At 39.6% G+C, this 288,358-nt stretch overlaps 1 protein-coding gene across 1 annotated transcript; it reads right to left on the bottom strand.

Moving 5' to 3' along the window:
• Positions 1–75,963: 75,963 nt before the first annotated feature.
• PLCXD3 (phosphatidylinositol specific phospholipase C X domain containing 3) lies at positions 75,964–276,369 on the bottom strand. Its single transcript, XM_061393631.1, has 3 exons — positions 275,880–276,369; positions 151,936–152,644; positions 75,964–82,819 (listed from the first exon to the last, which is right to left on the bottom strand). The coding sequence occupies exons 1-3, from the start codon at positions 275,980–275,982 to the stop codon at positions 82,666–82,668; spliced, it is 966 nt and encodes a 321-aa protein (XP_061249615.1). The 5' UTR covers positions 275,983–276,369; the 3' UTR covers positions 75,964–82,665.
• Positions 276,370–288,358: the final 11,989 nt, after the last annotated feature.

Genomic DNA, 288,358 nt, shown 5'->3' with positions numbered 1-288,358 from the left:
GATAAATACTCAGTTGTTTCTAAGTAAGTGCATGAGCAAAAATAAATCAGTGCATTTTTTAATAAAGGTTGGGAAGGAAAAAGAGCTCTCCCATCTTAAAGATTTGAAAGAACACTGTGAAAGAAACAGCAATATCCAGGTGAGACCAGATCATTTTGTCTAGCTATGCTAGATCATCATCTTCTGCTGCTGCTGCTAAGTCGATTCAGTCGTGTCCGACTCTGTGCGACCCCATAGACGGCAGCCCACCAGGCTCCCCCATCCCTGGGATTCTCCAGGCAAGGACACTGGAGTGGGTTGCCATTTCTTTCTCCAAAGCATGAAAGTGAAAAGTGAAAGTGAAGTCGCTCAGTCCTGTCCGACTCTTACCGACCTCATGAACTGCAGCCCACCAGGCTCCTCCGTCCATGGGATTTTACAGGCAAGAGTGCTAGAGTGGGTTGCCATTGCCTTCTCCGAGATTATCATCAGGTGATATGAGAATGTTACCTGGGTATACATTTACAGTTTACTTAGCTTTTTCACTAAATTAATTTGTTGTTTGATTCTGGTTATACTAAGCATGGGCTTCCCTGGTGCCCCAGTGGTAAAGAGTCTGTCTGCAATGCAGGAGACCCAGGTTTGATCCCTGGGTTGGGAAGATCCCCTGGAGGAGGGCATAGCAACCCACTCCAGTATTCTTGCCTGGAGAATCCTCATGGACAGAGGAGCCTGGTGGGCTACAGTTCATGGGGTTGCACAGAGTTGGACACGACCGAAATGACTAAGCAGCAGCAGCAGCATTAGCAGCATACTATGCATGTGGTAATGTTATTGAACATTGCTTCAGTAATTTCCAGAAATAGTTCTGTCTCTTGATAAATCCCTGAAAGTAAATTAAACCTTCAAGTATTCCTATATATGATACCTGGATGGATAGACTTAGCTTAACCAATAGAGATAAGGTTTTGGTAGCTAGAGTTTACAAAACCAGGTAAACAGTATAGAATGCTCTTCCATAAAGATGATTCTTCCTGGGTGAGCATAACATTATTTCTTTTAAAGGATAAAGTGGAAAACACTGTATATTATAATGGCAAGGTATTGATATTGATGTGGTCCAAAGTAACTAGATTCTTTGTCTTAATAATAGAAATTCCATTTTCTCATGTTCAGGGAAAAATTCTAGCATTTTCCCATGAATGAAACTTTGTTATTCTGTTTCTTTGGGTTAGAAAATGTTGCGTAACTCAGGGAACTGGGATCATTTCATCAGAGAATTTGACAATGAATATATTTCCCCAAAGCTTGTTCTTTTAAGTTCTCTCTGGCAAAGTGGCCATTTAATCAACAGAGTGAGAAAATAGAGATTTGGTCTAGGGCTTAATTAACTAAGACTGAATGTAGGAGCTGGAAGAAACTGAAACATTCATTAGTCTGTGGTTTCTCCAATTTAAAAAATAATTGTTAGTGATTAATGAAGCAATCTCTTACCTTTTCCATTCCATTTCTGGAAACAGAAAATCCTCTGCTCTGAGATTGCTGTTCTAAGGTGATTCCATTTGTTAAAGATGCCAAGGGAACACAATTACTTATGTTCATTAATTACTAGATAAATCAAATCAACTTGATAACCATGAGAAATTAAGAAAGTTATGAGGAACCAAGAATGCCAAAGTGGTAAAATATGGAGGGACATTTGAAATTGTGAGTTATTCAGAATAACTCACAGTTTATTGCTACTTGTTGCTATAATAAATCTTTACTAATGGAACTCTATTAATTTGGAGTTTGGGATGATTTGAAACCTTGGCTGAGACTTGTCCTTTCATTCATTAGGAAGATAAAGTTTGCAAAGCAAGTTAGTAGTCATGCAATGAGGATAATATTTTGAAAGCCCAGGTCCTCTGCTGCCCTTATTTTAAAATAAATAATAAATGTCATTGTTACAGTTTTTAAATTTTCCCCTCAAGAAGAGGAAGATACAAGGGCAGGCCTTTCACACATGAAGCAGAAGTAATAAAACCCTAAAACCATGGGAAAAAAAGAGAAGAGATGAAGAATTCAAGGGAGTAATGGCAAGAGGTGAATCATGAGCAGTGGTGTGTTGGTAAATGTTTTCCATTGCATTTGCCAATTTCTGTTCTGTAAATACTTTATGGAAAATTTCAAGCTACCAATCTGATTTCATTGAATGGGGAGCTGGGAAGATACATTACACATAAATAACCTCAAGGGCATAGATATTAGTGAAGTCTATTTTATTAGAAAAATGCTAATAAAATTAGTAAAGATGTATTAGAATTATTAGAACAGGATGAGTTGGGTATTTATTACCTTTGTTCTTGATATAATTAATTTAAACTTAAGTTTGTATGATTTTATTTAAAATGATGTCCATGTTTAACAGCTGCCTAGCAACATCCCTGAAAATACAACAGTCAACTTTCATGAGCTGGTATAACCTGCCTCCAGTATACCACTGGATCTTGGCTACACTCTCTCTCCCAAAACTGAGATCCTGGGAGATAACAAAACATATCCAAATACATTTTGGGAAATCCAAATACATTTTGGGAAATCCAAAATGTTGAATCTTGAACTTTGATTCCTAGGATTCTGAAGAGATTATACAGATCTTTCAGGGAAGTCCCAGTTCAGAATGATGTCATGAATAATATGGTGGGGGACATAAAAGCAGTGATGTTCTTGGAGGAACTGAATGTACCAGGAATAATTTTCTCAATGCCTGAAAGTCTGTTTGTGGTGTCCAGAAGTTTCTGTGTGACTATATAGTGTGATGAAAAAAGGTTGAGAAAACTGGAAGAACAAAAGAGGCCTTGACTAGATGCTATGACAGGAACACATATTTCATAACGGTTGTTAGGGTAAAGCATCAAAAGAACAGATGGAAAGTGGTTCCAGCAGGTTCAGCACCTGCTGAAGATGCTTAGCAATGGGCTAAGACAAAGTGTATCCTGGTGGCAGCCAGCAAGATGTGGAAGGGCAGTTTCTGGATCACTGACCCCACCCCACCACCTCTATGAATATTTGGATGAATCTTGAAATGGTGAAGGCAGAATAGAAGCCCTATAACACAGCATAAACAGTTTTGATAAGGAGTTTAAATTTTGAGCTACTGAGTACTTACCTTAAACAATACTACTAATAGAAAGGTTTAGCATATTGAATTTAGTCATTGAATTAGGGGCAGGAAGGCAAGAAGAACTCATAGAAGATAAAGTTACATTTTTGAGGTACATCTGCGTTCTGGCAGGTAAACTTCAATTCCACTATAGTCAGCACCCATTGTTAAGGAGAATGTTTCTTTACAAGTCATTTCTCAAAGATCTGTCTATAAATTATGTATTTAAAGTAATAAATTTTAAATACAAAATAGAAAATTTGGTTTCATTCCCAAATACATTTCTGGCCAAGATTTTCCTTTACGTTTCAGTCTTATGTTTGTAAAAGCTTAAAAAAATCTCATGCTTATGCTTTCTGTCACCTCCAAAGCAATGTGTCTAAAATCCGAACTTCTTAGTCTCCATTTTTTCCCCACCAACTGATTTCACAACTAATTCTTCCTTATCTAATCGTGGTGCCATGCTTGTTCTGATTCTCTTGACTTAGAACTTTGATACAACTGTTTATTTCTTCCTTTCATGAGATCTATATATTCTTTCAGTCAACATGCCCTTTCAATTCTGCCTTCCCAGTGACTCATCTCTTTATTCCTTTCGGTTCCTCATGTCTTAATGGTGATCCAGGTCCCTTTCATCTAGTGTTTAAATAACTCTGGTAGCATCTTAGCTGCTCTCTACCTTCAGTCTCTGCTCTTCCTTCATCCTTCTAAAAATAATGCTGTTGTGATCTTCCCGCTGACCCTTTTCATCACCCTGCTCTTAATCCTCCGCTGCTCTCTGTCATGTCTTACGTTAGTCTAAGAGCTCAGTGTGGCAGTCACTGCCTTCCATCAGCCAGTTTGTTGTTTTAAACAGAGCACTGCAATTCTTTCCTATCACAAACTGTTTTTATGGCTAACAATTTGCCTTTTTGTTCTACTCATCTACCTCCTATGTTTTCCTGGTTTCAAACGGTAAAGACATCGCCTGCAATGCAAGAGGTGCTTGTTCAATCCCTGGGTCAGGAAGGACCCATGGAGAAGAGACTGGCAACCCACTCCAGAGTTCTTGCCTGGAGAATTCCATGGACAGAGGAACATGGCAGGCTACAGTCCATGAGGCTGCAAAGAGTCGGATAGGACTGAGCACCTCCTATGACCAATTTCTCTAGCTTTCTCTGTCTTTCTAAAATTCTCTTACTTCTACTAATGAAAAGCCTACATTCTCTCACAGTCACTTCCTCCTGTAAACTATCCTCCCTTCTCCAGCTCTCAGGAAGAAGTCCCACTTGGAATATCTGTAACATTTCAGTATGTGTCATACAAAATGACACTTGATTAGAGATTTTTTAAAAACTGTCCATTATTTGTCTCATCTATCAAGCTAGACTGAAAAGTACTTAAGAACAAAGCTTAGGTCTTCTCCTTCTTATATATTCTCCATAATACTTAGAATAATCTTGGACATATGTATTGATATTCTGAAAAATTACTGAAAAAGCAAATGATAACTAATTTATTAATGAACCAATAAATATCCATTAAGCAAATTGTCAGAGAAAGCAATGGCAACCCACTCCAATACTCTTGCCTAGAAAATCCCATAAATGGAGGAGCCTGGTAGGCTGTAGTCCATGGGGTCCCTAAGAGTCCGACACGACTGAGCGACTTCACTTTCACTTTTCACTTTCATGCATTGGAGAAGGAAATGGCAATCCACTCCAGTGTTCTTGCCTGGAGAATCCCAGGGACAGGGGAGCCTGGTAGGCTGCCAGACTTGGTTATTGTGATAAGCATTTAAGTAATAAAATTTTATTTCTTTAAGGATATTTTATTAATTGAACCTGTCCTTTCTTGTACAAGTCTAAATTGAGAGAGTTAACTGAGCAATTTCACTTATATATGCAAATGGAAAATTTTTTAAAGAAAAATCTAAAAACATGCTATAAATTACTAAGTGGTTTATAATTGTGGTTCCATTTTGGTCAATATGCTTGATTTTATCCTAGGAAAATAAAAATACTGATCACTATCAACCTATCAACTATCTCTTAAGTTATTTTAAGATATAGGATTAGATATCGACCAGTTTGTTCATTCACTTATTCAGCAAAGGTAAACCAGACACCTGTTTTGTGTCAAACGTGGGTCTATGACTTACCTATGTGGCAACATAGATATGATCCCTTCTTTCACAAAGCTTAGAATTTTTCAAGAAGATAAACAGTAAACATTCTTGAAAAAACAAATCAAAATACTTTAGAAGCAGTGGAGGAGTATGGGGGAAGAGTAAAATTCTGGAGTTATGCTACTTGAGTTTGATACTGGACAGGTTCAAGGCTTTCTTTTTTTTTTTTTTAATTTTTTTTTTTTTAATTTCAGGTATACATGTGCTCCCCATCCTGAACCCTCCTCCCTCCCCCCTCCCCATACCATCCCCCTGGGCCGTCCCAGCGCACCAGCCCCAAGCATCCAGCATCGTGCACTGAACCTTGACTGGCATCTCGTTTCATACATGACATTTCACATGTTTCAATGCCATTCTCCCAAATCTTCCCACCCTCTCCCTCTCCCACAGAGTCCATAAGACTGTTCTATACATCAGTGTCTCTTTTGCTGTCTCGTATACAGGGTTATCGTTACCATCTTTCTAAATTCCATATATATGCGTTAGTATACTGTATTTATGTTTTTCCTTCTGGCTTACTACACTCTGTATAATAGGCTCCAGTTTCATCCACCTCATTCTAACTGTGATGCTGGCAAATGCCTTAACCTTATCAAGCCTTACTTTCTTCATTTGTAAACTTGGAATAAATTTGGTCATCATGAAAGTAAAATTTGAAAAATGTAAGTTGCTAGAGCTTAGAGGGCTCTCTAAAATACTGACAATTAAGTTGAATAGATACATTTGGAATTTTAATAACAATCACTAATAGGGTAAAGAAGAAGTGCAGGGCAGGGCGACAGTGGAGGGGCAGAGAGAGTCAGGACGTTTTCCTTACCAAGTGAGAAAAGGAGAGACTTAAATGATGGGATTGGAGGTGGAATTAATCTACAAAAGACAGAATTTACAAAAAGAACAAGAGTTATGATCTGGAAGAAGAACAGAGGGAGTCAGGAAAGCAGGAGAGGAAGAAAAACACTAAGTTCTATTCCCTGACCTTCTTTGAAAGTTAGTGAGTAGCAGCTATGACCAGGGAAAGGTCAGGAGAGAGCCTGGTTTTATTAAGGACAGGGGATAACGAAGCTGTTAAGGCCATAAGAGGGCTTGTTTAAAATGGGAAATATTTAACCTAAAACATATGAAGGACTCATCTTTGAGTACCATGTATCAATGAGTGATGGAAAAGGAAGTTACTTAGGATTCAGGCAAACAACTAGACTAAGTGTTGTTTAAAAAATATATGGAATGGCTTTTATGTAGATACATCTTATGATTTAAGGGTACATTGTTTTTCTATTTTTGTAGCATTATAGGCATTCCAAATAACTCCTCACTTGATGATCCATTATGTAAAAAAAATTCTTGTCCTTGGCCCTTTTAAGCTGGTATCATGCTTCATAATAATGCATTAGGTTTTAAAGTAAAATTTCTTTAGTTTCTTTATATATTTTTTAAAACTTCTTTTTGTTTTATAAAGCTCTTTTGGGAACAACAGGACTAGTTACTGAATTAGATCATTATTATTCAGTATTTCCTATCTGGAGTGTGGGTGTAGCAATAGCTATGTAGGGCCAGCCATATCCCCTTAGCTCTGCACACCAAAGCCTTCTTAATGAATTTTCTGCTACTTTCTTTTGGAGGGCTTTTTCTAACCCTGGGAAGACTCAGCCTATGCAAAAGGAAAGGCAGAAATGCCCCCAGAAAATTTATGCTGCTGGAGTAGCCTTCCACCTTGGACAGTTGGAGGAGTTGATGGAAAGATATTCTAACTTTCTCTACTCTCGTTTCGGATAATTCCAAGATGTGTTCCACATTGTTTTCTAGAGATCCAGGGAGGAATTAAGTCACATTTGTTCACAGTGCTAACAAGGTGTCCAGATGATATTGACCTAATTCCTTACTCTGTTTCATTCTCAATTGCCCTACCAATGTTTCTTGGGATCACCTCCCAAGTAAATTATGTGCACTTACTTCCTTGTCACTGGATCTGCTTCTGAGAGAACACAATCTAAATTGGTGGGGAAATAAAAACTATAAAAAGATGCTTTTGATCTCAATATAGTAAAAATAGAGTTTTATCATAAATATGCAAAAACAATGTTATAAATATGAAAGTTCTAAACCAAAGGACTTTCAGGTCTTCTCCATATTTCATGCTCTTTTCTTTCTCTCAAATAACAGCAGTAATAGCAAAAAATGAAGTTTGTAGAATTTTTTAAATTAGACAATAAGGAAGTTAGTTGTCTAACTCAATGAAACTAAGCCATGCCCATGGGGCAACCCAAGATGTGCAGGTCATGGTGGAGAGATCTGACAGAATGTGATCCACTGGAGAAGAGAATGGCAAACCACTTCAGTATTCTTGCCTTGAGAACCCCATGAACAGTATGAAAAGGCAAAATGATAGGATACTGAAAGAGGAACTCCCCAGGTCAGTAGGGGCCCAATATGCTACTGGAGATCAGTGGAGAAATAACTCCAGAAAGAATGAAGGGATGGAGCCAAAGCAAAAAGAATACCCAGCTGTGGATGTGACTGGTGATAGAAGCAAGGTCCGATGCTATACAGAGCAATATTGCATAGGAACCTGGAATGTCAGGTCCATGAATCAAGGCAAATTGGAAGTGGTCAAACAAGAGATGGCAAGAGTGAATGTCGACATTCTAGGAATCAGCAAACTCAAATGGACTGGAATGGGTGAATTTAACTCAGATGACCATTATATCTACTACTGCGGGCAGGAATCCCTCAGAAGAAATGGAGTAGCCATCATGGTCAACAAAAGAGTCTGAAATGCAGTACTTGGATGCAATCTCAAAAACGACAAAATGATCTCTGTTCGTTTCCAAGGCAAACCATTCAATATCACAGTAATCCAAGTCTGTGCCCCAACCAGTAACGCTGAAGAAGCTGAAGTTGAACAGTTCTATGAAGACCTACAAGACCTTTTAGAACTAACACCCAAAAAGGATGTCCTTTTCATTATAGGGGACTGGAATGCAAAAGTAGGAAGTCAAGAAACACCTGGAGTAACAGGCAAATTTGGCCTTGGAATACGAAATGAAGCAGGGCAAGTACTAGTAGAGTTTTGCCAAGAAAATGCACTGGTCATAGCAAACACCCTCTTCCAACAACACAAGAGAAGACTCTACACATGGACATCACCAGATGGTCAACACTGAAATCAGATTGCTTATATTCTTTGCAGCCAAAGATGGAGAAGCTCTATACAGTCAGCAAAAACAAGACCAGGAGCTGACTGTGGCTCAGACCATGAACTCCTTTTTGCCAAATTCAGACTTAAATTGAAGAAAGTAGGGAAAACCACTAGACCATTCAGGTATGACCTAAATCAAATCCCTTATGATTATACAGTGGAAGTGAGAAATAGATTTAAGGGCCTAGATCTGATAGATAGAGTGCCTGATGAATTATGGAATGAGGTTCGTGACATTGTAGAGGAGACAGGGATTAAGACCATCCCCATGGAAAAGAAATGCAGCAAAGCAGAATGGCTGTCTGCGGAGGCCTTACAAATAGCTGTGAAAAGAAGAGAAGCAAAAAGCAAAGGAGAAAAGGAAATATATAAGTATCTGAATGCAGAGTTCCAAAGAATAGCAAGAAGAGATAGGAAAGCCTTCTTCAGCGATCAATGCAAAGAAATAGAGGAAAACAACAGAATGGGAAAGACTAGAGATCTCTTCAAGAAAATTAGAGATACCAAGGGGACATTTAATGCAAAGATGGGCTCGATAAAGGACAGAAATGGTATGGATCTAACAGAAGCAGAAGATATTAAGAAGAGATGGCAAGAATACACAGAAGAACTGTACAAAAAAGATCTTCACGACCCAGATAATCACGATGGTGTGAACACTCACCTAGAGCCAGACATCCTGGAATGTGAAGTCAAGTGGGCCTTGGAAAGCATCACTACGAACAAAGCTAGTGGAGGTGATGGAATTCCAGTTGAGCTATTCGAAATCCTGAAAGATGATGCTTTGAAAGCACTGCACTCGCTATGCCAGCAAATTTGGAAAACTCAGCAGTGGCCACAGGACTGGAAAAGGTCAGTTTTCATTCCAATCCCAAAGAAAGGCAATGCCAAAGAATGCTCAAACTACCGCACAATTGCACTCATCTCACATGCTAGTAAAGTAATGCTCAAAATTCTCCAAGCCAGGCTTCAGCAATACATGAACCATGAACTTCCTGATGTTCAAGCTGGTTTTAGAAAAGGCAGAGGAACCAGAGATCAAATTGCCAACATCTGCTGGATCATGGAAAAAGCAAGAGAGTTCCAGAAAAACATCTATTTCTGCTTTATTGACTATGCCAAAGCCTTTGACTGTGTGGATCACAATCAACTGTGGAAAATTCTGAAAGAGATGGGAATACCAGACCACCTGACCTGCTTCTTGAGAAATCTGTATGCAGGTCAGGAAGCAACAGTTAGAACTGGACATGGAACAACAGACTGGTTCCAAATAGGAAAAGGAGTACGTCAAGGCTGTATATTGTCACCCTGCTTATTTAACTTATATGCAGAGTACATCATGAGAAACGCTGGACTGGAAGAAACACGAGCTGGAATCAAGATTGCCGGGAGAAATATCAATAACTTTAGATATGCAGATGACACCACCCTTATGGCAGAAAGTGAAGAGGAACTCAAAAGCCTCTTGATGAAAGTGAAAGAGGAGAGTGAAAAAGTTGGCTTAAAGCTCAACATTCAGAAAACTAAGATCATGGCGTCTGGTCCCATCACTTCATGGGAAATAGATGGGGAAACAGTGGAAATCATGTCAGACTTTATTTTTTGGGGCTCCAAAATCACTGCAGATGGTGACTGCAGCCATGAAATTAAAAGACGCTTACTCCTTGGAAGGAAAGTTATGACCAACCTAGATAGCATATTCAAAAGCAGAAACATTACTTTGCCAACAAAGGTCTGTCTAGTCAAGGCTATGGTTTTTCCTGTGGTCATGTATGGATGTGAGAGTTGGACTGTGAAGAAGGCTGAGCACCGAAGAATTGATGCTTTTGAAGTGTGGTGTTGGAGAAGACTCTTGAGAGTCCCTTGGACTGCAAGGAGATCCCAACCAGTCCATTCTGAAGGAGATCAGCCCTGGGATTTCTTTGGAAGGAATGATGCTAAGGCTGAAACTCCAGTACTTTGGCCACCTCATGCGAAGAGCTGACTCATTGTAAAAGACTCTGATGCTGGGAGGGATTAGGGGCAGGAGGAGAAGGGGACGACAGAGGACGAGATGGCTGGATGGCATCACTGACTCGATGGACGTGAGTCTGAGTGACCTCCAGGAGTTGGTGATGGACAGGGAGGCCTGGCGTGCTGAGATTCACGGGGTTGCGAAGAGTCAGACACGACTGAGTGACTGAACTGAACTGAGGACATTTTTTAAACATTGGACATGTAAAATTCCCTTAATTCTCGTAACATCCTTGTAGTGTTACATCAAGTAGATGTATTGTAATGATTGGTATACCATCATTCTAATTTTAAAGAAGTAAAGTTACAAAGTGAACTACATCAGAAAAAGAGAAGCAAATATCATATATTGATGCATATATACAGCATCTAGAAAAATGGTATGCTGCTACTGCTAAGTCACTTCAGTCATGTCCGACTCTGTGTGACCCCATAGACGGCAGCCCATCAGGCTCCACCGTCCCTGGGATTCTCCAGGCAAGAACACTGGAGTGGGTTGCCATTTCCTTCTCCAATGCATGAAAGTGAAAAGTGAAAGTGAAAAGTGAAAGTGAAGTCGCTCAGTTGTGTCCAACCTTCAGCGACCCCTTGGACTGCAGCCTACCAGGCTCCTCCATCCATGGGATTTTCCAGGCAAGAGTACTGGAGTGGAGTGCCTTTGCCTTCTCTGAGAAGAAATGGTATAGATGATCTTATTTTCAAAACAGAAATAGACAAAACATATAGACATAGAGAACAAATGTATGGACACAAATTGGGGCAGGGGGTAAGATAAACTGGGAGAATGGGATTGACGTATATACACTATTAATACTATATATAAAATAGATAACAAATGAAAATTTACTGTATAGTACAGGGAACTCTGCTTAATTCTCTGTGGTGACCTATGTTCTGTGGTGATATAGTGAAAGTTGCTCAGTCATGTCCAGCTCTTTGCGGACCCATGAACTATACAGTCCATGGAATTCTCCATGCCAGAACACTGGAATAGGTAGCCTTTCTCTTCTCCAGGGGATCTTCCCAACCCAGAGATCAAACCCAGGTCTCCTGCATTGCAGGCAGATTCTTTACCAGCTGAGCCACAAGGAAGCCCATGGTGACCTAAATGGGAAGGAAATACAACAAACAGGGGATATATGTATGCACATAACTGATTAACTGTGCTGTACAAGAAACTAACACAATATTATAAAACAAAACTATACTCCAATGAAAATTAATTAAAAAAGGAAGTAAAGTGAGAAGTTGAATTTCTTGCCTGGAATCATAATACTAAAATGTCAGAATAACTCAAGCAGTGAGATTCCAAAATGCATGCTCATAAACACCGTGCTATGAAACCTCTGTGCAACCAACCATGCCTGTAACCATCCCCTCAATAATCTCTTGTCAACCATGACTTCAACATTATTGTCCTATTCATACCTGTTTATAACCTTCAGAAATACCAACCATCTGTCCCCTTGGATTCGCTTCTTAGATGAGAGCAAAGCCAAAGCCAAAGCACTTCAAACCAGATATATTAGAAATCAAACAAATGATTTTCCCATCCAAATCTAATTCTCTTCTACATACCAAATTTTAGTTAGTATTGCTAACATTTAACCAGTGCAAACACAAAAATACTGAGGATATTACCTTCTATTTCTATTATATGAGCTTTAATCATGAATTAACGTTGATTTGTTTTCAGATGTTTTTCTACGTCTAATGCAATGATCATGTGGTTCTCTCCTTTATTCTATTAAAATGGTGAATCACCTTGACTGATTTTTTTTAATGCAATATAGTTGATGTGCAGTATTATATTAGTTTCAGGTGTTCTATCTAGTGATTTGACATTTGCATACATTAAGAAATGACCACCACAACAAATCCAGAAACCATCTGTTCCCATGAAAAATTATTACAATATTATTGACCATATTCCTTGTGCTGTATATTACCTCCCTTGGCTTATTTATTTATAACTGGAGGTTTGTACCTCTTAGTTTCCTTAATCTGTTTCACCCCACCTCTCACCTCTCTCCTCCCATGGCAGTTACCTATTTGTTCTTTTTATCCATGAGTTTCTTTCCATTTTGCTTTGTTTGTGTGTTTTTTCAAGATTCAACGTGTAAGTGATATCACTTACTTCTCTTTCCCTGTCTGATTTATTTCATTCAGCATAATACCTTCTAGGTCTATTCATGGTATTGCAAATGACAAAATTTCTATGTTTTGGCTACTGCAAATAATACTGCTAAGAACATGGAGTGCATATATTTTCAAATAATGTTTTTGTCTTCTTTGTGTGTGTGTGTTTGTGTGCTCAGTCACTTAGTCATGTTTGACACTTTGTGACCCCATGGACTGCAGCTTATTAGGCTCCTCTGTCCATAGGATTCTCCAGGCAAGAATACTGGAGTGGGTAGCCATTCCCTTCTCCAGGGGATCTTCCCAACCCAGGGATGGAATCCATATCTCTTATGTCTCCTGCATTGGCAGATAGATTCTTTACCACTAGTACCACCTATTTTCTTGATTTGCACTTATTTAGCTACATGTGCAGAGCTGATCTCTTTTTCACCTTGTAGCCAACAACTTTCAACCAGGGGCTAATTATCTTTAGCCAATGTTAACAGAAGCATTTAATATATGGATCTGGCTTTTTTGGCATTTTGCCCTATGTAACAGTACACTCCACAATGGGCAATTTCCACCCCTGCTCACACCCAGGCTTGGGGTGGATGGGCAACCTGAAGTTATGCTCTCTGATAGAAAAACCACCAACATATGGATCTCAGCTTCCCAATCCTTAAAATTAGCTGGAAGGTTTAAGTGACTTCTAAGAAATATTTTAGAGTTGTTGTCTATCCGTAAATGGCCCTGGTACTGCACTCAGCAAACACATTTTAATCACTTAACTTGTACCAAGTTATATTCAAGACTCCGTGATAAAAAAATAAAAGGACTTGTCTCTACTTATTGGTAGCCATGATAGATTGTATTACTAATGAGCAAATAATAATAAAAATAATAAAAACGGACCCACTTTCCCATTCCACCACTCTGTATAAGGAGGATACCTCCCTGATCCGTTCATATTCATGTTCCATTCAGGAGGAGGTCACTGAGGGGATGTGATCACTAGTTAATCTATGAGCAGAATCCAGGCAATCAGAGGCCCCTCAGCCTCCTTTTTCATCCCTGAAATGTGCTTTCTGCGCATTGTTCCCACAGTGGGACCCATTTTCAAAGATGCAGTCTTGTGGGAGCAGTCTGGTGTTGAGAGACCACCTGGATGATATATGTGACTGAACCCAGTGAAGGCCTTTATGTAAGCTCTTAAGATGCTGATGGGCAGGTATGGAGACTGACTCATCTTGCAGCCACCTATAGCAAGCCTCCTATGTAAGTTCCCTCGCTTATTAACCCTGACACCCACTGATCCGGAGTGGTCTGCCTCTTTCCTCAGTCTCTTCTTGTTCTCCAGGTACAGGGGCCACTTTGTATACCCACATCAGTGGAATGTGAACTGATCTAAAGTACACAGGCTTCAAATATCATCCATTATATCCAAAGAGAACCACTGCCCTCTAGCTGGACCCCAGAATAAGAGAGCATGGAGCATTTCTGACTCAGTCAGATGACCCCGTTGAGTCCAGCCAAGCCACAGTCAACTAGAAATAAATATTTACTGTTGTAAATCATGAGGTTTTGTGTTTGTTTCCGGCTACAGCAGAAACTGGCAAATACAGTAGTTTATAATCTAGTAGGGAGAAATATCACCTTCCCATAAACAATTTTAACCTAATATGAAAAGATTTTTATATATTTATAGCCTTTAAAGATCTTAATCTGGACTGGTTTACTACATTAGTTGATTTAATTCCTCTGATTATACTATTATGCTTTTCTTCTGCTTGATACCTAAAGAACTTGAAACTCAAAAAAGAAGCATTACTTGCCTCAAATTCCCCACTTAGAGTGGGACGAGCTTTGTTTCAAATCTGGGACCTCTGAGTTTTGAATTCAAACTCTGGGTTCCTATTATATATTATCTTTCTGCCTCTGGCATAAGTATTTTAGTTCTTATGTATTCAATTAGGTTTATACATGCAGGCTCTTAGAGAAACTAACAATGGCTGATTTGGGTCAAAAGAAATTTATTTTAAAGAGACTTGAATAGCTCAATTAAACAGTGAACAGACTGAACTATCAAGCCCAGAGCAGCCTGAGTCAGTTCTCTGAATCACCTCCAGAACCCTGTTTTTGCTGCCATCCTCCAGATGCAGTAGATTGGGCCTGGTGAACTCTGCTGGCCTGACATCTCTGGACTCCCCACTCTGCTTCCTCAGCTCTGGGAGACTGCCAGTCTTCACTCGAGTTTTCCTCTCTGTCTTGAGGCCAGAATATCCTGGCTGTAAACTGGGCCCACCTCATTTACTTTTCTTCTCTCAGTTATCATGCTCCTACCTTGCCTGGAATCCAAAATCTGAAGGTCTATATTGTTTTATTTGCTACTGCTGCTGCTAAGTCACTTCAGTCGTGTCCGATTCTGTGTGACGCCATAGACGGCAGCCCACCAAGCTCCCCCATCCCTGGGATTCTCCAGGCAAGAACACTGGAGTGGGTTGCCATTTCCTTCTCCAATGCATCAAAGTGAAAAGTGAAAGTGAAGTCGCTCAGTCGTGTCTGACTCTTAGCGACCCCATGGACTGCAGCCTACCAGGCTCCTCCGTCCATGGGATTTTTCAGGCAAGAGTACTGGAGTGGGGTGCCATTGCCTTCTCCGATTATTTTATTTAGTTTGTCTGTGTTTTAGTTGTTTCACATAGTCCCTGTTATTCCTTCTGGGCCCCAAGCTGAATGTAATTGTGATTGTGCAAATAATCTGTGTTATTATCTTTAACAACAACAATGAAAAGTGTGTGTTTTAAAAGTATATTGTTGCTGTTTCTCCAAATCTGTAATTAAATTGATGTGCTTCTTGATGGTGTTTTAGATTTGTGAAAATCCATTGTATGCAGCAGTGAAAAAATATATTTGATGACTATGCCCAAAGGCAATGTGTGTAAGAATTTTGTAATATTTTTATTATCTAAGCATAGACCCTCACCATCACCCTAAACAGTGGCAGGATGGGGAAATTTCACACAGTTGGCTTTACTTGACAAATGCTTCTAGGGATGCTTGGTGTATGCAAATAAATCTCTGTATATATTACAAAAAATAGAAAGGATAGCTGTATGACTTCTGTCTTTCTCTCAACCTTTTTTGTTTTTCTCTCTGTCTTTACTTTTTCTCAAAGTAAAATAGAGTGTTTGAAAATGTACATAAATTTATAGCCTTAATTTCTTTATTTTAAAAAATTTTATTGAAATATAGTTGATTTGCAATGTTCTATTACTTTAGGGTATATAGTGAAATGATTCAGGTATATATTCATTCTTCTTTAGATTGTTTTCCATTATAGGGTAAGGTTACTAGTACAGTTCCCAGTTATCTATTTTATATATAGTAGTGTATATATTTTAATCCCCAACTCCTAATTTATTCCTCCCCTTCCTTCCCCATAAGTTTTTTTTCTATGTCTATGAGTCTGTTTCGTAAATAAGTTCATTTATATTATTTTCTTAGATTCCACATTTAAGTGATATCATATGTTTGTCTTTCTCTGACTTACTTGACTTATTATGATAATCTCTAATCCATTCATCTTGCTGCAATGACTTTATTTCACTCTTTCTTATTAGCTTCAATTCTTAAGTTTAGTTAAGATATTACTTATAGATTGTATCTCTAGCCTCATTATATATCTACCAAGAGCAGACAACCTTGATTACTCCATTCACCACACGATACTAGATGCTTGGGGCGGGTGCACTGGGACGACCCAGAAGGATGGTATGGGGAGGGAGGAGGGAGGAGGGTTCAGGATGGGGAACACATGTATACCTGTGGCAGATGCATTTCAATATTTGGCAAAACCAATACAATATTGTAAAGTTTAAAAAAAAATAAAATTATTTTGATCATTGTCTGATGAATCAGAGATTATCACTGAATATTTTAGCTCAGTATGAAGGTTAAGAATTTCCCTTAGTAAGACAATCATAATATAGTGTTGGAATAGACTTTATTCAATTTAGTAATGTTAAATTTTTAAGAATTTTTGACTAATAGCTGCAATCTAGAAAGAAAGCTATGTAGGGAGTAAACAATGAGGAGACCTGTCATGGGCTTATGTAATTTCTACTATTTTGGGTTCTCAGTGACAGCATCTTAGTGTCCTAGAATACTTTTACAACAGAGTAGACAGTATAGAAAGAATGAAAGAAAGTCGTTCAGTCATGCCTGACTCTTTGCAACTCCATGGATTATACAGTGCCATTGAATTCTCCAGGCCAGAATACTTGACTGGGTAGCCTTTCCCTTCTCCAGGGGATCTTCCCAACCCAAGGATCAAACCAAGGTCTTTTGCATTGCAGGTGGATTCTTTCCCAGCTGAGCCACCAGGGAAGCCCAAGAATACTGGAGTGGGTAGCCTATCTCTTCTCCAGCAGGTCTTCCCAACCCACGAACAGAATCGGAGTCTCCTGCATTGCAGGCAGATTCTTTATGAACTGAGCTATCAGGGAAGCCCATAGAAAGACTGGATTACTTCAAATTTTACAGACAATTGGGGGACCATTTAGAGTTTCATCACACAGATGTTTGCCCCCCTGGTTATCTACACCATTTTTCCAGAGAAGGGATGCTTTGAGGGGCTTATGAAGTTATGCTTAACAAAGAACTGATGTCTTGAGATGATCCTAAAGGATACACTTTGAGTATTTCACACTCTTGGAAGAAGGGAAGTTGGACTCTTTGATCTACAAGTAACAGAAACAATGGCTACTCAGAGGAAATTGCATATGATGGGACAAGAACATCGATTCTCATGGAATCAATGGCAGCCATCAATCCAGTGCACATTTCCACTTCTAATGGCAACCCACTCCAGTATTCTTGCCTGGAAAATCCCACAGACAGAGTAACCTGACAGGCTACAGTTTATGGGGTCGCAAAGAGTCCGGCACAACTTAGCAAGTAAGTCCAGCTATCGTATGTGTTCTCATACGTCTGCTGACTGGTTTCCCCTGTGTTCAGTCTATGAAGAGGAAGGCAGCATTCCATAACTGAACTCATATGATACAAGTCACCCAAAGGCAAGGACAGATTGGCAGTCCCAAGTCTTAATTCCCAGAGAAGAGAATGTGAGTAGCCATCTTGGTCAGGAGCTCACTTGCGGTCCCGTGGGGGACTGCATTACTGTGAAGAGCTCATCCTTTCAGATTATTATCTGTAGAGGGAGTAGTTCCTGAAGGAAACATTATTGTGAAGAAAATGTCTCTATGCCTATGAATTTAAATGTATTAATGGAAAGGGAAGAGGAGGGTTATATTATCAATTTGAAAAGTTAATGTCATGAGGATACTGTGCAGTAAAAATAAATAATCTGTTAAATTTGATTTGGGGCTAAGAATCTGACAGTTCTATAATGTCCTCAGACTGGACTGTATTATCCAGTCAGCTAAGGTCCTCTCATTTCTTACCCCTTCAGTGACTGAAATTAGAGGGCTTCTCTGTTGATGAAATGTTGTGGTTTGGCAGCAGCTAATCTGTTTATCATTATTGTTGTTTTTGTTTAGTTGCTAAGTCATGTCCAACTCTTTTGCAACCCCATGGGTTGTGGCCTGCCAAGCTCCTCTGTCCATGGGATTTCCCAAGAATACTGGAGTGGGTTGCCATTTCCTTCTCCAGGGAATCTGTATGTGATACACTGGAGTTTCTCAATCTTGAGTTGAAATTGTCTGGCATTAAGCTTGTCTGGTTTTATGCTAAGATATCATGCCTCTAGTGACATTGATAATCTTAGCATACTCCATACCAATCCTTTTTTTCTTGAACTTCTGCACCTGTGAGCTGTTATTAGAGCTGCAACTGAAGGCCAACCAATTCCTTGATAAAACAGTACAGGTTTGACAAGTCGGTAAAGGAACAGTTACCTCATGATGTAGTATCAGTGGAGTTTCCTATACCCCTTCCCTCTCAGACCAGCTTCTTTTTCTTTTGATTGTCTAAATGAGATAGGCTTTCTGGAATTCAAATGAAAGCTTTCATCTTTATCCAACAAATACTACAGCAGGTAATACTTCACCAACTTTTAATGAGTTTTATACTTTCATGTTGGAGAAGAGAATGGCTACCCACTCCAGTATTCTTGCCTGGAGAATTCCATGGACAGAGGAGCCTGGAAGGCTACAATCCATGGGGTGGCATAGAGTCGGACATGACTGAGCAACTAACGTACAAATATACTTTCATATAAATAAAGTATCTGAGAACAGACTTCTTTAATTGTAAGGAAGAGTTACCACTAAGAAAATCTTAATAGAACTCACCAACATTGAATGTCCACAAATAGCTACCACCTCCTCTACCCACCTGTCTGCATCTGTGTGCCCATACTCAGCCCTCACTGCTCTTGATGGTCTTAACAGTTTATTCTCCCATGGAAGGTCAGATTTCACCTGCTCTTCCTTAATCAGGAAGGTTCCTTTGATATATCTACCTTCTTTTTTTGCTAATTATTAAATTCTCTCTGTTGGATGGCTCCTATCAACACATATACATACTCTCATTTCTCCCAGTTTAAAACCAAAACAAAATAAAGCAATCACTCTCGTTTTAACCTCCAGCTTCCCTCCCATTACTCTGCTTATGTTTTTGTCAAAACTTGATGTCACCTATTTTTATACATGTTTTTCTCTTTTCATCATTTAATCTCTTTTTCTTCAACAGATACAATGATTAAAAATAACAAATAAAATACTGTCAGTACACAAACTTTTAAATCAAATTGAAAATTTCACACAGGAAAACATTTTTATATAAACATTAGCATTTTGTTTTCTATAAACCACTATGTTTCCACTTCATTATAAAACTTGATATGATTTTGAAAAAAAAAAAGAAGAAAAACACCAGAGAGATGGTCCTCAAAAGCAAAAATTTAAATTGCTTTAATTCCCCTGACCACTCTATATAACATATTTGTAGTACCATCCAAATCTTGATTGAAAGTTCTTACTAATGTATTAGGGCTTCCCCAGTACTCAGCAGTAAAGAATCCACCTGCAGTGCAGGAGACATGGGTTCTATCCCTGGATTGGGAGGATTCCCTGGAGAAGGAAATGGCAACCCACTCCAGTATTCTTGCCTGGGAAATCTCATGGACAGAGGAGACTGGAAGGCTACAAAAAGTCAGTTGCAGAGTGGGATGTGACTGAAGTGACTGAGCATTCCCACATACACTAATGTATTTCATTAAAAAGAAGAATAAAACAAAATTGAAAACCAGTATTTTTGTTTTGCCTTACTGAGTCTAAATATCCAAAAGAGATTTATGAAGTCAAATTTTATAAATTTCTTTATTCCACATGGAATGGATAAGGATTTTGTCCCTTATTCAATTTCTTTTTTAGTTTAAAGTCTGCACTGTAGTAATTTCATTATTTTATTTAAATCTTTTATTAGCTAAAATATAAGGTAATTGCATTTAAATGAAAGTGGGGAATTTTCTTTGAAATTATAAGAAAAGTTTCAGGATGGAAGGCGAATCTGTGCCTTTCCAAATGTTAGACCTGGGACCCAGTCATTCAAGTGTTCCAAAGATGTTATTTGGTTGCTCAGTTGCGTCCGACGCTTTGCGAACCTATGGACTGCAGCACGCTAGGCTTCCCTGTCCTTCACCATCTCCCAGAGTTTGCTCAAACTTATGTCCATTGAATCGGTGATGCCATCCACCCATCTCATCCTCTGTCATCCCTTTATCCTCCTGCCTTCATTCTTTCACAGCTTCAGGATCTTTTCCAATGAGTTGGCTCTTTACATCCAATGATGTAGCTTGGAAATAATACCACCGACCTAGATGGTTGTTGTGAGGATTAAGATAATGCCAAAGAACTTTCTAACACAAAACTAAAGTATGTTTCAACTAACTGTAATAAAATAGCCAAAACGCAGTTCAAAACCAAGTAATTGTTTTATCCACTTTACTTTCTAGCATAACTCAAACAATTGAGAAATACACAACTAAACCCAACCTCATGGGCTTCCCTTGTGGCTCAGATGGTAAAGAATACACCTGCAATGCGGGAGATCCCTGGGCTTAATCCCTGGGTTGGGAAGACTCCCTGGATCTTCTCCAGTATTGTTGCCTGGAGAATCCCCATGGACAGAGGAGACTGGCAGGCTACAGTCCACAGGGTCAGAAAGAGTCAGATACCACTGAGTGATTAAGCACATGCACACACACTAACCCAACCTCACCATAAAGGATTTACAAAAATATTTTTGAAAGCTCACAGAGGTCTATTTACATTAAACAGTTTTAAAGATAGAGACTTATTGGATAGAAGTACAATATCTAAACACAAACAACAAGATTAATCAAGATGTTCATGAATTTTAGTTCAGTAATAAAGAACTGGATTCTGGGTCACTATCACAGGTGAGAAATTGCATCTTAAAAGCTTAAAAAGAGAAAGAAGGTAATAAATTGATGTTGCCTTTAGGGGATACTGCTCTAATGGACTTGAAGAGGTTAGTTATTTACGTGACCTGAAAAACCGTTAAATCAAAGATTTGATGAAATTTTAAAAAATATGAATCCAACCTTAGTTCTTATTGGAGGAAACAAATGATAAAAATGCTTACTTGGTCAAGAATGAACTAAATATATGGTTTATTTTACTCTTGGCTTCCCAGGTGGTGCTAGTGGTAAAGAATCTGCTTGTAATACAGGAGTTGCAAGACACTTAGGTTCAATCCCTAATCGCTCCAGTATTCTTGCCTGGAAAATCCCATGAGCAGAGACACCCGGTGGGCTATAGTCCATGGGATCACAAAGAGTCATACATAACTCCTTGGTATATATATGGAATTTTAGTCTCATGTTTACTCCATCGTCAGTGTAAACAGTGATGTCTGGGTTCTTAACAGGGTTAACTTTAATTTTAAATCCTATTTTTCAGGTTCGGTAATATTAAACCTTCACAGTTGTCCCAGTTTTGAGCCACTTGGAATCACAGAAAACCTTTTGTTTTCTGAGATATTTTTACTATTTTCCTATAATAAGATGAGCAGTTTCCAGTGCATCACCACCTTATACAAAACCAGCAAACTCCTTGGCACAACTCTTGAATATTTAAATTATCAATTGCTTACAGTGGGTATTAACTATGATTTTAGGAAGAGGAAGTTTCTGTTTCATAATTAGTTCATTGTACCTGCCTGTGGCTGCTCTGCCCCCTCAAAAAAGAAAAAGTGTTATTCCATTCTAATTTCCTAATATCACCCATATGTCATACCTGTAAAGAAGGATACCAATGGTTCTCAACAGAGGTACTATTGGCATCATGATGTGACAGTTCTTCATTAAGCCAGAATGTCTTGTATGCATTGAGAGTTATTTCCTGTCTCTGACCTGTACTCATGAAGTGCCTGGGGCTGTTTCCAGTCATTATGACAATCAGAAACCTCCTCCACACATTTCCAAGTGTCCTCTAGTGAGCAAACTACCCCCAGCCGGAAACTGAAATCTCATAGGAAGAAAAACTGATTTTTTTAAAATGTGTCTGTTTGTTATTTACTTATGAATAAGGATTTCTAGGTTATTCACAAATTTCAACCAAAATTTTCTATAGTTTAGTATTTCTGTTGAAAGTAATTCAGGTTAGCATTTTGTTTTTATTCTACTATGAGCTTAATATAAACCCTAAACTCAAGTTGAATACCTTTTAAATTCTCAGTTTGGGCAACTGAAGTGGTTACCAAAGGTAAGCTGATCAGGCATACCTAAAAACCCAACTTTGTGACTCAGTTACATAATACCTTTCAAATTCTGTGTTTCTGACAGGCTTTTGGAATACATAATATTTGAATTAGAAACATCCCATTGAATGAAATATGCTAAATGCTGTAAAAAGCAAAACACCTTCTTTTGGGATGACAAGAACTGCTACCAAAAAACGTTCCATCAATATAAGTGAGCAAGCAAATTCTTTAACTTTCTTTCTCTTTCCCTCCCTTTCTTCCCTCTTCCCTTCTTTCCCTTCTTTCTTTGTTCTTTTGTGCATCCTTCCTTTCAAAATCCACTTTTCCTAAAGTATGTTTCACATAACTGGAATTGAAGAACTAAGGTGGGCAAAGAAAGAGGCAGAAAATACAATCAGAAAATAAAGAGGGATAAAATTGTGGCAAACAACTTCTAGACTACAGCTGTATCAAGGTGGTAGAAGCTGCTTGAAGACATTTAAACTGGAGAGGAGCTCTGGTTTGTACTGTGGGATGTTAAGAGGAGGGAAGAATTTGCCCCCTGAAACTAAGGAAACGTAGTGTGGAAACATCTAATTCCACATCTTGCTGCCCGCTGCATCCTCACCTCTGTTCTACTGCTTCACTCTTTTTTATGTATTTATTTTAATAAATTTATTTATTTTAATTGGAGGTTAATTACTTTACAATATTGTATTGGTTTTTCCATACATCAACATGAATCCGCCATGGGTATACACGTGTTCCCCATCCTGAACCCCCTTCCACATCCCTCCCCGTACCATCCCTCTGGATCATCCCAGTGCACCAGCCCCAAGCTTCCTGTATCCTGCATCGAACGTGGACTGGCGATTCATTTCTTATATGATATTATACATGTTTCAATGCCATTCTCCCAAATCATCCTACCCTCTCCCTCTCCCACAGAGTCCAAAAGACTGTTCTATACATCTGTGTCTCTTTTGGGGTCTCGCATACAGGGTTATCATTACCATCTTTCTAAATTCTATATATATGCGTTAGTATACTGTATTGGTGTTTTTCTTTCTGGCTTACTTCACTCTGTATAATCGGCTCCAGTTTCATCCACCTCATTAGACCTGATTCAAATGTATTCTTTTTAATGGCTGAGTAATACTCCATTGTGTATATGTACCACAGCTTTCTTATCCATTCCTCTGCTGATGGACATCTAGGTTGCTTCCATGTCCTGGCTATTATAAACTATATAAACTACTTCACTCTTTTGAAGCACTTCCTGGTACTCAGAGAGAGCAGCAAGTTTGAGTTTTCTGGGATAATTTAAAAGATCATTTTTAAGATGGTGTGTGTCTATGGAGAGTGCTTATATAACTCATTTTTCAACTTTGGAACAAATTTCAATCATTTTTAAATATTTTCTTTTTTAGTCATCACCAGAAACTTGGAAGACATTCTTTGATGTAGGAAAACTGAGATTATTAGAAGTTTTACTCTTCTGAGTACTGTCACCTGTTTTGGAAATGAGCTTCATATGTTACTGCTGTTTGAGTCACTCTGAAACCTGGCATTACAATATCATGAAAAGGCTTATGATGATAAATATGTTTGAACATCCAATAGAAGGTATAAATGTGAAATGACTTAGTCTTATCAACTATCTGAAAGATATTCCTCCAAACAAGGGGCTTTTCTAATAAACTCGATTCCTTATCCATGGACCAGGAAGTAAAATAACCAATTTTATTTTTCAAATAATTTTGGCTAATGGCACTTTTCTGGTGGTCCAGGGCTTAAGACTTCACCTTCCAATACAGGGGTGAAGGCTCCTTCCCTGATCAGGGAGCTGGGATCCCACATGCCTCTTGGCTAAAGAACCAAGGTGTGAAACAGAAACAATATTGTGACAAAAATTCAATAAAGACTTTAAAAATGGTCCATATTTTAAAAAAAGCTTTAAAAAATGATTTTGGCTAAGGTGTTGTCATCTGGCCACAATCTGAGGAAGAAAGGAAGATTATTGCAATAAGAAATCCTGGAGTATAAAGGTCATTGCTGCTTTTGTTTTTGTAGTTGGTCTTGGGTTGAAGCATGAAGTCCTTCACAGGGATGTAATTTTGAAGCGACTGAGATGGAGAATTAGCAGAGGAGCAGAAGATGCTTTCAAGAAGATGGCTCCCTAACAACTGACCAGGGAAGCACTTATAGTTCTTGCAGTGACCTATAGACCAGGTGACCATGTAATGATAATTTATGGATCAATGGTCCCACTCACTGTTCCATTTGAAAAGGATAAATGAAAACTTCAGGTAAGTTGGCTGGAAGATGTTTGTCACTTTAAGTTTATTTAACTTTTTAAAAAGTCTACACACAAATTTCAAATAATCTATCTGAACAAGATTTATTCTTTTTAAGGGCATTTGAATTCCTCAAAGTTTACATTCAAATCAAAGGTGAGCTTCACTTAAGATTGGTCTGTGACACCATTTACCTTATCTATCATCACTATCATACCTCCCCTCCCAACTTTCCCTATGGTTTCCCTTCTCCTGGACTTCAAGTCATTTCTCTCTAACATCACGTAGGCACTCAGACCTTGAGTGATAAACCCTGAGTATGTATATAGTGCCCTTATTTTGTAACCTAAAAGATCTGAACTAAGAAATCTTTCTTAATTTCCTCCTCTATCAAAATATCTTGCTTTCTTTATGGATTTGGACGCAAGCTACCTAATCTTAACCAAACCTGCTAAATTGTTCACTTGAGGTCAATGGGTCAGCATGCCTTTATTCCAGGTAACATTCCTATGTTTTCATGGAGTTCACTTGGAACCATAACACATTAACTCAAATATGGATGAGATTTCCCTCTCTCAGTATCATGGCCCAAATTTATAACACTGGTCTCAACAAGGACTAATGGCAGTAATATACGTGGTTCTATTATTCATCTATGTCACTGGGAAACAGTATGGAACACATGCATTTTCTGTTGTGTGGTTGTGAAGTTATGGGGAGGGGCTCAGCAATTGCATTTGTATCCAAGAAAGACAGACCATTCATTTTCCTTTCATAACATGAACCAGAATCAAGTCTTCACAAGCCAATTTTGAATTTGAGGCAGATTATGTTTCCTATATCCTGCCACTATTTTTCTCCCCAGCATGTGCTCCATGAAGATAAGTCCTATGAATAATTATCTGACTGCATAAAACCATTAGGCCAGATTCCAATGAGGCACCACAGCTGTGCTAGGGACCAGATAATAGAAGCACTCAAAGCTTCTCATATCATCTGTCTCTGCCATGAATAGTGTAGTGGAGAGAAGATAGGACCCAAAGTGGAGTGTTCTCAGCTTCCCAAGGGGCTTTGAGACACCAGGTACATGGGAGCCAGCAGATGAGGAGAGCCAAGGGACTGTTCTAGGCTATATATATCCTAAAATCTAGAGCCTGGGACAGTTCTGTCTTTCAGTCTGTCCTTATGCAGATAGGATGCAACCAAGATATTACAGTTAACTTTTGCCTCCAAGATAAAGCCCAAGTATAGGATGAGCTCAATGATTCGGAAGCATATACTCTGAAGTTCTGTCTCTGGTAGTGATTGTGCTAGGTAAAACCACACCAAATCTTTGGAACATGCATAATTATTTCCTAAAAAAAGCTTAAAGTTGGCTAAGGTGATATTGACTGTATTGCCTCCTCTGATCAAACTGTGATGTTTTGTTTATTCAATTAAAGGCTTTCTTTCTCTTTAGGCTTGTTGCCACAACCAAATGGAGATCTCTCAGTCTGCCAAAAAGATGAATCTGGCCTGTTTGCTTATATCCTTGAGGTTAACTTTTTGCTTTCTCTGTCTAATTTTTTAAAAGCTGTCTTAAAGACATGACTACAGGCTACAGTAGAACCATAGGTAAGTATCAGCAAATCCCACTGAGAAGAGTAAGTGAATAGACTCCAGGGTTTGTACACAAAATGTAAGATTTAATCCAATAGCATTTCTGTCTGAGAGTCAGAATTAGACTATTTTTGAAAGATCTAGGTGTTTTCTTCATAATTAGGTCAAAAATGCTGAACCTATTCACTGGGAGCCAATTTTTAAAATAAACTAAACACTTCCTATCCAACTCAAAATACAGGTAGAGTCTGGCAAAGTCTATATAACATCAATACATACACAATAAAAGTGAGCTATTGATTTTTTCTCAGATGATTGTTTTATGAGATATGAACATGTGGGGTGCCTGAACAATGTCCTATCTTAGATTTATGCTGATACCTGCAAAAAGGAAAACACGAGAAAACTCACAGTAAGATGAGAAAGGTCACAGTAAGTTTAGAGGGAAGAGTGAACAAGAGTTAAAGAAGACTTATGCAGGAAGATTTGGTGGTCTCTGGCACTAAATGAAGAGGAATAACAGAGACTGGTACGCCACCACTGGGCACAAATGCGCACATTGCAAGGCCTGGCTATTTCCAGAGTTTCTGCTCTGGTTTATCCTTTGTCCACACTAGTCTTGGCAAAAGGTAAAGAAAGACCTAGTTTGTAAAAATATTTACCGTTATATATAATGTCAACAATTTCTTAATTTGGAAAAATTTGACGAAACCATCTATAGCAAAAAACAATGGCTCAAGGAATTTCCGAAGCAAGCCATTTCGATGTCAATAAAACATTATTGAGGCAAATGTGAAACTCTCATCCCCTTTGTCTTACTTGTATTAAGACAAATTGCTGTTTGCCTGTCATCCAGGGCTTATCTATATGGACCAATTGAACTGCTTGAGAAGAAAATGTTTTTGTGAATGAGAGGGAAGGGGAGATTTCCAAAGCTTTTCTCTATTGTATAGCAAATGTTAGCATTTCTTTGGGGAGGAAAATAGCTTCAGTTGCATTTTTTACATTCATCAAAAATTACAATATAATTATCCGAGGATATTCCAATTATTCCTCAGATATTCCAATATCTGAGGATATTCATATTCTAAATGAAGTTCCTTCATTTAAACATAGGAACTGCTTGGGAATTAGAAAGCTGGACTCTAAGTTCTGATGTGCGTCTATGTGACTGTAGTAAAGGCTGCTAAGTTTTGGTCTCAACTTTCATATCTGGAAAATATAAAGGCTGACTTAGAGGTATTCTAAGATTGATTCCAGTGCTGCAGTCTGGAAATCTATGCTTTTCCCTAAAAGCTTGGAGGAAGAAAACAGGCTCAGAAAAGCAGTGTCTCTAGTACCTGTCTTGTTGATTATGAATAAGAAAAAGGTAGTCTAATAGTATGGTTTAGTAATAAAGAAACATTTGTGAACAACTGTATTTTTTAAGGGCTTCCCGGGTGGGCTTCCCTGGTAGCTGAGTTGGTAAAGAAACTGCCTGCAATGCACCAGACTCTGGTTCATTTCCTGGGTCAGGAAGATCCACTGGAGAAGGGATAGGCTACCTATTCTAGTATTCTGGGGGTTCCCTGGTGGCTCAGCTGGTAAAGAATCCGCCTGCAATGTGGGAGACCTGGGTTCGATCCCTGGGTTGGAAAGATCCCCTGGAGAAGGGAAAGGCTACCCACTCCAGTATTCTGGCCTGGGGAATTCCACAGACTGTGCAGTCCATGGGGTGACAAAGAATTGGACATGATTGAGTGACTTTCACTTTCACTTTCCCAGGTGGTGCTACTGGTAAAGAACCCGCTCGCCAATGCAGGAGACATAAGAAATGGGGGGTTTGATCCCCGGGTCGGGAAGATATCCTGAAGGAGGATATGACAATCCACTCCAGTATTCTTGCCTGGAGAAGCCCATGGACAGAGGGGCCTGGCTGGCTACAGTCCATAGGGTCACAAAGAGTTGGACATGACTCAAGTGACAGAACACATGCATGCATATTTTCTAAGCTCACCCCAGTTAGGAATTGCAGTGCAAGTAAAAGCAGACTTGGTAACCATGTGTCTCAGTGTGTACATAGTTAGGGACCTCCCCCAGTGGCCAAAGAAGTGTTAACATATCACCATATGAATTCCAGGAGCTCTGAAGTGGAGAGATTAAAGCTCGTTTCATCAAAACAATACAAGAATTCTGGAGCAGGTGAACAAGATGCAATACAACTGGCAGAGCTCTAGGATTTAGCATCTCAGTAGGCAACGAGATAATGGAACTAAAATACGTCTTTAAAGGCAAGTAAGTCTGTGAAGGGCAGAACACATTGGCCTGGCCTCTTTGCCATAAACAAGCTGTGTGATGTAAGGCAAGTCTCTTCACCCCTCTGTGTCTCCGTTTGTTTGTCTATAGAAGATGGGATTAGAGTGCATGCATTCCTAACCACTTTCAGTTCTAGATTCTTATGATTCTGTAAGAAGAGATTTAAATGCAGTCAACTACAAATTAATAATGTAAACACTACAGATACATATTTCAAATCCTTAAGGGAATAATTTCTACAAGGACATTCATTTACATATAAATTACTTATAAGCTAATTTAAACTCATAGACTCATACAAGTTTAGATATGAAATAGACTTTAACAACCAGTACTGTTACAAAACTGTGCATTATAGTTACACATAGTATGCCCCTTTCCTTGTGAGTTCTTTGAGGCATGAATCATCCTGTGTTTGTTTATATCACTGAAACTTAGACCAGAACAGATATAAAGTAGATACTAGACTAGTTAAATAAATTTTTCAGATAAAGAAACAGAAACTCTGAAAAGGCATGCTAAGTTGTCCCAAATCCCACAGGTAGTTAGGATGAGATGTTGCTTTTCTAAGACTCAACCCAAGGAAGGTGTTTTTTACAAAGGCCAAACTGAGATGATTTTGCCCAAAAGCATCATCAGCAATAACATCTATTTCATGTAAAGAGGACTTCTACCCTTATGGCAGAAAGTGAAGAAGAACTAAAAAGCCTCTGGATGAAAGTGAAAGAGAAGAGTGAAAAAGTTGGCTTAAAGCTCAACATTCAGAAAACTAAGATCATGGCATCCAGTCCCATCACTTCATGGGAAATAGATGGGGAAACAGTGGCTAACTTTATTTTTGGGGGCTCCAAAATCACTGCAGATGGTGATTGCAGCCATAAAATTAAAAGACGCTTATTCCTTGGAAGGAAAGTTATGACCAACCTAGATAGCATATTAAAAAGCAGAGACATTATTTTGTCAACAAAGGTCCATCTAGTTAAGGCTATGGTTTTTCCAGTAGTCATGTATGGATGTGAGAGTTGGACTATAAAGAAAGCTGAGTGCCAAAGAATTGATGCTTTTGAACTGTAGTGTTGGAGAAGACTCTTGAGAGTCCCTTGAACTGCAAGGAGATCCAACCAGTCCATCCTAAAGGAGATCGGTTCTGGGTGTTCACTGAAAGGACTGATGTTGAAGCTGAAACTCCAATACTCTGGCCACCTGATGCGAAGAGCTGACTCATTTGAAAAGACCCTGATGCTGGGAAAGATTGAGGGCAGGAGGAGAAGGGGATGACGGAGGATGAGATGGTAGGATGGCATCACCTACTCAATGGACATGGGTTTGGGTGGACTCTGGGAGTTAGTGATGGACAGGGAGGCCTGGCGTGCTGTGGTTCATGGGGTCGCAAAGAGTTGGACATGACTGAGTGACTGAACTGGACTGAACTGAAGGGCTTTAAGGCAGGCCAAATAAAATTTAACAGAGGGTAAGTCCTATAATAAATATTCAATAAATAATCATTGACTGATTTAAGCCTGAATCAAGTTACCCATCTTCTTAAAAGAATTAAAATTTTATTTCTGTGCTTAGCTATCCCCAGAATATCCACCTTTATTTCTTCTCTGCCTTTTGTTTATTTCTGCTAATCCTGATGGAGTAGTGTCACAAGCTACTCCATCAGGAGATGGAGTCTACTCCACACCCTTGAATCTAGCCTAGCCTGTTGCTGCTCTGACCGATAGAGCTTGGTAAGAGGGCACTAACTACAGCAGTTCTGGTCCTGATATTTAGGAGGAGATCAGCTTTCAGCTTGGCTTCTTGGAGGTTGTAGCTGATATTTATAAAGTGCAGCTTCATTGCTGAAGAAGTCCTAGGACTACGTGGAGACCAGGAGGAGCCCAGCTGGATTCAGTGTCTCAGCCACCCCTACCCAGGCATGAGGCATTCCTGAGAAAGCCATGTTGAATTATCCACCACAACTCAGCTAGCTAGAAAGCTAAATATCACAAAGCAACCATAGTCTATGACACATGGAGCAGAGGACACAGCTGAATCCTAGTTGACCTCATGGCAGACAAAATTAAAGATGGTTGTTTCCAGTCACTTAGTTTGGAGACAGCTTATTTGCAGCCATAAATAAGTGAAAAAATTCCTTATTTTAAAAGTATATAATTCTCCATTCTCCATAAATGAAAAGTTTTCTTATCTCCTACTCTTATCCCAGAATAACACAAGTTATAAAGACTTAATAGTGCTGACCATTTCAAGTTTTGCTATTTTCAGAATTTGTGCAGGATGTCAACATTAAGAAAAGCTATTATTTATATTATAGAAAGGGAGTTTTTAAATGGTATTCATGATATATAAGCTATAATTTCAGTTCCTTTCCCCATAAATCTAGGCTTACCTTTTATAAAGAAGTCAACTGATGCAGCAAAAATTTGCCTTGCACAGGTGTATTTGTTTGGCAAAAAGTATTTTTAGAGGATGACTGTCATTTGATGGTTCAGTGGATAAAGGATCTGCCTGCAATGTAGGAGACACAGGTTCAATCTCTGGGTCGGGAAGATTTCCTGGAGGAGAAAATGGCAACCCACTCCAGTATTCTTGCCTGGAGAATTCCATGGACAGAGGAGCCTGGCGGACTACAGTCCAGAGGGTCAAAAAGAGTCGAACACGACTGAGTGACTAAGCACGCACATCATTTCTAGTCTGAGCACTATCATTTTCTTTCTTCCGCTTTTACTAATCTCTGATTTACTGTTTCTATTTTCATTCCAAATGCTTCCTTCACTTACATATGGATTCTTTCAGAAAGCCTTTATTGCCTCCCTACTGCACTTCTGACATATTCCAGGCACTGGTGAAGAAGCCATGATGACTAAGAGATAGACATGTCCCTCCAGGGGCTTGCATCCTATTAGGGAAGACATGTTCATAAACAGGGCCCATAGGCTAAAGTAACTACTAAAATGTACTAAAATGGAATAAGTACAAAGGAGAATGAGAACTTAGAGATGACTACAGTGCCTACAAAGGTAAGGAAATTCTTCCAGAGAAGGTGAATTTAGATCTTAGGAAATAAATTTTGCAGACAAAGAAATGATAGAGGATGTTTTGGGCAGAGAGAATGACATTTGCAAAAGCTTGAAAAAATAAAGCAAAAAAGGCAAAGCTCCCATTGTTGATGTAGCCAAGGATTGATGAGGGAGGGCAGGGGTTGTGCTTAGTCACTCAGTCATGTCCGACTCTTTGCAACCCCATGTACTATAGCCCACTAGGCTTCTCTGTCTGTGGAATTCTCCAGGCAAGAATACTGGCATGGGCTGTCATGCCCTCCTCCAGGGGGTCTTCCCAATCCAAGGATTGAATCCAGGTCTCTCACATTGCAGATGGATTCTTTACCATCCTAGCCACCAGGGAAGTCCTTGAATACTGGAGTGGGTAGCCTATTTCTTCTCCAGGGGATCTTACTGACCCAGAAATCGAACCAGTGTTTTCTGCATTGCAGGTGGATTCTTTACCAGTTGAGTTACCAGGTAGCCAAGGATTTATGGGAGAAGGCAGGGGGAGCAAGAGAAAAATAATGGATTATAGTAGAGATGGCCTGGAGGCACAGAGTGAAAAACTTCTATGCTATAAACTTACAGTCAGATGGCCTTTGCCCAGTGCTTCCTCTGGGGCTTACTGAGTAGGTAGCATGCTTATAACCATCTACAGCTGATTAGACCAGATTGTGTACCTACTGAAAGTCAGTCCATCCTTTGGCTTGGTTGTGATCAAGCAGATTCTGTCTCAGACATCTGCCTTAAGAGATATGGCCTGTGACTCTGCCTGACCAGTACTATACACTGGATCAAATGATCAAGGAGACATGGGGTCAGCTTTGATCTCATGGCAAACTAAAGCCACAAGTAAGTTGATGCTTGCTACAGGGCAGCAGAAATACTACAGGCCTTACAAAGTCTGTGGATAAGAAAATGGAGCTGTGGTGCTGAAAGAGGCAGAAATGAAGGAGCATGCCATCAGAGTGAAAGTGAGAAAGTCATTGATGGAGACCCACAAAAAGTATCATGGGGAGAAGATCACTTCTGAGAGGAGGGTATGGGACTGGACAGTTAGGTCAAGTATAATACAAACATCAGCTAAATGAGGACTTGATTTTATCCTTTGGATTTGGGAATGATTACAGACCTCAGAAAGAATGTAGTTTCTGGGCACATGTGCCCAGAATACTTGACTCTACTACTAGGAGTTCTGAGTCTACATGGAGGGTCTGTGAAATAAGCTAGATGCAGTGTAATTGGGTGCTGATGATTCATTCAACCAGCTGGTGAGCTGTGGGTAATGCCTGCAAGGATGACGGGTTTCAAGACATGTTCAAAAAGGCCATGCCTCTCTACGTATATTAAAGGTGGATGATCTCCCCTCTCCTCCACTCGGTATCTCCTAATTTGAGGAGGAATTGAGCTCTGCCTTCTCCTGAGATGTGTTGTCTCCTTTATAGTTCATAATCACAACAAATGTGGGTAAGGTTCCATCCACTTCATCCATGTGAAACTCAGCAAGCCCCCACTTTAGTCTGACTACTGTGCATATGTGGGCTTCCCAGGGGGTATTAGTGGTGAAAAACCTGGCTGCCAATGTAGCGTACTTATGATATGGGTTCGATTTCTGGGTCGGGAAGATCCCCTGGAGGAGGGCATGGCAACCCACTCAGTATTCTTGCCTGGAGAATCCCATGGACAGAGGAGCCTGGTGGGCTGCAGTCCATGGGGTCACAAAGAGTTGGACATGACCGAAGAGACTTAACACACGCACACACATGCACACACAGCATATATTAAAAGATTAGGTGCAGGACCTGAGGAAACTTTACCTTTCAAAGAAACTTGTGTAGCCTAGGGCTGCAGAGAGATGGAGTGAATGTGACCTGGGCTCTGCATTGTGATTTTTTATATTACTGGGTTCCTTAGAGTGCAGCTGTGTTCTCTGTAGGCTATGGCCTCACATTTAGTAGAACAAATGCCAAAAACATAATAAAACTTATTTTCTCATTGCTGGTGCAGCAGTTGATGCCTTGTCCATTCTTGGTTCTTTCTTCTGGTGATATCATTCCCCCAAAAGAGCAGGATGAGTGGATGTAACAGGGAGTGTAGAGGAGCATCTGTTATCTTGAGAGGATCCGTAAGCCATTGGAGAACTGATGTTTGTTATAATATCACATTTCCCATTAGTTACCCTCAAAGGATCTAGAAGGTAAAATCTAGGAAAATAGCTCTTATGTTTAGAATAACAGTAGCAATCTACTTATTTCCCATCTCAGTTTTGAAGGATAAATGAGGCGGGGGGAGAAATCAAGCAAGGAATGATGATCAAAAGAATGGGGGAAAAAAACCCACCAACAAAAGAATGTCCTCTGAGAAAGCTTGGAGTTGAGTTTTATTTGTTTGTTTATTACCGGCTACAATATAAAGGAATTAAAAAAAATAGAACTGCCTTCTTTGGTTAATATATTAGCCAAATATAGCAAGTCTGACCATCCTTTGCTAACCACCAGAGTGCACCAGTGCTTACCTTGTGGCTCAGTTGGTGAAGAGTGCCTGAAATTTGGGAGACCCGGCTTCAATCCCTGGGTCAGAAAGATCCCCTGGAGAAGGAAATGGCGACCCACTCCAGTATTCTTGCCTGGAGAATCCCATGGACAGAGGAGCCTGGTGGGCTGCAGTCCATGGGGTCACAAAGAGTTGGACATAACTGAGTGACCAACACTAAACGGTGCCCTCTATGGAGTGCCACAGTGTTCTGCAAAGAATATGTCGGGGGGCAGGGATTGGACCTCGGAGGTTGTTGTTTGCTGTTGTTTAGTCACTAAGTCATGTCAGACTCTTGTGTGACCCTATGGACTGTAGCTCACCAGGCTCCTCTGTCCTTGGGATATCCCAGGCAAGAATACTGGAATGGGTTGCCCTTTCCTTCTCCAGGGGATCTTCCTGACCCAGAGGCTGAACCTGCATCTCCTGCATTAGCAGGTGGATTCTTTATCACTGAGCCACCAGGGAAGCCCCCACCTCTTAGGCTCTGTTTATCATAGCACCATGCTCGACTTCTTTGGATTTTTAAAATTACATCTACAGTCTGTTCTGCTGCTGCATATACTTTAAAATGCAAATCAACTCACATTCAACCAGTAATTAGGGGAATGATGTCAGCATAACATAGAAAACAAATTGGACCAAACATGATTTTTCCTAGTGTGTTCATCATTGGAAGTGATTAAATTTCAACTTTTTCACAGTGCAATAAAATACAAACTTTGATGATATTTGAAGAGATTTGAACAAGAAAAAAAGCTGAGAAGTCTCCAAATGTTTTCCTTTAGTAGAAACAGTGGCTGGTTCAATGGCATGAAGACCTGCTCTACTGTCCATTATGTTACGTTACCTGAGAAAGCTGTAAATTCGGATTAAGAACCTGTGCAGACACTTCCGTGTGTTAACACAAAAAAATCACAACAAAAGGACAAACTTCTGAATTATGTTTTATTTTGGATATAACTTTTTTTTTTAAAGTGGCTGTTGCTAAAGATCTATATCTCTAAATGGAAGTTTGAGTTCCAGGGTTTAAGACATCAAAGGGGAGACTGACTCAGATTGTGAGGGCAAAGGTCAGTGGAGATATAACTCTGCTAGTATCTTCAGAAATCTTATAGTTTTTGTTAGTGTTCTGGTTATAAAGTGCCCTAGGTTTTGTGGTATCTGTTCCTGACCCTATTTTTCCCATGAGTGCTGATATGTTTACTGTGTGATTTTTGCAAAGAAGTGAAAAATGGATACATATGGTGGTATGGCAGAAACACCTGTGCCTAGTATTTTTCTTGAACAACATTTATGTAAGACTTACAAAATGCCAGACACTTTCCTGACCATTTTCCATACATTATCTCATTTAAGTCTCCCAACTGATAATTCTATTACTAGCCTATCTTTGTGCTTCCCAGGTGGTGCTAGTGGTAAAGAACCTGCCTGCCAATGCAGGAGACCTAAGAGACGTGGGTTCAGTCCCTGGGTTGGGAAGATTCCCCTGGAAGAGGAAATGGCAACCCACTCCAGTATTCTTGCCTGAAGGATTCCATGGACAGAGGAGCCTGACAGGCTATAGACTATAGACCATAGAGTTGCAAGAGTTGGACAGGACTGAAGGGACTTAGCACCTACACACACATCCTGTCTTTACAAACGAGGAAACTGAGATTTAGAGAGAATAATGCAAAGCAAGAGAATTAATTTTTAAAGTAGATATGCATCTGGATGCAGAGAGGGGGAAGTCCTAGTCTTTAAGTTATAAAGAATAGGAGTCGAGGGCTATCTTAAAAGGTGAGTTTGCTGGGGAATAAGGTTCTGTTAGAATGAGGCTGTCATGTAAAACGTAGCATATAACCTTACTTGATGAAAATTTGCTTTCAAGTTTTGCCACATGTTTGTATGCAAAGCCAATTTCCCTTTTAACTCAGTTTTTCAAGCTTTCATTCAAATTGCCAAAAGATATTCATATGGAATAAAGCTGTGTGATGACTGTAGCCATTATACAGGCTCATATCACTAATACTGGTTATTCTGATCCACTAGAGTTGACCAACTGCAATCTCTTGTTCCTTCCTTCTCTCTTTCTTCCCTCCCTCCCTCCCCTCCTTCGTTTTTACAAATTGATTGGATTAGCTACTGTGGTTAGCTTCTCACAAAATAATGCCAAGCATGGAATGTGGAGTCCCCATAAACCTCTTGTATACAAGCTTCTGAAAGGCTCAGTTGCTTAGTTTTCCATATACGAAATTGCTGCCAATAGAGAAATTCCTTCAGAAAGTGATTTAATAAGAGTAAATGAAATTTTAATGGTAAACAGGCATTTGTGAGCTGCCTAAGGCACAGGCTTCAGGCACTAGCAGAATGTAGTAGGTGATATTATCATCAGCTGCCTTTCTGTGCATGTGAAGATTGATTAAAACTATTCTTGTTTTCATAATGTGTTCATAATGCAGCAACGTACTATAGCAGTTTGCTGTATCACCTGCTAATTGCCTTCCAGGCTCTGAAAGAAAAAAATATCATCATTGAATTAACATTTTATTTGAAATTTCACAATGAGGAGAGACTGTATAAAAGTGCAGTAAATAATGCCTATAAATTTATAAGGAAATAAAAATATGACTTTGCCTTTTATAATTCTCCCTTCCACTGCTTTATAACAGAAATGCTTCTCCTATTTTTTTCTTCAAATTTTGTTTCCTGTGCCAACTACTTAGGCTTAGTTGTAATTCCTCTTTTGAGAACGAATTTGGATTTTAAAATATTCCTATAGATGTAGATCAATGTTTAGCAAAGTGTGGGCTGAGGAACATGCCTATTAGAATTACCTGAAGTGCTTGTTCAAAAAATGTGATTTCTTGGATCCAAGACCTATTTTCAGAATTAGAATATTTGGATGTAGGATTCTGGACCTCTACATCTTTAACCTGGTCTTCATGGTTTTTATACATACTAAGATTTAGTGTGTGTAAAATTTAGGTTTAAACCACTGATTTAGAAAAATCAAAGGATTCACAGTAGGTGTAATTATTTCAACCAGGTAAAACAGCCATTGATTGATTGATTCAGTGATTGGTTGATTGATTACTATAGACCCCAAGTTTTTCTCTGACAGCCTGAACAGGCTTTGTGTTGTCATCCAAATTGAATCAGAGTTAAATAATCTGCTCCATTAGTTGAAAACTGAGGATCAAGTCAATAAATCAAAATCCAATCATGTAGCCAATCTCTGTAGTCTTATTTGACTGAAAAATGACATTGAAGACATCTCATACAAAGTTTGTCAAAATAGTCAAACTGATTTATGAGTGCAGAAACAACCTCAAAACAAGATGCTGGCTGTATTTAGATTTATTCTAAAATCTTCAGTTGCAAATATTGAGACATGCAGGTCAATTAGGACCTATTTGTTGCTAAATCTGAAAGTCTCTTTCCAGTACTTAACTTGCTTGATTTCTCAGAAATTAGTTAACATTATTGAATGCTCCCTTCTTTTCGAAATAGCCTCTTCCCTTGGATTCTATGATTCAACACTTGGGAGTGAAGGGCATGCTTCTGACTAAATCTAGTGACTTAGCACAAAAGAAGTTTATTTCTCTCCCTGTTAAGTTCAATAGGAGCTTCCCTGGTGGCTCAGATGGTAAAGAACCTGCCTGCAGTGCAGGAGACCTGGGTTCAATCCCTGGGGATAGTGTTTTCCCTCAGAGAATGAGGAGGGTTTCTGACTTTTTCTGAATGTTGACATTGAACCACTTGTTGAAGAAGAGAGAGATCATTATGGGAGATGTGTATGCATCAACTTTGAAAGTGGCCTTCAACCCTTTGCTCCCATTCCATTAATTATGGGTTAATCATATGGTAAGACCGAACTTCCTGGGAGGCTGGGAAAAAAAGGCCAGAAAAAAGAGGGAGCAGATTGGTGCTCAGGTATCAATCTACGCCAAACAAGCTCTTTTTGTTTTCTTTCTAAGACTTTGCATGCTATTTTCTCAGATGCGTTTGTGACTTTGTTCTTTGCCCAATCCTTCAACATTGATTTTCCTCCTGACTAGAAGTCTGCTACTCTTTTTGTTCTTCAAACTTTCCCTGGTCAATATTATTCTGTCTCGTGGCTTTAATGTACATGTCTAGCCTAGGGAGCCCCCAAAGCAAAGTCAAATTGCTACTGAAACTCTATCCCCTCAGAATCTCAAATAAGCCTCAACCTCAAATGTGCCAAATTGAATTTGTCAGCTCCATCCTGAATCTTCTCTCCTTCCAGCTTTCCTTGACATAGTAAATGGCACTTGTTCAGTTGCTGAGTCGTGTCTGACTGTGTGCAATCCCATATCCTCCACCAAGTTGCCCAAATCAGAGATGTGGGAGTGCTCCCTTATTACCACAGCTCTTCCCCTTGTCACCCAGTCTCTAAGTGCTCATAATTCTAGTTGCCAAATATCTCTTACATCTAATCATATATCTCCATCCCCAATATCTGAATAAAGTCCATCATCATCTTTTTCTCCTTCTTGGTTTCTGTTCCCAGTCTGGCTCTCCCTCTGCTACCAAAGCCATTTATATAAAATTATCTCATGTTCATATCTTTTTTCTGCTTTAAATCTTTCAATGGATTCCCTATGTCCTCAGAATAAAGTCCAAGCCCTTTAACATGGTTTAATGTTCTTCACAATTTCCTATCTCTCTCTCCCTTGACCTCTAACTTCTCCTCTCTCATTATTTCCTTTAAACATGCAATATTATTTTATTTTCTAAGGTATACCATGCTCTCTTTTTCCTCTGAACCTTTTTTTACACTGTACCCTTTATTCAGAACACTTTCCTTAACCTCTCTGAGAGTCTAAATCCAACTTATTTTTCACATCTCAGCTTACATGTCACTTCCTTTTGGAAATATAAAGAAATTCTTTAGATTAGAAGCTCTGCTTATGTTCCTATGATGCCTGGAATTTCATTGTATTTTCTAGGTTAGCACGTTTATTTCCCTCACTATTCTACCATCTCCATGAAACAAATAGCTGTAGTTTTTGTACTCACTACTGTATCTCCAAGGTTCTTCGTGGGATCACAGGAATTTGTCGATGAATGAATAAATAAAGTAATTAAGTGAGAAATTCAACCAGCCACTATCACATTTCTGCACAGTTTATGACATAAATGGTTGCTGATGTATCATAATTAAGCTTTCTATGAAACAATTCTCCACAAGTTCAACTTCTGAGGCATCTTGATGCCCAACTCCAATCACTTTCTCTGATCAGAAGTCAAAAAAGACATCAACCTCCTCAAGGAACTCTGGCCAAGCCAAGGAATGATTTCCGTAAGACCTCCCTGAGGAACACAATAAAGGAAATCAGACAGACATCTGTGCATTGTTTATACCTTCATTAGCCTTTCCTGAATTGTAAATTACTTAACAACAGCTGGGCAAGAGAGAAAGGCAAGATATTCTATTTGAAAAAGGAGGTATGAACATAACAACCAATTCAGTGCTTTCAAGTTTTATTATCCACAAAGTTACGGTATTTTTATTACTTAGAATTGGTAATTAAACTCCAGTCAGGAAACATCAGTATATTGCACACATGCATAAAGCAAGTGAAGAAAACTCTAAAAATGTCAATTGACTTTGGAAAGTTAAATGGAGAAAATGTGTACCCTCTGCAGATGCTGGTTTCTGCCACTGTGATCCTCATCTGGGATGAAAGCTCTTCCCCAGCTGGGGAGAGCTCTCTGCCTCTTTGACTGCCTTGAGGGAAGAGAGTCAACCTTGCCCAAGGTCACAACACTTTTGCAAAGCAACTTGCTCCACTGACTAGGTGACTTGGAGAAGAGAGAGCCAGGCCTATTGACCCAACTTGAAACAACTCTTAAGGATTCCTGGGCTTCCCTGGTGGCTCAGACTGTAAAGAACCTGCCTGCAATGCAGGAGACCCAGCTTCCATCCCTGGGCTGGGAAGATTCCCTGGAGAAGGGAATGGCTATTCCAGTATTCTTGCCTGAAGAATCCCATGGACAGATGAGCCTGGTGGACTACAGTCCACAGTGTCCCAAAGAGTTGGACACAACTGAGAGACTAATACTTTCACTTTCACTAAGGATGCCCAGTTAAATTTGGAGCTTCCAGTGGGGCTGGCTGAGGTCTTGATGTGAATGCATTAAAGCCACAATGGTCCCTCTATCCAACACTAATTTATTTTTTCTCCCTACTCCTGATCTCAGGAATATTCCCTAATAAGCTTCCTACTTGTTAATCTTCATTTCAGATTCTGAACACATAAGCTTTCTATTCTTAGGCTGGAAAGTTAGTCTCAGACATGAATTTGCTTATTTTATTATGCCATGAGTTCTAGAAGGTATACTGCTGCTGCTGCTGCTGCTAAGTCGCTTCAGTCGTGTCCGACTCTGTGTGACGCCCGTAGATGGCAGCCCACCAGGCTCCTCTGTCCCTGGGATTCTCCAGGCAAGAAGACTGGAGTGGGTTGCCATTTCCTTCTCTAATGCATGCAGGCATGCTAAGTTGCTTCAGTTGTGTCCGACTCTGTGTGACCCCATGGATAGCAGCCCACCAGGCTTCTCTGTCCCCTGGATTCTCTAGGCAAGAAGACTGGAATGGGTTGCCATTTCCTTCTCCTAGAAGGTATACTGGGTAGATTAAATATGAATTGTTTAATGAGATTGGCAAGGAAGTAAGATTGGTTTGGGGATGGAGGTGAGAACAGGAGCACAAGGCAGAAGACAGACTGACTCCCATAATCTTAAGCTTCCTAACTGACCTGTGAGTTTTACTATTAAAGACACCTTCTCCTGTCTCTGACCAATATGTAGCTCTATGGTAATTCCTTTAACTTTGCTTTTACATTTTATCTATACTTTGTTCACTGACATGTCTGAGCATAACAATTCCCATTTAATATAAAACTGATTCCAGTTTTGAGAACTTTATGTGTTTCAGAGACTGGGCAAAATGATCCATGTACAATCTTAATACAATTTCTGGATTTTGAAAAAAAAGCACATGTTTTTTCTGTTTATTATATTTTGTTGTGCTTAAATTCTTTAGAAATTGGCAGTCCATTTAAGGACTAATTAGACTAATCTTTCTTAATTAGAGTTATTGATTAATAACAAAAACTTAGGCCTTACGCTCACCATGTAGCAGGATGTCTAGTGCATCATGAAGTCAGTGTTTAGGCTCAAGGGAGACAAGGTCTCATGGGAGAGAGCTGTCTCTGCCAGCCTACTGAATCTTTTTTGACATTCTAATCAGCATACCCTAGAGTCATTGCTGTTGCAACTACTTCTGGTTTATTGATGAAGAGGTCGTTCCCCATTCATAAAGGGAGGGGGAGCAGTCAAAAGACCAAGAACCACATCAAACTAGGAAAGGATTACATATTTAAACAAACATGGATGGCTTGGCATGGAGAATGTAGAAAGTGAAAGTGAAGTCGCTCGCTCAGTCCTGTCCGACTCTTTGCGACCCCATGGACTATAGCCTATCAGGCTCCTCCGTCCATGGGATTTTCCAGGCAAGAGTGCTGGAGTGGATTGCCATTTTATTCTCCAGGGGATCTTCCAGACCCAGGAATCGAACCCAGGTCTCCCGCATTGCGGGCAGACGCTTTACCGTCTGAGCCACCAGGGAAGCTGGAGAATGTAGTTCAGTTCAGTTCAGTTCATTTCAGTCGCTCAGTCGTGTTCTACTCTTTGTGACTCCATGAATCGCAGCACGCCAGGCCTCCCTGTCCATCACCAACTCCCAGAGTTCACTCAGAGTCACATCCATCGAGTCAGTGATGCCATCCAGCCATCTCATCTTCTGTCATCCCCTTCTCCTCCTGCCCCCAATCCCTCCCAGCATCAGAGTCTTTTCCAATGAGTCAACTCTTCACATGAGGTGGCCAAAGTACTGGAGTTTCACCTTTAGCATCATTCCTTCCAGAGGAATCCCAGGGCTGATCTCCTTCAGAATGGACTGGTTGGATCTCCTTGCAGTCCAAGGGACTCTCAAGAGTCTTCTCTAACACCACAGTTCAAAAGCATCAATTCTTCAGCACTCAGCCTTCTTCACAGTCCAACTCTCACATCCATACATGACCACAGGAAAAACCATAGCCTTGACTAGACGAACCTTTGTTGGCAAAGTAATGTCTCTGCTTTTGAATATGCTATCTAGGTTGGTTATAACTTTTCTTCTGCGGAGTAAGCGTCTTTTAATTTCATGGCTGCAGTCACCATCTGCAGTGATTTTGGAGCCCAAAAAATAAAGTCTGACACTGTTTCCACTGTTTCCCCACCTATTTCCCATGAAGTGATGGGACCAGATGCCATGATCTTCATTTTCTGAATGTTGAGCTTTAAGCCAACTTTTTCACTCTCCTCTTTCACTTTCAAGAGGCTTTTTAGTTCCTCTTCACTTTCTGCCATAAGGGTGGTGTCATCTGCATATATGAGGTTATTGATATTTCTCCCAGCAATCTTGATTCCAGCTTGTGCTTCTTCCAGTCCAGGTTTTCTTATGATGTACTCTGCATATAAGTGTAGAGGGGATCGAAAGAGAATAGATTAAGTGTGGGTACGAGCTTCCCTGGTGACTCAGAGGTAAAGAATCTGCCTACAATGCGGAAGACCTGAGTTTGATCCCTGGGTTGGGGAGATCTCCTGGAGGAGTGCTTGGCAACCCACTCCAGTATTCTTGCCTGGAAAATCCCCATGGACAAAGGAACCTGGTGGGCTACAGTCCACAGGGTCGCAAAGAGTCAGACACACCTGAGCGCCTAAGCACAGCACAGTATGAACAGATCTCTCTGGGAAGAACAAGGAACTGGCAAGAGGAACTTAAATCAGCAACTCACTTCATTTTTGGCATTTGTCAAGTCACCACTATCCAGATTTCTGGCATCATGCTGTAGTCTCTGCCCTAGGAGTCAACAGTGGGGAACCAATGGATACAAACGCAACATCACTATCCTAAGGCACGTACTAACCAATAAGTGAATAGAGGGGATCAATACAATCCTGGAAGCTATAACCTATATCCAGAAGCAGTTAAGCCAATTCTCTCTCTGAGCTTTTTAAAAGGTTATTTCAGGATATTTCTTAAGGAAAAATATACCCTTGCATTGATCTGTTGAGTTATATTTTCCAAATAATTTTCCTAAGAAAATCTTTGTGTTTAAGTAGGAAATTGCTGGGAGAAAATAATATTTTCTTCTCCTATTTACAGCAGGTTTACCAAATCATCTACTGTGAGTACAACTTTATCCACTCACAAAAGAGATTACAGTCAGAACTACTTTTCAATAAAAACAAGGCTTCTATTTTCTGCATTTATTTCTATAATGTGGTGAAAAATACCCCACACTTCTCTCCAGTGTGTTTGCACCTTTAGCAAGTCCGTGCAGATCTGAGAAGCATCTACCACATCTCAGAGGATGTAGAAGAACAGGTAGAGGAGGGGCAGGAGTTGTGTCGACATAAAGTCATTGATTTCAAGATGCTCGAAACTCAGAAGGGAGGCAAGGGTGTAGCTGTGGGATTTATGAGCCTTATTTTCTGTTATCCATTCTTCTAATTAAAAAAAAGTCTTTGGAGAGGGGAGGAGATGATGGCTCCTAGCAGATTAGGATTTTTTCCTTTTTTTTGAGACTGTGCCTTATAAATAATATTTCCACACATAGGAGTCAGTGTGTACAAAGAGCAAAGGCTTGAGATGTACACAGTTCTGTGTTTGGATTCTGGTTCTGTCACTTACCAGATGTTATTATAAAAGTTCAGGTGTGTCCGACTTTTTTTGACCCCATGGACACTAGCTTGCCAGGCTCCTCTGCCCATGGGATTCTTTAGGCAAGAATACTGGAATGGGTTGCCATGCCCTCCTCCAGGGGATCTTCCTGACCGAGGGATTGAACTGATATCTCCTGTGGTTACCGCATTGCAGGCGAATTCTTTACCACTGAAGCACCAGGGACGTCCCATAAAAGTTCATATCCAACACCAATTCATTTAGTACCTGTAGCTGTTTGTCAGATTCATCAGTTCTATGTGTACAAAGGAAGCAATGGCATAAGAATTATATGTTTATTTATAATCTGAATTATGTTTGTAAATATATATACATATTTTCATATATATATATATATATAGAGAGAGAGTATAATCTGAATTGTTCTTGTAAATATATATACATATTTCCATATATATATATAGAGAGAGAGAGAGAGAGAAAGAGAAAGTAAGAGAGTTTTTAGCTTTTGTTTGGGTTTGAATTGTTTCAACTAAGAAAGACTAAGTGGTTTTAAGATTTAAGTGTCAATGATTTAAGTCACAATGGCCCTTTCCTATATTATTCCTTTTAAAAATGCATTGTCGCCTAATCAGCAAACTATACTGAATCCTGTAATTATGATTTAAAAAAAACACTTTTCTAGAAGTTTATTTTAAAAAATGTAACTGTAATGTGGGAATGGGTTAGTCTAGGGTGTAGAGAAAGGATGGCAGTCATTATGCCAGCAGCCTAGGGCAAAGTCATGACTACAAAAAACCACTAAATCCACCTCTGCTCTTCATGGTGGTAGTTTAAGCACTAAGTCGTGTCTGACTCTTGTAACTCCATGGTTCAGTTCAGTTCAGTTCAGTCGCTCAGTTGTGTCTGACTCTTTGTGACCCCATGAATCGCAGCACGCCAGACCTCCCTGTCCATCACCAACTCCCGGAGTTCACTCAGACTCACATCCATCAAGTCAGTGATGCCATCCAGCCATCTCATCCTCTGTCGTCCCCTTCTCCTTCTGCCCCCAATCCCTCCCAGCATCAGAGTCTTTTCCAATGAGTCAACTCTTCACATGAGGTGGCCAAAGTACTGGAGTTTGAGTTTTAGCACCATTCCTTCCAAAGAAATCCCAGGGCTGATCTCCTTCAGAATGGACTGGTTGGATCTCCTTGCAGTCCATGGTAGACCAGGCCAAAAGAAGCAAAGGCGGTATGATACAAAGTAAACCTATTAGAGAAGTAGTCTTTCTTGATAGTAAGGCTACAAGAAACTTATACAAAAGACAGGCAGTTAGATTTGCTACATAAAACAGACAAAACAGCCAAAATAAAAATGGTTTAAACAAATTAGCAGCTATTTCTCTCCTATGTAAAGCAAGATCAGACAGTGAATCCCAAGCTTCTTTGGACAATCTTCATGGGGTCACCGAAGACTCAGGCTCCTGTCTTCTGATCTATGATCCTGAAGATGTGCAGTTTCCATTTTTTGATCCAAGATGGCTACGGGGCACCATCCATCACATTTGAGTTTCAGGCTGTCAGCAAGGAGTAAGGCCCAAACTGTCCTTTTCTATTTATGAAAACTTTCCGAAAGTCTCACAGAACAATTCCTTATGTACTTTATTGGCTAGAATTTAGTCACCTCAAGCCTTTTCTGGATAGTAATGAATCCAGAATGTGTCTTTTTCTGGATTGTAATGAATACTGCTAAAAATATTTGAGACAACTAACTGGTCATCTCTGCCACAGAGAATAACAAAATGCACAATGTTTTCAATGACAATTTTACAGAAAATACAAATAGAATTTTTATAGAAATGTGCTATCAGAGACAAGGGAACAAAGTCTTTTGATCACAAAATATGGGTACATATACACCCATTTAGCCCAAGTCTCTGGAAGTTCAGGAGAAATGAATGCTGAAACTCCAGAGAAATAATTACATATTAAACCAGCTGCCTCTGGTTCAAGTGGTCAGTTCTCTAGGGACCAACCTACTTTAAGAAAAATAAAGTTCTTATAGGAAAAGCAGAAATCTCATTTTTATTAAGGAGATGCAATGAATACATAGCTTTCTATTGCTTTAGCTTTCTAACAGGCATAAGATTCACAAAACTTTTGCCTGTGGTCTGTACAATAATGTAACTGTAAGGAAAGTGCTTTGCTCAAAGCAAATGTTTATGTAGTCTGTGTGTATCTAGAATCTTTTATATCCCTTCAGATCTAAAGAAGAATTATTTGGGCCTCATTCCCTGGACTGTGATTGACCAGAGCCCTTTCCAAGATGGCCATGAGCCCAGGGGAACTTGTATCCTCTTGGTCACCTCTGGCTTGAGATACCTGCGCTAATTTTATGAATCGGCTTGCTCTCTTGCTCATGTTGTTCCTCTCCCATTGTGTCAAACCTCTGAGGTTATTTTTCTTATTTTTCACATACACAAAAAATACAAGTCTTTTCCACCAAATAAACCAACAAAAAAGCGCAAATTCCCACACAAGGTAATTTTGTGTGAGTAGGACTTTTCTGGGTTGTGTCAGGGTATACATCATATACACATGAACAAGTTCCAATTAGCCTGTAGATATCTCTGGGATAAGAGACCTTTACACTTTGCTGACAAAGGTCCATAAAGTCAAAGCTGTGGGTTTATTTCCAGTAGTCACGTGTGGATGTGAGAGTGGAACCACAAAGAAGGCTGAACACTGAAGAACTGATGCTTTTGAACTGTGATGCTGGAGAAAACTCTTGAGAGTCTCTTGGACAGCAAGGAGATCAAACCAGTGAATCCTAATGGAAATCAATCCTGAATATTCATTGGAAGGACTGATGCTGAAGCTCCGATACTTTGACCACCTGATGTAAAGAGCTGACTCATTAGAAAAGACCCTGATGCTGGGAAAGATTGAAAGCGGGAGAAGGGGACGACAGAGGATGAGATGGTTGGATGGCATCGCTGTCTCAATGGACATGAATTTGAGCAAACTCTGGGAGATGGTGAAGGACAGGGAAGCCTGGCATGCTGTAGTCCATTGGGTTACAAAGTGTTGGACACAACTCAGTGACTGAACAACAAGCCATCACACTGCTGGGGAAAGTTTCTTGGTGGCCTCATTCTCATTTCTACTTCATCTAATCCCTTTTCAGCCACACACAACTTTGCTGGATTCTTGGCTCTTGAATACGGAGACATAAAGCTCTCTTTGGTCCTTATTCCCAAGTTTACTCTTGCATATTCAAGGTGAACTTGTATATTCAAATTCCATGGAATGGCACAGCTGGACACAGTTGTGGTTACATGTAGTGGGTTTGTAGGCATCTTACCTGCGTTGGGTTTCCTTTGGCCCCTGGCCTGGTTTTAGGATCATAGCAGTGAAAATGAAAGGATGACTATAAGGGAAATCACAGCATCCATTAGTGAATACATTATAGTCATTTAATAAGTGTTAGGTATTACTATTATTACAGTAGCAATCTTCAACTGATACTGCTTTTCTCACTGAGAAAAATGTGGAGTCTTTCTATTCTTTTAGTGCAAAATCATTTTAATTCAAACATAGGAGCCTCTAGAATCTGGATTTGGGGAAGGAAACTGTCAGGGGTCATATCCTGCTAGTTGTCAGGATAAGATGATGCTTGGAGTGATTTCATAGAAACACTGGCTGTGTTTCTCTGTTACCATATAACAGTGGTGGAAAACAGCAGCTAAGCATACAATAGTCAAGCACGTGAGCACTGGACAGCAGTCAAAAAACTAATTCATCACTAAGGAAATGTAATGACTAACATCTAAGGTATCAAATAGCTGACCAAACTGATTGATACGGTTCCCTTTGTAACGCTAGTAGTAAAGAACCTGCCTACCAATGCAGGAGACTTAAGAGGTGCAGACTTGATCCCTGGGTCAGGAAGATCCCCCAGAGGAGGAAATAGCAACCCACTCCAGTATTCTTGTCAGCAGAATGCCATGGACAGAGGAGCCTGGTGGGCTACGGTTCATCAGGTTGCAAGAGTTGGACACGACTGAAGCGACTTATCATGAAGCTGATTAATAATTTATTCTGAGCTTCATAACCCAAATAAACAATAAATGTTCAACCAACCAACAACTTGGAAATAACCCCTTTGAATCTTCACATCTGTCCTGTACTCTTTTGTATCTTACTCCTTTCATTCATTTTCTCCCTTAGCCTGTTCTGCTTTTCTCCCCCTCCCTCATTTTTTTTTTTTAAATTCTTTTCCTTTTAACATCCTTTGCTTTAATTGATTATGAGTTGAGAGCTCAGTTCAACACTTTGCCACCCCATGGACTGCAGCATGCCAGGCTTCCCTGTCCATCACCAACTCCCAGAGCTTACTCAAACTCATTTCCACTGAATCAGTGATGCCATCTAACCATCTCATCCTCAGTCGTCCCCTTCTCCTGCCTTCAGTCTTTCCCAGCATTAGATCTTTTCCAGTGAGTCAGTTCACATCAGGTGGCCAAAGTATTAGAGTTTCAGCTTTAGCATCAGTACTTTCAATGAATATTCAAGACTGGTTTCCTTCAGGATTGACTGGTTGGGTCTCCTTGCAGTCCAAGGGACTCTAAAGAGTCTTCTCCAACACTACAGTTCAAAAGCATCAATTCTTTCCCACTCAGCTTTCTTTCTAGTCCAACTCTCACATCCATACATGACTAGTGGAAAAAACATAACTTTGACTACATGGACCTTTCTTGACAAAGTACTGTCTCTGCTTTTTAACACGCTGTCTGGGTTGGTCATAGCTTTTCTTCCAAGGAGCAAGCGTCTTCTGATTTCATGGCTGCAGTCACCATCTGTGGTGATTTTGGAATCCCCAAAATAAAGTCAGCCACTGTTTCCACTGTTTCCCCATCTATTTGCCAAGTGATAGGACTGGATGCCATGACCTTAGTTTTCTGGATGTTGAGCTTTAAGCCAACTTTTTCACTCTCCTTTTTCACTTTCATCAAGAGGCTCTTTAGTTCTTCGTTTTGTGCCGTTAAAGTGGTATCATCTGCATATCTGAGATTATTGATATTTCTCCTGACAATCTTGATTCCAGCTTGTGCTTCTTTCAGCCCAGCATTTCTCATGATGTCTTATGCATATAAGTTAAATAAGCAGGGTGACAATATACAGCCTTGACGTACTCCTTTTCCTATTTGGAACCAGTCTGTTGTTCCATGTCCAGTTCTAACTGTTACTTCCTGACCTGCATATAGGTTTCTCAAGAGGCAGGTCAAGTGGTCTGGTATTCCCATCTCTTTCAGAATTTTCCACAGTTTATTGTGATCCACACAGTCAAAGGCTTTGGCATAGTAAATAAAACAGAAATAGATGTTTTTCTGGAACTCTTGCTTATTTAATGATCCAGTGGATATTGGCAATTTGATCTTTGTTTCCTCTGCCTTTTCCAAAACCAGCTTGAACATGTGTAAGTTCACAGCTCATGTATTGCTGAAGCCTGGCTTGGAGAATTTTGATCATTACTTTACTAGCGTGTGAGATGAGTGCAATTGTGCAGTAGTTTGAGCATTCTTTGGCATTTCCTTTCTTTGGGACTGGAATGAAAACTGACCTTTTCCAGTCCTGTGGCCACTGCTGAGTTTTCCAAATCTTCTGACATATTGAGTGCGGTGCCTTCATAGCATCATCTTTTAGGATTTGAAATAGCTCAACTGAATTCCATCACCTCCACTAGCTTGTTTGTAGTGATGCTTCCTAAGGCCCATTTGACTTCACATTTCAGGATGTCTGGCTCTAAAGGTGAGTGATCATACCATTGTGGTTATCTGGGTCATGAAGATCTTTTTTTTTTTTTTTGTATAGTTCTTCTGTGTATTCTTGCCACCTCTTATTGATATCTTCTGCTTATGTTAGGTCCATGCCAATTTTGCCTGTTATCGAGCCCATCTTTGCATGAAATGGTCCCTTGGTATCTCTAATTTTCTTAAAGAGATCTCTAGTCTTTCCTATTCTATTATTTTCCTCTATTTCTTTGCATTGATCTCTGAGGAAGGCTTTCTTATCACTCCTTGCTGTTCTTTGGAACTCTGCATTCAGATGGGTATATTTTTACTTTTCTCCTTTGCTTTTAGCTTTTCTTCTTTCCTCAGCTATTTGTAAGTCCTCCTCAGACAAGCATTTTGCATTTCTTTTTCTTGGGGATGGTCTTGATCACTGCCTCCTGTACAATGTCATATACCTCCATCCATAGTTCTTCAGGCACTTTGTCTATCAGAACTAATCCCTTGAATCTATTTGTCACTTAGGTCATACCTGGTTTTCCCTATTTCTTCAATTTAAGTCTGAATTTGGCAATAAGGAGTGCATCATCTGAACCACAGCCAGCTCCCAGTCTTGTTTTTGCTGACTGTATAGAGCTTCTCCATCTTTGGAGAAGAATATATTCAAAGAATATAATCAACCTGATTTCAGTATTGACCATCTGGTGATGTCCATGTGTAGCATCTTCTCTTATGTTGTTGGTAGGGGGTGTTTTCTATGACCAGTGCAGTCTCTTGATTAGCCTTTGCCCTGCTTCATTCTGTACTCCAAGGCCAAATTTGCCTGTTACTCCAGGTATTTCTTGACTTCCTCCTTTTGCATCCCAGTCCCCTATAATGAAAATGGCATCTTTTTTTGGTGTTAGGTCTAGAAGATCTTGTAGGTCTTCATAGAACTGTTCAGCTTCTTCAGCATTACTGGTTGAGGCATAGACTTGGATTACTGTAATATTGAATGGTTTGCCTTAAAAATGAACAGAGATCATTCTGTTGTTTTCGAGATTGCATCCGTGTACTGCACTTTGGACTCTTTTGTTGACTATGATGGCTACTCCATTTCTTCTAAGGGATTCTTGCCCACAGTAGTAGATATACTGGTCATTTGAGTTAAATTTGCCCATACCAGTCCATTTTAGCTCACTGATTCCTAAAATGTCTATGTTCACTCTTGCCATCTCCTGTTTGACCACTTCTAATTTACCTTGATTCATGGACCTAACATTCCAGGTTCCTATGCAATATTGTTCTTTACAGAGTTGAGAGCTACAATACTTTATTTTCCTTCAAATTAGTTACACATATTTAATAAATAACCATTTCCACTTTTTGAAGCAGACAATATTTTCATCTCTAAATAAAGAAAAACTTATTTTTTTTTTTTTGGAGTCAATTGATTTTCCTTTTGAGAATTCTAATCCTTAGGAAAATGGTTTATTCATCCTGGTCCAAATGTTTCTCCTTCAGGCTGTATCTTGTTCCCTCCCTGTGGTTTCTTGACTCTAGTTTCTCAAATTATTTATTAGTCAACCACTTCTTGAAGACTTATTATCTGTCAGACACTGAGATGGATGCTGTGGATTCAATAAACTTTGGCTCCCTTTCTGAAGGAGCATGTAGCATATTTGGAGACAAGCTATAAAAATATACAATGCATAGTTGTATATGCATAGTAAGAATTTCAAAACTTTCTATATACATATCCATGACATGTCCTGTTAAGAGGTTTGACAGTTAAATCACACCAGAACCAGTTTAGTGATACAATTATATTGTCCTTAGCTCAGCTGGTAAAGAATCTGCCTGCAAGGCAGGAGATCTGTGTTCGATCTCTAGGTTGGGAAGATCCCCTGGAGAAGAGAATGCTACCCAATCCAGTATTCTGACCTGGATAATTCCATGGGCTGTATAGTCCGTGCGGGCACAAAGAGATGGATACATCTGAGCAACTTTCACTTCACTAATTTTCTAGCTGCAGCCTAAATTCTAACAGAAGATATCAACCAGTGCTCTTTTAAAGGGAAGCAAGCAAGTATATTCGTCTTCTTTTAGAATGACATCTGAAAAGGTAACACGGTCATGAATTGTATAAGCTGCGCTATTTTCTCTTTTTTGAGGATTTTTATATCAGATTTACTGTATATTCTACATTTGCTATTTCTGGCACTTACTCAAAATACAGTATCACTTAAAAGAAAGGCACTTGTTTCTTGAAATATATGACTAATATTTCATTTAAAATGTCATTTTAGATGTAATAGTTAAGTATCTGGATTCAATCAGGTAAAGATAGCAGTATTCTCTTTCAAAGGAACTTCAGGAAGAAAAACGTAGGTACTTCTTTTTTAATGTAGAAAGGAAAAAATGCTTTCTTAGGTTACTCACTGGTTGTTGGAGATGGGGAATAAAGTGCATGTCCTCAAAAATTCCTTAACCAGGAAAAAGAGAGCATCTTTCCTTTCTGACATGTTGGGGGCAGGTGAGCAAGGCTGATCTCTCTTTTCAAGACAATGTGCATTTTATGTGATCTTGGCACTTGAGAGGCTCACAGATATGTGACCTCACTGAGCTCACTGGTCATTCCAGTGAAAGTCAGATAAGAATTGACAAAATTTCATATATTTTTCACTTATTCACTTGTATTTTAACTTTTATTTATTTAAATTAATTTTTATCAGAGTATAGTTGATTTACAATGCTGTGTTAGTTTCTGCTGTGCAGCAAAGGGAATCAGCTATACATATATCCACTCTTTTTATATTCTTTTCTATATAGGTCTAGAGTTCCCTAAGCTATATAGTAGGTTCTTGTTAGTTATCTTTTTTATAAGTAGTAGTGTGTTTATGTGAATCCCAATCTCCCAATTCATCCCTTCCCTCTTAAATTATCTTATAAGAAAAATATATTTCTATATGGAGAATAGGATCAGGAGTACAAGGTAGGAGGAATGAGTGTCCATATACCATCTGCTAGTTCTCAAAAATATTTTCCCCCCAATTTAGTTAACAAAGGCAGCTGCCCAGAGACTTTAAACTATCCTGGGCATGAGGAGAGAAGGGGTAGGAGCAGAGGGGTATGGCAAATGGAAATCTGGAAATTGTAGGCATTTCAGATGCTGAGAAGGTGGTGCAGAAAAGGAAAATGGAATGAAAAAGAGAATGCTGGCTTGACTGGGAAGAGGAAATCAGAATTTCAGGATCTCTGGTTTAGAGGGGAGCTAGATCAATGAAGGAAATGGCAACCCACTCCAGTGTTCTTGCCTAGAGAATCCCAGGGCTGCCGGAGTCTGGTGGGCTGCCGCCTATGGGGTCACACAGAGTCGGACACGACTGAAGCAACTTAGCAGCAGCAGCAGCAGATCAATGAAGGATCTTGAAACTAAGCAAGAATATTCTGTTTAGTGGGTCTGAGAAGTTTCTGATCTCTAGCATTTCTGCATTGTATTATGCATGTCTCTTTGTGAAAATGTCCCTATGGTCTCTACCTACGGTAAAAATGTTCCTACAGCTTCTACCTCTAATTTATCCAGGTCCCAATTCAGGAGGCAATTGATATTACCATTTTCTTATGTATATTTCTAGAGATATTTGATCCATCTATAATATGACTATATTTATTCTTTTGTTGTCAATATGGAGGAAGGATTTTTGAGTCTACTGTGTTGAAGATTTTGCTTATCAATTATGCCATCTAAAAGTCTATATGCTCTGTCCATAAAATAACAGGCAAGCTCAGGACCATTAGAATTGACTAGAAGGCCAGCTCATTTTCCTGAAAGATAATACAAAAATTAGAGAAGTTTTTTTTTTTTCCTTTACTGAAAAAAAGAGCAATACATGCAGTTAGTTTTTCATGAAGGAGGGTCATTGTTAAGAATTTGTATTTGTCTACATTATGGAAAACATAAGATCTCTGTGCCCTGAGTACTTTTATGTGGGAGGTATCACTGAGTACAAAGGTAAAAGTGAAAAGGTAATGTGACCTAAGCAAAAAGGGGGTCTCCTTCAGAACTGTGCTGGATTATAGTTTAGGTAAGTTTTTCAATAATTACTGTGTTATATTCATTTTCAGAAATTTAGGAACATCATTTTGAAGTCATGTCCAGAAGAAGAAATGAGTGCCTTGGACCTATTGAACTCTTGCTGTCTATGGCTATGGTATAACCTGTTCCCACCTTAAATTCCACTCTTTGAAGCCATAAAGGGTGCTTTATTTATCCTTGTATTTCTTACCTAGCCTAATGTTTAGAACCCGGTAGGGTTAGTCGCTCAGTTGTGTCTCATTCTTTGTGATCCCATGGACTTTATACCACCAGACTCCTCTGTCCATGGACTTTTCCAGGCAAAAATACTAGAATGGGTAGCCATTCCCTTCTCCACAGCATCTTCCCTACCCAGGGATCGAGCCCGTGTCTCCTGCATTGCAGGCAGATTCTTTACCTGTCTACTCTATAAACTTGTGTTGAATTAGTAAATAGATGAGTACATTTATTAATAAATCATCCACCCATCGAACAATCTATGATTTAATTTCTGTACTTTTCAACAATGAATATTTCCATTTGAGCTTTGATGAAAATAGAAAAAGAAGGCATAATAGTCCAGTTTTAAGATCTCTTTATAACAACATTTCATGAACTATAAGGTGCAATTCTCATGTCAGTTTTGCTAAATTAAGATATTAATGAAGAAAATTTCATGAGCCTTGAAATTCTTTTCTTTTAGTTACCCTACCTTCACTTTCCAAAAGGGCAAATTAACACCTGTGTGTCTGGAACAAAAGACAAATTAAATAAGAGATTAATTAAGGATTGGATTGACATTAAAAAAAATTTAATACTATAGAAGTGGGGGAAATCAATCATTTCAAAGTGTTAAATTGAGGGCGTTGAATTTTATTGATTAATTTACTTAAAACTTGACTCGGTCTGAGCAATTAGAATATCAGGCAAAGAACACAGGCTTTTACATATAAAACAAGCTTTGAAAGTATTGTCCATTAAATACTATGATTGTTGCAAAAAGTAATAATCACATGCTTCGCCCAGCTTTGTTATCAGAAGCCTTTGTATTTGACATTTTGGAAGCAAGGAAAGTGAATGGCTTGAAAAGTTGAAAAGCCAATTCATCATGATGCCTGACATTTGGGAGCTGATATTATCGTCTGCGTTTTAAAATTCAGAATTTCTAAAGTGCTGTCATATAATAGAGGCCAGCAAACAAAGGGTCTTGCTGAAACGTCTGCTCTTATCTGGGAAAGCAACATAATCACGAAAAGTTGATGATTTTGAATTTGAATATTTATCCCTCCTCGCCTCACCCCCCAATTTTAGAAAAGAATGAGCTGCTATCTTCTGCAACCATCAGAATTCCATGTACAAGAGACAGATTTTATATAGGGAAATCTAAACATCTACTATAGGACCTCTGTTATTATAGTTAAGAGATTTTTCTTGGCAATGCATCATGTGATGTTTGTTGATCATCGTTTGCTTTATTTCTACTCAAACTATGAAAGCATGTGAAAATGCCTTCACAGCTACTCTGGGCATTTTGCTTAGAATACCAATGGTGGTCTTGCTGCTGCCATTTATGCTGTGTTTATGCGTAAGGTTTCCTAGTCCAGAGATTACTATCTGGTAACAGCAGAGGTTATTTTCAGTAATGTCTGCATCAGAATACATCCAGTTGGATATATTCAGATCAGCTTCAAGAACCATAGTCTCAAAGTCACAGAAGGTGCCCCTCAGAGTCTTGGGGACCAGATAATCTTCTTGGCCCTGAGCCTAATCATCCATTTTCCTTTTCATCAAGGGACACAGCAGTAGGAAGAGGAGAGGGATGTGAACCGTGCTCACTCCTTTTCTTGTCTGGCGTTGACAATCTTGGCACTTTCTGGTTTGCTATGTGTACTGTGCTAGGGTTTTTTGTAGTTACTCTCAGATCAACAGAGCAAAATATTCCTTTTCTTCTTTCCTTACAAATACATCAGGAAAAAGCACCCAGTGATTTGTACAATTGACAATGGCAATCATTGCTCCAGGGCAGATTGAGAAAAACTCATATTCTCTCTAACATAACCCAGACGTGCCTGTTCATCTACCTTATGGCAGAGGCATGTATTTCATTGCTGCTCTGTGATCTAATTCAGAGGAGAGATAGTTGCTGCATTTTCAATTGGTATATAAAAATAGCTGGTTGCACTAGACACCGTCTGACGTCAATGGAATCATTAAAAAGCAGTGACCGGTCTGCAGAACATCTCTGCAGAAGCCACAGAAGCTCAAGGTGCAGATACTTAAGCCATATCATTTTTTCTTTTGACAGACAACCATCTTCTGCTGTTGTAAGGTAATTTCCATCAGTCATTTAGCTAATATGTGGTCAAAGCTCAAGTTCTTTCTACTACACCACGGTGCATAATCCTGTATAAAATGTCAGCCACATTTGAGAAAAGTTCATATCCTGTGGAGATGAGGAGAAAGGAGAGTGAGAACCTCAGGAAATTTCTTTGTAGATGCTTACATAAACTTGAGACCATAGCTTAACTCTTATTGTATTGGTGTCCAACCCAGGCTTTTGTGCTAAAACTTAAAGGTGACAGATGCAGGAGGCCATTGACGATAACCAATACTTCAGTGGCTCAGAAGGTAAAGAATCCACCTGTCAGTGCAGGAGACCTGAGTTCGATCCCTGGGTTGGGAAGATGCCCTGGAGGAGGGCATGGCAACCCACTTCAGTATTCTTGCCTGGAGAACCCCCATGGACAGAGGAACCTGGCAGGCTACAGTCCATGGATTCTCACAAAGTCAGACATTACTGAGCAACTAAGCAGAGCACAGCACTGTGGACCACTTATAAATTTTTTCCACGAGACAGAGCTCATACCAGGAATCTGATATGAGTATCGGAATGCCAGATGGGGTCAGGCTTGGGAGTCTGCCAAATCTGCTCTCCTGGAAAAAGTTCTGCTGTCTTTCCTCCAATACAGAGTCCCTTTCCCATTTTCCAATTTCAAGCTAAATTCTACCCACTCTGCAAATGACCTTGAAGTCTGAGCAACCACCCTGGTATCATATTTTCTTTCCCCTTCCTGATCAAACTACTCCAGCTCATGGCCACTGCCCTACCTCAGAATTCATCAAATTCTCTCTTTCGCTGTCATGAAAGAATACTCTCTCCACTCCTTCTTTCATCATTCCCAGGGCAATCCTTCTGAAATACCCTCTGATTATGATAGCCTCTTTCTCAACAACTGTCAGTGTCTCCCTATGTGAGAGCTCCCCATCTAGATTCCCTTTAACCTGTCAGACTCACCTACGTCCTAGCAGGAGGCCAATTAAACAAATCCTTGGTTCTCTTGAGTCTCTTGGGACTCGATTTTTACCCTATTCTTGCTTTTTGTTATTCATCTGTTCCTGTAACCACTTGCCTTGTGATATTCTTGACTTGGTTTAGCATACTTACTCCTCACACTTGATAGATTTGTGTTTGTTAATGTTGAGCAGCTGTGTTCTCTTTTGAACATAATTTGTTATAGTCCTGTGACTACTCAGGTAGCATTCTGTTCAACCAGGATTCAGACCTAAGTCTCCTGATAGAATATCCCTCATCTCCCTCTTGGGAACAGGTCATATCCTCCCTTACTGTTGCTGTTGTTTAGTCCCTAAGTCATGCCTAACCCTTTGCAGCCTCATGGATGGCAGCCCACCAGGCTCCTCAGTCCATGGGATTTTCCAGGCAAGAATACTGGGGTGGAGTGCCATTTCCTTCTCCAGGGGATCTTCCTGACCCAGGGATTTAACCCACATCTCCTGCATTGGCAGGCAGATTCTTTACCACAGAACCACGAGGGAAACCCATCCTTTCGCATAAGCTGCAGGATAGACCCCATGGCCCAGTACCCCAAACTCCAATCCATGATTCCGGACTCTTCTACCAATTCCCACCATACACCTGCAAGACAGTCACTGAGCTCACCACAATCTTTCATCCTACGATTCTTTCATTCTTTTGTCATGCTATGCCTTACATTTGTAAAACCCTTCCACCATTTTCCATTTGGCACATTCCCCATTTAATATCCCTTGCCACCACCAATATAATTGATCCTATCTACATGTTCCCATAGAAGTGCATATTTATTACTCTTGTAATTATTTGAGTTCATCTAGTTTTTCCTCCCAAACTTGACTTTCTGTAATGAAACTAATAACTTTGTTCATGTCTGTATCCTCAGATACAGATACAACACAGTCTGTCAAATGAGTTTCTTAGCAAGTGTTTGTTGATTGAACAAATAATCTACACCATATGTTTGAACATATCTTGATTTTTAAGTTTGCATCATTTAATACTTAAATATCTTCCATCTATGTATCATTAACTTTGATTACTCATAAACATGATGTATAGCAGACATTTTATTTATTGATTAAAAATTTTTTTTATCAGAGTATACTTGATCTATGATATTGTGTTAGTTTTAGGTGTTCAGCAAAGTGAACCAGTTGTACATACACTTATAGCCACTGTTTTTTAGATTCTTTTCCCAGATAGGCAATTACAGAGTACTGAGCAGTTTCCTATGCTATAGAGTACATCCTTATCATGCATTTAAAAAGTACCCCATAGACTGCTAGGTCAGTATTGAGAATTTATACTTGATGAGCTGTATTATCTTCCTTGATATTAGCCCCTGATTTCTGTTTAATTTGTGTTGTGAAATTTTCATCTATGAATATGTTCTTCTATACTTAAAAACTTAGCCTTTACCAATTCTTAGGAGAATAAAGTTCTTGACAATGTTGCTTTCGCTTCTTCATTCCTACTTGCTAATTGCTCAAATCCTATTCCAGTAGAACTGAAACACAAGGAAACCACTTACATGATGGTGGATTAACATTGGTTAGGAAAGTTAACTGGAGGTCCCATGTGGGAGAATACTTGTTGCAAAGGATATTCGTTAATGGTATTATCTCCTTTGCTCATGTCTGTATTCTGCTGTCATCATTCAATACAGCCTTAATGATTGACAGGGAGCCTTGTTTCAATCCAGGTTCCATTCCTAAATACATCTAGAGAAGTTCACTTTGTTCTTCAGTTTATGTCTTCAGCCAGTTTATCAGCTGCCTTCTCAAGAGCTACCCACTCCATCACACAGTACCTAAAATTCATTATACCCCAAATTTGAAACAATTTTCCAAATGTGTGTGTCTTAGAATCACTTCCATTTTCATAATCAGCACAACAATCTCTTGATTTTCTCAAGCTGGAAACATGAGAGTACTCTTAGACCCCCCTTTTTTCTGACCCTCATACTGAATCAAAGACCAAATCCTGTGTCTTTAAACCCACCTACTTTTCTCCACCTCCACTCCCTTTATTCTAGTCCAAATAATTATCATCTCTTTCCTGAATTCTTCCAAAATGTTTTTATTTAGTTCTTCCAATTACTTTCCATATAGCCTCCAGGGAAGTCTTTTAATAAGCAAATATGATTATTGCTTAAAATCCTATAATGTCATGAGACTGCCTTTAAAATACAGTCTGGAATGATGCTTCTTTCAGTTCAGAAGACCTTGTATAACCTCTTTAGTTCCATCTCAACCTTCCTTCTCAGTCTTTATGAGCTTCACTGGAATTCTTTCTGACACCCAAGCATTTCATGCTTCTCCCCAAGCTTTCCCTGAAACTTTATTCCTCTTTACCTAGCCAGCACCTACTTACCCTTGAGAACTCAATGAAAGCATCAGTTCTAGGAGCCTACCATGATGTCCAGATTAAGTCAGGTAATTCCTTTGTATGTATATTTGCTTAAGATCATTACTTTCACTCATATATCGTATCCCACTTGTGATTATGTAACTATTTATGTAATACTTAGTTTTAGTTGCCCTTGCTATATGTCACCTTTTCCTGGGAGGACAAGCAGGCTTATGTTTGGTACCTTTATAGGATATAGAAGAGTACTAGGAAAATAAGGGTGTTCTTTGATTGGTTAATTCAATAGATGAATGACTATGTCTATACTTTGAGGGTTCAGCTACTTACTGAGATTTTAGATTTTTAATTTATGCTTGGGTGTATGACTGATATCTCTAAACTGATAAAAACAGGGAAAATGTTGGACTACACATTACTTTTTGGCAAAATTGTCTTCTTTTTAACTGCCTTGGTAAGAAGCTCTTCACACTTGAAAACAGCTTGTACAGGAAGACAGCAGGCTCTACTGGGCGTTTCTCAAGACAAGAAGAGGCCTTGTGATTCTGAACTTGTGCTAGTTAATTGTGTAGCTTGGCACATCTCTGGCAAGTCAGACCTTCTCCTTTTGTTTGAGTGCTTCAATAAGCATGTGTTTATATCTTGTTGGACAGACACACATTGTGGATAATCATTGAGAGCCACCACTAAGCAGCTGCCAGTGGAAAATGCAGGACAATCAAATCAATTCAACAAGGATGGCTAAGAGCAATTGCATGAAGAGTTAGAATTCACATTGTCTGGCCTGTTTTTTAGGGCATGTAAAATGTGTTTTTAGCATATATACATTTACTATAAACTTATTAGTAAGTATTTCAGGACTCTTGGGAATAGAATAAACTTTGTGCTTTCTCTCTTATGACTTCTATTTTAGTGTAAAGAACATGAACTTTGGTGTCAGGCAGTCCTGGGTTAAAATTCTATTCACAAATTTTGCAATGCTTGGAACATTATCATCTTTTGAGAGGTCCTGCTTCTTCGACTTCATAGCTGTCAAGGTTGAAATAAACAACATGTAGAAAGGGCTGGCAGATAGTAGAAGCTGGGTAAATGTTAATTTTCTCTTTCCACACATCAGCCCTTTGTTTTTCCCTTTCTTATTCTTTACTTTAGTTCTTTCATCTTGGTCTTCCTGGTCTTTGAGGATCAGGGTGACTGTCTTTAATTCCCAGAATATTGGATGGCTAAAATATTGCCTTAAAGATTCTCCAGAATTCTATACGTTAGGAAAATTTAAGCCATCCTTAAACACATTAGCAGCTAGTGAAAAATTTCTCCTCTGTCTTTACTGATGAAGGGTCTGTTTCCATGGACTGAAGAGTGTAGGCTCTTTCATCTGTATGCTGTATGTCTGCAGTTAATCAATTTAAAATTTCCTATGGCATAGCCATTACACTTTTTTGGTAGATGCCCTGGAGGGAAGGGAGAAAACTTAGGAGTAATCCAGCATCATCAGTATATCCAGAATAACCTGAATGTCTGTCTACCAAGAAAATTTGGTTTATCTTTTTTCTTAGACAGGCCATCTCAAGCAAGAAAAAATGGTCAGCCCAACCCCTAACCCCAGAACTGATCTGCTGGCTATTAGACCACTGGAATTGCCCTTGAGGTTGGATGAGCTGTTACTAAAAACATTTTAAGTGATAGAAACAGAACTCACTCTTAGTCCCAACCCAGTGGCCCATTAAAAATAGAGGAACTGATTAAGCAGTGGTTTACTTCACCAGATTCTGCTCTCTATGATACCCTTCCCTGAATTATTCTGTTCTGATTTATTCTGGTTACCACTAAGCCTTGGTAATTGGAGTAGATGAGATAGGAAGCAATGTCTTAGACTAAAAGAAATCTAAACTTTTAAACAGAAAGGATGATTGATGACTATTTCATGCCCTCTCCTTTCTCTCTCTACCTTCAACACCTCCCCATTCATCCTTACTCTCAGCTGATGAATTTGCTGTCAGATTCTGTGAGTGGCAATCATAGACGGTCCACAAGTTCCCACACTACATCTATCCACTGACCAGCACCTGCATCCTTATGCTCTGTCTTCCCTCTTGCTATTATAGATGAAACATCTGTGCCTCTCATAAGAACAACCTCTTCTTCTTTTATTCAACATTAATAGTGACTGTGTTTTATTTATTTAAACTGCATCAGGTCTTAGTTGTGGCAGGTGGGACCTTTCCTTTTGACATGAGGGCTTCTTCTCTAGCGTGTGGGCTCTGTAGTTGTGGCACGCTGGCTTAGTTGTCCCGAGGCATGTGGGATCTTAGTTCCTGGACCAGGGATTGAACCCATATCCTCTGCATTGGAAGGCAGATTCTTAACCACTGAACCACTAGGGAAGTCTCAGGAACAATCTCTTCAATTGTCCATCAGATTCTATTCTCCTCCACATTTTTAGGGCTATTGCCTCAGAAATACTCTTCTCTTATGCCATTAATTTAAATTACCTTCCCACCAGATTAATCCCATTATCTCCTTATAAGTTATTATTTCGCAATCTTAAATAAACTTTCTTTACCTCACTTTTCTCTCCAGTAATCACTCCATTTTTTTTTTTTTTGCTCTCCTCTACAGCAAAAACCCTTGAAAGTATGGTCTTTACTCCCTCTAATTCTTTTTTTCCCATTCTTCCTTAAACCTACTCAAGTCATGCTTTTGGCTCTATTATTCCAATAAATATCATTGTTTTCAACAGTTAAGTTCCAGTTGCTAAATCCAAAGGTCAGTTTTCAGTACTCATCTATTTATTCTTTCAGAGTTATTCAGCAAATAAATCACATTTCTTTTCTTTCATTTTCTTCTCTTTTCTTTTTGAAGTGCTTTCTTTACTGGGTTTCTGGGACACCATTCTCTCCCGGTTGTCGTCATCCTCACTGACCACAAAGCAACAGCCAGGCTTTGTTGCTGACTCCTCTCCATCTGCCTCACTTTAATGGTGGAGTGTCCTGAGGCTCAGTACTGTGCCTCTTCTTTTCTCTAGTTACACTGATTTCTTTGGTGATCTCATTCAGTCTCATAGCTTTAAATCCTAACAACACTTTGATGAGTACTGCCTTGGAGCTTTCCCTAGAAATCCAGATGCAGATATGCCTCTTCTTCCATGACATCTTCACTGGGAGTTTATGGTTTTATTGGACTAGTATGTTCAAAGATGAATCCCTGAGCTTCCCCTCATACCTACTCTTTTTTGTTTTCTTCCAATCAATTCATATCAAATCAACTTTTCCTTGGAGTCATCCTTGCTTCTTCTTTCCTTCTCATTCCATAAAGTCCTGATCATCAAGATATAATCAGAATCCCACACATCTCCTTCATCTTTGCTGCCCAAACTACCATCATCTCTTACCAGAATTGTGACAGAGAACTCTTTACTGTATTTTCACTTTCACTCTCATTCATTCCAGTCTCCTGTTCACAGTGTACCCACAGGAGTCCTATTAAATCTTAAGCCAGCATGTCAATAACTTCCTACCTCAATTGGAACCAAAGCCTAGTTTCATCAGAGACTATAAGACCTTTTATGAACTTGACCTTTCATTACCTCGTTGACTTAATTTCCTTTTAGTCTTCCCATTGCCCCATTTCGTCTTACCGCAGTGGCCTTCTTGCTGTTCTTTAGCTTACCAAAAGGATTTCTGCCCCAGGATTTTGTACTTCTTCCATTTGTAATACTTTACTTCCATTTGTATCTTAACTTTAGCTTTAAAAACAGAGGTGTAGAGCTTGTGTGATAACCAGAGTGTCCAGGCATGCTCAGAAGTGGGGAGAACCAAGGCAAGGACACAGTGAGCTGGTTTCCATTTAGTGCTATCAGCTGTTCAGTTCGCTGACTGCACTTTGAGCAGCCATGTTCCTGGAGGACCCAAAGAGAGAAGAATTTATCCACAGAATTCTCTTTAGCACTAGTTGAAATTTACCCCCTTGGGTAGCAATTCCACAGCACCTTTTCAAACGGCACATGTGTAGGTTTAGGTGCCCCAGGGTCTGCAGTAGTGAAAACAGGAAGCCCTGGGGCAGAAGGAAAGAAGTTAAATCAGTCCGAGTCCCCACAGAACTGTAACAAGACACGAATGAGGCCAAGAGAATCTCAGGGATGCATAAGAGATGTCTGCAAAACCCTGCACTTTTCTTCAGACATTGCCATGCTAGCCTTACTCTTGAGCAAATGTGGTCTTTGCTCAGATACCACCTTCTCAGTGAGACTCTTCTCAATTTCCCATTTAAAATTATAGTCACCAAATATTCCAAATCCTCCTTCCCTGGTTAATTTAAGTCTCCTCACTAAGAAGGGCTTCCCTGGTGACTCACCAGTAAAAAATCCACTTGCAATGCAGGAGATGAGGGTTTGATCCCTGGGTTGGGAAGGTCCCCTGGAGGAAGAAATGACAACCCATTCCAATATTCTTGTTGGGACAATCCCATGGATAGAGGAGCTTGGTAGGTTATAGTCCCTGAGGTCACAGAGTCAGATGAGACTGAGTAAGCACAAACAGAAATCTGTCCTAGAGCCTAAAGTTTGTGAGCTGAAATTGCAAGCTTTCCTGATACACATGAATAAAACATATTCAACATTCTAATCAAAGCATAGGTCATCGTTTATTTTGTCAAATAATCAAATATTCTAAGCATTAAAAAACAGGATGGAGGTGTTTCTTAGGTGGGTCTTAAAGCAAATTGCTGAATTGCTGAGAAGAATCATTAATGTCCAGTCATCAACAAGATGTTTGCTTGCATAGATTCTTTATTCTTCCAAGTTGCCTTTTAATAATTTCTTTTTTTGATCTGTTCCATTAAATCTCTATGGTAATAAGTGAAGCAAGTCAGACACAGAAAGACAAATAACATATGATATTCCTTATATGTGGAATCTAAAAAAAAGGGCAGTGTAAATGAACTTATTTACAAAACAGGAGTCACAGATATAGAAAAAAAATGATGGTTATCAGAGGATAAGGGACAGGGGAAGAATAAATTGGGAAACTGGGACTGATATACGCACACTAGTATATATAAAATAGATAAGTATAAAAAAACCTACTGAATAGCACAGGGAACTTTACTCATACTCTGTAGTGGCCTATGTGGGAAAAGAATCTTAAAAAAAGAGTGGCATGCTCAGTCACTTCAGTCATGTTCGACTTTGCGACCCTATGGACTGTAGCCCACCAGGCTCCTCTGTCCCTGGGATTCTCCAGGTAGGAATACTGGAGTGGGTTGCCATGCCCTCCTCCAGGGCACCTTCCTGACCTGGGGATCAAATTTGTGTCTGTCTACATCTCCTTCAGTGCAGGTAGATTCTTTACCTACTGAGCCATCCGCGAAGCCTGAAAAAGAGTGGATATATGTATAAATTAAATAAAATCTTGCCCCTGGGGGGAAAAATGAACTGAATCCATATCCATCCATGTGGATCACTTTTTTAAAAAAAAATTGTTATTAAATGAAGCACACAAGCCATGGTATCTTTCAAAAAAATCTCTATGAAAATAATTGCAAGGATGAGAGATAAGCCTATTACTTGTTTTTCCCTCTCCCACATGTTAATAGGGATCCCTGTGAGTCAAACAATGATAACAGAAGAAGGCTTATGAACACTGTTTCTGAACAAAACAGAATGTGGAAACAAGAAGCTGCAGTGGAAAAAATAATTCCAGTTAGTTTCCATAAGCATACATAATAAGCATCGTAAGTTATGATGTATTCAACAATAAACATTCCTGATCTTCTTTCTCTAATCTAACTCTTCAAGAAGCGCTAACGTTCTCTGCCATTGTTATTGCAGGGGAGGGGCGCTAAATAGTCAGTAGCAATGGCACAACTATTTTATATCTTTCTTATCACTAATATTATTTTATTCAGAGGGCTTTACAGGGGTCTGACAAGTCCTTGATCCAGAAATGCCTGCATCTACATTCTGGTTCAGTCCTCTATTAGCTTGTGTGAACTTGGGCAAGTTATTAAAGTCTTGGTTTCTTTAAATAAAGAAAGTAGAGATAATAAAACTTAAACTCCAAGGTAGGTATTTGACAACTACGACTAAATAAGATGGTATAAAGAAAGCACTAGTACACAAAAAATTTAATACAGGCTTAATTTTCCTAGTGTCAACATTTATCAAAAAACAACAATGTAGTCATAAAGATCAAAAGAAGCGTGAGGTAAGAAGAAATCATTTAAAGTGGCTATAATACCAATTAGATTTCTAAATTAAAAATAATCATTTTATGTAATGATTTCAATGTTATTCATATTAAAGGTAAAAATGTATAAGAGCCTAAGCATCGCAGCATCGCAGGACACTATGTTGCAGTGTTACACACATCAGATAGGAATGGTTTTGGTCTCTAGTGTTACCACTGGAGAAGGCAATGGCACCCCACTCCAGTGCTCTTGCCTGGAGAATCCCATTGACGGAGGAGCCTTGTAGGCTGCAGTCCATGGGGTCGAGAAGAGTCGGACACGACTAAGCGACTTCACTTTTACTTTTCACTTTCACGCATTGGAGAAGGAAAAGGCAACCCACTCCAGTGTTCTTGCCTGGAGAATCCCAGGGACGGCAGAGTCTGGTGGGCTGCCGTCTATGGGGTTGCACAGAGTCGGCCATGACTGACGCGACTTACCAGCAGTGTTACCATGTTCCCTGAGCATTTATATAGTTTAGAGAACCTCTTTCTTCTCTCTAACAGTTAGTTAGAGGTCTACAGTATCTCGTTAAGAAATAAAAGTCTGCTAAAAGTACGTGAACCGTGAACTTCATGATGTTCAAGCTGGTTTTAAAAAAGGCAGAGGAACCAGAGATCAAATTGCCAACATCCGCTGGATCATGGAAAAAGCAAGAGAGTTCCAGAAAAACATCTATTTCTGCTTTATTGACTATGCCAAAGCCTTTGACTGTGTGGATCACAATAAACTGTGGAAAATTCTGAAAGAGATGGGAATACCAGACCACCTGACCTGCCTCTTGAGAAATCTGTATGCAGGTCAGGAAGCAACAGTTAGAACTGGACATAGAACAGACTGGTTCCAAATAGGAAAAGGAGTACGTCAAGGCTGTATATTGTCACCCAGTTTATTTAACTTATATGCAGAGTACATCATGAGAAACACTGGACTGGAAGAAGCACAAGCTGGAATCAATGTTGCGGGAGAAATATCAATAACCTCAGATATGCAGGTGACACCACCCTTATGGAAGAAAGTGAAGAGGAACTTAAAAGCCTCTTGATGAAAGTGAAAGAGGAGAGTGAAAAAGTTGGCTTAAAACTCAACATTCAGAAAACGAAGATCATGGCATCTGGTCCCATCACTTCATGGGAAATAGATGGGGAAACAGTGGAAACAGTGTCAGACTTTATTTTTTTGGGCTCCAAAATCACTGCAGATTGTGACTGCAGCCATGAAATTAAAAGACACTTACTCCTTGGAAGGAAAGTTATGACCAACCTAGATAGCATATTCAAAAGCAGAGACATTACTTTGCCAACAAAAGTCCGTCTAGTCAAGGCTGTGGTTTTTCCTGTGGTCATGTATGAATGTGAGAGTTGGACTGTGAAGAAGGCTGTGCCGAAGAATTGATGCTTTTGAACTGTGGTGTTGGAGAAGACTCTTGAGAGTCCCTTGGACTGCAAGGAGATCCAACCAGTCCATTCTGAAGGAGATCAGCCCTGGGATTTCTTTGGAAGGAATGATGCTAAAGGTGAAACTCCAATACTTTGGCCACCTCATGCAAAGAGTTGACTCATTGGAAAAGACTCTGATGCTGGGAGGGATTGGGGGCAGGAGGAGAAGGGGATGACAGAGGATGAGATGGCTGGATGGCATCACCGACTCAATGGACGTGAGTCTGAATGAACTCTGGGCATTGGTGATGGACAGGGAGGCCTGGCGTGCTGAGATTCATGGGGTCGCAAAGAGTCGGACACGACTGAGCAACTGAACTGAACTGAACTGAAAAGTTGTTAGTCTAGAACATTTCATTAAGCAATAGATTCAGTTTGCAAGGTAGGAAATTGATGTCCAGATGAACACATTTTTCAGAAGAATTGCCTGTCACTTCCCTCACAGTAACAATTTCTGCATATTATCCAAACTAAATAGCATAACTTACTCCCTCCCACAGATACATCTTAGGTATGTATCATTTATATGTTTTTATATTTTCTTTTCTCCTCTTTTTATATGAGCTATTGGTTGTATTTTTATATTCCCTGTGGTGCTTTAGAATATTGTGCATTTTGAATGCATTTTATTATATGAATGTCTTCAAGGATGTAGAGTTTAAGGTTTTCAGTTATGACATATTAATTGCTTCTGGAATATGAATAATACTTTAAAATACTATTTTATAGAAATTTGAAAAACATTAATTAACAAATGACTAAAAGGAAAATATACGTGCAAGTTTTCTCCAATACTTTTGAAAATTTTCTGGAAGTTTGAAATTATTTACTGTAAAAATGTTTTTAGAAAGACCCCATAACATTAAAGTTAAAAATCTACTTAGCATTAATTTTTACTTTCTTGTCTCTGGAATTCAGAACTGAAGTCAAAGCAATCCAGAACAACCTTTGAGTAAAGGAAAGCAGTGCCCCCTACAGGTCATGATTTCAGGGTGTTGTGAATGTCTGTAAAGGACATCTGTAATTGACTCCTCACATCTTCTAGTCATGAACTTCATGTTTCCTTGCAAGCCACCGCTCTCCCATTCTCCATCCATTCTTACATGTGTAGCACTTGACTGGGAAGGTGACTTCAGACCCAACTCAGACCAATGAGACTCAAAAAAAATTTTTTTTAAGTTGAAATTATTGGGAAAATGAAACACCCTTTGTTATCTTGCCTCAGTGTGAAAAAACTACTTAAATATAGTCAATGCGGAGGCAAGTTAAACAGAGATAGAGAAAAAAAAATCAAGCTCTAATGATATTCTGTGAGAGCTTAGATCCAGTTATCCCTAAAGCTACTTATTTTTTTGGTTTCAATGAGCTTGAAAAGTACCCTTCTTTTTTTTTTTTTGGCTGAAATTAACTTGAGTTAGATTTCTATCACTTACAGTGGGAAAGTGAAAAGAAAAAATGGCTTGGGCTAAGAAAGTAAAAGCTGTCTGGCTATTCCTCAGGCTGGAATAACAGGCATAGGTAAAGTCAGTTCTGCAAAATTAACAGGAAATACTTGTCCCAAGGACACACTGCAGCTCTAAAGTGTCATAATAACCCCCTTTATGAGTGACTATGGCTATTTGAAATTCTAATGGTAAGAATGGAACATCCCACTCTTGTGTGTAGAATTTAAGTCACTTTGACACAGGAAAGCAGCCTCAATTCACAATCTGGGAGCGTAAATTCAGATCCAGGGTTTCTGCACCTAGGTTTCCACAGCTATCTTAACTTTGAAGGGTCAAGGGAAACAACAAACTGGCTTGTTTTGCAGTCCAGATCCTTGACACAGACTTTCCTTTCTTCCAGCCTATCAACATAGGCTTAAATTTGTGGTCAAATTTCACCTAAACTCTACCCTTACACAGAACTCTATAACAACTCTCTATTTTCCTTAGTTTGGTGAGATAATCTATGTTTCATTTCTTATTGTGATGGATAAATAAACCTGACTTCATCAGACCACCAGAGAAGGAAATGGCAACCCACTCCAGTATTCTTGCCTGGAGAATCCCAGGGACAGAGGAGCCTGGTGGGCTGCCATCTATGGGGTCGCACAGAATCTGACACGACTGAAGCAACTTAGCAGCAGCAGGCTACAAGTAGTTACTGGTGGCTTTAGGGCTTCCCTTGGGGCTCAGACCGTAAAGAATCCTCCTGCAATGCAGGAGATTCGATCCCTGGGTTTGATCCCTGGGTCAGGAAGATCCCCTGGAGAAGGAAATGGCAACCCATTCCAGTATTCTTACCTGAAAATCCCATGGACAGAGGAACCTGGTGGGCTACAGTCCATGGGGTCACAAAGAGTCATATATGACTGAGCGACTAACACTTTCACTACTTTTCTCTTTAGGTTAACTAGCTTGGTTTTCTTCTTTCCTAATAATAATTTCTCTACCCAAATTGTTTGTTTAAAATGAAAGAATTGTTCATTTACTCTTCCCCAAAATAAATCTCATGGAAAAGCCAAGGCTTAGCAGGTGTTCTGAAGTTGGGCTCCATAGCCTGGCTACTCACAGGGGGCTGCCTGTCATAGCAGCAGGAGCAGAATTAGGGAATTTGTCTGAAAGTTAGAATCTGGGGCCCTATCCTTGTCTTCCTTTTTCAGAATCTGCATTTTATTGAGATTCTGGTAATTGCGTGTACAATAAAGGTTGAGAAGTGCAGGTCAGGGGAGCCCTAGAAATTTCTCTAGGGATCCCAAGGAGATCTCATAGAAGGGAGACACAAAACCACTGGCCTTTCCCTTATGAAAGCCATCTGTAATACACTGTTTTGTGAGTTTCATTTTTCTTTTTTTTAAGTAGATAAATAAAAATGTTTAATTGGAGTTTCAATATCAAACTCTTAAAAATTAATACAGTGGATAGACAGAAAAGTAGAACAATGTAATAGATCTGAAAAGCAGTATGAACCAATTCAATGTAATTAAGGTTTATACAATTTTCACACAACAGCAAGATACAAATTCTATTCAAATGCCCATAGACTATAAATCTGGAGACACTGGAACATATCCAGGGACATAAAGCAAGGTGCAAAAATTTCATGGTCTAAAGATCTTGAAATCATCCAGTCTGTTCTTATTACCATGGAATTATGTTAGAAATCAATATAAAAAGCTATTTGAAAATAACACACATATTTTCAAGTGTAATGTGACAATTACCAAGAGAGATCTTTAACTTAGCTATTGAAAGCCTCAATAAAGTTAAAAGACAAAAAAAAAAAAAAAAAAGAAGGTGATTGCAGAGAAGAAAGCATTTAGATGATAAATTAATATCAAAATGAGAAATTCATATAGAAGATAATTTAAAAATCACATATATTTAGAAATTAAATATATACTTTTAAATCATGGGCAGGCATCTTGGAGTGTGAAGTCAAGTGGGCCTTGAAGTGTGAAGTCAAGTCAAGTGGGAAGCATCACTATGAACAAAGCTAGTAAAGGTGATGGAATTCCAGCTGAGCAATTTCAAATCTTAAAAGATGATGCTGTTGAAGTGCTGCACTCAATAAGCCAGCAAATTTGGAAAACTCAGCAATGGCCATAGGGCTGGGAAAGGTCGGTTTTCATCCCAATCCCAAGAAAGGGAAATGCCAAAGAATGTTCTAACTGTGATACAATTGCACTCATTTCACATGCTGGAAAGTTAATGCTCAAAATCCTTCAAGCCAAACTTCAACAATACAAGAACAGAGAACTTCCAGATGTACAAGCTGGGTTTAGAAAAGGCAAAGGAGCCAGAGATCAAATTGCCAACATTCCTTGGATCATAGAAAAAGCAAGCAAATTCCAGAAAAACATTTAATTCTGCTTCATTGACTATGCTAAAGCTTTTGACTGTGTGGATCACAACAAACTGGAAAATTCTTCGAGAGATGGGAATACCAGACCACTTTACCTCTCTCTATAGCAACAGTCAGAACCAGACATGGAGCAATGAACTGGTTCAAAATTGGGAAAGGTGTACATCAAGGCTGTATATTGTCACCCTGCTTATTTAATTTATATGCAGAGTACATTATGTGAAATGCTGGGCTGGATGAATCACAAGCTGGAATCAAGATTGCCAGGAGAAATATCAACAACCTCAGATATGCAGATGATACCACCCTAATGGCAGAAAGTGAAGAGGAACTAAAGAGACACTTGATGAAGGTGAAAGAAAAGAGTGAAGGATTCATGTCGATATATGGCAAAACCAATACAATATTGTAAAGTTAAAAAATAAAATTAAAAAAATATATAAAAAAGATGTTATTGAAAAAAAAAAGTGAAGATTATGGCATCTGGTCCCATCACTTCATGGCAAATAGATGGGGAAACAATGGAAACAGTGACAGCTTTTATTATCTTGGGCTCAAAAATCACTGCTGAAAGTGACTGTAGCCACAATATTAAAAGATGCTTGCTCCTTGGAAGGAAAACTATGACAAACTTAGACTGTATTAAAAAGCAGAGGCATCACTTTGCCAACAAAGGTCCATATAGTCAAAGCTGTGGTTTTTCCAGTAGTCATGTACAGATGTGAGAGTTGGACCATAAAGAAGGCTGAGCGCCAAAGAATTGATGCTTTCTAACTGTGGTGCTGGACAAGACTCTTGAGAGTCCTTTGGGCACCCGGAATGCCAAACACTCTTATAAATCCTTCTACATATATTAAGTTAGTCCAAACCAGTCAATCAACCCTTAATATTCATTGGAAGGACTGATGCTGAAGCTCCAATACTTTGGCCACTGTATATGAAAAGCTGACTCACTGGAAAAGACTGATTCTGGGAAAGATTGAGGGCAGGAGGAGGAGAGGGCCACAAAGGATGAGATGATTGGATGGCATCATCAACTCAATGGACATAAATTTGAGAAACTCTGGGAGATAATGAAGGACAGGGAAGCCTGGCATGCTGCAGTTCATGGGATTGCAAAGAGTTGGACACAACTTAGTGACTGAGCAAGCAACAATCTAAGCAGCTATAGCAAGGAAAATTAGAAAACATTTGTGACAGAATAAAAATGTAAAGAAGGACATCCCTGGTGGTACGGTGGATAAGAATCTGACTGCCAGTGCAGGAGACACAGGTTCAATCCCTGGTCTGGGAAGATTCCACAAATTACAGAGCAATCAAGTCATGTACCACAACTACTGCAGCCCATGGCCTAGGGCCTGAGAGCCACAACTTCTGAGTCGGCGTGCTGCGACTACCAAAACCCATGCACACAGAACCTGTTCTCTGTTAACAAGAGAAGCCACAAAACGAAAAGCCCATGCACAGAAACAAAGAAACAGCCCCTGCTCACAACTAGAGAAATCTCCAGAGCAACACTGAAGACCCAGTGCAGTCAAAAATCAAGTAAGTAATTTTTAAAAAATGGAAAGAGAATTTATCAGCATTTTTGTTGTAGCTGAACCTGCTTCAGTGCAACTAAATACAATGTGTAATCTTGAATAAGGTATGAAAACAAATAATGGACACTAGCATACAATTTTGGAGTTTCAATTATCTGTAAGTGCATCTTTAAGGTAAAAAAGATTGACAACTGTTATTTTCACCCCCATGAAGATTTCATTGTGAATTAGTTCATTAGATTGTGAGGGAATAAGTTTTCTCTGGAGTGGACAGGAGAAGGAAGCACGCCAGTAAGGAGAAGCTAGGCATCTGTACACAAAGTCCCCTGCCCAGCTTGGCCATTTGCTCATCTAACAGAGATGACTACAAGCAGGAGCTGCTGGTCATTTAGGCCACGTGCATGTAGGGTCCTAGAATGAGACTAAATAACAGAATCGGGAGTGGGTCTATCAGAGGACAATTTGTATAAGAACTAAGGAAAACCATAAGATGACTTATTGAGAGAAGGAAAAACCAGGAAGATAAATTTAACCAGGACAAATGCCTTGGTCCTCAGAGGGGAGTAGAGATTTTGAGAACAGTATGGTGGCTGTCAATGGAATTAATTTCTGTCATAAGTCCATGGGGTGGGGCGGGAGTAGGGAGACAGAGAAAGAGAGAGGGAGTTGAATAAGCTCTTTGCCTCTGATCTTGGGGAATTATTGGAACACAAGAATGTAACGTAAAGAGAGAAGCATTTCCTCATCTCTCTCTGCTTGGCGACAGACCACTCACTGCTTTAGCACCTGAGAACTTGGCCTCTGTTCTGTTCAGTTCAGTTCAGTCGCTTAGTCATGTCTGACTCTTTGCGACCCCATGAACTGCAGCATGCAGTTCCATCTCCAGATTCCCTGTCCATCACCAACTCCTGGAACTTGTTCAAACTCATGTCCATTGAGTCGGTGATGCCATCCAACCATCTCATCCTCTGTTGTCCCCTTCTCCTCCTGCTTTCAATCTTTCCCAGCATCAGGGTCTTTTCTAATGAGTCCGTTCTTCACATCAGGTGGCCAGACTATTGGCACTTCAGCTTCAACATCAGTCCTAACAAAGAATATTCAGAATTGATTTCTTTTAGGATTGAATGGTTTGATCTAAGGGACTTTCAAGAGTCTTCTCCAACATCTGATGCTCAGCCCAGGAAAAGCAGTGCGCACTGGGAGGATTGTTGGTTCTGATGGAGATATGGGGGCTTCCCTGGTAGCTCAGCTGGTAAAGAATCTGCTGGTAATGCGGGAGACCTGGGTTCGATCTCTGGGTTGGGGAGATGTCCTGGAGGAGTGCATGGCAACCCACTCCAGCGTTCTTTCCTGGAGAGTCCCATGGACAGAGGAGCCTGGTGGGCTACAGTCTATGGAGTCACAAAGAGTCAGACACAACTGAGTGACTAAGCACAGCACAGCACATGGAGAAAGGGCCATGATTGGAGACTGTAGAGGGCATGCGATCAGAGCATAGCAGCAGCCAGTAACCAGAGGCCCTGGATTTCTGCTTGGCACACAGAAAACACCTTCTGGGGATGCAGGAAAGTGTAAGGAAGGAGACAGTCTTCCTAAAGGGTGTGTGACCGGATCTCTTGTGTGGAAAGAAGAGCCTGTGGAATTTTAGTTAATGTATTCATGCAACCCCACTTATATCTGCAAGTGGATGAGGAATGGGAACACTTAACAAGAGGTTTGTTGAAGTTCAAAATGTAATCCCTCTCATACCCTTTCTCAGCTACTTTTAAACAGATGAATCATAACACAAGTTCCCCTGGGCACATATTCTGCACAAAGATTTGGAGTTGACTTTACAGCTAAGGTAAGAGGTCTTAGTGTTTGAAGAGAACACCATGCAGTGTATTTTCCTCTAAATTCTCCCAGTGTTTTCAGTAGTTCTCCAAGGAATACAAGAGGTGGAGCATACTGCCTGCTAGTTTTTTGATGCCTCATCACCATTCGACAGTGTCCCACATGTGCACAGCCTGATCGAGCACTTGTCTACCCTTCAATTGGGTCATAACCCATCATAGTTTCATTTCATTGTTTTCAAACATGTTTTAATAACTGCTATCCCCTGAGGATACAAAAATAGCGAACATGTGCCCCTTACTTTCAAAGCTGAAATCAAAGATTTATAACCTTTAGTTCAATGAGAAAAGAGTTATTGGTTCAAAATTAATGTTTTCTGCCTTTTCCCCATGCCAAAATAGAAACGGGTCTGCAGGCACATTTTTATTTTTCCATAATGAAAGAGTACAGTTTAATAACAGCTTAGCAGTTGTGTTGAGGCAAAATATTTTTTTTTCTTCATTATTTCTCAGTGAAACCCCAAGAGGCCAAGCTTCCACATTCCTCTGAGGGAAAAAGTGTGAGCGGAGGAGAACAGTTTTGCCAACGAATGCTTGGAACTGCTAGCACTGGCATTCTCCACCGGCCTCCTGGGCCTCTCACCAAGGGCACTAAATCCCAGTTTGTAGAATTTAATGTGGTTTTTACCATGTTTCACCTTTGCCTAAAGTGCCAGATGTTTCCAGGAATATTAATATTTCTATCCACAGGACTGAAAGATGAACATGGTAGAAGAGGCCCAGTTACATTTAAGTTCACCCCCTACCACTTAATTCCAGGGAGGCCATTATTACTGTGATGACAAACATTGAACCATATATTGACAGCCAATGTTGAAATGGTGCCATCATGCCACAATATTACTTTTCACTAAAAGAGAAATATTTGCTCCAATGCCAAGTGATATGCATACTCCTTTCATCTTGGAAGTGCCAACATCTTTAACCTGTAGAAAGGACATACTTCTTTAATTTCTGGGGCCTGCTCTGCTTCCCCAGTGGCTCAGAAGGTAAAGAATATGCCTGCACTGCAGGAGACCTGGGCTCAATCCCTGGGTTGGGAAGATCCCCTGGAGGAGGGCACAGCAATCCACTCGAGTATTCTTGCCTGGAGAATCCCAAGGACAGAGGACCCTGGCTGGCTACAGTCTATGGGGTTGCAAAGAGTTGGACATGACTGAGTGACTAACACTTTCACTTTACTTTATGAGGTCAGCCTCTGCTTCATCTGAAGTTCTGGAGGTGAGGGGAGCAAAAAGAAGGGATGGGACCTCAGTTTTTTACTGTTTTTGTGATACAGATATGACACCGCACCCAACATCCTATACACGGTGTCAAGATGGTGTTTTATAGTACTAATATACGATATTCATCAGTATGGTATTGCTATAGTGATATTGGCTTTTGTGGCAATACCAGAAGCTAAAAGCATCAGACTTTGAAGATGCCTAACTTTGATGCAATGGAAGCAATCATAGCATTGTCTTTTTTGGTGAAGGATATATTCTTTCATAGAGGAAATCCTAATATGGTGATTTATATTTTTTTTAAAAAGAATGACATTTTCTATTGCTCTGAGTCATGTCTTATTTAACAGATCCACTTTGGGGCTGTAATAAAGTGCTGATGAATATGAAATAAAAAAATTAAGACAACTGGTATCAGGACTTTATTAGGCTTTTCACTGGATACAAAGAAACTTTTTTTTAACATTAAGAACACAATCTTATCAAAAAAATTTCATTTGCTAAACAGAACTGTAGGCATGTATTTTCTTTACATCACATTTATTAAAGTATCAATGACCAGATCCTAAAAAGAGAAGGCACAGGTCTGTCTCCCACTGGTGAATTTCTCGTGTCTAATGAAGGAAATGTCACCAGCTCTGCAAATTCCCATCCTTTAGACATGAAGTAAATCAACAGAAATGTGTGAAAGCAGGGGCCATGAGATGGAAATGTTACATTAAGAGATTTGAATTTTCCTATCACTTATATAAATTTTAAGAGAGGAGGCAGCTACCCAAATGTCCTGAAACTCCATCCCCATTCAGACCCTGTCAAGGAGTCACTGTTGAATTCAGAAATATTTGAAAACTCTATTTTAGGAATTCCAACACATTTTATGCTTTGCAAATTTGTCTAGAAAATGGCCTTAGGTCTCATGGTTCTTACTCTGGGATGGGTTGGGTTTCCAGTTCCTTAGAAAAAGTGTTGGTTGTGATAATCTGCTTTGACGAGTCTCTCTGGCAGGTGCGGCTTCATGGTCAGGAACTACATTCCCACCTGCTGTCTCTTCCACCCAATCTCCTGAATAGGCACAGACAGAGCTGTGTCCACACCTCGGACACTCCTCTCTTCCTCCAGCAGTCAAGAGAGTTCGTTTCTATGTCAAATTTCTACAGTTCCATAGATGACCAGGTCTAATCTGATAAAAATCATTTGTGCTAAGTTGTTAATAAGAAGAGTAATGGATTCATTTGTTACCTCTCTGAAAGAAAAAGATAACAAATTTTTAAAGCGGTCCTGGTATGAATTAGAAAGTACTTTTCTTCAGGGGCATTTTTAATGTATGGGTATGTTTCAGGTTGTCCCAAATTATTGGGGAATGTTACAATAGGGATTAATTGTGGGGAGAGAGACTTGGATCTCACAATAGAAAAGTGAATGTGGCATTGATCTTATGAAAGTTCTTGCCTGATTATTCTTCCTGTACTTCAGTTGGCCCTTCATAACACATTTCTGGGACTTGGCATGGGCCAATATTTTCCTTCATGAGGGGTATTAAGACTACTGATTTTCATGAACTGTCTTAACACAGGAGTGTGGAAAGAGGTAGGATATTATCCCCTATAGGTAGCCCTACTGTAAAAGACAGGATGCATAGGGATTTAAGATTAGAAAAAAAATGCAGAAATGCCCAATTAAATGTGAATTTCAGATAAACAATGAATAATTTTTAGTATAAGTACATCTCATGAAATATTGGGAAATATTATTCTAAAAATATTCATGTGTATCTGAAATTTGAGTTTCACTGGGTGTCCAGTATTCTATCCAGCAACCTTAAATATGGGACAAACATAACTGAAGATGGAGTAAAAGAAAAGAAGGTAGATTAATATCCTGTACCAAGATCCCAGACCTAAAGATTACAGAGTTTTGCTTTGAACATGACCACCGGTGCAGATCCTTAAATTAGTATTTGAATGCACTTAGGCAGATAGCAAAAATTCAGGAGTGTTGCTTCCTGCTTTTTTGCAAAGGGAATCACATTGGTACCACCTAATGTTGATGGGTCTTTCGTGACTCTCACAGAGCCAAGGCAGTTCATTATGCTTGAGAAGACTCATTTTTTTTTTTTTAAGTAATGGTTTGGAGAAACATTTTTTTAAGGAAAACTTGGGTTCCCTAAAAATGGGTTCCATGAAAAATGGGTTCCATGTTTGGAAGAAAAACTTTAGAAGTGCACTGGCTGTCTTGTGGATGGAAGTGAGTCTGAATTTAGTTTCTTTGCACAGTAATGAAGTTAATAAGTTAATTGATGTTTGAAACTTAAAGAGCATTGGGTATCCCACGGGCTGCATCATTTGCTTGTGGGAACTCAAATAAGTACTAAAGCACATTCCTCATGTGGTTAAAAAAAAGGCCATTTTTAACAAAAACATAATCTCCTTTTAAATTTTAATCCCAAATTGCAACAGTAACAAAAATGTCAATGAATTAAGGCTGGTCATAATGTGCCCTTTTTCTTTAGGATAAGTTTGATTTTGTACAAGATATAGTACACTTACACACACACCACATACAAGCACATACTTCTGACTCATACAAATACACATTTAGAACTAATAACTATAAAAGAGTATCACAAATGAAATAAAAAGTGCACAATTTTCAATAGACTTAATCAACACGTTTTACAAATTCCACAGAACATTTTATCATTGTCATTGGGAAAACAAACAATTTAGAGCATTATTTAAAACCGTATGTAACACAGGAGCCACCAGTAAGTTATGGCAAATACAGCATTTACACCATTGTGTCACTGAAATCTAGTTGAAAAGACTAAAGTGCTATAACATAAAATACTTTTAAAAACCTTGTTTAGCATATCTTGAGGGACACTATGCATTATTTTCTATTAGCGATTCAGAAAGCAGCACTCCACCTGTGAAGCTCTGACCTAGAGAGCAACCAAAGGTCAGAAGTTTGTGTCGCTGGATCATTAAAATTGCAGAACTGAAAAACTCACGAAAACATACATTTCCTGAGACTTCCAACTTTCCGGTCTGGAGTCCTAACAGGGGAGATCCTGAATGGGTAACATTGGCTAAAACATCTTAGAGCCTCAAAGAACTTAAAACGACATTAAGAGAAGATGTGTGTTTGCTTGTTTATGATTTATTTTTAAGTTCATCTTTGATTCTCCAGCTTGAAGTGTTACTGACAACATAGTTAAGACTATCACTGCTAGGCATTTCTTATTTATGATGGTCTTATTTTTCACTGGTTTTCTAGTGATTTTTCTCCTCTTAAATATTTAAATATTTGAATTATGTTTGTGCCTACTTATGTAGGAGATATTGATTTTAAGAGTTAAAACTGCCATAGAATCAGGTTGATTGATTAGAGTGGTTTCCACTTGAATAATGTGTGAGATGTTCATGCTGTGTGTGTGTGTGTGTTTATGTGTGTACACACATAGGTGCATACATACCAAACACTTTATGCTCTAATACATTCACTGTTAGGTGGTGCTCCATGAAAAGTAAGTTTTCCTAGTATGGCTGAAAGTGAATATTGAGGTCATCATATAGAGTATCCTAAGGCTTTTAAAAGATGCCTCCTCATTCTCTGCATTCATATGACTGTGTAGTAATAAGGGAGACATAAAGGATGAAATGGCAGGAGTCATCACCATATTGTGCCTTCAAACCTTCAAAATTACAGACAAGAAAGCAACCAAAAAATGATACTCCTGGCATATTTTCCCTCATCAGCCACTCACCCCTTTGATTTCCTGCTATAATTGGGTAAAAGTTGGATTTTGTTTCTGTTTTGTTTTTTTTTTTTCTTCCTTGCAGGACTAGTGATGGAAAAGTCTTAAGAACTAAGCAAAACAAAATGTGCACCAAGACGTATCTCCTACCACTTGGGGGTTTATTTGTAGCCCTTGTGCTCAAATGCTCTGGAAACACAATGCGTAACTAAGACAAAGGAGCTTAGGCTGATGGTAAACTCTAATCACATCCCGCTAGTCCTCACCCCACCTCTTTATTAAGGCCCACAGCCTGCTCCCCAAGTGTGTTCCAGAGCAGGGCCAATGGACAGAAGACAGCCAAAGGCATCTTCTCTCTATTCTCCTTGCAAAGGAATCCCTTCTAGTGAACTCTCCCTCCAGCTGGAGGACCCAGGGTTCACATCTACCTGTTCCCTCCTTTAGAAATTAAGGCAAGTCCATGTACTCCCAGTGCCTGCTACATATACACTGTATATCCACATGGAAACCAAACATTGGCTTGGAAATATCTCTTGTCAAACAAGGTCTCTATGTGCAGATTATTAATTGCAATGAAATGCTTTCTCCAGTTGAAAAACTGCACAATTAATCTAATGCTTCAGCATGTTTGTTCTTTTCCAGCACCCAAATGACAAATATGACAAAGCTAATCTAAGCGAATATTATAAGAAAGCATCTAAGTTCAAGAAAATACAACATAGTTACCTCTATATTTTACTCATTTTCATTAATATGTTGAAAGATCTGTTTTCTCATATATTTATAAGTTAAATCCTTGTGTCATTGTAAGTTTGCTTGGCTAAAGGTCCTCCTGAGGGATGAATAATGAATAGTCAGAGAAAACCTGCCCAAAAAACAACTTCACAGGACATTAATTTCAAGAAGCTACAGAATCATATTCCATTGCACATAAAGAGCAGGTGAAAGATATAGAAAGACAATAAAACTGCAAGGAGAGAGGAAGCGGAAAGAAAACTATATTTGTAGATACTATTATCTATTCATACAAAAATATTTGAATATAATCAGTTACTCTACTTTCAAAGTTCTCATCAACTCTTTTTCAGACATTGTTAAGGGTTTTGGTCTTAAAACTACAGTATTTAATATCATCAAAGTTTTCACTTGAAAAGAAGAATTGTCACTGTGTCTGTCAGTGACTGTGTGTGTTTGTGTGTATTTGTATCTGTCCACTTGCAAGGAGTAGGTACAGATTGGTTTATTTTGTTTATTGATACAAATACACACAACTGGAATGGAGAATATATCTGTTGCTTGTATATATGCACGCTACTTGGTCAACAAAACACAGCTGTGTACTTTCCATAAATGTTCTCTTCCATCTAAACAATTTCTCTCCCTTCCCCTCAGTGGTTAATAAATACTATTTTCTGATAATGAGTATGTATAATCTTCTAATAAACTCTTGATCATTTATAATTTTAATGTACATAAACTTGGAATCAAATCCCTTACCTAAGACTCAGAGAGTAAACCACATGTTGTATGTCTAAATTAATTAAAAACTGAGAGCATGCATTTATTTCTCTATGGTCCCACTTTACATGGATTATGTTGTTTCCCCCCAGGAAACTATTGAGGTGTGATTATTTCTAAACATGAAGATAAAATAATTCAGAATTGTACAAATTTCAGCAAATTTTATATATTTTTATAAATGCCTCAAAATAGTCCTGTGAGGCATATAGGAAAGGGTTATTGTGCTCTTTTAAGGTTATTTGGAGCTGTCAAATATTGCAAAGACACCAAGGGGAAGCAATGCTTAAAGTTGTATTGCATTTTTCTTCCTCATACATGTGGACTATCACATGGCAGAAGGCAGAAACTTTCTGTGAAACTTTGGCCTCTGCCTCAAAATTAACCTTGGGGTGAGATGGACGGAACCCCAAAGTGATTTTCAAAATCTGCTCAGATCACATATACTTAAGAATCTCCTGAAGATGCTTCATGGATCCTTGAGAGGTCACAGTCATAGTTTCAAAGACATTGTTCTCATTCATTCTGTGACCCTTCCTTTTTCCTCAACTTTAATTTTAAAAAAACTCAAATTGAAGCTTCTCAGAATATGTTCCTCAAAATTTGGGATGTAGAATGACATGTTGGGAAATCTTAATTTGGTAGGAAAGCTTGCACAATCTTTCTTTCTTTTCTTATTTTAATTTTTTTAGTCAAATTAATTGTTAGAAGAACTTTTGTAAGTGTTCTTTTCAGAGTTTTCTGAGTCCATTTTTTAAATTTTTTCTTTTATAATTTTACTTTTATTTACTTTTTCATGGAAAGTCATTTTATTTTAAATATAGTGGTGTGTACATGTCAATCCCAAACTCCCAATCTATCTCTCTTGTCCCCACCCTTCCCCCTGTAACCATAAATTCGATCTCTAAGTCTGTGTGCCTTTTTCTGTTTTTTTAAGTTCATTTGTATCTTTTTTTTATCCCACATATAAGAGATATCAAATGCTATTTGTCCTTCTCTTTCTTATTTTACTCAGTATGATCATCTCCAAGTCCAGCAGAGTTTTCTGATTTTAACACACATAATTTTTCATTTACTGGGCATTTTCAAGACAATATTTAAGAGATTTCTGAATTAAAGTGACATCCATCTCCTCACCACCTCCATTTTTCAATATGGAGTTGGCACTAATTGTTCTTCCACAAAAGTTTTTTATTCTGTATTTATAGCTGCCTTCAATAGAAATACTGTGAAACACTATTGTTTTTAGATGACACAAAATTTACTGATTATGGCCTCCAGTATTACTGACGCAGGGAAATCAATTTGATGCATATTATCTATGACCAAAAGTTAGCAAGATTGCAGGCTACAGAATATTATACCAAATCCTACAAAACAAGTAAATTTTAGTACAACAATGTAATACACATTATTCTGGGCATTCAATTACTTTTAAGTCCCATACAGCATCAGATTAAAAACAGCGAGCGAGAGAGGGAGCAGAAAGTTTCATTTGGAGGAAAGTGTAGGAGCCCTAAGTTGAAATCAGAAACACAATCAAGTAAACACCCATAAGTTACAAAGACTAATTCTGAAAAACAAAATTTACTAGTCTTTTTTTAATCCCTAACACTAGAAGTAGGTTTTGCTTATCAAATGGGAAATGAAATATTTATAGTAATGAAGAGTACGATAATAATCACTGAAGAAATGGTTTCCCCCTTTCCCACCCACTTTCAGCCCTTATCCCTTCAGAAACTCAGTGGAATAGGAAGATCAGAGTGTTTATAGACAATACATCTAATACAGTGAATCTTCTCCTTCTTATTCACTGATACTCCAAACAGTACCATCAAGTGTTGGCTTCCCCTTCTTCAAAGACATAGTTGAGCTTTATGACAGTGCTGATGAAATCACCAAGTTCTACAAAGTCGGCAGTGACAATGTTGATGCCACTCTCTCCTGGCTTCTGTGTGCGGACCCACTGCATCATGGCAGGAAGAGCTCTGAGAAAGGAAAGAAAAAGAGATGTTACAGAAGGAAATATATTATTTTTCAAGCTTGCAATCCCCAGGACTTCCTTTAGTTTTCTAACTTACTAAAATAAATGCCCCAATTACAGATACATAATGGAGAAAAAAAAAAAGAAATGGACTATGGTAAATTCTTAACCTCTTAAGTGACTCTGCAGGAGAAATATAGTCATCCTTGGAGGGTGGCTCAGATGGTAAAGAGTCTGCCTGCAATGCAGGAGACGCGGATTCAGTCCCTGGTTCGGGAAGATCCCCTGGAGGAGGAAATGGCTATCCACTCCAGTATTCTTGCTGGAGAATTCCATGGACAGAGGAGCCTGGTGGGCTATAGTCCATGGGATCACAAACAGCTGGACAAGATCAAGAGACTAACACTTTGGAATCCATGAGGGATTTGTGCTAGGAATTACCACAGATACCAAAGTCTGTGAAAGCTCAAGTGTCTTACATAAAATGAAGTTGTAAAGTCAGTCCTTTTTATCCATGGTTTCTGCATTCATGAATTCAACCAACCGAGGATCGATTTTTGTGGATATGGAACCCAAGCATATGGAGGGCTGACTGTAGTCACTATATCAATTAATATTGGACTCCATCTTTGGAGATCTCAGATGCCATGAGAATTTATAGTGAAATTTCTCCACTAAGAAAACACATTCTTGCACTCATTTTCTAGTTTGATATGGTGTGATTGCAAACCCTGGAGAACTATGGGTTAGTGAGGCCAGGGATGAGTATATTCACTTAGCAAACATTTATTACAAACCCACCATTTTCAGGAAATGTGCTAGATATTATAAATGGACATACTAGTGAAACTCCCTGCATTTAAAGAGTGCATAGTTTGGTGGTGGACAGATGGGCAAGGAAGACAATTTTAATATAGTACAATCAGGGCTCATCCTTTAAACTTATTTACTGATCACCTCTTCTATTCCAGACACTGCTGAAGGCACTTGGAAAACTTGAGTAAGCATGGCAGATAAAAATATCCACCTGTGAGGAGCTTACAGTTTAATAAGGAAAGACAAATAATGAATAATAATCATAAATTAATTACACCGTTTGATAGGAAGGAAGAAGTGCTATTAAAATGCAGCTAAAAAGGGAAGATTTGAAGTGTGCAGATAGAGAGGAGTGGAGCAGATTGCAACTTAAAACAGGGTGCTCACACGGGTGCATTGACAAGGGGATATTTGTGCAAGGGTTTGAAGGAGACAAGGGAGTTAGTCACGTAGATAGCCAGGGAAAACATTTCAGCTGCTGCCATAGCCTTAAATGGGTAGCATGAATAAACTTGGTAAAAGAAAGAGGAGACCATTAAAAGATGAAGTTAGAGGAATAATAAGGAAAGGGGGGGCAGATGCTGTATGGCACTGTAGGTTATGACAAGGGTTCTGAGTGTTACTTTGAGTGAAATGGGGAGTCTTTGGAAGATCTTGACCAGAATAGTGTTGTGATCTGACTTAATTATAAAAGATGATTCATTACCACAAGAGCACAGTGGAGAGTCACCTAGCCTCATTTGCAAAATCAGAGAAAACTTTTCAGAAGAGCATTCCCCGAATGTTGAGAGATTAGGAAGACTTAGCTGGGTGAAGGTGGGAATGGGGGATGGAGGATGATGTGGTGTATTTTCAGACAGAGAAAATAGCATTTCTACATTCATTAACAGGGGTACGGTGTGCTTAGGACTAGGGCATTTGGACAGACAGATCCAGCTATTAATAAGGATGCCATATCCTATGATAGCACATTGAAGAGAAACCACTATGACTTAAGCAGGCAGGAAGGGAGGTTGAGAAAGGGATAAATGAACTGAGGTCTTAGAGATGACAGTGCAATAACAATGAAAGAGTGAGGAAGTCCATGTGAATGTCAAATTCCTGGATGGGATGGAGAGAGAAGGAAAGATACAAAGGTGTGGGTGGAGAGATCGTGATGAAATTAAGAATCTCAAAGAAGCTATAAAATTTAAGGAAGCCTCAAAGTGCTGGAGAAATAAGAAGGGACCAGAATACAGATGGTTTTCAGACTAAATCAACTTAAAGCTGTTAACCAGGGAAACTACATGCTTAGATTTGTGATTCAGAGAGTGTGGTTTGCCTTCAGTGTAAACAAATGAAGAGAAGAAAGCAAGACTAGGATCAGAGCTAACAACCAGAGAGCTGTGGAAGGAATCTAGACCAGAGAGAATGGGAACTTACGTTGCAGTGGCCACAATGAATATATTTGAAAGGAACTAAGGAGAGAAGGTGGCACTAGTGGTAAAGAACTCACCTGCCAATGCAGGAGACACAGGAGCTGAGGGTTGACCCCTGGGTGAGGAAGATCTCAGGGGGAAATGGAAACCCACACCAGTACTCTTGCCTGGAGCATCCCATGGACAGAGGAGCCTGGTGGTCCATAGTCCATGGGATTGCAAAGAGTTGAACATGACTGAAGTGACTGAACACACACACACACACACACACACACAAGGAGATAAAAGGACAACATTTGACTGGTGTGGGATTGGATATGATGGAGATGAAGAAAGAGGCCATGAATGCTGCCTAGATTTCTAGCAGTATTCTTGCAGGTGAGCATATCATCTACTAATTTTGGAAGGATAGGACTGAGGGCTTCCCAGTGGATGTACGAAGTTCAGTCCGAGACCTGTTGATTCTGAGGTGACTTTGGGACACATGAATTCAGATTTCAATTGATTAAGTACAGGTCTAATATATTCAGGACATAGAGCTGGTCAAGGGCTATCACATAAAAATAAAAGAGCTATGAGAGTGGATAAAATTACCTGGGAAGATTGTATAGAGAAGGACGAGAAGAGAAAATCTGAATATCAGCTACATGGGCAGAAAAGTTGATTCAGTTAAAAAAGGGAGAATTAGGTATAAAAGTAGGATGAAAATCAGGAGCATATTGTATCATGAAATCAGAAGAAAAGAAAGTCACGCTCCTTTTGGTTTGTGAGGTTGAAGTACAGAATGTAATACAGTGCCTTTATCCAGATCTCATAAAGCACATCTAGCCAAACTTGACCCATCCAGGCAAAACTGAAATAACTGCCTTGGACTACATTAATCCTGCGGGTAGTACCTTAAAAATTCTGATCCATGTTTTCCAGCATTTACCTTTGTTTGTTAGATACAGATAGAGAACCCAAAAAGTGCTTCTAAAAGAGGATAGCATGGACCCATTGCCGTCAGAAAATAGACTGGCAGGTGGAGGAATTTGGTCTTCATAGCAACAGTTTCTGAAGGGAATTCTATCTTGAATTAAAAAACTGTGGATCCCTAGAGCACAGACACAGGGGTATTCAAGTTCATCAGAGAGACAGATGCCATGGCAGTGTGTGTGCAGCCACTCGGGTTTGAATTCCATTACTTTCTCTTCTGGGCTTGCTCGGACAGATGGCATATCTCTGCTGTGAACACAGTATCACCTCAGTATTTCATAAAAAGCAGACACTCTTTGGAAAAAGTATCAAACCAGTTCATTTCCTGGGAATATGGTTGCTTAGCAGATACACTCACCTTGAGAGGTGAGAGGTAGTGAAGAGTGAGACTGAGGCCGGTGCCAATTCTGTATTAGCTTTAACCGAGTAATTGGTTTGCCAGATCCCTAGGGTACTAGGTTATGGAAGGTTCTTGAGCAACAAAATTCCCATCTGAGAACCATGACCATCATGAAAACAGCAACTCAGATGCCTGCTACTACTCTAAGATTGATATTCCTGGGCCTGAATTTAGAATAACTAATTGTTATCCCCATGGAGAGATGTTAGGAGTGCTCTTCTCTGTTTCGCTATAAAATAGATTACTTTGAGGATTGATGAAATATCATTTTGGAATAGCTTGTAGTCCTCAGGTGAAATGAGTTTTACATTTAAAATGCCACTTCTCTGAGTCATGGGAATATTTTTCTTTTTCTGTTCAGATATACTTTTCTCAAGTCAATATGATACCAAAAACAAAATAAGCAATAATACCAAATTGAATCTCAAATACTCAGATGAACTTAAGTAGAATTACGTTAAACAAAAAGACTCAGTGTTCTAGATTAAAACAAACAAATGCTGTTGAAGTTACAATAATTATTTAGAGTGGCATTTCTTAAACTTTTAAAATTCTTTTCCCACCATAGAACCTTTAAAAATATTTTCCTTCCTCACTTTCTTTCTCAAAACAGTTTTAATACCACAGATAGACTTTAAATATGTTTATATATTGTTTGTATATTCCTGTACTTTTTACATAAAAAGAGCACGTGTTTTATTTGCCCTCCTGAGAATCAATTCTTATATTAGATAAATAAATTGAAAAGCCTACTCGGGTGGTAATAAAATATTGTCTCAAAGCAATAATATTCACTGTATAAGACAAATTGGTTAATAAAGACCTACTATATAGTACAGGGAACTCTGCTCAATACTTAATAATCTAAATGGGAAAAGGATTTGAAAAAGAATAGATGCATGTATCTGTAAGGGCTTCCCAGGTGGCACTAGTGGTAAAGAACCCATCTGCCAATGAGGAGACATATGAAAGACAGGGGTTTGACCCCGGGTCAGGAAGATCCCCTGGAGGAGGGCATGGCAGCCCACTGCAGTATTCTTGCCCAGAGAATCCCATGGACAGAGGAGCCCAGCAGGCCACAGTCCATAGGGGAGCAAAGAGCAGGACATGACTAAAGAGACTTAGCATGCAAATGTGTGACTGAATCACTTTGCTGCTGTAACCTGAAACTAACAAAACAGTGTTAATCAACTATACTCCAATATAAAATTTAAGAAAATAATTAAAGAAAAAACAAACTGGTTAAACTTTAATGTTTTAAAATCACCCATTCATTTATCTGGAATTCCCTGATGGCTCATTTGGTAAAGAATCTGCCTATAATGCAGGAGACCTGGGTTCGATTCCTGGGTCAGGAAGATCCACTGGAGAAGGGATAGGCTACCCACTCCAGTATTCTTGTGCTTCCCTTGTGGCTGACCTGGTTAAGAATCTGCCTGCAATGGGGGAGACCTGGGTTCGATCCCTGGGTTGGGAAGATCCCCTGGAGAAAGGAAAGGCTACCCACTCCAGTATTCTGGCCTGGAGAATTCTGTGGACTGTATAGTCCATGGGATTTCAAAGGATCGATCATGACTGAGCCCCTTTCACTTTCATTCATTCATTCAACAAAGATACATTGTACCTGCAGGAGACAGTGTTCTAGGTATAGCTCCTTAGAGCATTTTGGGGTTTGAACCTTTCTCACCTCTCTCTAAGAAAACATTGCTGTAGCCCTGCCCCCACACTCTTCTTCTGCGACTTTTCTACACTGCAGTCACAATAACCTTTCTTAGAACTGAGGGCATTATTCTCCTACATGAACAACTGCAGTCTCCTCTCATCGAGAAGATACACTCAGTTTTGAATCAGTCAGGGTGAGTCCCTGCAGCCTCCTTCACACACTCACCACACATACACCTCTCTTCAGCCTCTGGGCTAATTTATTCTCTGGTAATACTGAAATTCTGTGTTCTCCCAAACACATCCTGTGGTTTCATGCCTCAGTTTTTTTTTCAAGACTTCTATCTATATGAAATACCATTCCTTCTTCAGTACCCTTCCTGGTCTAACTTCCACTTGCCCTTCAAGACTTGGCTGAGGCAGTATTTCCATCCTTTCAGTTCAAATCTGGGTGAAGAGCTCTCATCTTGATGCTTTATACTCCTCAAGCACAGTCTCTAACTATACATTGCACATGGCGTTCAGATTTTCCACTTCCATGCCTATTTCTAGCAGTGCTTGCACCCTTTTCAAAAAACAAAAATCATATTGTAGTCATCAATAGATCCTCTGTACCTACCACAATCCCTGGAACCCCAAAGGAAAATAGCACATTTATTGAACTCAGATATTGAACTAGAAATCCTGGTCCCAGCTTCTCAAAGTCCAACAAGCAAAGTGGAGGTGAACCAATCATGATAATACAATATGGCACAACAGACATGAGCATAGGAGCCTATGGGAGCATGTAGGTAAAATAATTTATTTCACTTGGGAGAAATTTAAGGAATGCATCACAAAATAGGTGACATGTTGAGCTTGGTCAAGACTCTTTAGATAAAGAAGCCAAGTATTTCAAGAAAAAGGAACAGCACACGCAGTCGAACATGGACTGTAGAGTAGATCACCAGAACCTACTTGTGTAACTCAAACTTTGTACGTTTTAATCATTACTTCATTTCTCCGTCTCTCCAGCTCCTGGTAAACACCATTCTATTCTCTGCTTCTATGAAACTGACTATTTTTTGATTCCACATAGAAATGAGATTATACAGTATTTATCTTTCTGTGTCTGGCTTATTTCACTTAGCATAATGCCCTCCTAACAAATAAGTACTGTATCCTAAAATTTGCTAAGAAGGTAGATTCTATGTTAAGTACTCTTACCACACATATATATAAACAATAATAAAAATAATAAAGGGTGCAGGAGGAAATTTTGAGAGGGGATGGGTATGTTTATGGCCTTAATGGTGATGGTTTCATGGGTATACATACTTATCTCCAAACTCATTGAGTTATATACATTAAATATGTATACCAATTTTATCTATCAGACCTTGATAAAGTGTTTTTTTTTTTTTTTTAAGTATATGGGTATGAAAGAGATGGCATGATTAAGAAGGATGAGGTGACCAGAGAGTAGGTGCCATGGTGTGGGGACACTAGAGGGGTGACTGGAGAAGGGGAAGAACAGGAAGGTGTTTGGGCGAGATAGTTAGGGCCTCCTTTGACCTGTGGAGTCAGAGCTTCCTCTTACATGCTCTCAGGTTTGTTCTTGATTTCGTCCAAAGAAGAGTTCTTTGATTTTCTCATGCAAAGAAGAATCTAATATTAATTCCATAGTAAGTCTACTGCCTAATGACACTGAAACTAGTATTCAAGATCTCAGGAAGTTTCCTTAGGAAGTTCTCAGATTGCTATGAGATTTTAAAAAGCCCTCATTCACTCATTCATTCATTAATTCACATTAGCTCCACCATTATAACCAAAAAGTTGCTAGCAGAAATTTGAATAGCATTCACTAATATTATGAATGAAAATATTTCTTAGTCAAATTATGCAGCCTGAAGAGATGACTAAATTCTCTTTGAATCTGTATGTTAATATTTCAGGATCTATTTATGGAATAGTCTCTTTTGGTTTCCTATAGTCACATAGAAAAATGTGACTATGCAGATATTGCAGTGCTGTCTTTTAAATGCCTCTCTTTTTCTTAATCTCTCATTTTCATTAGATTCTGGATTTATACTGTGGATTTACATTGCTTATTCACAAGGCCTCACTGACTACCAGGAGAATCACATCACTTCAAGATAAATAAAAATATAAATAAAATCATAGTCCTAATGTTAAACATAGAGCCAGAGCATTTCTGCTCGAGTCTCAGCATCAGCATTAATTATAAGCAAGTTGATTAACACTCTAAGCCTCAGTTTTACCATCTATCAAATGGGCATATTAATGAGGATTAAAGTAGTTAGTGCATATAAAGCGCTTAGATGAATGCCTAGCTCTCTATAAGTGGCCATGTGTTGAATATTCCACAGAATTACAACCAAGGCAATGCTCTGCTCCAGAGTCTCAAAGAAAGAAGTCAGCAGGGAATTCTGAGAGCAGCATTCAGCCACAGTACAGGGGGATGTAAAAATGAGCCTATGGGATTTTTTCCCCCCAACATTCACCTTTTTCTAACAATGACAGAAAGCAGGTGGGGGAGATGGCCTGGTGTAAAAGGGCAAGACTGGTGATGAGACTTGAGGAAAGTATCCTTGGAAGTGCTTTCTTTGGGGCACACAATTATAGGAAAAAAAACAAAGTACACTTTCCCCATCATAGATTCTAATTTAGGTTAGCAAAAGAACAGATCCAGAACCAAAATTTGGTACAGGAAGCCTCACGGCTCTTTTCCGGAATATGGAGCTCTCCTGAGGAAAGGCATCTTCAAACAGATTGCAGGCTCCTTAGAAACAGGCAAGTCTACAGGAATCAGAAAACCTTCCTTCAAGGAAGCAATGGGAGGAGAGCGAGGTGGGAGCCAGAGGTCTTCTGATGTGCTGGCTTTGAGAACTGATTTTGAAAAGACTTAAAGGAAAAAATAAAGAAATTGGAGGTGCTAAGTTCAGTAACCCTCGATGTGCTGACCTTGTCTTATTAATTCATGTGAGCTTCCTATTTAGGGTGCTTCAATCACTGCTTTTAGCACAAAGATAAAAATTCTTAACTGTTCTATTGGCTCTGAACAATGGCCGGCTGCTCCTGTGCTTTCATTTCTGTCACTCTTCCCCCCACGGAATTCTAGACACATCCTTAGTCTTGCTTATCTTGACCAGACTAATTTTCCCCAGGGAATTTTGTAAATGCTGTTTGATTGTTGTTAGTTTGCTATTTTTTTTTTTTTTTCACCAAGAATACCTTATCTTTCCTGCCTCTTCACTTGATCAACTCACTCACTTCTCTTTCAGGAGATAGTTTAAATGTCACTGCTTCAAAGCACTAGACAAAATTATAATTATATTTATGTGTTTGATCAGTACCTCTCTCCAATTAGACAGCAATGACTTTGAGGACAAAGATTCTCTGTTTTCCTACTGTTTTAGCCCAAGAGCTTAGCGTAGCACCTGGCATAGACTAAATACTCAATAAATACATATTGAATAATAGGTTTTATTTTTAGAAATATCTTTCAAAGGATAAAGTTTATTAGAATTAAACTTAATCAGATTTCTTTATGTACTATCAATTTATTATTAAATTATTAGTTTTAATTTCTTATCATTTAATTAGATTTAAATGTGTTAGGAATCCATGTCAAATTCATATTCAAGTGTGTGTGTGTGCGTGTGTGTATGTGTATACATAATACTTTTACAACAAATGCATTTTATATATACTACTCCTCTAAATTCTCTAAACTTCTGTATTTTGTGGTTATGAATGAACAATTGTGGATAATAAAACACATGCATCTTTCAGTGAATTTTATTAGAATATATTTAAGTTTCAATGAAATGTTTCTTTTGTTGGAATGAATAGAATCTCTGAATTAAATTATTAATTTTTACAGAAAGTACAGGAAATGGCAACCCATTCCAGTATTCTTGCCTGGAGAATTTTGTGGACAGAGGAGTTTGGATGGCTACTGGCCATGGGGTTGAAAAGAGTCAGACACAACTGAGCGATTCACACACACACACACACACACACCATTTTTACAGAACTCTCTGATGCCCTTGGAAATAAAGATTACAATGAAAATGTCAGAGCCTTGTTACTGCCTTTCCCAAACCCAGCCTCTGCTGAGAAATGGAGGCCTCCCTGATATGCAAAATTTAAAATAATGATAACAGGTCTTTCGCAACTGAGTCACCCAGGACCAACTAATTAAAATCAAGTCGGACATATTTTAAAATGTGATTTCTTGTCATTCTGGCCATTTCTAAAAGCTTAGAAATTTCACTTGAAAATGTAAAGAGAAAGATGAAACAAAAATAAACTCTTTCCCCAAAAGGCTGGCATTTCATGCACTGAATCATACAGTGATAAAAGGCAAGGCCTTTGCATCTGTAGGTTTAAATCCCAGACAGGGCTTCAAAACAACCTCAGGTAGACATTTCATGCAAAGACAGGAACAATAAAGGACAGAACTGGTATGAACCTAACAGAAGCAGAAGATAATAAGACGAGATGGCAAGAATACACCGAAGAACTATATAGAAAAGATTTTAATGACTCAGATAACCACGATGGTGTGATCACTCACCTAGAATCAGAAACCCTGAAGTGGGAAGTCAAGTGGGCCTTAGGAAGCATCACTACAAACAAAGCTAGTGGATGTGATAGAATTCCAGCTGAGCTATTTCAAATCCTAAAAGATGATGCTGTGAAAGTGCTGCACTCAATATGCCACCAAATTTGGAAAACTCAGCAGTGGCCACAGGACTGGAAAAGGTCAGTTTTCATTCCAATCCCAAAGAAAGGCAACACCAAAGAATGTTCGAACTACTGCACAACGGCACTCATCTCATTCGCTAGCAAAGTAATGCTCAAAATTCTCCAAGCCAGGCTTCAACAGTATGTGAACTGAAAACTTCCAGATGTTCAAGCTGGATTTAGAAAAGGCAGAGATCAAATTGTCATTATCTGTTGGATCATCGAAAAAGCAAAAGAGTTCCAGAAAAACATCTACTTCTGCATTATTGATATGCCAAAGCCTTTGACTGTGTGGATCACAACAAACTGGAAAATTCTTGAAGAGATGGGAATACCACCTTACCTCACTCCTGAGAAATCTGTATGCAGGTCAAGAAGCAACAGTTAGAACTGGACGTGGAACAACAGACTGGTTCCAAATTGGGAAAGGAGTATGTCCAGGCTGTATATTGTCACCCTATTTATTTAACTTCTATGCAGATTCCCTGGGTCGGGAAGATCCCCTGGAAAAGGAAATGGCAACCCATTCCAGCACTCTTGCCTGGAAAATGTTATGGCCAGAGGAGTCTGGTAGGCTACAGTCCACGGGGTCGCAAAGAGTCAGACACAACTGAGCGACTGAACTGAGCTGAGACAGACAGGTGTGTCTCAGAGACGGTAACCTGCATGAAGAGCACATGAGCTGCTATCACACCAGGAATATTGGAGGACTGAGTGACCCTCGCCTTCACCCTAACCATTCAAGCTGCTTCCAGTTTTCAAAGGGACAGATTCCAAGTCCTCAGGAAGACAGGGGAACCATCTCCCCTTCCTCCCTTGCCTGGAGGCTTGTTAGTTTAATTTGATTTTGTGTTTGTTTAACAAAAAGTAATGCAGTCAAATCAAAGCAAAAGATGCCATCCGTTTCGTTTGATGATGGCAACTTTTTTTATTGTAGCAGGGAAGAAAACCGTTAAAAAGCCATTTTCAATTAAAATAAGATCATATAAACCGCAAGAAGAAGGGCGTTTAGAGTTCCCAAAGTGTGCTGTGTCCTCAGGAGCATCGTTCACTCCAGTCCCTGTTTCAGAAGGAGTCATAAACCAGAAAAACGAATGTGAGCACGGTCAGCCCTCAGTGGAGCCCCAGCTGCCAGGGGACTATTCTGTCTGCTGATTTTCTAAAGGAGAGAAGGAAGAAAGGAAGCTTTGTACACTCTAAACAAAGAGTCCCTTAAGTGTATTGACAAGATTTAGATTGCCAGGAGGCAGATAGTGGGTTTTCTTTCAAGGGTAGTATTTCAATATAATGAAGACTTGTGTGTGGGATCAAGTGTTCTCACCTCACAGACTCTTCCTGGGAACCACATAGCCCCTCATTCAACACCAATGCTTGGGGAATTCAGGGACTCAAAGCTCAGAAGAGATTTACTTTATTCAAAGTTTACAGTTTCTATTTATTGGCACCCGCCTGTCCTTTCTCCCCTTTGGAAAGATTTCCATTTGCTAAGAAAAAGCTGCAGCTGAATTTGTGCAGAAAGGAAGTTTTAGCGTTTCTGATTTTGCCTGGAACAAATACATCAAGGACTATCTAGGTTTATCCCTTCACTCTCAACCATTCCCGACTTGGGATTCCAGGATCTCAGGATAGCAGAGATAGTAATGTCAAAAGCCACGAAAGAAATTGGTCACCCATAAACTGTGGTCACACACATTCACTGAAATGTTGCCCTTTTCTATTGGCAGAATCATTTTATCAGTTCAGATTTACTATTGACTATTTGTGGTTTATTGGAAGTTCTAGTGGAATTCTGCATGCTTTTAACAATGGAGACATGTTATTAGTCATAAAATGTACATTTATTAAGAGAAGATGGTCTCTGTGAGGGGAAATGGTATACAAGACTATTTTCTAAAATTGAAGTGTAGCTGATGTATAATATTATATAAGTTACAGGTGTACAATATAGTGATTCACAGTTTTTCAAGGTTATACTCCATTTACGGTGGTGGTTTAGTCACTAAGTCATTTCCAACTCTTGCAACCCCCTGGACTGTAGCCCTCCAGGCTTCTCTGCCCCCAGGATTTCCCAGGCAAGAGTACTGGGTTCAGTTTCCATTTCCTTCTCCAGGGAACCGTCCCAACCCAGGGGTCAAACCCACATCTCCTGCATTGCAGGTGGATTCTTTAACTGAGCCACCAGGGAAGCCCATCCTCCATTTATAGTTATTATTAAACAATGGCTACATTTCCTGTGTTGTACAATATATCCTTGTAGCTTATATTATACATAGTAGTTTGTCCTTCTTACTCTCCCACCTCTATATTGCTCCTCTCCCCTTACTTCTCCCCACTGGTAGCCACTAGTCTGTTCTCTATATCTGTGAGTCTGCTCCTTTTTTATTATATCAAGTAACTTGTGTTTTTTAGATTCTATATATGAATGAAATCATACAGTATTTGTCTTTCTTTGTTTTATTTACCTCACTTAGCACAATACTCTGTAAGTCCATTCATGTTGTTGCAAATGGAAAAAATTGCATTCTTTTTCATGGCCAAGTAGTGTTTAGTTCCACCAAAAAGGACAGAAATGGAAAGGACCTAACTGAAGCAGAAGATATTAACAAGGGGTGGCAAGAATACACAGAAGAATTATACAAAAAAGGCCTTAATAACATGGATAACCATGATGATGTGGTCATTCACTTAGATCCAGACATCCTGGAGTCTGAAGTCAAGTGGACCTTAGGAAGCATTACTATGAATCAAGCTAGTGGAGGTGATGGAATTCTAGTTGAGCTATTTCAAATCCTAAAAAATAATGCTGTGAAAGTTCTGCACTCAATATGCCAGCACATTTGGAAAATTCAGCAGTGGCCACAGAGCTGGAAAATATCAGTTTTCATTCCAACCTCAAAGAAGGGCAATGCCAAAGAATGTTCAAACTATTATACAATTGCACTCACTTCACATGCTAGCAAGGTAATTCTCAAAATCCTTCAAACTAGGCTTCAAAAGTACATGAACTAAGATCTTGCAAATGTTCAAGCTGGATTTAGAAAAGGCAGAGGAACCAGAGATCAAATTGCCAACATTCACTGGATCCTAGAAAAAGCAAGATTATTCCAGATAAACATCTACTTCTGCTTCATTGATGATGCTAAAGCCTTTGACTGTGTGGATCACAACAAACTGTGGAAAATTCTTCAAGAGATGGGAGTACCAGGCCCCCTTACTTGCCTCCTGAGAAATCTGTGTGAAAGTCAAGAAGCAATAGTTAGAACTGGATATGGAACAATAAACTTGTTCAAAAGTGGGAAAGGAGTATATCAAGGCTGAATATTATGACCCTGCTTATTTAATTTCTATGCAGAGTATATCATGCAAAATGCTGGGCTGGATGACTCACAAGCTGGAATCAAGATTGCCAGAAGAAACATTAACAACCTCAGATTTGCAGATGATACGACTCTAATGGCAGAAAGTGAAGAGGGACTAGGGAGCCTCTTGATGAGGGTGAGAGAGGTGAGTGAAAAAGCTGGCTTGAAACTTAACATTCTAAAAATGAGGATCATGCCACCCAGTCCCATAACTTCATGGCAAATAGAAGGGGGAAAAGTGGAAGTAGTGACAGATTTTCTTTTCTTGGGCTCCAAAATCACTGCAGAGGGCCACTGCAGCCATGAAATTAAAAGATGCTTGCTCCTTGGAAGGAAAGCTATGACAAACTTAGACAGTATATTAAAAAGTAGAGACATCACTTTGCCAACAGAAGTCTGTCTCATCAAAGATATGGTTTTTCCAGTAGTCATGTGTGGACATGAGAACTGGACATAAAGAAGGCTGAGTGCCAAAGAATTGACGCTTTTGAATTGTGGTGCTGTAGAAGACTGTTGAGAGTTCTTGGACTGCATGGAGATCAAACTAGTCAATTCTAAAGGAAATTCAATCCTGAATATTCACTGGAAGGACTGATGCTGAAGCTGAATATCCAATACTTTGGCCACCTGAAAGAAAATGCTGCCTCACTAGAAAAGACCCTGATGCTGTGAAAGACTGAGGTCAGAAGGAGAAGGGGGTGACAGAGGATGAGATGGTTGGATGCCATCACTGACTCAATGGACTTGAGTTTTAGCAAACTCTGGGAGATAGTGAAGGACAAGGAAGCCTGGCTAGCCACAGTCGATGGGATCACAAACAGTTGGACAAGATTTAGGGACTGAACAACAACAATGACATATTCCATTGAATATACACCACATCTTCTTTATCCATCCATCTGTAGAGATTCTTGATGATGAAGTCCTGAAAACTATTGGTCCTCATTATGTTCATATATTCCCTCTCAGTTTTAATAAATTTTACTGGGTACCAAGCATGTGGCATTTGCTGAGGTGGGTACAGGGATGAAACCAACATGGTCCCTGCCTTAATTATGGGACTAATTCTGGAAATACTTGAATTGTTATGAATAGAAATTGCTTAATTGCTCTGAATAGACTTGCATGAAAACATTGGACAATAATGTCCATGTAGCCTTGTTCAGCCTCATGAACTGGCTGCTGGCCTGTTTCTTAGCACACTTTACAATTCCAAATGGAAATAGTTTATGGAATCTTATAAATTCATAAGGCTAAGTAAACTCTACTCTTTAAGGATTCATAAGTGAGTTAAGTGAGTATTTATCAAGTTTTGATGCTGCTGCCGCTAAGTCACTTCAGTTGCGTCCAACTCTGTGAGACCCCATAGACAGCAGCCCACCAGGCTCCTCCATCCCTGGGACTCTCCAGGCAAGAATGCTGGAGTGGGTTGCCATTTCCTTCTCCAATGAAAATGAAGAGTGAAAGTGAAGTTGCTCAGTCGTGCTGACTCTTAGCAACCCCATGGACTGTAGCCTACCAGGCTCCTCAGTCCATGGGACCCTCCACGCAAGAGTACTGGAGTGGGTTGCCATTTCCCTCTCCTCAAATTTTGATGAACTGCCTATAATCAATACAGTGGCAGTAGAAAGAATAAGAGCTTTAGAATTAGAGCCTTGTTTGAGTTACTAATAATATGTGACCTTGAGAAAGGCTGTGTAATCTCCTGATGCTCAATTTCTTCACTGCAAATGGTATAATTTTTATATGTATATATGTATATGTATTATATATACATAATTTGTATTATGTATATATTTACATACATAAAAATGGTATGTAAATCCTAGGATTTTCACAAGAATAAAACAAAGCAATAAAGATGGACAGGTGGTAGAAAATAGACATTAAGAGAGAGGACTTTGAAGAAGACTGAGTTCATATCCTGACACTCTCACTTCCATTTGTGTAACTTTAGTCAAGTCACCTAAACTTTTCTAGCTTCAGCTTCCTCATTTGTGAAAGGGAATGAAAAGAGTAAATTAAGTGAAAGTGTTAGTCACTTAGTCGTGTCTGACTCTTTGTGACCCTATTTTCTTTGTAACCTACCAGGCTCCTCTGTCCATGGGATTTTCCAGACAAGAATACTGGAGTGGGTTGCCATTTCCTTCTCCAAGAAGCATAAATTAACGTGGAGGTTAAATAGAACAACATTAAAAAAACATTTAATATAATACTTGAGATATAAGAACTCAATAAATGACGGCTGTTACTGTATTCTTAGTGTTCATGCTTGAAGTAACTAGTATATTGTAGACTGTAAATAAAAGTTAGCAAACTGCATTTTTCCTACATTTAGATTATCGAAGGCAAATGACTGGAAAAGTTAATAGATGTGTGGTGCCTGTTGTGAAGAGTTGCCCAGAAACTCCTTTTCAGACTGAGAGTACTCATTTCAACAAGTGCTAGGAATGTTGTTTACTATCAGCTCTCAGCTGAGTTTCTGCCTGAGAATTGCCCGCTGCTAAAGAGTTAATCATACCAGTCAAGGTCACACACCACTCTCTGGGGACAAGCAGCATCTAATGACTGATCTTTGGGAAGGGTGCAATATAAGCACTTGCCTTAAGGCAGGACAACTCAGAAGGTTCATCCCAGCTCCAGAGCTTCCTATAGGCTTGGCTAAGACCTTGTGGTGACTGTATCAAAGCCCAGCTCTCCGTCTACTCAATCCTCTTCCCTTCACTTACCCATAGGGATGGATTCCGAGGGAACTCCAGAATAAAAATGCACACAAATCTCAGAGAATTAGGGTCTATTTCTTGGGAAATTTAATCTCTAAGTCTACAATTTAGGTGGCAAGAAATTCTGGAATCAGTAGACTCTCACCCAAATAAGAATCAGGAATAGACTTTGGTAACCTTAAGGAGAGAGAGAAACTAAAATCACATTTCCACTTCTCTCAAGCCAACAGGGTAGCTCTTAGGCTGGTTTGAGGGTAGTTTTTTGGAGGCAGTGTGGGAGAGGATCATCTCAGAAAAGCTTCCTTTGTGCTTAGGGCCACGTACTGTGCACAGTCATGTGGAACCTTTATATCCTCTGGCACAGCAGAAAGGTCCCAAGTCTAGACTACTTATAAATAGTGCCCACATAGTCTTACATCAGTCACCTGTTAGGATTTCCCTCTGGATACCATTATGCTAAGAATATTGTATCAAAAGCTCAGAAGATCTAAACTTACTTCTAAAGAAAACAATTGTTATGGTCAGTCTAATGGGAGAGTTTTTCAAGTCCAAATTGCCCAGCAGAAGCTGGGGTGGGGGGAAACCTGGTATTTATTACATTATTGCAGCCTTTTGTATATTGTACTTTGTGCATCTCCCTGACATGTTCTTTCAAAGATGAATGTAGCTTCCAAATCAGATGTTCAATTCTTTTTTAAGTCAAATTCAGAGATTTTTCATTCCTTAGAGAAAATGCTAACAGGCAGAATGAACACAAACAGAATTTAATTTGATCATAATATCACAGGTGCTAATGTGTCAGTGTGCCTATGGACCCATGTAATCATGCATAATTATGAGGGGGTGATTTCTTTGGCCTTTCCCTTTTAATCGGTGACAACTGCAGGTGCAAAGGGTAGAGGAATATGTCATTTGTTCTGCAAAAGAATAAGATTCATTATGCTGTTAATTCTATAATTTCCTCCTGACAGTGGTCTTACAAAGTCAGAGTCTTTTATAATACCAAAAGAGTGCAAAATCTTGAGTCAATTAGTCTGAGAAGAGTGTTTTCCATTGTTATCTATTGGTTATGCTTTTGGGAAACTGTGTTACCTGACACTTTAAAAATACTCTGCTTTAGTATTCTTTCACAACATGGAAAATTCCTAGGAACTTAATAACATACAATGAATATTGCCAAACCGTATTGGTGCCATATATGCATCTTATTTGTTAATGTACTGCCCTTTTCCTTGTATATTTCCTCTTTGCCACATTTAGAAAAGCACCAGAGGATATCCAGTTTGAAAATATCCTTAAGATGTTCATAATCAGTGACTACATTCTCTAAAAATGTTACCCAGAGTTCCATGCTACAATACTTCATAAGCTAAATGAAAGACATTCCTAAGACAAATAAATACTCTTTTGGTAGAATAAATTTAGGTAATATTAAAGCCTCTTTGATGTTCACAATAGACAGAGTAGCATATTAAGCATATTACCATGCTAAGGACATGGAGATGTTATTGAAATAAGAATGTATTTCCCTATTATCAAAGTGGCATTTTCGAAACTTATTTGACCCAAGAATAGTCTCAAAACTATTAACACACAGGCATGCACACACAAACACACCTTTTTCGTTTCTTCCCACAAACTATCAAGAGACATCTATCATTCCCAGTGTTCTACAAAACACTGTTCTGGAATTATTGTAGGAGAGCATGCTTTTCAAAGGCTCAAGTCTGCCGTATATTTCAGGGACTTGAAATTCTCACAGCCTCTTAAGTCAAACCCTTCCATCTTTGGCCTGCTCCCACTATTAGAATTCTTTCTGACCACCCACTAGTCTTTCTTCGGTTCACCCAGCACAAGATTATCCCTCTGTGATGCGGTATTCCTTTAAATATTTGCAAATGATTGGGATCCTCCTGCCCGAGTATCTGCATCTGCCCTTCTCCATCTTTAACATCTCATTTTCTTTCCTTTAGATGATCAGTTAAGAACTTTCTTATGGTCCTTTCATTCCCTTCTGAACATTTCACTTTGTCTATACTCCCTCCAAAAAGGTTCCTCTGGAAAATCATGCAATTTTCTAACTTGGATAGAGAGTATCACAGGTATCTCCACCCTTATTCTGGGTACTATGGCTCTCTTATTACCACCTAAGATTCTTTTGACTATTTCTCTATTCATGTTTCCCAGTCATTCCATCATCATCTTTTGGGAATTCTTTAACAGCTTCTTCTGAAGCAAGCAGGAATGTATTAGGCAGTACCCCTCAAGCTCTACTTCTAGAAGAGTCAACACCAGCTTGTTTTCTTATGTATTCTTCTTCCTCTTGAGTTCAAGAAATCTCTCTGTCACCAAAAAAGATACCAAGTGTGCATGAGGTATGGTCCCACTAGAAATGTAAGAAAAGCCTTCAAGAGTTGTCTGAGACTAGACGGTGCTGGAGACTAAAGTAATGCAGCAGATGAGAAATATGGAAGTCTGGATTTTCTAGGAAGTAGCTCCAGCTGGCAGTAGCAATGGTGTTGTTAGGGGATGTTAGACATCCAGGTGAGTCTCCTCTGGGTTGTTTTAGAGTAAGGATGGAACGAATACACAGAAATGTATTTTTCTCTGAAACTTGAAGTCATGTATGCATGTAAATATTGGGCCATGTAACTTATCTTACTGCCTGTTTGAATCTGCACTTAGTGAGTACAGAAGCAGGGTCTGGTCAAGTGACATAATGACAATAATGCTGCCCTTCCTCACTGCGGTTTTAATTAAGTCATTAATTACCTAGCTATTGATTCTAAAGTCATTGAGTATAGAATGCACCACATAAGGGGAGCATTATTTGCAACTGTGTCTGGTTATATTTTAGGGCAGCGTTTGACACTGTGGTCCTAAAAGCACTTGCTATGCTTTTTTTTCTTAATTAAAATCTCCCTCACATTTATCTATAATGTAATCAAAATAATTCCTAGAAAGGTGAAATGAAATGCTCCCTCATGGCAGACCATATCCAGTCCTGGATGATCTCATGGGAGGTTTTCAGGGTTAGGTCTTTACAAGTTGTTATAGGATTGCTTCTGACTGGAATATCACTGGAAATCGCTGGCCATAAAGCAGGCCAAATATCACTGGAAAATCGCTGGCCATAAAGTAGGCCAAAGGAGCCTTCAGGTGGGCACATGTAGAGCTGTTGGAAATTCAGAAAAGAGGCTCTGGTGTGTGTGTGCATGTGTTTTCTGGAACCTCAAGTTCCAAAATTCTATAAAATCACATGTACAATTGCATTAACTGCATGTTTTTATATAGATGCTGCTCTCCTAAATCCTTCTGTCAGCAGTACCTCTGTGAGATATCAATAATAAGATACAGAGACTTCCCTGGTGCTCTGGGGGCTAAGACTCCATTTCAATACCTGGTCAGGAGACTAGATCCAACATGCTGCAACTAAGAGTTTGCATGCCGTGACTGAGACCCAACAGCCAAATAAAGAAATAGCCAAGTAAATAAATACTAAAAGTAGAAGTAGACTCATTCAGAGAATGCAATGACCAGCAGGCACCACAGTCAATCTTACATCAAGGTATTTGCCTGCAACTGAATTTTGAAAATGACTGCACAGTGTCCTGAAAACAGATGACATGATCTTATGAAACAACTTAATTAAATAAATAATATACTGAAATATCAAAATTACCCTAGAGGCAACAAAATATATGATATATAATTGATAGTACATATCAATTATCTGAAAGTCATAAAATCACATGAATGCCAAATGTTCTCAGTCTCTCAGTTCTAGGCTAGAAGTACAAAGATTGAATGTATTGTTTTCTACTCTAGACTGGGAACTTGTCTTTCAAACAACTGGAGTCCAAATTTGAAAAGGAACCCACAAAGGAAAGTCACTGGGAAACTGGACAGAAGTCCCTGCAATGGGCACTGTCTCAGAGGGCTCTATGGGCCAGCTGCTCCTCAGGGTTGTGAGCCCTGCCCTCGGGGGACAGGCTAAGACAGAGTAGAATCTTCTCCAAGGTGTAAAAATCTCTCTGATAGGGAACTGTTTCAGAGGGCCAGTGCTATTTTAAGTTAAAGAATTAATGAATACTTTTCAACTAAAAGTTGAAATCTGTTGGAAAGAACCTAAAGAATGTTGCTTCTAATTTTATTAGGAATTCATGTCTCACTGGAAGTCATTAAATAGAAATTAATTGAAAATATCTTCAAATGTGTGGCTTTCATAGCCACTAATAATAGAATATAGTTTATAACAGGTTTTATTCCTGGTATTCAGTTCCTTTTTAGGGGATGAAAAGGGTTTGCTATTTAAAAAACAAACAGAAACCTTCGATAATATCCACCAAAGTAAGGCATTTTACATAAATGTAAAAGGTGCTGCTGCTAAAATACTCCCCGTTTTTGAATGACACGCATTACTATTTTCATAAAGGTCCATAATGATGATTTACTTTGGTGGCTCAGTGGTAAAGAATCTGCCTGGCAATGCAGAAGATACAGGAGACTCCGGTTCAGTCCCTGGGTTGGGAAAATCCCCTGGAGAAGGAAATGGCAACCCACTCCAGTAGTCTTTTCTGGGAAATCCCATGAACAGAGGAGCCTAGTAGGCTATGGGGTTTCAAATTACATGTCCATAGGATTGCAGAGTCGAACACGACTATGCATGCCTGCTGATCTATGTCTCAGCTACATTATATGATTACATCTAGCAGAATTGAGTGGAAAACAAAATCATGAAGATTGACTTGAGAATTGTAAATCTTTGATCCTCAACCTGGTTCTACTACTAAAGGCTATCCATGAAAGACAACAGCATCAATTTCACATCTCTAGTCTCTGACATGGAGAAGGCAATGGCGACCCACTCCAGTACTCTTGCCTGGAAAATCTCATGGATGGAGGAGCCTGGCGGGCTGTGGTCCATGGGGTTGCGAAGAGTCGCACACGACTGAGTGACTTCACTTTCACTTTTCACTTTCATGCATTGGAGAAGGAAATGGCAACCCACTCCAGTGTTCTTGCCTGGAGAATCCCAGGGATGGGGGAGCCTGGTGGGCTGTCGTCTATGGGGTCGCACAGAGTCGGACATGACTGAAGCGACTTAGCAGCAGCAGCAGTCTGTGACATCGATGTCCAGGCTTTCTCCCTGACTATGAAAAAGTCAGTCTTGAAACCAAGACTGCAAGCCTGCTTTAACCATGTCTGCAAGTCATGGACTTTGTGCAAAGTGAAGAATAGAAATAGATCACTCCACCTCAGGGTTATTGTTATTGGGTAGCTCAGATATATTTATGGAGAAGGCAATGGCACCCCACCCCAGTACTGTTGCCTGGAAAATACCATGGATGGAGTAGGCTGCAGTCCATGGGGTCGCTAAGAGTCAGACACGACTGAAGCAACTTAGCAGCAGCAGCAGATATATTCATGACTGTGAACAAATCTCAAAAATGACAATATGCCTTACAAATTTAAGGTTTTCTAATTAAACAAACATATTTGAAATTATGTAAAATGAAAATCCTTCTGCCCTCAGCTGAACTTTTCACTTGTAAATGGGTTGGACTGCCATTGAGTTTTCTGTGTTTATTCACCTAATCTGCGTTGGTTATGTATCAATCCTTTCACCTTATTAGAGGTCATGAAGGATGGCAGAAAATAGTCAAGGTCATGGAAGAAAAGAGTTTCTATCACTATTTTTACATTTCTTGGAGTCTTGCCCATGTTGGTGATCTCAAATGATTAGAATCTAAAATGAAGTTGGCATCATCTGCTACAATGTACCTAAAGATTATAAACTGAAATTCTAGCTTGATGCTTTGAGACCAAGTAACTCAACTGGGAAGCAATGGGGCACACTCTTTGTCATATTTTCTTGCTTAAGATAGTCCACAGTCCCTTCTCAGTTTCTACCATCCACAAGAAGGCTTTCTTCCAATTGCAGTAAATGAGACTTGATTATGCGGCTGAGGTCTGGTGAACTCCTGTCTTCTCATCTATCTACTTAAGAATAAACCTAGGTAGCCAGGATGAAATCTGTCTGTTTTGGAAATGAGGCACCGCAGCAAGCAGATATGACTTTGAAGGCACCATCCCTTACAGAGTAATCCATATATCCTCCAGTTGATCAAGGCATGGTAATACCAGCTCAACCAGAGTATAGCACTTTGGGATCATTCTGGCTAATGATGCCATAGTTTTCATTTGCTCCGGTCAAACCAAATGCTATTGCACACCAGGCACTGTGCTAGGTGATGGATGCATCACTCCAGGCACTGAAGAGTGAGCTCAGAAGAGTATGTGAAGATAAGGCCTTAACATTTGGTTTCTAGTTTAAACCAAACATTGGAACATAAACTCAAGAAATGGCCCTAGCTTTACCATCTGTGCAGTAGTTAGATGTTATTAACTCTGTTCACCAAATTCCCTAATGATGGTACAAAAAGTTTGATACCAAAGAGTTTGAGCCAAAAGGTAGATTGACGATTTAAGATGAAGCTTCACAAACTATGTTTTTCTAAACATACAATAAAAGATATCCAGAATGGCTTGTACATTTAATGCCAGTATTCTATTACCAATTTTAGCATCTTGTTCTTATTTGTCTTTAAAGATATCAATAGTCAACTGATTTCAAAACAGAAGTGAAACACCCCAGTGCAGCATAAAAATAAATGTAAATCAATAGGAAAGAAGTAGCTGATTCATCCCCAATTCACATATATAAGATTTTGGATTGTAGTTACTTATTTCAATGAGCTGATACCCTTGCTTCACATATAGAAAAACATGAGCAATGGTGTCCCTCTTTTCTTTTGGCTCCCCTCCCCCCCATTTTATCTAAGAAGGATATCATCTGGACAAAATTAAGAATAGTGATGGATGACTGGGTGGGTCCTAGAAGTCTTCATGTTCTTAGAATTGGAAATGTGACGGCTTCAAAGATTTATACTTATCTGAATGTGAATATAGAATGAAGATGGATATTCCTTTCATTGTTGTTGTTTTGCTCAGTTGTGACTGACTTTCTGTGACCCTGTGGACTGTAGCTCACCAGTTTCCTCTGTCCATGGGATTTTTCAAGCAAAAATACTGGAGTGGGTTGCCATTTCCTTCTTCCGGGGGTCTTCCTGACCCAGGGATTGAACCCACATCTCCCAAATCTCCTGAATTACGGGTGGATCCATCTACTGGTGAACCACCAGGTTAAATTCTTTTCATTAGAAGCATGTAAAAGTTTAATGATAATTAACTCATCAACACACTTGTGCTGTCAAGGCAGCTTCAACTTCACACAAGCTGTAGGATTCATAGCGTTAAACCCAGGTAGCTCGATCTTTTGCTGCCCTGCACCCTCCACTTACTGAGCTTCTAAGGGTATGGAGATACTTAACATGCCACAATGATTTAGAGAAACTGGACCAAAGGTATTAAAAGCATGTTCTTTCCTTCAAACAGCGCTACCCTTTATTATGTGATCTGAAGATTCTGTGTTACTTGAAATCTATTGTTTTGTTTCAAAAATATTTTATATATGCAGAAAAAAAAAATCCAAAGCAAAAACAAATTATCTCCAAGTATCCAATGAGTATTTTGAAAATGAATTACTGTTAGGCAAAGGAAAATGAACTTTGTTTATATACAAAGTGCCTTCCTTTCAGCTAAAATAAATGGCTGATTTAGTTTCAAAGTAAAAATTTCTAACCCCAGCAGGTGGTTCTATGTTGGACTACTACAAAAATCACTAAGGTCAATGTGCATCTACAGCCTGAACAATAGATTGAAATAATTTAAAACCACCATACATGTCTAGACTGAGAATATTTTCAGTCACAATGAAAATCCAATATGCTTAAACCTAGGGAAAATAAAGAATGACATCAGCTAATAGCATATTCTGACATTTTTCTGATCTTAATGAAAATGTTTTCCAATGTCAAGTCACAGTCATATTAAAACATTTTCCCCCAAAGCCAAGGTCTATATTTGCTATTTATTCAAGGCAAACGTTTTCATGAATTGTGTTATTTACTTGCCTAAGTTGAACTGGATGATTTGTTTGTTTGAAAAATTCTTTACACCTCAGGCATCTATTTCAATTTCAGATAAGTCATAAAAAACTGTATTGTGTTTTTACCATCTTGTATTTGTTCTAAGTTTTAAATCTATGGTTCTCCATTTGCCATAGAACACTCTCTTGGACTAAACAAATAATCTTTGTAAATTGATGTTTTGAATTATTGGGCATATTATTAAATGAATTAAAGGGATGATTTTAGATGGACTTCTAAAACATGAAATAATAAATTGGCCATAAAGGGCAAACATTAAACTGGTGTTTTGAATCATCTCCATGAACACAGGATAGAAGAAAGCAAAAGATAGTCTGCCCAATAGCTTATTGATGTATCTGACCAAAAGAAGTACCAAGTCAACCATGCAGAGATGTAACTTATTTTTAGAAAGGGTAGACTAAGTAATTAAGATTTCAGATTTCTTCAGCTATTATTCAAATAAAATAATAGGACTTTTTTTTTTTACATTTTTTCAGTTTCTTTTTTCACAGCAAATGAAAATGTAAATTCTAAGTGACCAAATCATCAATTGAAGAAATATTTGAATTTAAAATGAAAAATCTATTTCCATTTTGTTACTTTTATTCTAACATTTATACTGAACGTGGTAGTGGTGGTTTAGTCTCTTAAGTCATGTCCAACTTTTGTGACCCCATGAACTGTAGCCCGCCAGGCTCCTCTACTCTCATTAATTTTCTCTTATGACAATTTTAATTCATCCATTTGCCTAGAAACTACTTTAGATGAAAAATGTATAAATGTAACTGATGCCAGTGACTCACATAATTAGTAGTAGATCAATAAAGTAAAAGAAATTACTGCTGCTGCTACTGCTGCTAAGTCGCTTCAGTCATGTCCGACTCTGTGCGACCCCATAGACAGCAGCCCACCAGGCTCCCCTGTCCCTGGGATTCTCCAGGCAAGAACACTGGAGTGAGTTGCCATTTCCTTCTCCAATGCGTGAAAGTGAAAAGTGAGAGTGAAGTCATTCAGTCGTGTCCGACTCTTAGCGACCCCATGGACTGCAGCCCACCAGGCTCCTCCATCCACGGGATTTTCCAGGCAATAGTACTGGAGTGGGGTGCCATTGCCTTCTCCAAAAGAAATTACTGCTGATTCCTAAATATTAAAATTACTCAGTTCCTGTTATTTCAGCTTAAGTTTTCAATCTATGCTAGATATCATTTAGGAAAGGCTTCCTAATTCATGTAGAGTAAGGCATGCCTTAAAAATAATAATTTTATTTTTCTTCACATAAATTGAAAATTATATTTGTGTTACATTAAGCTAATATCTTCATTCATTTACTTATTTACTTATATTTGCATTGTCCACTTACTCTGGGCTCCAGGGACTAGAGAATTAATGGTGAATAAAATAAAATCTTTGCCTACTCTTGTATAGCTCACAGTTTAGTGGTGGGTGTGCATGTGTACAGGCATTAAAGGTAATCATAAAAATAAAGGTTTAATTAAAAACTGTGGTAAGAGATACAGAAGGGAGTTAAATGGTTCTATAAGAGCATATAATAGGGTGACTCTGACCCAGTCAGAGTAGTCAGGATACTGACGTGGGTATTTTGTTTTTCAAAGTCCAAATAGTAATTGATGAAGTAAGTCAACATTTGATTTGTCTCAAAATGAAATTATCTCTGCAGACATGGGCTTTGTTTGAGATTCTCCAAATTATGTCTTGGCTAAATTTAACCAGACAAGACAAAAGAACTTGAGAGCAAAAATGGAATTCAGAGAACTTGTCATCCAACCCTCTTATTGGATAGATGTGGAAACTATGTTTGTGGAAGGGTGAATAGCTTGCCTGTTTGTTTCCACTCAGTGGTAGAGATGAAATTAGAACCCCATTATGCTAAAATCCTATCCAGCGTGCAAGCCTCTCATCCATACCACTCTGCGTCTGGTTTACCTAATGCTATCTAATGCACTGATGCAGTAACTGAAATAGCAATATGGTAAGAAAGCCTAGAAAATGAGAATATTCATGAAGGAACAATTACTTTCTGAACAAAATCTGTCACTCAGCTCAAGCCACAGCTGAAAGAAAACTATAGCTATGCATACAACCAGATATCTTGTAAGTTTCCAGTTAATTATCATGCTTCATTCTTTTCCTTAAATTGTGTGTGTGTGTGCATGCATATGTATCCTTAGGTTTAAAGTCACTAGCCTCTATAGACTTGTATTCTTTTGCTCAAATCAAAATTGAAATTAATTCATGGCCGATCTTATATATCATTTTTCCTGTATACTTATTTGACTTTATCCAAATGGATGTTTTCAATAAACTGTAGTTTTTATGGAAGTTTAAATTTACAGAAAATACACAGAGAGTGCTGAGAGCTTCTGTATATATTCTCTCTCCACATACACAGTTTCTCCTATTACTAAAATTTACATGAGTACAGTACATTGGTTACAATCAAAGAACAAATATTGATACATTATTATTAACTGAAGCCCATAGTTTACTTTATATTTTACTCTTTGTGTGTCAGTTCTTTGTGTGTGCTTGCTACCTTGCTTCAGTCGTGTCCGACTCTTTGCAACCCCATGGACTGCAGCCCGCCAGGTTCCTCTGTCCATGGGGATTCTCCAGGCAAGAATACTGGAGTGGGTTGCCATGCCCTCCCCTAGGGGATCTTCCCAACCCAGGGATCGAAGACACATCTCTTATTTCTCCGGCATTGGCAGGTGGGTCCTTTACTACTAGCACCACCTGGGAAGCCAGTCAGTTCTGTTAGATCAGAGATCAGATCAGATCAGTCGCTCAGTCGTGTCCGACTCTTCCCGACCCCATGAATCGCAGCACACCAGGCCTCCCTGTCCATCACCAACTCCTGCAGTTCTATAGATTTTGACAAATGAAAAATGTCCTGAATCCACCATTACAGAACCACACAGAATAGTTTACTGCCCTAAATATCTTGTGCTCCACCTATTCAGCTTATCCTCCCTTTCTTTAAACCCTTGGCAACCGCTGATCTTTTACTATACATATTGTTTTGTATGTGTGTAGTAAAATATGCAGAATATAAACTTTACAATTTTAACAATTTTTAAGTGTACAGTTCAGCAGGTATTAAGTACATTCACACTGCAAGCATCACCACTATTCAACTGTCTCTCTTTCTTTCCCCAAATGCCATGTTGTTGGAATGGACAACATGTAGCCTTTTTAGACTGACTTTTTTTAACTTATTGCTAAGCATTTAAATTTCCTCCATGCCTTTTTGTGGTTCATTTCTTTTCATACCGAATATTATTCCCTTGTATTGATGTATTGGGCTTCCCTGCTGGCTCAGATGGTAAAGAATTTGCTGCAATGAAGAAGAGCCAGGTTCAATCCCTGGATTGGGAAGATCTTCTGGAGAAGGGAATGGCTACCCACTCCAGTATTCTTGCCTGGAGAATTCCATGGGCAGAGTAGCCTGGAAGACTACACTCCATACAGTCACAGAGTTGGACACGACTGAATGACCAACACAAACACACACACATGCATGCATCCGAGTTTGTTTATCCAGTCAGGTATTGTAGGACATCATGGTTGCTGCCAAGTTTTGGCAATTATGAATAAATCTCCTATAAACATCCATGTGCGGGTTTTTGTGTAGACATATCTTCAATTCATTCTGACAAATACCTAGGAATGAGATTGCTGGATTATATGGTAAAACTAGATTTAGCTTTAAGAAGCTGTCAAACTGTCTTCCAGAATAGCTGTTCCATTTTGTTTTCCCACCTAGAAAGAATGAGAGTTCCTCTTGCTCCAAGTTTGGTGGAGCATTTGGTGTTGTCAGCATTTTGGATCTTATCCATCCTAATAGATATGTAGTGGTATCTTACTGTTTTAATAAATGGACATTTTAGAACTTTCCAAATTACAATGCCGAAAAGAATCCTCAGTACAGTAAAAGAAAATGCTCCACCTATTTAAATCATCTCTGATCCATTACTGGCAAAGTTTGCCACTCTAAAGGTGGTCTGCTTTAGATATTTACTAGATCAGTTTCTAGGTCTTTAGCAACCTTTCAGTTCAAGATGAAGTGAATGATCCCTTTTCTGAGTGCTTACAGCACACTGTTCATTCTTATAGTACTTGCTTATCATACTGCACCAGAAGCATCTATGGCTATGTCACTCTTTCTCACTGGACTTTGAGGTTCTAAAGGCAGAAAACTTGAGGTACATGAGTCTGCAGCCCTGTGCTGAGCACAGAGTCTCTATGTGGTGGTCATCAGTTTAGAGTTGTTCCTGATTATGACAGATATTAGTGGAGAACATGCGCATGTGTGCATGCTAAGTAGCTTCAATGGCATCTGACCCTTTGCTACACGATGGACTGTAGGCACCAGGCTCCTCTGTCCGTGGGATTCTCCAGGCAAGAATACTGCAGTGGGTTGCCATGCTCTCCTCCAGGGGATCTTCCTGACTCGGGGATTGAACCTTACATCTCTTGCCTTGGCAGGCGGGTTCTTTATTCACTAGCGCCGCCTGGGAAGCCTAGAGGATATGTGAGGTCAACTCAAATCCATGCTGGCCTCAGCCTCACTAACTTCTCTCTAACAGTTTTGCCCTGAGTTGCAGTTGTGGCCTCTTCCTGTTCTAAAACTAGATCAAGTAAAGGTACTATTACTCAAAAAATCAAGTAAAGGCAAGAAAGAAAAGACAGAGAGAAAAAACAAAATAGTCCCCAAAGGGGTAAGTAGTCCACTAAAAATAAAAATTTGCTGGCTTTCTCCCTCTTTCCCTTTGCCCCTCATCCTCTCCAGGTGCAATGTCACTACCTACTACTGTAGCTTAACCAGTTAATTAACAAGGTAAGGTGGCTTTTGCAAATATAACAAAAGGTCTTCCAACTTTGCAACAGATTTTTTTCTGGAAACGTCATAACCGTCATATAAAATAATGACTTGAAAATAGAACAAATTACTAGGAGCTTTGGTTTGGTTTTAGATTCCAAAGCCATTGGACCAGAGGTGATGGTGAATACATTAGGTGGTTGGCAGTCAGCACAATGCAAGCTCACTAAGTAGAAAGGCATTGGGATCAAGACCTGCAGTTGACCCAAGAGTACTTGGCAGGGAAGAAGAGAGACTTTAAACTGCCTGAGAATGAGAACAAGCCCTCACTTTCAGAGAAAGCACAGAAACACTAAGCTCTACAAAGTCTACCCAGGATAGTGTAAAGTGCCAAGGTTTAACCAGGTCAAATAATAATCACACATTCAAGTACTTGCTCCAAGTATGCACTAACTGGCTCTAAACCATATAATTCAAAATCCCTAGATGACTGTAATGTGATTTGCTAATCTTTCCTATGAATTATTGATAATATCCATCAACAGACAATGACTATAAATAAATAAATGCAAAGTATTAGGGATTCTAGATATTTACATTTTACCAGTCTGGCATCTGCAAGAAAACTCCTAACTCTCTCCAGGAGTTATTTAAGCAGCCAGTATTTCCAAAGCAAACTTCATTTTTTAAAAGGATAGCTGGGCTTATTAAAGGTCATTAGAACACTAAACATGATATTAGGCACCAAGGAGCAATCAGAAGTTCAAAGTGTTGTGTCTGGATGAAAAAAATGTCATTTTGAGAATCAAACATCTCAGGAGGGTTGTCATTCTCAGGGAAATTACTTTTCCCAAATTCAGAGATGTCAGGTCCTCTTGCTAGGAAAAGTGCATGGCATTCTTTAACCTTTTGTTGTACTAAATTCTGCCACACAGTGTGATGGAAGGACAGTATCCTGGAGAAATCAATGTTCTTTTAAGCAGCAGCCACCGGGGCACATCCCACTCCATGGCTATTGTGGAGATGGAGGTGAGGGATTGTCAAAAACATCCCATACTTTTCCCACATGAAATGGACCAAGCAGTGAGTCTTGTCCTTCAGAGATTTAAATGACACTTTAAAATGCTAGATATTTTTGGCTGCACACTTGAGGAGATTAGCAGACTCAAAAAAGGCACTAAGCAGATGAGTAATTATTACAGCACAAATGCACGTAGCACAGTGCATATAAATCACCGAGGGTTATGGAGCACTCACTAGCCCCTTGGTGGTCCTTCAGTTCTGTGTTTATTGCTTTACTGCCCCGGCTAAACCTGTGAACTCCCCAAGCCAAAGCTGGAGTGTCCTGGTGAGCACACAATTTTTATTTTTTTCCTTTCTGCTCTGCACCATGTTGTCGCAGAGAACTGTATCCAGCTCTATCCAATGCTCCCAGGCTGTGCAGTGGGGCTAAGACCGGTGCTCAGATGACCTCACAATGGCTGAAGTTGATGAAGACTCTGCTCACCTCCCATACCAGAAGTTTCCAGTGCCCCCTGTGTCACGAAAGATACATGACACATATCTCTCACTTGCTCAGGTTTTTAAGTAGTTCTACGTAGAACATTTTTAACTTCAAGGTACCAAGGAGCTTGGAAAGCCAAGTCATTCTCCTTTGTGCTGAGTATCTGCTGCGTGTTTTCTTCTTCATGTACTAAACATCAGGGGCAATCCGCGGACTGCTTCATTTTCACAACAAAGCCTAAATAAATTCTACACATTGATCAAAATTTGACAGCTCAGCGTGTGGTTTTGCAACATGCTGCTTGGGTAGCCTTGCTTTAAAATACTCAAGGTCATTTCCACAGTAAGAATCTAGGCTTGAAACACCTTATGCCCGGCTTCGCCTCTCTTCCACTCCCTTCTCTTTAAAAGCCTATTTCTCTTACTCTTTTAGCTTCTCCTCTCTGTTTATTCATTGAAGCATGAGGCATGGTTGATTTCAGGCAATTCTACAGCAAACTCCATAAGAAAGATCCTGGGAGAACTCTGTTTACTACAGTTCTCATCACCTGAGAACCTGTTATAAAAAATCTATTTATTTCTTTGGCTGCGTAAGGTCTTAGTTAGACTGCGTAAGACTTCCTGGTGGCTCAGATGGTAAAGCATCTGTCTACAATGCGGGAGGCCCGGGTTCGATCCCTGGGTTGGGAAGATCCTCTTCTGGAGAAGGAAATGGTAATCCACTCCAGTACTATTGCCTGGAAAATCCCATGGACAGAGGAGCCTGGTAGGCTACAGTCCGTGGGGTCGCAAAGAGTCGGACACGACTGAGCGACTTCACTTACTTAAGGTCTCAGTTGCGTTATGCGGGATCTTTCTGTTGCAGGGCTGTGGTGTACAGCCCTGGTTGTGGTGTGCAGGCTCAGCAGTTGTGGCGCAGGCTTAGCTGCTCCATGGTAGGTGAGATCTCAGTTCCCCGGATGGGGGATTGACCACACATCCCCTGCATTGCAAGGTGGATTCTTAACCACTGGACCACCGGGGAAATCATTTGCTACACACCCCTGCTCTTTTTAAGACTCTCTTCACTTGCTCTTCTCTATTTTTTTCTTTTATCTCCACCTGAAGCTTAAGTAGGGGGATTAATCCTAGGCTATAGGTCCTAGCTCCATTACGCAGAGGATACTATAAATTTTCATGGGATTTTGTCTTCTTAGGGTTTAGATAAATTCCATTAGAAAGACTGTTGAGGCAGTGGAGAATTGGGTAACTAAACACAAATTTCATCTTTCTTAAATTATGCTTAAAGGAATACAATAACAATGCTCTGAGCATGTAACATCATATAAGGAAAATCAGATGCAATCCTGTCTAAAGAGAAGGTCAGTACAATTTTTCTAGGTTATTTTAGAAGACTCAGTATGCAAAAAGGCCAGAGCTCTGTGAAGTAGGACAATTATAGACAATATTATTTTCCCCAGAAAGTTGCTTCTTAAAGTATGATAAAAATATTGCACAAACAAATCAAAATCTCTTGTTCTTTGAATTCCTGTTTAGATATTATCTTTATTTTAATATCTATATCTAGTTTTGATTACTTTATTTATACCTTTAACAGCATCTTGAAATGAAAAGCTCTGCAAAGAAGTGATTCCTGCTCTTGCAGTGGGCAAAATTCACCAAACCACACTTTATAATATTGCTTGTGGCAAAGATTGGAAAAAATCTAAATTAGGTGATGATATGTTTCATAAACTATCAAAGAAATCCCAAGAATTCAGAGAAGATACTTTTTTTGAAGAAACTTACTTTAACCTTTGGTTTGCTTGATTTTCTAAGAAAAAACAGCAACAACAAAATCAGGGTAAATAATCTGACTCACTAAGTCCCTCTGACAAATGCTTTCACTAGGTCATACATTTTCCCACTCAACTCACTTGTTGCTTTCGATTTCACATCAATGTGACTTCATTTGTAACATACTAGTCACTATTCCTTAGTTATTGTGTTCTTAAACATGTGAGAAATATGCCATTTATTTTCTTGAGGGAACATTTGGGAAAAAAAGCAAAATAATTGCAGTGTTCTGGCATGATGAATATTACATTTCATGGTGATTATTAGATTTCAGAACTAGGGCATTTTTACCTAATTTATCTACTGCAACATTAAGTTATGTGGGTTTAATGAGGCCAGAAATGGCCTGTTCCCCAAAATGGCCAGATCCTGAGAATGTTAATCAATGCACTTGACTGATAATAAAACTGGTCACAGTATGTACTATAACCATAGATATTAACACATTCTCCCTATGCATATGTGTATTTTAAGTCATAAAATACAAAATCATGTCTTCTTGTCACTTTAAAAGCTTGACCAACAAGGGAACCACCCCGCTGTCTGATCTCTAGTTGCTTCATCTGGCCCCTCCCACATGAACTTAGGCTCAAGACCCATTAAACACCTGTGGGTCTTGAATATGAACATATGTAATACCTTATACAATTTGCACATAGTAGTCCTTCTGCCTCAAAAGTTCTTTTTCATCTGAAAAATTCTTAGATCAAAAATAACTTTCTCTATGGAGTTTTTCTAAAACCTCTGGGATCCTGAAGGCAGAGACAATGCCTTCAGTTCAGTTCAGTTCAGTCGCTCAGTCCTGTCTGTCTCTGCAACCCCATGAATCACAGCACGCCAGGCCTCCCTGTCCATCACCAACTCCCAGAGTTCACCCACACTCACGTCCATTGAGTCAGTGATGCCATCCAGCCATCTCATCCTCTGTCGTCCCCTTCTCCTCCTGCCCCCAATCCCTCCCAGCATCAGAGTCTTTTCCAATGAGTCAACTCTTTGCATGAGGTGGCCAAATTACTGGAGTTTCAGCTTCAGCATCATTCCCTCCAAAGAAATCCCAGGGCTGATTCCTTCGGAATGGACTGGTTGGATCTCCTTGCAGTCCAAGGGACTCTCAAGAGTCTTCTCCAACACCACACTTCAAAAGCATCAATTCTTCAGCGCTCAGCCTTCTTCACAGTCCAACTCTCACATCCATACATGACCACAGGAAAAACCATAGCCTTGACTAGACAGACCTTTGTTGGCAAAGTAATATCTCTGCTTTTGAATATGCTATCTAGGTTGGTCATAACTTTCCTTCCAAGGAGTAAGTGTCTTTTAATTTCATGGCTGCAGTCACCATCTGCAGTGATTTTGGAGCCCAGAAAAATAAAGTCTGACACTGTTTCCACTGTTTCCCCATCTATTTCCCATGAAGTGATGGGACCAGATGCCATGATCTTCGTTTTCTGAATGTTGAGCTTTAAGCCAACTTTTTCACTCTCCACTTTCACTTTCATCAAGAGGCTTTTGAGTTCCTCTTCACTTTCTTCCATAAGGGTGGTGTCATCTGCATATCTGAGGTTATTGATATTTCTCCCAGCAATCTTGATTCCAGCTTGTGCTTCCAGCCCAGCGTTTCTCATGATGTACTCTGCAGAGAAGTTAAATAAGCAGGGTGACAATATACAGCCTCGACGTACTCCTTTTCCTATTGGAACCAATCTGTTGTTCCATGTCTAGTTCTACCTGTTGCTTCCTGTCCTGCATACAGATTACATCTCTACATAAAATGCATCAATTAGTTCTTAAGAAAATCCTCAAATTTCTTAACATGAAATAAAAGGAAAGCCTTTAATAACATGCACTATTTTTCTTTCTCTAGACGTGTCTATTGTTTTAACCCCAAATGTTGTATTAGAGTATGCAGAATCCCTTCAGTTTAGTTCAGATCAGTTGCCCAGTCATGTCTGACTCTTTGTGACCCCATGGACTGCAGCATACGAGGCCTCCCTGTCCATCACCAACTCTTGGAGCTTGCTCAAACTCATGTCCATCAAGTTGGTGATGCTATCCAGTCATCTCACCCTCTGTTGCCCCCTTCTCCTCCTGCCCCCAATCCCTCCCAGCATCAGAGTCTTTTCCAATGAGTCAACTCTTTGCATGAGGTGGCCAAAGTACTGGAGTTTCACCTTTAGCATCATTCCTTCCAAAGAAATCCCAGGGCTGATTCCTTCGGAATGGACTGGTTGGATCTCCTTGCAGTCCAAGGGACTCTCAAGAGTCTTCTCCAACACCACACTTCAAAAGCATCAATTCTTCAGCGCTCAGCCTTCTTCACAGTCCAACTCTCACATCCATACATGACCACAGGAAAAACCATAGCCTTGACTAGACAGACCTTTGTTGGCAAAGTAATATCTCTGCTTTTGAATATGCTATCTAGGTTGGTCATAACTTTTCTTCCAAGGAGTAAGTGTCTTTTAATTTCATGGCTGCAGTCACCATCTGCAGTGATTTTGGAGCCCCAAAAAATAAAGTCTGACACTGTTTCCACTGTTTCCCCATCTATTTCCCATGAAGTGATGGGACCAGATGCTATGATCTTCGTTTTCTGAATGTTGAGTTTTAAGCCAACTTTTTCACTCTCCACTTTCACTTTCATCAAGAAGCTCTTTAGTAATTCATTTTCTGCCAAAAGAGTGGTGTCATCTGCATATCTGAGGTTATTGATATTTCTCCCAGCAATCTTGATTCCAGCTTGTGCTTCATCCAGCCTGGTATTTTGCATGATGCAATCTGCATAGAAGTTAAATAGACAGTGTGACAATATACAGCTTGGACGTACTCCTTCCCCAATTTGGAACCAATCCATTGTTCCATGTCTGGTTCTACCTGTTGCTTCTTGACCTGCATACAGATTTCTTAGGAGGCAGGTCAAGTGGTCTGGTATTACCATCTCTGCAAGAATTTTCCAGTTTGTTGTGATCCACACAGTCAAAGGCTTTGGCATAGTCAATAAAGCAGAAGTAGATGTATTTCTGGAACTCTCTTGCTTTTTCGATGATCCAACATATATTGACAATTTGATCTCTTGTTCCTCTGCCTTTTCTAAAACCAGCTTGAACATCTGGAATTTTTCACATACTGTTGAAGCCTGGCTTGAAGAATAGTGAGTATTACTTTGCTAGTGAATGAGATGAGTGCAATTGTGCAATAGTTTGAACATTCTTTGGTGTTGCCTTTCTTTGGGATGGGAATGAAAACTGACCTTTCCCAGTCCTGTGGCCACTGCTGAGTTTTCCAAATTTGCTGGCATGTTGATTGCAGCACTTTAACAGCATCATCTTTTAGGATTTGAAATAACTGAGCTGGAATTACATCACCTCCACTAACTTAGTTCCTAGTGATGCTTCCCAAGGACCACTTGACTTTGGACTCCAGGATATCTGACTCTAGGTGAGTGATCGCACCATTATGGTTATCTGGGTCATGAAGATCTTTTTTGTACAGTTCTTCTGTGTCTTCTTGCCACCTCTTCTTAATATCTTCTGCTTCTTTTAGGTCCATACCATTTCTGTCCTTTATTGTGCCCATCTTTGCTTGAAATGGTCCCTTGATATCTCTAATTTTCTTGAAGAGCTCTCTAGTGTTTCCCATTCTATAGTTTTCCTCTATTTTCTTTGCACTGATCACTGAGGAAGCCTTTCTTATCTCTCTTGCTAATCTTTGGAACTCTGCATTCAGAGGGGTATATCTTTCCTTTTCTTCTTTGCCTTTAGCTTCTCTTCTTTTCTCAGCTATTTGCAAGGCCTCCTCAGACAACCATTTTGCCTTTTTGCATTTCTTTATAGAATCCCTTGCTATTTTCTTAATGCACTGTGTACATTCTCTTAACTCCAGATACATGCAGGTCTGTATGTCTAAAGAAAAAATTCCCAGCAGAATACAGGCAGACACACACAAAGCTTCTGATATGCAAATTGTGTTCATGGGTTACTCTCAGACAGACCTGACTGCACCACCATCTATTCCCTCCCTAACACTGGCCTGACTCCAGGTATCAGTCTACTAAGAGTATAGAAGCAAGAAACCTCTTACAACTAAGACAGACAGAAAATACCCTTGGAGTTCTGGATATCACAGTTCCTAATCCAATATTTGATTATGTGATGTAAATTATTTTTCTGTCTTCGGAGATTGTATTATTATTATTAGCCATACTGCATGGCATGAGGGATCTTAGTTTCCTGGCCAGGAATCAAACCCAAGTCCCCTGCTTTGGAAACTCCGAATCTTAACCACTGGGCCACCAGGGATCCCCATGGAGATTGTACTTTAAAATGCACAGAGCCACAAAGAGCCACACAGCACCTGGAGCAACACCTTTCCAAACACAACAAGGATGATGTACCCTAGAACATTTTTCAGCTTGCATAATTATCTTCCTAGGCAATAAAGCACTTATTTGAAATAATGACATCACGACCCACATCTACTACAACGTCCATGCTCCTGTTTCCGCCTGAAGCTCCATCTTTTTTTTGTACTCTTAACAAAGTCATGCCATGAACTATCAATGTCCATTTATACTTTGTCCAAACTTTCCCTGCCACCCCTGGGGAGAATGTCACTGGCAGCTGGGGCAGCTGGAAGACTGCCTAGGGATTTTCTTGAATTCCTTTGACACACAGTAAGGAAATGAGTATCTTTGCATTGTTTTCATTTGCCAAATGATGTCTTCCTCTGCATCCATGCATCCATCTCACAAGAGTGGGTTGCAGGTAAGACGTGGAGAGTGAGCGTGGGGGCGTGTTGGTCAGCCTGAAGCTTAGACTGGGACAGGTGAGCTTATCAGGAGAAGAAGAAAATAACTTCCGCTCATCCTACTTCAGGGCTTATTTATTTTCCAATTAGGTTATTTTTTTCCTTTGGACATAAAATAGTTTCCTTTGGCTTCAATTTTTAACTTATACGAAATGATTGTTTGCAAAATTGAGCCATTTATCTTTGCTACCCAGTCACTTCTCCAGAACACTGAGCATCTTGATGTCCTTGTCAGATTTACTACAATAATGAGCATTACAACCAAAAGATGGTCTTGTGGTAGGAAAGCTAGGCATGATTATAGAAGATGTTAATAGGTGAAAATCAGTAAGTGACCCTGGGTAAGTCTTTACATGTGTGTGGATCTAAAAACATAGGCATCATAATTTTTTTGTTTTGGAACATAGTTGCTTTACAATATTGTGTTAGTTTCTGTTGTACAGCAAAATGAATCCACCACACATATGCAAATATCCCTCTTCCTTGGATTTCTTTCCCTTTTAGGTCACCATAGAGCACCGAGTAAAATTCCCTGAGCCGTACAGTCTGTTCTCATCAGTTATCTAATTTACACATAGTAGTGTATATATGTCAATCCCAGTCTGCCAATCTATGCCAGCCTTCTTTTGCTCCTTAGTATCCATACATTTGTTCTTTACATCTGTGTCTCCATTTCTGCTTTATGAATAAGATCACCCATACCATTTTTCTAGATTCCACATATATGCATTAACATATGACATTTGTTTTTCTCTTTCTGATTTACTTCACTCTGTATGACAGACTCTGGGGTATCCAGGTCTCTGCAAATGACCCAATTTTGTTCCTTTTTATGGCTGAGTAATATTTCATTGTACACAGGTACTACACCTTCTTTACCCATCGCCTCTGTTGATGGATATTTAGGTTGCTTCCAAGACATCAGCAATTATTGAGATACTATTTCTATTAACTGAATTTTGGGTCACAACTTTTAACTGTCCCTTCATTAGCATAAGTGTTAAGCTTCTTATCATTAAGCATATCAACAATTACCAAGTTACATAGATCCCTGTTTTTAAGAATGAAAATGTCATCTCACTTTACCTCCATTTACATATAACCCAGTTTACAGAGTATCACATCTGAACAAATCTTTATGCTATTAATGTATTTTTGAAACACAGGCTATAAACCCTTATCAAAACTTCTTGGGGACTCAGCTCCAGAGATAGGAGAAATCTTTCTCTTCTCCCATCTTTCTGCTGATGGGTCCCAAATGGGAACGGCTCAGTAGCCATGCCATCTGGAGGTCACACGGTATTACTGAAAGCTATATGACAAACAGGGAGAGCTGCATGGGAACACAGGAAATTCATACATCCCAGGGGGCCACATTAGCTCCCCAAATTAGCTGCACAATTACCCCAGTCACACCAAGTTGTCACCAATGGTGACAGAGATCCTAGAGTCAACTTAATGAACCATTTTCAGCTTTACCATAACAACCCTGTGTATGCAGACACGCTTGATGTCTCCCCGGAACCAGACACATGCTTACTTGCAACAAAATCTGCTAGGTTGGTTTATATATTTAAATAAAGGAAATGTGATTAATGACAACAACATGTCTTCCTCAGAACACTGCTTTGTCAACATTATTCAGTCAGTCCAACCTATCAAGAGATCCCTGAAGAACAGGTATTTAAACTATTTATTCATATGACTAGTCTTTGCTTCTTGGAATAAATCAATATAGATGTCAGAAAAATATTACAGATTGAATTTTAGAAAACAATGTTGTCACTTAAAAAATTGTTATTGTCTTATTTTAAGGTGAGCAAAGGGAGTGAAAGTCACTCAGTTGTGTCAGAATCTTTGTGACCCCACGGACTGTAGCCCACCAGGCTCCTCTGTCCATGGAATAAGGTAGCACTGGCCAATTAAAAATTTGTCAGGTATTAACTCATTTCTTAAAACATGAAGACTTTGTTTCTGTTTAGAAAATGTAATTCAATTTCTCTTTTATCATATTCTATAGCATCTGACTTCCAAAACTACTCACAAAATATGTAATAGTTATTTTAAGCCACTTTAGGGGTACAAAACTGAAAAGGTGGTGGTCCATTTCTGCAAGGATACATAATAGAATGTAAAATTCCACTGGTAATTCTGATGCATAAAATCACTGTTATCACATTTCAGCTTAGTTCTCAAAATGATTATACCAAGATAAAAAGATAATAATAAATATAGTAGAAATCTATATTAGTGTTAGAAACAAAATCCCAAGATAGCTCTCACTAATTGGCCACACAACATCTAACAGTTACTGTAAGGAATTGTTATACGTACCCACATCTATTGAAAAATCCAAATCATCATAATAATCTCTATTACAATAAAGTTCTATCTAAAGTAAACTTAATTAGTCTCAATAATGAAGTCTCTTCCTAGGAAATTAGGCTCTCAAAAAGGCATATTTACTTTTTTAATTTAGAAGAGCACTGTTAGGTGTACTTTCAAAATTGTTGTTAATAATAATAATGAAAGTCAACACTTACTGATCACTCGCTGTGTGCCAGGTACTGAGATAAACACCTTGAGTGATTGTCTTATATAATATATGCTTCACAATGGTCCTGTGAAACAAGTGTATTTTTTTTTTTTTCCATTTTATGGAGAAGGAACTGAGGCTCAGAGAGGTTGAGGAATGTTTTGAAGATCACACCACGGTCAAGTGGCAGAGTCAGGGCAAGCCCAGCACTGTCTCCAGAGTGAATGCTCTGCGCTACTTCATCTCTACTGCAAATATGAATGAGATGCCTAATGGGAAGAACAGGAGACTCTGCATTACTCACTCCCAGGAGGGAGAACAAATAAGGGAAGGAAGAAATGAATGGACAGACTACTTTGATCTCTGCTAAAAGCCACATCTCAGGGCTATCAGTTAATTTCCTGCCCTACAATCCTCTACAATTTTACATACTACAATATAACCCAAAGGTACTAAAGTTAAAATGGACTATTTCACTTAATTGGCTATTATAACCTTGAACTGATTTCATGACTGTAATATATACAAGGGCTTCATAGGTGGCTCAGTGGTCAAGAATCTGCCTACCAATGCAGGAGATGCCGGTTTGACCCCTGGGTCTGGAAGATCCCCTGGAGAAGGGAATGGCTACCCACATCAGTATTCTTGCCTGGAAAATCCCATGGAGAGTGGAGCCTGGTGGGCTACAGTCCCTTGGGGTTGCAAAGAGTGGGACACGACTGAGTGACTAAACACCACCAACAATATATACAAGGCTCTCACAAATGAAAGTTAAAAACTAGAGATAGAAGTGGGCAGCCATCAAACAGCATAGCACACTTATTTTCATGTTACCTTGTCTGGTAGTATACTGACCAAAGGGATAACCTTCAGCCTCCTTTCCCTGAAGCACTGGAAATTCAAAATATTCTGAATAAGAATTAACAACATTCCTTGGTGCCGGGAGCCAGCAAAGGTCATGAGGAAGGAGGCTTGGCATACGCAAAGGCGGGATCGAGCCTCAGGAGTCCCCCTGGAAATTCTCGAGCATCTACCCCCAAAACCAGAGTCTACCTACTTTAGTGCTTTGTGCTCTCACCTCTGACTTTACGGGGGCTGTCCCCCACCACCATCTCGCTCTCTCTGAAAAGGAGTAAACTTACAGCTCCAGTTAATAAAGTTTCTGGGCGTAATAGGAGTGTTTAAATCCAAACCCCTCAGATGGCTCTCTAACTTGCCTGACAAGTTTACCCGGACTCCTACAGTTATGCATATGATTGTTTACAGTCTCCCAGCCTCGAGAGGCACGGGAAGCTTAAGATATTCAAATAGCTTAGAGCCTCTCAGAGAGTTAGAAACTGTCAGAATAAAACTAGTAAAAGATTTCATTGATTAGCCAATGCTTGCTGCCAAGTTTCCACATTCCGTGTTTTGTATTCTTGAATGTGTATTAATTAATATAGTTGGTATGTAGAAAAAATAAGTAGTGTCCTTGGTGTTAGCAACTTTAGACCCTTAAGGTAATAAATTCTTTCCTTTGTTGTAAACCCACTGCACCTCTGCCCTATAGGAATGCAACTTTATCTAATACCTTCAGAGGATGGCGCCAAACTTTAAAATAATTACTCTTAGAGAAAATAAGTCTTATGGTTGACAAACCTTTGTCAGTCATAAAATGTTAATAGGCCTTCTGGCCAGAAGATGATGTAAATCACCTAAACCATTTGTATAGGATAAATTTGCAGAAAAGAAACCCTGGTTTCCGATAGGGATCAAAGACTGCTGACTTTGCATGATTTCACACCCCCTATTATCCTCTATGTGCAACTTGGTATAAAAGCCCCTGTTGAAAATAAAGCTACGGGCCTTGCTCACCGAAGCTTGGTCTCCCCATGTCATTCTTTCTTTCACATTCTGGCTGAATACCCATCTAGAGAGCGGAGGTCCTCTGCGACCACTTATTTGCCTGGGCTTCTAAGACCCACTCGAGAAGGTGCCTAAGGTGGGGCACCTTCTGCTATTCGAGAGGGCGCCTGCAGCCTCCGTGGTCAGAGCTAACCTGATGTCACAAGTTATATTGATTTTCCACGTTAACCAAGTTATTCAGCCTCTTTTCTCTGCTGAATTTTCCTACTGAGCTATCCTCATTCTATTACTCTTTATATCTTTGATTAATATTTAATAAAAGCCAGTGAACTTGCCGACGCCGTCTCCCCTTTGAACTCCCTGGGTCAGCCGGGGCTGGACCCCAGCACCTTGGAAGTTGTTTTCACTTGTTGGGGAAATGCAAGTACTCTTCGTCATTTAAAAATCCCTGAATTTGGAAGTAAATATAAACATTTTCTTCTCTTTATCTTGCAGTTAGTAAATATGGGATATTTTCACACTATTCCTTTAGATCACTAGTGAAAAGAATTATATAATTTCAGAACTGAATTGGAGAGAACTCCTCAGGTCGAGGGATGTATGGGGGTAAAAAAAAGAAAGATTCTGAAACCAGACAGACATAGGATTGACTTCCTGCTCTGCTTCTCAGGTGACTCAGATGGTAAAGAATCTGCCTGCAATGCAGGAGACCTGGGTTCTATTCCTGGGTCAGGAAGATCCCCTGGAGAAGTACATGACAACCTACTCCAGTATTCTTGCCTGGAGAATCTCATGGACAGAGGAGCCTGGCGGGCTACAGTCCATGGGGTTGCACAGAGTCGGACACAACTGAGCGACTAACATATTCTGCCATAGACATTGTATAAGGCAAGGTGAGTTGGTTTACTTTGCTGAGTCTCATTTTTTTTTCCCACATACAAAATAGAAGTGAAAATATCTGCATCACTCAATTGTTAGGAGGTCTAAAATGAGAATGTGTTTTATATGTCTATTGTAGCTACTTAGAATATATTATTTTTTATCTCAATCTCTTCGGCTTACAGTTGAGAATGGAGAATTCTGTTGAGGTCAGAAACTGACATCCTGAAAGCTATAAAAACTTGAACCTAGGTTGATAGATGCAAATTATATTTTTTGCCAATATTATACATTAATTTAACAAAGAATTTGTGGATTGTTTTAAATCCAGACATTTTACTTGACTTCTCATTTCTTGCCGTTTTCCTAGGATACAGCAACTTCTGGCCCACCAAGGATACGTATAGCTCATTATAATCCTACATAATCCAGGAAGAAGCAAGTCAGCATAATTCATTTGGCTCATGATCACTCTTTAATAATGAACTATTAGTAACAGGCCATGTCTCTTGACAGTCAGTGTTCATCTTACGGGGCATTTCTTCCTCTTTTGGTAATGATTCAAATGGAACTGATGGTTAATATTTAGATACCATCTGATAAGGTTTCCTTTACAAAACACTGTAATACATACACACTTGGCAATTGTCACGGTTGCCATAGGCTCAGTTTATGGATGCTAGAAGAGAGGACAAAGGTTAGCAATGGTTCTCTGCACAAGATCAGGAAACTGAAGGCAGGTACAATTGACTTCCTTCAGTTTATTCAGTGTCAGTGCTGGGTTGAGAAACCAGGTAAACGCCTGCTTCTGATTTAGCTTAGCACTCACTGCACTCTGTTGAAATTAACTGTTCCTATTAGAATGTCTAATTAAAATGTCTATTACAACGTCCCCCTATTAGAAAGTAACCAACCTGAGAATCAGTGAGGGTCTGCATTGTAGTCAATTTGAAGTTCAGGCACTTAGCACAGACTCAGTAATAAAAGTTCTGTAAATATCTATTGTTTAAGTAACACAAATAATAATAAATATATTTAAGGAAAGACATTTTTTTCCCCAAAATCAAGAACATTTTCTCTTAAGCTTTTTCTATGAAGGAAGTAGGACTCTAAAGTAGTGGGATTTTCTTTTTATAACAAACACCCCCAAACGTACAGGCTGAAAGTGAGCCATCATTCAGAATTGGTACCTGTGGAGATGATTGTTCACTGAACCCATCAGTGGCAGGATGACTCAAAAGCTTTTTATGACTCCTCTGTTGGATTGCCTTCATGGTGTGTTCACAAGGCACATTAGAAAAATCAATCTCATTACTGTTCCACTTGTGTTTTGTCTCCAAATAGCATTCATCTGTTTTGCTCACCCACCGTATTTACTTGGCTCTGAATAAGTTTAGGCTGCTTCTAAAACCAATTCACCTGGAAGGGATCACGATTTACCCCTCGCTAAAACTATTCTTAAAATTGCTTCAGGATCACTTGGATGGATGAATAAATTCCCAGGGTGACTAATCTGAAAGCAGCAGAGACTAAAGATGAATAAATTTTGGCATATTCATTTACACAAAAAATAAATCATACAACTAAATATTTTATGTTTCCTTTATCCCTGGGCAGTTGGTATCATCTATCTTACAGGGAAAGAAATTGAGCGCCAGGAAAAAAAAAAAAAGAAATTGAGCGCCAGGAAAAGTGATTGTCACAAGACCTTTTGTGTGCTGGCTTCTCTAGGCCAGTGGTTTCCAACCAGAAGGATTTTTTTTTTCTCACACGTGGCCCTAGAGCGTGAATATTTGGCAGTATCTGAAGACATTTTTGACTGTAATGACTGGGGGGAGGGGGGAAGTGCTACCGGCATTCAGCAAGTGATGCCAGGGGTGCCCCTGAACATCCTAGAAAAGCATAGAAAAGCCCCCCAAAACAAAGAATTATCCTGCCCAAAATGTTAACATGCTGAAGCTGAGAAACCCTGATATAGGCTGAGAATTTTGACTCCCAGGTTCTTTGGGAGCCTTTGCTGGTATCAATATTAATATGAAGTGGAGACACAGATGCAGACAACAAACTTACGGCTAGCAGGGGGTAAGCGGAGGGAAGGGATAAATTGAGAGACTGGGATTGGCATGCACACACTACTATATATAAAATAGAGAACTAATAAGGATGGAATTCCAGTTGAGCTATTTCAAATCCTGAAAGATGATGCTGTGAAAGCACTGCACTCCATATGCCATCAAATTTGGAAAACTCAGCAGTGGCCACAGGACTGGAAAAGGTCAGTTTTCATTCCAATCCCAAAGAAAGGCAATGCCAAAGAATGCTCAAACTACCACACAATTGCACTCATCTCACACGCTAGTAAAGTAATGCTCAACATTCTCCAAGCCAGGCTTCAGCAATATGTGAACCGTGAACTTCCTGATGTTCAAGCTGGTTTTAGAAAAGGCAGAGGAACCAGAGATCAAATTGCCAACATCCGCTGGATCATGGAAAAAGCAAGAGAGTTCCAGAAAAACATCTATTTCTGCTTTATTGACTATGCCAAAGCCTTTGACTGTGTGGATCACAATAAACTGTGGAAAATTCTGAAAGAGATGGGAAATACCAGACCACCTGACCTGCCTCCTGAGAAATCTGTATGCAGGTCAGGAAGCAACAATGAGAACTGGACATGGAGCAACAGACTGGTTCCAATAGGAAAAGGAGTACGTCAAGGCTGTATATTGTCATCCTGCTTATTTAACTTCTATGCAGAGTACATCATGAGAAACGCTGGACTGGAAGAAGCACAAGCTTGAATCAAGATTGCCAGGAGAAATATCAATAACCTCAGATATGCAGATGACACCACCCTTATGGCAGAAAGTGAAGAGGAACTCAAAAGCCTCTTGATGAAAGTGAAAGTGGAGAGTGAAAAAGTTGGCTTAAGGCTCAACATTCAGAAAACGAAGATCATGGCATCCGGTCCCACCACTTCATGGGAAATAGATGGGGAAACAGTGTCAGACTTTATTTTTGGGGGGCTCCAAAATCACTGCAGTTGGTGACTGCAGCCATGAAATTAAAAGACGCTTACTCCTTGGAAGGAAAGTTATGACCAACCTAGACCGCACATTAAAAAGCAGAGACATTACTTTGCTAACAAAGGTCCGTTTAGTCAAGGCTATGGTTTTTCCAGTGATCATGTATGGATGTGAGAGTTGGACTGTGAAGAAAGCTGAGCACGGAAGAATTGATGCTTTTGAACTGTGGTGTTGGAGAAGACTCTTGAGAGTCCCTTGGACTGCAAGGAGATCCAACCAGTCCATTCTGAAGGAGATCGGCCCTGGGATTTCTTTGGAGGGAATGATGCTAAAGGGGAAACTCCAGTACTTTGGCCACCACATGGGAAGAGTTGACTCATTGGAAAAGACTCTGATGCTGGGAGGGATTGGGGGCAGGAGGAGAAGGGGTCGACAGAGGATGAGATGGCTGGATGGCATCACTGACTCGATGGACGTGAGTCTGAGTGAACTCCGGGAGTTGGTGATGGACAGGGAGGCCTGTCATGTTTCAATTCATGGGGTCGCAAAGAGTCGGACACGACTGAGCGACTGAACTGAACTGAACTGAACTGAAGGACCTACTGTATAGCACAGGGAACGCTACTGAATATTTTGTAATAGTCTATATGAGAAAAGAATCTAAAAAAAAGGAATGGATATACGTATAACAGATTCACTTAGCTGTATCCCTAAACTTAACACAACATTGTAAGTCAACTACACTCCAATAAAAAACTTTTAAAAAAGAATCCCCATGTCTCCATGTTTCCCTAAATAAAAGCATGCACGTGAATTTTTCTTTGGTGATGAAAGAATAATTTTTTTCCATGCTGTTTTGCCACTTGAAAATTTCTCTCTGCCTTCAGCTCCTTTACCAAAGAGTACTAAATTGTCAGAGAGGTTGCCTGGAGATGTATTTGGCATCTTAAAAGTCTAATTGGCAGGAAAATTAAAGCAACTTAAAATGTGTGCGCTCTTTGGAGAGATGTGCTATTCCCACCCTATATTATTAGATCTCAGAGACAGCTGGGGCAAGAGCAGCTGGGACTTTTTGCTCTGCCTTTCATCAAGTTACTATAAAATTGTCCCCTCTCACTGCAAAGCTGAGAAGGAAGACAGGAAAAAAACAGGGCAAAGGCCATCCACACTTGGCAAAAGGTTGCTTCACAGCTGTCTTTTGGGAGTTCCAAGGGTGGTTTCCCTTTTGTCTATTCAATAAGTGAAGGAATGCACTTCATTGGATACGTACTTTTGAAAATAAACAATCTGTCTTGGCATATGCATTGTACAGGACAGAATGTCAAGCCTAAAAGCATTTTTTTCCACTTCAGGTTTTTAAATGAAAACATGTAACATGTAGTTATCTAAATTTCTCAGAGGACTTGCTGAATTTTATGTCAAAAGAGAAACCATTCAAAACCAAAAATAAATGAATGGGACCAAATGAAACTTATAGGCATTTACCCAGCAAAGGAAACCAGAAATAAGATGAAAAGACAATCCTCAGAATGAGAGAAATTATTTGCAAATGAAACAACTGACAAAAGATTAATCTCCAAAATATACAAACAGTTCACATAGCTCAATATCTAAAAAACAAACCACTCAACTCAAAAATGGGCAGAAGACCTAAACAGACATTTCTCCAGAGAAGACATGTAGATGGCCAACATACACGTGAAATGATGCTCAACACCACTAATTATTAGAGAGATGCAAATCAAAACTACAATGAGGTATCACCTCACACCAATCAGAATAACCATCATCAAAAAAACTATAAACAGCAATGCTGGAAATGGTGTGGAGAAAAGGGAACCTGGATGCATTGTTGATGGGAATGTAAACTGATACAGCCACTCTGGAGAACAGTATGGAGGTTCCTTAAAAAACCCAAATTAGAACTACTATATGACCCAACAATCCCATTACTGGGCATACATTGAGAGAAAAATATAATTCAAAAATGCACAAGCACCCAATGTTCATTACATCACTATTTACAATAGTCAGGACATAGAAGGAACCTAAATGTCCATCAACAGAGGAACGGATAAAGAAGATGTAGTACATATATCGGAGAAGGCGATGGCACCCCACTCCAGTACTCTTGCCTGGGGAATCCCATGGACGGAGGAGTCTGGTGGGGTGCAGTCCATGGGGTCGCGAAGAGTCGGACATGACTGACTGACTTCACTTTCACTTTTCACTTTCATGCATTGGAGAAGGAAATGGCAACCCACTCCAGTGTTCCTGCCTGGAGAATCCCAGGGACGGAGGAGCCTGGTGGCCTGCCGTCATGGGGTCGCACAGAGTCGGACACGACTGAAGCGACTTAGCAGCAGCAGCAGCAGCAGCAGTACATATATACAATGGACTATTACTCAGCCATAAAAAGGAACAAAATCCTGTCATTTACAGAGATGTGGATGGATCTACAGACTTTCATACAGAGTGAAGTAAGTCAGAAAGAGAAAAACAGTGTATATTAACATACACATATGGAATCTAGAAAAATGGTATAGATCATTTTATGCAAAGCAGAAATAAGGACACAGATATAAAGAACAAATGTACCAATACCAAAGGGTAAGTGGGCTTGGGATAGATTGGAAGATTGGGATTGACATATATACACTACTATTCAGTGATTAATGCAAAGAAATAGAGGAAAACAACAGAATGGGAAAGACTAGGGATCTTTTCAAGAAAATCAGAGATAACAAAGGAACATTTCATGCAAAGATGAGCTCGATAAAGGACAGAAATGGTATGGACCTAACAGAAGCAGAATATATTAAGAAGAGATGGCAAGAATACACAGAAGAACTGTACAAAAAGATCTTCACGACCCAGATAATCACGATGGTGTGATCACTGACCTAGAGCCAGACATCCTGGAATGTGAAGGCAAGTGGTCCTTAGAAAGCATCACTATGAACAAAGCTAGTGGAGGTGATGGAATTCCAGTTGAGCTATTCCAAATCCTGAAAGATGATGCTGTGAAAGTGCTGCACTCAATATGCCAGCAAATTTGGAAAACTCAGCAGTGGCCACAGGACTGGAAAAGGTCAGTTTTCATTCCAATCCCAAAGAAAGGCAATGCCAAAGAATGCTCAAACTACCACACAACTGCACTCATCTCACACGCTAGTAAAGTAATGCTCAACATTCTCCAAGCCAGGCTTCAGCAATATGTGAACCGTGAACTTCCTGATGTTCAAGCTGGTTTTAGAAAAGGCAGAGGAACCAGAGATCAAATTGCCAACATCTGCCAGATCATAGAAAAAGCAAGAGAGTTCCAGAAAAACATCTATTTCTGCTTTATTGACTATGCCAAAGCCTTTGACGGTGTGGATCACAATAAACTGTGGAAAATTCTGAAAGAGATGGGAAATACCAGACCACCTGATCTAACTCTTGAGAAATTTGTATGCAGGTCAGGAAGCAACAGTTAGAACTGGACATGGAACAACAGACTAGTTCCAAATAGGAAAAGGAGTTCATCAAAGCTGTATATTGTCACCCTGCTTATTTAACTTCTATGCAGAGTACATCATGAGAAACACTGGACTGGAAGAAACACAAGCTGGAATCAAGATTGCTGGGAGAAATATCAATAACCTCAGATACGCAGATGACACCACCCTTATGGCAGAAAGTGAAGAGGAACTCAAAAGCCTCTTGATGAAAGTGAAAGTGGAGAGTGAAAAAGTTGGCTTAAAGCTCAACATTCAGAAAACAAAGATCATGGCATCTGGTCCCACCACTTCATGGGAAATAGATGGGGAAACAGTGGAAACAGTGTTAGACTTTATTTTTTTGGGCTCCAAAATCACTGCAGATGGTGACTGCAGCCATGAAATTAAAAGATGCTTACTCCTTGGAAGGAAAGTTATGACCAACCTAGATAGCATATTTAAAAGCAGAGATATTACTTTGCCAACAAAGGTCTATCTAGTCAAGGCTATGGTTTTTCCTGTGGTCATGTATGGATGTGAGAGTTGGACTGTGAAGAAGGCTGAGAGCCGAAGAATTGATGCTTTTGAAGTGTGGTGTTGGAGAAGACTCTTGAAAGTCCCTTGGACTGCAAGGAGATCCAACCAGTCCTTTCTGAAGGAGATCGGCCCTGGGATTTCTTTGGAAGGAATGATGCTAAAGCTGAAACTCCAGTACTTTGGCCACCTCATGTGAACAGTTGACTCATTGTAAAGGACTCTGATGCTGGGAGGGATTGGGGGCAGGAGGAGAAGGGGACGACAGAGGATGAGATGGCTGGATGGCATCACTGACTCAATGGACGTGAGTCTGAGTGAACTCCAGGAGTTGGTGATGGACAGGGAGGCCTGGCGTGCTGCGATTCATGGGGTGGCAAAGAGTCGGACACGACTGAGTGACTGATCTGATCTGATGTATAAAACAGATAACTACTGAGAACCTACCATATAGTACAAGGAACTCTACTCAGTGCTCTGTGGTGACCTAAATGGGAAGGAAGTCCAAAATAGAGGGGATAAATGTGTGTATATATATGATTCTCTTTGATGTACAACAGAAACTAACACGACATTGTAAAGCAAATATATTCCATCAAAAATTAATAAAAAAGAGAACCATTTCACCTAATGTTTTGCTCCCCACCCCCCCTCACATAAGCAATTGTCATTAACACCAGTGAGAGCACAAAGTATTGAATGTCTGCTGCTGGATCTTTCAAACCTCCATGAAACTCTCACTCATTGGCCTAATCTGAACTTTATTGTCTACAGGCAATCCCCAAACCAAGCACAATTTTCCGCCTTAGAAGAGATGCTTTTTACTATTTTTAGTAGTCTATGACTGGACCACTGAATCCACATGGATCCATGACTGGATCTACAAAAGTAGATCACATTTAAATAGAGAAAATAGATGTGCTCTTCATATTTGAGCAAAACATTACAATGGTTTGAGGAAAGGTGAAGGGTAGGGAAGGTCAGGGTACTATTGTCCTGAGATATTAGATAAGTCACTTTTGCCATTTTTCCTTTCTTTGAATGCCAACAGCATATGATGTCTACAAGTCAAAATGTTGGTACTCTGTTGCAATCTGTCTTGTACCATTCTGCAACTGTGTCTCATATAAATCTCACATTCCAAGAAGACTGCCCTGCAAATCAAAGACAAGAATCAAGAGGAAAGTGTTTTGACTCTATGCCATGCCTCTCCTGCCCCCACTCTAAGCCCACAGCATGGTCTTATTACATTCTTATTGTTGAGGTACTGGCTGACTCAGTAAATGGATGGATTCTTATGCTGGGGCACTGGGGGGAAATGCTTTGGTTGATTTTTAAAAAGAAAAATTAAAATTCTTTAAAGGCATAGCATAAATAACATCCTAGTCACCAACTGGTTATACTACTTTTCACCCTCTCCACCTCACCATGTGTAAATTTTATCTGAATTTTTAGCAACGATTGCAGAAGGAAAAACCCCCCAAATGTCACAGAGATAAGTCATGCACTCTTGGAGAAGAAAAAAACTTTCCCAAGTACAAAGACCAAAGAAATCCCTCAAGAAAAACACCAAAGAAGATACAAGATCTGCTGCTGCTGCTGCTGCTGCTGCATCACTTCAGTCGTGTCCGACTCTGTGCGACCCCATAGACGGCAGACCACCAGGCTCCCCCATCCCTGGGATTCTCCAGGCAAGAACCCTGGAGTGGGTTGCCATTTCCTTCTCCAGTGGATGAAAGTGAAAAGTGAAAGTGAAGTCGCTCAGTCGTGTCCGACTCTTAGCAACCTCATGGACTGCAGCCCACCAGGCTCTTCCATCCATGGGGTTTTCCAGGCAAGAGTACTGGAGTGGGGTGCCATTGCCTTCTCCGATACAAGATCTAGAGCAAGTAAAAGAATGTAAATGCTCATTCCGAGGCAATCATGAAACCAGGTCATAAAGTTCCACATTGGGCATTTAAGCACTTTTTTCTCTACCCTCAATTGGAAGATAAAGAAAAACTGGATGTAAAACTCTTCCTTCCTGAGATGTGGTACATATATACAATGGAATACTACTCAGTTATAAAAAAAAGAATGATATAATGCCATTTGCAGTAATATGGATAGAGCTAGAGATTATCACACTAAGTGAAGTAAGTCAGAAAGACAAATACCATATGATTATCACCTATATGTAGAATCTAAAATATGATACAATCAGATTTATCTATGAAACAGAAACAAACTCGTAGACATAGAGAACAGACTGTGGTTGCCAAGGGGGAGGGAGCTGGAGGAGGGGTGGATTGGGAGTTTGGGAGTAGCAGATATTGGGATTATTCATTCTATTAATAAACAGCATTTATTGTTTGAATGAATAAACAACAAGGTCCTACTGTATAGCACAAGGAACTTTATTCAATATCCTCTGATAAACCATAATGGAAAAGAATATTTAAAACGAATGTATGTATATATATGTATAACTGATTCACTTTATTGTACAGCAGAAATTAACAAAACATTGTAAACAACTATGCTTCGATTAAAAAAAAAACAACTTCCTGCATGAGCAGGAGTAAAGTGATGTATTCTCCTAGAGGCTGAGAGAAGACTACATTGCTACTTACACTTCTCTCTTTTCAACATACATACACTTTCTAGGTCTAAAGCTGTCTACCTGGTGCCAGTTGGAGCAGTAAACAGTAACTCCTTGAAACAGCCTTTATATGCAGAGCTCATGTCATAGACATCAAGATGCCCCTGAACATGGTTTATGGCTTTAAGGAGTCTCTCAGTCTTTATCAGATTCAAGAATCTGTGGCCATATCTATTTGGAAGATGCTTGGACACATCATTGAAGCACAACACAGTGGTCAATGAGTTGTGTGTGCTTGAAAGGTGTGAAATTTCAGTTCTCCAATAAATTCATGTCATGTTGAAGCATGCAGATATACACGAGGCAGCCTGCTCTGCCTGTGAAGAGCAGTAAGAGTCAAGTTCATTAAATAACTCCCTTAACTGCTCACCAATAAATTTAAAACTGAGGGCAGGAATAGCACTAATTTTCCTGGCTATTTTCTAGCAACAGATCCACCACGTCTTCCCTGAATCCACATATAGTCTTTGTTAACAGATTGAACTTAGATTGAACCATGCTCTTGACGTAGTTTCCCTACAGTCTATTCATGACAAAGTAATTATTACAAATATTTTATTTGGAGAAATGGGAAATATAAATTAAACCCTTCCAAAATGAATCTCAAAGATCTGAAAGATGTATTTTCATGAATCACTTTTTGTGGCATTATGGCGTTAGTTATTTTCATAACCTGAGCTAAATTTTGAACCTGAGCTAAATCATAAGAGCAACAGCTTTTCTGTTTAGTATTCTAGATAAGCAGCAGTTATTTGCTGAATTTGCTCAGTTTTACATTGGCCAAATCTCACATACATTTCCAAAGGGCAGCCTGTGCTTTTAGCACCTACTAATGAAATCACACATTACAATCTCACCTCCACATACTGCTCCTTCAGGATAGGAATGCCACAGCTCCAGAAACAACTTGTAAGCTTCTTTTCTTTTAACAGCTGAGGCCACAGGGAAATAAGTGATGAGTGGGTGGGAGGAAGGAATATTTTAAAGCCAAAATTCAAGCTATACTTGTAGTTTCTGTGGGAAAAAAGTCAATTATGATAAGAAAGTCTCTAGCTAGTCCTATCTAATTATTTTTAGTACTTTAAAATAAGTTAATTAGAAATAGGCTATAATCCCAGACATACAGGGCAAGAGCCAGAAGATTTGCACTTCATATAATAAAGCCAAAATTAGTGTCTTCAGTTGATATGTGTAGTATTTTCTTCTGAAGTCCTCCCAGGCCAGATAAACTGAGAAAATTTCATATATCCAACTTTTAAAAAATTGCTGTTATATTGAAAACATGAAAGAAAACATTTTGTCAATTGAATATAAGTTAAAAGCTGAAACGTCATTGCCTAGAGTGATGTTAGCAAGTTATTAGAGATTATTTAACAGTTTTGTTAGGGGGAGCCCACTTCTAGCAGGAAAGATTTGGCTTATATCATCTCACTTAAATAAGCACTTATATTTGTTGGAATCACTCTTGGCAATTAATAGATCAGTCATCCAAAGCTATACTGCAGACAATGACTGCAGCCATGAAATTAAAAGACGCTTGTTCCTTGGAAGAAAAGCTATGACAAACCTAGACAGTGTACTAAAAAGCAGAGACATTACTTTGCCGACAAAGGTCCATATAGTTAAAGTTATGGTTTTTCCAGTAGTCATGTACTGATGTAAGAGATGGACAACAAAAGAGGCTGAGTGCCGAAGAACTAATGCTTTCGAACTGTGGTGCTGGAGAAGACTCTTGAGAGTCCCTTGGACTGCAAGGAGATCCAACCAGTCCATCCTAAAGGAAATCAGTCCTGGGTGTTCATTGGAAGGACTGATGCTAAAGCTGAAACTCCAATACTTTGGCCACCTGATGCAAAGAGCCAACTCAATGGAAAAGTCCCTGATGGTGGGAAAGATTGAGGGTAGGAGGAGAAGGGGTCAATAGAGAATGAGATGGTTGCATGGCATCATCAACTCAATGGACACGAATTTGAGCAGACTCCAGGAGATGGTAAAGGACAGGAAAACCTGGCATGCTGCAGGTCACAGGGTTGCACAGAGTAGGCAGGACTGAGCGACTCAACAACAGCATCCAAAGCTGTGTCTTCCAAGTACACCCAACACAAACAAGCCTTCAGGGGCACTCATTCAACCAAGACTGAGAAAAATATAGCTCCTCCCTGCCAAAAAGGGCAAGACAAATATTCAGTTGAAAATATGACTGTTGGCCACCTCACCTTCTGCTTCTTTCTTCCCTGAATAAGTTGTAATACCTTGAGAAAGAAGTTGGAATGTTCACCAATATCAAAGAATCAGCAATTCCCTTTACAAAATGCTGTGTGCTCACATTTCTTTTCCAGTTTCAATCTCTCTGGCCTCTACCACCTGGGATTCCTTATACTCATCATCAGTCATTTCCAATCCCTGTCCAAACAGATAGGCAGAAACCTAAGCCACGGGGAATGCTGATTTTCAGGATGACTCAATCTGATAAGCTTGCATTCCAACAGATAAGCCTTGGGCTAGTTTTTCACCAACTCATTGTCAAAATGGTCTGCGAATCTGCACAGATACAGTCTCAGCTGTTTTAGTGGAAAAAAGAACAATAAAAAAAGCACATATAAAGACTATTTCACATCAGAGGTTTTTGAACCAAATGGGAATAAGTGCATGCAAAGGGGGTAAATGAAAAGAAATTTAAAAGCAAGTCCTGACATCTGGAAGCTGACCTGACTTTCACAACAACGTCATGTTCTCTTTCTGTTGGACATACTCTCCCAGAATACGCATCACAGACAAGATTACTCAAGATCATGAGAAACTGAGATTTTTTTAATTTTGTAATTTTGTCTCAACACAGAAACATCACTCACAAAATATGAAACATTGACCTCTCTAGACTAAAATAAACTACTATGACTTCTTTACCGGTTATCCTCACTCTATCCTAGAGATAAGACATATCAGTTCAGTTCAGTTCAGTTCAGTCGCTCAGTCCTGTCCGACTCTTTGCAACCCCATGAATCTCAGCACGCCAGGCCTCCCTGTCCATCACCATCTCCTGGAGTTCACTCAGACTCACGTCCATTGAGTCAGTGATGCCATCCAGACATCTCATCCTCTGTCATCCCCTTCTCCTCCTGCCCCCAATCCCTCCCAGCATCAGAGTCTTTTCCAATGAGTCAACTCTTCACATGAGGTGGCCAAAGTACTGGAGTTTCAGCTTTAGCATCATTCCCTCCAAAGAAATCCCAGGGCTGATCTCCTTCAGAATGGACTGGTTGGATCTCCTTGCAGTCCAAGGGACTCTCAAGAGTCTTCTCCAACACCACAGTTCAAAAGCATCAATTCTTTGGCACTCAGCTTTCTTCACAGTCCAACTCTCACATCCATACATGACCACTTGAAAAACCATAGCCTTGACTAGATGGACCTTTGTTGGCAAAGTGATGTCTCTGCTTTTGAATATGCTATCTAGGTTGGTCATAACTTTCCTTCCAAGGAGTAAGCGTCTTTTAATTTCATGGCTGCAATCACCAACTGCAGTGATTTTGGAGCCCAAAAAATAAAGTCTGACACTGTTTCCACTGTTTCCCCATCTGTTTCCCATGAAGTGATGGGACCAGATGCCATGATCTTCATTTTCTGAATGTTGAGCTTTAAGCCAACTTTTTCACTCTCCTCTTTCACCTTCATCAAGAGGCTTTTGAGTTCCTCTTCACTTTCTGCCATAAGGGTGGTGTCATCTGCATATCTGAGGTTATTGATATTTCTCCCAGCAATCTTGATTCCAGCTTGTGTTTCTTCCAGTCCAGCGTTTCTCATGATGTACTCTGCATAGAAGTTAAAAAAGCAGGGTGACAATATACAGCCTTGACGTACTCCTTTTCCTATTTGGAACCAGTCTGTTGTTCCATGTCCAGTTCTCTCTGTTGCTTCCTGACCTGCATACAGGTTTCTCAAGAGGCAGGTAAGGTGGTCTGGTATTCCCATCTCTTTCAGAATTTTCCACAGTTTATTGTGATCCACACAGTCAAAGGCTTTGGCATAGTCAATAAAGCAGAAATAGATGTTTTTCTGGAACTCTCTTGCTTTTTCCATGATCCAGTGGATGCTGGCAATTTGGTCTCTGGTTCCTCTGCCTTTTCTAAAAACAGCTTGAACATCTGGAAGTTCACGGTTCCCATATTGCTGAAGCCTGGCTTGGAGAATTTTCAGCGTTACTTTACTAGTGTGTGAGATGAGTGCAATTGTGCGGTAGTTTGAGCATTCTTTGGCATTGCCTTTCTTTGGGATTGGAATGAAAACTGACCTTTTCCAGTCCTGTGGCCACTGCTGAGTTTTCCAAATTTGCTGGCATATTGAGTGCAGCACTTTCACAACATTATCTTTCAGGATTTGAAATAGCTCAACTGGAATTCCATCACCTCCACTAGCTTTGTGTGTAGTGATGCTTTCTAAGGCCCACTTGACTTCACATTCCAGGATGTCTGGCTCTAGGTCAGTGATCACACCATCATGATTATCTGGGTCATGAAGATCTTTTTTGTACAGTTCTGTGTATTCTTGCCACCTCTTCTTAATATCTTCTGCTTCTGTTAGGTCCATACCATTTCTGTCCTTTATCGAGCCCATCTTTGCATGAAATGTTCCCTTGGTATCTCTAATTTTCTTGAAGAGATCTCTAGTCTTCCCCATTCTGTTGTTTTCCTCTATTTCTTTGCATTGATCGCTGAGGAAGGCTTTCTTATCTCTTCTTGCTATTCTTTGGAACTCTGCATTCAGATGCCTATATTTTTCCTTTTCTCCTTTGCTTTTTGCTTCTCTTTTTTTCACAGCTATTTGTAAGGCCTCCCCAGACAGCCATTTTGCTTTTTTGCATTTCTTTTCCATGGGGATAGTCTTGATCCCTGTCTCCTGTACAATGTCATGAACCTCATTCCATAGTTCATCAGGCACTCTATCTATCAGATCTAGGCCCTTAAATCTATTTCTCACTTCCACTGTATAATCATAAGGGATTTGATTTAGGTCATACCTGAATGGTCTAGTGGTTTTCCCTACTTTCTTCAATTTCAGTCTGAATTTGGCAATAAGGATTTCATGATCTGAGCCACAGTCAGCTCCTGGTCTTGTTTTTGTTGACTGTATAGAGCTTCTCCATCTTTGGCTGCAAAAAATATAATCAATCTGATTTTGGTGTTGGCCATCTGGTGATGTCCATATGTAGAGTCTTCTCGTGTATCTTCTCAAGACATATTGAGATAGCCAATTATAGGCTTGTTCTGACAGCTTCCAACCTAGCGAGGACCTCTGCTTCCTTTAAACCTTCCCTCAAGTCACCAACGAGTCCTTCCTACCCTCTCTTACTGGGATGTTCATGGTTTCCATGGTGTGTGTCTTGCCAAAGGCCGCCTCCTCACAGTCTCAGAATGTGGTACAGATATTGTCCATTTTAATTCTTGAATCAGAAACCTCTTACTTGCTCAACTGCTTGATGGTTCATATCACAGTTCTTTTCAAGTCCCAAACAAGCCTCCCCTCCCCTTAGTTGCTCGCTGAACGTCCACCCTACTGTGCCTTGACCTGGCTGACATCCCTGCTGCCTGGACATTTCCTCTTTATTCCTTCTACCCCCATCAATCCCCCTGCTCTTACCTCTTTGTGAGTGCCGGCTATATACTAGGTTTGTTTTTCTTTAGATATTAAATTCCATCAACTCCATCTAAGAAAACAGAGCTCCAGAGAGATTTATTAGAGTAAAAAGTGAAGTCATTCGGTCGTGTCCGACTCTTTGCAACCCCATGGACTGTAGTCTACCAGGCTCCTCAGTCCGTGGAATTTTCCAGGCAAGAGTACTGGAGTGGGTTGCCATTTCCTTCTCCAGGGGATCTTCCCAACCCAGGGATAGAACCTGGGCCTCCCACATTGCAGGCAGATGCTTTACCGTCTGAGCCACCAGGGAAGTCCTAGAATGAGTAGACCTCTATCCTAAGCTGTGTTTTTTAGAAAAGTATGTTTTTTTCTCTCTTTGTCTCTCTCTCTCACACACACATACACACACACACACACTCAGCTGGCAATTTCTCCACACATACACAGACACACACAAACACACACACACACACACACTCAGCAGGCACTGAATGGGTATCCAACTTCTCAGTAGCTTGGCAATTCTCTCTAGTCTTTGGCTCTCCTGCCACAGATAACGAAAGGTGCCTATCTACATCTGCCTGTACTTTAATCTTACAACATCAGCAGAATGAAGGAGAGAAAAAGCTTTTATATGCACTCCTGCTTCAAAAACTCTTGGGTCAAAGTTGTTAAGAAAGAGTTACAGACAGCCCTCCCTCCTTCCATACCCCAGCATGACCTGGGCTAAAATCACTCTTCTGTCACAGAGCCTCATGGCTGGAAACTGTTACAGAATTTTTTTTTTTTTTTTTTACTGTTTGAAATCAGGGCTGGGGAGGCCATTGGGTTGCAAAGAGCCATGGTGTTAATTGGTGCTGAAATGTTAATTGGTTTTGGTGAAAGACACTGAGTCAGGAAGTTACTAAGGCTTCTTCCTTGAGGTGTGCTTTAGAGCCCAGGGGAACAAAGAATCCCTCCTAGGAGACTTTGCCTGTGTTTTTGAAGCACAATCATCCATGACGTGGGAGAGAAGATACAAGGGAGAGAATAGCAGAGGACCATTAATTGGATCATGATGGAGGCTGAGTGCCAAAGAACCGATGCTTTCAAATTGTGGGTCTGGAAAAGACTCTTGAGAGTTCACTGGACTGTAGGGATATTGAACCAGTCAACCCTAAAGGAAATCAACCCTTAATATTCATTGGAAGGACTGATGCTGAAGCTGAAGTTCCAATACTTTGGCCACCTGATGCAAAGGGCTGACTCTTTGGAAAAGACTCTGATGCTGGGAAAGATAGAAGGCAAAAGGAGAAGGGAGTGACAGAGGATGAGATGGCTGGATGGCACCACTGACTAAATGTACATGAATCTGAGCAAACTCCAGGAGATGGTGGAAGACAGAGGAGCCTGATGTGCTGCAGTCCATGGGGTTACAAGGAGTCTGATATGAATTAGCGACTGAACAACAACTACAACAATTATTTGGAAACTGATGATGAGCAGCTCTACCCTAGTGATAGGACAAGAAAATTTGAACTTAGAGGAGTCATAGCTTAGAGTTAAGGAAGAAATACCTGAACCTGGGGTGGGGAGGGACTGATAGATAAATCTTGGAGTTGATTCTCTTTTAGATTGCTTAAAACCAAGTGCATCTGTGGGTAGGGACAGTTGAGGCACACATTTTCTGCAAACAACAGTGTTACTCAAAGTGAGCCTCATGTGTTAGAAATGAAACTCTTTGAGCATCAGACTCATGAATCATAACCTCAGAGGGTGGCAGAGCACTGCTCAGTTTGCTAAGCCCTGGGCTAGAAGAAAATTTGCTTTCTGGAGCTTCCTTCGATTTACAAGCCAGATTCCTTCTTCTAGTGGTTCAAAAGACCTAGATTCTTTTTTAAACTGGAGTATAATTGATTTACAATATTGTGTTGTTTCAGGTGTACAGCAAAGTGATTCCATTGTGTATATATTTTTTCCAGATTATTTTCCATTATAGGTTATTATAATATATTGAATACAGTTCCCTGTGCTTCACAGTAAATACTTGTTGCTTTGGGCTTCCTTGATGGCTCAGATGGTAAAGAATCTACCTGCAATGTAGAAGACCCGGGTTTGATCCCTGGATTGGGAAGATCCCCTGGAAAAGGAAACAGCAACTCACTCCAATGTCCTCGCCTAGGAAATCTCATGGATGGAGGAGCCTGGCAGGCTACAGTCCACGGGACTGCAAAGAGTCAGACACAACTGAGTGATTCCACTTCACTATCTGTTTTGTACATAGTTCAGTTCAGTTCAGTCGCTCAGTTGTGTCCGACTCTTTGTGACCCCATGAATCGCAGCACGCCAGGCCTCCCTGTCCATCACCAACTCCCGGAGTTCACTCAGACTCACGTCCATCAAGTCAGTGATGCCATCCAACCATCTCATCCTCTGTTGTCCCCTTCTCCTCCTGCCCCCAGTCCCTCCCAGCATCAGAGTCTTTTCCAATGAGTCAACTCTTCACATGAGGTGGCCAAAGTACTGGAGTTTCAGCTTTAGCATCAGTCCTTCCAAAGAACACCCAGGACTGATCTCCTTTAGAATGGACTGGTTGGATCTCCTTGCAGTCCAAGGGACTCTCAAGAGTCTTCTCCAACACCACAGTTCAAAAGCATCAATTCTTTGGCACTCAGCTTTCTTCACAGTCCAACTCTCACATCCATACATGACCACTGGAAAAACCATAGTCTTGACTAGACAGACCTTTGTTGGCAAAGTAATGTGTCTGCTTTTGAATATGCTATCTAGGTTGGTCATAACTTTTCTTCCAAGGAGTAAGCGTCTTTTAATTTCATGGCTGCAATCACCATCTGCAGTGATTTTGGAGCCCCCCAAAATAAAGTCTGACACTGTTTCCACTGCTTCCCCATCTATATATAGTAGCTTATACCTATTAATCCCCATACTTCCAATTCCAACTATCCTTCCCTCTCTTTTCCCTATATTCTCTTTGGTAACCATAAATTTGTTTTCCATGTCTGTGAATCTATTTCTGTTTTGCATATAGGTTCATTTGTATTATTTTTTATATTCCACATATAAGTGATATCATATATTTGTCTTTCTCTGTGGGACTTTCTTCAGTTAGTAAGATAATCTCTAGGTTCACCCATGTTGATGTAAATTGCAACATTTCATTCTTTTTATGACTGAGTAATATTCCATTGTGCATATATATGGCTTCCCCACTGGCTCAGCAGTAAAGAACTTGTCTTTAATGCAGGAGACACAGTTTGATTGCTGGGTTGGAAGATCTCTTGGAGGAGGAAATGGCAACCCACTCCATTATTTTGCCTGGAAAATCCCATGGACAGAGGAGCCTGGCAAGCTACAGTCCATAGGGTTGCAAACAGTCTGATATGACTGAGCACATTCGCTCAAGTGAGCTTGCGAGCACACATGTGTGCGTGCACATGCACGCACACACACACACACACACACATCCCTTACCTTTCTTAAACCAATTATCTTTTGACAGGCACTTGGACTGTTTCCTTGTCTTGGTTATTATAAATAGTGCTGCTATGAACACAAGTCTATCTTTGCGAATTAAAGTTTTTTCAAAAGACCAGATTCTGATTTGATCCCAGCACTAGCTCACACCATCATCTGAACAAATTATTTAGCCTTTTTGACCTTTAGTTTTCTAAAGTGCAAACTGGGAATATCATCTGTTGAATAAATGAAGCTTCTAATAAATATATGTTGAAAAGTGAAACATGATACTAGCATCTTGTAAACAATGATTATTCTAGTGCCGATTTTACGTAATGTCCTTGATATTCTTTCTCCTTAGGCATATGTAGCCTGAGAAGGCAGCTTTCCCTTTTACAGAATAGACTGATAATAGATCTGCTCTACCAAAGCTCTGAGCGTCGAAGAATTGATGCTTTTGAACTGTGGTGCTGAAGAAGACTCTTGAGAGTCCCTTGGACTGCAAGGAGATCAAACCAGTCAATTCTAAAGGAAATCAACCCTGAATATTCATTGGAAGTACTAATGGTGAAGCTGAAGCTCCAATACTTGGGCCACCAGATGCGAAGAGCCGACTTTTTAGGAAAGACTGATGCTGGGAAAGATTGAAGGCAGGAGGAGAAGGGAACAACAGAGGATGAGACGGTTGGATGGCATCACTGACTCAATGGACATGAGTTTGAGCAAACTCTGGGAGTTGGTGATGGACAGGGAGGCCTGGTGTGCTGCAGTCCATGGGGTCACAAAGAGTGACACACGACTGAGTGGTTGAACAACAACTAATGTTCTGACATACTTGGCCACGTGGTCTGGAGGTGGAGCCAGAAAGCTGTTCTTCATGAAGGTTGATGTCACCTGTAGCAGCTTTTGAACCATTCTGATTCCCATTCCTTCAGTGAGGTGTTTCTCTGCTCCCCAGAACTGCTATGTTGAGTGGTGCTACAAGGGAACAACTTCTCAGAGACCAGCCCAGACCTGCTGAGCCCAGGCACTGACGGAGTAAATCAAGCAGCAGGAGTGTTCTCTGGGGAGCTGTTGTGAGCTGGGGTGTCTCCGCTGAATGGAAAAAAAGTCCATTGTGCTTGCGCAGCAGAAAGAGAGGGCCCCATGAAGGTCAGCACCCCAGGCCCAGCCTCTGGCCCCTCCATTCAAGGCCCCGGAGCACCGTGGTTTATTGGGAACAGTGCAGGCTGAGAGCTGGTCCTCTCTATCATCTTGTCTCCTGCAGCTTGATGGCCACTGACCTATCCTGGTCTTCCTGTCCATTTTCTGTCCACATTCCTCCCTGAGGTGTGGAGGGTGGAACTCTGTCTGCAAGCTGGGAGACCTGGATTATGATTCCATTTTTGCCAACAGCTCTGTGACCTTGGGCTACATTTTAGTATTCCTCCAGCCTCAGTTTCCTTACTAAATGGAAAACAGTCAAAGGAGCAATAGGCACAAAGCAAGGAGGACAGAGCCAGCTCACCTCAAAGTTCCCTTCCTTTTTATTATTCAACAGCAGTGCATCCCTGGGGGACCCCTGGCAGCATGGGATCTTGAGGCAAAGCCTACACTTAATATCTGCTCTTTCATAGCCTTGCCCACTCCACTTCCAGTACACTTTACCTTCCCAACACCTCAGATCTGACTCTGCCCTCCAAGATGACAAATAATGTAGTATATGCACTCACTGCTAAGAAATGTGAATCTCACCTAATTTATAGAAGTAAACATGTGACTTGGAGTCCGATCCAAAAAATAATCCTGCCTTTGTAAACTAATATGGGACTTTGAGCAAGCTAGACATTTCTCAGGCTGGGTTTTCCATCTCTTATGGATGTGATGCCTACTTTGTAAGGCTACAGGGAAGATTAAATGGATACAAGTCATGTAAAATACTTAGCACAGTGCCTGGCACAGAAAGAGGGCTCAACAAACGTAGTTGTCTTCCTTTCCTCAGCTGGATGAAAGTGGAGCTTATTAAAACCTATCCACATCCTTCTGCCTTACCTTCAAGGCAATGACTGTGATCATGAGAATAAATGGGCAGGGCAATTAGTATTAAATAGATGTGTGTGTCTGTGTGTGTGTGTGTTTAGTCACTGAGTTGTGTCTGACTCTTGTGACCCCATGGACTGTAGCCCGCTAGGCTCCTCTGTCCATGGGATTTCCCAGGCAAGAATACTGGCTCAGGTTGCCATTTCCTTCCTTCTTTCCAGCGCATCTTCCTGACCTAGGGATCAAACCCACGTCTCCTACATTGGCAGGCAGACTCATTACCACTGAGCCACCATAGAGAGTACTTAATAAATCATCATTACTATTACTGTTATCTTCATCATCATCATCTAAATTGTTGACTTGTATAAACACTGTCTAAATTAATCCAGCATCAATTTACTTACAAAAATGCACTGCTCCTTAAATATTCTGACAGGTGGTCTAATGAATTTTTTTAACTAAAAAACCTATGATTTAATAAACTTCCACAAATTAGAGAAGGACTTGACTCAAGTTATGCACCTTCTTTTTAAGAAGGTGTGAATTCCGTGGGGGTGAGGTGCAAAAGCTGGTGTTTGAAAAATAAATTAAAAATAGGTCTTTAAGAAATTAAAATCTGTGTCTGTTGGCATTACTAAAATGTAGAGAACGCATCTGCAGTATTTGGAACCGGTGGCCAGATTGAAAGTTACGGTACCTAAATCCAAGATGGGTTTAGTTTCCCTGAAAGCCACCCACATCTTAAAACACTGTTTTCTAAATTGATGTGCTCAGAGTTTTGTTAACCCAAATATTAGACATAATGAAAAATTATAGAGAAACCTGTCAGGTGCAGAAATGTAGGATCTTAGAACTCAGAAAGATCTTGGAGATAATTGAATTCAAACTCCAAATTTTACAAATGAAAATACACCAAGGTCCAGAGAAGTCTTAACATTGCCTAGAGACTTCCTCTTTAGTGGCAAAAGATTTTCTGAATGAGCAGCTTTGGCACAATAGCAAAAGAAAAGTGCAGAAAAAGTCTTTTTTGTGGGCTTCATCACTTGGTGAGACGAGAAAGGAACATGTTTTTGGAGAGTCAAGTATTCTTTCACTGTTTCAGGAGTAAGTCACCTTTGCAAGGCATCATCTGAGGACTGACAGTGATATTTCCCTATAGAAAATGAAAGTGTCAGTTGCTCAGTCATGTCAGACTGTTTGTGAACCCATAGACTGTAGCCCACCAGGCTCCTCTGTCCATGGAATTCTCCAGACAAGAATACTGGAGTGGGTAGCCATTCCCTTCTCCAGGGAATCTTTCCAACCAGGGATCAAACCCAGGTCTCCTGCATTGCAGGCAGATTCTTTACTGTCTGAGCCACCAGGGAAGCTCTATCCTAGGCATACCCAGAAAGCTGAAATATGTCCAAACCAAACTAAACCTCTGGATATCACATTAACACCATAGGCAAACACAGGCTTTGCAGTTGGTTTAAAAGAAGGTTTTTGAGGACTGAGACAAACTCCACTGAGAATGCTTATAGCACAAGTATTATGGTCAAGGTTCAGACATATTCACAAATCATTTGCAAGTCATATGCATAATTCTAGAGACAAAAGGTTGACTCTACCTATAGAGTCTTCATTTCTACTTTTTAAACTCTTTTTCCACTCCCTCTTTCCACTGATTTGCTGTTGTTGCTGTTTAAATGCTAAGTCGTGCTGACTCTTGCGACACTGTGGACTGTAGCCTACCAGGCTACTGTCTGTGGGATTTCCCAGGAAAGAATACTGGAGTGGGTTGTCATTTCCTTCTCCAGGGGATCTTCCCAGCCCAGGGACCACTGAGCCAACAGGGAAGCTCTTTTTACTGATGTGCATGTTGCATGCTAAGTTGCTTCAGTCAGGTCTCACTCTTTGCAATCCTACGGACTGTAGCCCTCCAGGCTCCTTTGTTCATGGGATTCTCCAGGCAAGAGTACTGGGATAGGTTGCCATGCCCTCCTCCAGGGGATCTTTCTAACCCAGGGATGGAACCCACATTTCTTACATCTACCTGGAGGTGGATTCTTTACCACTAGCACTACCCGGGGAAGCTCCCTTTTTACTGAAACATTTCTACTATCAGACATATAAGCCAGAGGCCAATGAGAAGTTCTGAATCAGAGCAGATGGCTGAGGATATTCTGTCCAAATTAATTCCATGGGGTGTTAATAAGTGTTATCTGGAAAAAAATTAAGTGCTTGGAAAAAATTGTATTAGTTAAATTTAAATAGGATTATTCACTAAAATACTGGCTAGTGCCTTTTATATGCTAATGTGCATTGTGATTCTTTGGGGACAGTTGTGTAGATATACATTAATATTTTCAATACTCTCCTAACTTTTCTAATCTTTATAAATCCTATTTTGTTAATGCTGTACTAGAGCATATGTAACCAGAGAGCTGTTCAATTTATAACTTGTAAAATCCCACACTGCATGAAAGTCCATAAGAGAGAAAAATGAAAGTCATTTGTTCCTTGAGTAGATTTTCCTTCTCGGCTTCCCAAAGACTATTCCTTACACAAGTATGGAATCGGGGTGTGGTTCCTGGCCAAATGCAAAGTAGGCAAATTGTATGGAAAAGTGTTTTCCTAAGCATAGACTAAAACAGCAGAAGGTAAAGCTGGAAGGGAAGATTCCTTTCAGGCCCAATACGTAAATGTTGGAAGTACAGATTCTTTTTCTTAATTAAAGTTGCAGCAAGAATGAAGAAAATGAGAGTCAGTCACCCTCTCCTGCCCCTTCCCCACCTCTAGTGGGGATTTCTTAAAATCTTGGGGCTATATGGGGTAAGTTTGAAAATAACACATTCTTCTGTGTATATAATGCCCTCATTTTTAAATAGGTAAGATAAGTGGTAAGTTGTTATTTATGAGAACAATTAATTTTTATAGAAGGTGATTCTATTAAAGAAGTGGTTTTCTTGTTCTGCTGAACACATTGATGACTAACTGAATGTAGGCTTAGGGCCAGGGAGACAGGTGGATAGTTTGGTGTAGTAATCTAGAGGCGAGTATAGTGTCTCCACTGCAATCTGGGGGTAAGGGGAGAAAGCAGATGAGAAAAGGATAAGGAGAAGATTCTGTCAGAGGACTTGAGTCTAGGGTGAAAAGTGGTACAGATGTCATCAAAAGATATTCAAGGCCAGGAGATTCATAATTCCAGATGAATCTGAAGTTCAACTGTAAGTCATCTACATTATGATTATAAAACCTCCCTTGTCTGCTCAGATCCTTAGTAAAGTCTGAATAAACCATTATATAGAAATTAAGCAAGAAGCAAGTTTCGCGTCTCAGGGTATAGAGGGTGGAACATGGACAGGCTACCTTGGACAATCAATTCATAAAATGACACAAATCCAGTAGAGCAAGGGCTCATTCTATATGAATGGAAGAAATCTAGACATCAGCAGAAATTTTAGGGAAGGCTTTACATTTGCATACAGTGTACAGTGAAGGGTTGGGAATCTTATTTGTATCGAAGGAACAAGGAGATCCTAGCAAATATCTGAATAACAGAAGGAAGTTATAATTACGTATGGAGGAATTTGTCCTCTCCAAGGTCCTGTGCCTGTCATTGCCAAAAAATACAGTATTTCCCAAAAATGTTAACCTATATTCCTAATGATCAACTGGCCACCTCTACTTGGATGTCTTTCTAGGACTTTAAATTTAGCATGGGGCTTCCTAGGTGGCGCAGTGGTAAAAAATCCACCTGCCAATGCAGGAGACACAAGAGATGTGGGTTCATTCCCTAAGTTGGGAAGATTCCCTGGAAGAAGAAATGGCAACCCATTCCAGTATTTTTACCTGAAAAATTCCATGGACAAGCAGCCCATGGATGGGCTACAATCTACGGGATCCCTAAGAGTTGGACACAACTGAGGGACTGAGCAAACAAATTTAACACAATCCTGATCGGATCTTCCTCATGTTTTTACCAAGTCCCTGTATCTTTGATTTTTGCCTCTGTGAATGCATCCATCACTCATTCTACTTCCCTTTTCTCTCATTCACACCACATAGCTAAATAGTCATTCTAACTTTTGCTGTGGCATACTGTCCCCTTCTCCATTTTCTTACTTCCTCACTTGAGCTTTCATATGATTGCTAAAACAGTTCCATGCGCTTCTTAACTGCTAGGTCTCTCCATTCCATTTACCCCCCATGCTTCACCTATTATCCACTGCAAATGCAGACCTGATCGAGTCACTCCAATGTTAAATATCATTTTCTAGCTCCCCATGGCTCATAGGATGACATTCCCTGTAGCCTGCCTAAAAGTCTTCATACAAATCTGTTTCTGCCCCATTACTAATTTCACCTGCCATTTCCCACCATCTAGCATTTTCACCTCTAAAGGCCATCCATAGCATTTCCACTTCCCAGTCTTTTAATTTTCTTGTCTTTCCCTACAAGACCTTGAGCAAAACATTCATTCTCTGTCTCCTTACCATAATTCAAAATACCAATTAAAGTTAAAAGCTGTGATAGGAACCGTGTTTGCTTTTCAATGTTTGCCTTGTTTAATAGTTTAACTCAAAAGAATAAGCAATAGGTACAATGATAGATGTTGTATTGGGGAATGAGTTACAGATGTCTTTAGTGATTGCTAATTGTGGCTCACAGATGACCACTGCCCTACAGGTGTGTCTGGGCTTGACCAGTGGAAAGCCTATTCTCTGGAGATTGAGTGTTGCTTTGGATAAAGTGTAAAGACACAGAACATAACTTGGGAAAAATGGGGTTTGAGTCTTTGGTTCACTATTCATTGTCCAGATGGCTTTAGGCAAAACATTTCATGTCTCTGAAGTTTAATTTTTATCTGTAATATAGTATCTACTTTCCAGAATTATTATGCAGGTCAAATGGAATCAGGTATGTGAAAATACTCTGGAAACAGTAGAGAAAGAGCTTTGTTATCTATATAATGCTAAGCACATATGAAAAGGAGTGCTATGAAAAGATAACTAGATATGGGGTCAAAATGCATAATGTGGGAATTCCCTGGATGAGCCAGTGGTTAGGTTTCCACACTTCCACTGCAAGGGGTCCAGGTTTGATCTCTGGTTGGGTAACTAAAACCCAGCAAGCCATGTGGTACAGCAAAAGCAAAGACAAAAATCCATGTTCCTGTGGGTTGATCTACGTCCCACAGAATGACACGGTGTTATTGTTATTGTTTAGTTGCTAAATTGTGTCCAGCTGTTTGCACCCCATGGACTGTAGCCCACCAGCTTCCGCCTCCTCTGTCCATGGGATTTCTTAGGCAAGAATACTGGAATGGGTTGCCATTTCCTTCTCCAGGGGATCTTCCAAACCCAGGGATCTAACCTGCATCTCCTGCACTGTAGGTGGGTTCTTTACTGCTGAGCTCCCAGGAAAGCCCACAAAATGACATACTGAAGTCCTAATTCCCAACATCTGTTAAGTGTAAACTTATTTGAAAATAGGACATTTACAGATGTAATTAAGTTAAGATGAAGTCACTAGGGCAGGCCCTAGTCCAATATGACTAGTGTCCTTACAAGAAGAGATGACAGAGAAACAGGGAAGAATATCATGTAAAGATGGAGGCAGAGATGGGCGTGATGCATCTGTAAGCTAAGGACCACAAGGGATGGCAACTGTCACCAGAAGTTAGGGGAGTGGCACGGGAAAGATTCTCCCACGGAGCCCTCAGAAGGAGCCAGCCTGACACCTTGATTTCAGACTTTTAGCCTCTGGAACTGAGGGGTGGTAAATTTCTTCTGTCTTAAGCCACCCAGTTTGTGGCACTTTGTGGTGACAGCCCTGGGAAACTAACATACACGGGTGTGAATCCGCTCCATCACTTAACAGCTCTTTGATGTTGTATTAAACTGCCTAAACATTTCCCCTGAGAACTTAAGGACACTTACCTTTCTGTGATAGTTTCTCTGAGACCACTGGCCACCCCTTTGACCACGGTGCTTGCTTTGGGAGTCAGCACCACCTGAGATATGAAAAACGATCCCTTCTTCCTTCTCTCGGTGATGGATGCCTGAAGAAACTGGATCAGTTTTTCTGGGTCTGTGGTGTTGGCCCAGGGTGCTGGCATCATCTGCCCAGGCCAGAGAAAGGGCACTTCCAGAGCCACTGGACTGTGGTAGAAGACCAGCACTTGGTAATCCTTCTCCCACAGGTACTTTAGACTCACTTCCTGGGCAAAGATCGCTGGGCACATTTTATTTCCATAGATGTCTTTCAGCATTTGGACCAGTTTTTCATGGTGGTATTTCTGCATCCCATAAAAGTGGTTGAAGTCCAAGAATACTACCTCCTTATGGTGATCTGTGAGGAATGCATTGATCTCCTCAAGACCTTCATTGACTTTGGCACTGAACAAACCATGAGCAAAGTAGAGTTCATTGTCGGGGTCTCTGGGCTTGGTGGAAATTCGAAGATCAAAGTAACGGATCCCAGCTCCTAGCTGACCGGTAAAGTTCATGGTTTGAGTGGCTAGCCATTTTCGCATCAGCTTTTTGGCCACAGTTCCAAACACAGAGACAAAATTCTGGACAGTTTCTGGCTGTTCAGGCCCCACTGGAGAGGCTTCATCAATGTAGAAGCTGAAGGAGTCATGAGATCCTAGAAGAATAAGAAGGCACAACATGGTTACATTTCAGTCCTTTGTCCTACCCAACTTCTTGCTCTCTTGCTGAGTCCATATTTCTGCCTCAAATGAGCCAAAGGAAACACTAAGGAACATTTACCTAGTACTTCCAAGTGTCTTAGAAGGGTCTTTTTTTTTTTTTTGTAACCTAGTATGAGATGGTTGGATGGCATCACTGACTCAATGGACATGAATTTGAGCAAACAAAACCAGCAGATATTAAGAAGAGGTGGCAGTAATACACAGAAGCACTATACAAAAAGATCTTCATGACCCAGATAACCACGATGGTGTGATCACTCACTTCGACATCCTGGAATGTGAAGACAAGTGGGCCTTCGGAAGCATCACTACAAACAAAGCTAGTGGAGGTGATGGAATGCCAACTGAGCTATTTCAAATCCTGAAAGATGATGCTGTGAAAGTGCTGCACTTAATATGCCAGCAAATTTGGAAAACTCAGTAGTAGCCACAGGACTGGAAAAGGTCTGTTTGCATTCTGATCCCAAAGTAAGGCAATGCCAAAGAATCCTCAAACTACCACACAATTGCACTCATCTCACACGCTAGCCAAGTAATGCTCATAATTCTCCAAGCCAGGCTTCAGCAGTATGTGAACTGGGAACTTCCAGATGCTCAAGCTGGTTTCAGAAAAGGCAGAGGAACCAGAGATCAAATTGGATCAAAAAAAAGGAAGAGAGTTCCAAAAAAACATCTACTTCTGCTTTATTGACTATGCCAAAGCCTTTGACTGTGTGGATCACAACAAACTGGAGAATTCTTCAAGAGATGGGAATACTAGACCACCCGACCTGCCTCCTGAGAAATCTGTATGCAGATGAAGAAGCAACAGTTAGAACTAGACATGGAACAATGGACTGGTTCCAAATTGGAAAAGGAGTACATCAAGGCTCACATCAAGGGTACATATTGTCACCCTGCTTATGCAAAGTACATCATGAGAAACACTAGGCTGGATGAAGCACAAGTTGGAATCAAGATTGCTGGGAGAAATACCAATAACCTCAGATACGCAGATGACACCACCCTTATGGCAGAGAGTAAAGAAGACCTAAAGAGCCTCTTGATGAAAGTGAAAGAGAAGAGTGAAAAAGTTGGCTTAAAACTCAACATTCAGAAAACTAAGATCATGGCATCTGGTCCCATCATTTCATGGCAAATTGATGGGGAAACAGTGGAAACAGTAACAGACTTTTTGGGCTCCAAAATCACTGCAGATGGTGACTACAGAAGACACTTGCTCTTTGGAAGAAAAGCTATGACCAACCTAGACAGCATATTAAAAAGCAGAGACATTACTTTGCCAACAAAAGTCCTTCTAAGCTATGGTTTTTCCAGTGGTCATGTATGGATGTGAGAGTTGGACTACAAAGAGAGGTGAGCCCCAAAGAATTGATCCTTTTGAACTGTAGTATTAGAGAAGACTCTTGAGAGTTCCTTGGAAAGCAAGGAGATCCAACCAGTCCATCCTAAAGGAAATTAGTCCAAAATATTCATTGGAAGGACTGATGCTGAAGCTGAAACTCCAATACTTTGGCCACCTGCTGTGAAGAACTGACTCATTGGAAAAGACCTTGATGTTTGGAAATATTGAAGACAGGAGGAGAAGGGGATGGCAGAGGATGAGATGGTTGGATAGCATCACTGACTCTATGGACTTGAGTTTGAGCAAGCTCTGGGAGTTGGTGATGGACAGGGAAGCCTGGCATGTTGCTGTCCATGGGGTCACAAACAACTGGACATGACTATGCAACTAAACTGAACTGAATGAAGGACAGGGCAGCCTGGCGTGCTGCAGTCCAGCAAACAGGGCTTGCAAAGAGTCACACATGACTTAGTGACTCAACAATAATAGTACACAGAGGAGTCCAACAGACCAAATGGTTTGTACAATAATTTTTAAAATCCCATTTAATCAATATTTTAAAATTCAAAAGATCATCTTCTACTTCTGTAAACCAAGAATTTCCTCTACTAATTAGCACAGGTTTTCTCTTTTTAAAAAAGATTTTTGATGCAGACCATTTTTGAAGTCTTTATTTATTTTGTTACAATACTACTTCTGTTTTATACCTTTGGTTTTTGAAGCCATGAGGCACATGGGATCTTAGCTCCCCCAACTAGGGATCAAATCCACACCCCCTGCATTGGACAGCAAAGTCTTAAACACTGGACCACCAGAGAAGTCCAAAAACTGGTTTTCCACGTAGGTGGCATAAGTGACCATACAGTAGAATTTATAGGGACTCATCACTTCCCAAATGCTTTATCTAAATCTTTTCCTTTCCTTCTATTTTGGGTTGATTTTAAGCCTATTGGGCTTATTTCAATGAATAAAGAAGCCTGTTTCATAAGTAGACAAACAGTATTACCACCTATACTTTGGAAAGCACAGGAGGTTATAGGAACAGAGGAAGAGAGAAATAAGGTAAGAGAAAAGTACAATACTGGTATTTTAACATTATTCTTGATCCTGCATTTGGGCAACTGTGAATGTATATGAAGTCAGGTACACTTTACACATTGAATGAACAATTACTTTTTCTTGCAGGTTAACACAATTAATAGTATTTAATACTTAGCTAATAGACTATTTTCTTCACAGATATTTCCTCTCAAAAAAAGTGACAGCTCTCTTTAGAGTTACTTCCAAATTTAGTAGAATTTCTTCCTAGGGAGAACCTATTTAATTATTTATTTTTAGCAGTTGCAAATATTAAACCTCCATAAATGTAGCAATGAACACGTGTATGATTTATCTGTAAGTACAGATTGCCATTTAAAATATTATTGGAACCAAAAAAGAAAAATTATTTCAATTTTATTTTTAAAGCCTCCTTTAATTCTTGGACATGACTTATCAAATAGGTAAAATTAATATATTCTGGACTTTACACGCGTTAAAAAAGGCAGATATTATTATTCCCCATCTGTTACTCAGGCTTTCTCATACATGGTTGCCCACTCTTAACCTGCATGCATTGAGGTACAGCTTTTTCTAGATTTTTCACTCTTCCAACCCAAAATGTGCACATGCACACACACACACACACACACACACACATCTCTAAATGTATTATCATCACCTCAGGGCCTTTACTAAGCTATTTAAAGCACATTTTATCCGTGATGCAATGTTTGTCTTTGTTTATATTCCGTATATATGTCAATCTGTATCTACAGGCATCTACATATATCTTTGGCTAGCATTAAACAACCCACAGGAATCACAAGAGTATGAATTTCAAATGCCATGATAGGTTGTTAGAGAAAATATTTTGAAAAATACTTTGATATCCTGAAAATCATTACCTTTAAGATTTGGAACAGAAAACTTCTCAGAATTAATGGAATTTTTCAAACAATGAATGGTACCAAAAATATAGAAATTCCACATTTAATTTCATCTGAAACTATCTGATCTATTTATCTTTAGTAGATGGTATGGGAATAAAATGTCAATACTTTCTGAATAAAGAAAACTGTCTGTTTGGAGCTGGCATTGACAAATTTTAATAGAGATTTAAATTACTGCATGTTGACTTATTAGTTGTTGTTCAGTCAATGGCTAATATAAATGAAGAAACTAAATTGTACTGTGGTTTAATATACAGCAAGAATATGTTTAAATAAAGAAAAAAGCAAGCTTAAGAACAGTTATAATGAAATGATCTAAGATTGAAATAGGTACAAATAAATTAATAAGCCCTCAAAATAAGGGTTAATTTATAAAATCAAAAAAATTAATAATTGATTTGCAGGCATGTGAAGAAAAGGTGGATGAAAGAAATTGATTACTTCTGTAATCTGGTAGAAGTCATAATTGGAAGCAAGCAAAAAGGGAATTAAATATGACTAGATTTCTTCTTTCAGAAATGAGCTGTTGTTTGTTTGCAACATGTTAATAAAAATATTAATTTGTTGTGTGTACGTGTGCTCAGTTGCTCAGTCGTGTCCAACCCTTTGTGACCCCATGGACTGTAGCCTGCCAGGCTCCTCTGTCCACGGGATTATCCTGGCAAGAATACTGCAGTAGTTGCCATTTCCTCCATCAGGAGTTGAAGGATCAAATCCATGTCTCTTAAGTCCCCTTCATTGGCAGGTGGCTTCTTTACAGCTGAGCTACCTGGGAATTATTATTAAGATCAAAATAAGGTAATGTAAAGATAAAAATTAAAAACAGAAAACAGAAGAAGAAACCATCAGCACCCCCACCAGTGTTTGTTCTAAGTTAGATGACTCTGACATAGAGAAAAAATCACCAGATGCAAATACTGTTTGAAGAGGGAGGAGAATTAAATTATCAATCAATACAAAACATTACCTGTGCATTTTGGGAGAAAATACATAATCTAATGTTGGCTAAGAAATATTTTCAGGGCTTTTAATTTCATTTGGAGTAGTAGTTCCTCGCAAATTTCAACATTTCCTCTAGACTGTTTTCTATTTATTTGAACATAAAACAAAAGTATAGCAATACTACTTTATGACTTTTAATAACAGAGAAAACCTCTGGCCCAGCCCTTTGTCTTTGAAACCAGGAACCTGCCTATGAGCAAAACAGTGCTAAGCACTATTTCTTTGTTGATGCCTAAATCGGTCGAATCCACGTCTCCTGCATTGCAGTGAGATTCCTTACCTGCTGAGCCATTGGGGAAGCCCTGAAATCTACAACCTGTCTGCTTTATCTGGTCTAATATTTTGCTTCTACACTGGCTCAGTATTCCTATCCTCCTGTCCTCTTATTCTTTTCTCATCTACAGTTCCAACTCATACTTTGGACATGATATTTAATGTTGAACCTATGATTCTGAACTTACCCTCTCAATTTTGGGTTCGATCTATCCTCTTTAGTCAGACAAGAGCTGGCCACTCCCATTATGAACCCTGCTCAATCAAGAACCTTTGCTCTAGCTCTGAATAAGTGAATGGAATGAAAGAATTTATTTTCTTTTGTTTCTTGGAAACAGGTGATGAATAAGCTTGGAAGTACATCCTACCCCAGTGGAATCTTGCCTTTGGGAGATCTTAGGATATGGTGAATATTTGCCTACATTCCTGACCCACAAAGACTGTGTTTTAAGTGATTAAATTTTCATATAATTTGTTACATAGCAATAGCTAACTAATGCAGACTATAACAACTTTTTGGGGTTAATGAGAGGATTTGACATCTACAGACCCAACTGTCTAATATGTTAACTTGAAATTTTAATGAACAGCACTTAAATATTTACATTCTGCCATGTTAAGAAAATTGATCTAATAAGTATTACCTCTTTTCCAGTATCTTTCCAGTATTTTCTATTAAAGTTCTTTGAGCTGAACTTCTGATTGGTTTCTCAGTTTAGCCATCATTCCATTTCAAATTCTACAAAATTATGGTTTAATAAACATCAAAGAAAATGTATCAAGTCAATTAATTTCACCTGTGAACCTTCAGAACAAAAAGGCCCATATGGCTAAGGTTTGATGTGCCCATGAGTGTGCAGTTTTAATATCTATATCCTGACCTTAGAATTCAGGCTCTGACTCCATCAATACAAGAACTGCTCCCCTCCTGGCCTCTGCAGGGCACTGAACTTGCTTGCAAAGCTTATGCACGACACTCTGTATTTCTTTTTTCTTGTTTGTTCTGTGCCTGTTTTATTTAGCACAGGGCTAAGCAATGGCACCCCACTCCAGTACTCTTGCCTGGAAAATCCCATGGGTGGAGGAGCCTGGAGGGCTGCAGTCCATGGGGTCGCTAGGAGTCGGACATGACCCAGCGACTTCACTTTCACTTTTCCCTTTCATACATTGGAGAAGGAAATGGCACCCCACTCCAGTGTTCTTGCCTGGAGAATCCCAGGGACGGGGGAGCCTGGTGGGCTGCCATCTATGGGGTTGCACAGAGTTGGACACGACTGAAGTGACTTAGCAGCAGCAGCAAGGTTTTTAAGACTCCTGCTTTCTGCGAACAGGTTTCCTGCATATTTGATATCTTGGTACCATTTGTGATGATAAGGCCAACACCACAGGAGTACCGAAGCATATGTACCAGCAATCTGTGAGCCAAAAGGAGACTGCTGAGTGAGTAAAGAAGAGTAGATTTATTTTTTGCAGCCCCTTTTGGTGGACTTCCCTGGTGGCTCAGATGGTAAAGCGTCAGCCTACAGTGTGGGAGGCCCAGGTTCTAATCCCTGGGTTGGGAAGATCTCCTAGAGAAGGAAATGGCAACACACTCTAGTATTCTTGCCTGGAAAATCCCATGGACAGAGGAGCCTGGTAGATTACAGTCCATGGGATCGCAAAGATTCGGACATGACTGAGCAAATTCCCTTTTCTAGAGTAGAATATAGGCAGATGGCAGCATCTCCACTTTCTATGGGAAGAGACCGTTTTGGAGTTAAACTTACCCTCTTGTCTTCCCTTCATGAAAGTCTTACTCCTAGTCTTCTTTTGGGAGAAGGAAATGGCAACCCACTCCAGTATTCTTGTCTGGAGAAATCTGTGGACAGAGGAGCCTTGTGGGCTGCTGTCCATGGGGTCTCATAGAGTCGGACACGACTGAAGCAACTTAGCATGCATGCATGCATTGGAGAAGGATATGGCACCCCACTCCAGTATTCTTGCCTGGAGAATCCCGGGGACAGAGGAGCCTGGTGGACTGCTGTCTATGGGGTTGCACAGAGTCAGACACAACTGAAGCGACTTAGCAGCAGCAGCAGCAGGAGCAGCAGTCTTCTTTTGCAACTTACATGTATTTCTTTATTTGTGGCAAAACATTTGGGCACTTGTAATCTTCCCTCCCCCTGAATTCACAGTTTGTTAGTCTATAGCTCCTTTTAATCAACTAATAATTGTTATTTGACAATATCACTAATGTTCATTATATTCATTGAATTTTTATTCAATCTTTATATCTTGCTCTCCACCTGCAATCCCCTCACAAACATACACATTAATTTTCATCTAGATTGTTGTTCACTGTTGCTCAGTATCTCAGGCATGTCCAACTCTTTGTGACTCCATGGACTGCAGCACGCCAGGTTTCCCTGTCCTTCACCATTTCCTAGAGCTTGCTCCAATTCATGTCCATTGAGTAGGTGATGCCATCCAACCATCTCGTCCTCTGCCATCCCCTTCTCCTCCTGCCTTCAATCTTTCCCAGCATTGGGGTCTTTTCTAATGAGCTCTCTCTTCACATCAAGTGGCCAAAATGTTGGAGCTTCAGCTTCAGCATTAGTCCTTCCAGTGAATGTTCAGGGTCAATTTCCTTTAGGACTGAGTGGTTTGATCTCCTTGCAGTCCAAGGGACTCTCAAGAGTCTTTTCCAACACCACGCTTCAAAATCATCAATTCTTTGGTGCTCAGCCTTCTATATGGTCCAACTCTCACATCCATAAAAGGCTTCTGGAAAAACCATAGATTTGACCATATGGACCTTTGTCAGCAAAGTTATGTCTCTGCTTTTTAAGAGGCCGTCTAGGTTTGTCATAGCTTTTCTTCCAAGGAGCAAGTGTCTTTTAGTTTCATGGCTGCAGTCACCATCTGAGTAATTTTGGAGCTCAAGAAAATAAAGTACATCTAGATTGTAACCTTCCTCAAAAGCGAAAAAAAAAACCCTGTCATCTCCTGTGGTCACTACTATATCCAGCTTTATTAATAAACATTTGATTCAAGTCAGTGCGTCAAAATGAGTTCACATGGGATTAGGTGATTATTGACCCCTCTCTTCTTCACCATTTCCTCTTAGATCTCTCAGAAAATTAGGCTACACAGCTTGGCTCTCTCTCCTTAACTCTAGTTCCATCTTTAACTGCTGAAATCAGACTATCATGATTGTAACTAATATAAAACCTCTGTGAAACAGCCTCAATGATAACTAAAAATACTCATCAGACTTCTGTGTCCTCATTCCTAAATCCTAGCACAGAACTTAGAGGCATTTCATTACTGTTGTCAAATAAATGAATGAGTGAATCGTGCTTAGCCTTTCTGGAATGTTTGATACTGCTGTTCTTCCTTCTTCCTTCTTAAAATATTTTTCCCCTTTGGCTTTTTAGACATGACTCTTTCCTAGTTTTGCTACTTTCTTGTTATTGTCCCATCCCAGCCTCCTTTGCTGCCTCTTGCTGCCCTTCCAGTTCCTAAATGAGAGTATTATCCAAAGTTCTAGTCAAGACTTCAACTTGCTCCATGATTATTCCTTGGGTGATCTCATTCATCTCTTTGGCCTCATGCCTTATAATAGATACATAATAAATTGATACCATCTAATCTGACCTGCATTACAGATTTCCAGTCTGCCTATCAGGTAACTAAATTTTATTGCTCCATGGGAACCTTAAACTTAAAATGTTTTAGACGAACTATCATATCCTCCCTTTCAAACCAGCTCCTTTATCAGTGTACCTATCATGCTACTGCTGCTGCTAAGTCACTTCAGTCGTGTCCGACTCTGTGCGACCCCATAGACGGCAGCCCACCAGGCTCCCCGTCCCTGGGATTCTCCAGGCAAGATCACTGGAGTGGGTTGCCATTTCCTTCTCCAATGCATGGAAGTGAAAAGTGAAAGTGAAGTCGCTCAGTCGTGTTCGACTCTTGGCGACCCCATGGACTGCAGCCCACCAGGCTCCAGCACCTATCATACTTATCTCATATTCCTTCCATCTCATCTTGGATTCATCTTGAATTCTAACTCACCCCTCAAAACCTCATGTTCATCAGTCTTCCAGTCCCATCATATTGACCTCCAAATTCTCTCTCAGACGTGGCCTCTTCATCTCCATTCCATTCCATTCCATTGCTAATGGCCTGGTTTCCTGTTGGGACCACTGACACAGCTTTCAGGTAATGTTCCTGATATATCCCTAATATCCGTAATAAACATCCTAGCTACTACCATCCAAACCTCTTCTATAGGCATTACTCTGCCTCAGTCTCTAGAGTGGATTTAACCTTAGAAAAAAGGATAGAGAATTGATTCCAGCCAATAGAGTGGCATGTCTGAACAAATTCCTCTTGCTTTCTGCCTCAGTTTCATTAACAGGAATTTTACTCTGATAAATTATCTAGTATTTAAGTCTTCTACAGGAATTATTTGCTCTTATGACCCCCTCCCATCATTAGAATACTAAAATTTCACCACTAAATATTACCCTGGTAAGTAGAACCTGGTTACATGTTGAGTCTGTCTGCCTGTTATTATTTCTTCAGTATCGCTGACTCCATAGTACTAATCAGCCAGCTCCATTCCCTATTACCTTGTACTACATCCCCAAACACAGCTCTTGGTGTGGACTCTGGCCTTGTTGCTATTATTTAGTTGCTAAGTCATGTCCAACTTTTCTGTGATTCCATGGACTGAAGCCCACAAGACTCCTTCTGTCCATGGGATTTCCCAGACAAGAATACTGGAGTGGCTGCCATTTCCTTCTCCAGGGGATCTTCCTGACCCAGGGATCAAACCCAGGTCTTCTGCATTGCAGGCAGATTCTTTACCAACTGAGCTACAGAATCCATTATTATTTGACACCCTACAATTAATCTCATTAAATTTTGTTTACTCCATTGATTAAATTGATCGGTTATTTGGATTTTTAAGCGGCAAAGACCAAATCTTGAAGAATAAGGATCGCTCCTTATTCCTGGCATGTAATCTTACCTCAGACCTCCAACAAATGATCAGGGCTTTGAGGACAATACAAGAGGTTTTGTGTCATCAGAGAAAATGCGCAATATGTATCACAAACCAAAACACTTCTAAAATTGAGCATATAATTAAAAAACTACATACTGGTAGTTCAATATTTGTGCTTCACTTGACATTAACATATAGGAAATACAATTTTTAATATTAAATTAAACCCAACATATCTGGTAGAACACTGAGATTAATCCTTTTGTAAAGGAAAAATCAAAATGACCATTCTGTGATATTTCTCCTTGGGTAAATCTATGCCTTTAATATTGTATAAAGCCTTCTTCCTCAGTGCATCTCAGAGACAGTAAGCTGAAGTAAAGGAGGTTGGTTTCCTTATGTAAGTCTTTTGATCCAGGATCCCAGTTGCCAAATTTGAGAAGCCCTATTACATTAATGCCTCCCAGTAGAGGAGTTCAATATTCATCAGAATGTCTTTAAACTTGCTGGGTTGTTTCTTTAAACCAATAGATGAGCCGGCAGTGACTAGTTTAGAGCAGCAGCATTCCCGTCAAGGAGCAGGAAAAAGAGCTGCTCCAACTGCCCTCTTACTGAAACTACTAAGCCTCTTTGTCATATGGATTTCCTTTTAAGGACTATCAGTAGGGCTATCTGAAAAACTAAAGAGACCCTAAGAAATAAAGAAGTCCTAAATTACTGTCTATATTCACATAAATCAGTTCCCTCTCCACTGCAGCCTCTGTTTGGACACTTCTCAGCAAAAAGTCAAATGGAATCCTTCTTTGAGGTCCTGCTGTGTACAGGAGCTGCTAAGCCAAGGATAACAGTATCCCAAAACTTCTACATCTGCCAACACAGCCCTAGGGAGGGCAGCTTCTTAAATGGGAAGGTCCTGGGACCAGCAAAAATCTATGCATGAAATGTAAAAATTTAAGAAGACAATCAGTACAGCAGCAGTATTTATTGTTAGGTAATCAGAAAGGCCAATAGACCCATCTGTTACCATAGACAAGTGGTTCTCTACTAGGGTTTATTTTGACCCAGAAGATATTTGACAGCTCCTGCAAATGTTTGTACTGTTACAAGTGAAGGGGCAGTGTTCCTGCCATCTAGTGGGTAGAGGGCCAGGGATGCAGCTGACCATCCTACAATGCACTGGAGAGCTCCCACACAAGGAATCACCCAGCCCCAAATGTCTATACAGTAGTTCCCCTTATCTGCAGGGGATAGGTCCTAAGACACCCAGTGGATGCCTGAAACCATAAATAGTGCATGTGTGCAGGTAAGTCACTTCAGTCATGTCCAACTCTCTGCGACCCTATGGACCTTAGCCCACCAGGCTTCTCTGTCCATGGGATTGTCCAGGCAAGATTACTGGAATAGGTTGCCATGACCTCCTCCAGGAGACCTTCCCAATCCAGAAATCTACCCATGTCTCGTGTCTCCTGCATCAGCAGGCAGGTTCTTTACCACTAAGCGCCACCTGGGAAGCCCATGTATACTATGTTTCTTCCTGTATGTGCATGCCCATGAGAAAGTTTAACTTACAAATTAAACACTAAGAGAATAGCTGAATTGCCAGCATCATTACCCTTGCACTTTGAAGCCATTATTAAGTAAAACCAGTTATTTGAAAATAAGCACTGCAGTACCGAGATAGTCTAATAACCAAGATGGCTAAGTGACCAACGGGTGGGATATCCTACTCAAAGGGATGGTTCATTACAAGGTGGGACAGAGTGGTTGGCATGAGATTTCATCACACTACTCAGAACAGCAAGTAACTTAAAACTTGCGAATTGCTCATTTCTAGCATTTTCTATTTCATATTTTTGGACCAGAGTCAATCCCAGATAACTGAAACCTCAAAAAGCAAAACCTCGAATAAGGAAGACTATTGTAGTAACAAGGTTGAGAAAGCCTGCTCTAGTGGAAACTGTACAGGCAGATTAATTTCCAGAAATAGAAAACAAACACTGAATTGCCTCTGTCCACCCGCACACATATTTTCCCACAGCAAAACTCATCACTCACAAGCTTTTCACTGTGCCATTCTACTTTGAAGTTGTTCTGAATACTTAGAGCAACTGAAACTATCACACATGAAGCATTGCTTTTGAGTTTGTTTGAAACCCTTATCAGACTATGTGGCTTAGACACTGATTTCTACCAATCTCTTGATTTTTCTTTAGAATTCCTTTCAACTGTTCTGATATTTCTCAAGATAATCAGTAAATCTTTCAGGCTAAAATTAAACCATGCAGATAAGTACTTTTTATTCATTGATCTCCATCTCCACTGCAGAAAGTTCTGTGTGGCATGAATTTTGTAGGGACTAGATTTGTCTAGTTCTTATTCAACTTGTTTAATAAATCAAGTGCCTGTTGTGTGCAAGACACAGTGAAAGGAGTTTTGTGTGTGGCTGAGAAGAGGTGAGCGGTCGGGAGATTAAAATAACATCACTTATCAAGTAAAAGAAGGGAAGGTGGGTTTCTTTTGCTAAAGTATTCCTTATGTTCTGCTCTATAGTATCAAGCATTTGGTAGCTATTTATTGAGTATATATTACATGCCATACATTGAGTCAAAGATATGGAAATAAAAGAGTACACAGCTGATCCTTAATAAGGCAGGGACCAGGGATGCTGACCTTCTGTGCAGTTGAAAATCTGCGTATAATTTATAGTTGCTTCTCTGTTTATGTCAACAAAGGTCCACCTAGTCAAGGCTATGGTTTTTCCAGTGGTCATATATGGATGTGAGAGTTGGACTATAAAGAAAGCTGAGCGACGAAGAATTGATGCTTTTGAACTGTGGTGTTGGAGAAGACTCTTGAGAGTCCCTTGGACTGCAAGGAGATCCAACCAGTCCATCCTAAAGGAGATAGGTTCTGGGTGTTCATTGGAAGGACTGATGTTGAAGCTGAAACTCCAATACTTTTGGCCACTTGATGTGAAGAGCTGACTCATTTGAAAAGACCCTGATGCTGGGAAAGATTGAGGGCAGGAGGAGAAGGGGATGACAGAGGATGAGATGGTTGGATGGCATCACCAACTCGATGGACATGGGTTTGGGTGGACTCCAGGAGTTGGTGATGGACAGGGAGGCCTGGCGTGCTGCGGCTCATGAGGTCACAATGAGTTGGACACAACTGAGCGACTGAACTGAACTAAACTGAACTCTGTATATCTGGTTCATCTGCACTCTCAGTTCTGCATCTGCCAACTCAATCACAAATCATACTGTGCCATAGTATTTACTACTGAAAAAAATTTACATCTAAGTGGACCCAAACAGTTCAAATCCATGTTGCTCATTCTTGTGGAATTCATATCATAGTAGGGTGAATTAGCCAAGAAAATCACTGTTATTATAAAGTGTGATAAATACTGTAATAACTATATGTAATATCTTTTGATGAAACAGTAGTTCAGTCCTGAGCTGAACATCATCTTCTAGAGATCATTAATAATCAAAGATAAAGGGTGAGAACAATACCCCAATCATCAAGGCTATACCTTCCAATATTAATGCCCATATGGATCACTTGAGGAACTTGTTAATATCTGGGATGGGGCATAAAAGTCTGTATTTGCAATAACCTCCCAGGTATTACCAATGCTGTGGCTTAAAGGGCCATTTCTGAATAGTGAGTAATTAATGTAATATTAGCTTCTCTTGCTCATCAATTACATATCCATTACACTGTCTTCTCTCCTCAGTCTCCTATTCTTCTGAACTCCTAGTTCCCATCTCTTTACACACACACACACACACACATACACACATATGCATAAATACATACACATTGATGCACACACTTCTGCTTGTGTGATTTCCAAGTTTGGGGAGATGTCATAAGCACCTGTGTTGTGGGTTATTGGTTGAATACTTTGCTGTGTCACTCAGGTGAAAGTCTGCATTGATCTTTTTACTTATTAAGTTGCTGCTTCCCTGGTGGCTTAGATGGTAAAGAATCTGCCTCAGTGCAGGACACCTGGGTTCAATCCCTGGGTTGGGAAGATTCCATGGAGAAGGGCATGGCAACCCACTCCAGTAATCTTGCCTGGAGAATTCCATCGACAAAGGAGACTGGTGGGCTACCGTCCATGGCATCGCAGTCAGACATGACCGGGTGACTAACACTTTCAATACTTCACAGCATTTATTAATAATCTTTATAATAAAATATTTATTTTGGTAAGTTTTCTGAGATCACTTACACGTGAAGTCAATCCACTCATCCTAATTAATAAGCCAAACACAAGTCCCTGGCCACAAGAATGAGGCAGTAGCAGATCAGAACACAAGAAAGCCTCATTTCCTTTATCCTTGAGGACACTGAGCTGCTGTCTTTCAAATGTCTGTATTTCCAGATTCATAGTGACCACTCTACCAGATGCAATGAGTCAGAGAGAAGAATGAATCAAGGATGACTAAATCAGAAAGATGGGAGGTGGTGTTCCTGAAGGAACCGTGGTAAAGATTAGGGAGAAAATGGCATAGTTTGCTGGCCTTGGCTACTTTAGTAGAGCCTAGAGAAGAATTCCAAAGGGACTTTGGTCTGCTGGTGAATAATGTGGGAGAGAACCAGAAGGAAACCATACTTTTCCTAATATTCTACTCTGCTTCAACTCTCAGGGCCCAGTCTGTACCTAAGAGAGAGATGTGCTTTACATAAAAGGAAATGTAAGAAAATCTGTTTTCAACTGTAGACAGGCTGGTTCTTTCCCCATTCACTTTCCTAAAGATGGTCCATGAAGTCAAAAGAAATTGAACTCCCAGAAGCCTTAAGTAACATGTACTTGGGGTCCTAAGGCCACTCAAGATGAGATCCCCTTTGCTTGTTGCACTCCAGCAACACTGGACTTTTCTCTGCTAATCAAATACACTACGCTCATTTCAACTGAGCCCTTATGAGCACTCTTCCCTCCGCTCTGTCCCCAGTTGTTTGTGTGACTGGCACCTTTTCATCCAAGTCTTCATTTAAATATCATCTTCTAAAGTGAACCTTCTAGTATCTAAAGTATCTAACTCAACTCACCCTCCCTTGCTGCCTGCCAGCCTTCATCATATGATCAAATTTTATTTTCTTCATTGTATTTATCACTAGCTTCAAGTTTCATTTTATTTAATTTCTTATTTGCTTTTTGTCTATCTCTCCCCTCCATAACTAGAATTTAAATTCCATAAGAATTAGAATCTAATCTGTCTTGTTCACTGTTGCATCTCTAGCAAAGGGCACAGCACTGGCACATAAAAGATACTCAAATATTTGTTGTATGAAATAATATCTTTCCATCTCTATAAACCTCAGTATCTACTAATAAGTAAATGGACTGATGATGCCATCTACATATAAGATAAAATAAATGATAACCACTAGACATGGATCACAGAAAATACTTCACAAATACTAGCTTTTATTATCACTATTATTTCTGCACTATTAACTCTGAGCACTAAGTACCTGACACATAGTAGGTTCTCTGGATAAACCAATGAATGAGAATTGGACAGAAAAGCTCTAAACACTATGGCTGCCATAAATTCTTAGAACCACTCAATGGATGAGTGGTTCATCATGAGGCACTCATTGATGAGTGCTTTAGATATATATCTATGTTTAAAGTCCTCCCCCTTATTGATTCCCTGGTCTATGAGTTCCCTTTCCTGTACCAGATGAAGCAATGCCAAGAGCCACCATCTCTGGAAGGTTCTTTTCCTTACCAACATGCCATTCCAAAGTCTTACCACATAGACTGTAGCTTGTCAGACTCCTCTGTCCATGAGACTGCCCAGACACAAATACTGGAGTGGGTTGCCATTACCTTCTCCAGGGGATCTACTCCAGCCAGGGAAAGGAAAAATGTTGGGGAAACAGACGTGGTTGCCACACAGTCAGCCCTGTCTTCCCACTTCTCTTTAGGAACTGACTGTTTAAGATGTTGATTTTTTTTTTTTTAATGCCACCTCCTTCCCTTGTTTCTCCACTAAAACCTCCCTACAGAGGCAGAGTCCAGAATTTGGGGCAGATATTTGAATATCTGTAAGCACTGGAGCAATCTGGTTACCTGGACAGAGAAAGAAATGAACTGGAGAAAGGGAGGCAGATTAGATAAAACCAAGATAAAGCCAAATCCTTATTACTAAAATCAACTATTCTGAATAAAGAATCTCTATTGTGTTTTTCCCTCTAAGAAGAAAACAAATATAAAACATGGCAAATAAATAGTCTATTTATTACATTCTCTTAGATTTGAGAGCCAGAAGGCCTCTGAAACCTATTTAGCTTTGTTCTTACATGTCTAGCACTATTGGTTTTTCTTGTATGAATAATGAAAATCTGAAACAACACATTACCCTTCATCATGTCTGTACCACAGAAAGAACATCTATTTGAAATATAAGCCTTTGATTCTGTGATGCCCCCATAAAACACCACTTGCCAACAGCTGGATCTTTCTACTATCAAAGAAGTGTTTAAGGCATGGGGATTATTTATTCCTCCTGTCTTCCTTCCAGTCTCCCTTTGTCTTCCTCCAGCTTTTAGGTTTGGACATGTAAAGAAAAGTATACCTCCTCTTACTTTTAAAACTCATCACAAAGCTAGAATAATAGGCAAGGTCTGTAAATCTGGTGCACACAGACACACTGGTTTATAATGCTAAACATGTGCTGTGCCCTGTGCTTAGTCGCTCAGTGGTGTCCAACACTTTGTGACCCCGTGGACTGGAGCCCGCCAGGCTCCTGTGTCCATGGGATTCTCCAGGCAAGAATAATGGAGTGGGTTGCCATGCACTCCTGCAGAGGATCTTCCCAACCCAGGAATCGAACCCAAGCCTCCTGCATTGCCAGTGGATTCTTTACCATCTGAGCCACCAGGGCCATTATTTGACCCAAGAGAATTCGGAATAGCACCAACTTAATGCTACATGGGCTTCCCTTGTGGCTCAGATGGCAATGAGTCGGCCTGTAGTGTGGGAGATCCAGGTTTGATCCCTGGGTTGGGAAGATCCCCTGGAAAAGGAAATAGCAACCCACTGCAGTATTCTTGCCTGAAAAATCCCATGGATGGAAGAGCCTGGCAGTCTACCTGCAGGCTATAGCCATGGCAGGCTACCATGCGGTCGCAAAGAGTCAGACATGACTGAGTGACTTCACTTTTTTCTTTCAATGCTACATGATATTTCATTCCATAAGTCCAAGAACACACATATGTATTACATGCTATATAATCATTCCCAAACCACTTACCCCGGAGTACTTATTTGTTATAAAACATTGTTTTTGGTGGCTTCCCTGGTGGCTCAGACAGTCAAGAATCCAATTGCAATTCAGCAGACCTGGGTTTGATCCCTGGATTGGGAAGATCCCCTGGAGGAGGGCATGGCAACCTGCTCCAGTATTCTTGCCTGAAGAATCCCCATGGATACAGGAGCCTGGTGGGCTATAGTCCACAGGGTTTCAAAGAGTTGGACACAACTGAGCAACTAAGCATGGCACACACATTGTTTTTTGCAATAGTGTTGGTTATATAGAGGGTTAATCAGGGATATACAGAATTATCTTGCTTTCAAACGAAAAACCCATGTATCTAAAATGGGTAATGGATGTTTCTCCTTGTGAGATGAAAAAAATACTCAATGACACTCAAAATGTATTAACTGAAATCTTAGTATTTCACAAGCACCTAATATATGTTCTATACCAGGCTAGTATGCATATAGAAAGGAGATAGTTGCTCTGTGCCATTCAAGATCTTTCTTAGTCTCTCACAGTAAAAATAAGACAACAAAGGAAACTTGGCAACAATGACAGCACCAGTCTTATTCAGGGACTGGTCCTGCTTTCTACCAGCTTCCTTCATCCCCTCTTCCATATGCCAACATTATATGTTGATTTTATTAACTGCAAAGCAAATGTGATATCAAGAGATAGGTTAAAAAAATAAAAATGATATGGAATTTTCCTACCCTAAGAGAGCTACTATAGAGAAAATCATCCACTTTTAGTTTGTGTTCACATGCATTCATATTTTAATCATTTGATTGGTGTATACCAAGCACTCTGGATTATAGTATCAAGGCTGTCAGCGGTATTACAGTCTTCAATCATTGTTTAAATGATTGCATCAAATTGCACATGATGATACATACTTTAACAATTCTTCTATTAGTATTTATTTTTGAGTTCCCTTTCATATAAATTCTATAAAGGAAACTTCTTTCTTTTTTTTACAATAAATTTTCAGAAACTCAGTTGTCTTATGTTCAGAGTTATTTAAAAATCTTTCCTTCTCCCCTACTTTATCACTTCTTCCTGCATCCTTCCAGAGTTGTGTAACCTTAAGAGAAGTAAAGGACTCTCAGAACTGGCTGTGGAAGTCATGAGAGTTATGAGCTGGGGAAATTATGGTGGCAATGACCTCCTTTTCCACTTGCTTCTGATAATGACCTTCTTGTAATCTATGCCTTTCTCCATCGGTACCCCCTAGGACGCAGGCACTTCTTGCTTCAGTTTTGATGCCTCACATCTCTGTTTCTTCATTTATCTTCCTTTTTGTCAGCCCTTACTTAAAGTATCTCACCACTCAAGATCTCACTTCAAAGATCTCCTCATGCCCAAAAGTCTTGATATTATCTGTATTGGAAAGCACACTATTTAGAACACACACAGAAACAAACAGATCCCAAACAGCTGTTTTGCTTTTTTATTTTTAATTTTTTGGCCTGAGCCATGTGGCTTGCAGGATGTTAGTTCCTTGACCAGGGATTGAATCTGTATGCCCTGCATTGGGAGCATTAAGTCTTAAACACTAGACCGTTAGATAAATTCCTCTTTTACTTCTTAAGGAAATTATTTTATTTGAAAAACCTTTTTATTGTGCCAGACTATTTGTATTGTCTTCTGGTAGGAACTGTTCAAACTGGAATTAAATTGTAGCAAAATAACTACTTCATGCTATTACCCACTTTTGGCAAATGAAAGTTGAAAGAATTTCCCATGGTAACCAGTCATTTCCTAGTGATCTAAGATTGATATAAAACAACAACAAAAAAAGAAAAAGGAATCATAATAAATCCTGCTATTTACAGTATTACACTTGCTAGAGTTTAAGTTTACTTAGGGAGTTAATACTTGATCACAGAAGATTGCAAATAATTAAAAAACAACTCTCTAGTTAGAAGTTATTTATTTTACACAAGCCAAAGCAAATACTCTGTAAGTGAATAAGCCCAAGATTAGATAATGAAAGTCACAGATTCTGTGCAACATAAGGAAGGGATTGCTGTAAGTTGGTTCAAGTTATGCATCAGAACAAGAGGAAATATTAAGGCCATTTTGTTTTTATGCTGGACTTGGAGGAGTCAATTCAGATCAACTCAGCAAATACATTTTGAAAACCTGCAATGTGAAAGGAAACATACTAAACACCCTGAGAGAGAAAAAAATAAATAAGACAAGTTCTAGCTCCAATAAGCTGAAGTGAATATTTTTAAAAGAATGGTCCTTACCTTTAAGAAACTTTGAAAAAACATTCTATAGAATACTGCCAAGAAGACTATGATTTTACTTTCCACTATTCATTTCTCACTGTCAATGTACTTGAATTGCAGCAGATTTGAATTAGCTGAATTAGCTACCTGGCTATAAAAGTTTTTCTTTATGAATAAAAGTTATTTTTAAAGTTTATTTATTTCTTAATTGAAGGATAATTGCTTTACAGAATTTTGTTGTTTTCTGTCAAACATCAACATGAATCAGCCATAGGTATATTTTTATAATTAGTTTAGGCAGTAATCATCTTGCTTACGGGGCTTCCCAAGTGGTTCAGTGGTAAAGAATCTGTCTGCCAATACAGGAGCTGCAAGAGACTTGGGTTTGATCCCTGGATGGGAAAGATCCCCTGGAGTAGGAAATGGCAGCCCACTCCAGTACTCTTGCTGGGATAATCCCATGGATAGAGGAGCCACGTGGGCTACAGGCCATGGGGATGCAAAGAGTGGGACACGACTCAGCAACTGAGCACTCGTGCACACAACTTGCCTACGAGATGAAAGCAGTTTTCAAACTCCATGATGAGTGGTCTTTGAATCTAAGTAGAGTGCCTTGTTTCTGAATTTTAAAATATGGTTGACTAGACTTTTTTAAAAGTCTACCACAAGAGAAATATGTGAAAATGTATTTCAGAAGTATTTTATTTAAAAAATGCACAATTAAGCTAATAAGGGAAATAAGGAAAATCTTTAATGGTTAAAACCAAACCAGAGAGTAGACAAAATCCATTAGGCCAAGTCAACCTGTTGTCAGGAAGCTGATGAGATGTAGACACATATTGATAGAAAAACCCAAGGTTTTGGGTTTTTACTGGTATGCAGGAAAAAGGCCTGGGCCTGAGCAAGTAGTGTTCACATAAATCTAAAATCCTCTGAGGCTATAGGGTAATCTTATACTGTCAATGAAAATGAGGCTACTCGACACAAAAGTGAAAGTGAAATCACTTAGTCATGTCGGACTCTTGCGACCCCATGGACTGTAGCTCACCAGGCTCCTCAGTCCATGGAATTTTCCAGGCAAGAATACTGGAGTGGGTTGCCATTTCCTTCTCCAGGAGATCTTCCTCGACCTAAGGATTGAACCTGGGTCTCCCGCGTTGCAGGCAGATGCTTTACCATCTGAGCCACCAGGGAAGCTCACAAAGGGAGTTGGCTAAGCAATTTGTCTGTCTTGGCCTTGGCTCTAGTTTGGGAGGGCTGGAGGAAGACAGGGACAAGAAATTATCTCTGGTGGAAGAAAAGTTGTATCGAAACAGGAGAGGATATGTTATGGATGTCAATTGTATGAGTAATATTTTATTTCTTAACTTGTACAGTGGATATGAAGGTGATTATTCTATTATTCTCATATAAGTGTGTATGTCCTCAATATCTCTGAATCAAAGAAAAGGAGCCTATACCTAATTAAACATAGCATTGTTTTTAGATTAAAACGCATTTAAAGGTACATCTTCCCCAGTGGCTCAGTGGTAAACAGCCAGTATGCAATTGAGGAGATGCGGGTTCAATCCTTGGGTTGGGAAGATCCCATGCAGGAGGGCATGGCAACCCACTCCAGTATTCTTGCTTGGGAAAATCTCAGGGACAGAGAAGCCTGGAGGACTACCTCTACAGGGTTGCAAAGAGGTGGACATGACTGAAGCGACCGAGCACAAAGGTACAGCTAACTAATGACAAGTAAAATTAGACCTGTAGCCTCTTCAAAACTCTTAATCCCCTTGCCTTCCTATATGTTTTTTAAAAAGAATATTTCAATTCAAGAAGCTTCATATTTTATTGAGAGATATGACTGAGTCCACTTTCAAGAATAAATCATCTCCAGCAGGCTTCATCTAAGATTTACTAACACAGTCAACCCTCTGTATTTTCAGGTTCTGCATCTATCTGCAGTTGATTGAATCCACTGGAACTCACTGGATAGCTGACTGCACTTTGCCATTTTACGTAGGGCACTTGAGCATCCGAGGACTTTGGTATGGGAGAGGGCCCTGGAACCATTCTTCCATGAATACTGAGGGCTGACTGCACTGTGTGGGCTTTTCAGTACAGCTCCATAACAGGCTTTCTGCCGGGTACAGCCTTGAATACACAATCCATTATGGATCTAAGTTAGAAAGCCTACATAGATGGGTTTTTCTGGGGTTCTTTGCTGGGGCAGACTTTACTGGCAGATCCACATGTTTCCTTTAACCATTCAGTTTATACTGACCTTGCCCCTTTCTTAATTCTTAGTGCACTTCTACATCATCATCACTTGTACACTTAGTTTTATTCTTCATTTCATAGGTATATGCACTATCTGCTCAATGAGACTTGAAGAAGATATTTCTTTTGCAATCCCCGCATTGTCAAACAGATTTAAAGCTGGAGGGCATGGAATCTGCTTGACACCTCTCATACTACATTTGAGGAACTAGTCCTATAAAGTGACTTGCCTGAAATCACACAGTGTATCTCTCAGAATGTCAACAGAAAACAGATGGAAAAATCCAATTAGGATAATTCAAAGAGAGTTTACTTATAAAGGGATTATGCAGATGCAATGTAGAGAAACCATGGATTGTAATATAGTGTCTCAAGGCTGCTATTGCTACTGCTAAGTCACTTCAGTCGTGTCTGACTCTGTGCGACCCCATAGACGGCAGCCCACCAGGCTCCACCATCCCTGGGATTCTCCAGGCAAGAACACTGGAGTGGGTTGCCATTTCCATCTCCAGTGCATGAAAGTGAAAAGTGAAAGTGGAGTCGCTCAGTCGTGTCCGACTCTTAGCGACCCCATGGACTGCAGCCTACCAGGCTCCTCCATCCATGGGATTTTCCAGGCAAGAGTACTGGAGTGGGGTGCCATTGCCTTCTCCGGTCTCAAGGCTATTAATATGTGAAAAACCATTACCATTTCTAGGCTGCAAAGAATAAGGACAGGAGTTTTACCAGAAACTGGTAAAAGAGGGCTATAATGAAGGCTGCCTTGAGAGGAATAAGGACCTTCATTGAAGGGACTTATTTGTCCCAAAGCAAGCTCAGAGAGGGATGCAGAGCAATAAATGCCCAAACATCACTTTCCTATAGCCACTTGAAGTAGCTTCACAGGTAAAGCCCAACTATAAGCTTGAGAACATAGAAACCCATTAATGAATTCCATACTAGTGAGCCTTCTGGAGCAAAGGACAAGGTGAAGGATGGTGGAGAGATCTGGAGGGAAAAAAAAACACTATTTGGGACATATAGCTTTGGTTGTAATAGAGTTCTCCTAACTCTAAGTCCACTATCAACTAGAACATACTTCTTCTCATATTACTCAAGATGCTTAAATGCACTGAGTTACTGAATTGAATGATAACTTCCCAACAAGAAGGAAGCACTGGGCATGTAATGTTGAGTCACAGCCCAGTGAGGGTGAGTCTTCTACCATCTCCTACTGTCAGAATTGGAGTCAGAACCAAGAACTGTACTCAGAAACAGATGGGAAGCCCAGGGCCAAGTGAGTAGAATGTTCGAAACAACCAGATCCATTCAGCATCCTCTTCTGCTAAACAGTGACACAGCCTAGCATATGGCAGGCCGGACATCGTGTGAAGTGTGGGACCATAGCCAAAGGCAGATCTGATCTGGCTTAAAAGAGACATGTCAGTTTTCAGAATTTGAGAGTTAACGCTAGGAAGTGTCTTTCCATGTGAGAAGAGACCGGATAGGTTGAAAAAGTTCAAGAACCGTTGGTCCTTTGCACTGATCTAAGACCCATGCTCCAGTCAGAGGTGGAACCAAACTCCAGAATGATCTCAGGTGGCCTCTGCCTGCAACATCTTGGAGCGGAGCTTGGGTTCCCAGCCAGAGACTGGGATTTGTCGCAGCAATGAGAGCACCAGATCCTAGTCACTAGATCAGTGGTCATTGACAAGGGCCTTCAGCTTTGCAGAAAAGAATTCCCACAAAGATGGAAAGTGGTAAAACAAGTAAGGTGTTTATTAAGAGGAAAAAGAATACAGTGCATGTGGATAGGCCCATTGGCAGACTTAAGGAGAGAGTGAGTCACTGAGTCACACCCTTGTGACGGTTTGAATTTCTTTTATGGGATATTTCTTCTGGGTTTCCTTGGACGATCTTGATTTGCATGGTTCACAGTCCATATTTGGTATATCTCAGGATCCTCCTATGTGAGTACACACATCTCTTAGCCAAGATGGATTTTACCGAAAAGGCATCTGGGTAGAATATCCCTTGATTTAACTCCCCCTTTAGTTTGCAAGGAGCCTTTTCTATGCATGTGTGGTTAGGAGGTCTCTTGATTTTGGGAAAAGAAATGTGTGGTCAGGCCAGGATCCAGCCTTCTTCCTTAGTTGTCCCGCTATTCTCATTGTGGAGTTTTGATTTACAGGGAATGAACCACCAATCACTTTACCCTGGGTTGAGAGGCCCATCTGCCTCCTGCCTCAAGAAGACAGGAGTAGATGAACATCTCTTTGCAGATTTAAAGGCAACTCTCCTAGAAAAGAGAACGCTCCTACACTTTTGGTGGGAATGTAAGTTGGTAGAGCCACTGTGAAAAGCAATATGCAGTTTCCTCAAAAAGACTCAAAATTGAGTAGCCATATGAACCAGCAATCCCACTCTTAGGCCTAGATCCAGACAAAACTATAATTTAAAAAATACATACACTTCTATGTTTGATGGCTCAATTGTAAAGAATCTGCCTGCAATGCAGGTGACACAAGAGTTGAGGGTTTGATCCCTGGGTTGGGAAGATCCCTTGGAGGTGGAAATGGCAACTCACTCCAGTATTCTTGACTGAAAAAAATCCCATGGACAGAGGAGCCTGGTGGGCTACAGTCTATAGGATCACAAAGAGTTGGATATGACTGAGCAACTGAGCACTATGTTCACAGCAGCAGTATTTGCAATACTGACACATGGAAACAACCTAAATGTCCACTGACAGATGAATGGATAAAGAAGATGTGGTGCATGTATACCATGGAATACTACTTATCCATAAAAAAGAATGGAATAATGTCATTTGCAGCAATATGAATGCAGCTAGAGATTATCATACTAAGTGGAGTATGTCAGAAGGAGGAAAACAAATACCATATGATATCACTTATCTGTGAAGTCTGAAATATGACACAAATGAATCTATCTATGAAACAGAATCAGAGACCTAGAGAAGAGACTGCTGGTTGCCAAGGAGGAGAGAGGTTGGGAGAGGTTTGGATTGGGAGCTTGGGATTAGCAGATACAAACTGGTATATATGGAATGGATAAATAACAAAGTCTTACTATATAACACTGGAGGAGGAAATGGCAAACCACTCCAGCATCCTTGCCTGGAGAATTCCATAGACAGAGGAGCCTGGTGGGCTACAGTCCCTGGGGTTGCAAAGAATTGGACACAACCGAGTGACTAACACACACTGTATAGCACAGATAACTGTATTTATATCCTGTGATAAGCCATGATGGAAAAGAATATGAAAAAGAAGATATATATATGTATATGTATAACTGAGTCACTTTACTGTCCAACAGTAATTAATGCAACACTGCAATTCAACTATACTTCAATCAAAAATAAATTAAAAAATAAAGGCAACAATAATATGCATGGACATGACAAAATAATGGTGGTATCATTTCGGATGATATATTAATACTAGATATCTACTACTCCTCTTTCTTTCTCTAATCTGTATTTAATAATAATGGTACCCATTTTTACTTTCTACACATATCTCATTGGGCTATTACAATAGTCAAATGAAAGAACAAAATAACACTTTTTAAGCTATAGGGCTTTCTACATGTAACAGTTGTTATTATTACCCATTTTATGGGCTGTCTAAGGGTCTCAGGAAGGCATATCCATTTCTACCCCTTAGGACAGCTATTATCCTGAAAAACAGTTCCATTGCTGATATCTGCATTACAAAGTGAGTTTTCCCATAGCAATTGGGTAGATAAGGTGATGAAGCATGCCTTTTCAGGGTTCCAGCTGAAATCCTGAGTCAGTTGGAAAAGGTGAGTCAGTTTCCTCCTTCCACCCCAGGAACTAGTAGCTAGAAGCAGAATATAATAAGTCTTAGCTCAATACCAAGAGAGGGGTTCAGGGTGCTGTTTGATTAGACCATGAAGAATACTCCTTTGTTCTTGTTCTAGCTAGCAAGGCAAAAAGACAGCGAGTGACTGAAGAATCAACAGGAGAGCAGCAATCAGGCCTCTGAGAAATCCCTGGAGAAATCCCAAGGGAAGAAAAAAAATCCTGGAACAGAATAATACATTAATATTAACTACTCCCTGATTAGCAGTTAATTGTTGCATATGAGTTTACCAACCTTTTCCCTGATGATTAGGAGAGTGCTGTCATCACAAAGCTGTCAAGCTAAGGCACAAATCTGTACTATATAGAACTGTGATGACTGGACTTCTGTGAGGAAGCCACAGATACTTGGATAAGGTGACTCTGTGCACAAGGGGAGGTTGGCCAGGGAAATTTGCCCACAGTGGAGCCTGATCTGGTGCACATCAGACTAGCTGAACAGACTGAGCAGGGTTTTGGAGATTAGGATATATGGGATAGAGAAAAGAAAAGAACCTCAAGTATTGTTTCATCTCACTACTTACTAACAGTTTGGAATTATCTATGGATTGGTTTTTAGAATTCAAATAGCACATTAAGGTTTCCAAACTTGAGCTCTATCAAACAATCATGCAACAAATGTAATTGCCTCTTCATTATTAGGGGGGAAATGCCCCGACTGACTCAGGATAGTCTTTTCAAATGGTAATAAAGGTATATGGCAGCGTAGTGTTCTAGAAGCCAATGCATAAACATGGCATCTATTTCTAGAACTTCAGCTTTACCTGATATTTAAAGAAGGAAGAGATTATTTTCATCAAACACACACACATACAGACATATATTTTAAGGAGAACAGGACAAAATTTGCTTCTCGTTTTAAGATAAAACATGAAGCTTCCAAAACTGTCTTCTCTGTGGCAAGCTACTCTAAACAACACACAGACCCACATCCCTCTGTTCAGGGGATGTGGGCCATATACAGCTATTAGAAGTACCTGGATGGAAAGCTCTAAGGAATTCTAGTGATGTAAAGTTCTACATGGAAGCAGAGAGAAAGAACCCCCAAAGTCTTTTATAAACTTGGAAACTGAAGACAAAAAATATATGAGTTTTATTTTTCGGCAAACAATATTTACTGTGTGCCTGGTGGTAGCCTAGGCAATATCCTAAAGTCCTCCAGTTTATGACTAAACTAGATCAAGGGCTCCTAAAGTGGACGTAATATCTTATTGTTCCCTCTCTTCTTCCTGTCACATACCTTCCCCACATCTTCCACCCCAGCTTCCAGCTGAAAACACATTCATTCATAAACTATCTGAACCATTTGTTATTCTGACAGTGACACTAGGTCATTCACACTCTCTGTTAGAATTTGACCCCCCAAAATTTTGTCATTTCCTATGATACCCAACAAAATGATGAACCATTACATCCCGAAAGGTTACACTGTTCATCGTAAAAGTTGCCTTGTGTATGGAAAGCAGAAGAGTCAGAGAGGGGCCAAGACTGAACTGTGGGCAGCAGAGAGTTCTGGGTTCTGCCACCTTGGGGCAGTGACTGAGGCCATGATTAATGGACAGTGGATGTTACTTTATGTCATTATTAGTTCCCTCTTCTCCTATGTTTGGAGAAGACTCTTGAGAGTCCCTTGGACAGCATGCAGATTAAACCAATCAATCCAAAAAAGATGGGACACTGAAAGATGAACTCCCCAGGTCAGTAGGTACCAAATATGCTATTGGAGATGAGTAGAGAAATAATTCCAGAAAGAATGAAGAGACAGAGCCAAAGTAAAAACAAGACCCAGTTGTGCATGTGACTGGTGATAGAAGCAAGGTCTGATGCTGTAAAGAGCAATATTGCATAGGAAACTGGCATGTTAGGTCTATGAATCAAGGCAAATTGAAGGTGGTCAAAAAGGAGATGGCAAGAATGAACATTGACATTTTAGGAATCAGCAAACTAAAATGGACTGGAATGGGTGAATTTAACTCAGATGACCATTATATCTACTACTGTGGGCAAGAATGCCTTAGAAGAAATGGAGCAGCCATCATAGTCAACAAAAGAGTCTGAAATGCAGTACTTGGGTGCAATCTCAAAAAAGACAGAATGATCTCTGTTCGTTTCCAAGGCAAACCATTAAATATCATGGTAATCCAAGTCTATGCCCCAACCAGTATGCTGAAGAAGCTGAAGTTGAATGGTTCTATGAAGACTTACAAGACCTTTTAGAACTAACACCCAAAAAAGATGTCCTTTTCATTATAGGGGATTGGAATGCAAAAGTAGGAAGTCAAGAAACACCTGGAGTAACAGGCAAATTTGGCCTTGGAGTACAGAATGAAGCAGAGCAAAGGCTAACAGAGTTTTACCAAGAGAATGCACTGGTCATAGCAAACACCCTCTTCCAACAACACAAGAGAAGACTCTACACATGGACATCAGCAGATGGTCAACACTGAAATCAGACTGATTATACTCTTTGCAGCCAAAGATAGAGAAGCTCTATATAGTCAGCAAAAACAAGACTGGGAACTGACTATGGCTCAGATCATGAACTCCTTATTGCCAAATTCAGACTTAAACTGAAGAAAGTAGGGAAAACCACTAGACCATTCAGATATGACCTAAATCAAATCCTTTATGATTATACAGTAGAAGTGAGAAATAGATTTAAGGGACTAGATCTGATAGACAGAGTGCCTGATCAACTATGGACGGAGGTTCATGACACTGTACAAGAGACAGGGATCAAGACCATATCTAAGAAAAAGAAATGCAAAAAGGCAAAATGACTGTCTGAGGAGGCCTTACAAATAGCTGAGAAAAGAAGAGAAGCGAAAAGCAAAGGAGAAAAGGAAAGATATACCCATTTGAATGCAGAGTTCCAAAGAATAGCAAGGAGAGATAAGAAAGCCTTCCTCAGTGATCAGTGCAAAGAAATAGAGGAAAACAATAGAAAGAGAAAGACAAATTAGAGATACCAAGGGAACATTTCATGCAAAGATGGGTTCAATAAAGGACAGAAATGGTATGGACCAAACAGAAGCAGACGATATTAAGAGGTGGCAAGAATACACAGAACAGTACAGAAAATATCCATGACACAGATAATCATGATGGTGTGATCACTCACCTAGAGCTAGATATCCTGGAATGTGAAGTCAAGTGGGCCTTAGAAAGCATCACTACAAACAAAGCTAGTGGAGGTGTGGAATTCAAGTGAGCTATTTCAAATCCTAAAAGATGATGCTGTGAAAGTGCTACACTCAATATGCCAGCAAATTTGGAACACTCAGCAGTGGCCACAGGACTGGAAAAGGTCAGTTTTCATTCCAATCCCAAAGAAAGGCAATGCCAAAGAATGCTCAAACTACCGCACAATTGCACTCATCTCACATGCTAGTAAAGTAATGCCCCAAATTCTCCAAAGCGGGCTTCAGCAATACATGAACTGTGAACTTCCAGATGTTCAAGCTGGTTTTGGAAAAGACAGAGGAACCAGAGATCAAATTGCCAGCATCTGCTGGATCATCGAAAAAGCAAGAGATCCAGAAAAACAACTATTTCTGCTTTATTGACTATTCCAAAGCCTTTGACTGTGTGGATCACAATAAACAGTGGAAAATTCTGAAAGAGATGGGAATACCAGACCACCTGATCTGCCTGTTAAGAAATTTGTATGCAGGTCAGGAAGGAACAGTTAGAACTGGACATGGAAGAACAGACTGGTTCCAAATAGGAAAAGGAGTAGGTCAAGGCTGTATATTGTCACCCTGCTTATTTAACTTCTATGCAGAGTACATCATGAGAAACGCTGGACTGGAAGAAACACAAGCTGGAATCAAGATTGCTGGGAGAAATATCAATAACCTCAGATATGCAGATGACACCACCCTTATGGCAGAAAGTGAAGAGAAACTCAAAAGCCTCTTGATGAAAGTGAAAGAGGAGAGTGAAAAAGTTGGCTTAAAGCTCAACATTCAGAAAACTAAGATCATGGCATCCGGTTCCATGACTCCATGGCAAATAGATGGGGAAATAGTGGAAACAGTGTCAGACTTTATTTTCTTGGGTTCCAAAATCGCTGCAGATGGTGATTGCAGCCATAAAATTAAAAGATGCTTATTCCTTGGAAGGAAAGTTATGACCAACCTAGATAGCATATTCAAAAGCAGAGACATTACTTTGCCAACAAAGGTCTGTCTCGTCAAGGCTATGGTTTTTTCAATAGTCATGTATGGATGTGAGAGTTGGACTATAAGGAAAGCTGAGACCCGAAGAATTGATGCTTTTGAACTGTGGTGCTGGAGAAGACTCTTGAGAGTCCCTTGGACTGCAAGGAGATCCAACCAGTCCATTCTGAAGGAATCAGCCCTGGGATTTCTTTGGAAGGAATGATGCTAAAGCTGAAACTCCAATATTTTGGCCACCTGATGCAAAGACCTAACTCATTTGAAAAAACTATGATGCTGGGAAAGATTGAAGGGGACAACAAAGGATGAGATGGTTGGATGGCATCACTGACTCAATGGACATGGGTTTGGATAAACTCAGGGAGTTGGTGATGGACAGGGAGGCCTGGTGTGCTATGGTCCATGGGGTCGCGAAGAGTCAGACACAACTGAATGGCTGAACTGAACTGAAATGTTTCTCATCCGCGGAAACATCCAACTTCAGATGCCACATGAAACAAGATTATGATAATTACTTTTTTTTTTTTTTTTAAGAAAAAGCAAAGGGTAACAAGATGCAAAGGAATTAAGTGTGCCTACCTACCAAACTCCTTTTCCTGCTAGCTGCAAGTGGGTTATATCTCTCAGGCTGGATTTCTGCCAAAACCGCCAGGCTTAGCAATCCAGTTTCTCCTGCTTTTCTGTGGCAAGTGACCCTACCAATGCTCAGTAAAGAATTTATCTTTGCACAGCAGGATAATCATAGACAATAGGCCAGGCCATGGAACATTATTTCTGCATTTTTACTCTTTCCCCCACCCCTTAATTTTGTCACATCACCTCTGTATTATCTGTAAGCTATTAGTTGTTTTCACTGTACTCTTTCAAGCAGCTTCTCTCTGCAATCATGTGGTCAGTTAACTCCATTATGTAAAACTACAGGTAATCAAATGCAACCATTCATTAAGCTCATAAATTAGGACATCTCTCCCTGCTGCATTCTATGTTTTTTCTGTTGAATCCTCATCTCCAAATAGAAACCTGATCCCCTTCTGCTCTCCCAAGGTGAACAGAAGACCCTGCCAGTAACAAATCTGATCTCTGGAGTCCTAAGGAAGTTATTTTTAGGTAATATTAAAGATGGGAGAAAATATGCTTAATATCAACCCCAAACAGTATGTATAAATTCTTCCTTGCTTATATTTCTGTTGTGCATCTCTTTCATAAAATTTCATCAGATTCACATTTCTCAATCCTTGATATCTTTTTAATTGGGTTCTGGACCATATCTCTCTAATTGAAATACAAAGAATATGAGGGTAGGGAGGGTCCATGAATTATATTTCTTTTAATAGTCTACAGAGTATTATAGTGTTGGATGTTTAACAGATCTTAAAAAAAAATACTAGTTGGCAGAAACAAGATGAATGCAAAGCTTAAATATATGCACATTCTAATTTCAGCTGACTTTAAGAAAAATTCAGATTCATGTCTACTCAGGTGTCCTGAGCAGTGAGATCTCATATCCTATTTACCCATTAAAAAACCAAGTTGGATGTAATCACGTGCTTTTCTTCACATATTTACCATAATTCTCAATATCACTCGTAAAATGATAAACGACCTAGGTTCTTCCAAATACACATATTTTCTAATGCATATAAAAAGCTATCAACTTTGCTTTTAAGAGTTACTTATATATGTATTTTAACATGCTTATTTTTATCCATATTTGTCTTTATAGACAATAGAAAGTATATATTACTGTTTAAAGGCTTTTAGAATTCTACACTCTTGATAATTATTCATAATGTATATTCAGTGTGGTCTGGAGCCAAATTAATCAGCTTGGTCTTTCTTATAAATAAATCTGTTATTCCTCACGATTCTTTCACATGCACACTCCCCATTTTATCAGTTCCAGAAATGACCTTAAGTTATAACTTAAATGTCCTTGGAGGACATTGTGTGTAATAGTGTGGACTTGGCAGCAACATGAGCCATGGTTTAACCTTCACTCTGCCTTTTTACTAAATTCTGCAGTCTTGAGAAATTTATCATCCATTGTCTTTGGTGATCTGGGTAGAAAGAGTTTCACCCTTTCTCTTCCCTTTCATAGTCAAAATTGATTTGGCTAATATTGGCGTTTCATACTTCCATGTGAATTCCAGAATATATTAGTTGGATCTATTGAAAAAACTTATTGAGATTTTGATTGGGATGGCATCAATTGATCAGACAATTTGGGGAGAATTGTAATTTTTATTATTTTGAACTCTTCCCGCCTTCCAACATTATTCTCTCCTTATTTACTCAATGAGGCGTTATAATTTGTTCATGAAGTGACTATACCCCCTTTGTTAGACTCATTTTCAGGCATCTCATAGTATGGTTGGCCACAAAAGTAGCAGTTTCCTTTCTTTCATTCCAATATGTGTTTTTATCAATTATTTCTTAATTTAATCAATTCTTGACGTAATCAATTCATTCTTCATACTAGCTAGTCTTCCAACATAGTCTTAGTTGGCAATAAGGATAGTAGGCATCTTTGCTGCTGCTGCTGCTGCTGCTGCTAAGTCGCTTCAGTCGTGTCCGACTCTGTGTGACCCCATAGACGGCAGCCATCTTTGCCTTGTTTCTAAATTTAAAGAGAAATAGTCACTTTTATTGTTCAATAGAATGCTAAATTTATATATTTGGTAGATGCACTTTATCAGAGTAAGGAATCTCTTTTCTATTCTTAGTTTGCTAAAAAGTGTGTTTTCAAAAAATTATGAATTGGTGTTGAATTTTATCAAATGCCTTCTGTATATTTCTGAGATGGTCATTTTTTTTTCTTTTTTCATCTCTTGATGTGGTAAATAACATTTCAGTTAGTCAGTTCAGTCGCTCAGTCCTGTCCGACTCTTTGCGACTCCATGAATCATAGCACACCAGGCCTCCCTAACATTTAGATTTCCTAATTTCAAAATATCCTTGCATTCTTGGCATAAGTCCTATTTGACTTTGACTTAGGTTCTGCTCCAGAACAATTTATATGAAATAGGAGTTACATGTTTTTTGATGGCTTGGAAGATTATGCTTGGAATATATTCTGGTCCAAATTCATAGGGTTGCAAAGAGTCGGACATGACTGAACAACTGAAATGAGCTGAACTGAACTGAACTGAAATGTTACGTGTGTCAGTTAGAATAGATTTTTAAAGTTTTTTTATGCTTAATCATATAGGCTTTTTGGTTTTCTATTTCTGATTAAATTATATTTAGTAAGCTCTACTTTCTAAAACATTAACTTTTTCAAGTGTATTGGCATAAAGTGGATGTCTCTTAAAATTCTACTGCACCAATAGTTATGACTTCATTTATAGCATTATTTATTTTTATATTCTATATTTTCTTTGATAAATTTTTCTAGAGGTTAGTCTATGTCATTAGAAGAAACATTTTTATTACTATATTGTTGTCTTTATATTTTCTGATTTTATTTAACCTATTTGTCTCTTATTACTTTTTCCTTCTTTATTTCAGCTTAATTTCTTTTTTACTTTGTTCACTTCTTAAATCAACTGATTAGTTTATTTACACTTTTTTCTTCTCTAATGTATGCATAAAAGGCTCTGAATTTCACAGAAAGAATCAATTTAACTTCATTTTGCAAGTTTTAATACCTACTTAACTTTTACTGTCCATTACTTTTTCTTCAACCTAGAAAATATTTTAATTTTTAATTCCTTAATACTTCTTTAAATTATTTTTCTTTTTCTTAATTTATTTCTATTTTTTGCATTGTACATAACCTGGTGTATACAAATTTTATATTTAATCTTAGTATTTGTTGCGATCTACCTATGTGCTTAATATGGAGCTAACATTCAAACATATCCCAAATGTGCTTAAAAAATAAGTACTCTAATTTGGAGAGAACACAATTTTATGTACCTATTATATCAAGCTTGTTTATTTTCTTGTCAAATCACACATAATTTTACCGTTTTTTAACTGTGATCTAGCACACAATATGAAAATTATGCTAAAAATATTCCTCAGATAAAACTGTAGTTTTTTTATCAAAGTGCAATAAACTTTAATACACACTATGATTTATGTATTTAGCTGTGCTGGGTCTTTGTCTTGGCATGAGAACTCAGCTGTGGCATGTGGGATCTAGTTCCCTTGTTTGGCAGTGTGGAGTCTTACCCTCTGGACCACCAGGGCAGTCCCAATTTTCTTGTCAAATTATGTATAATTTTACCATTTTATTAATTACCATTTTATTGTGGTCTAGCCCACAATATGAGAATTATGCTAAAAGTGAAAGTGTTAGTCACTCAGTCATATCCGACTCTGCAATGCCATGGACTGTAGCCTGCCAGGCTCCTCTGTCCATGGAATTCCCCAGGCGAGAATATTAGAGTGAGTAGCCATCCCCTTCTCCAGGGGATCTTTCTGACCCAGGGATCGAACCCAGGTATCCTTCATTGCAGGCATATTCTTTACAGCCTAAGCCACCAGGGAAGCCCATGCTAAAAAATGCCCTCAATTAATATTGTGAATTTTGTTATCAAAGTGCAATAAACTTTTACTTTGTATATTTTGAGGCCATTTTGTGAAGTATATGCAGTTTTAGGGCTAGTCAGGCTTCTTGGTGAACTGTTCTTTTAATCACTGTATAGTAACTGTCTTCCTTTCATAACAATGCTTGCTGCCTTACAGTCTGATTTGTGTGATATTATCATAGCTAAATCAACTTCTTTTATTCATATTTACCTCATATACATTTTCTACCCTTTTGCTTTCAACTTTTCTATGTCCTTTTGTCTCATTTTGGCATTTCCTTATGTCTCAGCTGTCCTCATTTCTCTCATGAAGATCATAAAAGCAGAATTTTTTTGAAAATGTCTCCTGTCTTTTTAAAAATTAGATCTTATTTTTTAGAGCAGTTTTAAGTTCACAGCACAATTGAGTGGAAGGTACAGTGATTTCTCACACATCCCCTGCCATTACACACATGCAGAGCTTCCCTCATTGTCAACCTCCCCCGCCAGAGTGGTATGTACATTTTACAGCATATTCTTGTTATGCATAATTATCAAAAGAAACAATTCCACTGCCCTAAACATTCTCCATGTTCTACTTATTGACTCGACCTCTTTCTAACTCCTGGAAGCCACTGATCTCCACAGTTTTGCCTTTTCCAGAATGTCACATAGTTGGAATCACACAGTATGAAGCATTTTCAGGTTGACTTCTATCAGTAATACACATCTAAGTTTCCTTCATGCCTCTTTATAGCTTGATAGATCATTTCTTTATGGTACTGAATACTATTTGACTGTCTGGATATATCACAGTTTATTTATCTGTTCACCTGAAGGTAACATGTTAGTTGTCTCCAAGTTTGGGTAATTATAAGTAAAGCTGCTATAAACATCCAAGTACAGGTTTTTGTATGGACTTGAGTTTAAATTCCTTTGAGTAAATACTGAGGAGTACAGTTTCTAGGTGGTGGTTTAAGAGTATATTTAGTTTTATAAGAAACTGCCAAACTGTTTTCCAAAGTGGATGTACCATCTTGCATTTCTCCCACCAATGGATGAGAGTTCCTGTTGCTCCACAGTCTCACCATAGTTCAGGATTTTGGCCAACCTGATAGATATCTTGGTGTTTTAATTACATTTCCCTAGTAAGGTAATGCTCAAAATTCTCCAAGCCAGGCTTTAGCAATACGTGAACCATGAACTTCCAGATGGTCAAGCTGGATTTAGAAAAGGCAGAGGAACCAGAGATCAAATTGCCAACATCCGCTGGATCATCCAAAAAGCAAGAGAGTTCCAGAAAAACATCTATTTCTGCTTTATTGACCATGCCAAAGCCTTTGACTGTGTGGATCACAATAAACTATGGAAAATTCTGAAAGAGATGGGAATACCAGACCACCTGACCTGCCTCTTGAGAAATCCATATGCAGGTTAGGAAGCAACATTTAGAACTGGACATGGAACAACAGACTGGTTCCAAATAGGAAAAGGAGTATGTCAAGGCTGTATATTATCACCCTGCTTATTTAACTTCTATGCAGAGTACATCATGAGAAACGCTGGACTGGAAGAAGCACAAGCTGGAATCAAGATTGCTGGGAGAAATATCAATAACCTCAGATATGCAGATGACACCACCCTTATGGCAGAAAGTGAAGAGGAACTAAAAAGCCTCTTGATGAAAGTGAAAGTGGAGAGTGAAAAAGTTGGCTTAAAGCTCAACATTCAGAAAACAAAGATCATGGCATCTGGTCCCACCACTTCATGGGAAATAGATGGGGAAACAGTGGAAATAGTGTCAGACTTTATTTTTCTGGGCTCCAAAATCACTGCAGATGGTGACTGCAGCCATGAAATTAAAAGACGCTTACTCCGCAGAAGAAAAGTTATGACCAACCTAGATAGCATATTCAAAAGCAGAGACATCACTTTGCCAACAAAGGTCTATCTAGTCAAGGCTATGGTTTTTCCTGTGGTCATGTATGGATGTGAGAGTTGGACTGTGAAGAAGGCTGAGCACCGAAGAATTGATGCTTTTGAACTGTGGTGTTGGAGAAGACTCTTGAGAGTCCCTTGGACTGCAAGGAGATCCAGCCAGTCCATTCTGAAGGAGATCGGCCCTGGGATTTCTTTGGAAGGAATGATGCTAAAGCTGAAACTCCAGTACTTTGGCTACCTCATGTGAAGAGTTGACTCATTGGAAAAGACTCTGATGCTGGGAGGGATTGGGGGCAGGAGGAGAAGGGGACGACAGAGGATGAGATGGCTGGATGGCATCACTGACTCAATGGATGTGAGTCTGAGTGAACTCTGGGAGTTGGTGATGCACAGGGAGGCCTGGCGTGCTGCAGTTCATGAGGTTACAACGAGTCAGACACGACTGAGCGACTGAACTGAACTGAATGACATATCATGTGGAGCATCTTTTCAAATGCTTACTTGTTTTGTGTACATCTTCTTTACTGAGGTGTCTGTTAACGTCTTTGATGTACTTTTTTTAAAACTTCATTTATTTTTTAATTGAAGGATAATTGCTTTACAGAATTTTGTTGTTTTCGTCAAACCTCAACATGAATCAGCCATCAGTTCAGTTCAGTTCAGTTCAGTCGCTCAGTTGTGTCTGACTACTTGTGACCCCATGAATCACAACACACCAGGCCTCCCTGTCCATCACCAACTCCTGGAGTTCACCCAAACCCATGTCCATCGAGTTGGTGATGCCATCCCTGTCATCTCATCCTCTGTCGTCCCCTTCTGCCCCCAATACCTCCCAGCATCAGGGTCTTTTCCAATGAGTCAACTCTTCGCATGAGGTGGCCAAAGTACTAGAGTTTCAGCTTCAGCATCAGTCCCTCCAATGAACACCCAGGACTGATTTCCTTTAGGATGGATTGATTGGATCTTCTTGCAGTCCAAGGGACTCTCAAGGTAACAATAACCCTGTGTACGAGACAGCAAAAGAGACACTGATGTGTAGAACAGTCTTATGGACTCTATGGGAGAGGGAGAGGGTGGGAAGATTTGGGAGAATGGCATTGAAACATGTAAAATATCATGTATGAAATGAGATGCCAGTCCAGGTTCGATGCACGATACTGGATGCTTGGGGCTAGTGCACTGGGACGACCCAGAGGGATGGTATGGGGAGGGAGGAGGGAGGAGGGTTCAGGATGGGGAACACATGTATACCTGTGGCGGATTCATTTTGATATTTGGCAAAACTAATACAATTATGTAAAGTTTAAAAAAAAAATAAAAAAAAAAAAAAGAGTCTTCTCCAACACCACACTTCAAAAGCATCAGTTCTTCGGGGCTCAGCTTTCTTTATAGTCCAACTCTCACATCCATACATGACCACTGGAAAAAACACAGCCTTGACTAGACGGACCTCTGTTGGCAAAGTAATGTCTCTGCTTTTGAATATGCTATCTAGGTTGGTCATAACTTTCCTTCCAAGGAGTAAGCGTCTTTTAATTTCATGGCTGCAATCACCACCTGCAGTGATTTTGGAGCCCAAAAATAAAGTCTGACACTGTTTCCACTGTTTCCCCATCTATTTCCCATGAAGTGATGGGACCAGATGCCATGATCTTCGTTTTCTGAATGTTGAGCTTTAAGTATACATATATCCCCTCCCTTTTGAACCTCCCTCCCATCTCCCTTCCCATCCCGCCCCTCTAGGTTGATACAAAGCCCATGTTTGAGTTTCCTGAGACATATAGCAAATCCCTGCTGGCTATCTATTTTCCATATGGTAATGTAAGTTCCCATGTTACTCTCTCCATACATCTCACCCTCTCCTCCCCTCTCCCCATGTCCATAAGTCCATTGTCTATGTCTGTTTCTCCACTGCTGCCCTGAAAACAAATTCTTCAGTACCTTCTTTCTAGATTCTGTATATGTGTGTTGTAGTAGCAGCATACAATATTTATCTTTCTCTTTCTAACTCACCTCACTTAGTATAATATGCTCTAGGTTCATCCACCTGATTGGAACTAACTCAAATTTCTTCCTTTTTATGGTTGTGTAATATTCCATTGTGTATATGTACCACAATTTCTTTTTAATATCAAAATGAATCCATCACAGGTATACATGTGCTCCCCATCCTGAGTGGGTCATCCCAGTGCACTGCATCCAGTATCATGCATCGAACCTGGACTGGCATCTCGTTTCATACATGATATTTTACATGTTTCAATGCCATTCTCCCAAATCTTCCCACCCTCTCCCTCTCCCACAGAGTCCATAAGACTGTTCCATACATCATCGTCACTTTTGCTGTCTCGTACACAGGGTTATTGTTATCCATTCATCTGTCAATGGACATCTAGGTTGCTTCTATTTTCTAGTTATTGTAAATAGTCCTGCAATGAACATGGGATGCATGTGTCTTTTTTGATTTTGATTTCCTCAGGGTATATGCCTAGGAGTGGGATTGCTGAGTCATATGGTGGTTTTATTCCTAATTTTTAAGGAATCTCCATACTGTCTGCCATAGTGACTGTATCAATTTACATTCCCACCAACAGTGCAAGAGAGTTCCCTTTTCTCCACACCCTCTCCAGCATTTATTGTTTGTAGACTTTTTGGTGATGGCCATTCTGACTAGTGTGAGGTGATATTTTGTTGTAGTTTTGATTTGCATTTCTCTAATAATGAGCAATGTTGAGCATCTTTTCATGTATTTGTTAGCCATCTGTATGTCTTCTTTGGAGAAATGTCTATTTAGGTCTTTTTGATTAGGTTGTTTGTTTTTCTGGTATTGAGTTGTATGAGTTGTTGTATATTTGGAAATTAATCCTTTGCCATTTGTTTCATTTGCTATTATTTTCTCCCATTCTGAGGACTGTCTTTTCACCTTGCTTATAATTTCCTTTGCTGTGCAAAAGCTTTTATTTTTAAACTTTAATAAATCAAAGCATTATGTCATCAAGTGTTCTGCTTGTTTTCCTCTAAGAGTTTTATAGTTTCTGGTCTTACATTTAGGTCTTTAATCCATTTTGAGTTTATTTTTGTGTATGTTGTTAGGAAGTGTTCTAATTTCATTCTCATGAAGCTGTCCAGTTTTCCAAGCACCACTTATTGAAGAGGCTGTCTTTGCCCCATTGTATATTCTTGCCTCCTTTGTCAAAAATAAGGTACCCATAGGTGCATGGGTTTATTTCTGGGCTTTCTATCTTGTTCTATTGGTCTATATTTCTGTTTTTTTGTGCCAGTTCCACACTGTCTTGATGACTTTGTAGTGTAATATAAAGTCAGAAAGGTTGATTCCTTCAGCTCCATTCTTCTTTCTCAAGACTGCTTCAGCTATTTGGGGTCTTTTGTGTTTCTATATGAACTGTGAAATTTTTTGTTCTAGTTCTGTGAAAAATGCCATTGGTAATTTGACCACATTGAATCTGTATATTGCATTTTGTAGTATAGTCATTTTCACAATATTGATTCTTCCTACCCAGGAACATGGAATATCTCTCCATCTGCTTATGTCATCTTTGATTTCTTTCATCAGTGTTTTATAATTTTTTTTGTACAGTTCTTTTGTCTCCTTAGGTAAGTTTATTCCTAGATATTTTAATCTTTTTGTTGCAATGGTGAATGGGATTAATTACTTAATTTCTCTTTCTGATTTTTCATTGTTAGTGTATAGGAATGCAAGTGACTTCTGTGTATTGATTTTGTATCCTGCAACTTTGCTAAATTCACTAATTAGCTCTAGTAATTTTCTGATAGTATCTTTAGAGTTTTCTATGTATAGTATCATGTCATCTGCAAACAGTGAGAGCTTTACTTCTTTTCTGATCTGAATTTCTTATATTTCTTTTTCTTCTCTGATTGCTGTAGCTAGGATTTCCAATGATGCACTTTTTAATAGAGTTGTTTCTTAACAAAAAAAAAAAAAGTGAAAGTGTAGTTGCTCAGTCATGTCTGACTCTTTGGGACCCCATGAACTGTAGCCCACCAGGCTCCTCTGTGCATGGAATACTCTAGGCAAGAATACTGGAGTGTGCTGTCATTTCCTTCTCCAGGGGATCTTCCTGACCCAGGGATCGAAACTGGGTCTCCCACATTGCAGGTAGATTCTTTTACTGTCTAAGCCACAGTGTTGTTTCTTAATTGTCTTTTATTTCTATTTGTTGTTATTAATGAATTTGGATTTGCTCTCACCATCTTATTTGCACATTCAGTTTGCTAAACTTTTTCTTTCTGTCTTATTTTATTTTTTGCTTTCTTTTGTGTTATCAAGTTTGCTTTAATCTCTTTTTCTTCTAGTGGTTTGGAAGTTACGCATTCTATTAATACTTATATTTTATTCCTTATCCTTAAGATTTAAACAAACATACTTACTCTACAGTCTAGCATCAATGTTTCTATCCTTCTCTTGAAAAACATAATAAAATTAGAAAATTGAATATTCTTCCCACTTTGTAAGTCATTATTTTCAAAATCTTATTTCTACCTTGATTTCAATCTTCTGTCCAAATTAATAATCACTGTTAATAGTTTTGCATTTAATGTTTATTCAGATTTACTTCTGGCATCTTTGTCCTTATAATTTCATCCCTTTCCTTTTTAAAGTAGTTCACTTAAATGAGGGTCTTTGAGTAATCGGGCATGAATGGGAAAGAGCAAGTGAGCCAGGGGACAGTGAGCTGGACAGCTCAGAACCGCAGCCACTTTCAGGTGGGGGCTCCACAGCTCTACGTGCAAATAGAGGGCAGGACTCCAGAGCCAGACGTCTCAGTGTTCTAGGGCCTCTCACAGTCAGAAGTCCCTGAACTGGTTCTTTCCTCAACATTGGGCTACCTGGAGCCTTTAGTGAGATGTGTTTTGTGAGAGTTTTTGCTTTTCTAAAAATGTCTTTAATTTTGCTCTCATTTAAATAATTTATCTGAATAGACAATTCTAGTATGATTATTTTGCTACCAGTATTTTGAAGGTACTACTTCACTCTTTTCTGATCACTAATGATTTTACTGAGAATTCTGGTAGTTGGTTTTATTTTTTATAACATATTAATCTTTCCTCTATTGTTGCTATTAAGACTTTTGTTGTTTTGCAATTACAGCACAATATGCTTACATGTAGATTTATTTTTTGTTTTCCTATTCAGGATCTATGATTTTTTTTTAATATGAGGATTCATGTTGCTAATCAAATTGAAAAATTCTTAGTCCTGATTTCTTTGAATATTGCCCAGTCTCTAGTCTCTTTACTTCTTTCAGAAATTCTGTTAGCTTTACTTTGTTTTTATTTTTCATATATTTCTTATTCTTATAAATAATACCAAACTCTTTTCTTTTGGCTTCCAAATTTTATTTTAATCTTTAAAAATTTTAGCTATACTTACATGAATGTCTCTTTCAGATGATTTGTCTATTATCTCAAGTGGTTGCTAATCCTCTAGCCAGCCTTACAAATTAATTATCTGCTGCCTGTTGTTTATGGTAATGTCCAGGTATGTTTAGGAAGTTTTCAGTGGGGAATCATTTTAAGCAAGCACTATTTTTCCTAAGGGAACCTTGACTCCCTTTCCTCCAGGTGTCTGGCTTGTTGAACTGTTGCTCTCAAACAATTTGGTGTTTTCATCCTCCTTTCACCCCATGAATACAATTCTCATGGAAACAACTTTTATGCCCATGTCCTTAGCCTAGGGTTTGAAGTAACACTTAGGTAGGATAAATTTGGGCTCTAATCTCACTAAGGGAATAAGGGACACATTTTTTTTTAATCCACTCAAAACAGTAAAAGAAACAAACATCTTGCACTTTTCCCAAGCCAAGTTGTGAATCCTTTCAGTCCCCTTTTCTTGGGATAGTAATCTTTGAACCTTTTGATCTCTCACCAGAAGTCTCAGTATCTATTGATATTTTCACCTTCTATGCGATCTCTTTGGGTCAGATATTTTGTCTTCTATCTCCAGGAAGATGTTCAAGTCTAAGCCTCATCCCTTCCTCAACACCTGTATCCCAATTTGTCATGGCTTAAACGGAAGATAGTTCCTTTAGCTTTTAGCTCTGTCTCCATCTCTGGCTCACAGGAATTTCTGTATCTTTCTTCTAAGTTTATACATATATTTTAAAAATTTAAAAAGAATAAAATATATATTTAAAAATGTGTCTTCTAAGTTTAGACATATATTAAAAAAATTATATTTCAACCAGCATTCCTCAGTGTTTGTTATGGAATGAATTGTGTCCCCTACAAAATATATCTGTTGAAGCTCTAACCTCTAAACTTTAAGCTCAGAATGACCATTTGGAGACAAAGCACTTAAAGAGGTTGTTAAGTTAAAATGAGGCTGTTAGAGCCATGAACTCAATCTGACCAGTGTCCTTATAAGAAGGGGAAATTTGGACACATAAAAGAGATACAAGGGGTGTGAACACACAGAGAAAAGATCATATGAGGACATCAAGAGAAGGTGACCATCTGTAAGCCAAGGAGAGAGGCCTCAGAAGAAACCATAATCTGATGGCACCCTGATCATTGCACTTCTAGTCTTCAGAATTGTGAAAAAATAAATTTCTGTTTTTTAAGCCATTCAGTCTGAGGCATTTTGTCATGACAGCTAGCAAACTAATGTAGTGCTTTAGCATAAGAATCTTCATTCATCCTAGTCTACTCTGATATTTTTCAGAAATTATTTATATTTTAAAATCAATACCATCATCTTCCCTGCTACCACTGCATAAGAGTTACTGCATTTTTCTACACAAAGAAAATACTTTATAGAAGCCTCATGTGTTATTTAAAACCAAACAGTTGATTAGGAAAGGTAGTTTTAAAAATTGATGTCACAGTAAGATAAATGGGATGAGGTAAAACAAATGCTGGTTTTAGTCATATAGTATTTCAAAGACTTCCTAAGTTCAGGCCATTTCCAGAAACTGGAATAGTCAGACTGTAGACAGACTTGGGAGATCTGGAAGACAGTGTTTCTTCCTTAGAGAAGTACAGAATTATTCCAGCTTTCTAGAAAATTTCTCTATGTCTATATTACTCAGGCTATCCAAGCAATACAAACTTTGGGATTTCATTCAAAAGGAAAATGACTCATTGAGTCTATCGTGTTAGGCATACTGCCAATCACCAAAACAGTTACACAATATTACCTAGTGAAAACTTTCACCACTCAGAGAAGCCACTGGACTCATGATGTGTTTTCCACTAGGGCTTGGTTAGGAAAGACCAAGCGACTGTCCAATGGAGTTAGGAACGGATGAGACTGAAAACTAAAAGAAATAAGACAAAAATGATCCCACTACTGGGGGTGGGAAGATGGACACTGGGGGTGGGCTTCATATCTGGAGATAATCTACTTCAGGGGGTTGTGGTGAATGAAGCATGGAGGGATGGAGGGAAGAAAGGAGGAAGGGAGGAGAAGAGAGAAAATACTAATGGTGTTATTTCTTGTTACCTTAACAACTACCTGGTCAAACTGAATTGATTAAACAGGAGTATATGCCGAATGATTTAAGGAAAATTTTGTGGATTTGTGTCTTCAGTTCAGTTCAGTCTCTCAGTCGTGTCCGACTCTTCGAGACCCCATGAATCGCAGCACGCCAGGCCTCCCTGTCCATCACCAACTCCCGGAGTTCACTCAGACTTACGTCCATTGAGTCAGTGATGCCATCCAGCTATCTCATCCTCTGTCGTCCCCTTCTCCTCCTGGCCCCAATCCCTCCCAGCATCAGACTCTTTTCCAATGAGTCAACTCTTCACATGAGGTAGCCAAAGTACTGGAGTTTCAGCTTTAGCATCATTCCTTCCAAAGAAATCCCAGGGCTGATCTCCTTCAGAATAGACTGGTTGGATCTCCTTGCAGTCCATGGGACTCTCAAGAGTCTTCTCCAACACCACAGTTCAAAAGCATCAATTCTTCGGCGCTCAGCCTTCTTCACAGTCCAACTCTCATATCCATACATGACCACAGAAAAACCATAGCCTTGACTAGACGAACCTTTGTTGGCAAAGTAATGTCTCTGCTTTTGAATATGCTATCTAGGTTGGTCATAACTTTCTTTCCAAGGAGTAAGCATCTTTTAATTTCATGGCTGCAATCACCATCTGCAGTGATTTTGGAGCCCAGAAAACTAAAGTCTGACACTATTTCCACTGTTTCCCCATCTATTTCCCATGAAGTGATGGGACTGGATGCCATGATCTTTGTTTTCTGAATGTTGAGCTTTAAGCCAACTTTTTCACTCTCCACTTTCACTTTCATCAAGAGGCTTTTTAGTTCCTCTTCACTTTCGGCGATAAGGATGGTATCATCTGCATATCTGAGGTTATTGGTATTTCTCCCGACAATCTTGATTCCAGCTTGTGTTTCTTCCAGTCCAGCGTTTCTCATAATGTACTCTGCATATAAATTAAATAAGCAGGGTCTTACAGGACTGGGATTTCTAATGTCACAGAACTTGAGTTCCCAATCATCTTGAAGATGAATGTGTTAATATGATTTCAAATAATAAAAAAAAGCCACAGTCAAGTTTATTGGATGCTGTGACTATGTGGGTGCTTTGGGAAATAAATGCCTATGAAAAAGAGGAACAAGAAAATATGATGAGGAAGGATGATAAGAAAAAAACAACAAAAAAAGGAGACAAATAGGAATGAGGAAGGAAGTCACATAGACTTTTCCATAAAAGTTAACATCTATTCACATCCAAAAGGATCCAAAAGTCATTTGAGGAGTCAGATAAGTTAAAGTTTTAACTTATGTTTGATGCTCTTATCAATTAATTACAATTAATTACCAATTAATTACAAGTATCATAATATTAGAAAAATAAGCAGTCTCTCATCAACTTTGATGTCTATATCAGAGGAAAGCAAATGTCAAAGATGGGGCCAATGCCAAGTTGGTAAGGGATCTCCAGTGATCTAAATCAAGAGAGAATACTCTGGAGCAAGACTGTCAGAGTTTGAATGCTAGTTTCCCACCGTGCAGCTTTGAGCAAGTTACTTAACTTCTGCGCCTTAGTTGCTTCTCTTCTATCATATGAATAATAATAGCTTTTATATTATTATGGACATAATAATGGGGCTTCCCTGATAGCTCAGTTGGTAAAGAATCCTCCTGCAATGCAGGAGGCCCCAGTTCATTCCTGGGTCGAGAAGATCCATTGAAGAAGGAATAGGCTACCCCTCCAGTATTCTGGGTCTTCCCTTGTAGATCAGCTGGTAAAGAATCTGTTTGCAAAGTGGGAGACCTCATTTGATCCCTGGGTTGGGAAGATCTGCTGGAGAAGGGAGAGGATACCCACTCCAGTATTGTGGCCTGGAGAATCCATGGAGTATATAGTCAATTGGGTCACAAAGAATTGGACACAACTGAGCAACTTTTACTCACTCATAAGGTTGTTATAGATTAAATGAGTTAATCTTTATAAAACACTTTAACTTTTCCTAGACTACAGCAAATGCTATAGAAATGTTTGTCAATAAAGTAAATACACATATTTAATTAATCTGTTTTCCATGAGAAAACAATGAACCAAAAACAGATTTGCTAAACTGAAATGAGTCCAATATTAGATTACAGAAACAAAATAGTGAACTTATAAAGAAATTGGACTGTCTATAATTTTACAAGGCTAAATATGGGAACAGCAGGAATTCAATTTGTGGAAAATGTCTTATCCTGAAGCAGCAAAAATTTCTACATCTTCCTTCAATAATAGGGTTTCATGAGGCAAGAAATATAAGAAAGACACAAAATGCTTCACAAACATGGTTGGGTTTTCACTTTCCTCTCTGCTCAGCCTTTACCTGCCCCAATTTTTTCCCTTTTTTCTTCACTTTAATAAATTTAAAATCATTGCAAATGAAATGAATAAATTATAGTGGATTAGAATATACAAATTTCTTTGTAATTTAATCATGTCATGTAGAGTATATATGAAGTATTTTAATGTAAATTTTGAATGTACAATTTCATTTATAAAATACAAAAATGAGCACCATTAATTTATAGATATCAGGATAGTCTTACCCATGAGGTTTGAGTGACTAGATAAGGGAAAATTTGAAGTGCTTGTTTATTGATTTGGGTGGTGGTTACATGGTTGGTAAAGAATCTGCCTGAAATGTAGGAGACCCCAGTTCGATTCCTGGGTCAGGAAGATCCCCTGGAGAAGGGATAGACTATCCACTCCAGTATTCTTTGGCTTCCCTGGAGGCTCAGACAGTAAAGAATCCATCTGCAATGCGCAAGATGTGGGTTTGATCCTGGGTTGGGAAGATCCCCTAGAGGAGAGCATGGCAACCCACTCCAGTATTCTTGCCTGGAGAATCCCATGGACAGAGGAGCCTGGCGGGCTCCACTCCATGGGGTCACAAAGAGTCGGACACGACTGAGCAACTGAGCACACACACAATTACAGTAAATTTAATCCGGTAAGCCTACAGGAGGATTCTCTGACCTGCCTGCTGTGTGTCCTATGTGCTGGGTGGTGCGGGGAGCACTCACTTATTCAATGACTTCCCTAGTTTCTCTCCAGGACACCTTCAAGGGGGCCAGAGTCATCCTTGAGGCTCTCATCATTTGAAGATATAGATTATCCAAAATCTTTGGGAAGGGGAATAAAATATTTAAATTATAAAATCATCCTTAAAAAATATCCTAAGTGTAAAGAAAATAGAAATGTTCCAGTGAAAGACAGAGGAAAATTTGGGCTCATCAGAAGTCTGTCCCCTCAGCCCGTTACAGTGTTTCCATATGCTGCTCATCCAAACTGGCTCTAGGAACGACTGTTTTCTCCCAGCTTTGGCTGACCAATTGGTTGTCCTCTAATGGGTATTTGACCAAATTGCCTTCACTTGGAAATATGTGAAAGAGGAACTCTCTAGTGAGGAGCTCTGTGGGCAAGAGTCACAGAACAGATGCACAAAACATCAGAATTAGAGGAGATCCATGCCAATACCCTCGACTGGAAATCATCAGTCTATTTCCATGTAGGGATTTAACCTCTCACTGATGTCCTGAATTCCAAGCACTAGATTTGGGGTTATGACCCAAAACCTTATTTAATTAAAGAATGGTCCTTGATAGAACTCCTGGCCTATTCTCTGGTTTGAACAGGAATGAGAAAAAATAGTTATTTCAGTATATTCTTCTCAATATACAAGAGATTGTGCTAAGAGTTTGTAAAGGTAAAAAGCACACCAAGTATAGGGACTTCTTGGTCATCTGGTGGTTAAGAATCTACCTTCTAATGCAGGGGACACAGGTTTGATTCCTGGTTAGGGAAGTAGGATCCCATATGCCTTGGAGCAACTAGAGCCCCACACACTACAACAAATAGCCTGTGTAGCGACAAAGACCCGACACAGGCAAATAAATACAATGAGCAAACATTTTAAAAAGCGAAAAACAAAAGCACACCAAGTACATAAGATATACCTTTTTTATAGGATCTTTTTTTTTCACATCACTTTACTGGATATGATTGATATACAAAAGCTGTACATATTTAATATCTACATATTGATAAGTTTAGAGATTGGTATACATCTGTGAAACCAACACCACAATCTGTGTCATAAAGATAACCATAAAATTCTTGATATTTAAACTTATAAGTTCTTGCATATTACTTGGTGGTGACGTTTGTATTAGGTTATAGGTTTATTCTCGTAATACACGTTTGTAAAAATTTATCCTAAATTGTCTTGTCAAGGTAGCTAATTTTATAGAGAGGTTCTAAAAATTATACAACGTGAATAGGGAAGGAAATGCTAGATTTTACATTAAAGGGCTGATTGCCTATCTGTGTATTTCATTCTTCTGTTCTTCACTTAAAAAGAAAACTAGCAGAACAAAGTCTAATCATCCTTTTTGTTTGGTTGTTTTCAGACTAAATGGGAGTATTTTACATTAAATCCCACAGAGGGAGGTCTCATTGACCTGGCTGTCTTGCTGAGCCATTATTCACAGATCTCTACTAGAAACAAGGTTTTTGAAGGCAAGAGCAGATAATTTCAGATTTCAGGTAACACTTTGCTTTTAGAAATTTAGGAGGGGAACAGTAATGTGATTATCTCCAATTTCAAGTCACTGTCTTACAAACGGTGCATGATGGGTGCTAGGGTCCATGAAACTCGTATGCGGAAAGCCCAGGGCAATCACATGGGATGAGCAAGAGAGAAAAGCCAGAAAGATGGAGCAAGAAAGATGAAGCAGAGGTAAGAGATCCCTCTGTCTGGAACATGAGAGAGACTTCCAACTACCTAGTATCCACTTACAAATGACCCAACTCTCCCTGGTTTCTTGCTCTCGAATGCTGTGAAATTGTTAAAATTTCTTTATAATCTCATGTAGATATGAATACCTGCTCAATATAATCCAGACTGAATATTTCAAGCCCCTTTTACTTTGTAATTTAAAATACAAACAATTATGCATAAAGCGCAATTGTCATATTGGTACTAAAAGTAGAGGAGTTCCTTTATAAATGTTCCAATTGTGAAATTTGGGTAAATTTATCAAAGCTGAAAGACTCCCATTTCTTTGGCTACCACTGTGTTTCTGGTGGCCAGTGTGAGTTTATTCAAAAGGTAAGAGAGAGTAAGAATGGAAGAGAAAGGGAGGAAAGGAATAAAGTAAAGACGAGAGAGTAGATATATTGAAACAAGATCATTAATTCCTTATTATAATAATTAATTCCTTATTTATCTAATAAAGTCTTAAAATTTTCAGGGGTAAGCTGCATGTCGTGTTTTCAAATGCCTACTTATCCAGTAATTACTTTAAAACTCTCCTTTCCAGAGTACAGTTTAGTTCAATTCAGTCACTCAGTCATGTCTGACTCTGCGACCCCATGGAACAGCACGCCAAGCCTCCCGGCCCACCACCAACTCCTGGAGCTTCCTCAAACTCTTGTCCATTGACTCGGTGATGCCATCCAACCATCTCATCCTCTGTTGTCCCCTTCTCCTCCTGCCTTCAATCTTTCCTAGCATTAGGGTCTTTTCAAATGAGTTGGTTCTTAACATCAGGTGGCCAAAGTATTGGAGTTTCAGCTTCAGCATCAGTCCTTCCAATGAATATTCAGGACTGATCTCCTTCAGAATGGACTGGTTGGATCTCCTTGCAGTCCAAGGGACACTCAAGAGTCTTCTCCAACACCACAGTTCACCAGAGCACAACTTGCCAGCAAAAAGCAAGTGAGAGAACCAAGTTCTAAGAGGAAAGAGATGCTGTCTGTGATACCTGAGCACCCAGCACAGTCTATCACAGTCAGTGCAGGAAGGATATCTGTTGAGCAAATACATGGGAGCAAGAAGATGCTGCTTATTTTAATATAATAACACAACTCACAGGTGAAAAAAATGTAATCAACCAGTTGTTGTGTCTCAAATAAATAGCCATGCTCCAGTGGCTCTCTTAACATTTTTGTTGAAGTGATCTGCTCACAAGTTGAACTCCTGCATCTTTTCTTTTCCTGTGAAAGGACAGAAAGGGCTGCCTACTCTGTCCACATCTCAATCTGTAGTTTTCTTTTGGTCCAGAACTATTTTCTTATTTTACAAGGAACTTGACCTTATTTTGAAGGTCTCGGAGCAGCAAGCTGGTGGTGATGGTGAGGTCAGAACATTGCACTCCTAAAGTTCTATTCAGTCAGCCTGAGAGCAGGGCTTTCATCATTGCATGAAAGAGGAACTCAGAGGTAATCTGCACAGCACCAGACTGTTGTTTGCCTATGTGTCTGCTCCTCTGTTGGAGCCAAACCAGGATGAGAATTTGGACTCTGCTACTTAACAACCAGGTAACTTTGGGCAAATTCTTTGCTCCTCTGAGCCTCAGAATCCATACCGTAAGTAAAAATAATCAAACCAATCTCATTGCCCTGTTTGAAGATAATATGATAGTAAGTACCTAATGCTTATAATGCCCAGTATTCTGTAAGTGATACTTATATCTTTACTTTTTGCCTGCTTCCCACCTATTTTGTACCTGTGCTTAGTCACTCAGTCATATCCAACTCTTTGTGACCCCATGGACTGTAGCCCACCAGGCTCCTCTGTCCATGGGGATGTTCCAGGCAAGAATACTGGAGTGGGTTGTCATGCCCTCCTCCAGGGGATCTTCCCAACCCAAGGACTGAACCCAGGTCTCCTGCACTGCAGATGGATTCTTTATCTTCTGAGTTACCAGGGAAGCCCCATCATCTACTAAGGAATACTAAACAGAAAGTCAGAAAAGTGGCCTGCAGTTGGCTCCCCCAATCCTCCCTATTTTAAAGAATCCCATTTAATCATTGCCAACACACCTTTCTTCAGTCTCAAGATGGAGGCAGCTAGGTTAATTTCTCAGTAACTTCCGAGAGCAATTTTATAGATTTTTCCATGTTTGCTCAGGCACAGGAGAAATGAGACCTGAGCTCTTGGTGTCAAAGTGTTTCTCCTATTACTGACTTGAAAAGATGAGTGTAAAAAACAGCAAATATAATGCCCCTCCTAAGAATGATTAAAGTGGTGTAAACACAGCCTTGCTCAGCTCTGTTGATCTAATCAGCACCCTCACAGTAGGGAGAGAAAATTGCTGCAATATTAAGTAATCCATTAAAACCTCATGTCTTGATTCTTAATGCACGGGGGTGGGGGGGGGCAGGGAATACGACTCCTCTCCCTTGAGGTGATACAATTCCCCCTCCCCACTCCTCTAATCTCCTTCCCCCAAAAGCCTGGAGGTGGGAAGGGAAAAATGAATGGACCGCTCGAGTAACTGCCATGTGATATGATCTGACTGCAGCCAATGGGATGCAAGGTTTCAGGACAGGTGATGCACGCATGCAGGACAAACACATTCACCAGCAGCGCCTGAGCCATTCACCTCTCTCCTTCTGCAAAGGGAAACAGCAGGAGATGCTCTCACAGCCACTGCAGAAAGATCCTGAGGCTTGTGAACCCTGTGGTTCTTCCACATATCTTTACTTGCCTCCATTTGCCCTAGTGGCTGCAAACCATGCTGCTATATTACAAAGCACCCCTCCAGTGTGATTTCTGTGTATGATTTTGGCCAAGTCACTCAACCTTTCATTCATTTATTAATTTATCTGATGAACATTTATTGAGTACCTTCTATGTGGGATTCTGGAGAAGGCAATAGCACCCCACTCCAGTACTCTTGCCTGGAAAATCCCATGGACAGAGGAGCCTGGTAGGCTCCAGTGCATGGGGTCGCTAAGAGTCGGACACGACTGAAGTGACTTAGCAGTATGTGGGATTCCCTGGTGGCTCAGATGGTAAAAAGTGTCTGCCTGCAATGTGGGAGACCCAGATTTGATCCCTGGGTCGGGAAGATCCCCTGGAGAAGGAAATGGCTACCCACTCCAGTACTTTTTCCTGGAAAATTCCATGGACAGAGAAGCCTGGTAGGCTGCAGTCCTTGCGATCACAAAGAGTCAGACACGACTGAGCAACTTCACGTTCTATGTGCAAGACACTGTATGGGGGCTGGGGGTACAGTGGTGGCCAAAAGCAGACCTGAGCCCTCTCCTCATTGGGTAATGAAGAGATGGGCATGGATGATGTATGATTGTGAACTGGGACAATGACTAATAACAGTTAATAACAATGACTTAACCCATTAAGGAGGTCAGGAAGACCAGCCTGGTGACCAGATATCAACCTGGATTTTATTCTCCTTTCAGTCCTGCAGTCACATCCCTTTATGCAGGGTACAACAAGCCCAGAGGTCCTTATCTTGCCCTGTGATAGGAAGTCTTGTAAGAGCAGAAAAAAGAACACAACTGATAGGATGATTTCAAAGGTATCAAAATCTGAATTATCCAAAGTGAATCTTGGAATGGACCTTGACAGATGGATAGAATTTTGGTGGATAAAGGTAATAAGGTAAAAAGGGAAGAGGTGGGCATTGCACTGAAAAGCAGAAAAGTTATTATCAAGGACCTGGGTGAAAATTAGCCTGAAGGGACAGAAGGAACTGTCCAGAGAGAGCCCCTGGTGTCATGCCTACAGCTGGTGTTACAGGTATTTCACTAGGAGAAAGTGGGTGGGATTAGAATTGGTAAATGGGAAAAAGAGGGGAGAGGCCTAATGTTTTGTTTTCCTAAATGGAAGTAGCTTCATAGCTTTTCCCTCTTTATTTTAATGGTATAAAATTTTTCCAGCAGTATAAAAAGTATATGAATAAAACAGAAACTACATACAATGCCACTGTTCAAAGAATTGTCTGTTAGTATTTTGATATATAGGGTCTTAGATATTTTTTTTACACACAGACATATGTCTACATGGTGCTGAAGCTCCAATACTTTGGCCACCTGGTGTGAAGAGCTGACTCACTGGAATAGACCCTAATGCTGAGAAAGACTGAAGGCCAAAGGAGAAGAGAACAGAAGAGGATGAGATAGCTAGATAGCATTACCACCTCAATAGACATGAATTTGAGCAAACTCCAGGAGATAGAGGGGGACAGGGAAGCCTGGTGTGCTGCAGTCCATGAGATCACAAAGAGTTGGACATGACTTAGTGACTGAACAACAGCAGCATCTACACGCACAAAGGTACATATGGTGTCACATTGAGAACATTACTTTGTAAGCTGCCTTTATCACTTTTTGATATTTCCTGGGCATCTTCAATTCAACAAGTGTACAACGTTGTCATTCTATTTATAAAAATGGTAGATGTCACTAAATGGTTATACCACAACTTATATGACTAGTCCCACGTTGATGGAGATTATTTTTCAAGTTTGACTATTGTAAGTCACCTTCTGATAAATATCCTATGAGAAACCAGAGTGTGCTGGCATCCTTTAAGACTAGTTAGTTATCCACTCTGACCAGTTGCTTGATATTTTGAATATTATGACTGGTTAGGCTCATAAATGTCAACACTGACAGTTACCTTAGCAATTATCTGGAATAGGATTTCCTATGTGTCACTGAACAATGTCCCTGTAAATGCCCACTATGCTATGCTATGCTAAGTCACTTCAGTCGTGTCCTACTCTGTGCGACCCCATAGACAGCAGCCCACCAGGCTCCCCCATCCCTGGGATTCTCCAGGAAAGAACACTGGAGTGGGCTGCCATTTCCTTCTCCAATGCATGAAAGTGAAAAGTCAAAGTGAAGTCGCTCAGTCGTGTCCGACTCTTAGCGACCCCATGGATTGCAGCCTAACAGGCTCCTCCATCCATGGGATTTTCCAAGCAAGAGTACTGGAGTGGGGTGCCATTGCCTTCTCTGTAATGCCCACTAATATGAGCATTTCAGTATTGTTTAGGAGAATGGGATCTGTTATATGACTAAATTGGATTCAGAGTCCGGCTTTGTTTCTTACCAGCTGTAAATCATTTGCAAGTTACTTAATGTCTCCAAGCCTTGATTGACTCATCTCCAACCAAAAACTTGGTTAAAAAAAATAGATACACAAGTACAGAGTTTTCTACTTAACATGTTCAATAAATGCTAGCTCTTACTATCGCCAAATTATCTTGAAAAGTTACTAGACATTTTTTGGTAACAGCATCAGCAGGCATTCTACTTATAAATCCCAAAGTAGAAGGTTGTGACCCTCCAATACCACCTAGCATGACAAGAAACCATGAAATCTTTCAATTTAAACTACCCAACCCCTCTCACTAAGCACTTACTTAGCAGGTGCCCCGCAAGAGGGTAGAGAGAGCCAAATCAGAGCCTACAAGAAAGCTACTTCACACTTCTCTGGGATGTAATGGACAAAAGATATAAACCTACCTCGGAATAGATTTCTTAAAACCAAACTTGGTGCATTAAAATTCAAAATAACTTATCTATAGAATTCAACTGAAGTTCTGTTATTTTATTTCAGGGATTCTGTACTTTGGGGTATTTAGCATAGTGAAGGAAAAAGTGTGAACTTGGTGTGTCACCTTAATTCTTCTGGGAAGCTCTTTTACTTAAGCAGTATATGAACAAGTCTCATCACAGGATCTCATGATGTTAGAAAGGGGAGTGATGTACAATCTGAACTTCTGATTGAAATGTTAGCCCTCTGGTCCAGTCTCTCTTTAAAAAGCTTCTGTATTTTTCCATTTTATCTTTCATTTAATAGATTCACCCTAGTGGGAATGTGCTTTTGAATTGTGGTGCTGGAAAAGACTCTTGAGAGTCCCTTGGACTGCAAGGAGATCAAATCAATCAATCTTAAAGGAAATCAACCCCGAATATTCATTTGAAGGACTGATGCTGAAGCTAAAGCCCCAATACTTTGGCCATCTGATGTGAAGAGCTGGCTCACTGGAATGGACCCTGATGATGGGGAAGATTGAAGGCAAAAGGAGAAAGGTGTGGCAGAGGATGAGATGGCTAGATAGCAGAGATGACCTGGATGGATGCCGAGAACTAAGGATGACAGAGTACAAAGATAGGAACCTTTATCTTTATGATCAATATGTCATAAAACTACCATTTCAGCACTGGATTAACTTCTTCCAAACTTCCTTCAGGTAAGAGGAAACAAAGCATCTTGTTTAAGCTACTATTATTTGGATTCTGCAATATATAATGAAACTCACTTCTAAATTGACAGTCTTATATATTTTAAACCTAAATTCTAAAACCTTCAATATCTCATTTCCATTGACTTATACATTGGCCCCTTATCAATAGTAGGTTCTCCAGAGACACAAAAGAAGCATATAACATTGGCTCCTTTATACATTTTCTCAGACTAGTTGAGCAGGCAAAATTTAGAGAATAAAGAGTAAAACAATAATAACTTTTCTAAATTAGATAGAAGTGACTGTGACTTTTAAATTGAAAGGAGAAGTCAATCAGGGCAGGTGTAGAAGAGAAAGGATTCGCAGACAGGTGGGATGTGGGCTTGGTTTGTATGATGGACATTTATGGGATAGTAGAGGATAGTAATGGCACCCCACTCCAGTACTCTTGCCTGGAAAATCCCATGGACAGAGGAGCCTGGTAGGCTGCAGTCCATGGGGTTGCTAAGAGTCAGACATGACTGAGCAACTTCACTTTCACTTTTCACTTTCATGCATTGGAGAAGGAAATGGCAACCCACTGCAGTGTTCTTGCCTGGAGAATCCCAGGGACGGGGGAGCCTGGTGGGCTGCCATCTATGGGGTCACACAGAGTCAGACACGACTGAAGTGACTTAGCAGCAGCAGCAGCAGAGGACAGTGACTAAGTCTATGGATTCAGGAGCCAGACCATCTGAGTTCAGATCCTATTTCCACTACGAACTATGTAGCCTTGAGCATATTATATAATCTCTCATGCCTTAGTTTTCTGATTCATAAAGTAGAGGAAATAACACCCAATTTATAGAGTTGTTGCAATGATTCTTTTGTTTTTGCAATCCCTCTGTTGTTCTCCCAGGCCCACTAGTCCCGCACATAGGGTGACCAGATGCTCTGAGAAACTCCAGGATTTGTGACTATATGATCATCCCAAAGCCCTATGCCCAAGCCCTATTTTATGCTCCTTCTGCCCACTGTGGTACTGTAATAGGATAGCAGAAGACTGGACTGTCAGAACAGGATGCCTAGGGGTGACCCTGGAAGCCAACATACAGAGAGATGCAGAAACAGAAACAGACAATTCTGATGATATTCCAGGTCCACAGACTCAGAGCTATCTGGTTAAAAAGTACTTCCTTTAATTTTGTGATCTACCCAAACATCTTGCCACTAAATTCTGTCCATTTGTCTCCTCATTCATTTATTTATTTAGTTTTTGCTTAAAATAGTTAGAGCTGGGTTTTTGGTACCTGAAAAGAGGACAGACCCCAAAACTAAAGTCTTAAAGATAAGGGCAATGAAAGGAGAGTAAAAAGGAATAGCACTAGCAAAGACACAGAGGAGAATTGGATTCAAAAACTCACTTATACCCTGTCAGTGTCATTACTCACTAAAGGTAATGCAACTCTAGCAGAAACAAGGCGTCCCTTCTGCTACTGTTTACAAGATCATTACTTCTCACAGGAAAGAGTACAAATATATCCAAACTCATTAGTATTGCCCTGATTTTCACCCTTCTCATTCTCACGAGAAGCCAATTTCTCTTCCGATGGCTAATAGAATTTTCTCACCTGCGATAGTGTCCCTAAGCACCCTCATAGGGAAACCTCTCTCCAGGAAGGAAATGCAAAGTGGATCACAAGAGATTTCTCCAGAGCATCCAATTTGCCCACATGCAACACCACTTCTCTAGGTGGATTTACATGTTCTGGACCTCATCATGCACTCTAAAGTAGTTTCTTGATTATTTTGTCTCCCTGGGTGTCTCTCATACCACCTGTGGTGATGATAAGTCCTGGGCAAGTCTTAGGGCTAATCCAGTCCCATCACTTAATGGCAAATAGATGGGGAAACAATGGAAACAGTGACAGACTTTATTTTCTTGGGTTCCAAAATCACAGCAGATGGTGACTACAGCCATGAAATTAAAAGACACTTGCTCCTTGGAAGGAAAACTATGACCAACCTAGACAGCATATTAAAAAGCAGAGATATTACTTTGCCAACAAAGGCCCATATAGTCAAAGCTATGGTTTGTCCAGTAGTCATGTATGGATGTGAGAGTTGGATTATAAAGAAAGCTGAGTGCCAAAGAACTGATGCTTTTGAACTGTGGTGTTGGAGAAGACTCTTGAGAGTCCCTTGGACTGCAAGGAGATCCAACCAGTCCATCCTAAAGGAGATCAGTCCTGGGTGTTCATTGGAAGGACTGATGTTGAAGCTTAAACTCCAATACTTGGGCCACGTGATGCAAAGAACTGACTCCTTGGAAAAGACCCTGATGCTGGGAATGATTGAAGGTGGGAAGAGAAGGGGATAACAGAGGATGAGATGGTTGGATGGCATCACTGACTGAATGAACATGAGTTTGAGCAAGCTCCAGAAGATGGTGAAGGACAGGAAAGCCTGGTGTGCTGCAGTCCATGGGGCTGCAAAGAGTTGGACACAACTGAGCAACTGAACAACAACAAATTGTGAAATGAACATTAAAGGATCATCTTGCCTCCCTGTATTTCAAGTTCCTGCCCGTAGATGAAAATAAAACATGGTTCATACTATAACTGCAAATACCTAGAGTGTCTCCACACATAGGTCATAGAACCTTGCTTTGATCTTCTCTAAACAATCAGAAAACAGTTTAAATCTATATGAGGGCTAATTTTTGGGGGAGTCTCAGCGTCTAAATTTAAATTACTCTTTTTTGAAAAGTATTACCATATTTGAAAAGCAAAATTGAGATTTGAGTAACAGATCACTATAGATTCTCCCCTAAGTTGACTCAATTTTTGCTGTCCATTAAGAAATATTATGTAGATCAGCAAAGATTTGGAGTGTTATAATATGATCACACTAAAATTTTGATCATTCCATGGAAAAAAATCATTCCATCCTATGGAGAGAAATACTATTAATATTAAAAAGAACAAACTTTGCATATTCCAGGATAATAAAAAATTCATTTCTAAATCCATATGTAATAATGAACAAACAACTCAAGTATTAAATTACAGTTAAGTGAGTGCACAAAGTAAGCATGCTATATCATTTAGCTGAAAATATTCTACACTCTTCCAAGTTCACTGGACAGTTTCCAGCACCAAAGAGATTCTTTAATATGTTCTGGAATGTTGGTGCACCCCAACCCTTTACATATTAAATACACATTGCTAATTCACTTGAGTCGTGTCCAACTCTGTGCGACCCCATAGATGGAAGCCCACCAGGCTCCCCCGTCCCTGGGATTCTCCAAGCAAGAATACTGGAGTAGGTTGCCATTTCCTTCTCCAATGCATGAAAGTGAAAAGTGAAAAGGAAGTTGCTCAGTCATATCCGACTCTTAGCGACCCCATGGACTGCAGCCTACCAGGTTCCTCCATCCATGGGATTTTCCAGGCAAGAGTACTGCAGTGGGATGCCATTGCCTTCTCCAAAATACACATTAAAATAATGCTAAATATATATATGAGGACTAGGCCACTGCCATCTTACCCAAATCACTATGTTTATAAGCCACTGTTTACTCATCCATAAAGTAGGAAAACAAAAGTCACTATTGTGAGGATTAAATGTGATCATGAATGTGTTAAACCATACATAATAAATCATGGAGGTATTTTATGGTTTCCCTGAGCACAAGGCACATTGAGAAATGACACTTTTTCAATATCCCCAAATAATTAAACTAAGCAATCTTTAAAAAATGGTTCTGCAGTGGCAAAAGAATGCCAGAGGAGAATTCCACTCACCACACAGGAGAAACTTCACAGTCTGCTTTCCCCATCTCCGAGATACCCCTAATCCCCACTGCCTTGCACAAACACCTGAAATCAAGCCTGACTGGATGACTCTCGTCTTCTCGTCTTCCTTGTCTCTTCTCTCTTCTTCTCTGTCGGTATCTACCAAAGTGTGACTCAGCCAACTTGTTGTGGTTTGTTTTAGTCTTTTCCTTCACTCTTTACTCCAACCCACACAAGTTATGAAAATGAGGGCACTAAAGTCAAGATTCTCCTAATTGTGAGGAGGAGGAGAAGGAGTGGAGCCAGGGATCTAATATTTGTCCAGCAGAGAGAGGATACAAAGATAGATAAGTAGATAGACCTTTCAGAACTAACACCCAAAAAGATGTCCTTTTCATTATAGGGGACTGGAATGCAAAAGTAGGAAGTCAAGAAACACCTGGAGTAACAGGCAAATTTGGCCTTGGAGTACAAAATGAAGCAGGGCAAAGGCTAGTAGATTTTGAGAAGAGAACACACTGGTCATAGAAAACACCCTCTTCCAACAACACAAGAGAAGACTACACATGGACATCACCAGATGGTCAACACCAAAATCAGATTGATTATATTCTCTGCAGCCAAAGATGGAGAAGCTCTATACAGTCAGCAAAAACAAGACTGGGAGCTGACTCCAGCTCAGATCATGAACTACTTATTGCCAAATTCAGACTTAAATTGAAGAAAGGGGAAAACCACTAGATCATTCAGGTATGACCTAAATCAAATCCCTTATGATTATACAGTGGAAGAGAGAAATAGATTTAAGGGCCTAGATCTGATAGAGTGCCTGATGAACTATGGATGGAGGTTCGTGACATTGTACAGGAGACAGGGATCAAGACCATCCCCATGGAAAAGAAATGCAAAAAAGCAAAATGGCTGTCTGGGGAGGCCTTACAAATAGCTGTGAAAAGAAGAGAAGCAAAGAGCAAAGGAGAAAAGGAAAGATATAAGTATCTGAATGCAGAGTTCCAAAGACTAACACGGAGAGATAAGAAAGCCTTCCTCAGCAATCAATGCAAAAATAGACAAAAACAATAGAATGGGAAAGACTAGAGATCTCTTCAAGAAAAATAGAGATACCAAGGGAACATTTCATGCAAAGATGGGCTCGATAAAGGACAGAAATGGTAGGGACCTAACAGAAGCATAAGATATTAAGAAGAGGTGGCAAGAATACACAGAAGAACTGTACAAAAAAGATCTTCACAACCCAGATAATCACGATGGTGTGATCACTGACCTAGAGCCAGACATCCTGGAATGTGAAGTCAAGTGGGCCTTAGAAAGCATCACTACAAACAAAGCTAGTGGAGGTGATGGAATTCCAGTTGAGCTATTTCAAATCCTGGAAGATGATGCTGTGAAAGTGCTGCACTCAATATGCCAGCAAATTTGGAAAACTCAGCAGTGGCCACAGGACTGGAAAAGGTCAGTTTTCATTTCAATCCCAAAGAAAGGCAATGCCAAAGAATGCTCAAACTACCACACAATTGCACTCATCTCACACACTAGTAAAGTAATGCTCAAAATTCTCCAAGCCAGGCTTCAGCAATACGTGAACTGTGAACTTCCTGATGTTCAAGCTGGTTTTAGAAAAGGCAGAGGAACCAGAGACCCAATTGCCAACATCCGTTGGATCATCGAAAAAGCAAGAGAGTTCCAGAAAAACATCTATTTCTGCTTTATTGACTATGCCAAAGCCTTTGACTGTGTGGATCACAATAAACTGTGAAAAATTCTGAAAGAGATCGGAGTATCAGACCACCTGACCTGCCTCTTGAGAAACCTATATGCAGGTCAGGAAGCAACAGTTAGAACTGGACATGGAACAGCAGACTGGTTCCAAATAGGAAAAGGAGTACGTTAAGGCTGTATATTGTCACCCTGCTTATCTGCTTAATATATGCAGAGTACATCATGAGAAACGCTGGGCTGGAAGAAGCACAAGCTGGAATCAAGATTGCCGGGAGAAATATCAATAACCTCAGATATGCAGATGATACCACCCTTATGGCAGAAAGTGAAGAGGAACTAAAAAGCCTCTTGATGAAAGTTAAAGAAGAGAGTGAAAAAGTTGGCTTAAAGCTCAACATTCAGAAAATGAAGATCATGGCATCTGGTCCCACCACTTCATGGGAAATAGATGGGGAAACAGTGTCAGACTTTATTTTTCTGGGCTCCAAAATCACTGCAGATGGTGACTGCAGCCATGAAATTAAAAGACGCTTACTCCTTGGAAGGAAAGTTATGACCAACCTAGATAGCATATTGAAAAGCAGACACATTACTTTGCCAACAAAGGTCTGTCTAGTCAAGGCTATGGTTTTTCCAGTAGTCATTTATGGATGTGAGAGTTGGACTGTGAAGAAAGCTGAGCGCCAAAGAATTGATGCTTTTGAACTGTGGTGTTGGAGAAGACTCTTGAGAGTCCCTTGGACTGCAAGGAGATCCAACCAGTCCATTCTAAAGGAGATCAGTCCTGGGTGTTCTTTGGAAGGACTGATGCTAAAGCTGAAACTCCAGTACTTTGGCCACCTCATGTGAAGAGTTGACTCATTGGAAAAGACTCTGATGCTGGGAGGGATTGGGGACAGGAGGAGAAGGGGGTGACAGAGGATGAGATGGCTAGATGGCATCACTGACTCGATGGCTGTGAGTCTGAGTGAACTCCAGGAGTTTGTGATGGACAGGGAGGCCTGGTGTGCTGCAATTCATGGGGTCGCAGAGTCGGACAGGACTGAGTGACTGAACTGAACTGAACTGAACTGAAGTAGATAGAAACAATCAGTCATTACAAGATCTAAGGTTTAGTAAACAGGCAACATATTGTCATTATGATGATGATGTTGATAATAATGATAATGATGACAATGATGTGAGAGACACAGCCTAGAGTATGGAAGAATGGGGCTGATAACATTTTCAAGAATCTTGAGAAGGCTAGTTGTCTAAGGGAAGAAATCTAAACTGAGTCTCCCCTTTAGGAAACTTGGAATGTATTGTTAAAATGATTACCTTTCTTGACAAGCTTTTCAGGGCAGACTGGATGAAACACAGACAGACCAGACTTAAGTATAAGTACTAGAAGAACTGTGAGTGTGCTCAAAGAGTAAAAAATTTGTCTGAGAATCCATGTATACTATTCCTCATCTTTGTTTTTTTTTTTTTTAAAACTCGGCTCTGTCTTGATACTTTTTCTGAGTTATTTTGTTGGTAAGAAGCTGGAATCTGCCTCTGTTTTTCCCTAGTTAAATTATTGTAGTCATTCTTTTAAATGAGAAGATCAATGAAGTACAAATCAGTCTGTAGATATATTTTTTTCTTGGGTTTTATGACTCATCTCTAGGGGCTTCACAGGTGGCACAGTGGTAAAGAATCTGCCTGCCAATGGAGGAGATACACAAGACTGAGGAAATGGCAACCCACTCCAGATTTCTTGGCTGGAGAATCCCATGGACAGAGGAGCCTGGCGAGCTACAGTCCATGGGTCTCAAACAGTCCAACACAACTTAGCAAGTACACAGCAAATAATCAGCGGCCTTAATTTGAACAGTGATTACAACCAAAGTTCTCACATAACAGTCATGTGGTTATTTGTCTGCTGTTTTAAACATTATATCCCAAGTCTACACATAGATATCACCCTCAGCTTAGGGTTTATTCATACATGTCTCCAGGATTCCTCAACCTTAGGAGTATCAATATGGTAACTATTCTGCCTGAGGATAGCAAAGTTAGAGTCAAAGGGGAGAAATCCTAGGGACAGCACTTCAGGTGCCAAGAGAAACAGTTGGAGTTGCAGTTTTGGCTGGGGGTAGAGGAGCTCATTCAGAGTGTCTCAGGAAACATCAGGCAACATCTTCCACCTGAGCAGTAGCATCAACTTTGTCTGCCAAGATTAGCCTGTTTATCTATAATTGAACTCAATTCCTCCTGCTAAAATATAAGCCCAATTCTTGTTTTGTCCTAATTACTTAAACAAATGACTCAAGTCCTATAATAGCAGTTAAGCTGCAATACATGCTGGAAGGTTAATAATACATGAATTAATAAAAGATGACACATTTTAAGCAGCAATTTCAGAGCCGAAGATAATGATATTAATAAAAGTGAATAATCAAATGGCCAGTTCCATTTTAAATAGGTATCGTAGGCTGAAGCCCATTAACTGTGCATCAAAGCAAACAGACACGCGCAAATTTATCATAGCAAAGCTGTGCCAAATTTATTTTATTAGCACCTGGTAGGCTTTCTGATTATGAGAGCATATAGTAAGCTCTATGTAAGGATTTGTTGTTAGGATGGCTATTAATTTTGGCATGAATTAAGTAATAGAATGAGTCGAGTACTTTGGCGTATTATATTTTAAAAAAGAAAATGAGAGAAGGAAGTAAAACACTGGTTCATCTTCTTGAAGTGAAAGGATGAGAAAGAGCTTGTCCAGTAAGCTTTTGTCACATAGACAGCTTGTAATAATGTGTAAATATGCAATATGCTCTCCCTGAATGTAGCTCCAAAAATAATTCTCCACTGCTAAGACTCTAAGTACGTGGCCCTGAAAAGAAACCTGTTTCTTCAATGTGCCGAGCACAGTCAACAGGAGGAAGGTCAATTTTGATTTGTGACTTTGAGGATCCTGCCAACTGCATTCACAACAAGGCTGGTTTATTGCATTGTGGGGAGTCATTCCTGGTGACAGACTATTTTCAAGTAGCAATTTATTCATATCCAGTGTCCAGGGTCTCTCATTAAGGAAAGGCACATAGTGCTTCTCAGCCTAGGAATTATGCCGATCGGGACATCCTTACTATACCACCTTTTACCCAGTGAGTCAAAGGAAAACTAGTATCATACCTCAAGCACATGACAGGATTTCAAAAAGCAAGTCATTCAGAAGGGAAGAATTGGGAAAATCCTCAGGTCTCCTTCTTTGGGAATATGGCAATGATGCTGCCAATTCTCACAAGGAAGGGACGGTTGAATTCAAAGAGGAAAGACTTCCTTGAATCCCTCTCTGAAACTGATTAGCAGGGTCTTCTCTGTGGATCACAACAAACTGTGGAAAATTCTGAAAGAGATGAGAATATTGGACTACCTTACCTGTCTCCTGAGAAACCTGTACGCAGGTCAAGAAGCAACATTTAGAACTGGATATGGAACAACAGACTGGTTCAAAATTGTGGAAGGAGTTCGTTAAGGCTGTATATTGTCACTCTGCTTGTTCAACTTATATGCAGAGTACATCATGGGAAATGCCAGGCTGGATGAATCCCAAGAATCAAGATTGCTGGGAGAAATATCAATAACCTCATTTATGCAGATAACACCACTCTAAAAGCAGAAAGCAGAGGAACTAAAGAGCCTCTGCTCTTTAGTGAAAGATGAGGGTGAAAGAGGAGAGTGAAAAAACTGGTTTAAAACTCAACATTCAAAAAACTAAGATTATGGCATCCTGTCCCATCACTTCATGGCAAATAGATGAGGAAAAAGTGGAAACAGTGACAGATTTTCTTTTATTGGGATTCAAAATATATCAGATTTTCTTTTATTGGGCTTCAAAATCACTGCAGATAGTGACTGCAACCATGAAATTAAAAGTCGCTTGCTCCTTGGTAGAAAAGCTTTGACAAACGTGGATAGTATGTTAAAAAGCAGAGACATCACTTTGCCAGAACAAAGGTCCATATAATCAAAGCCATGGGTTTGCCAGTAGTCATTGCCAGTATTTGCCAGAACAAAGGTCCATATAATCAAAGCCATGGGTTTGCCAGTAGTCATTGCCAGTATTTGCCAGAACAAAGGTCCATATAATCAAAGCCATGGGTTTGCCAGTAGTCATTGCCAGAATTGCCAGTAGTCAATTCTTTGACTGCCAAAGAATTGATGATTTCGGATGGTGGTGCTGGAAAAGATTCTTGAGAGTTCCTTGGACTCCAAGGAGATCAAACCAGTCAATCCTAAAGGAAATCAACCCTGAATATTCATTGGAAGGACTGATGCTGAAGCTGAACTGCAATACTTCGGCCACCTGATTCAAAGAGCCGACTCGTTGGAAAAGACACTGATGCAGGGAAAGATTGAAGGCAGGAGGAGAAGGGGGCAACAGAAGATGAGATGGTTGGATGGCATCACTGACTCAATGAACATGAGTTTGAACAAACTCTGGGAGATATTGGAGGACAGGGAAGCCTGGCATGCTGCAATTTATGGCATTGCAAAGAGTTGGACATGACTTAGCAACTGAACAACAACAACTCTGAGGAAAAGATCAATTAAATAATTTACCCCAAAATTTAGATGAAAGATAAATTATATTTGGGGAGGAGAGGGAGAAAGGTGAAACTATTTTTTAGGACAGTCAGAGAACAGTGTATGGCAGGGAGGGCAGTGCTATTGTCTAGCTCCTTCCTACCAGTGAGTTAGCAGCCATGAACTATTTTAAGGTCTCCTTGGCTTTAGAGGCTGGATTAGCCAATCATATTCACCCCAAAGCAATTAACCAGTAATGGAAAGTATGGCTTCTATCCAGCTGGCTGTTCATTCTCAAATTGATTGGACTGTGATCTGACTCAACTAGTCAATTCTGAAAACAAGCTTCACATGGGTGTTTCATATTGGCAAATAGAGCCTGTGTAAAAATCCCCATAGAATAAATAAATGCTAGTTTCAACTGAACAAGCTTTTTAATTTGAAAGTCCATCTTCAGATAAATGCTAAATTAACTATATAATTACTTTATTCTGAACTTAGCTAGGGCTACATGTAGGGGTGGTCTAATAATTGCTCAATAGTTGAAAAAGCTATTAATGTTCATAAATAACTTCCACCTACATGCCACCCATGCCAAAAGCTCTTATGCAATGGCTGTATGTCTGGAGGTGGAGGTCAGGATACTTCATGAAGGTTGGTTTGGAAAATGGGCTGGAGAATGGTTCTATTAACCTTTAGTGCTTGTAAAAAACCCTTACCCAGCTCCTGGTTCATGACTGATTATGAATCAATTTGGTTGTGTTAATAGAACCGTTGCCCTTTTCTTCTCATTGCTAAACACTAATAAGTTACCAGAAAGGCAGACTGGAAAAGAGGTGGTTGTTAGCCAGGGTTAAAGATTCAGTGGTAATTGAAGTGAATGGAGAAAAAGAATTTGAGAGGAAAAGGACTAGGCCAAAATATTTGAAAAAGCCAAAATGTCATGCTAATTTCTCTTTCTTTGGGAAGCTTAGGTTCTCATGCCATATTATTTCCAGGATCATAAAACCTGCTGGATTAAAAGAGAGAGGGAAATCAGGAGCAAAGAAGAAAGGAAGCAAAGAGCCAGAGCCAGTACACTGGCAGACCCTGTTTGATAACAGCGTACTAGAATGAAGATGCACCTCCATGGATTATGCCGCTTGAACAGCCTCCTCATCTAAGCCACATGGGTGAACAACAAGGGATGTTGCATTTAATTGCCAAGAATAGAGGAGAAAACTTGAAATGGCTCAAAGAACACAGCAGCAGAAGGAGGTCATAACATCTGTCTCTCTCTGCAAATGGACCTGACAATATATCAGCATAAAGCTACAATTTTTTCCTTCTCTGCACTCAGGAAAGACTGACAAATAAAACTACCATAAACCTCTAAACCTGGGCGGCAAACAGTTATCTCATTAAGGCAAAGCCCATTAACTTGCCATCATCATCTGGCTGCACACTGTGCTGTGAATAAATTAAATTCGTTTTCAGAAGCATTCTGGCTGTTGTTGGCTGATATGCAGTTTAACAGTACAAACACCACCGATCATTCATACACCAAAACGATAGGGCAGAAAGGAGGAGGAAAGAGAAAAGGCTACTCTAAAACACTCAGACACTGGTGCAGCTGTAACTGAAAGCCTCATAAATGGTTCTTAAAATGCCATATAGAGTTGGAACATCAACTCTAAGATCATATTTCTCCAGATCTTCAGGACCAAAACAGACATCAAAGACTTCATGAAATCAATGCGCTTGCCCGGCACCTGGAGCCCATTTCTCCCCTCACTCCTGGAGCCTGCAGAACTGGTCCAAACCAGGAATCCTTTTGACCTCTAGGAACCAAGGATGAAAAGACCACCTACCCTTGAATAGAGGAGGTCTGGGGTCAACCTTGGGGTGCATTTACCAGCTGGGCTGGAGTCTTCTTACTTCCCACCTCACAAACTGGCCACTAGTCAATACAGTAATCCTTTTGAAATACTGCCTTGAGAATTGGTACCAATTAAGTAACTGAGAAAATGGTTAGAATCAGATAAAATTTTGTAAGATGTCTCACTGGATAAAACCATTCAGGGCTGATATATGGGTTCTGCGTGGCCTGCCTTAAATATTTCTGGAAGTTAATTGAATAAATAAATACATAATTTCTCTAAAACCAAAATCAATTCTCCCTTAATTTTCCTAACTTTTCAGTCATCCCCCTTCTGAGTCATCATCTTTTCCTTTTCTTTGTCTTTTTTTCACCAGGTAACAACACCCAGTATACTGCCTTTAAATAGAGCAGGATCTTAGTATGTGTTTAATGAAACAGATGAATGAGAGAATGAATGAATGCTAGTACTTTGTTAAAAAACAAGAAAAAAAAGAGGGGACATATGTATACCTGCGTATGATTCATGTTGCTGAGCGACAGAAGCCAATACAATGTTGTAGAGCAATTGTCCTCCCAACAACAACAACAACAACAAAAAAAAAGGTAAAAAAAGAAAATTATATTTACCTTCCAAACTTCTTAGCCTGACATTCAGATTGATTTTAACCTAAGGACAGTATCACCTCATGTCTTTAACTTTAATGCTTCCCTAAAAGAATCTTCCATTTCAGGCAGACCCAGAATGCCACACGTGCACACCTTGTCCTCTCTATTCCTGTAAAACTCATCTAGCCATCAGAGAGCCTTTTCTATCTCATTCTCCAGGACCCTTTCCTAAAAATGCCTTCTTTTCTGAACTTCTCCAGTATATATTGTCTCCATTTTCATGTTAAATTTTGACATTTCCTGCTTGGCAATCTGCATAGTACTTTATCTATTATCTTTATCTTTGTATGTTTATCTTTATCTTTGTATGTTTTCCCCTATTCTCTTCAAATGAACTAATATTTTTATAAATAGAAAAAGACTTCTATTTTAAAAGATTTCCTGTTATCCTCATAGCAATTTGCATTAATGCCCTTCCTATCAGAACTCAGAAATTGGTTTTAAAATGAATGACTAATCAAGATTGTGCTGAGATTATAACACAGAAATCTTAGAGCATAGGCCCTGGTCTAATTTTGAAATAACTTTCTAATTTTCTAAACTGTATGCAGATATTTCTATTTATCAGTGACACCATACATTTTCATGTTCAAGGAATAAAATAAACTGTTTCTGTCTGTGGCTTAGTTTGGCTTGCCCAAAAGTAGATGCTGAGCCTAAGATTTTAATGCAAGTAGTTTCTTTGAGAGGCGATCCCTGAAGCACCAGTAGGATATTGGGCAAGTGACCCAGGAAAGGGAGAGAAGCCTATGCAAGGCTTAATGAGCAGGACATCACTGTGAGACTTGGGGCTTTCTCCCACTGAGAATGTCTAGGGTATAATACTGAATATGCCTCAGAGCTGTTTCACCAGGGGTTTAGGAGGCTGGGATATTTATCTATCAACTTCCTTTTGTTCCTCTGCCTTGTGTTTAGCAGCCATTGGCAGGCACGGGAATGGGGAGTGCCAAGGACACCAACAGTGCCTGCTCTACTGTATATCTTAAAGCATAATTACAAGCCTCACCAGAGAAATGGTGTTGAAACCAAATACTTTTATATTTTAATCCTAAAGGATATGTCAATGGCATTCTTTGGAGAAGTATGCAAGACAGCAACAATATAGTAAGTGTGTCTACTTATAGAAATGGTACCCTGAAAACAAGCTGAAAGAAAAGAAAGTGATTCTGTCCTGTGGCACCTCATTCTTTCTTCCAAATTCAAATCTGCCTTTGGTCTTAGCTTGATTTCCCCAGGATCAAAATGTTGAGGAGGCTGATGGAAGCAGGGACAAAGGACGCCCTGGAAAGATGCCGTATAAAAAATAATTGATGCCAGGAGAGCAGAAAACCTGCTGATTTTCTTTGCAAGTTTCAATTGATAGGAAATTAACATTTATAGCATCTTAGGCACAAAAGCTTCAAGCCAGGTGGTAGTTATGTTATCTCTAGACAAGCTTCTATATTCCATTTTTCAAAGGTCTCTGAGATAAAACAACATGGAATTTTAATTAGCAAGTTGCAAATGACAGAGAATTAAAATTTAACCTTCTATTCATCAATAGTTTAAAGATGAAGCTCCCCTGGGTGGTGCTTAGGAAAGGTGGCTGTCAAGAGAGGGACTGGTAGTTTACACATAGCTCACAAGACTGACAGCACTGATTGAAGCAGGATGCAAGTTTCTGGAAAAGACATACCTAACTTCAGGTCTCTCCAGCAGCACAGAGAGAGAGGCTAATTTACTGTTTTCCCATTTAACCCTTGTCTTCCTAAGAATGCTTTACTTGTTAAGACTTTCTACAGAATTTCCTTATCAGTGACACATTTTCTACATGCAGGCTACCTCTGATACCAACACATAGATCCCGCTCCATGAGTAATGTAGAGGGTCTGACAGCAACTGAATCTCTCTTTGTTGTTCAAGGGATCCCCCAGATGGAGATGAACAGAGAGAATGGGGGCAATAAGAAGAGGGTTAAACAGATGAGCTGCAGCAAACAGTGGGGAGGACAGAGACAAAATATATATATATATATATGAAGCGGAATAGGAGGTCAATTAGGAAAGCTGGAGCTGGAGTCTCCTGCTGCCTCTATGCCAAATTATTGGGACCCTGGAGTCAGCTCTGTGTCCTCATCTCTGGTCTAGAGGAGATCTCCATATTAGGAGCAGTTATCCTTGCATATATTTCAGATGAAATTAATGGATCTGGAAAAGCAACATTCTTTCAGTACACATTGAACAGAATTTTACTCTAAGGGAGACTTCAGAAGATACTGAGGAAAGGTGAATTCTCTGGTGGTCCAGTGGCTTAAACTCTGATTCCGGTGCAGGGGGCAGGGGTTTCATCCCTGATCGGGTAACTAGACCACACCTGCTGCAACTCAGAGTTCAAACGACTCAACTAAAGATTACACATGCCACAACCAAGACCCAGCACTGCTGAACAGATAAATAGGAGATACAGAAGGCGCAAGGGTTCCAAACACCTTCAGGTGTCCTGAGACAGCTCAATTAAAGGCAGAAATGTAAATCTAAATTTTTTTTTTTTTGTCTCCTGAGCTATACACATAGAATAGTTTGAAAGTTAGTGAAATTTCTAGATAGAAAAAACATATGCACAGAATATTTGCCATCTGATGGTCTTTAGGGAATGTTATAAAGATCTCTGCTTGAGGGGGGACATGGTGGGATTGTATTTACAACTCAATTTGACAGACATCCATGTGCCTATTTTTGCAAAAGTGAGCACAAAATCATTACTGATGCCATGAAGGACAGAGTCGGGCAGAAAAGGGGAGTACAGACCACTGAGATAACAGAGGTGACATGCTCCAAACGCTTATACAGGGGGGAATAAAGTACTGCTTGGCCAAAGACATTTGAGAGAAACACCTCAGAATAGGAAAAGTGATTATTTGTCAGGTAGACCTGGTTTCTGCTTATTTTTCCCCGGGCATCAACTCCAACTCCTTGTTGTCAGCAAAGGACCAGATGAACTCACCTAATGAAAGACATTGGAGGGAGTCTGTGCCCTAGAAGCTGACTCCGCATGGGAGGTCTTCCTTTTTTTACATTTGTCACTTTATTCAAGAGCCTTCAGATGGCAATTTTCTTTAAACAATGTAATCAACTGATTCACTGAACAGTAAGATAAAATATCATCTTCTTGTTGCTATGGAGGCTTCCCAATGCCTGCCTGACTCTGGACACTTGGAGTAGAATATCTACCCAACTTTCTGATGAAGACACTTTTGTGGCTGTGTTGGACAAAGGTGATATCCTGATTGTCACATTGTCAGCCACATTTTCCTTTCTTCTCATGGGAATTATGATCCTTATTGAAATACAACCAATATCTTAGGTATCCGTTCCTAAAGGAGGAGTCTGATGGGAAAATCAAACTGAGCCGCCCTGGTTTTGTCTCTCAAATTTGTCCTTCCCTTGGTGTTCTCTTTCTAATATCACAGATGTTGGCTCCTATTAAATCATTTGTCCAAGTTTGGACAAGACGACCTTCCTTTGGTTTTATTTAGCACTGTACCATCAGGATTTCAAAGTGCAGAATTTTCATAAGTATTAAGGAAGAGCAAAGGAGAAATGATCTAAGAAAAATAATCTGCATACATAAAATGAAGCTGGTTAGATTTTTGCCAAATTTAGACGACATGCTTGAAAGGCTCTAAACTTTATAAATAGAGGCTCTAAGGCTGTCATCCAAGACAGCACCTAAAATAAGTAGGCAGTGATCTCCCAGAGCAGGTGAAACCAAGTCCAAGAGCCCTGCGTAACTGCCGATAAGGAGACATGCCATAGACTGCAGAGCAAACAAACAAACAAAAGATAGTGTCAAATATGACCTTCAAATGAAAATTCTCAAAAGCTAGCAGACATACACGTACACAAGCAGTAATACACATTCAAACTGCTGCCCGCACAGAGCATCCATGCATAGTCTACTTCAAGGTCATTGTGGGCACAAACATTTATTTAAACGATTAGTGATTTTCTTGAACAATGCTGGCCAGCCCAGCCAGTACCAGAAATGTAAAAGTATTTGCATGTAAAGGAACACACACACTTTTCATGTTCCCATAGCTAACTCCGATCTCAAAAACCATGTGCTATTTCATTTTTTGAAACAGCCTATCAATATTCTTAGGCTTCCCTGGTGGCTCAGTGGTAAAGTATCTGCTGGCCAATGCAGGAGACACAAGTTCAGTCCGAGGGGAAGGAAGTTCCCCTGGAGAAGGAAATGGCAACCCATTCCATTATTGTTGCCTGTGAAATCCCGTGGACAGAAGGAGCTTGATGGGCTACAGTTCATGGGGTCACAAAGAGTTTGACATGACTTAGCAACTAAACAACAAAGACAATCAATATTCTTATGCCGAAGAACTGATGCAAGTGTCACCAACTCTTGACTGGATGTTTTGCAACTCTGCTGACTATTTCCTATTTTCTTTTCTGTACCATGTGGGAACTATTCTGCTAGATAATTTTATTCTTTCATAAGCATGTCCTCTCAACCAGCCACTCACCCAAAGTTTATCCATTTGGTTTTGCTTCTGTTGTATGACATAAGCATAGAGAGATGTGGGCTCAAATTCTGGCTCAGTGGCTCATTAGGACTATTTATCTTGGGTATATTTTTAAACTTTCTCAGTATCTTTGCCTCATCTGTAAAATGGGGGTAATAAGTATCATACACCTCTGTTTTGAGAAATAAATGAGTTACTTACATTTAATAGAGAATCCATCATATGACCCAGCATGTAGCAGGTGCTAGATATATTTCTTCAATGAAACACAAATGCTGTTTCTGCACAGAGTTGTATAATCTCAGACTCTAAGGACAGGACAATAAGTTCATATGCAGGAAATGTTTGTCTCAGTCACTCAGAGAGGCACATCCATTGAATTGCCCAGAGTCATTCAGCTGGTCTCTAGTTTCTAGATTCCTGATTCATCATGTTTCCTGATTCACTCTATGTGCTGCTGTTGACAATGAGAAAATTCAGTTATAATACACAAGGCTTGGTTTGATTATGTGTCCTTCATAGGCTTTATCCAAACAATGATCATGACTTTTAGGCTTCTATGTTTCCATATTCCAAATACCTAAATCTGCACATGTTATTTCCATTTGACAAGAGAAAAATATCTTTATTGGCATGGGTATAGACTTCCAAGGCATCTGCTCAATCACAGATAGGAACACCTCATAATACCAGCACTCTTTTGAAAGCTAGAAACAGATCACCATGTATACTGGGTTAGATAATTACTCTCCCAGATTCATGTCTACTCCGAATCTCAGAATGTGGTTCTGAGTGGTTCAAAAATAGGGTGTTTGCAGATGTAAATCATTAAATAAAGATGACATCACATTGGATTGTTGTTCAGTTGCCCGGTCGTGTCCAACTCTTTGCAACCCCATGGACTGCAGCATGCCAGGCCTCCCTGTCCCTCACCATCTCCCAGAGTTTGCCCAAGTTCATGTCCATTGCATTGGTGATGCCATCCAGCCATCTCATCCTCTGACATCTACTTCTCCTTCTGCCCTTGATCTTTCCCAGAATCAGGGGAAACACTGGATTAGGGTGAGCCTAAAACCATGACTGGTGTCCTTATAAGAAGACCATGTGAAGACATCCCTGGTGGCTCAGAGGGTAAAGAATCTGCCTGCAATGCAGAGACCTGGTTTCGATCCCTGGGTTGGGAAAATGCCCTGCAGGAGGGCATGGCAACTCACTCCAGTATTCTTGCCTGGAGAATCCCCATGGACAGAGGAGCCTGGCAGGCTACAGTCCATGGGGTCGCAGAGTCGGGCACAACTGAGCAACTAAGCACAGTACATGTAAAGACATAGAGATACACACAAAGGGAAGACATTTATGCAATGATGGACTCAGAGATTAGAGTGATGTATCTACAAGCCAAGGAATAGCAGAATATAGGAGAAGGATATGGAACAGATTCTCCCTCAGAAACTTCAGAAGGAACCACTCCTGCATACAACTTGATTTCAGATTTCTAGCTTCCAGGACAGAAAATAATAAATTTCTATTGTTTTAAGCCACTCATGTGTGCATGCTCAGTCATTTCAGTTGTGTCCAACTCCTTGCAACCCCATGGACTGTAACCCACCAGGCTCCTCTGTCCATGGGATTCTCCAGGCAATCATACTAGAGTGGGTTGCCATGCCCTCCTCCAGGGAATCTTCCCAACCCAGGGGTTGAACCTGCATCTCCTGCATTTCAGGTGGATTCTTCACCTCTGAGTCACTGGGGGAAGCCCCCTTTAAGCCATCCAGTTTGTGGTCATTTGTTACAGCAACCCTAGGAATCTAATCCATGAAGTCTTTCTTTTTTCCTTATTACTCTATGACTTGACTCTCTTTTCCCAATATCAACAGCCTAAACCACCATTTTCTCAGTTTGAACAAGACTGAAAACTACAAGTGACATGAAATAAGGAAGCCTAGTCCAGCTCTCCCAGAAGGACAATGAAATCAAATGTCAGGCAGAAGGTAAGGGGCACGCCTTAACCATAAAGGCAATGGCTGAACAGCACTGGAGAGTCCAAAATCAGAAGAGAAAAGAAACAACTTTGATGGGAAGAGGAAACGGAAGGAGAAAAGCTAGGTGGAGACCTGCAGGGATTAAAGTGCAGGAATACAGACTCCAGAAAATAAATCTAAGTACAAAAGGGCACAATCCTGCCATACGAGAGTTCATGCATTCTGAAAAGACACAATGCCTGTCTTAAAATATCTGTTCATATTTTGAGAATATTTGTTTCTAGCAGATTTTCAAAAACCATTTTGAATCATTATCAATCTTATAATAAGCTCACAAGGGGAATCTCAGGAACTATATTGCCTCTACTACAGTTTCAAATATAACAGTGCAGGTCCTGAAAGAAAGAGAAACATATAAAGTTACTGTTCTGTATCATCATTTTAAAAATAATACATGTGAAAATGTGTTGCAAACTGTAAAAAGATTTAAAATATGAGATATTACTACTGCTACTTGCCCAGTCTTTTACTCCTAGGTAACTAGGCAGCTAGGTACATGTGGTCTAGAGTCAGGGAAATAGAGACTCAAATCCTACTGTTCACTTATTAAGCTATGCAGCATGACATAAATAGAATTGATAAGAGCTGAGGGAGAGTGGCTCAATTTTGTATGGTTTGGTAGGGTAGGCTTCATAATGAAAGTGATATTTGAGCAGAGATCTGAAAGAAGTACTGGATTTATCCCTGTAGTTAGACAATAAACAGTTGTTTATTGTCCTCAATAACCCTAGAATTCTCCTGGCATCCCAGGTTCTGTTTAGTTTTGTGGAAGCTGCCTGATTCTTTTTATGATCTCTGTACATAATTACCTAGCAAACAAAAATTTAGATAGCCATTAAAACCTATTATTCCAAAATAATCGATGTGTTTCTCAGTATTAAATACAGTGATATGCAATAATGGGCTTCCCTGACAACTCAGTTGGTAAAGAATGTGCCTGCAAAGGAGGACACCCCGGTTCAATTCCTGGGTTGGAAAGATCCACTGGAGAAGGGATAGGCTACCCACTCCAGTATTCTTGGGCTTCCCTTGTGGCTCAGCTGATAAAAAATCTGTCTGAAATGTGGGAGACCTGGGTTCTATCCTTGGTTGGGAAGATCCCCTGGAGAAGGGAAAGCCTACTACAGCATTCTGGCCTAGAGAATTCCATGGACTGTATTCCATGACTCTCAAAGAGTCAGACACAACTGAGCAACTTTTACTTTCATGCAATAAATGATTTTTTTCTAAAGGAGAGAAATTCAGGATGAAAAAATTCTTCTAAGGATAAATGAAACATAAAATGGCCATTCATGTTGAAAAAAAAGAGTTCTCAAAAATGGCAGTTATCCATCTTATTAAGTAAGATCATTTTTTTATTGTTTTAGAAAAGTGGATGGTATATTGTGTGCTCAGTTACTCAGTTGGTCTGAATCTTTGTGAATTCATGAACTGTACCCCGTAAGGTTCCTCTGTCTAAGGGATTTCCTGGGCAAGAATACTGGAGTGGGTTGCCATTTCCTCCTCCAGGGAATCTTCCCAAACCAGAGATCCGACCCATGTCTCTTGCATCTCCTGTATTGGCAGGCAGATTCTTCACCACTGTACCACCTGGGAAGCCCAGGTGGCTTACATTTTATTAAGGAAGATTACTTTTCTATTGTCTGAGAAAAGTGGATGGTGTACTATAAGAACATATTAGCATTAGTGTTAAATGTGATAAAATGCACATACCCAGCAACACAAATCAATAAGACACAAGAACTTTCTGCAAAAATGAATTTGGGGAATGCTTTTGCCATTTCAGAAGCATAAAAGTAAGTAAAACCCACATAAATACTTGAAATATATAATTCAATTTCATTGGATAACCAACTTAAGGGCCTACTGACACCTGTATAGCCTGGTATCTATCCTTGTCTACTCATCAGACAGTCATTAGAAACTGTATGGTATGACACTCTGAGAACATTAGGCTTTTTTAAATGACAGGAAAATTAAATGCAACATCACAATAGCCTACTAATAATAGAGGGAGACATTTGTACATATAAGTGACAGTAGTGGATGTAATCAGCTGTCTACATGAAGCTCACGCACTTGGGAGATGGCAAGTCACTCAGAGAAGCCGACACTAGGGCTTAGTCTTGGTCAAGGGAGTGCCCAGTCTCCTCTCAGATAACGGGAACCCAGGAACCCAGGAGTGTGCCTTCTCTGGTATAGCTTATTCCTGGGGATTTGTATTTGTCCCTGGGTATAATATAGGCAGGACATTGTTAACCCAAGCTGACTACGTTCAAGTTAATTTTGGTCCCAGAAAAGTATGAAAATTTTCAAAATGGTGCCCTTTAAAAAAAAAGTCACATAAATTCCTTTTACTTATCTTTGTTTCAGAACTCTCTCATGGGACTAGGTCTCTTAGGAGGCACGTGAAAACTCATGGTATAACAGATTAGCCCTGAGACATGGCAAAGTTGGGAAAGGAGATGCAAGAAGACTGTGTCTTCCCCGTCCTCTGTGGACCATTGTGTTTCAGCTCATTCTCCCACCTGCCCATAATGTTCTGTAGTTCTAATAAAGAAAGTAGTTCATAAACCACAGAAATATAGGGCTCCTTGCATATGGATGCAAAGAAAGGCCAGTGTAGCTAGATGAGTGGAAAGAACCAACAGAAGCAGCAAATTTAACTTGGGAAAAAAATCAGTCATCATTACACATGCAATATGTTTGAGAAACAACAACAATTTTAAAAGGGAGAGAACAAATGTGAATTGTCACTGGAATGATGTTTAATCACATAAATTGCTTCTCCTCCCTCACCCCGTTCTACAGAACATTCATGGTGGTAAAGATGAGTTTGGTCAGAGGTGAGTGAGTAGAGGCATGAGTGTCATATTTTTAAAAACAGATTCATATATGATCCAAGTAGATGAAACTTTAAGGATTTAATTTAAAGAACTGAATATAGAAGGATAAAAGATTTGGTGAATGGCCTGAGAAGCTTAAATGAAAATTATAGGTTAGAAACTGAAACTATAAAGTTGAAAATAAAATCAAAAGTAATAAAAACACTATATGGGTACTAAGAGAGAAGGAGAAATGTGACCAAGATGAATAATACATTTAAATAGTCATTTTACCTTGAAGAGCAAAATTTTTCAGTGACAAAGAAAGTTGGACCAAATATAAGGAGGTCTAAAAATTTTCAATCAGTAAATATTAACTAACTGGGCTTCCCCGGTGGCTAAGATGGTAAAGAAACTGCCTGCAATGCAGGAGACCTGGGTTTGACCCCTGGATTAGGAATTTCCCCTGGAGAAGGAAATGTTAATTGAATGCCAGTCTTGTGCCAGGCACTGAGCTAATTGCTGGAAATGCAGGTTAAGAAGCAACAGTTAGAATTGGATATGAAACAATGCACTAGTTCCAAATTGGGAAAGGAGTATGTCAAGGCTGTATATTGTCACCCTGCTTATTTGACTTATATGCAGAGTACATCATGCAAAATGCCAGCTGGATGAAGCACAAGCTGGAATCAAGATTGCCAGAAGAAATACCAATAACCACGACATGCAGATGACACCACTCTTATGGCAGAAAGTGATGAGGAACTAAAGAGCCTCTTGATGAAAGCGAAAGAGGAAACAGAAAAAGCTGGCTTAAACTTCAACATTCAAAATACTAAGATCATGGCATCTGGTCCCATCACTTCATGGCAAATAGAAGGGGAAACAATAGAAACAGTGACAGACTTTATTTTCTTGGGCTCCAAAATCACTGCATATGGTGACTGCAGCCATGAAATTAAAAGATGCTTGCTCCTTGGAAGAAAAGCTATGACTAGTCTAGACAACATATTAAAAAGCAGAGACATTACTTTGCCGACAAAGGTCCGTCTAGTCAAGGCTATGGTTTTTCCAGTGGTCATGTATGGATGTGAGAGTTGGACTATAAAGAAAGCTGAGTGCCGAAGAATTGATGCTTTTGAACTGTGGTGTTGGAGAAGACTCTTGAGAGTCCCTTGGACTGCAAGGAGATCCAATCAGTTCATCCTAAAGGAAATTAGTCCTGAATATTCATTGGAAGGACTGGTGCTGAAGCTGAAACTCTAATACTTTGGCCATCTGATGCAAAGAGCTGACTCATTTGAAAAGACCCTGATGCTGGGAAAGATTGAAGGTGGGAGAAGAAAGGGATGACAGAGGATGAGATGGTTGGATGGCATCATCAACTTGATGGACATGAGTTTGAGCAAGCTCCGGGAGTTGATCTTGGACAGGGAAGCCTGGCATACTGGAGTCCATGGGATCGCAGAGTTGGACACAACTGAGCGACTGAACTGAAATGGCAGTCAAAACAGTGGATTTAAAGCAAATGGACATTCCCTTCTCCAGGGATCTTCCCCATTCAGGGTTCGAACCTGGGTCTCCTGCATTGCAGGCAGATCCTTTACCATTTGAGCTACCATTACAATATGCAAAATAGATAGACAGTGGAAATTCAATATTTGATATGGATCTTCCTGACTCAGCAATCAAACCGAGGTCTCCGGCATTGCAGGCAGATTCTTTACCAACTGAGCTATCAGGGAAGCCCCCAATGTATGATGAAAGGAACCCAAAGCCAGTGCTCTGTGACAACCTAGAAGGGTGGAATGGGGAGGGAGGTGAGAGGGGGATTCAAGAGGGAGAGGACATATGTATACCCAATGCCAATTCATGTTGATGTGTGGCAAAAACCATCACTATATTGTAAAGTAATTACCCCCTAGTTATCTATCTATCTATCTACCTACCTACCTACTTCTATAGCAATAAAGCAAATGGCCAGAGCCAAGGGTTGGGTCATTTCAGAGTAACACTGAACTCCCCTGGAAATCAGTATGCTTTTCTCTGCACTGTGAGGCCAGAGAAAGCTAAAGCTGGAAGAATTGGCTAAAGTGAAAACCCAGGGTTCTGAGGAAGAATGTTCAAAGGCATCTACATAAATTGCACTTATTTCAAGAACTATACACACATTTAACAGGGAAAGTACCTTATCTGACCCTGTAAGGTAATTTACATGGAAACATTGAATGGTATTATGCAGACACATGCAACGTATGACCATATTTTAGTATTCACATAAGGTATATTTATATTTGCTCAGAGTTTCTGTCCTACAACTTATTTCCTTATTAAAAAAAACTTTTTTGTAGACATTTCCAAAGAGTATTGGTTGATTTTTCTTCTTGCTTTCTTAACTAATTTTTCTTAAGAAGAATTTTTCCCTTAAAGGCCAAGTACTTTTTCAAATGATTAAATAAAAAAATAGTAAAGTTATTGATTAAATGTTCTCTTCTCTTTCTGAGTCTCTTCACTTAGGTTCAAGGCTATGGAGAAAATATGCCTTAAGAAGACAAATGACAAAAATACATTTGCAGCCACTTTCATGTTTGAATAGGTTAGGAGGATTTTGTGTCTGGATTCTTCCAAATGTAAATGACATTCAGACTAGACAAAAGGGAAAAAATAGTCTCCAGGATTTCAGAAATGCTATAAAAATTTACCCACATCAATATGGCAGAGTAGTTTGCTTAAAAGCCCTTCAATTACATTCCAGTGCTATAAATGGAGGGGGGGAATCAATCAACACAACCTGGGACCAGATAATAATGCCATGATGAATACATACTGTTAAGTTCATCTTGATCATGATAATTTTCAAAGAATGGTAAATTCTTGAATGAATGGAGCATGTCCAATTAGCATCACATGACTCAAGTCCTTTTAGCACACAAATGTCAAGTTAGTATTTCTAAAATACCACATCTGTAAGGTTAATAACAAAATTTCATAGCCTCTGGCTTCAAGACTGCCACTCGGTTAGGTGGCTTTATCTCTTACTGCTTCCTAACACATTCCACTGCATTCCGTCAGAGACTGCCCGATACAAGTTCTCAGTCTACCATTAAGTTCTTTCTCTGCCGGAATCTTCAGTCATCACTCTCAGTCTACCTGTCAGATCCTGATCTCTTCCTTACAATTTCTTTTTTTAAATTAACTTATATTAGAGTATAGTTCAGAGAAGGCAATGGCACCCCACTCCAGAACTCTTGCCTGGAAAATCCCATGGATGGAGGAGCCTGGAAGGCTGTGTCCATGGGGTCGCTGAGGGTCGGACACGACTGAGCAACTTCACTTTCGCTTTTCACTCTCATGCACTGGAGAAGGAAATGGCAACCCACTCCAGTGTTCTTGCCTGGAGAATCCCAGGGACGGGAGCCTGGTGGGCTGCCATCTATGGAGTTGCACAGAGTCGGACACGACTGAAGTGACTTAGCAGCAGCAGCAGAGTATAGTTGCTGTACAATGTTATGTTAGTTTCTCCTGTACAGCAAAATGAATCAGCCAAACATGTATATATATCCTCTCCCTTTTGGATTTCCTTAACCATTCAGGTCACCACAGTACATTAAGTAGAGTTCTCTATATATTATGTTCTCATTACTTATCTTATATACACTATTTTTAAAATTTTATTTTATTGAAGTATGGTTGATTTACAATGCTATGCAAGTTTCTTGTGTACAGCAAAGTGACTCAGCTATATATTTATTCTTTCTGTTTGTTTTTCAAATTTCTACCATGTTGTGTTGGTTTTCACCATACAGCAATGCACATCAGCCACAATTATACATGCATTTATGCAAGTATACATGCATACATACATCTCCTCCCTCCCTCCCCTCCTCCCCTCCCCTCCCCTCATCCCTTCCCTCTGGGTGATCACAGAGCTCCAGACTGGACTCCCTGTGCTACGTAGCAACTTTTCACCAGCTATCCATCTTACACCTGATTGTGTATATATATACTGATGCTACTTTCTCCATTCATCCCATTTTTTCCCCTCTAGAACAAAAAATTTCAGTATGCATGGAAACACAAAAGACCATAAAAAGCCAAAGCGATCTTGAGAAAGAAAAACAGAGCTGGAGGAATCAACCTTCCTGACTTCAGACTATACTACAAAGCTACAGTCATCAATACAGTATGGGACTGGCACAAAAACAGAAATATGAACCAATGAACAAGATAGAATGCCCAGAGATAATGCCCATGCACCTGTGGGCACCTTATCTTTGACAAAGGAGGCAAGAATATACCATGGAGAAATGACAGCCTGTTCAATAAGTGGTGCTGGGAAAACTGGACAGCTACATGCAAAAGAATAAAACTAAGACACTTCCTAACACCGTACACACACACACACACACACACACACACAAAACCACTCAAAATGGATTAAAGACTTAAATGTACAGCCAGAAAACTATAAAGCTCTTAGAGGAAAACATAGGCAGTATACACTTTGACATACATCACAATAAGATCTTCTTTGATCCACCTTCTGGAGTACTGGAAATAAAAATAAATATAAACAAATGTGACCTAATTAAGCTTAAAAGCTTTTTCACAGCAAAGGAAACAATAAACAAGATTAAAAGACAACCCTCAGAATGGGAGAAAATAATTGCAAGTGAAACAATTGACAAAGGATTAATCTTCAAAATATATAAGCAGCTCATTCAGCTCAATATTAGGAAAACAAACAGACCAATCAAAAAATGGGCAGAAGACCTAAAAATACATTTCTTCAAGGAAGACATGAAGATGGCCAATAAACATGTGAAAAGATAAACTATTGGTATTATGTATAAAATAGATAACCAAGCAACTTCTTTTGTGCCCAATTTAAGGCTTACTTCCAAGTATACAATCAAGTAAGTGACAAGTATTGACTGAGCATCTATTCTGTGCCTATCATCAGGCTATAGTGTCATGGAAAAGAAAGGAAGGAAGAATGATTAGATACATCAACACAAATCTTTGCAAAGTGCTAATGTTAAAGGTCAAGATGTAGCTTTAAGAAACAATCCCAGTTCAAGCTCATATAACAAAGAGCTTAACTATGCAGTGCAGAGAGAAAAGCAACTACAGTTTAGAAGACTTAATTGGCCTCTATTTCCCAACAAAGATATGTATAGATAACCTCTTCATGGATCACAGCCTTGTAATGGTGAAGGGGCTTGCAGGGACACCCAAGATGGATGGATCCAGAAAAACATCTATTTCTGCCTCACTGACTATGCTAAAGCCTTTGATTGTGTAGATCACACTAAACTGAGGAAAATTCTTAAAGAGATGGGAATACCAGACCACCTTACCTGTTTCCTGAGAAACTTCTATGCAGGTCAAGAAGCAACAGTTAGAACCAGACATGGAACAACAGATTGGCTCCAAATTGGAAAAGGAGTATGATAAGGCTTTATATTGTCACTCTGCTTATTTAATTTATATGAAGAGTCACCAACTTGATGGAAATGAGTTTGAGCAAGCTCCAGGAGTTGGTGATGGACGGGAAAGCCTGGCATACTGCAGTCCATGGAGTCACAGAGTCAGGCACGATTGAGCGACTGAACTGAACTGAACATCATGTGAAATGCTGGGCTGGATGAATCACAAGCTGGAATCAAGATTGCTGGGAGAAATATCAAAAACCTCAGATATGTAGATGCTGCTAAGTTGTTTCAGTCATGTCTGACTCTGTGTGACCCCATAGATGGCAGCCCACCGGGCTCCCCCATCCCTGGGATTCTCTAGGCAAGAACACTGGAGTGGGTTGCCATTTCCTTCTCCAATGCATGAAACTGAAAAGTGAAAATGAAGTCACTCAGTCGTGTCCGACTCTTAGCGACCCCGTGGACTGTAAGTCCACCAGGCTCCTCCGTCTATGGGATTTTCCAGGCAAGAGTACTGGAGTGGGGTGTCATTACCTTCTCCTAGATATGTAGATGATACCACTCTAATGGCAAAAAATGAAGAGGAACTAAAGTGTCTCTTGGTGAAGCTGAAAGAGGAGAGTGAAAAAGCTGGCTTAAAACTCAACATTCAGAAAACTAAGATCATAGCATCTGGTCCTATCACTTCGTGGCAAACAGAAGCGGAAAAAGTGGAAACAGTGGTAGATTTTATTTTCTTGGACTCCAAAATCACTGCAGACTGTGACTACAGCCATGAAATTAAAAGATGCTTGCTCCTTGGAAGAAAAGCTCTGACAAACCTAGATAGTATACTAAAACACAGACACATCACTTGGCTGACAAAGGTCTGTCAGATCAACACCTTGATCATGGGCTTCTCAGCCTCCAGAACTAAATTGCTCTGAGTCACCCAGTCTACCATATTTTATGATAGCATCCCTAAGGGACTAAGACAGGTTCATCATTACTTTTTTTTTTTAAACTTGAAGAAACTTTGGAGTGAGGGCTATGAAATCCCAGCATGGAAATTCCAGGCTTTATTTCAACTCATCAACACCTGGACCAAAGTACCTTCTGGCACATGGAAAAAAACAAGCAACTGACGCATGCTTCTACCTTAGTGCCATTTACTCTGGGTAACCAAGAAAATAAACGTGTTTCCACACAAATAATTCCACCTAGTGAGTTCTCATGACTCTGCAAGAATTGAAAGATTCATTGCTATATTTATGAAAAATTTATAAAATAAAATGTTTATAATGTATTTATAAAATTATATTGCTTATATATTTATAAAGTATATATTTTATGTACTTATAAAGTAATATTTCATTTAAAAATCTCTGATAATTAGATTTTATGTATTATTAGCACACGGCTTACAGTCTGTATCTGGAAGTAATTTGCAACTCATTTATGAGTGTGTCCTTTGATTATTTAGGTATTGTCAAGTTTTTCCCTTGTTGCTGTTGTCATTGCCTAAATATTTTGTCTTTGATCAAAATAATTATAATAAGTTCTGGGTTTCATTTTTGGTATATGATTAATTTTTTAAATATTTTAATCAGCAAATACATTCAAAATATTCTCAGTAGTATAAATTCTTTGTCTTCTAACAACTGACTTGTTATTTTCTGAAAGGACCAAAAGTTATTTGGACTACATCTGAGACTGAAATGTATAATCTAATTAAGTTTGATGTATACTATATTCGTTTATTAGTAAATAAACTAAAGAAAAATATTTCTTCCAGATATTGAAACAGACTTTGCCATAAATTGACTCAACAGACAAAACCAGAAAGAATATATAAGTGTGTTATGGATTGAGAATGAAGAGATTAGGATTCTGTTAGAGAAGCCTGGAGGAACAGTGTAACACATGACTGAAATAATTTCCTTTTTTTTTCTATATCCTACAAAAGATCAGGAAGTTATCACTCCTGCCTCAAAAATCTGTAAAAGAGAAGGAGGAATAATGTGATTTTCTTAAAGTAATAACTCTCCACTAAATCACTGAAATCTGTTTCACATATATTTGAGGATTTTAGTTTTTTCTCCTCCATAAAATGTACAACAAAAAAACCATGGTGGTTTCTTTCTTTCTAAGACACTACATTGGGGCTTCCCAGGTGACTCAGCAATAAAGAATCTGCCTGCAGGTTTGATCCCTGGGTCAGGAAGATTCCCTGGAGAAGAAAATGGCAACCCACTCCAGTATTCTTGCTTGGGAAATCCCATAGACAGAGAAGCCTAGTGGGCTACAGTCCATGGGGTCACAAAAGAGTGGAATACGACTTAGTGACTAAACAACAAAAAAGGCACTAGACTACAGAAGCATTTTTCATGACTGCCTCACTTGCTAACCTGCACAGATATTTATATTTTGATCCTGTGTTTTTTTTTTTTTACAGTATTTCAGAGGTATCTGATCACCTTTCAAATGATTAAGTGATAAGACAATCGAGAGAGAAAAAGGGATGGTGACACCAGTCACAGCAGTTGCTTACATGTGAGAGAATGAAGCAGCGTCTTCTGTACCCAAAGGATGGCAGCTGACCAACTCAGGGTTGTGGTCAGAACCCAGCGGGGTTCACATCAACACCCAGTTAGGCTGACACCAACATGTCTGCATCCTATTCCCATCAGAGGGACAACTCGTGAGAAAATGAATTGTGATAATTTAATCTCCCAGATTTCTGTTTTCTGTTAACAGAATCAATATTAAGTTAGGTATTAAATCCACTGAAGAAGTAAGTGCTTCATATTTGATAATTTTGTTGTATTTGCAGTCCTTAGAAACTCCCAGAAGCCTGAGAGCTTCAGGGTCACATGTGGTAACTCTAGGCAGTAGACGCCACAGTCCTGCAGGGGACATGTCCAGTTACAGGAATCATCATATTAGGAACGCCCAAAGCTTTGATGTCCACATCAGGTATGTATGTAGAGTTGCCCATAGCAAGAGCCAGTTCATGAGGCCAGGGTCATTTTATCATAAGCAATTCTGCCTAAAAATCTGGTTGACATTTTACCCTGATCAGGTTACCAGTGGAACAAAGCTAGCAAGTTAACCACAGGTCAGATCCTGACATAGCAAGGGAAGTGAGTTAACTGCAGTAATGCAGTTTTGAACATATTTGCAACACCTGTGAGACAATTCAATGGTGATGGCATGTTGGTAGCTGGCCAGTCCTGGAACTCAGATGAAAGCTCTTGACTGGAAATATAAATTGGGGAGCTACTTGTGTATAGGTAATGTTCAACAGTCTCATCTAGAATGAGAATACAGAGTGAGGAAAGAAGAGGGATCCAGGACAAAGCCTAAATCTAATACTTAGGAAAGGTTGAATATGCTATTGTTGTTTAGTTGCTAAGTTGTATCCAACTCTTTGCAACCCCATGGCCTGTAGCCCATCATGGTTCTCTGTCCTTGGGATTTCTCAGCAAGAATACTGGAGTGGGTAGCCATCTCCTCCTCCAGGGAATCTTCCCAACCCAGGGATTGAACCTGTGTCTCCTGCATTGACAGGAGGATCCTTTACCACTAAGCCACCAGGGAAGCCCTTTGAATATGTTAGCAAAACCTTATATGACATGAGTTTTCAGCTTGGATTTAATATTTATTGATTAAAGTAAGAATATTTAAAAGTAACATTTCCTGAATAAAATGTTAAGGGTTTTCCCCCGTATTTTCTAAAATTCATAGATTGTATATCCCTATCATTTTTCTTTTTGTAGAGTTTTCAGCTGCTATCCTAACATCTCAAGAAAGAACTTATATCCCAAGCACATTCTTTAGACAGTATACATTTCCTGAACTTGACATTGCATTTATGTGTCATATCTATAAGAGTTTTATATACATAATTATATATCTATCTATAGTTTGGTAATATATACATACACTTGCCAAATAAAATCAGATGGTAGAGGAGGTCTGAGGAATAATGGCTCAATAAGTAGGAGGAAAATTGATGAAAGTTCCATGTACCAGAAGCCTGTAGAATAAAGGGTCCTCTTAAATAAACACGATGTGCTCAACTTTGTGAAGTGATGTTGAGATGCTGATTTTAAAAGTTATTGGTGAATTAGAATGGACATTTTTAATAGAATGGTGAGGACATCAGCCAGACTGATTTGAGTAGGAAAAAGAACAGAGAGTCAAAGTCAGAAAACAGCATGTGCGTAGAACTCTGAGCTAAGCTGTCTTTGAGGAAAGTTTATATATTGTGCGTCTTAAAACCAATTGTTCAAAACAACTGTGGTTTCACTTAAACACCAATCCCACCTCAAAAAAAAATTTGTGATATTGTACTTGATTCTGCTGCTACTAGGAGATTCACATTTCTGGTCTTTGTTCTAGCTAGCTTTCTATCTCAAATATATATTTGCAGCATTTTATGCTTCTTTCCAGAGCTTGCTATCTGGATGCAGACTCCATATTTTCCCCCAAATTAAAGTACCATAACTCAAGGCTTATATTCCTGACTATGACAGGTGTCTCTACTGCTGCTGCACTATTGGTGCCAAGCTTCTCTGAATTGTGCATTGGCATTAACCACTCTCAGGTATGGTTTTCCCTGGGCTTCCTTCTTTTCACCCATCATAGCATTCACTTTCAGAGTAACCTTCCTCTTTGGATACTTGTCCTGTCAAAGAGAATTAGACTTCCCAAATCCTTGGAAACTCAACAAAATCAGTGACAACACTTTAATATAAATGTCTTATTAGCAATTATGCTACAGGCTTTGCTCTAAACAACATGCTAAAAATAGAGGTAAAACCAGGAAATTTTTTTAAAAGCATGGGTAAAATCATATTTATTTCCAGTCTCTACTTTCAAAAATTTTTCCTTTAGCCTTGCTGGCCATTTTTCTAGCTCAGTACCCAGAAGTTGCTTCCAGTTCTAGATTTATGTCTTACATTTTGGGGAATTTTCAACCATAATCTTCTAAAGCACTATTTCTCTTTCATTCTCTATATTTCCTCCTTTCTGAATTTGCAGCACATGTATGGTGGACTTTCTAAATCTGTGTCTCCTAAGTCTCCTTTCACATTTTCTTTTCTATATCTTTGGGCTACGTTCTTCTAGTTCATTAGCCTCTTCTCACAACTGTTTCCAGTCTACTATTCAATGCATATAACTGCATTCCTTTTTATTTCAATAACTGTTTTACTAAGCTCTAAGAACTTTAATGGCAATTTTCAATACACCTGCTTTTTGTTTCACTATTTCTTGTTTTATTATCCCCTGTACTTTTCTGGTGTTCCCATTCAATTCTTTATCTTTTAAAAGATATTAAAAGTATTTGCTTTAATTTTTTTCAGATTGGTCAATGATTCCTGTGTTGGGAAGTGTAGATTCCTAAGTCTTCTCAGGAACCCAAGAGGAACCTCAAAAAAAAATTTGTCATATTGTATTTGATTCTGCTGCTACTAGGAGATTCACATTTCTGGTCTTTGTTCTAGCTAGATTTCTATCCCAAATATATATTTGCAGCATTTTATGCTTCTTTCCAGAGCTTGCTATCTGGATGCAGACTCCATATTTTCCCCCGAATTAAAGTACCATAACTCAAGGCTTATATTCCTGACTATGACAGGTGTCTCTACTGCTGCTGCACTATTGGTGCCAAGCTTCTCTGAATTGTGCTTCTCTGTGTAAATCCGAAGTAGTTTCATGGAGGCCCCAGCATCGGTGGTGTGGCGCCCAGTATTCAGGCTCTGTTAGGGAAACTCAGGCTATTTAATGTTTCTAAAGTTCAGTTCCTACTTATTCCCATAGATTGCTCTCTTTTTAAAACAACATTTCTACCTGTGGTCTCTGGAGATTTCCCTTTCCCAGAGTTTGAAATATTTATGTGTTTTCTAAATTTTTATAAGTATCCAGTATTTTTTAATGAGTTTGGACCAGATGGGAGAGGATTTGACATGTACTCAATTCTCTATTCACCTTGAATCAGAAACCTTGTCCTTGGTCTTTGCCTCAGCTTTGCTTTCAATCTGATAATCAACCAGGGGAATTAAAAAAAAAAAATTGTGGTTGAGTATGGAAATGACTCACAGTCTCTTTAGAGATATTCAACCACTGCATATTCTAAAATGATGCTCTAAGCAGACTTGGGGACCAGAGGGCATGTGCCTGTGGTCGGAAAACTGGACTGGCCATTACGAACCTCTATTCTTAGCTCTGCTCTTGATTTTTGAAATAGCCTGGGGTAAAAGCTGCTGTCTCAGCTCACTTATGGATGCTTCTTACTAACCTCAGAAGACCTTTCCCCTCAATTCAGTTTGAAAATATATCTGCTATGAAATTGGCTAAGAGTTTTTAAGCCCCAAATTTTCCTATCCCACAAAATCAAGACCTTGAATTAAAAAAAAAAAAACTAACCAATTAAGATTTTCCTTCCTTTTCTCCCCTCATCCTTCTATAGACACAAAAAGGAACTCATTTCTTTCATCCTTCTTCAATCTCATTAGCCAACACTTAAAACAAATACTGCTCTCTTTCATGCTCACTTTTTCTAATCTTCTAAAGTGTTGTAATCCCCACATTGAATGAAAACTTTAATAAGAATTTGATCTTAAAATACTATGTACATGTTTTAAGGATCACAAAATTGTTTTTAAAGATTTCATATAAAAGTATTTTCAAATATATAAGAAATTTGATCACTGGACAGAAATAGCACAACTAAAAATACTTACAAATTTCATAATTGAATCTAGCAACATGGGAAGAAAAACCATAGGTACCATAAAATTTTTACTATAGTTTCATTTTTATAAAACTATGATCATTAAAAAAAATGTACCATCGATGAAATAGCAAGTGAGAAGAAATTAGGGTGTATTTTTATCTGTGCCATACTAATTTATCATTTTGGTAGGAAGATGTTCTTTTTGTATTAGAACATATGTTGTTTTCATTACTTTTCTCAGTGATGTGAGTCATAAATTCACCTACCATATTCTTTTACTTAACTGAAAGGTCTTAGACACCAGCAGAGTTTATCCACAGTTTCTATCTTCTTAAACACTTTGCTTCTCTTGAGTAAGATGAAGAATGAGAATAATGGGGCCAAAAGTGATAATGGGCTGATAAGAGCTAGTTTGGAAAGAGTTCAACAATGGCCTCTTTCGTGTGATCCATACCAGTAGCTCTAATGACTCTGCTAGCCAAGACATCATTTAAAAATACATGATGTGAAATGATTTATATTAAATATATGTGCTGATCTCTATCCCCATCCCAACCTAAAGAATGAGAGATTTAAACTATAATAATGACAAGAATATGAAAGGAAACTGAGATATCAATACGTATCTGGAAGACTAAAAGTAAATGAATTAATTAATTATAAATAACTTAAAAGAGCAGAGGGAGCTGAAACCCAAGGTCCTGAAGAGAGGATACTGATGAAAAAAAGACAATCATTCCACAGAACTCTGAAAAAAGTATAAGATTTAGAAGTGCAAGAATCATGGAAGATGCAATGAGGAGACAAGTTGGATATGAGGGGAGCATTAGTCAAAAGTCTATGAATCAGAGTAGTTAGGTCTCTTCCTCTCTCATACAACTGGGCAAGGATTCCTTCCCTCAGTGGAAGAATAAGAAAGATTTACTCTCTGGAGAAATTTATTCAGGAAAGGGCATGTATATGGTAGAAACTGAAGGTGGGTAAATGTCACTCAACAGTGGAAATCCCAGCTCCCTTACTGAGCCCATCCCCTTAGTGTTAGAAGTCTAAACAGACAAAAGACTAGAATATTCTCCAGATAACCTGCAGAGCTTCTAAAAAAAAAAAAAAAAAGGAAAAAATTCTTCCACAAAAGCACCATGGGAGGCATCTACCTTAGTGAATAGACTGAGCACCTTGGAGTAAATTCTAAGGGTTGATAAGCTTCATCCCTAAGCCCCCTTCAGTACACATCAGCATCATGATCATCATCATCATTGAACTTCCAATAAACCTCTATCTGTTCCTTCACCCTTAAATATGAATGGACATCCAAGATCATCAGACATTTGAACAAAGCCTCCAGCATGAAAGAGAAGGACTCAAACAAATAAGAAAAGGAATCTCTAAGGACATAGACTAACAAAACTTTTTATGAAGAAAGAGTTAAATTAAAAGAACAGGGAAGAAAATAGTAAATAGAATAAATAAATAAATACAGGAAAAATTCAGAGGCCCCAAAACATAAAGTTTATAGATTGAAAGTGCCACTAATTACCCCCAAAAAAATTAATGAATGAAGGGAAATCATCATCAGAATTCAAAACTCAAGAGATAAACAGGAGTTTCTAAGAGGTTACAAAGATTATTTACAAACAGGTCATACACATGGAGTCAGTGGCATTTTATTTCTTAAAAGAAACATTGATGCTAAATGATAATACTTCCAAAATTCTGAGTCAAAACAAAATTCTATACTCAGTTAATATATCAATCAATCATGTGCATAATATAATGACATTTTATGACATGCAGGGATTCAAAAAGTATTTAGAGGTGACATACACCCTCTAAATGCTCTTTAATATGTAGTTAAGACATATCTTGAGAATGAGAGCCAGCGTGTTACAATGATACAAGGCATAGATCCTGGAATCAGAATCCTGCATTTGAATATTGACTCTTCCACTTTCTAGCTGTGTGTCATTATGAAAATTGTTAACTGTTACATACCTTAATTTCCTCATCTGTAAAATGGAGATAATAATAGTACCTACCTCACAAGCATTCAGTGAGTCCATGCATGTAAACAGTGCCGAATATCATTATCATCATGGAATATCATGGAAGATATGGGCTTATTATCCAGGATATAGGAAATTCTACACAGGGTCAGAAAGCATAAATTCAGATGACAGCTGCACATCAAATCTAGAGAGTAATCCATACTAGGGCAGGAGGTTGGAAGGCTCAGGATTGAGGTGTCCAGGGGGAAATGGATCTGATGCACTATTTGGAACTGTGAAAATTTAGAAAAATTATTATAAGAAGATGACAAAATCTTTGCATTTGGAATATAATATCCATAAGCATAAAGAAAAACAACTTTTAAAACTGCAAACTAAAATAATTTAACTTTAGTAAAAAATAAAAACTGTGTAAAATATAATCATATCATTACTTAACTCCATAGTAAAAAATAGCTACATAGTCATAAGAATCCCATGGATGGAGGAGCCTGGTAGGCTGCAGTCCGTGGGGTCGCTAAGAGTCGGACATGACTGAGCGACTTCACTTTCACTTTTCACTTTCATGCATTGGAGAAGGAAATGGCAACCCACTCCAGTATTCTTGCCTGGAGAATCCCAGGGACAGGGGAGTCTGGTGGGCTGCTGTCTATGGGGTCACAGGGAGTCAGACATGACTGAGGCTACTTAGCAGCAGCAGCAGCAGCAGTCATAGGAATGTAAATAGCAACTAATTGATTTAACTGAAGACAGTAATATAATTATAATGAGAAAAAGGGGTGGAGATGGGAATCAGTAGGAGTCAGTGAGTAAGTAGTCCTCAAGTACTATACCAAGAAGTCAACAGATGGTGACTGAAACTCACAAATCAGTAAGCATCAGTATAAGGTTACTATTTAGAGATATGGAGGTAAATATCAGAATATATAGCTAAAAGGAAGAGTGGTTTTCTCTACAAAAAGGGACAGAATGGGCATAAAAGACTTCTGCTTTTCGATATATGGTTTCGTACTATATAAGTTAAAGCTATTACTTTATGTTGTTATTTAGTTGCTCATGTCTGCTCATGTCTTTTGCCACCCCATGGACTATAGCCTGCCAGGTTCCTCTGTCCATCGGATTTCCCAGGCAAGAATACTGGAGTGGGTTGTCCTTTCCTCCTCTAACTTTGTTTATAAATTATCATAAAACAATAAAATAAAAATTAAAAACAGTAACTGAAGAGAACCAAGGCATATAAAAATTCATACCTTCATTCAGACACTATTGAACCCCTACCACATGCCAGATGGTGTAGATCCTGAGTGTGCTAAAATGCATAAAACAATTCTAGGCTTAAGAGGCTCACACACTAGCAACAGGATTCAACAGAAAATCCTTAACAGGAGACAGTTTGGTAAATGTGGTGATACAAATATGAAGAAAGTATTCTGGAGAACAGGTGACAAGTCCATTTGCTCTTCCCAGGCAGGTAAATTTTCTTAAAACAATGTTTTAAATAGATAATACATACACATTACAAAAGTCAAAAGAGCTAAAATAACATATATGGTGAAATTTCAATCTCCCTGTCTTCCTTGGTCTTCAACAACTTTTCACCTCCCAAGGGCTAATAATTGTTACCAATAACTGTATTTTTCTAAAGATATTCTATGCATTCTGAGCATATATATATTCATACATAAGTGTTAAAATAGACTTGAACACAAATGGCTGAATGTAAGGCAGATTTCTGCATAATAGTTTTCACTTAAAATATTATGAAAATCATTCCATGTTGGACATATAGAGCTGTCTAAGTATTTTTTAATGCTGGCAGAGTATTTCATTGCACCATGAACTATTTAAACAGACCTCTCCTGCCACACGTTTCGGTCATTTACTACTGCAAACACTGAAACATCTTACTACATATACCACTTCGCAAATGTGCAAGCATATCAGGATATGTTCCTAAAAGTGGACTTTCTAGTAAAAGCAAGTCTTGAGTGTTCATGCTGAGAGTGACAGATAACCTAATGTCAGATTTTAATTGGATAACTAAGTGAACATTTGCAACAAACCTACATGGACTTTAATAAAATGAGTTTGATCTTGAATCTAGTTAAATCAATAAGCTAGGAACACTTCATTAAGTACATCTTTGAAGATAAATGAAACCATTCTCTACTTCACTAACCAAGGTTTTGGTATTGAAATTGACCTTCAATTTGCCTATGGGATTTAATCTGTCAGTTATAACCCAGGTTAAATACTGATATGATCATTTGTCAAACCCCAAAATGACCTTTCCTATTATTACATATAGAAATATTTGTCAGTAAAGCTAAAATATAATTTATTTTCTTACACCCAAGGGCACATCCATTTCACATTGCTTTACTTCCTATTGCCCTCTCTATATAGCTGGGTTTGAATGATTATCACATCTCCTTCACTACTCCCTTGACAAGCAAGACTCCAAGTCCCTAGACCAATCTCAGAACAATGTCACAAGGTTAAAATCTGGATCTACTTTCCACTTAAAATGTAAGTTGCTAAATATAATGAGTTCATAACTGAAATTTTCAAGTTAAATGATATGCATATGCAGGCCTCTGCTTAAAGGATGCCCTATCTGGTTACAAGAGATTTATTGTTTATTGCTTCTTAATTTTTCAAATTGCATTGCTTCTGTCATTCTGTACATGTCAGGAACAAGTAGTTATTTCTATAAGCATTATTGGCTGTATCCAAGCTGCCCTGACTGGTTTTTGAACCATCTGGTAAGTCGAGTATAGTCTAAGAATTGGATAAATAATTTATTCTCTTCATTGTCTAATCAAATATTATTTTTCTGATGATTAGATCTCCTTACCTACAATTCAGTAAGAGATTTAAGATGATGAAGAAGCATGTAAACTACATTAAATTGTACATCATAGCATTAGAAATGGCTATGTTATTGAGTCTTCACTCAAGTGGATTTTTTTAAAGTCCATAAATAATTAAAGCAGGCTCTTAAAAAGAAAATAATTAGCAATCTAGAACATAATTGTTATTTAATAAAACAACACAAAATCTCATCCAGGACAGGAGGACCATATTGCTATCTTTCTGACAGGTAACAGTGCAGTGGCTTAAAGCTCTGCCTTCTAAGAAGCAGTGAAGGTGTGGAAATTAACAGTTTTGTCAGAAATGCACTGGATTATTAGAGAACTGATGATCTTTAGTTTGGTATCAATTTCTCAACATTTAGGAGATTCGTTAGCTGACCAAAGAAGGAAAAACTGTTCATTGCAAATACTAATGTAATCTTAAGTTACATCTCTGTTATTAAAGGATAATTGGTTTATTAAGTGTAAAGAACAGAATTTTTTTGTTTTCCTTTAAGAATGCCTGTTTTTAGAAAAAACTCATGGTTGACTCAAAAATCAGCATCAAAAAAAAAAAAAAATCAGCATCAAGACGGTGGATAATCAAAATAAATAAATAAAACTATAAGCCTCTTCTGTCTATCTTGTTAATGATTTGCATGATATTTTATGCCAAATCTTTATTTTTAAATATTTTACTTTCTAAAGCATTTTCTATTGTCTAAAAAAATTTGAACATGACGGAAAATATTCTGATGGCAGGAGAAAATCTGCCTGATATCAAAAATTAGCATCTAATGTAGCCATAAATTGAAAAATGTCTTGGCGGGTAATTGAGGATTAGCAATATCACAACAGAATAAAGGAGGAACTTTGATATCTTGGGCCTTTAATGAATCAATTTAGAATCAATGGACTTTCTATAGCACAAAACAATGTACTGGCTTAGTCCCTCATACAAAGCACAATAAGTGTGTAATAGTACATCTATATCCTTTCTTGGTGCCAGGTATGAGCAATACAATGACTGAGCCAGTAGTACAGCCATTCCATATTCAGCCTTCCTTGGTAGAGAGAAAGGTACATAGTCAGAAAGAGCCCACAGAAGTAAACTTGTCAATTACTTTTGTACAGTGATTTGGATGCTCCCTTCAGTGGAAATTTAGAGCAAGAGGCTCCTTCTTCTTCATTAATTTCAAACAAATCTTCAAATTTATAGAAGTCCATGGGGCATGAGTATCCTCTACTATCACAGGAATTCTGTACATCAGGATGACATTGTCTCTTGTGTGTAAACCTAAGTATCTGGGCAATAAAGCATAATGCTCAAGAGATTCCTAGGGAGGTCATATCTTAATTGCTACAGCTTGACAGGTGGAATTAATGACATTTTCCCATGTGGTTATATGGGTGTGTAATAATTCATAATACACAAATATATCCACAAAAGATTCTGCCATATCTGCAATTCTGTGAAACTTTCTCTTTATCCCCCTCTTTGCCTCCTTGTCAATCTGCTGAGAGTAAAATACGCTGTTTTGTGGGTTCATTCTCCGCCAAGCATAATTTAAGCAGAATACATTATTTCACATAATCCTCCCCACTTTGGGAGAGTATGTGGAAGAGTTTACTAGGCATCTTCTTGACTGTTATTCTCTGAAAGGTCTACCTATAAGTTTCACTCTTGACTGGCACCTAGGAACTTGGATTTTAGGAGGGTTCCCACTATTTCCAGAATTGGTAAGAGTAGCTCACTGTGCCTGAATTGCTTATGCAATACTGTTTATGTGGAATATCTGCTTTCCTTCTGGGTGTCTGGAGCTTGATGCATGCCAGGCTGAGAACATCTACGTGTTATGTTAACCTCGAATTAAAAGCCTAGGTTTTGAGGCTCTTATTCACTTCCCCAGTGGGCAACTTCTCACGTGTGTTGTCGTAACTCACTGTTGAGAGAATTAAGCACGTCCTGTGTGACTCCATTAGGAGAGAGAAATGGAAGCTCGTGCCTGGTTTTCCTAGACTTTGTGCTATGCACCTTTTCCCTTTAGGATTTTACTTTGTGTCTTTTTACCAGAGTAAATTATAGCTGTGAGGACGAGCATATCCTGAGTCCTGTCATTCCCTGGTGGCTCAGACAGTAAAGAATCTGTCTGCACTGCAGGAGACCCAGGTTTGATTCCTGGGTCAAGAAGATCCCCTGAAAAAGGGAATGGCTACCCACTCCAGTATTCTTGTCTGGAGAATTCCATGGAAGAGGAAGTCTATGGGGCCATAAAGAGTCAGACACGAATGAGCAACTAACACACTAGTCTCAGGGAACCTGACACAGAGAGTAAGTATTCTCATTATCCACATTACATCAGGAGAAAACTAAAGAACACAAAGATTTAGGAAATCTCAGGGGCTTCCCTGGTGGTCCAGCGATTAAGACTTTATCTTCCAAGGCAGGGGGGCTGCAGGCTAGATCCCTGGTTGGGGAGCTGAGATCCCACATGGCTTGCAGAGAAAAAAACCAGAATATAAACAACAGAAGCAATATTGGGACAAATTCAGAAAAGACTTTTTAAATGGTCCACATCAAACAATATTTATAAAAATAAAATATATGAAAAAAAGATTATGGAGATCTCAAAGTTTTCATCAAGGCTTTTAGTAAAGATCAAAAATTATTCTGTAGGATATGACAGTGTATCATACCCTTATCTTCTACTGATTCTGACATAGATACAAAATATAGTTTCCATTGATTTTCCCTGTTTAACTAGTATTCAGTGACATTGTACTTTCCACTTCTTACTAGAGAAATTTAATTAATTCACTCATTAAATATATACATATGTACACTAATGTACTGCTAGACACTAGACCAGGAGTCAGAAAACTGCAAATCACAAGACAAATTGAGCCTGCCACCTGTTTCTGTGCATCCTGCATCCTAAAAATGGCTTTATATTTTTAGTTTTAAAAAGGGAAAATAATAATACTACTCTGTGATATTAAAATTCTGATGAATTCAAATTTAGGTGTCCACATATGATGCTTTGGGCTTCCCCAGTAGCTCAGTGGTAAATAATCTGCCTGCAATGCAGGAGTCACAGGAGACACAGGTTCAATCCCTGGGTCAGGAAGATCCCCTGGAGGAGGGTATGGCAACCCACTCCAGTATTCTTACCTGGAGGATCCCATGGACAGAGGTGTCTGGTGGTTTATAGTTCATAGGGTCACAAAGAGTTAGACATGACTGAGAGTCTGAGCACATGATGTTTCATTGCAACCATCCATGTCCATTTTTGTGATTGCTTTCATACTGCATGGCAGAGTTGAGTAGTTGCTTTCATACTGCATGGCAGAGTTGAGTAGTTACATCAGAGATTATATAGTTCTTGAAACCCTCTATAGAAAAAGTTTGAGACTCCCCCTCTAGACCCTTCAAGGTCAAGTCTTCCCTCTCCTAGCTGACCTTATGCCACTTATATTGTTCTCATCTCCCACATATCATTTTTCCAATCAGCTATCCTGAGAAAACTCCCTTTTCTAAAAGCTAGCGCTTTAGAAACAGAGACATGTTTGATGTCTCTTTTCCTGTGAATGTGAAAGAAAATCACTTTTTTCCTCCTGGACTTCAGTTTCCTCATCTGAAAAATGGAAAAAATATTATAATCATAGTAAAATTATGAAAATTAAATGAAATACTATAGATTGAAAATCATAAGAACTCATGAAATCATACTTGCTACTAGTAGTAGTTTCTATAATATTCAATCATCCTTTAATCTTTTAGTATAACAGATTATGTTATAGCTGATCAATAAAAAAAATACTTTATTCACACTGTAATATAGAAAGTAGCCAGCATGTTACTGATTGGTGTAGGGAGAATTTCTGCCAATTTCTTCTCTTTTCTGAGTTTCAGCATCCTTATTGCTAAACACACCCGTGACATTACCCATTTCTCCTTGAAGGGCACTTCAAAGAATCAGGTACATCCTTTCTCAGATCCTTGGTCTGAAATGGGACTCACAATCAAGATGTCTCTTCCATGATCCCTAATACCCAGCCTCCTTGTACCACAACAGCTTCTAAACTCTGGGTTATTCAACATTGTCATTTGCTAAAAAAACAAAAACAAAAACAAAAAAAAACTCATGTAGGTATTAGAAGTCAATTTGAAGAGGCTGTACTATATCTCAGTGCAATTTCCTAATTATCCACTACAGACTAACTTTTGCTTTTATCAGATTGTAACTGACCTAATTTGTGAAGACTCCAGTGAAAGAGTCTCATTAAAAGCCTCATCTCTTTAGTAGCCTCTCTTTTCTCCCACAAATGAGCTAGGTCAGAATGGCCCAATACAACCAGCTGGGAAAATTACAAAGTCACTTGAAAAACTTCTGAAGGGACTTGCATGGAGTGGAGTCTCTAAGAATTGGTGACAGACATGCACTGGCTAGGCATGGGGTTGGGTGTGGTTGCAGGAATAATAGTACTTTAGGAAACGTCTGGCAAAATATATTTTTACTACTCCACTTTCCCTTACAGAAAAGCTTTAAGAATCCCTGGCCACTGCACTTTAGATAGATAATATTTGTAATCCAGAAGACATTTTACTTTGATCCTTATGTTTCATGTGAAACAGATACAATGAAACAATTCTCAGTTACAATATCATTCAATCAGTACTTATCAAGTCTGCTGCTGCTGCTAAGTCACTTCAGTCGTGTCCAACTCTGTGCGACCCCATAGATGGCAGCCCACCAGGCTCCCCCCTCCCTGGGATTCTCCAGGCAAGACCACTAGAGTGGGTGGCCATTTCCTCCTCCAATGCATGAAAGTGAAAAGTGAAAGTGAAGTCGGTCGCTCATTCATGTCTAACCCTCAGTGACCCCATGGACTGAAGCCTTCCAGGCTCCTCCACCCATGGGATTTTCCAGGCAAGAGTACTGGAGTGGGGTGCCATTGCCTTTATCAAGTCTACTACATGCAAAACATTCCTACCATGGAGGCTGAAGTTGTTAGGTATGCCCATAATAATACTTCATAACAACTTCAAAATCTCAGTGACACACAACAATAAGCATTGACTTCTTGTTCACAAATGTCAAGTGGCTGAGAAGCCTCAACTTCAGACAGCAGTGGCTTGTGTGGTTATATGCCACATATCTCTCTGCTTCCTCTTGGGACCGGCAGGTTACCCAGGGAAAACTATTATCACAACAATGGCAGAAATATTGGGTTGGCCAAAAAGTTTCTTTGGGTTTTTCCATAAGCTGTTGAAGGAAAAACTTGAACAAAATTTTGGCCAATTTGAAAAAGGAGGCTTCTTCAAGACGCAGAACTGGAATACTGTACCTTCTGTTCCTTTTCTCAGGAAGTCATATGGCCAATTCTGAAATCAAGGGGTAAGAAAGTATTTTCTATTCATATGAAACTATGCCAAGTGGATATAGGAGGGGGTGAAGATCCAGGACCAACATTTCAAGCTACTACAGAGTCATAGGATAAAACAGTCTCCCAGATCCTAGGCATCATCTAGTCCAACTCTGAAATTTCAAAGACATGAATTTGAATATCAGACAAGTTAAATAGCAGCTAGCCCAAGGAAACCATGTTTTGGTATCCTGATGAATCATGCATACCATGATCTTCCCTCTAAATGAATAAGAGCTTAGATTGAATGAAATCACCCATCATAAACAATATTTGACTGTTAGGCTTTGTTGACAACTTATGAAGCTGAGACAAACCAGAAGGTAAAAGGGGGAAGTTTAAATAGAAAACAAGAAAAGAAAGCTGAGATAGATGTAGTATTCTGGTGTCCTATGATTCAAGGCATAGCAAGTCCTTTGGAAGATTAGGGGGAAACATGAAGCTGTAAGTTGAGTAGGGAGTGTTGGGAGGAGAAAACTTCCTCCCTCACTTCTGAGGCTCTGGGCCTGTTTCCATGTACTTCTGCAGTCCTTCCCATGATGGGTGCAGGAATGATGATCACATTTAGAATTCCCAGTGGACACGCCAGCCTACCAGAGAACGTGTTAATGCATCCCTTTCTACCAGGGGATGGCATTTGGAGTTCCTGAGGGTAAGCCAGTTTAACTCTGGGATTCTGTATTAAGAAGACTTTTTATACCTCATATAAAAAGTTGGAGTGAGGTCACCAATTGGACTGTGAAACTTATCCAAGCCACTCTTACACTGAAAAAATCAGTACACAAGAAAATGAAGCTAAATTAAAAATAAGTAACTAAGCAATAGCTTATTGCTCAGAGTCAGCACTGGATGAAGTACGTGGAGCTGGGCATACTATAAAGGGGAACCTGAGAGGTCCCAGTTCCAAAGGTCAAAGAATGCAAGGGACTTCCCTGGTGGTCCTGTGTTTAAGACGTGGAGCTCCCAATGCAGAAGGCCCAGGTTCGATTCCTGCTCAGGGAACTAGATCCTGCATGCCACAACAAAGATCAAAGGACGCAGTGATATGGGACTCCCAAGACTTCCAGCCATTCTATTTGTTTGTTGTTGGAGTATAATTGCTTTACAATGTTGTGTTAGTTTCTGCTGTAGACTGAAGTGAATCAGTTATATGTATACATATATCCCGTCCCTCTTGGACCTCCCTCCCACGTTCCCCCATCCCACTCTCTAGGTCATCACAGAGCACTGAGCTCAGCTTCCTGTGCTTATAAGAGGTTCCCAGTAGCTCTACTTTACACATGGTAATGTACTATTCTAATATGAAGTCTTCTATGGCAGCTCTTTGCACCCTGTGATATTTTCATATTACCTTTTAATTGTTAACTGGGCATAAATGCAGAGATGCTTCTTTCTCACCTCCAGCTGAAGCTCTCATTCTCCTCGAGCTTTTGTTAATGGCTTTATTTCATCTCCAAATTACCTTTTGTCAAACAACTAATGCCATATTACTTGACAACTTGATGCTTTTTGCACATATTGACCCTTCCTGCCTGGAATTGCCCTGAACTTCCTTTTGTACCAAGAAAACAAATCATTTGAGACTCAATTTCAGTATTGCTTCTTATGGTTCAATCTTCTCTGTCTACTCTCCTCACTACTTACATTAATACATTTCAGAGAAGCTAGGTGTATCTCTACTGTGGTGTTGTTCATACTGTATTACCATTATTTTAAATATGTGTGCTTTTGCCAAGAAACTATGAACTACTTAGGAATAGAGGTGATCTTATTTTTTGTGGGCACAGAACCTAGCAGTGTCTAATAAAGCTCTTTAAGGTAAATAAGTGGTCATTGAATGAGTAAAGGGAGAAGGGACATACTGATTTTCTGTGATTACTCCTCAAAAAAGTAGCTTCTCTATTTCAAGAGTAGGAAGACCTTTTTTATTTTGGTTTTGCTTTCTGTGAAGTTTCTAATGAAGATAATGATAATTCTTCCTGTATTATTTTGCAGAGATCTGTTTTTCTCTGTCATCAAGTATGAGAGGCAAGTGGAAATGAGAGATAAAGCCAATGGGTTAGAATCCAAGTAGACTCTGGATGGAAAAATGGACCCAGAACATGAGTGGGAGTGTGAGAGTGAAGGAAAATAACCAGGAGCCAAGATAAATGTCCTGATCTGAGCTGGAGTATGAAGGAACTGGCTGGGTGGGTCTGGCTTCCCTAGAAAAGTCAAGGACTCAGGGAAGACCATTTGCTGAAATGCTACAGTGATTAGTAATGGTAATTTCTCAAAAGTCTGAGGATGAAGACCACACCATTGAGAAATTCTCTAATTTCTTATATATCATGGCTTACATATATCATGGCTAAAAATTATGTTTGATAATCATGACAAACTGATGATTATATTCCATTTCCATGTGGCCATGGTATTTATCAATATTTATTTATTTTGAGTGAAATCACTGGCTATTGTTAAGGCCATTTGTACTACCAGTAAATTATGCTTTGTTTGGTTTTTGACAGATGCACAAAGGCTTATATTTCCATTTTATACTCAATATCTAGACTCACTCAGTATTCCCACATGTTAATCCAGACCTGTGCTTAGGGACTCACACAGATAGATAATAAGCATCTATAACTAGTAATAATTCATGAATTTCCAAGGAAGTTCTGCTATGAATATCATCCAATGTTTGGTTCATTACTGGAACATATAACCACACACAGTATCTAAATTTGTTGTTATTTAGTTGCTAAGTCATGTCTTAGCTAAGTCATGACTCTTCTGTGACCCCATGGACTGTAGCCCACCAGGCTTCTCTCTCCGTGGGATTTTTCCAGGCAAGAATACTAGAGTGGGTTGCTATTTCCTTCTTCAGGGAATCGTCCTGACCTAGGGATCCAACCTGAGTCTCCTGCATTGGCAGGTGGATTCTTTACCACTGAGCCACCAGGAAAGCCAAATATCTAGATTCAGTTCAGTTCAGTCGCTCATTCATGTCCAACTCTTTGCAACCCCATGAATGGCAGCACGCCAGGCCTCCCTGTCCATCACCAACTCCCAGAGTTCACTCAAACTCACATCCATTGAGTCAGTGATGCCATCCAGCCATCTCATCCTCTGTCGTCCCCTTCTCCTCCTGTCCTCAATCCCTCCCAGAATCAGGGTCTTTTCCAATGAGTCAATTCTTCACATGAGGTGGCCAAAGTATTGGAGTTTAAGCTTTAGCATCAGTCCTTCCAGTGAACATCCAGGACTGATCTCCTTTAGGATGGACTGGTTGGATCTCCTTGCAGTCCAAGGGACTCTCAAGAGTCTTCTCCAACACCACACTTCAAAAGCATCAATTCTTCGGCACTCAGCTTTCTTCACAGTCCAACTCTCACATCCATACAGGACCACTGGAAAAACCATAGCCTTGACTAGACGGACCTTTGTTGGCAAAGTAATATCTCTGTTTTTTAATATGCTATCTAGGTTGATCATAACTTTCCTTCCAAGGAGTAAGCATCTTTTAATTTCATTAAGACATCTTAATTCAAGTGACTATAGCATCTTACTTATCTAACTTATCTAGAAATCACCACTTCTACTATCTTAATTATCTAAAATGCCATTGGTAACACTCTCAATTATATACTTTGAATGTATATAAAACTTTTCAGTGATAAAGTATATATGATAAAATTTATATACTAAAGCTGATAAACTTGAATTCAATGTCCTTCAGAGTCTATTTACTTCTGTTCTAGCACAACTGTAATCAAATTAGCTAAATCCCTCTTCAGCTAAAAGAAAATAAACAGCAAACTAGAAAGAGGTGTAACTACTTAGGTAAAGTTTCTTGAAAATAAGAATAATAAAAAGGCTGTGAGAGATCAAAACTATAAGAATAAGATACCTCAAAAAAATTAAACATAGAACTAGCCATAGAAACTAGCAATTCACTTCTGTGAATATATTCAAAAGAAGCAAAAGCAGGGCCATGAACTGATATTTGTGCAACAATATTCATAGCAACATTATTCACAATAGCTGAAAGGTGGAAGCAACACAGGTATCCACCAACAAATGAATGAATAAACAAAATGTGGTATATAAATCTAAAGCATTACGATTCGGCCTTCTAAAGCAAAGAAATTCTGACACATGTTGTAACATAGACGAACCTTCAAAACATTGTGTTAGGTGAAATAAGCCATTCAAAAGAGGACCATATTATACGAGTCCACCTATATGAAGTCCCTAGAGTAGTCAGATGCATAGACACAGTAGGATGAACGCGATAGCCAGGGAATGGGAAGAGAGGGGAAGGGGGAGGTCAGTGTTTAATGGGCTTCAGTTTAGGAAGAGGAAAGAGCTCTGTAGATGAATGGTAGTGATAGTTTGCAGAGTAATGTGAGTTTACTTAATGCTACAGACTATACACTTAAAAATGGTTAAAATGGTAACTTTAATGTCGTGTTAAAAGATTAAAAATCAAGAAAACCCTAAAAATCAAACACAAAAACTTAAAAATATAGATGTCCGGTCCAGCAGGGATATGCACCAACAGCTGTGAACATACCAATGGCTTCTTCTAAATATCTCTGTATGGTATGTAGTTTAATAAATGATGCTAATGATAATCATAATCCTGTATCATAAGTTGGATAAATTATACAGGTCCTTAGTACTCTGCTAAAAAAGAGAGAGAGAGAAAAAATATGGTCCTTAAAAAACTGTTCAAAATATTTGAAATTAATCATGGTATTATCTTTAGAGGGACAAATTCTATAACTTAAAAAAGTGACCCCATGAGTGCATTAATATAAATGTTAGCCAACATTTGCCAAAACATCTAACACCCTCCCTAGAATTATAGAAACCAATTCTTAACTGTTGTTTCCACAAGTTATCCTTTTTAATGAAGAAAAAAAGCTAGTAAAATGGATTTCTTTCATTTAACTTCCTATTAAAATGCCATAAAGTTTGGGAAAGTGTATTTGTTACGACTGTCAGCAATGTCACAGACAGACAGGAGCCAAAGCTTTGTCATATTCTATTCTGAATTCTGGTAGAAAAGAGGCCTTTCAGCAGGAACAAAAATAATTTTTACCCAAACATGAGCCAAGAAAAATCCCTTGAAAACAATATGCTGAGAATGTCTTTAAACTCTCAATAGAAAAGCAATCAAAATCAAAATGCCATCTCCCAGGGTCAAGGCCTAGTGTCTCACCCATTGGGAAGCCTTCAGCGGTGTCCTTTCGAATACAACGTTGGGGTTTGAAGCCCCACTTAGGCCTTTAAGAGTCTGTTGTGGCTACACTGAACTTTTTTTTTTTTTTCCACTTACAGGATTTGCTTTTTTCTCATTGTAGGAAAATGTATGATGATATTTTACAGGGGTAAGGTGTGAAGGGAAAATATAACTCGGGGTTTAAGCATAAAGCAAATATTTAATCTCACTCTTGCTGAATGAGTGAATGAATTCCATTAGTCTTGGTATTTTATTTGTTTAAGTGTTTAAGAAAATATCTGAGTACATTAACACTTGTTTAAGTGTTTAAGAAAATATCTGAGTGCATTTTTAAAGTTTATTGCCTAATGGAAAGGTAAATTAAAACATTTAAATCCACAAATACCAATTGTTTTTGAAAGGGCTCAAATAAATTTGTGCTTAAATAAAAAGGACAGAGAAAAAGATCATTTATAATTGTCAGTGAAGAGAATCTTGGAAAAATGAAGACTGCTACTCAAGACCTAGGAGTTTTATTCTGGATATAAGACCTAATTTAAAACAAAAAATTCTTAGGCTTTAAAACCTGACAGCTCTCTGTATTCATCACCTAATACATCTTTGAACACAAGTACTTAATCTCTCTGTTCACATGTCTGTAAAATGGGAATAGTATTGACTGCACAGGGTTATTATAAGAGTTAGAGTTAATATGTGTAGGTTATTGTCAGAAGACAGGCCTTTGATAAATGGTAGTTATTCTTATGATCTTTTCCTATGATATTACTGAATAGTACTTTCAGCTGCATCTCCTGAAACTGTAGTTCTGCCTGTGGGAGAGCTTTTCAGCCTACTGAAAATGAATTGGATTATACTTCTGGATTCACAGGTAAAAAGCAAAACCAACAACTATCTTTTACCTCTTAAACAACTTTCTCACTTCCTCCACGATGCAGAGTGACCTTAAAATTCAGCAAATCCTCCCCAACTAGATCAACAGCTTCTCAAAGGGCCAGGAAAAAGGATAAATACTATTTTATTACCTCGGTCAGTGCCTGAAACTGAGCCTGAAAGGAAGTCAAGAGTGTAATATGATTGCAAGCAAAGTCAGGAGGCCTGGAAGGAGGTGGTATAAGAAATGAGGCAAGTGGAACAAGGTTAAAGGAAGAGAGAAATACTTCTACGATGAGCTCCTCAGCCACAGCCCACCTCCCTTCTCCTATGTTCTGGCATGGAGAGAAGGGAATAAGTCTACAAAAATATCCCTGTGGAAGATGGTAAGGTCAGGCCTTCATCTGCTACAGAGACTCTCTAGAATAAACCCTGAAATCTACACCATTTAATTGGCTCTCACTCCATGTGAACAATAGCCTAAGAGTACTTTGGGAGTATAGGATGGGTCCCCACGATTGTGCTCGTTTTCCACATTTTAATGTGAAAACAAAAAATGAAGTCCTCCAAGGGAACTTATTACAACCTAGATCCCAGATATTTTAACAAAAATCAATATGATTCCTCTGGTTTAGGTAAATCCTACAAAAGGGTCATTTTCTCTGGGGCTGCTTACAATCTCCTGTCTACTACTAAAATGGAATTGCCCAATTAAGCTTGTTCTACCTCTATTTCCAGCCCCTAGAACAGCCTGGAAAGGCTTCTCTGGTGGCTCAGTGGTAAAGAATTTGCCTGCCAGTGCAGGAGATGCAGGTTTGATCCCTAGCTCAGGGAAGATTCCCTGGAGAAGAAAATGGCAGCCCACTCCAGTATTCTTGCCTCGGAAATCCCACAGACAGAGGAGCCTGGAGGGCTAGAGTCCACGGGGTCACAAGAAGTTGGACATGCCCAGGTGACTAAACAACAATAACAAACCACTGGTGTCCCTCTTCATGGCTCAGATGGTAAAGAATCTACCTGCAATGCAGGAGACCTGGACTCGATCCCTGGGTTGAGAAGGTTCCCTGGAGGAGCGAATGGCTACCCACTCCGGTATTCTCACCTAGAGAATTCTATGAACAAAGGGGGAAACAGAGAATGAGATGGTTGGATGGTATCACCAACTCAACGGACACGACTTTGTGCAAACTCTGGGAAACAGGGAAGCCTGGCATGCAGCAGTCCATGGGGTCACAAAGAATCAGACACGACTTAGCAACTGGACAATGAAAAACAACAGAACAGCCTGGAACATATTCCGTGTTTAGTATGAATTTCTGAATGAATGAATCCTAATCTTGTCCAAGTTAAAATATGGTACCACCGATTCCATCCAAGAAGAGAAACTGACCTTGGCAGGTAACTCTGGGCCATGTGAATCCTAAATTTTCACAAACCCAGGAAGATGTTTCCAATATAAGGAATTTGAAAGCATCCGTATATTATTTCATTAACCCTCACCAGCAGGGTACCTGAGAGGACAAAGTGCATTAGTCTGATATCACACTAAAGAAACAGAGACCTAAGAAGTTAATATGATTTGGCCATCTTCAATCAGTGAAATCATGAATGAAATACAAAGAGGGAAAAACAAGATTATTAGCCTCATAGCCAGGAGCAATGCTTTTTCTTGATGTTAGAGCCTTAAAGAATTACAAACACTGCAGAAAACTGTATAGCAAGCCTCCAGGCACTTATGTCAAAAACTATAAAACTTGATCTGACTGTGCAAATTTTTTTCTCAATTGTAGTGAAAAAAAAAAAAAAAAAACAAGCAAACATAAACTTACAGTCTTAGCCACTTTTAACTGTACATTTCAATACAGTCAAGCATATTCACACTGCTGTGCAAAAGGTCTCCGGAACTTTTTCATCTTGAAAAACTAAAACTCTATTTACACTAAACAACTCTCCAGTGTTCCCTCCTCTCAACTAGCTCCTGGCAACCATTATTCTACTCTTTGATATTTACCGTTGCCATATTCTATAGTGCACCCCACTGCATCGTTGAAACAGTCTTTAGATGAACAGTCCATTAACATAACGAAATGCCCGGAGAGTGAGCTAGCTTTAAGGAAAAAAATATTCTTTAAAACCTTTTTGTATCTTAAGCTTGTTGTTTTCGCCTTCAAGAGCTTTGATGGAAGTCAGGTCCTTAGGGTCATTCTGGCATCTTGACTTCAGGAAAGGCCCGGGGGATCCCAATCTATGTAAGGGTAATGGAATGGTTGCAGCTGGGAGTCTGCACCTCTCTGTCAGAGGCGGTCAGTTTCAGTAATTACACTGACACTAGAGAAAAATCAGTTCTATCTACTGATATGCCAAAATATTATTCTTAATCTAATGGCCCTGGAAATAACAGTCAGGTGTTAAATAGGGCTTTCTTCCTGCTATATTCAATTTTCAATTTATATCCTGTCTGCTAGGAGAGAGTGCTAAATTCTACTAGGCAACTAAAACAATAAGTAAATTTTTATGAAAAATGAAGGGAAAAGACCAGAAACATGCTACATGTGGAAAATGGGTTAAGGGAGAAATAGTGATCAGTGACTTGATTCATACAATCATAAAAATGAATACAATTCTTACTCCTGTTTTCATATAAGAAACTGATGTTATGAGACACTAAGTAACCTATCCATGGGGCATCCCTGGTGGCTCAGGGGTAAAGAATCTGCCTGCAATGCAGGAGATGTGGGTTCAATCCTGAGTTAGTAAGATCCCCTGGAGGAGGGCATGGCAACCCACTCCAGTATTCTTGCCTGGGAAATCCCATGGACAGAGGAGCGTAGAGGGTTACAGACCACGGGGTCTCAAAAGAGTCAGACATGACTTAGCAATTAAACAACAACAACCTATCCATTATCACAGTGTCATAGAAGCAGAAAAGGCCTTAGAGGTCATCCGGATCAAATGCTTTGTATTAATAAATGCAGATGTTTGGAAGATAACCAATCAGCCTCTTTTTACACACTTCTCCTAGAGAGGCTAAGTTCACTGCTTAAAAATCACATTGATAAAAGGTTTCTCCTTATCTTTTAGCTTTCCAAAAGCGTCATCCCTTTAAATTCTATTTTGTGGTTGCTTTAATTTAGAACTTCATAGACCTCTCTGTGTGCTTGAAGAGAGCTGGCTATATTTCCCATGTAAGGTGGCTTCCAGAAACTTCAAAGTCAATGGCTTGGTAAAACCCTCCCCACAATCCCAACCCCTTGCTCCCCCCAAACTCTGCAACTTTCCACAGTATCCATGAAAGTTTGAAGCCCAGAACAGAGCTCCATGTTGCAGATGGCTCTGCCCAGTATAGGGTCAGCCAGGCTATTACACCCCTTGCTCTGTGAACTACATCTGGCACAGCAGCCCAATGTGCACACACATTATTGTGTGCTCTGCCACTGATTGACAGCTCCCTGTTGACTACATGCCCTAGGTCTTTTTCTCACAGACCACAGTTAAGTCAAGTTTCTATGGACCTGCTCTTACATATTTTATATTTCAAAACTTTTTTAGTTTCACTCTTGTTAAAGCTTGTCAAAATAGCTCTAATTAATCTTCACATTTAAAAATCAATTTAAAATTTAGGCTCTGTTGCCTAATAATGTATCAACTTGTAACAATCGGGAGTTTTCTCATCAATAATAGTGAAAGAGAGCTCAGTCAGGCACAAGGTGTTCAGGGACCAGGTGGGACTGGGAAGAATCATACAGAATTTTTCTCCTAGGATCTGGGTATAGCTTGGGACTAAGAACTTAATCTTAGAGCGAAAGTCTAAGATGGTGTCCAAAGCTCTGACTTGGACAAGTAAACTTCATATGAGGAAGTTCAGCGTGTCTGAGGTTTCCCTGTGTTTCTGAGATATCTGCTTGTAGGTTTCTTAAGGGTCTCTATCCATATATTAGACCCTTTTCCCTGTGCGGGATCAAAAGTATTGCTGAACACTGTCCTCTCTGGATATGGATATTCTCCCAATAACTTGCCACTGAGTCTACCTGGCCAACATCTCCACCTGTGGGAAGTTCCATTCCTTGCTCTGGGCTGCTCATGTGTGCCCCTCCCATGACAGTTGATTTTTCAGTATCCAGCTGTATCAGAAGCTGAGTTCTAGATGCAAGAAGAAAACTGGTGAAATGAAACAGTCCTCTTCACATTCACTTATCCAAGGGTTGGACTGGGTCTGGAGCCTAAGGCAGGGCTGAGCCTACAAAGGAAAAAGTCAACAAGCTGTGACTAAAGGGAGATGAGGGAAAAGGATCTTACAAAGACAAGAACCACCTTGTTAGCAAATAAATGAAGTGAATTATACATGATGGAATGATAACAAAAAAAAAGAGTTATATTTATTGACCATTTATTCTGTGACAAGTATGCTGCTGCTGCTAAGTCGCTTCAGTTGTGTCTGACTCTGCGACCCCATAGATGGCAGCCCAACAGGCTCCCCCATCCCTGGGATTCTCCAGGCAAGAACACTGGAGTGGGTGGTCATTTCCTTCTCCAATGCATGAAAGTGAAAAGTGAAAGTGAAGTCGCTCAGTCGTGTCTGACTCTTAGCGACCCCATGGCCTGCAGCCTTCCAGGGTCCTCCATCCATGGGATTTCCCAGGCAAGAGTACTGGAGTCGGGTGCCATCACCTTCTCTGGTGACAAGTATACTATATATTTTATTGATTCCTCACAACAGAGGATGTGAGGTTGGTACTATCATCTCTATTTTGGAACTGAGGAAATTGTAACTCAGAGGGTTTTCAGTGGCTCCCCTGAGTCAGCTGGTAAACAGCAGAGCCATGGTTTGAGGCAAGTTTGTCCACAACATTAACTGCTGAGCAGTTTTACAGATGTTAACACCACAGGACCAGCAGAGTTAACTGACTTGTCCAGCACTTGGTCGCGGATCCAGGACTGCAGTCAGGGTCCCATGCCTCCCAACTGATTCACTTTTCACAGGAAGGGTGAGCCCTTATCATCACTTCCTTTTTTATTCACTTACACATCATTTGGATATTACCATATGAATTTCTTGGGGTCTATTTTTCCTCTTTTGGACACTGTGACATTTGCATTATTTTTATATCTCCATTTTCACAATCTCTAGAAATGATTGCTCAGTTCTGTAATATTTTATCATCTCCCCTCTTTAGTACCTAGAGATATACATTGCCTTGGCACAAAAGCTTGAACACACATTTGACAACATTTTTTATTACAATCTTCTCTATTTTCTTCTGCTTCCCTTGTGTCTCAGCTGGTAAAGGATCCACCTGCAATGTGGGAGACCTGGGTTCGATCCCTGGGTTGGGAAGATCCCCTGGAGAAGGGAAACATTACCCACTCCAGTATTCTGGCCTGGAGAATTCCATGGACTAAGTCCATGGGGTCACAAAGAGTTGGACAGGACTGAGTGACTTTCATGTTCACTTTCTATTTTGTTCTGAAGATTATTCATCAGGATTGAAAATCACAAGTGAAACATGAGTAGGTAACATCATGTATGCCAGCCCTTCTTAGATACTTTATACATATCCTCATTTAATCCTTACAACAACTTAAGAAGTATTATACCCATGAAGTACTCATAATAGCTTATGAAGTACTGTTATTATCCTCGTGTTTTAGCTGAGAATACTGAAGCACAGAGCTAGTAAATGTCAAAACTAGGCTACAAACCTCAGGTATTTGAAACCAGAGCCTGCATTTTTAAAGGATCTCCTCTGCCTAAATTAATTGTTCTTATTTCACTTTATCATTTATTCATTTCATACTGTACACTAACACACAACAACAATGAAAACCTGTTATAATAAATGCATTTAGTAAAGTTGCAGGATCAAAATCAACATATGAAGATCACCTTTATTCTATACACTAAAAATCAGCACTCCAAAAGGAAATTAAGAAAACAATCTTAGATATAGTAGCATCAAAAAGAATAAAATATTTAAAAATAAACTTAACCAAGGATGTGAAAGACTTGTTCTCAGAAAACATGTATGAAAGAATTTAAACAAGACTCAAATAAAAGGAAACCCCTTGTTGGTGGATGGAGGACTTAGTTTTGTTAAAGTGCCCGAATTATCTAAGGTAATCTAATAGATTTAAAGCAATTCCTATCAAAATCCCAATGGCATTTTATTTTTACAGAAATAGAAAAAAAAACAATGCTAAAATTAATGTGGAACCACAAAGGACTCCAAATAAACAAAACAGTCTTGAGACAGAACAAAGCTGGAGGCATCACATTTCACATTTCAAAGCATATTACAAAGATAAAGCAATCAAAGAAGTATGATGCTAGCACAAAGCCAAACATACAGACCAACAGAGCAAAATGTACACAGAAGTGGACTCACACAAACACAGTCAGCTGATCTTTGAGAAAAGTGTCAAGAACACACAATGATGAATGGTTCATCTCTTCAACAAATGTGTTGGGGAAAATGAGTAACTGCATGCAGAAAAATGAAACTGGACCATACACTAATAATTTCAAAATGAACTAAAGATCTAAATGTAAGACCTAAAACTGTAAAATTTCTAGAAGAAAACATGAGGGAAAAGCTTCTGACATTGATGTTGTGTTCTTGAATATGATATAAAAAGCACAGAAATAAAATAGAAGATAGACAAGTGGGATTATATGAAACTAAAGAACTTCTGCAGAGCAAAGGAAGCAGCAATCAATAGAGTAAAAAAGCAACCTATAAAATGGGAGAAAATATTTACAAATCATATATCTGTAAGGGATTAATTTTCAAAATACATCATTAAGTCTTACCACCAAGTAGCAAGATAACAAATACAGGTACACCAACAGCTGTTCAAAGTCACAAATCATCAAGGAAATAAAAATCAAAACCACACTGAGATATAAATCCACACTTATTAGGACGGTAATTATAAAAAAAAAAACAGAAATAAGTATTGGTGAAGATATGGAGAAATTGGAAACTTTTCGCTATTGGTAGGAATGTAAAATGATGTAGCTGCTACAGAAAACAATAATGCAGTGTCCTCAAAAAGTTAAAAATAGAACTACTATGTGACCCAGCAATCCTACTTCTGGGTATTTAACCAAAAGAATTTTAAAAGGCTATTAAAGAGATGTTGGCACCCCCGAGTTCATTGCACCGTTATTCACAATAGTCAAGATACAGAAACAACCTCAAAGTGCGCTGAAAGATGAATAAACAAAATCGGTATATATGTGCAATGGGACCTTACCCAGCTGTGAAGAAGGAAAGGAATTTCTGCTATATATTACAACATGAATGAACCTTGAGTACACCGTGCTAAGTGAAATATCCAGTCACAAAAGGATAAATACTACATTATTCTGCTTATATGAGGTAGGTAGCTATTTCATCAAAGTAAAAAGTAGAATGCTAGTTGCAGGGGCTGCTGGGAAGAGGAATGATGAGTTGCTGTTTAATGGGTATAACATTTCAGTCATACAAGATAAAATGTTATAGAGATTTTCTATATACCTTTGTGCTTAGAACTAAGAAAAATCATTAAAATCTTAGAACTAAAAAATCATTAAGAGGGTAAATCTTATGTCATGTGTTTTTTAACCACACACACACATACACACACACACACATACACACACTCATACACACAAGTGTCTTAAGAAGCTGAAAGAGGAAAACGTTTCAAGAAGAGTGCAGTCAGTCATATCAAATGATGTTGAAAAGTAAAATAAAATGATAAAGAATTAATTACTCACTCAGTTCAGTTCAGTTCGGTTGCTCAGTCGTGTCTGACTCTTTGCGACCCCATGAATCGCAGCACACCAGGCCTCCCTGCCCATCACCAACTCCCGGAGTTCACTCAAACTCACATCCATCAAGTCAGTGATGCCATCCAGCCATTTCATCCTCTGTTGACCCCTTCTCCTCCTGCCCCCAATCCCTCCCAGCATCAGGGTCTTTTCCAATGAGTCAACTCTTCACATGAGGTGGCCAAAGTACTGGAGTTTCAGCTTTAGCATCATTCCTTCCAAAGAACACCCAGGACTGATCTCCTTTAGAATAGACTGATTGGCTCTCCTTGCAGTCCAAGGGACTCTCAAGAGTCTTCTCCAACACCACAGTTCAAAAGCATCAATTCTTCGGTGCTCAGCCTTCTTCACAGTCCAGTTCTCACATCCATACATGATCACAGGAAAAACCATAGCCTTGACTAGACGAACCTTTGTTGGCAAAGTAATGTCTCTGCTTTTGAATATGCTATCTAGGTTGGTCATAACTTTCCTTAGCTTTATCCAAAAAAAAAAAAAAAAATCACTGGCAACCTTGATAAAAACAATTTTAGTGCAGTGGTAGTGAAATAACATTAATATGGGGTAGGCAAGGAAAGGAAATAACAACCTGAAGACAGAGGTAATGCTTTTACAAATACCAGAGAAATAGCGCAGTGGATAGAGGCACAGATGTGGGGTCAAGTGAGATTTCTATTTCATTAAGAAGGGTAATAAAGTATGATTGTGTGGTGACTGGAATGATCCAGAAGTGGTAGAGAAAAATAATTATGGAGGGGAGGGAATAAACTGGGGGTAAAACTTAGGAGATCTGAGTGAAGGGGATCCAGACCACAAGTAGAAAAGCTGGATTCAGGCAGAAAAAGATCCATGACTTCTTACCTAAAGAAAATGCAGAATATGCAGAAATAGATGCAAGTAGGTTGGTGGGTTAATGGTGGGAAACTGAGAAAGTTCATGTCTGTTTGCATCTATTTCTTTTCCTGTAAAATAAGAGGTGAAGTCATAAGTTTAAAGTGGGGTGGGAAGGAGATACTGATTTGAGAAGTAAGAAGAAGTATGAAGTTATTATCTCAGAGAGTAGAAAACTGAATTTACTATTGATGTGTAAGATTCATGGTGAGAAATTTCTAGTTAGTGGAACTATCCAGGCTGTGTACTTCAGTAATATTTAACCATTGAAGTTTTTTGGGATTGGAATAGATTTAAAAAAAAAAAAAAAGTTTGACTAAGTTGGACTTTTTTCCAAGGAAGCAGAACAGAAAAGAGTAAGACAAGAGAATAAAGGACATTTTCAAGAGTGAAACTCTAATGCTGGGAAATGAGAACACAAGGGCTGACAGTTATGTAGCCTACCCTTCTAGCAACTCTCAAAGCAGAATCTTTACAACCCCTCGACCAGTTTTTTTTCTCTCAGAAAAGCCCAGGGCAGGTCATAGCAGGAGGGTGCTTGGATTAATTCTGTACTAAGGCAGCCTAGTTCCTCCTTCCTCCTCCTCCTCCACATGGTAACAGAGAAGTATAGTCAGAGATGTGCATTGAGATAGGTTCCCATTTACCCATGAGGACTCCTTCAAGTACATCTTCCTCTGCACCAGCCAACAAGCCAAAGGAGACCTACAGGAAAGCCTCCCAGGCAACTAAGACTGTCATTCATTCACTGGAGTCCACTTTCTTTCACGAAATAAAAATTCTCCAAGTGAATCAAGGAACACAACCATCATTTACAATGTTGACCAAGGATAAACATGACTGCTTCATAAAAATTAATTCAAAAGAAGAATTCTTCTATGTGAAACATAAAATTAGCTGACATTAAAGATGGAGTGGTCTAAGAGTTGTCCACTCCCAGGATCCATAATGAAAAATAGACACAACACAAGAGCACATCTAACAAAGCAGTGGGCCATCTGTTTCAGTACCTGATCTCCGGAGGTGACTAATCCTGGCAGTTTCTCAAGGACGTTTAACTATCTCCTCCTGCCTGTCTTCCTGACCCATTTTCCTCTCTTAACAGAGCATAATAAAAGCATATGATACTGTAGAAAGTGTCTGGTTGCCAGATATCATCTGAACCAGGGTAAATTTCTCTCTCACATTTTCTTGCCTTTTAGAGTATATGATTTACATATTTTCCCGGTCCTCAATCTTCTGAGACTGATCCTAACCCTTGAGAGACAGGTAATAGAATCTATAAGCTTCTTGAGGATACTAAATTACATGATTGTACCCAGAAGTTCCTTGAGTGTCCATGGGCAATAGTAATGGATAAGTCTCATTGGTGGTAACAGTAATAGGTGAAATATCCATATTAACGGAGCTGATCCCTTTAACCATTGATAATTAAAACGCATGCCTATGTGTGTATGAGACTTAACCTTCTCTTGAAGGTTCAGAGTGCATCGATTACTTATTTATGTGCTTTAAAGCAATGGAGGTGTTAGTAATTACTTTAGGTCTATCAGATGATTTGGCTCTATTTACACTGTCCCAGGCTGCTCACTGGGGACAGGATGGATCCAGCTGTGTTGTTACCCTGGATCTGCCTGGAGGAATGATTAATTAGGTAGGCCCAGCGGCCCACTTACAGGATCTATTCAGAAGGTTCTCAGAAAAGAAGTTATCTTAACAGAAAGTTGATACACCTATGGGCGTGCACACACACATACATGCATATGTATATGTGCATGCAGAGAGTGAATTAACACTGAGAGTGATGTAGAGTACAGAATAAAATGTATCCTACATATTGTCCTCTGCCTGGCTCTCATAAACTCATTTCTAAGTCCTAGGGCAAGGTGGCAGCACCAAAAGAATCAACATAAATCAAAGAACTCTTTTGCTGGCATCCATACAAAGCAAAAGGACTGATAGGATCCGGCAGTGTTGGCACTCATGGTTTCAGTGGAGATGGCAGCCAGAGTCAGCCGTAGGATTGGCACCCACATGTTCCACAGCGGGGGACCCAGCTCTGGGAGCCTTTGACCACAGTGCAATCCTATCCAAGGCCCTTTTTACACATTAACATCCTCAACGCTGGGCCTTTGCAGACACAGCACAGGCTCTGGTGGGACTGCCAATAGCAGTGGAGTTCTGAGTGTAAAACTACAGAAGTACAGTTCCTCTACATGTCAGAGCAGCAAAAATGACAACTCCCCGTAACCTCCCCAAAACAGGAAAGAAGGAAAATTGCAGTGTGTGATAGCCCACGAAACTGGTTTAAAAAAACAATTTAAGAATTTGTCCAGAGATTTCTAGAACTATTCAGAAGTCCATGAAGGAGGTACTTGGAAGGGATCAAAACTGACAATTAACATGACTCTGATTTTACTTTGGAACTTTTAGAATTTAGGGAACATTACCTTTTATGTAAGGATACCTATATCCTTATTTATTAGTCTTCCTTCAAAAATATTGCCTATTTTTATAGCCAATATATGTCACTCAACAGCTTTACTCTTCCTCTTTGTAACTTCCTCTTTCTATTTTGATTAAGCAGGGTTAGAATTACACAGGAGAAAATAAACTCTACATAAGGATATGAGAAATCTTCATATGAGTAAAGTGTGTGAGCTGTAACATATAAATGTATCTATTTTAGCAAGCTGAAGTTTCTTTTTTAAAATTTAACTCTTTCAGAGCCTGGATTATGCTAAATAATTAAAATCAAGTGAGTTACAACCACAGTTATGCATGTTTCAAATCCACGTAAATCATGATTTAAATAAATGAGGTATGGTTTACAAATACAAAGACTGATCATTTTCTTCCTATTAAAAAACAATTCACCATTTACCTTTGTGTTTGATGGCTGTCTGGTGCTGATTATTACTACAGTTTGCATTTATGATGCCACTATTACTTCAAAGGGGCTTGAAATTTGTGTTGTGTTGTGCTTAGTCTCTCAGTCATGTCCAATTCTTTGCGACCCCATGGACTGTAGCCCACCAGGCTCCTCTGTCCAAGGGATTCTCCAGGCAAGAATACTGGAGTGGGTTGCTATGCCTTCCTCCAGGAGATCTTCCCAACCCAGGGATTAAACCCAGGTCTCCCACTTTGCAGGCAGATTCTTTACTGTCTGAGCCACCATGGAAGCTTATAGATAAGGTGAACAAACCTGTGGCCTATAAATACAACAAAAGTAGCTGGTCCTATGACACAACAAAAATGATACCAAATGGACAAAGAACCAATACAGAGTGTCTCCTAAATTGTCATTAGTGACCACTAGCATTGCCAGATGGGCTGAATTTAAGTGCTGTTGATGGCTGGTATCAAAGAGCATCAGGGCTTTAAGGAAATGGGGAGGAAGGTTTTACATTTATCACAGTGACCCAATTTGAACACTTAAATAGCAATTAAATCATTTTTATTGTTCAAGGTGCATGATGAACTGTAATGTCAGTTATCAGAAATGTTCCCAACCTGGGCCATTAGCCTTGAGTCAGATATGGGGCTCTGGCTCTAAGCCTAAATGTAAATTTGAACATTCACAGATAGACTTCATGGTCCATTAGAAAGAGCTCAATCAAAGAAGCATATTTAAATTTGGTTCTGCCACTTACATAAAGGTTTCCCTTAGAGATACGGTAAGCAGTGTTTCTCAAACTTTAAATGTGTATGCAGTCACCTGGGGATCTTGTTAACATACAGCTTGGGATTAAATCAGTCTGAGGGCTGGGGTCTGAGGTGCTGTATTTCTACCAAGCACCCATGTTCGCTGATGCTGCTGGCCCCTGGATCAATAATCTCCTCAGGCCTTGAGTAGCAAGGAGATTATTGACAGAACATGTGAAAAGCATGTGTGTTCATGAGAAAACACTTTGCAAACTCAAAAATGTCACAAGTATCACTTTATATTAATTAGTAATAGGTGATGATTCAGTTCAATTCAACAAGAAGAGCCCCAATAGGATAAATTAAGCAGTGCATTTGAGTTAGTTCTAATAAGGTGGATGAACCTAGAGCCTATTATACAGAGTGAAGCAAGTCAGAAAAACAAACATATATTAACACACATATATGGAATCTAGAAAGATAGTACAGATAAACATTTTTCCAGGGCATCAGTGGAGATGTAAACATAGAGAACAGACTGTTGACACAATGGAAGAAGGAGAGGGAAGGATGAATTGAAAGAGCAACACTGAAACATATACATTACCACGTATAAAATTTATAGCCAATGGGAATTTGCTGTATGATACAGGGAGCTCAAACCTGATACTCTGTGACAATCTAGGAGAGGTGAGATGGGAGGGAGGTTCAAGAAGAGGAGGACATATGTAAAAAAGACGCTTACTCCTTGGAAGGAAAGTTATGACCAACCTAGATAGCATATTCAGAAGCAGAGACATTACTTTGCCAACAAAGGTTCATCTAGTCAAGGCTATGGTTTTTCCTGTAGTCATGTATGGATGTGAGAGTTGGACTGTGAAGAAGGGTGAGCGCTGAAGAATTGATGCTTTTGAACTGTGGTGTTGGAGAAGACTCTTGAGAGTCCCTTGGACTGCAAGGAGATCCAACCAGTCCATTCTGAAGGAGATCGGCCCTGGGATTTCTTTGGAGGGAATGATGCTAAAGCTGAAACTCCAGTACTTTGGCCACCTCATGCCAAGAGTTGACTCATTGGAAAAGACTCTGATGCTGGGAGGGATTGGGGGCAGGAGGAGAAGGGGACGACAGAGGATGAGATGGCTGGATGGCATCACTGACTCGATGGACATGAGTCTGGGTGAACTCCGGGAGTTGGTGATGGACAGGGAGGCCTGGCGTGCTGCCATTCATGGGGTTGCAAAGAGTCGGACACGACTGAGCGACTGATCTGATCTGATGCCTGATTCATGTTGATGTGTGGCAGAAACTAACACAATGTTGTAAAGCAATTATGCTCCAATTAAAAATTTTCAAAAGTGTAAAACTTATGTTCCAGATATTTAAGTTTTTTCTTTTTAGCAAAATCAAAAGCAAAACTGGGAATTGAACAGGCAGCACAAGAAAGCTAGTCATTTTAAACAATTTTGTTGCTTTGAATAAGATTAATTTCCATATCACTATAAGAACTAAAATGATGGGGGGAAATGCCCTGCTTCCTAAAAGAAACTTGTACAATTAGACCCAGTTCCAGATTTACCCTGACAATCTTATCCCGTCCTAATCAAAATAGAAATAGTAAATGACAAGGAAAAGGAAAACAGTTGGCTCCAGGAACAACAAGAAGAGATCACTGTGAGGAAAGAAATTAAAAACTAATAAAAGCCAACACAGGATCACAGAAGTCAGAGCTATTTTAAACACATCTTGTTTCCCTAAGTAACACTGCCCTTTTTCATTGGTGTTAGCATTTCCTGAAAGAGTGTACAAAATCTGCAAGAACATTGATTTCTGAAGCATTTCTGTGTTCCTTATCTAAAGTATAGTCAACAATTGCTGTTCAAGTTTTGGTTTGAAAACTGGCAAGGAGAGACCAAAGAAAGGCAGATGACTTCCAGATTGGTAGGTAAGTTTCATAATCAGGGAGCTTACATAGGAAGCTTGTTTGGAAGCAGCTGCAAGATAAGTGGATCTCTGTGCCTATTTAAAAGTTTATACGGAGGCCTTAACAAGGTTCAGCCACATACACTGTCCAGATGGTCTCAATAACACATTGCTCTCTCAAGGCTGCTTCCTTGAAAATGGCTCCCACTGTGGAAATGATGGGCCAAAAGTGCATTTCAAGGACAGGGGAGAGGGTAAGCAAACTGACTGCCCAGGTCCTGCTCACAGGCCAACTGGTGGTCAACTCAGTAAACAACTCTGACACCAAGGAAACATACACTCCTTCTGAGGCTCTAGTCCCATAACACTAGCCAGTCTTTCAGTATTACATGGTCAACTTACTGTATTATGTGAAGAAGACTTTCATCACATATAAGCAAATGCATAACAGACCCTTCCCATTAAAATAAAAACCCTTCCTGATTTTTTAGATTTCAGACAGAATGACTCCTTGTCATAGATCCAGATCAGCAACAACTTACCCAGATTAAGCAACAGCTTGCTTGCTCCCATGATGGATCTTTTACAATGGTTCTGGCAGCACCGTGATTATAAAAGTTAAAACTCGGCTTTGAAGATGCCAGAAATTCATCAGACTCACCTTCACCTGAACTTGACACTTTGTCTCCCAGCTTCCATCCCTGTTTACCCTCTCTAACCTGTTTATGGTAAGAGGATGCATCATTCATAGTCCAAAATGCCAGAATACTGTTAAGCAAGCATGTATGAATGAAAACTCAGCTTGGTGTCATCAGAGATAGGAAGAAAAGACAAATAAGACTGAAATCTGAGTAACTGTCAGGGCATTCTGACAGTACCATTCCTCTGAAAAATAAAATCAAAGTAAAACTACTAATACCAATTACTAACTGAATTCTTTAGGCCAGTCAATACCAAATCATGATGCCATTTAAATGCAAAACAGACACAGAAATTCGGTTATGAAAGTATTCAATATGCAGACATCTCGAGAAACAGTTTAAAGATGCCAGAACTGCACACCTGGGGGAATATCACACACCTGCAGACGGTTCTTTGCACTAGCTCTGGGTAATGCAGGTCAGCTGACCCAAGAGGATGGCTTCATAATTAGACAGCTCTTCACTCTCCAGTTGCTCCACCTAAGAAAACCTGAAGCTTAGAGGATGACTGAGCAGCCCTTCCCTTCTACAGAAACCCTTGTGTGGTACATCAGAAGTGGTTTTAAATGGTGGAGATAATTACTTAATTCAAGCTGTAGCAACTGGCCAAGTAAACATGTAGCAGCCAGGAAGCTATTAGCATGATTTTAAGGCAATTATTCCATTAGCGTTTAATAGTCTCCAATTAGTCTTCCCTGACTATAGAAGTTTGAACATCTTTTTTTTTCCTCCAAAAATTCTCACAGTTTGAGTAATACAGTAAGGTACCAAACCCATTTTTAAACCTGGATTTACATGTGTAGATCTGCCAAACCTACATTACAAAATCATAGGGGAATTGAGGGATGGAGATGGGCAAAATAGGGTTTTTATCTCAGAATTATTGCGGATGAGAATGGAAAGCTTTGCAGGGGATCCACTTTGAGTATAAAACTAAGAGGAATTAGGCAAGCAGTGGAAATTCCCACTGTGTCGAGTGCTATTATCATTGTGTCTCTACTGTATAACTATCAGAATATCGAAGCCTCTGAACACAGGTTTCCACCTTGTCCTGTGGGAAGAAAAGAAAATTCCTCTCACTCCTGCCAATGCCTTATTTCCTTGTCCTTTCAGCCTGATTAGTACTTGTTGCTGCGGAATCACCCAGATCCAAACCGCAAAGCATTTCCCTCCAAAATTCCTAGATACTTTTTCTAAGGACCATATTTAAAGATCATATCACTGAACTGATAGCAGGTCATTTCCCTTCACTGAAATGCAACTTTCGTATCTGTGAAATGGAGTTAATACTTATCAGCATCACTTGCTTCACAAGGTTTGGGGAAGGATTCTGTTATCCGGGTTATATGTTAGGGCTTTGAAAAGTGAAGTATTATAAAAATGTATGTTAGATTCAGACATGATATCATGCCATCCCTCAGAACTTGCAATGTGAGCTTGAGCTTTTAACCTCCCTGTGTCTCCGGAGAGTCACCTGTCAGGAAGCTGGCATCAGACTCCTTGCCCTTCTTACCTTTTAGGCCTCCATAAATGCTCAGGTAAGACCATGTGAAAGTACCCGTCTAAAGACCAAATAAAAAGGAAGAAAAGTGGATAGCAATGCCTGTGGAAGTGAGAGTGGAATTTTGCCAACAAAGTTCTGTAGTTTCTACTGTCTCCTTCAAAAGAGCAATCCCTAGGCTCACCCGGGAGGAGGGTAAATGCAGAGCGGAGAAGCTGGCTTGTTCTCTTCCTTAGAGACACCTGGGCTCTTGGGAAATTCCCTCCTGAAGAAGGGCAAGAGGGGACAAACCCTTCCCTTCCAGGGCTGGCACTCAGAGCCTGTGTCTGTCATAACCGCCAAACATCCATTTGACTAAAGACCATTGATTTCAGTTACTGATCAATTCCAGTGCTACTGGTTAGAGATTTTCAAGAAAACCCATCTTCCCCTTAAAAAAAAAAAAAAAAAAAAATTTTTTTTAAGCATGATTTCCCCCAGTGGCTGAGAGAGGGCGCCGGATGGGTAAGAGCTAGAGAAGGTAGACCAGAAGGTTGAACTTGATAACCAGGCATAGCTCAAGGAGAGGGATGAACTACCTGTCGGTATTTTGCCCTCTAGCCGAATCCTGGAAGGGTCAGGCGGATCAGGGAGATAATCTGCACTCTCAGCCCAAGCGAAAAGTCAACGAAGTATGGCTGTGAACCCAGCTATCACCGTGGTATACCGTCCTGAAACCACCCTGCCCCTGCACATCCGAACTAGGGTCTGCTGCGCCCCCGTCCCCCAGAAACCTGCCCAGTCCTCTGGTCCAAGTCGCGCGCTTCACGTTGAAGCGTCCGACCCCTCCAGTCTCTTCCTCGCTTTGCCGAGGCTTCCTTCTTTCTAGCCTCTCTGGACACCAGCGCAATCATCTTTTTCCTAAGATTTGCCGGTGAAGCCCACCCCTCCGCCGCAGTTCACGCAGGTTCCCCTGCCTGGCTTCTGTCCCGAGCAACAAACGCACGGTCCACGCGGGTTTGCTTTCCTGACCCGCGCGCTGGACGCTGCTCACTGCCCTTGGACCAGAGTCCAGATGGTGACCACCCGGCCAGGCCCTCTAGGTCCACGCAGATCAGGAAACGGCTCCCTACATTCCTCTCCCCGCTTCAGCTCCAGGTCAAGGGCATCGATCAAGCCGCCTGCGGTCCCTGAACTTTCATCACTCTTCGGGAAGCGCTTTGTCTCTTCAAAGGAGACTAGGGACGAATATTAATGACTCGGGTAGCTTCTAACCGAGAAATCCACCAAATTCTCTTGATTCCGTGACAGAGATGGAGTCGGAGGTCCACGGGCTAGAGCCGAGCCCTTAGGACAGCGGCTCGCGCTCGCAGACCACCATCATCCCACAGCCCCAGAAATCGTCCCCAGACCCGTCTCCGGGGGGAACACTGTGGAGGCGGGGCGCTGGGGTACGAGGGGCCATCGTAGAGCCAAGCCTTTCCCCTGCCCCAGCCCTCTCAACACAACCTGCTTCAAAAACCCATGGAAAAGCAGTCACCTTGACTCCCCGCGCCACGGTCCCCAGAGGTTTGGGAAAGCGCTGGGAGGCCGGAGGCGCCCGGGCACGCGCTCGCCTGGCCCGAGACCCACCCGTGGAGACGAGTTTGCCTCCAGTGGGCATCTTGGCAAGTTACCACTTAGTGGCAGATAAAGCAGGGCGGGGCAGGTGGAGCGGACGCCGAGCGCCCCGGCGGCAGCCTCTGAGCGCCTACCTGGGATGGCTAAATTGGTGAGGGGTATGCTGTGGATGCTCTCCGGCAGAGTTGCCATCCAGTCGGCGAATTTCAGCTCGTTCTTCCCTTGAGACGAGGCCATCGTGCGGTCGGTGTGCCGCGCGCTGGTCCTCACACTCCTCGGGCAGGCTGGCAGGCTGCTGCCGCTAATCCAGTGTTTGCTCCCAGCCCCGCTAGAGTTTACACTCCGCTGTGCGCCACACCCACAGGATGGCGCAGACACATGCTAATTTTAATAATTATTCAAAACACCCCATGCTCCCTTAGTGCCTCCGCCAGACTCCGCTGGAGCTTTTGTTCCTGACGTCCGCGCTCAGCTTTCTCCTCTCTCCGCTCCCTCCCCGACTCCCTCCTCCCTTCTTATCCCTCCTATGCGTCTCTGTCTTTTCTCGCCATTTCTACAGCATTCCTTGGCTTCTTATTATTTATTATGTGTTTTTTTTTTTTTTTAAACTTGGTTCACACAGCTGTTTCGCCCACGATCTTGTTCGGCCCTTTAATGTGACTTCCTGGTCTTGCTTATGTTTGAAAGACAATCTTCTGGTTGAAGCTAAAATCCTAGAAGACTTTGGGATGCTATTACCTCCCCCGAGCAGACTCTCATACTTGCTTTCAGGACTTTCCATTCTTACTGAAGAGCTTTTCCTTTCGTAAGCTACAACAGGTTATTTCTTTCCTCAGCCGGGGCCGAGAGCCTTGCTGACAACAAAATGGTGGTCTTTCTTCACCACTTTGCTTAATTTTTGGAGTAGTTGACAAGTGTGCTGTCAGAAGAGATCACTTAAGTTCTAGGTGGTACCCATTCAATCCCTGGCATCCTGTTCCAGTCATTTCGAGGTAAAGAAGCACTTCACCCCCATTTCCCTGCTATATCTATGCGTGCTATATCTATGGAGAAATGCGTGCTATATCTATGGAGAAAACTGTTTATGTCCTCTCTCTGTCATTTTTGTGACACTGAGGATAAGACTAAAGCCTGATGTTAGAAGAAAATCACCACATTTCCCAGTGACATGTTGTAATTATTGCCTACTGGCAATACTACTGCGTTTGGTGGAATTTATTTGGCACCATTCAAAATGATCTATGTGATTGTCTGAATTTTTATTCCTTGGCAGATTAGAGAGAGGCACCTCTCTCAAGAGAAATCACTTGTCGAGCCTCCAAAGAACTGTCTTGGTCCACCTGCTCTCAGATGTGAAACAGGAGAGAAATCAAATCTTACAAATGTGATGAATCCAGGGGTGGCCTGGGTAGGTATGATAAGCAACAGACTGAAAATGTGTGGGGTCTTAGCAGCCCAGTAAATGTAGATGTAATACAGATGCCTCTGTTCTTTGATCCAGTGATGCAAAGTCCTTTTCTTAAAGTACATTCTGTTAAGTTGGGAAAATGAAAACCCAGGTAGGAGAAAGAGCTATAAAACATGAGAATAAACAGTTTCAGTAAACTAGATAGCATTAAAAAGAAAAAAAAATCAGATTTTCTATTCTGCCTTAGAATCAATTCACAGTTGAAAAAGGATGTGATAGGGATATCTTTAAGAATGAGGAAGATATATTGGGATTTTTTTTCTTCCAAAGTAAATCTTAATGTTCCTGTTAGCGCAGTAGAACTCACATATCCTTCTGATTAGTGTAAGAATTCAGCTTACTGTGGAATTCCTGGTCAAGAGACCTACAAACATCACCCTTCAGGTTAATGCTGATGCTCCATAGGCATCATTGCCGGACAAGGAGGTGAGCTCAGATCTGGGAATCAGCTGCTCTGAGTCATTTAGGCAAGTCCCCTAGTTTCTGTCAGCCTTGCTTGTCTCCATCATAAACTGATGACAGTAACTCAGAGATTTGCAGTGAAGCTTCCAGAAAAGAGTACATATGAAAGAGCTTTGTTATCAGCAAAGCGTCATGTAAAATGTGTGATCTATGTTTATTAAAGTTTCCCTGGTGGCACAGATGGTAAAGAATCTGTCTGCAATGCAGGAGACCCAGATTTGATCTCTGGGTTGTGAAGATTTCCTGGTGAAGGGAATGGCAACCCACTCCAGTATTCTTGAGAAACCCATGGACAGAGGAACCTGGCATTAAAAAAAAAAAAAAAAAAAAACATGAAACCACCTTAAATGTTGAGAAAAGTTGCCTCTCTCAAGAACAGTAAAATAGATAGCTGGTGAGAAGTTGCTATATAACACAGCAAGTCCAGCCTTGGGCTCTGAGATGATGCAGAGGGGTGGGGTGGGGGAGGGCAGGGAGGTGATATATGTAAAATTATGGCTGATTTGCATTGTTGTATGGCAGAAACTAACACAACACTGTAAAGCAATTTTCCTCCAATTAAAAAATAAATTTATAAAAGGTACACTTTATCTTTTGTAAAGCAAATAAGCAATCCCTCCTCTATTTTACCTGCTTCAAACTTCAGATTTTTTCTAATGTATTGGTTTTCCATGAAACTTCACATTTCACTGCATGCAATCCACTAGAAAAAACAGTGATGAAAGTGGATAGCTTATGAATTTCTTTCCCAGACTTACAGTCAGTATTTTAGGCAATTTTATGACCCAGTTTCCCCATCTCTCTGTTATACCTCTGTCATTATTTACTAAATGATATTAGGAATATCATATAATTTCTCTGTTCTCTAGTTTGCCCACTGTATTAGTCAGGGTTTCCAAGAGACACAGAAATATGGATATAAATGTAGATACAGATGTATAGCTCAGATGGTAGAGAATCTGCCTGCAATACAGGAGACCCAGGTTCAATCCCTGGGTCAGGAAGATCCCCTGGGAAGGGAGTGGCAACCCACTCCAGTATTCTTGCCTGGAGAATTCCATGGACAGGGGAGCCTGGAGGTCTACAGTCCATGGGGTCACAAAGAGTTGGCCTTAACTGGCCAACTAACATAAGGATGTATAGAAAGATTTATTTTAAGCACTTGACTCATATAATTGTGAGAGCTGGCAAATCTGAAAGGCAGGTCAGCAGGCTGGTAGCCCAGGTAGAATTTCTATGTTTCAGCCTTGAAACAAAATTCTTTGGGAAACCTGTCTGCGCTTACTACCTTCAACTGATTAGATGAGGCCCACCCACATTATAAAAAGTAAGTTGCTTTTTTCAAAGTCAAATAATTGCACATGCAAATAATTCCATCCACAAATACCTTTGCAGCAACATCTAGACTAGTGTTTTACAAAACTAGTGAGGGTCATAGCCTAGCCAAGTTGACACAGGAAATTAACCATCACACCCAGTGACAAACTAAACTAGAAATTGTACTGATCTTCTCTTTTGTCTCTATTATTCCACCATTCTACTTCTTTTATGATTATTTCTCGTGCATATAGTTGCTGGTAATAGCAAAAGGAGGAACGAAAATATTTAGTTTTTTTTTTTTAACTCAGAGTATTCAAGGTATGGATCAACATTTTTACCATTACAACAGAGATGAAAAAATGCTAATCATTTTTAATTGTAGTATTGAGAGTAGCCAACCTTAAGCATTTTTAAGCATAAATGGAACAAGGAGAATGACATTGCTGTGGTTTCTTGACCCTATTAAAACTTATTTATGTAATCCTCAGCTGTCCATCAAAACCACACTATGCAGTTTATAAACATGCTACTCATTTAGAACATTTTTTTTTAGTTTCATATCCTCCTCTATCCTTAAAAATACATGGCTCTTACTATGTATTTATTTCATTAGTTCATATTTCTCAATTGTTGGAGATATATAGTTTTATGTTGAATTATGTTCCTCAAAAGAAGAATTCTTATAGATCAGAAAATTTTAGAACACTTTTCAGATGAATAATGTTTAAAAAGAGGGGCTCTGTTTGAAATAACTCAGTCAAATCATTAAAAAACATGGTGTTCAGAAATATGTATTTATAGAGTTACAGTTAAAGAAACATACAAAAGGGGAATAAAGAATCTTTGTAAAAACTACTAATAATCAATGCTTCTCAATCATTCTCTACATCATGAAATACTGATATTTCAGCAGAAATTAGCTGTATTTAAAGTATATAAAAATACTTACTTTTTACACTTAAATTCAAAATAGAAAAAAGAGTGACTAACTTTCACTACATTTTAACCCTTTAGAGTTTTCAGTTGTACCCCACTCTCTTCCCCTATATCTACATCTTATATGCCAGTCCAAAATAAGCTGATTAATGCTCACTAAATACCATCTGGTATTTGGGATCTGAAAGCCTGGATTCAAATTCAGGTTTCCCTATTTACTTACTATGTGTTTCTCAGTTTCATTAATTGAGTATGGATAATGATTATTCCCTCCTGGAGGTGGGAAATGGAAGGTGCTATGAAACTTAAATTAAGTGAAGAATCTAAAGTGTATTGAACAGAATGGAAGCTCAATAAAATATAGTTTATGCTTCTTGCAACCACCATGCCTTAGCTCATGCTATTAACTCCACATGGAATACACTTCCATGTTTTCACCTGAAAAAATCCTTTCCATTCTAATTGATCTTCGGAAATGCTGTTATTTGTAAGTAGAAGTAGCTTCTCCTTTTCCTGCACACCCATTACAGTTTGCTTATAGCTATCCTGGAGTGTGATTCTATTTCCCTAGCTCACCTTCAAGCATTAAGTGGAGAGAATAGTGATACTTGATACCCTATGATGCCTCTCACAGTGCCTAAGACACAATAACCTCAGATGTGCAGATGGCACCACCCTTATGGCAGGAAGTGAAGAGGAACTAAAAAGCCTCTTGATGAAAGTGAAAGAAGAGAGTGGAAAAGTTGGTTTAAAGCTCAACATTCAGAAAATGAAGATCATGGCATCCAGTCCCACCACTTCATGGGAAATAGATGGGGAAACAGTGGAAACAGTGTCAGACTTTATTTTTGGGGGCTCCAAAATCACTACAGATGGTGACTGCAGCCATGAAATTAAAAGACGCTTACTCCTTGGAAGGAAAGTTATGACCAACCTAGATAGCATGTTCAAAAGCAGAGACATCACTTTGCCAACAAAGGTCTGTGTAGTCAAGGCTATGGTTTTTCCTGTGGTCATGTATGGATGTGAGAGTTGGACTGTGAAGAAGGCTGAGCACCGAAGAATTGATGCTTTTGAACTGTGGTGTTGGAGAAGACTCTTGAGAGTCCCTTGGACTGCAAGGAGATCCAATCAGTCCATTCTGAAGGAGATCAGCCCTGGGATTTCTTTGGAAGGGATGATGCTAAAGCTGAAACTCCAGTACTTTGGCGACCTCATGCAAAGACTTGACTCATTGGAAAAGACTCTGGTGCTGGGAGGGATTGGGGGCAGGAGGAGAAGGGGACGACAGAGGATGAGATAGCTGGATGGTATCACTGACTCGATGGACGTGAGTCTGGGTGAACTCCGGGAGTTGGTGATGGACAGGGAGGCATAACGTGCTGCGATTCATGGGGTCGCAAAGAGTCGGACATGACTGAACAACTGAACTGAACTGAAGACACAATAAGGACTCATTATAATCATTCACTTACTTATTTCATAAATATTTATTGAGTGTCTATTAAGTGCTTTGTCTTAGAGAAGACAGAACTCACTGAGTTTATGTTCCAGGCAGAAAGGGGCAAATGATATCTTAATGACTGAATAAATAAATTACTTGGCTGGATCTCTGGCCTCAATGTCAAAAGCCCTCCTCTAGCATCCCTGTTTTTCTGTACTTCACAATGTAGCAAACAACTTATAACTTAGTTGTTTTTTGTTTTAAACAAGTGGAATTTATTAAAGTTACCTAGAGGAAGAACACAAGAGAGCAGGAAAAGGGAATGGCAGAGTGTCTCAATAATAAGATGCTAGAAAGGACTTAATAAAAGATTCAGGATCTAATTGAGAGATTTAGGGGTAAGGTCTAAGGAAGCAGGAATTTCTTATAAATTGGATGCTGTCAAAATGCCGGGACAATTTTATGATGGAGGATCTCATTAAATCTTTTCTTTTTCATTTTTATTTTTACTGAGAGGATAATTACAATATTGTGTTGGTTTCTGCCATATATCAACATGAATCGGCCATAAGTCCCCTCCCTCTTGAACCCCTCTCAAACCTCCTTCCCCATCCCACTCCTATAGGTTGTCACAGAGCACCAACTTTGGGTTCTCTGCATCATACAGCAAACTTCCAAAGGCTATCTATTTTACATACAGTAATGTATATGTTTCAGTGCTATTCTCCCAAAACATCCCACCCTCTCCTTCCCCCACTGTGTCAAAAAGTCTGCTCTTTATGTTTGCATGCCCTTTGTTGCCTTTCAAATAGGATCATCAGTACTATCTTTCTAGATTCCATATATATATGTGTGTGTGTGTGTTAATATACAATTTTTTTTCTCTTTCTGATTTACTTCACTCTGTGTAATAGGCCCTACATTCATCCCCCTCATTAGAATTGACTCAAATGCATTCCTTTTTATAGTTGAATAACATGCAACCCACTCCAATACTCTTGCCTGGAAAATCCCATGGATGGAGGAGCCTGGTAGGCTGCAGTCCATGGGGTCACTAGGAGTCGGACACAACTGAGAGACTTCACTTACACTTTTCACCTTCATGCATTGGAGAAGGAAATGGCAACCCACTCCAGTGTTCTTGGCTGGAGAATCCCAGGGATGGGGGAGCCTAGTGGGCTGCCGTCTATGGGGTCACACAGAGTGGGACACAACTGTAGCGACTTAGCAGCAGCAGCAGCAGCAACATTCCATTATATATATGTACCACAACTTACTTATCCATTCATCTGTCAATGGACATCTAGGTTGCTTCCATGTTCTATTATAAACAGTGCTGCAATGAACATTGGGGTACATGTGTCTTTTTCAATTATGGTTTCCTCAGGGTATATGCCCAGGAGTGGGATTGCTGAGTTGTATGATAGTTTTATTCCTAGTTTTTTTTAAAAGGAATCTCCATACTGTTCTCCATAGTGGTTGTATCAATTTTCATCCCCATAAATAGTGCAAGAAGGTTGCTTTTTCTCCACACACTCTCCAGCATTTACTACATGTAGGCATTTTGATGATGGCCATTCAGACAGGTGTGAGATGATAGCTCATCCTAGTTTTGATTTGCATTTCTCTGGATGGGGGCAAGAGGAGAAGGGGACGACAGAGGATGAGATGGCTGGATGGCATCACTGACTCGATGGATGTGAGTCTCAGTGAACTCCGGGAGTTGGTGATGGACAGGGAGGCATAACGTGCTGCGATTCATGGGGTCGCAAAGAGTCGGACATGACTGAGCAACTGATCTGATCTGATCTGATCTGATCTGAATAATGCACAATGCTGAGCATCTTTTCATGTGCTTATTATCCATCTATATGTCTTCTTTGGAGAAATGTCTGTTTAGGTCTTCTGCCCACTTTGTGATTGGGTTGATTGTTTTTCTTTCTTTCTTTCTTTCTTTTTGATATTGTTTTTCTTGTATTGAGCAGCATGAGCTGCTGGTATGTTTTGGAAATTAATCCCTTGTCTGTTGTTTCATTTGCTGTTATTTTCTCCTATTCTGAGGGTTGTCTTTTTGCCTTGTTTATAGTTTCCTTTACTGTGCAAAAGCTTTGTAGTTTAATTAGGCCTCATTTGTTTATTTTTGTTTTTATTTCCACTACTCTAGCAGGTGGGTCATAGAGGATCTTGTTGTGATTTGTGTTAGAGAGTGTTCTGCCTATGTTTTCCTGTAAAAATTTTGTAGTTTCTGGCCTTATGTTTAGGTCTTTAATATATTATGTGTTTATTATTGTGGAAGAAAATGGCAACCCACTCTGGTCTTCTTGCTTGGAGAATCCCAGGGACGGGGGAGCCTGGTGGGCTGCCGTCTATGGGGTCGCACAGAGTTGGACACGACTGAAGCAACTTAGCAGCAGCAGCAGCATGGTGTTAAGAAATGTTCTAATATCCTTCTTTAACATGTAACTGACCAGGTTTCCTGGCACTACTTAATGAAGAGACTGTCTTTTCTCCATTGTATATTTCTGCCTCCCTTTTCAAAAATAAGGTGCCAGTAGGTGCATGGATGGACTTATCGCCAGGTTTTCTACATTGTTCCATTGGTCTATATTTGTTTTTGTGCCAGTACCATGCCATCTTGATGACTGTAGCTTTGTAGTACAGTTTGAAGTTAGGAAGTTTGATTTCTCCAGCTCCATTCTTCTTCCTCAAGACTGCTTTGGTTATTTGGGGTCTTTTATGTTTTCATACAAATTGTGAAATTATTTGTTCTAGTCCTGTGAAAAATACCATTGGTAGTTTGATAGGGATTGCACTGAATCTATAGATCGATAGCTTTGTGTAGTATAGTCATTTTCACTATATTGATTCTTCCAGTCCAAGAACATGATATATCTCTCCATCTGTTTGTGTCATTTTGATATCTTTCATCAGTGTCATAGTTTTCTGCATATAGGTCTTTTTGTCTCTTTAGGTAAATTTATTCCTAAGTATTTTATTCTTTTTGTTGCAATGGTGAATGGGATTGTTTCCTTAATTTCTCTTTCTGATTTTTCATTGTTAGTGCATAGGAATGCAAGGGATTTCTGTTTATTAATTTTATATCCTGCAACTTTACTATATTCATTGATTACCTTTAGTAATATTATGGTGACATCTTTAGGGTTTTCTATATAGAGAATCATTTCATCTGCAAACAGTGAGAGTTTTACTTCTTCTTTTCCAATCTGGATTCCTTTTATTTCCTTTGCTTCTCTGATTTCTGTGGCTAGGACTTCCAAAACTATGTTGAATAATAGTAGCGAGAGGGTGCACCCTTGTCTTGTTCCTGATTTTAGAGGAAATACTTCCTGTTTTTCACCACTAAGGATAATGTTTACTGTAGGTTTGTCATATATGGCCTTTATTATGCTGAGATATGTTCCTTCTATGCCTACTTTCTGGAGAGTTTTTATCATAAAAGGGTATTGAATTTTGTCAAAGGCTTTCTCTGCATCTATTGAGATGATCATATGTTTTTTATCTTTGAATTTGCTAATATGGTGCACCACACTGATTAACTTGCATATATTGAAGAATCCTTGTATCCCTGGAATAAAGCATACTTGATCATTATGTATGATCTTTTTAAATGTGCTGTTAGATTCTGTTTGCTAGAATTTTGTTGAGGATTTTTGCATCTATGTTCATCACTGATTGGCCTGTAAATTTTTTTTTTTTTTTTTTTTGGTGGTATCTTTGTCTGGTTTTGGTATCAGGGTGATGGTGGCCTTATAGAATGGGTTTGGGAGTTATCTTCCTCTGAAATTATTTGGAAGAGTTGAGCAGCATAGATGTTAGTTCTTCTCTAAACTTCTGGCAGAATTCGCCTGTGAAGCCATCTGGCCCTGGGCTTTTGTTTGTTGGAAGATTTTTTATTACAGTTTTGATTTCCATGCTTGTGATTGGTCTGTTCATAATTTCTATTTCTTCCTAGTTCAGTATTGAAAGGTTACACTTTTCTAAGAATTTGTTCATTTCTTCCATGGTGTCCATTTTTATTGACATATAGTTGCTCATAGCAGTCTTTTATAATCCTTTGTATTTCTGTGTTATCTGTTGTAACTTCTCTTTTTTCATTTCTAATTTTATTCATTTGAGTTTTTTTTTTAACGAGTCTGGTTTACAGTTTGTCAATTTTATTTATCTTCTTAAAGAACCAGTTTTAGTTTTATTGATCTTTGCTATTGTCTCCTTCATTTCTTTCCATTTATTTCTGCTATGATCTTTATGATTTCTTCCTTTCTCCTTTGGGGGGATTTTTGTTCTTTTCTACTTGCTTTAGGTGTAAGATTAGGTTATTTGATGGCTCTCTTGTTTCTTGAAGTAGGCTTATATTGCTAGAAACCTTCCTCTTAACACTGTTTTTACTGCATCCCATAAGTTTTGAATTGTCAAGTTTTCATTGTTATTTGTTTCTAGGAATATTTTTATTTCCTTTTTGATTTCTTCAGTGATCTGCTGGTTATTCAGAAGTGTATTGTCTAGCCTACAAGTGTCTGTGTTTTTTAATAGTTTTTTTCCCTATAGTTGATATCTAACCTTACAGCATTGTGATCAGAAAAAATGCTTGAATTATTCACTTTTAAAAAATTTACCAAGGCTTGATTTGTGGCCCAGGATGTAATTACTCCTGGAGAATATTCCATTTGCAAAAAGAAAGTGAAAGCTATTGTTTTTGGATGAAATGCCTGTAGATCTCAATTAGGTCTAACTTTGGAGAAGGCGATGGCACCCCACTCCAGTACTCTTGCCTGGAAAATCCCATGGATGGAGGAGTCTGGTAGGCTGCAGTCCATGGGGTCGCTAAGAGTCGGACACGACTGAGCGACTTCACTTTCACTTTTCACTTTCATGCATTGGAGAAGGAAATGGCAACCCACTCCAGTGTTCTTGCCTGGAGAATCCCAGGGACCGGGGAGCCTGGTGGGCTGCTGTGTATGGGGTTGCACAGAGTTGGACACGCCTGAAGCGACTTAGCAGCAGCAGGTCTAACTTGTCCAGTATATCACTTAAAGCTTGTGTTTCCTTATTAATTTTCTCTTTGGATGATCTGTCCATTGACGTGAGTAGGGTATTAAAGTCCCTCACTGTTATTGTGTTACTGTTGATTTACCCTTCAATAATTGTTAGCATTTGGCTTATGTACTGAGGTGCTCCTAAGTTGGTTGCATATATATTTATAATTGTTATATCTTCTTCTTGGATTAATTCCTTGTTTATTATGTAGTGTCTTTCTTTGTCTCTTGTAACCATCTTTAGTTTGAAATCTATTTTATCTGATATGAGTGCTGCAACTCCTGCTTTCTTTTGATTTCCATTAACATGGAATATCTTTTTCTAGCCCCTCACTTTCAGTATGTATATGTCCCTAGTTTTGATGTGGATCTCTTATAGACAGCATACATAGGGTGCTTACTGTTGTATCCATTCAGCCAATCTCTGTCTTTTGGTTGGAGCACCTAACTCATTTACATTTAAGGTAGTTATCAATATGTATGATCTTATTATGATTTATTTTATTCTTTTTTTAAATTTTATTTTATTTTTAAACTTTACTATATTGTATTAGTTTTGCCCAACATCGAAATGAATCCGCCACAGGTATACCCATGCTCCCCATCCTGAACCCTCCTCCCTCCTCCCTCCCCATACCCTCCCTCTGGGCCATCCCAGTGCACCAGCCCCAAGCATCCAGCATTGTGCATCGAACCTGGACTGGTGACTCGTCTCATACATGATATTACACATGTTTCAATGCCATTCTCCCAAATCTCCCCACCCTCTCCCTCTCCCACAGAGTCCACAAGACCGATCTATACATCAGTGTCTCTTTTGCTGTCTCGTACACAGGGTTATTGTTAGCATCTTTCTAAATTCCATATATATGCATTAGTATACTGTATTGGTGTTTTTCCTTCTGGCTTACTTCACTCTGTATAATAGGTTCCAGTTTCATCCACCTCATTAGAACTGATTCAAATGTATTCTTTTTAATACATTTAATACATGGCTGAGTAATACTCCATCGTGTATATGTACCACTGCTTTCTTATCCATTCATCTGCTGATGGACATCTAGGTTGCTTCCATGTCCTGGCTATTATAAACAGTGCTGCGATGAACATTGGGGTACACGTGTCTCTTTCCCTTCTGGTTTCTTCAGTGTGTATGCCCAGCAGTGGGATTGCTGGATCATAAGGCAGTTCTATTTCCAGTTTTTTAAGGAATCTCCACGCTGTTCTCCATAGTGGCTGTACTAGTTTGCATTCCCACCAACAGTGTAAGAGGGTTCCCTTTTCTCCACACCCTCTCCAGCATTTATTGCTTGTAGACTTTGGATCGCAGCCATTCTGACTGGCGTGAAATGGTACCTCATAGTGGTTTTGATTTGCATTTCTCTGATAATGAGTGATGTTGAGCATCTTTTCATGTGTTTGTTAGCCATCTGTATGTCTTCTTTGGAGAAATGTCTATTTAGTTCTTTGGCCCATTTTTTGATTGGGTCATTTATTTTTCTGGAGTTGAGCTGTAGGAGTTGCTTGTATATTTTTGAGATTAGTTGTTTGTCAGTTGCTTCATTTGCTATTATCTTCTCCCATTCTGAAGGCTGCCTTTTCACCTTGCTAATAGTTTCCTTTGTTGTGCAGAAGCTTTTAAGTTTAATTAGGTCCCATTTGTTTATTTTTGCTTTTATTTCCAATATTCTGGGAGGTGGGTCATAGAGGATCCTGCTGTGATGTATGTCGGAGAGTGTTTTGCCTATGTTCTCCTCTAGGAGTTTTATATTTTCTGGTCTTACATTGAGATCTTTAATCCATTTTGAGTTTATTTTTGTGTATGATGTTAGAAAGTGTTCTAGTTTCATTCTTTTACAAGTGGTTGACCAGTTCTTTGGGATTTGTTTTGTATGCCTTTCCTTTTTGTGTTCCTTGTCTAGAGAAGCT

This window comes from Bos javanicus, chromosome 20 (assembly GCF_032452875.1).
Source record: "Bos javanicus breed banteng chromosome 20, ARS-OSU_banteng_1.0, whole genome shotgun sequence".
Classification (NCBI taxonomy): Eukaryota; Metazoa; Chordata; class Mammalia; order Artiodactyla; family Bovidae; genus Bos; species Bos javanicus.
This window is presented reverse-complemented; position numbering and strand designations above follow the sequence as displayed.

Coding starts and splice junctions, on each gene's coding strand:
- PLCXD3 (XM_061393631.1), bottom strand. CDS start 275,982: ATGGCCTCGTCTCAAGGGAAGAACGAGCTGAAATTCGCCGACTGGATG. Junction 152,645..275,879: donor CACCAATTTAGCCATCCCAG/GTAGGCGCTCAG, acceptor TTATTCTTCTAG/GATCTCATGACTCCTTCAGC. Junction 82,820..151,935: donor AGAGAAACTATCACAGAAAG/GTAAGTGTCCTT, acceptor TTCCTTTCTCAG/AGCTCTTCCTGCCATGATGC.